This window comes from Oryctolagus cuniculus, chromosome 9 (assembly GCF_964237555.1).
Source record: "Oryctolagus cuniculus chromosome 9, mOryCun1.1, whole genome shotgun sequence".
Taxonomy (NCBI): Eukaryota; Metazoa; Chordata; class Mammalia; order Lagomorpha; family Leporidae; genus Oryctolagus; species Oryctolagus cuniculus.
This window is the reverse complement of record NC_091440.1, coordinates 71,311,289-71,597,479: the sequence shown is the minus strand read 5'-3', so window position 1 is coordinate 71,597,479 and position 286,191 is coordinate 71,311,289. Positions and strand designations below refer to the sequence as shown.

The window sequence follows — 286,191 nt, the reverse complement described above, 5'->3', positions numbered from 1 at the left end:
TCTCCCTCTCTCTCTCTCCCTCTCTCTTCCTCTCTGCTTTCTAAATAAAAATAATTTTTTAAACTTCAAGACTATTTTTATACAAATAGAGAAAAATCACTGATGTTTTGATGTTTTAACTAATTACAAAATCTAATGCATTTTCTTCTTTTTTTTTAAAGACTTCCACTGGATGGAAGACTTCTCCCTCTCTCTGCCTCCTCTCTCAGTGTAACTCTTTCAAATAAATAAATAAATCAGAGAGAGAGAGAGAGAGAGAGAGGTGTTCCATTGGCTGGTTCACTCCCCAAGTGGCCACAAAGGCTGGAACTGCGCCAATCCAAAGCCAGGAGCCAGGAGCTTCTTCCGGGTCTCCCACACGGATGCAGGGGCCCAACATCTACTGCTTTCCCAAGCCATAGCAGAGAGCTGGATTGGAAGTGTAGCAGCCGGGTCTTGAACCGGCGCCCAAATGGGATGCCAGCACTGCAGGTGGCAGCTTTACCCGCTATGCCACAGCGCCAACCCCTACTGCATTTTCTAGTGTTCTTTCCCCTTCACTTGAATTCCGTCATACATGATGAAGCTTCAGAACCACTGTAGTAATGTACATGCTCACAGCTGTCTCCTATTAGAAATGAGAGCTGACTGACTTCAACATGACTGGGCTCCACACTGTCATCAGCATAAAAATGCATGCTGTCTGGCCTGGGACACTGACCAGAGAACAGCATCTTCCTCTCAACTAAGTTCATCAAACTTTCAAAATAATTATTCCCATTAAAAGTGTCCTCCAATCAATTCCACCTAGACTTTAAAATTTATATACAACACCCAATGGTGTTTTTTGACAGAAAAAAATTTGTATTTCTTTTAGAAAAAGCTGTTAAAAGATGTTTGGTTGAATTATGCCAACTTGAGGTAGACTTGTTAAACAGGAAATGGTGTAGCTCCATGTAAACTAAATATTTTACAAATTACAATACAGAATTAGTCACAGTTGTATCTAAAAGAATAAACAGAACAGCTGAAAAAGATGGTTGACCAGTTCTTGTCTACCTCAGAAATGTTTTTGTCCGTTTCTTTTCTTTTTTCTTCCAGTTTCCTTTCAATACCTACAATTCCTACAGCCCTTATTCTTCCTGGCTGGAAAACAAAAAGCAGAAAATAAAACGTACAAAATGAAAAGGAAACAAAATCTTTTATAACACACCACATTGTGTTTTCAAGGCTGGGAAAGGAACCACAAAGAACTGAAGGGAACAGCACACAATTACATCCACACTTCCCTCCAAAACATGGGTTTCTTCTGTACCTAATGACCTTCAAATCATTAAAGACAAACTGAACTTACAGTGAATGGCATGTTGCTTTTTAAAAATTTTAGATATAAATTTGTTGATTTTTGTTGTTTGGCAAGCTATCATGTAGCAGATAATCCATAAAGTCTTACTGTATAAAAGGTTGTACTGAAAACTTTGGTACTTGCCACTTATTATTCACACTCCTTCCACATTTCTGAATGCCTGTCCATAGTTACTGATGTAGACTGGGTCCTGTGACTCAAAATACCATTGGTCTGTTTGGGGCTGGTTCTACAGTCATAGAGTCTTTTTCTTTCTGATATAAGTACAGAGTTGAAAATACCAGATAAGCAGTTTTTAAAAATACCTGGGGTCCTCTACTTGTTTGTAATGACTGGGAAACTGGCATATTCTCCCATCTTCTCTGTATCATCTCCTCTGATAAACGCCTGTGAAACTGTTAAACAAATACATTTTAAATGATAAAATTTGGCTGTGGCAGCTTCATACAAATCATTGGTCATATTTCTCCAGTATAAAGATCTGTTCAGTCATTTGCAAAAAGCCCAAGATTCTCACAGACATCAAAGGAAATCAAAGGAAGTTCTTTTCTAGGAACAACTTCAGAAATCAAAAGAAAAAAACAAAAAGGAACTGACTTACTGTATAAAGAGGGTTATTCTCAACAGAGATGAGTGACAATGAAATAAATAGACTTACTTTAAACAATCCTGCACATGTGGATTGTTTTCAATCAGTAGTAAAACAGACACAGTGCCAGGAAAAATATACAACCATTTTCCGTGAAGGAAGTAGAGAATAATTTGTCCAGCTAAAATTTGGAGCCAAAATTTAGGGCCAAAACATGCCTATATTCACAAAAAATCAAACATATTTTTAATCTCAATGATAATGACTTCAGTCACTATTTGCTTGGTAGCAACTATGGGAGAAGCACTCAATGAAGAGCTGTAGAAAAGAATTACAAAAATCGTTTCTGAAATTGATGGGGAAATGAACATAAACTCATAAATGTCTTAAGTACACTTATACAGTGATTTTGTAAGTAGAATATATAAATTACTGTAATGCAGAATAAGTACTTATGTGATTAGATTTGTATGGAGTTAATCAAGCTAGACTGCCTGATTTAATGTTAGTGAGCTTTCCAACACTGTGGTATTTTTTTGGAATTTTTTTAATTTATATTTTATTTTATTTAATGAACATAAATTTCCAAAGTACAGCTTATGGATTACAATAGCTTCCCCCCCATAACTTCCCTCCCACCCACAACACTCCCCTCTCCCACTCCCTCTCCCCTTCAATTCACATCAAGATTAATTTTCAATTATCTTTATATAGAGATCAATTTAGCATATATTAAGTAAAGATTTCAACAGTTTGCACCCACACAGAAACACAAAGTGTAAAATACTATTTGAGTACTAGTTATAGCATTAATTAAACACCTAGGAGTAATTGTGTATTAATTACAGAGTTCAACCAATAGTTTTAAGTAGAACATAAAAAATACTAAAAGGGTAAAGTATTAAGTTCTTTTTTTCTTTTTTTTTGTTATATAGTTTTTTTTTTAATTTAATAAATGTGAATTTACAAAGTACAATTTTTGTATTGTTGTGGCTCCCCCCTCCAACCTCCCTCCCTCCCGCGGCCCTCCCCTCTCCCACTGCCTCTCCCATCCCGCCATTCATCGAGTTTCATTTTCAATTACCTTCATATAATGAAGATCAACTTAGTATATACTAAGCAAGGATTTCAACAGGCTGCACTCACACAACCGCACAAGGTATAGGGTATTGTTCGACTAGTAGTGTTGTTTTTAAGTTTCATAGTAGAACACATTAAGGACAGAGATCCAACATGGGGAGCATGTACCCAGTGACTCCCGTTGTTGATTTAACAATTGGCACTCTTATTTATGACGTCAGCAATCACCCAAGACTCTTGCTATGAGCTGTCTAGGCTATGGAAGCCCCTTGAGTTCACCAACTCTGAACTTGTTTAGTCAAGGCCGTATCACAGTGGAGGTTCCTTCCTCCCTTCAGAGAAAGGCGCCTTTCTCCTTGATGGCCTGTTCCTTCTGCTGGAGTCTTGTTCACCAGGATCTTTCATTTAGATTGTTTTTTGCCACCGTGTCATGGCTTTCCATGCCTGTGAGACTCTCATGGACCTTTTAGCCAGATCCGAATGTCCCAAGGGTTGATTCTAAGGCAGGAGTGCTGCCATTCTATGAGTCTGCTGTGCCAACACTGTGGTATTTTAAAATTTACCTTCATTATACAAGGATGCTTTTAAAAATTCATGGTAAATGAAATTAAAAGGTTAATTTTACTTTCATGCAAAATATTTTGAAACCCATGTTTCAAAACCCATGTTTACTTCATAGTATGCATTTTCCATAAACTTTTGGAAGCACTTTTATATGTATGGATTTAAAAATTTTTTCAACAAAATGAACTTCTCTTTTAATTCAGTTGTGCACAAACTTTTTCAAGTACCTCATGCTCTATGCCATTAACCAAGCTACACCTTTGAAAATTCTACTAGCAGCCAAGTGGCATTTATAGCCACAGCTTCCTCCACCCAACAACACCCCTGCTTTCTGCTCCCAGTGAAACCCAAACTTCATATTCTCCACTTTCTGATAGGACTTAAGATTCAACAAAGACCTTATTTTTAAAATACGGTGAGACCCAGTATGTTGTATAATACTGCTTTCTATTGCCTTAACAAACAACAAAACACATATATGCATGCACACACACATAAATACATATATGCTTGCACACACACACACATGTGTGTGCACCATTTTACTCACACAGAAACTCACCTCAATCTGGCCATGCTCCTTGAAAGAGAGTTTGATGTAGGAGTTCTTACTGCTCTGGAATGGGCCAGGCTCTTTGTTAGAAGGAGCTGGATGAAGATGAACCACTATCTTGGCACTAAAGAAGACCAAATGTAAGGCACTTAATTGCCTTCCAAACATCACTAATTCTGTGTTTATCACTTTTAAAGTATTTTAAAATTCATACAGAAGTAAAGAACACCCTGAAAAGCATATTTTTAAACTTTGTATTAGCTCAATATTAATGAAGGTTTCAAAAATAACTCCATTTAAACTTCTCAGTTATTAACGAAAAATTTCAAGTTAAGTAGCTCTGTCAATTAAATAAAAATATGGTTTAAGAATATAAGTTCAAAATAAAACTGCAAAATTTTAAGAGGTTTAGGGTTAGGGTTTTCTACATACATAGTCAACCCAAGGTTAGAAGAGGGCTTAATATTTATGCCAAAGCAAACTACCTTAGTCATCTGAAAAGCAAAATGTGAAAACACATCTACACAACTGGCCGGCTGATGTTTTATTAAAACTCCATCCAAAACTAACATTCTACAGTGTCATTTATTGGAAAATACCGCTCAATCAACACCATGATCTAAAAGATACCTAACAGCAAAAACAAGTTTCAAAATGCTGCCACTCTAGGAATACAAAACTACCATTATCTTTATGACTACTATTATCTTCTACACTATTAAAAATATGACTGTATTTGTTCAGCTTTATAAGTCTCTTTTCCGCCCTTTTTTCCATCCTGCCCAATAAACAACAATCCTCTATAAAGATTAGGAAAACTAAAGTCAAAATATCCTGGTTACGTACAGTGTTTGCCCTATGATCACTTTATAAATGCGTATAATACTCAATTTTGCTCTGCCTTGTCTGGGCCCATCTGGTTGCCTGAATATCACAGAAAAACTAACACTGTATGTTGGGCCGCTTCAAAGTAGCCAAGGCTGGGGCCAGCACTGTGGTATAGTGGGTAAAGCTGCCACTTGCAGTGCTAGCATCTCAAAAGGGTGCTGGTTTGAATCCTGGCTGCTCCAGTTTCAATCCAGCTCTCTGCTGTAGCCTGAGAAAGCTGTAGAAGATGGCCCAAGTGCTTGGGCTCCTGCACCCACATGGAAGACCCAGAAGAAGCTCCTGGCTTCAAATCGGCACAGCTCTGGCCATTGTGTCCATTTAGGGAGTGAATCAGCGGATGGAAGACTTTTCTCCCTCTGCCTCTAACTCTGCCTTTCAAATAAATAAATAAATCTTAACAATAAAAAAAAAAAAAAAGCCAAGGGTTTGGTTGTAAACTGGAGCCAGTCTTCTAAGGACGTCATCTCATCTACTCCTTTGTGGTGAACATCTTCAGGTCAAGTAAGCAAATGTAAGGGTACCTTAAAAGGCTTGTGGAAATGGAACTGGAAGATTCGTTTGGAGTGAGTGTAGGACACAACAGTTACATCACTGCCTGGGAAGATCACATCTGATATGTAGTGCCTGTTTCAAGTCCCAGCTAGTCTGCTTCTGATCCAGCTTACTGCTAATGTGCACCTTGGGAGCCAGCAGGTGATGGCTCAAATACTTGGATTCCTGGCACCTGCAAGGCAGGCCTGGATTAAGTTCCAGGCTCTTGGCTTTGACCTAATCCAGCCCTATCCAGATGCTGTAGGCATCTGGGGAGTAAACCGACAGGTAAGAGATCTGTGTCTGTGACTCTCTCAAATAAAATGAAAATAAATGAATTTTTATTTTTTTTAAAGATATGTTTACTTTGGTGCACAATACTTTTGAAATCCATGACCAGTTTTTTCATAAAAAGCATTCTCCCTCAATGTTTGAGATATCCTCATAAACTGCACAAGCAGAATCATAGGACTGAAACAGATCATGAAACAGAAAAACTATGACAGTTACAACAAACTGACTGAGTAAAAGCATTTTTGTAATCTATAAAACTAGATACCTGGGCCCTACTATCATATTCTCTCAAAGGAAACCCCATGAAAAGAAAAACAATTATAATACAAAATAAAGCTAAAAAACTGCAAAGTTAAGCATACAATAGCCATGCCAATTTTTCATCTATTATTTTATTAAGTCATTCAGTTGCCATGATGAATCAAACTTAAAATAATGAATTCAGAAAATGTTAACAAGTGAAAAAACTTTACATACTTCTTAAAATCTTAAATCAATGTAGTAATTGTTTGAGGGGAGAAGCTGGGTACTAAATAGAGTATTGCAGCAAAGCTAAACTGTCATATTACAATCCAGATGTTTGAAAAAATAAGACACTAATTTAAAGGTAAATGTGCTAATTATATTTGTTACTGAAGTTTCGAGTACCTTAGAACACAGCAGAAGAAAAATTAAATGATCTGGTATACCCTTAAAACTTTACTTTCTAGAACTTTAGAGAAAAATGACAAAGGGAAATATAAATAATAGAAGTAATCTACTCTAAAGATCTATGGCTCATTAATCTTTTCAAAATGTTGGTTGGTGGAGCTGACACTGTGACACCAATGGGTTAAGCCATTGATTGTGATGCCAGCATCCCATACTGGAGTGCCAGTTCAAGTCCTGGCTGTCCCAATTCTGATCCAGCTTCCTGCTAATGCACCAGGGAAGAGAGCAGATGATCCCAAATGCTTGAGCCTCTGAAACCCATGTGGGAGACCTGGATGGAGTTTCTGGCTCCTAGCTTCAGCCTGGCCCAACCCCAACTATTACAGCCATCTGGGGAGTGAACCAGAAGATGGAAGCTATTTCCTGATGTGTACCTGTGTGTGTGTGTGTGTGTGTGTGTGTCTTCCTCTCTCTCTAACATTCTGCACTTCAAATAAATAAATCTTTTTAAAATGTTGTTGGTTAGTTTCTTTTATGTCAATAAGCAATCATTTATAGCAGCTATAACATTATTGTTCACTTCCAGTGAAGTTCCACAGTTTCACCCCCACTGAAGTGTCTAATTATGCTAAAACCTAAAATATGCCTTTCAAAAAACAATTCCATGCCAACAGTATTTGCTGATAAGGTTTCTAAATCACATACACTAAAATACAGAAGTCAACACTGTTGGTATACTTTAATAAACAGGAACATTGAAACCCATGCCTTTACACCAGTGCACCCAAATCTCCTGCTGTCTTTGGGATGCTCCAATTTTATGTTTATTATCTGGTCTAATAATTAACTATGTCTCCTATTACACTATAAACGCCTCATTTTGTATAACTAGTATGATAGTCTATTTAATCCCAATATTTAAATAACTCAAACTTGAGAAATAAACTTAACGATCAGCCCAAAATAGGAACAAAGTTATTTTTCTCAGATGGTTCACTTCTGACTTTAAGTTCAGAATGACAGGTACACATACATGTAAAAATGTCTATGGAAATATAAACAATGATAGCTGGGCTACATTTATTTATGTTGACCCAAAGATACTCAGCAAACTTTAGTACTTTATTCATACTTTTAAGAATGACTTCATAGATCAGTGAAGAGAATACCCAAGAAAAGGAGGTGGGCATATAACCTTCTTAAGGAGCCTTCTGACTAACGGCAGGACAGGAAGTATTTTTTGTAAATGAAGCCTGAAATATGTAGACCTCACCTCTTCCCAATTCCAGCTGCCTGTTCCTCAACGAACACAATTTGGGAAAGAGGAACGGCCATGCAGCACTCCTAGGACAGAAAACAAGATCCAGAACACTCGTCAGAGCATCAACTGCCATTTACCTCAAAGTTGCTTAATAAAACTAATAATGGTATTCTAGCCCCTAAACTCAAAGAAAAATTAGATAAAATAACACTGAGGTGGCATTTTGTTTTGTGGGAGAACTAAAAAGGCTAAAAAGTAGTTGTACCTACCTTTGTGTTTATAGCAGGCATATTTTCTAAAAGCAATATTTACATAAAAACTTTACATGTAATATTGTCTTATATGGAAAAACTGACAAATTGAAACAATTTTAAGGAGTACATTATATGGGTGATTTTTCTTTTTAATGATTTTCCATACTTTATCCATGTATGTATGAACACACACACACACACACAAATACACTTTAACAGAAAATACTGATGTAGTGCCCCTTTGTGGGAAACTACATAATTTATGCAATTTTTAAATTACTATACGTAACTGGCATGTAATAGCTCTTAAGAATTTATACTAATTGCCTCTTTATATGATAATCAAAAAATTATACTAAGATTAATTACATTATCAACATATGGTTAAAGGATTCCCTTCTTCCCTCAAAAATTTTTTTTCTGAATGTATACAGCCACATGCTGCATAACCGTTTTGGTCAACATAGACAGCATTTTTTTTTTTTTTTTTTTGACAGGCAGAGTGGACAGTGAGAGAGAGAGACAGAGAGAACGGTCTTCCTTTGCCGTTGGTTCACCCTCCAATGGCCGCCGCGGCCGCCGTGCTGCGGCCGGCGCACCGCACCGATCCGATGGCAGGAGCCAGGTACTTATCCTGGTCTCCCATGGGGTGCAGGGCCCAAGCACTTGGGCCATCCTCCACTGCACTCCCTGGCCACAGCAGAGAGCTGGCCTGGAAGAGGGGCAAGCGGGACAGAATCCAGCGCCCCGACCGGGACTAGAACCCGGTGTGCCGGCGCCGCAAGGCGGAGGATTAGCCTAGTGAGCCGCAGCGCCGGCCCCATAGACAGCATTTTATATATTGTAGACAGCAGTCCCAAATGATTAATTACACTGGAGCTGAGCATCCCATTGCCTAGGGATATGGCAGCTGTTTGATACTGCAGAACAATGTATTCTCACAGGTGTGTGTAGTGATGCTGGTGAGCTGTCAGGCATATAAAAGTATAACAAACACAATTATGTGGGCCAGCACTGTGGAGTAAAAGGCTGTGTCTCTACCTGCAGTGCCAGCATCCCATATAGGCGATGGTTCAAGACCTAGATGATGCTCTACTTCCGATCTAGTTCCCTGTTAATGTGCCTGGGAAAGCAGAGGAAGTGCTTGGGTTCCTGACCCACAGGTGAGACCCAGAAGCTCCTAGTCCCTGGCTTTGGCCTGGCCCAGCCCCAGCCATTGTGGCCCTTTGGGGAGTGAACCAGCAGAAGACCTCTCTCTATCTTTCCCTCTCTCTGTCTTTAACTCTGCCTCTTAAGTAAATAAATCTTAAAAAAAAAAAAAAAAGAGTGAGACAGAGAGAGAAAAAGACAACAGCCAGGGGTCGGCACCGTGGCGCAGTAGGTTAATCTTCCACCTGTGGTGCCGGCATCCCATATGTGCGCCGATTCTAGTCCTGGCTGCTCCTCTTCCAGTCCAGTTCTCTGCTGTGGCCTGGGAAAGCAGTACAAGATGGCCCAAGTCCTTGGGCCCCTGTACCCGCGTGGGAGACCAGGAGGAAGCACCTGGCTCCTAGCTTCAGATCGGCACAGCTCCAGCTGTTACGGCCATTTGGAGAGTGAAGCAATGGACAGAAGACCTTTCTCTCTGTCTCTCACTGTCTGTAACTCTACCTCTCAAATAAATAAATAATTAATTAAAAAGGAAAAAAAAACAGCCAGAGTGCTTGGGCCCTTTGCCACCTATGTGTGGGAAAACCAGATGAAGTTCCTGGATCCTGGCTTTCGCCTAGCCCTACCCTGGCTATTACAACTATTTCAGAAGTGAACCAGTAGACAGAAGATCTCTCCCCCTCTCTGACACTCTACTATTCAAATAATAAAATAATAAATAAATAAATTTAAAAAATAAAACAAAAACTCAGGGCTAGGCCTTTGGTGCAATGGTTAAGATGCCACTCTACTTCCAAAATTCCAGCTTCCTGCTCATGTATACCATGAGAGACAGCAAGTAATGGCTCAAATAATTGAGTCAGCCACCCATGTGGGAGACCCAGATTGAGTTCTGGGGTCCTGGTTTTGGCCTGGCCCAGGTTCTGGCTGTTGAAAGCATTTGGAGAGTGAATCAGTGAATGGAAGATTTCTGTTTCAAAATAAAATTTTTTTTAAAAGCCAGAAAGTTTAAAAAAATTTTAAAGTTTACAAAGTAAAAAAAAGTTAATTTATTACTAAAGACAGAAAAATATTTTTAAATGTCTATTTTTACCTACTTGAAAGGCAGAGTGACAAAAAGAGAGAAATCTTCCATTTGCTGATTCACTTCCCAAATGCCAGCACAGCAATAAGGGCTGAGCCAGACTGAAGCCAAAAGCCCAGAATTCTATCCTGGTCTTCCATGTGGGTGGCAAGACTCAATCACTGGAGCCATCATCTGCTAGCTCCCAGGATGCATTAGCAGGAGGCTGGATCCAAAGCAGAGGAACCAACAATTGAACTGGTACTCCCATAAGGGACGCAAGTATCCCAAGTGGTGGCTTACCCTGCTGCATCACAATGTCTTATCTTTTTAATAAATTCAGTATAAAATGTAGTGTCAATAGGCTGTAGTAGTGAAGAGTAGTGTCCTAGGCCTTCAGGCACTCAGCATTCTCTGATTACCCACAACAATGGCCAGTCCCATAGGCTCCATTTGTGATAAGAGCCCTGCACAGGTATATCATTTTTCATCTTTTATATCATACTTTTGCTATCATTTTTCCATGTTTAAATGTTTCAATACACAAATACCACTAAACTACAGTTGCCCACAGTATCCATTAGAGTAACATGATGTACAGGTTTATAGCCTGAGAGCAATAGTCTATCCTATATAGCCTAGGTGTGCAGCAGGCCGTACCAGCCAGGTTTGTGGATAGACATCCTATGTTTGCACAACACAGCCTCACCATGCATTTCTCAGAATCTATCCCTGTGGTTAAATGAAGCATAACTATTTATTTTAAAAGAGTAAGACAGGGCTGGCGTTGCGGCTCACTAGGCTAATCCTCCGCCTGCGGTGCCGGCACACCGGGTTCTAGTCCCGGTTGCTCCTCTTCCAGTCCAGCTCTCTGCTGTGGCCCAGGAGTGCAGTGGAGGATGGCCCAAGTGCTTGGGCCCTGCACCCGCATGGGAGACCAGGAGGAAGCACCTGGCTCCTGGCTTCAGAGCAGCACAGCCCACCGGCTGTAGCAGTCGTTTGGGGGGTGAACCAATGGAAGGAAGACCTTTCTCTCTCTCTAACTCTGCCTGTCAAAAAAAAAAAAAAGAAAAGAAAAAAAAAGAGTAAGACAGTATTAGTGATCTAAGGCAGGCATTATCAAGCGAGCTATATCATCCCAAAGCGGCAAAAATTGATTCTTGGGGGGAAAAACAGTCAAATAGTGTAATGGTTAGTTACCTTTCAAAGGGCCATAGCACAGCATGTAGTTCATCTGTAGCATTAAAATTTCATGGGAGAGGGAGAGACTAGGAAAATAAAAATGTGAAAGAGAGACCTTATTGGAGCTGGCACTGTGGCATAGCAGGAAAAGCTGCCACCTGCAGTGCCAGTATCCCATATGGGAGACGGTTCGAGTCCTGGCTGCTCCACTTCTGATCCAACTCTCTGCTATGGCCTGGGAAAGCAGGAGATGGCTCAAGTTCCGGGGCCCCTGTACCCACGTGGGAGACCTGGAAGAAGCTCCTGGCCTTGAATAGGCCCAGTTCTGGCTGTTGTGGCCATTTGGGTAGTGAACCAGAGAATGGAAGACATTTCTCTCTCTCCCTGTCTCTGCCTCTCTGTAACTCTGTCTTTCAAAGAAATAGATCTTAAAAAAAATAAAAATAAAAAAAAAAGACCGACCTTATTTTAGTGACAACACTAAAATTAATGTACATATACTTTCAAGTGAAGGCTCTTTAGAATAAGGGTATCAGCTCTATACATACATAACTTACTCTCTCTTCCTGGAAATTTAAAAACTGGGGAGAAGGAAGGGAGTTCTCTTCCTGGGTGACTCAGAGGCAGTACTCAATGTTGAGGTAAGGGAACGCCCTATATGGGCCCAGCACTGTGGCTTCGCTGGTAAAACCACTGCCTGCGGTGCTGGCATCCAGTTCCAGTCCCAGCTGCTCTGCTTCTGATCTGGCTCTTTGCTATGGCCTGGGAAAGCAATAGAGGATGGGCCAAGTCCTTGGGTGCCTGTACCTGCATGGGAGGCCGGGAGGAGGCTGGAGGCTGGAGGCTGGAGGCTGGAGGCTGGAGGCTGGAGGCTGGAGGCTGGAGGCTCGAGGCTCCTGGCTTCAGAGCACTTGGCCCACCTCGGGCCATTGCAGCCATTGGGGAATGGGCCTGAGGATAGAGAAACTCTCTTTCTCTCTCTCTCTCTTTCTGTGTGTGTGTCTGTATTTGCCTATCAAATAAATAAACTTAAAAAAAAAAAAAAAAAAGAGTATGCCCGTCTAACAGCCCTAACTTCCTGAGTTTTAATAACTGGAAGAGCAGGTTGTTTTGGGGGATGCTTCAGTCTTTTCAAAGGATCCCTCACCACTGATGGGAAAATCACTCTCCTGCTAGAAGCAGAATGCTCAGGCATGGAGTAATATTTGATTGGTGTCTTAAAGAATAGGAGCCACCACGATTCTCCACCCAATAACTACATAGACACTTTTCTGGAACTAAATGAGGGACAACACCCTCACTCTTTGTACTCCACTCAGAGCCTACATTCTTTTGAAATTCTTTTTTTAATTTAATTTTATTTAGGAGACAGAGAGAATAGGACAAAGCTCTCATAAACTGATTCACTCCCCACATGTCCACAATGATCAGAGTGGAAGCTGGGCACCAGGAACTCAATCCAGGGCTCCCACATGGGTGGCGGGAACTCATTACTTGAGCCATCATCTGCTGTCTCCCAGAGTGCCCATTAGCAAGAACCTGGAATCAGGAGCCAGAGCAGGGAACTGAACCCAGGCACATTGGTGTGGAATGCAAGCACCCTAACCCATGGCTTAATGGTTGGACCAAATACCTGCCCCCTTCGGATATTTTGAACAGAAAAATGTATTGCATCTATTGATACTTTTGCCAAAAGGGGGGAACTAAAAGAAAAAGGAAACAAAAACTTCAGTGATTTAAAACCTAGAACAGGTGACAAAAACCGTATCTTACATGATTTTTCTGATCTCTCCAAATCAGTCGGTGTGTGCTAAGAAGGAGGGTCCCAGCATCAAATTTTATCTAGAAAGAACATAACAAAGTATTAATAATATATCATTCAGTGCTCTCTAGATTTACCTTCCCACAAATCACACAATACTAAATCATATAAACATTTTATAAGTAGGTTTATCACAAATAAAAAAGCAACGTTACACACATCATAAATCTAAGTTATACATGCTACTGTAATTGGTTTGGAGAAAATCAAAAACAACCCTGAAGTGTAACAGCCAGGCAGTTAAATACAATGAGATCCAGGAAGAGGTTAAAAGAATGAGATGAGCAGAGCCAGAAGCTTCCATCACCGCTGTCAGTGTCAAGAGTCGTGCCTGTAATGATGAGCTCCAGCTCCTGGAAACCATCAGTAAAAACTGCTAGAGGATCAAGAAGGGCTTTGTGCGCAACACGCAAGCTGACGGAATTTTCTATGGGAATTTTCCAATGGTCTGGAGAAGTTGTCACTCAGGGTGGTGGTGGTAGCTTTCCGCCAGCTATAAAACAGAATGGCAGTGTGGCAACCCTGCCTGGGATTGTTCATCCATCTGCTGTGTGTCCTGATGTCTATTCAGGCTATGGGTTTGCTGCTGAGAATATTGCAGTCTTTGAGACAAGTGACCCTGAAGCAATGGTATCCCTGGTGGTGTTAGATTTGACTTTAGCTGTGGTGTCTGCTGGTTTAAATGAAAAAGATGGCCTGCCTGTGAAGGAGTAACTTGCCCAAGCTGCATTTGACCACATCCCTGTTGGCATGGCATCAAAAGCTGTCATTCCACTGACTGCCAAAGACGTGAGAAGGCCTTGGAGATAAGTATGGACTGGTCCCTACAAGAACACTATGGTTGAAGATGAGGTTTTCAGTGAGTATGCTGCTAAGAAAATGAGCTTCAAGCATAAGGGACAAGTGTGCATGATGACCCACAGTGGCCACACAGGCATAGGCCACCAAGTAGCCTCAAATGCACTGGCAGTTGTGCAAAAGGCCAGACAGACAAGATTACAGTAAACGACCATCAGCTGGCTAGTGCTCAAATCACTTCTGCAGGTCAGGCCTGCCTAAAGGGAATGGTAGTGGCTGGGAACCACACCTGCTCCACTGCTCTTCCATGACTTTCTCAACTCACTGGGTATTGCTGTGGATTCGTTCTGAGAGGAAGAGTCATCACACAGACACCAGGAGTCAAGTGAAAACGGGCCAGAGGTGAGCAGCTTGTAGACTCATTAATTTCAGCTGGTACAGCAGCTTCTATAACTGAGGCAGCCAATCCAGTCAAGGGGCAGTTTATGCCCTAACCAATCACAGCCTGTTGCCAGGCAGGCTCCATTGCCAGGAGGGTTCCAAAGCCATTCCTGAGTAACTGACGCTCACTTGCCAGCGGCCACCTTGGCATGGCCTTCTCATTCCACCACATTTCCCCCTTTTCGTTTATTTTTGAGCAACGGGAGGCATGATTCTTGGCCATACCATTGTTGAACCCGTTTCCTTATGGTCTCCGTACGTGGCTGTGCCTGTCTTAGGTTGTCCCCCAGGGGATCTTACCCGTCATTGACTAACCAGCCCTCAAAACGGGAGACGACAGGAGTGCTTGCTCAGAGGGGGGGTAGGAATGAGGAACAATGGAAATCAGGAATGGCGTGACCGCACACAGGCTGTGAGCCATTTGAGTGGCTGACCAGAGCTAGTGGAGTATAAAGCAGTAGCGGATGTGGCTATGGGCAGTTCCTCAGGAAAGGATGATAGGGCAGGTGCATCCGCTAACAAGGCGGACTCTCAGTCTTGTTCAGCTGGTTCTGGTTGACTGTCAGTTGCAGGCTTGATGTTTCTGGCTGGTACCCAAATGGGCTGCCCCACATTCTCTGGAAAGACACAAGCATATCTTCGGCCCTTGCTTAGCAGAAGCCTTTCTACGGGCGTTGGAATCCACGGCCTGAATTCTGCATCCGCTCAGACATTAACGGCAAACATGTGGGTGGGATGGGGTCTAGCAGCTGCCCTTAGAGCCTGGGGTGCCCGGGGATGGCCACAAATGTGGAGATCCTCACTGGGTGCGGATGGGATGACCTCACATGGGTTATCGCCTCGAGGTTGTCTAAGTTCATTCCACAGATATTTGGGGGGTGGGTGACTAGGCATTGCTGCCTTCTCTGCTGTCCTGTCATTTTCACTGTCAGAGCTCTCTCTCCCTAAGTCATCAACTGTTGCCTGTGAGGCAGCGGCCTGGAGTGACAGGCTCTTATCACTCACAGGTTCATTATGTTTGGTAATCTGGGTGGGTTTCTGAGAGGGGGTTATCTTTCCCATGTTTAAGCACTTAAGAACGGCACGCCACAACAACTCTAGCCAAAGGAAAGAGATCCACAGCACTGCTGCCATAACAAAACCAATTCCTAGCACCTCAGCGGCTGATGGCATTATGCAGGGGGTTTGCCATGTTAGACGACCAGATAGTGGTGTATCAGATCCTAAGTATGCCCTGTGCTTAGTGGGGGACTTCCTTGATTTGTTAGGTCAAGGCTGTATGCCCACACGGTGTCTCCAGAGCATCACCTCAATAGAGTGAAGGAAGATGACTTGGTTCTGAATTCTGGGATGATCAGTCCCTTATGTGAATTCGCCTGGTGAACCGAAAGTAAAAGGAGGAGCCGAGAAGCGGCATTAGTGTGTGCCTAACCTGGGGTCACTTCAATCATGGATAAGGACAAGGGAAGGGTAGTTTAGGAGGGGGTTCTGTGCTCACCCTCACAGAACTGAAGAGCACATAAAACACTGAGGGGCCTACTTGCTGATATCAAGGGGAGAGGACCTCGCCGAGTCTGACATGCTCTCAGTCACATTGGGCGCCAGAAGTTGCTGTGGATTCGTTCTGAGAGGAGGAGCGTGGTGGGGACAAGAGATGCGGAGTCACCACACAGACTCCGGGAGTCGGGAGGAAGTGGGCCAGATGTGGGGAACAACTGCCAGCAGGTGGAAACAGCAAGCAGGCCATCACACTTGGGTTGACTGCCGTTATCAAAGTGTGGGACCTTGACCAAGAGCACCACTGGACAGCACCAATGCTCACAGAGGAGAACTGGACTGAAAGGCGCTTCAGACACCAGATGCAAGACCCAGCAGGTTACAAAGTGTGCAGCTCTAACTGCTTCAGGAGCCAGTGCTGTAAAATAATCTTCCACAAGAATCCACACTGCCCCATTTAGAAAGCGAAGAATATGTTCCATTGTGCCACAGATTTGTAATAAAATCTATTAGAGGACTGGTGAAAGGAGTCAAGAAATGGCCTTGCTCTATCATATGATTTTTTTTTTATATATTTATTTTACTTATTTGAGAGACAGAGTTAGAGAGAGAGGGAGAGGGGCAGAGAGGGAGGGAGGGATGGAGGGAGAGAGTATCTTCCAAGCACTGGTTCACTCCCCAAATGGCTGCAACGGCTGGGGCTAGGCCAGGCCCAAGCCAGGAGTTTTATCTGGGTCTCCCACATACATTCCAGGGCCCAAGCACTTGGGCCATCTTCTGCTGCTTTCCCAGGTGCATTAGCAGGGAGCTGGATAGGAAGTGGAGCAGCTGAGATTTGAGTGGCATCCCTACGGGATGCAGGCATTGCAGGCCGTGGCTTAACCTGCTATGCCACAACACCGGCCGCATCATCATAAGAGTCTTTAATCTTCAGGAAAAAATTTACCTCAAGTTTTGTTTATCACCCAAGAGGTGCATGAAGAATATTCTATTAGGTAAGAAGGACAGAACTATATGGACAACAATGGACCTCTAAGACAGAATTAGTAGGGATAAAAGCAATTTGTAGCATATTACATATAATTTAATATGTATGTAATATACTGCTACATGTATGTAATATATGTATATACACACATCTTTACATAAGTAATAAAAAAGGTCTAAAAGGAATACACAGTGATCCATTAACGCTGAAAAGGATGAAGGAATGGGAGGAAAAGCAGCAAAGGGCCCTTTTACACTCTTACATACTGCACTGTTGATCATATTTTTTAACAATGAGACTGGCTTTATGTATAACACTTATTCAATTGTTCTTTCAATTTTTAAATAGAAACATTTAGAAACAGACACAAATATATTCAATCAACAGCACTGAGACAAGTGGGTTGACAAACAGGGAAAAACCTTAGATTCAAATCTAACAAACTGCAGTAATACAAATTCCAGATGGATCAGATATTTAGAAGGGAAAAAAAGAAAGAAAAATTATAAAAACAGAAAAAAATCAAGAATTTCAAAAAATCATCTCAAGAAGGCCCCTCTAAGAAAGACATTAAAATTCATTGATGTTAGAGGAAAAGACCAACAAATGCAACTGTACACACATGCACACAAATTCTTCATGGCAAAAACCTCAGTGGCAAAGACAAAAGACAAATGACAGACTGAGAAAAGTGACTGCAACTCACATCAGAGACAAAGGACTAATGTCCTTACTATATGGAGCACTCAAACAAATCAGTGAGAAAATAGCCTGTAATCCTCTAGAGAAATGTACAAAGACTATTAATAGAAATTTCCCAGAAAAGGAACATAAACACTTTTATAAACACATTAATAGATGCCCAAGCTTCACTGACAATAAGATAAATACAAAGAACATCAAAATACCCCTCTTCTTTTTAAAAATTATTTATTTTATTTGAGAGGCAGAGAGACAAGGAGAGACAGCAAGCAATCTCCTGTGTGTGTATAATATTTTAAAAAGAAAACTCATGAACACACACAAATACACACAAGAACAGTTATGGATGGAGATTCAATCAATGACACTGAGACAACAGTGTTGCCAAGTGGGGGGGGGGGGGTTCAACTTATACCTAAACATACTGCAGCAAAGTAAACTCTGGATGGATCAAATATTAGGGCCAAAAACAGAAAGAAAATTATAAAAACAATAGAAATGTCTGCAATGACTGGGCTGGGCCAGGCCAAAGCAGGGAGAATTTGACTGGTCTCCCGTGTGGGTGGCAGAGACCCAACCACTTGAGTCATTACATGCTCCCGCCCAGAGTGTGCATTAGCAGGAAGCTGGAACTGGGAGCAGAGACAGGTCTCAAACCTAGGCACTCCAAAGTGGGATGTAGGCTTATTCAGCTGCGCCTTATCTACCAGGCCAAGCAACCACCCTGATACCCCTTTCACCCCTAAGACTGGCAAAGATCCAAAAGTTTGATAGCACTGACTGGTGACTAAAGGAAAACCTCTGTGGAGAAAAATGTGCTAATATCTATAAAAATTACAAATACACACATCGTTTGACCCAAGGATACTTGGAACTTGCTACAGGTGAATTCATACTTGGGCAAGATGATATAATATCAGGCTATCCATTGCTGTTTCTAAGAGCAAAGACTGAAAATAATTCAAATGGCATTCATTTGATTTATAGGCATTCATTAAAAAGAATTCATAGGCATTCATTAAAAAGAATATGGAGAATTTTTATGTACTTACAGTAGTCAATAAAACCTAAAACGCTACCGATTGTAACATGCATCTTGCTTTCATAATTGTTAAAATGTGAAAAAGTGTGCTTAGAAACAATGACATACAGTATATTCTCCAGATAATCAACTGAAAAAAGCAGCTTCAAAATAGGAAGCACAAGATATTACACATTTATATTTTAAAAAGTAAAAAACATTATGTTTCACACAAATACCTGTGTGTGACACATATGCACAGCTCTGTAGAATGAGACACTTGGGGAGATCAAGGTGACCAAAAGACAAGGGTGGGAAGGAGACTTCTAACTCTCTGGACTGAATCTAAACGTCCACCTCAGATCCCAATGTTGATGCCCTAAGGCCACTGTGATGGTATTTGGAGATGGAAGATGGTGCCTGTGTAAGGTCACCAGTGGGGTCCATGACAGATTAGTGCTCTTTTTTAAGATTTGGGTTTTTTATTTGAAAGGTAGAATTACAGAGAAGGCGAGAGAGAGACAAAGAGGTCTTCCACGTACTGGTTCACTCCCTAGATGGCCATGTTGGCTAGGGCTGCACCAGGCTGAAGCTAGGAGCTTCTTCTGTCTCCCACATGGATACAGGGGTCCAAGCACATGGGCCATCTTCTCTGCATTAGCAGAAGAGGGCATTAGCAGGGAGCTCGATAGCAAGTGGAGCAGCTACAAATTCAACCAACACCATATGTGATGCTGGCACTGCAGGCAGAGGCTTAACCTGCTATGCCAACAGCACTGGCCCCTGGATTAGTGCCCTTCCAAGCAGAGGAAGAGACATGAGAGCTCTCTCTACATGCATGAATGTAGGAAAGGCCTAGTGAACACACAGTGAACCAGTGGTTGTCTGCAAGTTGGGAAGAGGACCACCCTGAAGACCCAAACCCGCCAACACGTTATCTTGCCCAAAGAACTGTGAAAAATAAATGTTCGTCGTTTAAGCTCCTAGTCAATGGCATTGTTAAAACAGCCCAAGCTAAGACATGCATACTCAAAATATGAAATCTGTAATGTTTTCAAAAACTATAATACAATGTGAAAAAAATAACAATTAAGTCTTTGGGATCAAATTTTAACTCTGATAATTTGTCATTATCTTTGAAAATTATATAAGTAATAAAGTTTTTAAGTTGGAACCCAAGAGAATAAAACAAACTCCTTAATTTCTGTGAAAAGCAAGAGTACACTGCTATCTTCTATGAATTCTAATGATCAGAAATTAGAATTTGCCATAAGAAGATGTGCTTGTATACTTTCTAGGGGTATTTAGTTATGTCAAAAATTGTAAGGCTGGTCCCATTTACAAGGCTACCTTATGACATAAACTCTAAGGAAAGTATTTTAGTGAGTGTCCAATTCTTACAAGTAATAACAGGATTCCACTGTCTTTAAAATCATATAGAGCAGGCATTTGGTCTAGCAGTTAGGCTACCAGTTAAGATGCTCACTTCCCACATCAGACTGTTTGAGTCTGATGCCCAGCTCCAGCTCCTGACTCCAGCTTCCTGCTAACAGAGTCCCTGGGAGCCAGTGGTGATGGCTCAAGTAACTGGGTACCCACCACCCACACGAGTTGAGACACCAGCTTCTTTCTTCAGTTCCCACGCTGGCCCAGCCATTTGCAGACACTGGGAAGTGAACCAGCAGTTGGGAGCTTGCTGATTCGCTCTGCCTCTCAAATAAATAAATACGTATTTTTTTTTAATTCCCTTTTCCAAAAGCAAGTATTTTATTAACTTGAGAGTACATGATGTTGCATTAGAACATGAGTTCTGATTAAGAAGTGCTGTGTTTTATCTTACTGAAATCCAAGCAGAAGGATGTAAATTTCAAGCTCAAACCAGAGTCTGTTCCATTGCTATGTCAATTAACAATATGCAGACATAAAATCTTGCTGCTATAAGTGAAGAGATTGTGCAATAGTTCCCTTCAGGGGTTCCAGGGGATTCTGATCTAAGCCTGACAGACAAGTTACTGCTGGTTTGCTTTACCACTCAGAGTTAGAATAATTTCAACTACTTAGAAGTTCATCAAACTTGGGAACTCTCTGAATAACTTACCTTATTTTTCATGTTATTTCTTATGACATTAATACATACTCATTACTGACAAATCTGGAAAACATTTAAAGGAAAGCCTAAAATAGAAAATGAAATCATTCCTATCCACAGAAGCCAGAGTTTATATATATATATATACATACACACACACACACAGTGTATATTTATATGCATGTACACTCTAGAAATGAGACCAGGATATTTATAGTTTTATAGCTTTTTTTTTTCTTTACTTAGCAACCTATACTAGCAATCCCTATGCTAACTAGGGCATACTGTAATATAATAAACCAATCTCTGCAGTAGGCATTCAGATTGCCTTTGGTTTTCCCATCTATGTGACTGTAACAATCATGCACTATAGCCAATGCTGAGATGAGTATCTTCAAATGTAGTTTTCTTATGCATCCCTGACTCTCTCCCAAGGGTAAATTCCTAAAAGTGAAATAGTCAGCTGAAAGAGAACATTCGGTAAATCTGGTATATGCTGCCAACTTGCCACGTTAGGCATTACTAATCTTCTTAACATTGTTTTCTAATTAGCTGAGGCCACAGAAGCATCTGTGAATGAAACAAATGACCTGTCTACACTGCTTAAGGAAACCACACATTACCCAGGCATAATGGGCCCACAAAAGCTGTGCCTGTACAGACAAGTGCACACACACTGATTCGCCAGGGGCACCGGGGTGTGGACAGAGCACAGGCCACTGGATCTGGCTTGGAACTGCAGCTCCACCAATGACTGCTTGTGTGGCCCTGGACGGCTTGCAGTTTTCTCAGCTATCCACCACAGGTCTCTGTGTCCACATCTTTGGGCAGATTCGCCACATAAAGGCATCTGGCACTGCAGACTGCTCTCGCTGAAGTGCCGTGGCCCAGTGAACAACACAGCTTTAAGTCCCACCTCGCCTGCTACTCTGTGGATCCTAGGAAAGTCCCTTGGATCTCTCAGAGATATTTTCTTAATGAAATGCTCAGCTCGTACACCTGTTGTGAGGAATAAATGAGGTCATAAATATAAAGCTCCAAGCACATGCGAGGCACTTTAGTTATTCTGGTTTTTTAAAAATGGGTTTCACACCCACAATGAGCCAGAAGGCACAGGATGACCAGTCTGTCCAGGGAGCGTGTTGGGACGCAAAGCCCTGAAGGCTGAGCATTCTCCACGGCAGTACCTAAGCCTTCTCCTTCCAGACGGGAGGCTGACTTGACCAGATCTGCACACCAATGTGCACACTGCTATGTCTTCGGTACCACGTGAGGTCTGGAAGCCACCAGCTTGTGGAAGAAGCCAGAACCCAGCACTTTCCCCAGGAACCAGCCTGGCCTTCACTCACACTAGAGACTGCGTGGCTGCAGACAGCCCCGCAAGTGACTGAGCAGGTCCACCAGGGGCACTGGGGTGGAGGCTCATGTCAGAGCTCCACTCCGGTTGGAAGGCACCTGCATTCTCCTCCACTGCCCCCGGCTTCTGGAAGTGAAGAAATCCTGACTAAAGGGTCTCAACCTAAACAACTCCCCCTTTTTTTCCCGGACGCTTCTATACTTGCCTGCTAAAGCAAGCAGGAAAAAATTGAAAGGAAAAATGAGAAGTTGCTGGTTCACCAATGTTTTTTTCACATACAAGTTGTGATCTATCACTGCAAATACAGCATGGCCACACTGTCTGCCGGCAGTGTTCCTAAGTTGTATACTGTGTTCCACAGAATAAAAACACACACTGCAGGAGACTTAGAACACCCACTTGTCCCTGTCAGCACGCTCAACCCCTCATAGGGGGTGTGGGGTGGAGGACAGAGTCAAGACCATTGAGCAAGCAGGGGTTGATTAAGGTTCCCATTTGAAAGATTCCAAAGACGTAAACTTGGTGAGAAAGAAAAAAATAAATGATGCATGTCATGCCAATCAAAAGATACAACCCAACCTGAGACCAAGCTAAATCAAGCGCTAGGAGCAATCAAACAAGTCCAAGGCAACGATTTAGGGAAAAGACCTTGACACAATGGAGGCAAAAGTCCACGGACTGAGCTACACTTGTGCCTCGGTGGCTCGAAGCACCGACTAGGAGAGTCCACCAGAGCACACTGACAACGTTCACGAACCAGACGGCCAGGAAGGAGAAGTGGCAGCTCAACACTTCCGGAAACTACCAGTGTTTGTGGGTAAATGGGTTAAAGAAAAAAACTTCCTTTTCCCCCTTCATCCTAGTTTACACATTCCACCAAAGCCAGGATGTCGTGTGGTTTCACCGAAATCGTTCCGTAACACTTTCTATTTCTTCTGTTTGCAAAGGCAGCTCCGGAGACGCCTGGGGGCACCACCTGGCTACCTCACCACCCAACACACTGGCTCCCAACTCCGTCCACCCTACAGGACTCACACATCAGAACCGGCAAACAAGAACCCGAGCCGCGGGCCCTGCGGCCTCTTCCGGAATCCCGTCCCAGGCCACCCGCCGCTCTGCGGGGACAGATGCGGGAGTCGGCGTGCCCGCACCCACCGTCAGCACCGGCGGCACGGGGCCGACCCGAGAGCGCGGCCCCGGGAACCGCTCCGCAGGCGGGCACCGCGCGGTCGGCTCCGCCCGGCCCGGCAGAGGCAGGCGCCGAGCGCCCCAGGCCGCCGGCGGAGAGACCGACCCGAGCGCCGCGCCCCGCACGCGCAGGCCCGCCCCGGCCTCGCCAACGACCCAGAGCCAGGCCGACCCGCTCACGCCGGGCCCGGCGCCGCCGCCATACCTTCTCCTCGCCGTCGTAGATGCGCACCCCGCGCTGCTGGATCACCAGGGTCTCGTTGAGCTCCAGCAGGCCGCTGGTCCACACGAAGCGGTCCATGGCCGACGCTAAGCCGGCCGCCGCCACTCGCCAGCCCGCCCGCCTACGCCGGCGCCGGCGCTCCCGGGCCGCGAGTCGTGCGCCGGGCGGACGGCGGCGCCCCCTGGCGGCGAGCGTGGCGGAGGTCGCCTTCCAGGGAGGGTGGGCACGGGGGCGCGCGCGGCGCTCGAGGACGTGGAGGCGTGCGTGTCGCGCCCCCTGGCGGTCAGTCCGCCAATGGCCTTTTAGACCCTTGCTGGGCAGCGCTGTCCACCCCATCCTAAGCCCTCAGCGTAGAGGGAGCCCAGACTGTAGCTTGGACTTCTTATTGTCCTTTACGCCTGCGTATCCGTAGCAGTTTTCTTGTCGGTGCCTGTCATTTCATTAAAGGCTATAATTTTTTTTCAAATGAGAATTGATGGCACTTTTTTTTATACAGCTGCATTATGTTAAGTCAATTTCTATACAGAAGCCTTCAAAGATTTGATTGGAATGGGATTGAAGAGATCAACTTGGAGAAAATGGACACCTTAGAAATATAGGGCCTCAGCCTGCCCCACGTTCAGTCTGTGTGCACGCTGGCACTGGTCAACCTCTGTGAGTTTATTTTCTCTGGATAAATTTAGTCTGGCTGGGTTGTAATAAAAAAAGAAATATAGGGCCTGCCAACCCATGAGTGTGTTATCTATATTTAAGGTTTCTTTCAATAATACTTGGTGCTTTCCCACAGAATAAATTTTGCAGAACCTCCAAACCTTCGGAATCAAATGATTTCTTCTTGCTGCAATCCTACTAGAGCCCTGTAGCACCTGACACAGTGGTCCATCACCCCTCTCTTTCCTGCACTTTTTGCCCTCGCCCTGTTATCATCATCCTTTGGGTTATTCCTCAGTGTTCTCTCACCAGCACCTACCTACTTCACGGGACCAAAGGAGGAACACCTGAAGCCGATTATTGATGTTCCAGGTGCCTGTAGTTTCATGGTCAGCTGTGTTGGTGGAGACATTTCCGAGAAGGAATTCTTCTCTTTGGATCTTTTCGAAAAGGGTCTACCTTCTCTGACAATTGTGGGATAATGACATAAAAAAGAGTTTAAAAATATATCATTCTTGGAGAGGATAAGTCTGGATATTAGGAGAAAATTGCCGTGCTGGAAAACCTATCTGTTTTTCAAATTTTCCTGCTCACTCTCAGCCAATTGAGACCTCCACTGCTTTCTCTGAATCACTGCTTTTTAATATGCCCACTGAAAATCACTGGGGGAAAATTCACATGATATCAAGTTAACGTTTAGAGTGAACCACACATCTATCTAGTTCCAAAGCATTCCCATCACTTCGAAGGAAAATCCCTTACCCATTAAGCAAGCAGCCTCTCCCCAACCCCATCATCCACCAATCCATGGACTTCTGCGGATTTATCTATGCTGGGTATGTCATACAAATTGAATAACATCACACACAACCTTCTGTGTCTGGCTTCTTTCGCTTAGCAAGCTTTAGAGGTTCTTGAGTTTTTGTTAGCTGTCCTAATTGTTAAACTGTTCTCTGTCACTTAATGGGAACCCATGTTTACTCAAGCTGTCTGATGAAACTTTAGTATAGAACAACAACATTGACAGCAGTACATAAACAGCAGTGATGTCTTAAGAATGGTGAGAGTATGACTTGACTGTTGTTTCTGCCAGAGTTGACCTTAAATGTAAGCAGCCGTACTGAAAATGGGACATTAAGAAAAAAAAAAAAAACCTACAGAAAATCCCACACCCGTTTTGCTACTAGCTGCCATAAGAGGTCTGAAGAAAAGAGTGGACAACAATGGGGAAAACTTACCTTAGTGGAGGGCCGGCTTTGGAGGTTCTCACAGCTGGGCAGGGGCGCTGTGGGGAAGTCACACCCTCGCACCCCTGATCCCACGCTGAGACCCGGCTGAAACAGAACACAGCCCCAGTCCAGTCTTAGTGCAGAGACCAGGCAAGAGGAAGCAAAGTCGTGAACTCAGAGCGTAGAACCGGAAAGGCAGTCTGGACTCTCCCTAATTCTCCCACACTAAAACCTTCCGGCTGGGAATCGTTACGTTTTCTCTGGTGGAGAGGTGTTTGGGTGGCTTTTGTGAAGGTGCTATTTCTAGGTGAGGACTGAGCGTTATGGCAGCACACTTCAACACCAAGTGTCTACAGTAAATGCTTTTAATCTTCACAGGCGGAGTATACACAACCTGCAGAAGGGAGCGCCTCTTTCCTCGTTCTCTCTCTCTCTCTCGCAGCTGATAATTGTGTAGTATGCAGGCATAGAAAGCAGACTCCAGTTCCCGTCTGCGAGCTCAGCAAACGTGGAAACATAATTTCCGAGCTTGTCATCTGCGAAGCAGAGATGAGGCTCGAAATGGGGTCACGTTGGCGAGAGGAAAATACTCGTGCTCTCGGTACGTAGCCTGCTGGTTCCGTTGTCCTACAACAGGCGCAGCCAGAGCACACTTTTTTTTCTCGTCTGCCTTCCTCAAAGGACCGTGACCGTCCGGGGACTCGTCCTATCTGCAACCTCGAGGCGCTGCTAGGTGAGGATTCAGCGGACCGACTCCTCCTACGCTGCACAGTCGGGACGAAGAGCGTTGTTTGACTTTGAAACGCACAGGCTCAGCGGGCACGGACCCGGGTGGACGCCCGGGCACGCTCCCGGCACCCGCAGCGCAGGCCCCGCCTCTCTGCGCCTATTGGCCCATTCAATTCACGCCGGCACCAATGGGCGGAGGCGGCGCCCGCGCTGTCAAAGGCTAGCGCAGGGGCCGCGGCGCGCAGTGTCCGGCGGCCGCGGCCTGAGGGAGTCTGAGCCGCTCCGAGCAGACGCGCATCCTCCGAGCACGGGCTGCTATGAGCACGCCGGCAGTTCCCCGGGACCTGCAGCTGCCCCCGAGTCAGAGGGCCCAGTCCGCGTTCAGAGGTGAGGCTGGCCGAGATGGCGGGAGCGGCGCCAGCCGGCCGGAGGGGCGCGGGCGGGCGTGGGGGCCGGCGGTCAGGGCCACCGGGCCTCCCGCCGACGGTGTGAGCACTCGAACCGGTGGCTGTTGGCTCTGTGGCGATAGTGTGCGGGTTGAGAGCCTTTTGTGCGGTGGCTGCCGGCTGCGGACCGGTAGACACGAGGAATCCGTTTAGCGACGGAGCGAGTGCGCAGGCCTGGGTGGCGTTGGGGGTCCCGGGCCGCGGGGGGCGGGGCCGGGGCGGGGCGGGCGCACAGCCCCACTGCGCCTGCGCCGAGCCCTCCCGGAGCGAGCCGGGTCGTGAGCGCCTCCGGCGTGGTGGGCTTGCCTGCTCTGATGTTTGGATTCACTTCCTCGCCTCCTTATTCTGGGAACCCTGGGGTTAAGTGGGTCTCAACAAATACGACTACTGTTATTTCTTTGTTCTTCAAATGAGAAAACAGTAATTCCCAGCTGAACCAGTTCTGGCGAGTTAGAACTTGGGAGTCTAGTGTCTCACCTAGTCTAGCACTCGGTTCCCTGAGGCATGGCTTTCAGCAGCGTAGACAGTGATTTTGCACACAGTAGAGAACATGATTCTCCTGCACAGTGCTTGTGGGGCCTTTCATGATCACATTCGCTTATTAATGGAATTATTTCCCAAAGGCAGTGCTGAATTGGGCGCTTTTCTGGAAATGGAAAATGTGGTCTCAAGTACAGCAGTTTGCGAAATAAAATCTCCACTTAGCAATATTTGCTGTTTTAATTGATGTTGACTTATAGATCTTATATTTTATTATTTAGAACAAAGAAGACAGAAATTCAAGGAACATCTGTTAAGAAGAAAAACATTTTTTTCATACAAACAGGAAAATCAGACATTGTCCAGGTGAGGTCCAATTTATTCCAGTTTATTTTTACATTCTTTTTTGGTACAAAGTTTTCAAATCTGGTGCTATTTTGCACTTTCAGCACATCTCAGTGTAGACTAGCCACATTTCAAGTACCTCAGGACCTACATGTGGCTCGTGGTACATTATTGGATGGTGTACCATTAGATTGTTGAGTTATTCTATCTAAATTGATTCACATTCTTAAGCAGAAACAAAGGTGTGTGTATGTGGTGGGGCAGGGGTTTCCAAAATGTAAAAATGTAGAGATTTGAAGATTGTTTTAATCTCAACATAGAAAACTCTTGATATTATCTTACTTACATTTTTAGAATTTTACATGGTTATAGCAAAAACAAAGCTTATGAAAGTATATGGAAGTGGAAAGACAAAAGGTTTCCTTACTTTCTACAGTTAACTCCATGACAGCATCGTTTCCAGGTTTTTTGCCTGATAAGAACCTGGGCTGTAATCTAGGCCTGCAATTATTACTAAAGCCGCCATTCAAAATGTGTAGTCCTGGCTATGTCAGAGCTTTGCCACTTCTCTAAGCTGATTGAACAAACAGATGTGAAAGGTGGCAAAACCATAATTATTAACTGTTGCAGATATCAAATCTTGTCAATTCTAAACTTATAATTTTTTCACATTTTAACGTAATCTCTAGACTTACAATCTGTTTTAGAGTCAATGACAGGTCTGACTTTTTTCTCCTCTTGTTTCATGTTAGATAAAATCATTAGAATCACCTAAAAGATTGTCACAGCCTTTACTGGTCAGTCTATACTTGTAAAAGGCAGATTAGGTTAATTAGAGAAAACATTGCTATGGAGAAATGGCCTAAAAGCAGTGCCAACTAGAAACTCCAGTTTTTAATATATCCTGGCTTGTGTTTGGTAAATTCTGGATTTCCTTTGGGAAGACTATTTAAAAAAATATTTTTCCCAATTTAATAAATCTGTTAGTAAGTACTAAAACTAACCCAAGGAGGTGTTGCTTGATAAAGGTTTTTTTCTGAAAACTTGTTTGGACACTAGAGAAGAATGATTTGGAATAAGATTGTTACATGTTTACATACTCTATGGTAGGGAAGATATTAAGACTTTCAGGAAAATTCCTCAGTTGTCTTGTTTGCTACTGCACTGTAATAAAACTTTTTCTTAGGAAAAATCTCATCTCAGTTCTTGCCTCAACTTAAAATCTAAAATTTTGAAGTTGGTTAATTATTAATATCTCCCCATCCTTCTTCCCAAAAAGGAAACCTCCTTGATACAGGATTGATTTCTTTTTTTTTTTTTTTTTTAAGTTGTGGCAAACAGACAGTGATGACATCTGAGGACCAGATCCAAAAAGGAACAAAAGCTCTGAATCTTAAAACAAAAATGGTAAGAGATGAACATAGAACTCATAAATATCTTTGTTTTTTCCCCTTCATAAACTCTTTCTGAAAAAAATGAGTCCTAAACTACCGTTTTGTCTTAAATAACTCTTTTAGGCTGATAAAGAAAATCTCAATAGACCTACAGGGAACAAAAATACAATGGTGGACAAAAATTGTGTTCCTTTAAAACTGTCTAATGAATTAAACAACTCAACCACAGCAATTGATGCAAAGAATTTTGGTGATGATAATCAAGCTATGCAGTTGTTATCAATTAAAGATGATCCCCAAAGTCAACATATGACATTAAGCCAAGCATTTCACCTTAAAAACAACAATAAAAAGAAACCAGTGACTGCAGAAAAGCCAAAGCAAGATGCTAACATGCCCAAAAAACCTGTGCTTGGAGCTTACCGTGGTCAAATTGTACAATCTAAGATTAATTCTTTCAGAAAACCTCTACAAGTCAAAGATGCAAGTTTGACAACAACAACGAAACTTGCAACTACTGTCTCTAAAGCCACAAAGCCTCAGCCTATAAACACTAGCAGTGAAACAGTGAAAAGTGAGCAACCCTCAAATATGACAGCTGCCATTAAATCTGTGAGCGCTACATCTCAGAATACACAACTTGTGAGACCTCCTATTAGAAGTCACCATGATAATACCCAAAACACGGGGAAGCAAAGCATCAGTAGAACCTCGGCCAACGTTACCATCCGGAAAGGGCCTCGGGAAAAAGAGTTATTACAATCAAAACCAGCTTTATCTAGTGTCAAAACTGCTTCTTCTCAGGACATAAAAAGAAACAAGGCACTGTCCAGAGGCATAGCATCTGAAATGGTAGCCAAGCCTACTTCATCTTCTAATGCCAAATTGGTAGAAAAGTCAAAACCCGTTGACCAGCAAAGACCTACTATAGCAACGGCAACTGTTAGTAGTAGGTCAGGTCAACCCAAAGAAACTGCAGAACAGAGAAAGTAAGTAGTTGTAATTTTCTTACTTTAATTTTCAATAGAATATCACTTTTGGATTTGGCTTATAATTTTATTGAATGTACCAGAATTTTTCATGTGTCCTGTCAGGTGTGTGATGTCACATGTCATGGAACAATATGATCCAATAGAGATTGTGTTTAAATGTGTTTTATTAGTTTGCCTTCTGTAACCTAAGTGCATAATTACTGGGAGACACTTTATAACTTCTTCATTTAAAAATGAACTTGGGATCTTTGAGTATACAGTTGCTCTTGATGTGGTCAGTATGTTTAAACTGTGAATTAGCTGTGTGTCACTAGTGTAGAACTACTTAAAGACCTGAAATACTTTGAAACTTGCTCCATTTGGCAGAATTCTATCATAAATATCAAAGTAATACTTACCTGCTGCTTCTAACTGTAGAGCTCGTCTGAGTGAGTGGAAAGCTGGCAAAGGAAGAGTATTGAAAAGACCTTCTAACCCAGTAGTTCAACAACCTGAGCCTGAGGGACAAGCTGGAAAACCGGTTGGGTCCTTCTGGACTACCATGGCAGAAGAAGATGAGCAAAGGCTATTTACTGAAAAAGTAAACAAGACAATTTCTGAATGCCTGAACCTGATTACTGAGGTAATGTTTATTTTATACAACATTTGTAGAGCATTTTAAAGTTTGAAGATTACTTATTAATTAGATTGTCAGTCTTTTTAACCAAGTAATGTCAGTGAGTTGCTGTTGATTTAATCTTGTCAAATTGTTTGCACAGTTAATTAATTTTAAGATATACTGCCTTGTTCATTAATTGTGAGATTGTTAGTCTTTCATTGGCTGAGTTTTGCATTGAGTTTACATAAATAGGTTAAAGAGATAATTGGGTTTTTACTTGAGTTCCAAATTTGCAAGATGTTAGTATCCAGTGGACAGGGTAGATATTTATTTTCACTTCTGATATTTCTGTTTCTTATCTTTATTCAACATACTTAAAATTTTTACACTCATTATGTATTTTACCAAAAGCTAGCAACACGAGTACTATTAATAATAATCACTGGGGCCAGCACTGTGGCATAGCGGGTAAAGCCACTGCTTGCAGTGCTGGCATCCCATATGGGTGCTGGTTCGAGTCCCAGCTGCCCCACTTCCAATCCAGCTCTCTGCTATGGCCTGAGAAAGCAGTACAAGATGGCCCAAGTCCTTGGGCCCCTGCACTTGCATGGGAGACCAGAGGAGGCTCCTGGCTTTGGATCGGCGCAGCAATGATCTTTGCAGCCATCTGGGAAATGAACCAGTGGATGGAAGACTTCTCTCTCTGCCTCTGCCTCTGCTTCTCTGTAACTCTGACTTTCAAGTAAACAAATAAAATCTTTTAAAATAATAATAATTATATGACCCATTATCACAGATTAAATTTAGGTTAATGAAAATAATTCTCAAACAAAATCCCATTCATCTCTAAACCATTATCATCCTGGTCTTGAATTTATTGTAAAATTTTACTATTTGAACCAAAATCTTCTGGAGTGATAATAATCAGCCCCAGAATATTTTCTTTATTTATTGGCTACTGTTTAATCTTGTTTTTGTGAACTGTTAGTGTCTAAGATCTATAATGAAACTGAATATAGGATATGATTTTAAAACACAGAGAGAGGAGGAGAGACAGAGAGAGAGAAAGGTCATCCATCCACTGGTTCACTCCGCAGATGGTTGCAACGCTCGGAGCTGCACCGATCTGAAGCCAGGAGCCAGGAGCTTCTTCCAGGTCTCCCACGTGGTTGCAGGGCCCAGGGACTTGGGCCATCTTCTACTGTTTTCCCAGACCGTAGCAGAGAGCTGGATCAGAAGTGGAGCAGCTGAGACTTGAACTGGCTGGCGCCCATATGGGAATCCTGGCACTTCAGGGGGCAGCTTTACCCACTATGCCACAGTGCTGGCCCCATAGATGAACATCTTTAAACCTTTTGAGGACCCGTGAAAATTATAGTCAGGAAAACGCTGATCCTGTTATTACTTTGCTGCATTAAGGTTTTTTGTTTTGATACTATGGAATTTTTCTGCCCTGCTGTTTAACTAAATATAACTCTTACATAAACCACTACAAATTCATTTCGGCCATAATATCAAAACCCAACAAAGACATATAAATATGGAGGGACCAGTACTGTGGCATATCAGGTAAACCTGCCGCCTATAGCACCAGCATCCCATGTGGGTGCTGGTTCGAGTCCTGACTGCTCTACTTCTGTTCCAGCTCCTTTCTAATGCATGTGGGAGAGTAGTGAAGGATGGCCCAAGTGTTTGGGCTCCTGCACCCATGTGGGAGACCTGGATGAAGCTCCTGGCTCCTGGCTTCAGCCTGGCCCAAACCCAGCTATTGTGGCCTTTTGGAAAGTGAACCAATGGATGGAAGATTTCTTTTCTCTGCCTCTGCCTCTCCCTCTTTGTAACTCTGCCTTTCAAATAAATAAATAAATCTTTAAAAAAAAAAAAAAAACAAATATGGAAAAAAATCCTCAGGCTATTCGCAAACATTTGATAGATGCAAAAATTCTAAATAAAGGGGGCTAGCATTGTGGCACAGCAGGTTAAGCTGCCACCTGTGACACTGGCATTAACCCTGATGGAACTATAGGCCCCTGGCTTCAGCCTGGTCCAACCCCAGTCCTTGCATCCAAGTGGGGAGTGAATCAGCAGATGGAAGGTCTCTTGCTGTCTCTTCTCTCTGTTACTCTACCTTTTAAATAAATACAATCTTTCAAAAGAAAATTCTAAATAAGGTATTAACATGGAACCACACACTATATACAAGAGGATAAACATCAAGACCAAGTAAAATGTTAGACTTCATTTACTAGAACAAGGGTACTCTAAAAATGTCCCTGTTGGTTGCAGGTGTTTGGTACAGTAGTTGAGTTACTACTTGGAATGCCACATCCCAAATCTGAGTGATTGGTTCGAGTCCTGTTTGTCCTACTTCCAATCCATCTTCCTTCTAATGCGCCTGGGATAGCAGCAGAGAATGGCCCATATACTTGAGTGCCTGCCACCCACATGGGAGACCCAACTTGACTTTCAGGCTCCTACCTGGGCCTGGTGCAGTCCTGGCTGTTGCAGGCATTTGTGGAGTAAACCGGAAAATGGAAGATATCTCTCTGTGTCTCAAAGATAAATGAAAATAAATAAAAGCATTTTTAAGTGTTCGTGGAAATATAGAATTAAAAGATAAGTTTATTTTGATGCAGAAAAAATATGAAATTCATACATAACTTTTTCATAATATACATTTTCTATGAACTTTTTGAAGACTATTTCTCAACTAGTATTTCATTTCTTTTGCCTTATATTTATTGCTGATGATATTCTTTTTGTTAATCATTCACAATAAGTTTGGAGTTAGGATGATTTTTATTTTAGTAAGCATAATTATTATTTGTTGGTAGTTTGTAGGGTAAAAAAAAATCACACACTTTATTTCTTGCTGTTTTAGGGGTGCCCAAAAGAAGAAATACTGATCACACTGAATGACCTGATTAAAAATATTCCAGATGCCACAAAACTTGTTAAATATTGGATTTGCCTTGCACGTATTGAATCAATCACAAGTCCTATTGAAAATATTATTGCAATCTATGAGAAGGCCATTCTGGCAGGGGCTCAGGTGAATTAAAATTTATTTATATATATTATTACAGTGAAAAAGATACAGAATTATTTTGGGACACAAGATAGTGTTACTTAATAAAACTGGTTTTATGTATAAATAGTATAATAGTAATAAATGTTCAGACACTAAAGGATTGCATTATAGAAGCAGTTTCAAAGCCTTCTAAAACTTTTCGTCATGTACTAGGGATAATCAGGGGTGGAGAATTTTTTTTTTCTGCCAGGGGCCATTTGAATAATTAAAACATCATTCATTCATAGGCCATACAAAATTATCATTAGCCTACTATAGATGTATTGAATTTCAAGTCCTGCCTGTGTTTGCCTTGGCAGGACCAGGCCAAATGACTTCGCATGATAGGCATTCCCCACCTCTGCCTTAGTGTATGCATATTTTGAGACAGGCTCAAATGTGAATTTAATGAAACTTTTTGTGAGAAATGTTTTAGCACAACATGTCATTGTGTACATTTGCTATTTGTGACATTTACTGTGATTTTTAACATTAAAATTTTCTTAATTAAATATAAAGCAAATATAACTAAATCAACTTTTAAAATATAATCAAGCTCTGATGGCTTTGTGAAAGAACTCTGCCTCTAGGAGTATATCTCAATGTACTTATGTTTATGCACCACATGAAGTCGTCCTGCTCACGTATAGAAAATGACAAACTAGTTTCTCTAACATTATTACCACCATATTTCTCACCTTTTCTAAACTATTGATACAAGAAACCCTGTGTAAAGAGTGAATCATTTCTCAAGAATTTTTCTTTGGTTGAAGATTTTTTGTTTTTATAGCTAAATGTACAAAGACATAATTCCTTTTCACCAAGTTTCTAAAAATATATTTTTCAGACTGTTTACATAACTAATTTTTTAAAAATTTCAGTTTTTTTGGCTTTTCTCTAAGAAAGGTTGATTCTCAGCAAAATCCATAAATGCTAAAATCAACTTTACACCTGAATCAAAAATCAAATATTGGATAGATATTCTCTTATTGATTATTACATTCTTGAAGAGTAATTGTATTTGACAGAACCCTAATTAAAAGGGAGCAGGGCTGGCGCCGCAGCTCAATAGGCTAATCCTCCGCCTGCAGCGCCAGCACACCAAGTTCTAGTCCCGGTTGGGGCGCCGGATTCTCTCCCAGTTGCTCCTCTTCCAGTCCAGCTCTCTGCTGTGGCCTGGGAGTGCAGTGGAGGATGGCCCAAGTGCTTGGGCCCTGCACCCGCATGGGAGACCAGGAGAAGCACCTGGCTCCTGGCTTCCGATCAGCGCAGTGCGCCAGCCGCAGTGCACCGGCCGCAGTGGCCATTGTGGGGTGAACCAACGGAAAAAGAAGACCTTTCTCTCTGTCTCTCTCTCTCACTGTCCACTCTGCCTGTCAAGAAAAAAAAAAGAAAGGGAGTATTAGACCCCTACTACTGTAAACCAGAATGGACATTTCTTTTAAGGCAGATTAAAGCAGTGTAGTTAGGGTGTAAAGCTAGAGCCACTGTTGTGTGTAGAATGCAGTAATGTAAACAGAAAGATGTTACACCAGAGCAGAAATGAAAACAGGAATCAAAATTAGTCAAAAAATTTGAAAGCAGAATGGGAATTCAGGAACACTTGGTAATCCAGGACTGCTCACTTATCTTGAATGTATTATGTTAGCAGGCATGATATCTCAAAGGAACATGGTAAGTACTATGATACATGCAAATAGTGCACATTTAGTAAAGTTTTGAATAAATGAAATATATTGGGCTGATCAACCATAAGCTATTCAGAGATGCATTTAATAGCATGTGAAGCAAAATATAATAGTGAACTTAAATATAGGAGAAAAGCAGCTATTAAATTTAATACTCAGCCCTTTCATATATACTGATACTATTAATTTACCATCTTCATTAATTTTGTTTATATCAGGCAAGCAGCAATAGTTATCAAAGGCTTCAGAAAAATGGGGAAAATTTTAAATTGATGAAATTCTATCCTCTACGTTCATTGTTACCTATAATTTGGGAAAAAATGGTCATTTTTAAATCTTAGTAACTACTAAGTGTTTTGAGAAGCTTGGTTAAAGAACCATTGTCTCAGGGCTGGCATTGTTGCACAGCAGGTTAAACTGCCCCCTGCAATGCCGCCATCCCATTCAGAGTGCTGGTTCAGTCCTGGCTGCCCTGCTTCCAATCCAGCTCTCTGCTGATGTGTCTGCAAAGGTAGGATGGTCCAAGTACTTGGGCTCCTGCCATCCATGTGGGAGATCTGAAGGGAGTTCTGGGCTCCTGGCTTCTGCCATTGTGGCCATTTAGGGAGTGAAATGGCAGATGGAAGCTCTCTCGCTCTCTGTCACTCTGCCTTTGAAATAAAGAAAGAAATCTTATAAATAAACAAATCTTATAAATAAAACAAATACTGTCGTATTTTAAAAGTGAAATTTTGATCACTGGCCTTACCATTTTCAACTTGAATCATCTAGTTAATGTCTGAGAATATAAAACTAATATGGATTTGCTTTCTTTATTTAAAAAAATTAAGCCTATTGAAGAGATGCGACACGCAATTGTAGATATTCTAACAACGAAGAGTCAAGAAAAAGTTAATTTTGGTAAGTTTTATTTGATTTCCTTCAAGCAAACTGATTTTGTTAAATTTATTTGCAGAATTCATTTTTTCTTTTAACTTATTTTGAAAGCTGTTTCTGTTGACCTACCTCTCAGATAAAGTGGATTTAAGTACTATAAGGAATTTTTAATTAGGAGTTCTGCTTCAAAATCCAAATTGTCATTGATTATCTATGGAAGTTACTTTACCTCTTTAGGCCTTAATTTTCTACAAATACCAGATAGTTTGAGGTTTTGAGGTAGGCATTTGGAGCCACAGTTAAGATGTTGCTTGGGATGTGTATATCCCACATCAGAGTGTTGTGATTTGAGTCATAGCCCCTCTTCTGATTCCAACTTCCTGTAATACAGCACCCTAGGAGGCAGCAGGTGGTGGCCCAAGTACTTAAGTCTCTGCCACCCACATGGGAGGCCTGGATTGGGTTCCAGGTTCCTGGCTTTGGACTGACCCAGCCTAGGCTGTTGTGGGCATTTGGAAAATGAACTGGCAGATGAAAAATATCTCTCTGTCTCAGCCTTTCAAATAAAAATTTCAAAAATAATATTTTTTAAATGAGGCATTTTAATTGGGTGATCTCTAAAGACTTCACCTATTAAATTCTATCATCTATTTTGTGCTCTAGAAAAGCTCATTCAAGAATTCCTTGTTTGGATATAATAGGTAGAGATATGAAAGAGATTCATTAGCTGTCAGACATAGAATATAAACATTTTTTAGATTCAAGTATAGGTTTTGCTAACCTTAGGCACTATAAGATGGTGATTGTTGAGAATACTGAATGAAATAATGTATATAAAGCAAATATCATAGTGTATGACAAATAGTAAGTTTACGAAACTTCAGCCATTAACATTCATTAACTTAAAGAAATCACTGTAAGGAAATGTAAGCTAATTTGTTTTCCTGGTTAGAAACACTGTTTATAGTTTTGTTTTTGGTTTTTGGATTTTTTTTTTTGCTTCATATCACCCAATCAGCAAATGTTTGAGTACGTATTATTTATTGCCTCCCTGTATCTGTTTATTTTCTTTTGATTGATGTTAAAATGGTTTAAACTTTTTTAAAAAAAGATTTATTTGTATATTTGAAAGGCAGAGTTACAGAGAGGCAAAGTCAGAGCGAGAGAGATCATCCAACTGCTGTTTCACTCCCCAGATGGCTGGAGCTGGGCCAATCAGAAGCCAGGACCCTGAAGCTTTCTCCAGGTCTCCCACATGTGTGCAGGGACCCAAGAACTTTGGCCATCTTCTGCTGCTTTCCCAGGCACATTAGCAGGGAGCTGAATCAGAAGTGGAACAGCCAAGACTCGAACTGGTGCTCATATGGGATGTTGGCACTGCTGGTGGCGCCTTTACCGAGTATGCCACAGTGCTGGCCCTGGTTTTTGTCTTTTAAAGATTTATTTATTTATTTGAAAGAGTTACACAGAGGAGAGGCAGAGAGAGCGAGTGAGCGAGCGAGCGAGCTCTTCCTTCCGATGGTTCACTCACCAATTGGCCACAACGGCCGGAGCTGTGCCAATCCACAGCCAGAAGCTTTTTCCAGGTCTCCCACGCAAGTGCAGGACCTAAGGACTTGGGCCATCTTTCACTGCTTTCCCAGGCCATAGCAGAGAGCTGGATCAGAAGTGGAGCAGCCGAGACTTGAACTGGCTGGTGCCCATATGGGATGCCAGCGCTTCAGCCAGGGCATTAACCTGCTGCACCACAGCACTGGCCCCTGGCCCTGGTTTTAAACTTTTTAAGGTTTCTGATGTAAGCTGCCAGATTGCTTCCCAGAGCAGATACAATACCATTATTTTTAGTACATGAAATGAATTTAAAATGTAGAACTCTAGATTCAGGATTAAAATTTAAATAATAACAAAGGTTGGCCAGCGCCGCGGCTCACTAGGCTAATCCTCCACCTTGCGGTGCTAGCACACCCGGTTCTAGTCCCGGTCGGGGTGCTGGATTCTGTCCCGGTTGCCCCTCTTCCAGGCCAGCTCTCTGCTGTGGCCAGGGAGTGCAGTGGAGGATGGCCCAGGTGCTTGGGCCCTGCACCCCATGGGAGACCAGGAGAAGCACCTGGCTCCTGGCTTTGGATCAGCACAGTGCACCAGCCGCAGCGGCCATTGGAGGGTGAACCAACGGTAAAAGGAAGACCTTTCTCTCTGTCTCTCTCTCTCACTGTCCACTCTGCCTGTCAAAATAATAATAACAACAACAACAACAAAGGTCATGCTTAATTATAAATTGTATTATAAATATTTGGTTATGTGAAATACTAAAAAAAAAAACCACAACTGCTTGGTGGAGTTAATATGTTAATGCCATATTAACCTAGTAATGTGTTCTAGGAGACCATTCTGTTGGCAGTATGCTTAATTCAGTGGAGAATATTTCATATTAAGGCAACTGTTAATAGGATCCATGGAAACACAGGATGTATGACCTGATCTTACTAGGAATGTTTAATAGCTTGAGAAGAAATGGGGAAGTGAGGAAATTCTGGAAAGACTACTTGGTATACCACAAAAGGAAGAGAAAGATTTAACCCAATTGTGTCTTGCTTGCTAAAAAGCAAGTGGAAGTAAAAGCCTTATAAAAAAGAGTTTTCCTCATATTTCTCACTAGCTCCAAAGGTAATGTAAAAAGGTAAAGCCAGTACTTAAATCTGATTCAGTTACTCTTAATTTTCCTTAATAGAATAAAACTGGTGTTCTCTAACCGTAGAATGTCTTTGGATGGGAAAAAAAAAAAAAGCTATCCATAAACTCTTGGCTTTCTGAAATACATCACTACAAGATCTGAATATACGATCCATTTTGCAAATCAAAATTATTTATAAACAGCAGAGAACATAAGTGGGAAATATAAAACAAGTAATAATAGGGCCGGCACTGTGGCACAGTGGGTTAACACCCTGGCCTGAAGCGTCAGCATCCCATGTGGGCACCAGTTCGAAACCCAGCTGCTCCACTCCCATCCAGCTCTCTGCTATGGCCTTGGAAAGCAGTAGAATATGGCCCAAGGCCTTGGTCCCCTGCACCTGTGTGTGAGACCAGGAGAAAGCTCCTGGCTTCGGATCAGCACACCTCTGGCCATTGCGGCCAGTTGGGGAGTGAACCATCAGATGGAAGACCTCTCTCTCTCTTTCTTTCTCTCTGCCTCTCCTCTCTGTGTAATTTTGACTTTCAAATAAATAAATAAATCTTTAAAAAAAATTATAACAGAAAAGTGTTACCATTTTGGGATGTCTGCCCAGATGTCTCAAATCCAAACTTGAATGCATCACTTTTTTAAACTTTTTAAAATAAATATGTATATTTATTTATTTATTTATTTGAAAGAGCCATATAGAGGGCTAAGAGTGCCAGAGAGAGAGCTCTTCCATCTGCTGTTTCATTCCTCAAATGGCCACAGTGGCAGGCATTGTTCCACACTGAAACCAGGAGCCTGGAACACCATCCTAATCTAGATTGCAGGATCCTAAACACTGGAGCAGTCTTCCACTACTTTCCCAGAAACACTAGCAGGAATCTGGATCTGTGGCAGAGCAGCCTGGACTTGACCCAGAGGTCCAATACAGGATGCCAACATCACAGGCGGTGACTTAACCCAGCAATGCCACTATGTGGCTGCCCCAACACGTAATTTTCCCTAAATCTGAACCTTCTTTTGGTTCCTGATCTAAATGAATGGTGCTATCCAGCTGTCCAAAGCAGAATCTTGGGATGCTTGTGACTCCCTTACCCTTCCTATCTCCCTACTCCTGCTTCCCAAGCACAGGGATTAAATATCTTTTTAAAACCCATCTACTTCTCTCCATGCTTCCTCTCATTAGTGTGGTAAGATCTCCTGTAGCTCTTAGCTGGGCCACAATAGCTGTCTCCTTTGTTTCCTCTCTCTACTCTTGCTCCATCCTAAGCCATTCCCAACGCTGCCAAAGTCCTGTCCTGTCACTCAGTTGCTCGAATTTCTGACTCCAGCATCTTCTCTTGTCACTCTTCCTCTGCCCCAAAACTTCTGTTTCCTTCTTGTGTCTTTTATTTTCTTCATTTCCCAGGAGGGATCATACTATCTTTGCTTCCTGGTCTTTTCATGCAAATCTTCCTTGGGGCCAGCACTGTCGCATCATAGGTTAAGCCACCACTTGCTGCGCTGGCATCCCATATGGGCTCTGGTTTGAGTTCTGACTGCTCCACTTCCAATCCAGCTCCCTGCTAATGTCCTGGGAAAGCAGTGGAACTGCTTGGATCCCTGTACCCACGTGGAAGACCAAGAAGAAGCTCCTGGCTCCTGGCTTCTGATCAGCTCAGCTCCGGCTGTTGCAGCCATTTGGGGAGTGAACCAGTAGATGAAACACCTCTCCTTCTGTCTCTCCCTCTCTGTCTCTAGCTCTTCCTCTCAAATAAATTAATAAATCTTTAAAAAAAAAAAAAAAAAAAAAACTGGGGCCAATGCTATGGCATAGCACGTAAAGAAGGCCTCTGCCTGCAGTGCCAGCATCCACTGGGTACCAGATCAAGTCCCAGCTGCTCCACTTCCCACCTGGCTCTCTGCTGTGGCCTGGGAAAGCAGTGGAAGATGGCTCAAATCCTTGAGCCCCTGCACCCATGTGGAAGACCCGGAAGAAGCTCCTGGCTCTGGATTGACCCAGCTCTGGCCATTGTAGCCATTTGGGGAGTGAAGTAGCGGATGGGAGATTTCTCTCTCTGCTTCTGCCTCTTTCTAACTCTACATTTCAAATAAATCTATTTAAAAAATCTGCTTTTTCTTTACCTAATTCTCACTTATCCTTTAGACCTTAACTCAAACATCACTTCTTTAATTAACCTACATTAATACACCTTTTCTTCCTCCTACAACCTAGGTTAAATATACCTGATTTGTACTCCCTGTTTTTTCCCCTATGCAATATTTAGTGCACTTGGTTACTTGTTTAATTGTTTGTCTTACCTTTTAAACAGTAAGCTTGATGGACAAGAACAGTATGGAATCTTCCTGACCGTTGTATCCCTAATACTAATGCAATGCCTGACATATATTAGATGCTTAAATTGTTTGTTGAATTACTGATTCCCTGTTCCCTTTTTCTGAAACCTTGGTCTTTCACTCACTAAAAAAAGTCATAGTCACTTATCAAGAAACATCTCTTAGTAAAACTCTAATAGTTTTCCTTAAAAAGAAATGCAGAGACCTTTTTAGCTTAATGGATTTATCAGGATGTCTCAAAAGTATTTAAATCTAATGTGTTTTATTTTGAACTCTTTATCTTATACTGCTTCCTTTCTCCAGAAGGGGGGAAAAAATCTCTTCTGGCATCAGTGACTCCTAAGAAATTTTTGAAGGAACATGCACACTCATCTATACATAGACATCATTTTATTTGTTCATGAAATCCTGACTCAAAAATATTTCTCAAATGGACCCTTCCTTCCTTTCCTGACCTTTCTATTTACAACAGCTTTGCCTTCTTACCATTATAGATCATTCCTTTTCATTCCATGCCTTTCCAGACAATCCTTCACATCAGCCAAATATCTTTCTCTCCAATGAAATTTTTATCAAATTTCTTGCATATAAAGTTCATTACAGTTGTGCGCCTGCCTACTTGTCAGCTCCTCACCTCCTCCCCACACTGCCACTTTTCTCATTACCCTACATTCTAAACACATAAGCTCTTTAATGTTTTTATTTATTTTAAAGATTAAGTTTATTTATTTGAAAGGCAGAATTACAGAGAGGCAGAGGCAGAGAGAGAACGAGGTCTTCCATTCCCTTGTTCACTCCCCAGATGGCCGCAACAGCCAGAGCTTTGCGGATCAGAAGACAGGAACTTCCTCTGGGTCTCCCATGAGGGTGCAGGGGCCCAAGGAGTTGGGCCACCCTCCACTGCTTTACCAAGCCACAGCAAAGAGCTGGATTGGAAGTGGAGTAGCTGAGACTAGAACCGGTGCCCATATGGGATGCCAGCACTGCAGGTGGCAGCCATGCCCACTATACCACAGCACTGGCCCTTAATGTTAATAGAACATTTTAGGGCCGGCTAGCAGTGGCACAGTGGGTTAACACCCTGGCCTGAAGCACCAGCATCCCATATGGGCACCAGTTCGAGACCCTGCTGCTCCACTTCCAATCCAGCTCTCTCCTCTGGCCTGGGAAAGCAGTGGAGGGTGGCCCAAGTCCTTGTGCTCCTGTGCCCATGTGGGAGACCCAGAGGAAGCTCCTGGCTCCCAGCTCCTGGCTTCGGGTTGGCACAGATCTGGCTGTTGCGGCCTTTTGGGTAGTGAACCATCAGATGGAAGGCCTCTCTCTCTCTCTCTCTCTCTCTCTCTCTCTCTCTCTGTCTCTGTCTCTCTCTCTCTCTGCTTCTTCTCTCTGTGTAACTCTGACTTTCAAATAGGTAAATAAATCCTTTTAAAAAATAGATCATTTTATTTTATGTGTCATACTAAGATTTCTTTCTTGGTCTTGTCCAGTACTCATTTTTCAAGACTCAGGATAAATGCTATTTGTGAAGCTTACACTTGCCATCTCTGTGTACCACAAGCAAAATGAGTTGTTCCTTTTTATAGGTTATAATAATCCTTGGTTCTTTTTTCATTTATAGTGCTTATCTCATTTTATAATTGTTTTCTTTTTTCAAATATTTATTTATTTTACTTTACTTATTGAAAGGTAGAGGCATAGCTGGAATCAGGGGCACAGCCAGGACTTGAACTCATGCACTCCAGTATGAGATGTGGACATGTGAACTGCTGGGCTAAATGCCCATTCTGATGGCAGTGTTTACTTAGGAGAATTGATGGTTAAGAAATGGCAGTTGGGTTTCATTCTTTAATTTTGAAAATATGGACCAACTAAGAATAACTTTTAATGTCTTCTGATTTTGTTCCTAAAATTTGGCCAAAAACTTACACTAAATAAGTAAATGTGTTTTCCATAGGAGGAAATACTGAAGAGGCTTATGCAACCAAGGAACAAATCCAAGAAGGCAACACTGAAGATAAAAATCTTAATCTAGAACCAGTAAAACAGGAAATAGAAAATAAACATCATAGAAATGTGGTGTTTCAAGATTGTGAAAAAGAACAAGATGATAAAACAAAAGATTCAACCAATGATGTTAAAACCCCCAATACTGAAACCAGAGCAAGCTGCATAATTAAATATAATGTATCCACTACACCATACTTGCAAAGGTAAACTTTTAAAATATAATGGCTGTGATTTATTTCATGCTTAGGGATAATAAATATGGTATTTCTAAGGTAGCTCCAGATTGGAACTATCATTTATTAATATTGAAAACCTTTTAATCAAATTAAATGTCTTTGGACCATTTCACCTTTTAAATACTCTGCTTTGCTTTTTTCTAAATATTGCCGTTTTGGAAAAGAAAACTTCTACGTCATTTTATGGAATCTCTGTATATTAGGAATTAACCAGTCAAGTATCTACTGTATACAAGTTTGTTTGGTTGGTTGGTTTTGGTTTTGTTGTTGTTGTTTTTGGACAGGCATAGTTAGATGGTGAGAGAGAGAGAGAGACAGGTCTTACTTTTCCTTTGGTTCACCCTCCAATGGCCACTATGGTCGGTGTGCTGCGCCGATCGGAAGCCAAGAGCTAGGCGCTTCCTCCTGGTCTCCCATGCGGGTGCAGGGCCCAAGCACTTGGGCCATCCTCCACTGCCTTCCTGGGCCACAGCAGAGAGCTGGACTAGAAGAGGAGCAACCAGGACAGAACCGGCGCCCCAACTGGGACTAGAACCCTGGGTGCCGGCACCACAGGCGGAGGATTAGCCAAGTGAGCCACAGCACCGGCCATATTGTATACAAGTTCTAACAAATGATGGAAGAAGTAAGTCCCTCTCTTCAAGGAGGTTTACAGTAACTGTACCTTTCTACAAGACAAGGAATCACAGGACTGTAACATATAAGTTATAGAATGATAAATAGCATAGACGTACAAAATAAAAATATTAACTTTGGGGCCCAGCATAGTGGTATGATGGTTAAAGCTGCTGCTGGCACTCCATGTGAGTGCCAATTCATGTCCCTGCTGCTCCACTTCTGATCCTGCCCCCTGCTAATGGCCTGGGGAAAGCAGCAGAAGATGGCCCAAGTGCTTGGATCCCAGGGAGACCCAGAGGAAGCTCCTGGCTGCTGGCTTTGGACTGGTCCAGCCCTGGCTGTTATAGCCAAATGGGGAGTGAACCAGTAGATGGAAGATCTCTTTCCCTCTCTGTCTCTCAATAACTCTGCCTTTCAAATGAATAAATAAATCTTAAAAAAGTTTTTATAACTCTGGGAATAATTTTGTGTTTTATCAGTGTAAAAAAGAAGATGCAATTTGATGAAACGAATTCTGCATATAAAGAGCTGAAGTTTCTTACACCAGTGAGACGTTCCCGTCGTCTTCAAGACAAGACTTCCAAATTGCCAGATATGTTAAAAGACCATTATCCTTGTGTGTCTTCACTGGAGCAGTTAACAGAGCTGGGAAGTGAAGCTGACGCTTTTGTCTGCCGTCCTAATGTAGCACTCTGCACGATGTTCTCCGAGACCAACACAACAGAAGAGGAATAAAGCTCTGAAGAAGAATGGGGTTTTATTATTCCTGAGTGTTGTGTTTTGTGTGGCTTTGTATTTCCTTTTGGTCTGGATATGGCTAAGTCCCTAAGTATTCTAAGTATTCCTGACAGTGATCTCCTTTACTAACATTTATCTTGTAACAGGCATTGCCTTTCTATGCAATGAAAACATAATCCTGCCTTGTCAATCTCAACACTTTTCTTTAAAATAAATAGTTTAAAACAGCTAGTTTACTGTGTTCCTTGACTATATACAGGTTTGGTCATGTTAGCTTCTTTACTAAATCTAAGTACAGTAAGATGTATCATCAGAAAATAAAATGTTCTTGATAAAGTTTCTAGTTTTGTATTGACATTTTAAAAAGTTGTGATAATTTTTTTTGATGACTGAGTAGAACCAACTCCCTTCAAGTATAAGATGAGGTTTTGCTTTTCCACCAGATTCCTGTTACCCACACTGTTGTGCCCTGCTGTGTCTCTTGGACAGCTTGTGGTTCTTCACTGTCACTTCATCAGTGATAGCCTGTGTCTCTGGTCTCTTGGCCTCTTTCTTTAAATTATAACTGAGGTCACCAAAAAGGATAAATAGCCTATTCCTAAAAGGGGTTCTCTGTGTAAGAAAGAAAAGAAGCCACATTTTGTAGATATTTGAAACTTTAAAATGAGTTCCTTTTATAACTTGACTACCTAAAACATTAACTTCCATAGCTTCATTTGATAGTTTATGAACTATTAGAATTGAATTAGGAAAGGGAATATATAATATTTAATAAATGTCAATCTTGTTGAGGTATCATTTCTAAAATAACCAAATATTTATACTTGATTTCTCCTCTATAACAACTTTACTTCTCTGTCATGACTCCAGCAAAATAAAATTTATATACAGTAAAGCATTTTCTCCCCATATATAAATCCACCAATAAAGCTGTTTTGTAAGTCCCAGAACTAATATTTTCATTTCATACATGCTTTTGTAACTAAAATTTCAGATAAGTGAATTGTAAAAGATTAGTTTAAAAACTATGTATGTAGTATGAATGTGGTTAAAGATCATATACTTACATCTTATGTATATTCATTACATTTGTATAATATCTCTGTTCTATTTATTGTGTTCTTATGTTCTAGAGAGTAGAAGTTTTATTCTTTTTTAACTGCGTACCTGATATGTATACAATAAAAATATCTGTATAGTGGTGTTTCAATAACATTTATTTTAACCAATATTTTATGAGATGCATAAATGAATCTACATTCAATTAACTACAGTAAATGAATTTAAATTATCTCTTTGGGGCCAGCGCTGTGGCGTAGTGGCTAAAGCCACTCTCTACAATGCTAGGATCCCATATGGGTGCCTGTTCAAGTCCTGGCTGCTCCACTTCAATCTAGCTCTCTGCTATGGCCTGGAAAAGCAGTGGAAGATGGTCCAAGTCCTTGAGCCCCTGCACCCACATGGGAATCCCAGAAGAAGCTCTTGGCTCCTGGCTTTGGATCAGCCCAGCTCTGGCTGTTATAGCCATTTGGGGAGTGAAGCAGCAGATGGAAGACCTCTCTCTGTCTTTAAAATACATAAAATAAATCTTAAAAAAAATCTTTAGGGTTGTTTTGAGGATTAAATGAGTTAATGTGTATCAAGTCCTATGCTAAGCATTTTGCATACATTAACTCAAAACAATACCCATCTTTACTAACCTGAATATGTTATCTATAATAATAGCTTCTTATTATCCCTGGTTATTACCCAGTTCAGAAGCTCCCCTGACTGGGTGGCCAAGGGGCCAGAGTCGCTGTCACTACCCTCACAGGCTATTCTTGCTGATTATCCCCTCAAGGATATGCGGGAGTCCTAACCCACAGGACCTCAGATTGAGACCTTATTTGGAATAGGATCATTGCAGATGTAATTAAGATGAGGTCATGCTACAGTAGGGTCAGCCCCTATTCAGATATAACTACTGCCCCTATAAAAAAAGGAATTTAGGAGACACGGCTGCGTGAGGACTAGGCGATATGAAAACACTTTGCGGGAGCAAGAGTCTGAGGCTGCCAGTGCACACTGTTGCCCAGTGCGGTATTGCTTGCGCGTTGTTTCCCTGGGTCTCCTCCCTCTGGCTCTGGTTCCTGCCAGGCCCTCAACACTCAAAAATGACCAAAAAAAAAAAAAAAAAGGAAACAGCAAGATGATTTTCAAAAAGTAAAACTTAAAAAAGAAGCCCAAGTTAGAAAACACTACTGTTTAAAACTTCAAAATGAAAACTATACATCTGCCTGAGCAACTCAAAGAGGATGGAACACTTCTAACAAACAATAGGAAACCTCAAGGATTTGCATCACTGCAGTGCTGGAATTAAGCAAAGTGCTCTTCTTGGACTTAACGACCTTTTGTCTCAGTACACGTTTATAATTGATGCACACCTTTCAAACCTACTAAGTGAAGTGACTGCTGTGTTTACAGATAAAGATGCTAATGTATGATTAGCAGCAGTTCAACTTCAATCCCTGGCCCCCAAAATACAAGCTGAACAAATTTCTCCATTTTTTCCTTTGGCCTTGGCAGATAGATCCAGGAGGTTGAGGGAAAGTAAAGGGCTTCAAGAACAAAAAGAAAATCCCCATGCCACCAGCAACTCCATTTTTATCATTTTATTGGAAGGAACATGCCAATGACCAGCAGCACATCCAGGTTTATGAAAACGGGGCTTCACAGCCAAATGTCAGTTCACAGTTCAGGCTATGGTATCTGATTGGAGGATTAGGTGGTATGGATGAAGGCCTATCATCTACTGAAAACTTGAAAGGATTTATTGAGATAATAATTCCATGACTAATTGAATGCTGGATTGAAGCTGTGCCTCTGCAGCCAGCTGCTTCTGTTGGAAATGGTATAGAATGAGAGCCTCTACAAGTTATGCAGCAAGTCCTTAATATTATTTCCCTTTTGTGGAAACTGTCCAAAGAACATGATGAAACTCATAAATTGGAATCATGGCTTCGAAAGAATTGCCTTATTTGGGGCGCCAGATTCTGTTCTGGTTGCTCCTCTTCCAGTCCAACTCTCTGCTGTGGCCCGGGAGGGCAGTGGAGGATGGCCCAAGTGCTTGGGCTCTGCACCCCATGGGAGACCAGGAGAAGCACCTGGCTCCTGCCATCGGATCAGCGCGGTGCGCTGGCTGCAGCGTGCCAGCTGCGGTGGCCATTGGAGGGTGAACCAACGGCAAAAGGAATACCTTTCTCTCTGTCTCCTGTCTCTCTCTCTCACTGTCCACTCTCCTGTCAAAAGAAAAAAAAAAAAAAGAAGGAAAGAAAAGCATCAAGCATTGCATGATTTTCTCCAATAACATAGATCATCTCTTACTGAATTTAACACTGTCTGATATCATGGTCTCCTTGGCAAACGCCTCAACTTTGCAGAAAGTTTCCAGTTGGATAGAAATGATCAGAAGATTTGTGACAGAGACCCTTGAAGATGACTCTAGGCTGAATAGTAAGCAATTGAACAGATTGCTTGAAGTGTCGTGGAGGTTAGTGTAGATACAACACAGCAGAGAGGCTACTGAGACTCTGATTAAGGCAGTGTATATCTTTTATCAGCAGAGGGGCCTTATCCTTCAAGTTCAAACTTCGTTGCTGGTTTTTCAGTAAAATCTATCAGAAGGAAGAACTACGGTCTTACAGATTCAGATAAAGTGTTTTCACGTTGGCTGGCTGGTTTACCATTGCAACTTGCTCATCTTGGCTCCCGAAACCCTAAGGTTTTGTTTTGTTTTGTTTTTGTTTTTGTTTTTGTTTTTGTTTTGACAGGCAGAGTTAGAGAGAGATAGAGAGAGAGAAATGTCTTCCTTTTTCCATTGGTTCACCCCCCAAATAGCCGCTACTGCCAGCATGCTACGGCTGGTACGCTGTGCCGATCCGAAGCCAGGAGCCAGGTGCTTCCTCCTGGTCTCCCATGCGGAAACCCTGAGCTTTCTACACAGCTTATAGATATCATTCATACTGCTGCAGCAGGAGCAAATAAAGAATTTCTAAAAAGTTTGCAAGCTACTGCTCTCCGAATCTGTGATCCACAGGAAGGCACTGTGGTGGTTCTCCCTGCAGAGCCTCAGCAACATTTGGTTCAGCTTGTACATTTTCCACCCAGTCTGCCTGCTGATCTGCTTTCTCAGTTAAGTCATTGCTGTATTATGGGAAGACTCAGTTCAAGCTTGGTTGCTATGCTTATCGGGATACTGCACATGAGATCATCATTTTCTGGATGGAAATATTCAGTTAATAACTGGTTGATCAATGGTGTGAACAATGTCAGCTTCTTCTTTTCCACACTTGCAGGATTTTCGAAAGAGGAGTTGTTGGCTTCAGAGCCTGGAGGAGTTCCTCATGTCACCCAGACCCAGCTTTCCCCTGTGCTGCTCTACCTTATGGATTTGGGTCAACTTTTATACCACTGGCATGTGACAGAGGCAGTTTGTCACAGCTTATTGGTTATCCCTGTCCTAGGTCAGAGCTTTGACATCCTGCAAAGTGCCAGTAAGCTAGGCACTAGGTTGGTTTGACTGTAATTCCTAACAGCGTGGCCGGCTGTGTTTCTGGTGTTATCTGTAGGCTCCTGGAGCATACTTGTGTAGTTAGTGAGACTCTACTGCCATTTCTGGCTTCTTGTTGCTACAGTCTTCTCTAGAGAAAGGGGAAGCAGAGCATCTAAGGAAGAGGGACAAGCTCTGGGGGGCCTGCGTCTCTACCTTGGCTCTTCTCCTCGAGTCCTCAGGTTGATGCAGAGCCTGTGGGTGAACAGGGTTGGGGCTGAGGAGCTGCCCGTGGTGGGCCAGCTGCTTCGCCTGCCGCTTCAGCACGCTCCCCTCAGACCCACGTGTTGACCAATGCTATCTTGGTGCAGCAGATCATCAAGAATATCCCAGCCTTGAAGAGTAGCAGTGTGCAGGAGCCATGTATGTCAGCGACTTACGTTATTGCTTCCATGTGTACATCACGGGGCAATACCCACGGGCCCAGCGCCTTGAGTGCAGGGTACTGAAGAGGAGCTGTGGTACCTCCTGTGGGAAATTGGGTACTCACATCTATCTTATTTTGAGGAGAGGCTGATATAATAGATGTTTGTCATTAAAGCTGAACTTTTAAAGAAAAAAAAATAAAAAAGAGAAATTTAGACCCAGAGAGGGCACCCACAGAAGGAAGATGTGAAGAGACCCAGTGAGAAGACAGCCATCTAAAGGGAAGCAGAGAGGCCTGGAAGAGACCTTTTCTTCCAAATCCTTAGAGGGATCCAAGACTGCCAACACCTTGATCCTGAACTTCAAGCCTCTGGACCCACCACACAATGCATTTCTGTTCCTCACACCCAGTCTGTGGGAAGCTGCTTCAGCAGCTGGAGCAGACTAGTAACACAGTGGAACAAGGGAAGGAGTCTCTCTCGTGACCGTCAGCACTAAGTGGGAAAGAGAACAGTCAGGCCCTCTTATCACCTTCTCCGCTGATGCTGTCACTAATAGAGAATGGCTAGGTCTGTGCAGGCAGCTCACTCCTGAGGAGCGTTAGTCCATAGCAGTGTCCGCTGTAGCAGTGTTCTGCATACAGGCATGTGCAGTACTTCTTGCTGTTTATTTTGCATTGAAAACAGTCTCAAAGTTGAGTACAAAGAGCACTCTGCAGGTGTTGCAAATGTTAGCCATTTGTAACAGTATACTCCAGGGTCCTTAGGGCTATCACTCAACTGTGGAGTAATTGATATATCAGAGTATACCATACAGGTTCTGGATCAGCCTTTGAAGTAAATACTACATTTTCACACAGCTTGGTTACTTGCTGTGCCAGCTTCCTACAGCAGCTGTAATACCTTATCACAAATCAAGTGCTTACAGTTGTGGAGGGCGAATCTGTAAGAGCTCTCATGGGATTAAAATGACAGCATCAACAGAGCTACTTTCTCCTGGGAGCTCTAGGGGCAATGTGGGTCCCTTTTCCAGCTTCTTGAGGCCACCTGCATTCCCTGGTTCCTGGCCCCTTCCTCCATCTTCAAATCCCTCTGTGACTCTGGCCTCCTTTCTTGTCTCCCTCTTCCACTTGAAAGGACACTCGGGATTACATTGGGCCCTCTTGGCTCTTGGCTAACCCAAGATCAACCCCCTATTTTTTTTTTTTTTTAATTTTATTTACTTACAGGAGGTAGGTCTTGCATCTGCTGGTTCTCTCCTCAAATGCCCACAACAGTCGGAATCCAGGTCTCCCATGGTGGCATAGACCCAAGTACTTGGGCCATCATCTGCTGCCTCCCAGCGTCTACACTAGCAGTGAGCTGGAATTGGAAATATGGGAGGCAGGAGTCCTACATGGCCACTTAGTAGATGCACAAAATGCTGGCCCCAGCTCCCTATTTAAAAGTCAGACAATTACCAACCTTACTTCCATCTGCAATCTAATTCCCTTTTGCCATACAGAAGAACCAATGCACAGGTTGCAGGCAGTTGAAGGGAGAAGTTTGGGAGGGCGGTGGGATAGAGGGGAGGGTATTATTTGGCTTTCCACACTTGCCCAGGGTCACAGAACTGGTTAAGTGCTAGCACTGAGTACTGTGTCCATTAAACAGCTATATGGACTGCTCGCTCAGACTCGACACAGGGCGCATTGTACCGGTAGACGTTTTCCTTCGATATGATTACCATTGTTTCAGAGCAACGTGTAGCCACAGCTTTAAAACGTGCCAGGCCCGGCTACTCCGAGGACAGCGCCTCCCGCCAGACTCAGGCGACTTCCTTGACCGACAACCCGAGAGACGACCAGCCGGCCCGCCCAGCGGAAGCGCGCCAGTCGCAGGCGCTTGGAGCTGGCGCGGGTCGCCAGGGAAGCGGGTGAGCGAGTGAGGCGTCTTCGCCCCGGGGCGCGGTGTCTGTGGGAAGGAGCGCAGCGGGCGGCCGGAGGCCCGGGAGTGCCTCGGCGTGGGACCTGGAGGACAGGGCGGCGCCCACGCCGGGTGAGGGAGAGCGGAAGGCCCGCGCTGATCGCCCCCTGCAGCGCCCCAACCCTGGCCCCGGCCCCAGCCCCCTCGGCGCGCGCCCCCTCCCTGAGGCGGCTGGGGCGTGGCGCAGGTGCAGCGCAGGTGGGGCCAGGTGGCTCAGCCAGGGCCAGGGGTCCGGCAGGGCCTAGTCGCTTTTGTAGGAGGAAAGATTTTTGTCGCGGGTGAGAAGAATGATTCGTCGCCCAGTTAACCTGTGGCTCACGGGTGATCTCGCCTCTAAGCGTTTGCCACACTTTTTTTTTTTTTTTTTTTTTTTTTTTTTAAGTAGTAAAAGGCATGTGAACGGACCCTATACTTTGACCTCAGAGCATATGCAGGGCTTGTAAGGATTTTTAAGGTTGTAACAGTGGCTGGGAAATTGGGCATAAAGGGTGAAACGTGGCTTTCAGCTAAGAAAAATCTCGTAGCTCTGGCTTAGCAGGTACTCTCCATTGCATGGAATAGAGGCCCCGAGGGAACAAAGAAAAGAGACACGGGAAAAGTCGCCCCCTTGTGTAGCAGCAGCCGCGGTGGCCCTGGCCAGTTAGAATTCCGGTACAGGGTGGTTTTTCCTTCATGCGCCCAAACACATCCAGACACCTAACTGTTCTGGGAAAGAATTGTTTTGGATGACAATGCATCTGATTCGATGTAGAAATCATTTCTAGATTTTCCTGATAATGTTGTGACTAAACAGAAATATAAACTGTAAGTTTTACACCTCACAATATTGTAGGTTTTGGGCTGTGATTTTTGCTTTACTGGTCATTCTCTTTATGGGATTAAAAAAAAAAACCCACCATGAGCTTTTGTAAAAGTAAAGTTTTTTAATGAAAAAATATGCACCCCTTTGTAAGGTCTTAATAATGAAGATATCTGCCATTTATTAAGGCGCTGGGAATCTTACATCTCATTTTACATTTTGCACACACTCTCAGATGTATTGAGCAGTCTGAAGTCAGTGTGTTTCACATCTCATTCCAGTTGCAGGCTCCTCTAGCTCAGCCTGTCTAAAATGGAGTGGATTTTTCCTTTCTCCCATATTCTGCCACACTTCTGCCATGCTCCTACCACCAGAAAAATCAAAGAAAAAGCTAGACACACCACCACTGATTGTGCCTTTTTCTCTCTAGGAATATCGTCACCATTCATCCAGTTTATGCCAGAAATCTGGGAATCCATCGTGCCTCCGTCCTCCCTTCCTGTCCCCCAGAGAAATCTGTAGCAAAAATGTGTCAATTGTTGCCACTTCTTCCTTCCCAGTTTCTTCTTCCCCACTGGCACCACCTATGTCATTGCACCATCATTTTCCTGCTTTGTCTACTCATGGAGCCTCTGATCTGGCCCCTCCATGCCTCCACCCTCTGGTCTGCTCACTCTGCAGCTTGTGTGGGTGATTTTTCTAATACGCTTGTGTGAGGACTGTATTGCCCTCCTGGTTAAAACCCTGCAGGGACAGCCTATTAATTACCCTGAGGACAAAAAATCCAGCCATCTAACTGTGCCTCATAATGGACTTCAGATGCAGCCCTGTTGCTGTAGCCCCTTACAGTCGTCTTGAATTCCTTGAACGTAATCCCTTTTGCTCTGCAATGTGCCATTCCCTCCGCCTTGATCACGCTTTCCCTCCTCTTTGGCCAACTTCCACTTATCCTTCAGGCTCTAGTTTAAGTATACGTTTGCCCACTGCTTTGGATATTTCTGCTATAAACCGGCATGCTCTTCTTGGAAGACTTGCCCTCCACATTTGTTGAGGTTTATGGCCACCTCTGCATGGGACATCCCTGATGCCAGAGACCAAGAGAGATTTGTTCAGGATTCCAACTTCTGACTCAGAGTTGGGGCTCAGTGTCTGCCTGTTGAGTGAATAATGTAGGGAGGGAAACTTTTTTCTATGTCTTCTTAGATTCATGCTTGAGGCCCTGAAAATTAAACTGACAAAAAGAGATAGATGGGAGAAAAAGTCTACTACATCTCCAAATTGTGAAATGTTAAACCAAGATACTTACATTTTAACTAACTCTGTGATAAATTAGGGAACAGAAGCTAGATCAAGGACAGAGGCTTCTAAAGTGAAGAGCAAGAGGGTAAATATGTGGAAGAAACAACAGAGGATAAAGAAACAACAGAGGATAAAGATTATTTAGATAACAGAAGATAAAGGTTTATAATGCAAACTTAAATTGATGCCTTCCCTGTTGGTAACAAATGTATTCCTGGTACTGGAGGGAAAAACACATTTACAAAGGTTATTGCCATTACCTAGGGGGATGTTTGTATTTAAATGAAAGTGAAAAGGATAAAGAACAAATTGCTTTCAGCTCCAAGCAATTCTTGTGCCAAAGTGGAATGCTTGTGGCAAACTGATCCCTTTCAAAGGAATAAGCTGTGCCATATTGTGATGATTAGAGCTACTTTAGCTTGTAGGGGTGAAGAGAAATTTCCCCTGTCTTCTAGAGCTTTGCCCAAATGAAGTGACAATAGATTAAAGAGGAGAGAAGTTATACACATTTATTAATGTGCCTGGGGCAGGGTTGGGATCACAGGTGTGTGATTACCCACAAACCCAACATGGTCCTGACACATCTTTACCCCTTTTTCTGTAGGTGAGGGAGAAGAGGGGAGTTTAAGGGAAATTGTGAATGATTTTTAGAGGAACTCTGTGGGCTTGGAGAACATAAATAGCCCAGGACAAAAATCTGTTTTGCCTGCAGCAGAGACAGTGCGTTAGAGATGCTTCTGGGACTGAAACTCAGAGAATGGCTTACAAAAAAATCTATCCAGGCAGAATTCACTCTTTCTTGGGATACGAGCTTACTTAAGAGAAGCTTAGGGGAAGAGACACAGGTTATTTATATCACTTTTGGCTTGTCCAAACTTTAGGCAGATAAAGGCACTTTGCAGGTAGCCTCTCCTTGTACTTGAAGACGGAAGACAAGGTTAGAGGGACATTGACTCTTAGCCTGCTTTTAAGACTTTTTTAATTTTCTTTTGATCAAACTTCTCAGCATGCCAAAAAACACCACATTTGGGGGATATCATTTTTAGCCTCAACAGGATGATTTATGCCTTTTGAAAGTGAATGTACTTCTCAGATGTTTCTGTTTTTGAAGGTAGATTTGAAGAGCCCTTGGGGACTGCGTGGGTGGAGCCCAGCTGTGCGGGAGCCCAGCATGGATGACTACACAGTCCTGAGGGTGATCGGCGAGGGCTCCTTCGGCAGAGCTCTTCTTGTGCAGCAGGAAAGCAGTAATCAGCTGTTCGCAATGAAGGAAATAAGGCTCCCCAAGGTCACTGCTAAAGAAACTAGGTCATAGTGAGCATGCGCTTGCAGTTTGTATAAGACAATAAGTTCTTGATGCTTAACGAGGAATTTCTCCTCCATGCAAACGATGTAATCTGTTTATTCATTGGCTTTATAAGAGCTTGATATAGTTTATGTGGCTCTTAGGACACTGCAGTTAGCAAAAGGAAAAAAATTAGCCCATGTTCAGATAGTGATTATTGTTTATTTTATCCCAGTGTGTAATCAGCAGTAATTTCCAATCGTGTATACCTAACAGTGTAGCAGATCTTTGCCAAATGCAGTTCAGGTGCAGTATTAATGAGAACGGGACATAAAAATATGAAGAGCAAAGACCTAGGCTGCTCGCTCTTAGAATCAGGGAACTGACCATCTGGATCCATGAACAGGTGTCATTTCCCTCTAGACTTTATTACCATGTACTACAGTTGTCCTATGAAACAATACATGCTATGGAGCCTGCTTAATAATATTTTGTGGTTTTTTTTTGTTTGTTTTGATGGACTTATTTATTTGTCTGAAAGGCAGAATAGCAGAGAGAAAGGGAGAAGCAGACATAATGAGAGATCTTCCATTTGCTGGTTCATTCCCCAAATGCCTACAACAGCCAGAGTTGAGCTAAGCCGAAGCCAGGAGCCAGGAACACCATCTGGGTCTACAACGTGGGTGGCAAGGACCTAAGCACTGGGGCCATCTTCCACTGGCTTCCCAGGTGCATTAAAAGGAAGCTAGATCAGAAGTAGAGCAGGAACTTGAACCCAGGCAGTTTGATGTGGAATGCAGGCATCCCAGTTGGCATCCTAACTACTGTGCCAAATGCCTACCGCACACCACTGAATTCTTGACCGTGTTATCTTGGGCCACAGACTGGTAAAATGTTACAGGTGGTCAAAACATTAAATCCTTGATTTATCTTTTAGGATGTCCTGTTCTTGATGGCATACTGGCCCTCCAAGTCAGTGATGCTTAGGTGAATATTAAAACTAGTTTACAGGAAAAAAAAAACTCATTTCCACTCTGTACATGTAAGAAATGGAAAGAGAAAATATTAGTATAATAAAATAGTCAGATCCAGCATGCAAAATATAGTCTCCTGCATGGGTACAGGGGCACAAATGCTGGGGCCATCTTCTGCTGCTTTCCCAGGTGCATTAGCAATGAGTTGGATGTGATGCTATTTTAAATACAATGTTAGGGGTGGGTATTATGGCACAGCAGGTTAAGCTGCCACTTGGGATGCTGACATCCCATAACGGATTGCCAGATCAAGTCCCAGCTGCTCTGCTTTCAGTCCAGCTCCCTACTAGTGGGCCTGGGAAGCTGTGGATGATGGTTCAAGTAGTTGAGTTCCTACCACCCATGGGAGACCTGGATAGAGTTCCTGGCTTTTGGCTTCAGCCTAGCCCAGCCCTAGTTGTGGCCATTTTGGGAGTGAATCAATGGATGAATGATACTTCTCTGCTATGCCACTTTTCAATAAATAAGACTTTAAAAATAAAATGCAATATAAATTTATAGTTTAAAATCTTTTTCTAGTCTTTTTCTGAAACACAGAAGTCTAGGAAGGAGGCTGTTCTGTTAGCCAAAATGAAACACCCCAATATTGTTGCCTTCAAAGAATCATTTGAAGGTGAGTATGAACTCCCATACATATGTGCACTTTTGAATTTATTTATGGCCACTGCAACTTTCCTAAAGACACTTATATTTGTTTTAGCTGAAGGACATCTATATATTGTGATGGAATATTGTGATGGAGGGGATCTAATGCAAAAGATTAAACAGCAAAAGGGAAAGTTATTTCCTGAAGATACGGTAAGAGACTACTTACATGTTTGTCCTTAAGATTCAGAAGTAACTTTTCTCATAAACTTCTTCTCAGTTAAAATTAAAGCATTGGTATCTAGGATTATCCAACACCCTAATTAGAAACAACTGCTTTTTCTAAGAGCTATTTGTTTGAAAGGCAGAGTTACAGAGAGAATCTTTCATCTGCTGGTTCACACCCCAGATGGCTGCAACATCCAGGGCTGAGCCAGGCTGCAGCCAGGAGCCAGGACCCAGGAGTCAGGAGCGTCATCCAGTCTCTCGTGTGGGTGCAGGGGCCCCAGCATGTAGTCCATCTTCCATTGCTTTCCCAGGAGCATTAACAGGGAACTGAATCAGAAGTGGAGCAGCTGGGATTTGAACCGGTATGCATTTGGGACACTGGCACTGCAGGCAGTGGCTCAACCATCTTTCCTAGAGAAACCCCAACAACTGATTTCTATACTAATGTTACTGAATGGTATCCTAAGGATGTGGCTGCCCAAAATATTTTTAGAAAGTAAAATCAATATGATGGTTATAAAATATAAAAGAATAAAATTTTCAAGTTTACAAGATTTTGAAAATTGTGTTACTCATTGTACTTTATAATAGATATTTCAGTCTTAATTTATTGTACTGAATTTTATTTTAATTTTCATTTATTATTTGAGAGGCAGAGAAATTTTTATTATTTGAGAGGCAGAGACTGACACAATGTTTCATCTTCGGGTTCACATCTCAAATGCTCACAATGGCCAGGACTGAGCTGGACCAAAACTGGGGGCCAGATGCACAGGCCAGGTCTTCCACATGGGTAGCAGGAACCCAATTACTTGAGCCATCACCACGATCTCCCAAGGTGTGCATTGACAGGAAGCTCCAGTCAGCAGCTGATGGCTCAAGTACTTGGGTCTCTGCTTCACACGTGGGAGACCTGGATGAAGTTCCAGGCTCCTCGCTTCAGCCTGGCTCAGCCCCAGTTGCGGGTATTTGGGAGTGAACCAGCAGATGAAAGATCTCTTTCCTCTTCCGACTATCTCTGTCTCTCCGCCTTTCAAATGAAAGTAAATCAGTGAATAATTCAACCACTAATGCTTTAAAAAAAGAAACCAAATTGCCATTTGAATCATACATGAAATAGGCATGGGGATCACAGCTTTTCTGGATTTCTTTAGACAACACTGAATCTTTTTTTTTTTTTTTGACAGGCAGAGTGGACAGTGAGAGAGAGAGACAGAGAGAAAGGTCTTCCTTTGCCGTTGGTTCACCCTCCAATGGCCGCCGCGGCCAGCACGCTGCGGCCGGCGCACCGCGCTGAACCGATGGCAGGAGCCAGGAGCCAGGTGCTTTTCCTGGTCTCCCATGGGGTGCAGGGCCCAAGCACCTGGGCCATCCTCCACTGCACTCCCGGGCCACAGCAGAGAGCTGGCCTGGAAGAGGGGCAACCGGGACAAAATCCGGCGCCCCGACCGGGGCTAGAACCCGGTGTGCCGGCGCCGCTAGGCAGAGGATTAGCCTAGTGAGCCGCGGCGCCGGCCCACAACACTGAATCTTAATCGAACTAAGATGAGTGCAGGAGTTTTGTGCTCACGTTGTGTAAAACCCTGGGCAGCTGCATCCTAGAAATGGTTCTTTGGAATTTGGGGTTAGCGTTTACCCGTTACTACGTGTTTGTGGATTTTGCATCTTTTTCCTTACAGATACTTAATTGGTTTACACAAATGTGCCTTGGAGTAAATCACATTCACAAGAAACGGGTGCTACACAGAGATATCAAATCCAAGGTGAGTGGACTATATTTTTGGAGCTTAAAGAAAACCCAAAGCTGTATCGTTCGGTCTTTTGTTTTCTGTTACCTTATTTCCTTTTGGGACATTTCTGTTTAGTTGAAAAATATTTTTCAGCCTGATATTTATTTATTTACTTTTATTTAGTTAAAAAAATCTTCCCAGCTTTATTAAGATAAAAATGTATAAAGATACCATGCATTAAGATATAAAATTGTATATAGTTATGAGGTATATCTTTTTTTAATGTATGTATACCTTGTGAAATGATGAACTCAAACTAATTAACATACCCATCACCTTGCATACTTATCCATTTTTGTGGTGAGAACCTTTTGGATGTATTCGCTTAGCAGTGTTCAAGCATACTGTATGTTATTATGAACTGTCATTAACAAGCCATACACCTGATCTGAACTATTCGTTCCTTCAAACTGAAACTTTGTACCCTTTGACTTAATATTAACCAAATAAAGTATCACCTGAGAAGAAGCCACTAGAGTCACTTTGGTAGTGTATGCTAATATGTTCCCAGCCTTTTTGGTCCCCATTCCTGAGTACATATGTTCTCAGATGGAAAGTAGTTGAGGGGCCGGCGCTGTGGCGTAGCAGGTAAAGCTGCTGCCTGCAGTCCCGGCATCCCATATGGGCACCAGTTCAAGTCTTGGCTGCTCCACTTCCGATCCAGCTCTTTGCTATGGCCTGGGAAAGCAGTATTAGATGGCCCAAGTTGTTGGGCCCCTGCACCCACGTGGGAAACCTGGAAGAAGCTCCTGGCTCCTGGCTTTGGATCGGCGTAGCTCCAGCCATTGTGGCCAATTGGGGGGTGAGCCAGCAGATGGAAGACCTCTCTCTCTCTCTCTCTTTCTCTCTTTCTCTCTCTCTCTCAATCTACCTCTCTGTGTAATTCTGACTTTCAAATAAATGAATAAATCTTTTAAAAAAGAAAAGGAAGTAGCTGACACCTGGTCCTGCCACGTGGGGTCACCCTGACACAGGTTCCTGTTCAGTCAGGTCTGCTGACTCACCCAAAGCTTGTTCAGTTTCAAAGCCGTCACCTGGAGCTCCCAGGCAGGGGGCTGTGTAGCTGGCAGGAGGGCATCTTGCATTCCACGCCAGCGTTTCTACCCTTGGTCTCTGATGTCAGCCTCTGGAGACCTTGGCCTTGTGTCTGCATGAAGGAAGATGTAACCTGAGTTCTTCTTTTCTCATACAGAATGTCTTTCTCACCCAAAATGGAAAAGTAAAATTGGGAGATTTTGGATCTGCCCGTCTTCTCTCTGAGTACGTACTGCTTTTGTCATGCTGTGACAGTAATCAGAACATGCTGCATTTTCAGGAATGATCTGTGGTCACTCTTTGCCATTTTTGGTTTTAGTCCCATGGCGTTTGCTTGTACATATGTGGGAACACCTTATTATGTGCCTCCAGAAATTTGGGAGAACTTGCCTTACAACAATAAAAGGTAAGCAGTGGACTTATTTTGTGCAAGGGTGACCATTTGGTAACCTGTGCAGGACACTAGAGTTAGCGCCACTGTAAAGCAGATACACAGAGCATCTTGGTTTTTAAAAGATATATCTGAAAGCACTGTGGAATCCATATTCTCTGGCTTCTAGACGAATGTTATAGTTTTCTGTTTTAATCAGAGCTGAGAAGAGCTCATTATAAATGCCAGAAGAAAGGTTAGTTATTTCTAAAAACAGTATGAATTATATTATTGGTTCCCATACTTTGCTTCTCCAACTTTCTTTATTTAAAAAAAAAAGATTTATTTATTAATTTGAAAGCCAGAGTCACAGAGAGAGAGAGAGGGAGGGAGAGGAGAGAAGAGAAGAGAGAGAGAAAGAGAGAGATTTTCTATCTACTGGTTCACTCCCCAAATGGCTGCAATGGCCAGGGCTGGGCCAAGCTGAAGCCAGGAGCTTGGAGTTTCTTCTGGGTCTTCCTTGTGGGTGCAGGGCCCCAGGCACCTGGGTCATCTTCCACTGCTTTCCCAGATGCACCAGAAAGCTGGATTGGTAGTGGAGCAGCCAGGACTCAGACTGGTGCCCATATGGGATGCTGGCACTGCAGGCAGATGCTTAACTTTCTATGCCATAGTGCCAGCCTGCTGCTCCCACTTTAAAAAAATTTTTTTAATGTATTTATTTTTACTTGTTTGAGAAACAGAGAGATAGTGAGAGACAGATCTTCCCTCTGCTGGTTCACTCTCCGAATGGCTGAAACAGCCTGGTCTGAGCCAAGCCAAAATCAGGAGCCAGGGGACCAGCACATTGGCGTAGCCGGTAAAAGCCACTGCCTGCTGTGCCAGAATTCCATCTGGCTGCTGGTTCGAGTCCTGGCTGCTCCTCTTCCGATCCAGCTGTCTGCTATGATCTAGGAAAGCTGTTAGAAGACGGCCCAAGTACTTGGGCCCCTGCACCCAGGTGGGAGGCCCAGAGGAAGCTCCTGGCTCCTGGCTTTGGATTGGCCCAGCTCTGGCAGTTGTGGCTGTTGGGGGAGTGAACCAGTGATGAAAGCCCTCTCTCTCTCTGCCTCTGCCTCTCTGTAACTCAGCCTTTCAAATAAATAAATAAATAAATCTTAAAACCTACCAACCAACCAACCAGACACAAAAACAGGAGCCAGGAGCTCCATCCTGGTCTCTCATATGTATGGCAGGGGTGCAAATACTGGGGCTGTGTACCTGCATCATCTGGAAGTGGGATCAGAAGTGCAACAACCAGTATTCAAACTGGCCCTCCAGTGTGGGATGATGGTTTTGCAAGCAGCAGCTTAACGCTGCACCACAATGCCAGTCCTACTCCCACTTTAAAAAATCCCAAAGTCCTGGTTGCATCCATGTCAATTAAATTAGAATATCAGAGGATGAAAAGCTAGCATCAGGGGCTGGTGCCATGGCTCACTTGGTTAATCCTCCATCCTCCGCCTGCGGCGCCAGCATCCCATGTGGGCACCGTGTTCTAGTCCCAGTTGCTCCTCTTCCAGTCTGGCTCTCTGCTGTGGCCCGGGAGGGCAGTGGAGGATGGCCCAGGTGCTTGGGCCTCTGCACCCTCATGGGAGACCAGGAGGAAGTGCCTGGCTCCTGACTTCGGATCAGCGCAACACCGGCCGTGGCAGCCATTTGGGAAGTGAACCAATGGAAGGAAGACCTTTCTCCCTGTCTCTCTCTCTCTCACTGTCTGTAACTCTACCTGCCAAGTAAATTTAAAAAAAAAAAAAAAAAAGCAAGCATCAGCAATTTTTCAAGATGACCAATTTGTCAAGAGATTCCAATATGCAGCAACATTTGGGAACCCCTAGATCATGTCATTGAGTTAACATTTACAGGACTAGGTAATAATCACCTGGTTGGTAAGTTAGCTGATTGCTGAAAGTTCATCTGAGGGCCTTATGATTTAAAACTGTGGTGGGTGTTGTGGCACAGTGGGTGAGGCCACTGCTTGCATACAATATCAGAGTGCCTGGTTCAAGTCTTGGCTACTCTGCTTCCAATCCAGCTAATGCAACGTGGGAAAGCAGTAGATGATGGCCCCAGTACTTGAGTCCCTGCTGCCCATCTGTGAGACCCATGTGGAGTTCCTGGCTCCAGGCTCTGAGCTTCAGCCTAGCCCACAATTGTGGGCATTTGGGGCGTGAACCAGTGCATGGAAGATCTCTCTCTCTCTCTCATCTCTTTCTCTCTCTCCCTCTCTCTCTTTTTATTCTGCCTTTCAAATAAATAAATAAATATTTAAAAAGTAAAACCGTATTTTTTCTGATTACAAGTTCTATGTGCCTGTTGTGGGTATGAGTAGCCAGAAAGGATTGGACATAGAAGGAAATGGAAACCACCCACTTTCCACAACTACTACTAAGAATTTTTTGGTGGGGTTTTCCCCTTTCTCCCCATAGCACTAATTGGTATATTCTCTACACAACTTGATATCCTGATTTTTTTTCACTTTACCTTACATTAATTTCCCCACACATTCAGACTTCCTAAATATTTATCAAGGCTTCATGTATTTTACTTTATGGCTCTTCCTAAAGTTGACTTAACTTTTCATCTGTCCTTGTGCTTATGTTTCCAGTTTCTGGAATTGTAAACATGCTGCGATTAACTTATTGTTTGTGCATAAAAATGTCATTGTCTTATATTGTATTTTTGGCATGGACTCCTAGAGACAGAAGCACCTGAAAGCTCTTATTACTTTCTACCAAGTGGCTTTCTGAAAAGGGTACACAATCTATACTAAATAGGTTCGTTTCAAAGTAGAATTGACTACTTTGGGAACAAAACACCCCTCAAGGGATTTATTGGGAGACTGGAGTTTGGACTAAATACTAGACTATATAATTGAGTTCTCTGCTTGCGGGTGATAATGGTGCTGTGTTCATGAGGGAGAGTGTGTGTCCTTGCTCTTGGGAGGTACACGCTGGAGTGTCTGGGGTGAGTGTTTGATACCTGCAGCCTTTTCTCCAGGGGTTCAGAGATACATAGAGGGAGATAGCATGCAAGTGTGGCAGATGTTAACCATTGGGGAACCTGACTGAGAGCATGTGGGCATTTGTAACTCCTGTAGGCTTGAAATTTTAAAAAAAGTAAAATCGAGGGAAACAATTAGTTAAAATAAAACATAAAATAAAAGGAATGTCCCAGTGGCGTTGTGATGCAGTAGGTTGAGCTGCAGCTGATGACGTCAGCATCCCATTTCTGAATCCTGACTGCTTTACTTCCGATCCAGCTTCCTGTGCTGGGGAAGACAGCTGCTGACAGCCTAATTTCTTGAGCCCCTGCTATCCACATGGGAAACCAGGAGGAAGTTCCTGGCTCCTGGCTTCAGCCTGTCCCAGCCCTGGCTGCTACAGGCATTTGGGGAGTGAACCAGCGGGTGGAAGATCTCTGTCTCTGTCTCTCTGTCTCTCTCTCTCTGTAACTCTGCCTTTCAAATGAATAAATACATCTTAAAAAATAATAATAACAAGAGTGTCATTGAGAAAAAGCCTGGAGGATGACAACTGGGCAGTGAGGCTGCTGGAGGAGAACTGAGATGCTTGGCATGAGGCAGTCGGGCACAGGATGACCCATAGGCCTCTGGTGAGTTTGAAGAGCTGTTTTGTGGAAGAACGAGTGGTCTTGTTCTCTTTCTCTTGGAGCATGAGCTGACTCTAGGCCTGGAGAATGTTGCCAGAGGACACATTTGGCTTCTGTGAGGCAGGAGGTGCTACCTTAGGCCCTCCAGCAGGGCAACGGACTGTGCCACATATGGCAGAGAGCCGTCCAGCAGGAACTGCCCTCTTGGGCCGGCTGCCATGCACGTGGCGGTCTGGTGGAAGCTGTACTGGACATCCTCTAAGTCCTTCCTCCAGCTCTGACAGTCTCAGGTCACAAATATTCCTTCCTTTTGCCCCTGAATTCCCTAATGCTGTTGAAATGGTATCTGAACCACCCTGATTGGGAGTGGTGCAAGTTGGGGAGCAGAGAGTTTTATTGTGACCATTATTCTTAGTACCTAAGTATTAAACCAAAATTACTATATGTCTTCTTTAAATACCTAGGAATTACTTATGCCTATTCTTACTAAAAGTAGGATAATTTTTCTTTTTTTATTCAAAAATGCATCTTTTTTTTTTTTGACAGGCATATTTAGACAGTGTGAGGGAGAGAGAGAGAGACAGAAAGAAAGGTCTTCCTTTTCGTTGGTTCACCCCCCAAATGGCCACTACGGCTGGCATGCTGCAGCCGGCGCGGTGCGCCAATCCAAAGCCAGGAGCCAGGTGCTTCCTCCTGGTCTCCCATGCGGGTGCAGGGCCCAAGCACTTGGGCCATCCTCCACTGCCTTCCCTGGCCACAGCAGCGAGCTGGACTGGAAGAGGAGCAACCAGGACAGAATCCGGCTGGGACTGGAACCCAGGGTGCCGGTTCCGCAGGCAGAGGATTAGCCAAGTGAGCCACGGTGCCGGCCATAATGCATCTGTTTTTGTGTAATAACTCACAACCTACTTACTGATATGTTGCTTCCTCTACGTTTCCAGTGACATCTGGTCCTTAGGATGCATTCTGTATGAACTCTGTACCCTTAAGCATCCGGTAAGTATGGTGCACAAAACATAACTGGAAGCTTGTGGTTATCTCTGGCTAGGTCCTAAGCAATGTAGAAAATTCCAGCTGGCAGTTCACTTACCTAGGATGAATTCATTATGAAAAAGTTTTCCTATGTTGTCATTATTGTCTTCTTTGCCTAGAGCCACTTTTGTGATGTATACCAATAGGAAATGTCTGTTATTTCATTTCTGTTGCTCTATATGTAGCTTGTCTTTCCTTCTTCTTTCCATAGTGTTCTTAAATTTTTAAGATTTTTGGTAAAAAAAATATATATAATATACAATTTGCCATTTTAACCATTTTTATGTGTATAATTCAGTGGCATTAACTATATTGTCAATATTGCACAATCATCAATAATACTTCCCTGTTAAACTTCTTCACCATCCCAAACAGAAACTTTACACCCATTAAATAATTACTCCTTGTTCCTCTCTCCCCCAGCTCCTGGTCTCTAGTCTACTCTCTGTCTCTATGAATCGCATATTCTAGATATTTCGTGTAAGTGAGGTAATAAAATAGTTGTCTTTTATGTCTTGTTTATTCCACTTAGCATAATGTTTTCAAAGCTCATCATCCTTGTTGAACATGTATCAGAATTCCATTCCGTTTTGTGGCTGAATAATATTCCATTGTGTGTATACAGTATACAGTGTCTGTGGACACTGGAGTTGGGGTGTTTCTACTTTTTGACTCTTGAGGATAATGCTGCTATGAACACGAGAGCAAGTGTCTGTCAGACTCTCTGATTCCAGTTTTTGAGGTGTATATCCAAGAGTGGAATTGCTGTATAATATGATAATATATGTTTAGCTTTCTGAGGAATGGCCAAATATTTCCAGAATGGCTGTACCATTTTTATACCAATGTTTTTGAAATTAGATTTTACTTACCATGTGTGTTTCCTCTGTAACTGAAATACGAGAAAATAGACTCTGCCACATTGTATTGTGTTTTTCTACATATTTTAAAAAATAATTCAGCCAGCGCCGCAGCTCAATAGGCTAATTCTCTGCCTGCGACGCCAGCACACCGGGTTCTAGTCCCGGTTGCTCCTCTTCCAGGCCAGCTCTCTGCTGTGCCCCAGGAGTGCAGTGAAGGATGGCCCAAGTGCTTGGGCCCTGCACCCGCATGGGAGACCAGGAGAAGCACCTGGCTCCTGGCTTCGAATCAGCGTGGTGCGCCGGCCACAGCACACCAGCCGTAGTGGCCATTGGAGGGTGAACCAACGGTAAAGGAAGACCTTTCTCTCTGTCTCTCTCTCTCACTGTCCACTCTGCCTGTCAAAAAATAAAAATAAAAAAAATAATATTTCAACAAAATAGATGGTAAATACCTTGTCCTTTTTGTTTAGCAGTAGTTTATTGCAAAGAACAGCAATTGTAGAATGGATTTCCATTAAGTCGTTGCTTTGTATGGAAATAAATTCTGTTCTTTGGGCATGAATTGAAAATGAGCTCTACCAAGCTTTTACACAGATGTACTTGACCACACACAGAACTCAGGAGAGGGAATGGCTGAGAAAAAGCCCCAGCACCACCAGAGGAAGGTAACGCAAACTGAAGGTCTGTGCTGTTCAGGAGAGGGCGTCTGTTTGAACAAGCGGCTTGTCATGCTGCCCGTCCAATTAGAACGCGGTGGGGAACCTGTGAGAATGCTGCTGCCTGGGCCCACACTAACTCTGAAGGTGTCCTGGACATTAATATTTTTAAGAGGTTATTCTGGGTCTGGTGCTGAGGTGTAGTGAGTAAAACCGCAGCCTATGATGCCAGCCAGCAGCACACGTGGGCACCTCTTTGAGTCTCAGTGGCTCCAATTCCAATCCAGCTCCCTGCTAATATGCCTGGGAAAGCCTGGAAGTTGGCCCAAGTCCTTGGGGCCCTGCACCCACATGGGAGACCCAGATAAAGCTCTTGTCTCCTGTTTTCAGCCTGGTCCTGCCCTGGCTGTTGCGCCATTTGGGGAGTGAACAAACAAATGGAAGATCAGTCATCTCTCGCTCTCTCTCTCTCTCCCCCCTCTCTCTCTCTCCCCCCTCTCTCCCTCCCTCCCTCCCTCTCTCTTTCTCCCCCCCCCTTCTTGCTTTGTAAGTCTGCCTTTCAAATAAAATAAATACATCATAAAAAAAAAAACCACAGGTGATTCTGATGTACAGCTTACGTTGAGAAACACTGTTATATACAAATAAAATTATTTAATTTTAACATCATGAATATTTTAGAAATGTTTTTCATAAGCTTAAATATACTTGTTCTTCTTCCTAGCAAGAATACACAGGGAGGACTAGAGTGCCCAGATTCTTTGGCACACAGTCTTTCATCTCTTCTCTGCTTTAAGACAAAGTTTTTGTATTTTTGGGGTCAGATGAGTGGCTAAGATGCTGCTTGAGATACCCACATCCCATACTGGAATGCCTGGGTTTGTGGCTAATGCCCACCCTGGGAGGCAGTGGGTGATAACTCAAGTGGTTGGGGCCCTACCACCCATGTGGGAGACTCAGATTTGAGTTCCAGGCTGCTAGATTCAGCCTGGCGCAGCCCCAGCTTTTATGGGCATTTGGAGAATGAACCAGGAATGGAAGATCTCTCTCTCTCTCTCTCTCTACCTCTGCCTTTCAGATAGATAAAAAAAACTATATATATATATATATATATATACACTTTTAAGAGATATATTTATTTATTTGAGAGGCAGAGTTATTTACAGACAGAGAGAGGGAGAGACAGAAGTCTTCCATCTACTGGTTCACTCTTCTTCCCGGCTTCCCATGTGGGTGCAGGGGCCCAAGGACCTGGGCCCTCCTCCACCACTCTCCCAGGCCATAATTAGGGAGCTGGATTGGAAGCCCATATGGGATGCCAGCACTGCAGGCAGGGGCTTAACCTACTAAGCCACAGCACCAGCCCCCATAAATAAATATATTTTTAAAAACAGTTGTTCCCAAACCTTTAGGAAATGTAGAAATGCAGTATAATTGTTTAAAAGCCTGAGGCCAAGCACATTCAATTTTATTTTTCATTATCTGAAGTTTCCTTTGTTATAGGTTGGGTTTTTTTCATGTCTTCACTTTTTTTTATTAATAGGGCAATACACTTTCAAGATAGAGTGCCAACATGTTCTTATATGAGCATTAGCAAGGCTGACGGATAATGTTGGTTCCAATAAATATATTACACATGGAAAACTTTTAAGATGTTATTCCACTGTGTCATTTTATGTCCCCACTCTTTTACTTGTCAAACTTTAATAGCTTCTTTAATGGCATGAAAGTTAAGAAGGATAAAGTTTAAATCTGGAAAGTACATGTTGTTACAGTATAAGTCTTGGGGTTTCTGGGGAAGAATGGAGCAAAAGAATATTATGCATATTGTGAGTCTTCTGTATCATTTGATTTTTTTTAAAAAAGTTATATGTATTATTGTGATTTTTAAAATATATTTAAAAATGTATATCTGTAACATTGATGTTGACTTTAAAAGTATGCAAGGCAGGCAAGTTTCTTATTGTTCATGCTGACCTTTCTCCTGAACCACCATATTATCTTTTAAGTTTTATGTATTTATATGAGAGATAGAAAGAGCTTGCATCCACTGGCTCACTCCCCAAATGCCTGCAGTAGCCAGGACTGGGAACTGGGAACTCAATCCAGGTCTCCCAAGTGGGTGGCAGGAGCCCGATTTCTTGAGCCATCACCTCTGACTCCCAGGGTCTGCTTTAGCAGGAAACTGGAGTCAGGAACCAGAGTAGGTGTCCAGCTGAGGCACTCTGGCTTGGGATGCAGGTGCCTTAACCACTAGGCTAAACAGCTGCTCCCTATAGAATAGTACCTTTATTTTAAGAAAATATTTATTTTATTTATTTGAAATAAGAGTTACAGAGAGAGAAAGAGAGAGAGAGAGAGGTATTCTATCCACTGGTTCACTCCCCAAATGGCTGCAATTGTCTGGGCTGGGCCAGGCCAAAGCCAGGAGCCAGGAGCTTCTTCTGGGTCTCCCACATGGGTGCAGGGACCCAAGTACTTGGGCCATCTTCCACTGCTCTCTCAGGCCATAAGCAGAGAGCTGGATTGGAAGTGAAGCAGCTGAGACTTGGACCGGCACTCATATGGGATGCCAACATCGCAAGCAGCAGCTTGACATGTTTTGCCACAACAAATATCTTAAGGAAACTTCTAGAAAGAAAAATGACCCAGCCTGAGGTACATTTATAAAATTAAAATAGTTTATATGAATTCATTTCAGTTGGTATTTTCTAATTTCCTTTTTCTTTCCCTGTTTCTGCTTTTCAAGTTCTGTTTTTACTTTCCAGTTTCAGGCAAATAGTTGGAAAAGTCTCATCCTCAAAATATGTGGAGGGTCCATCAGGCCACTGCCTTCCCATTACTCCTACGAGCTACAGTTTCTAATCAAGCAGATGTTTAAGAGGAATCCCCTGCACCGCCCTTCAGCCTCGGCACTCCTGTGCAGAGGCAGCCTAGCTCCTCTCCTGGGGAAGTGCTTCCCCCCTGAGGTAGGACGCCTGTTGGATCAGCTGTGAACAGGTTTCTGGGGTTGGCTAAATGGCTTGTTATCTTGTCAACACACTTGCAAGAGTACTTTTAAACTTTTAACATACAATTACTTTTAAACACAGTTACAGTTCTACTTTAAAAAGTTTGGGGAGAATGGAATTAAAAGTTTCATATAAAAATACCAAAAAGGTACATAGAAATTGTGAAATCCACGAATATGAGGGTCCTCAAAAAACTCAGAAAAAATGCATGCTGTGAAAAAGCTGTGCATGATCTTAAAATTGTTTTCTACTAAAAATTTAATTTTAATTCTGTTTTTCCATGAACTTTTTAAAAAGATTTATTTAGTTATTTGAAAGGCAGAGTTATAGAGAGAGGGAGAGACAGAGAGAGAGAAAGAGAGATCTTCCATGCACTGGTTCGCTTCCGAAATGACCACACATGGCTGAACCAGATCGAAGCCAGGAGCCAGGAGCTTCTTCCAGGTCTCTCACATGGGTTCTGGGTCCAAGCATTTGGGCCATCTTCTGCTGCTTTCCTAGGCCATTAGCAGAGAGCTGGATCAGAAGTTGAGCAGCCAGTACTTGAACTGGTGCTCACATGGGATGCCGGCACTGCAAGCAATTGCTCAACCCACTATACCACAATGCTGCCCCTTCCCGTGAATCTTCTGAAGTGCCCTTGTGGGGCTGGCACTGTGGTGTAGCAGGTAAAGCTGCCACCTGCAATGCTAGCATTCCATATGGGCACTGGTTTGTGTCCCAGCTGCTCCACTTGCAATCCAGCTCCTTGCTAATGCACCTGGGAAAGCAGTGGAAGCTGGCCCAGGTGTGAGAGACATGGGTAGAGTTCCTGGCTCCTGGCTTTGGTCAGGCTCATTCCTGGCCGTTGTGGCCATTTGGGAGGGTGTACCAGCGGACAGAAGATCTCTCCCTTTCTGTCTATCTATCTCCATCTCTCCCTCTGTCTGTAACCCTGCTTTTAAAATAAATAAGTTTTTTTAAAAATTCAAATGATGCAGAACTGTATTAAAATACAAAAAGTTAATGTTTCCTTCCCTTTCTTCTTCGTCCCACAATGTTTCCCGAGTATAAGCTCAGCTGTGGTTTATGTAATCATACAGATCTTTATTTATATATATAAATTATATATTTTATGTGTTTAAAATATATAAATTATATATAAATGTCTATATCTCTTTGCCTAAACTACTTGTATTTTTAAATGTCATTTTTTATTTTTCAACTTAAATCTTATTATGCTGAAGAGTGTTGATAATTAAATAACATTATGGCAGTGTCTAAAGAGGTGTATATAAATTCCCAACTTTAATTTTCAGATCATCTCAGAATATGGTGAACAGATACTAGAAGAAACCAAAAAGTCTAAGTATAATGCACCAAGAAAAAAGGGTAAGAATTCTGGAAATGTTTTTTCAATTTAGTTTCATTTATTTGAAAGGCAGAAAGAGAGGTAGAGACCGACAGATCTTTCATCCGCTGGTTCACTCCCCAAATGCCCGCAAGAGCCAGGTCTGGGCCAGGCCACAGCTGGGAGCCAGGAACACAGTCCAGGTGTCCTGTTTAGGTGGCAGGAACCCAGGTGCACCTTCACAGGAAGTGGAATCAGGAGCCCAAGACAGGAATTGAACTCAAGCATTCTGATGCGGGATGCAGGCATCCTAGCTGATGTCCTAACTGCTGGGCCAAATGCCTGCCGCACAATAGCAATTTTGAATTTTTATGTTTTTTTAAAGATTTGTTTATTTGAAAGGCAAGGTGACAGAGAGAGGAGGGGGGAGGGAGAGAAAGAGAGAGAGAGAGAGACTGACTTAAGTGAATGGAAATTTAAGTGAATGGAAATGTTTCTAAACTTTCAGAGTTTAACATCAGGAATTAACAACAGAAATATCTTCTTTGAACACGTGGAGTGTGTTATCGTGTGATTAAAGCCTGGAATCCCTCTTCAGGTTTTTTTTTTTTTAAAGAATTATTTTATTTATTTGAAAGAGTTACACAGAGAAGGAGAGGCAGAGAGAGAGAGATCTTCCGTTCCATTGGTTCATTCCCCCAAATGACTGCAACAGCCAGAGCTGAGCTGAAGCCAGGAGCTTCTTCCAGGTCTCCCATGTGGGTGCAGGAGCCCAAGGACTTGGGCAATCTTCTACTGTTTTCCCAGGCCATAGCAGAGAGTTGGATCAGAAGTGGAGCAGCTGGGACTCGAACCAGTGCCCATATGGGATGCTGGTGCTATATGTTAGGGCTTTAACCCGCTACACCACAGCGTCGGCTCCAGGTTCTTTGCCTTGAAGACCTTCACTTGTCTCTCAAGCTTTGTGCTGATCCCATTAGGGAACTCATCAGGTGATTCTTCCTGTGTTTCTCTGCCCACCTTTTTCTTTTTAAGCAGACACCAGCAGAATCAGGATTGCCTTGGGAAATGAAGCAAGCTCGACGGTAAGTGCTTTAAAATGACATTTTTGAGACATCCATCTATGGGGCACTGGCTGCCCTTGGGTGCTCTGAGATATTGAAAGGCTGTGGGGCCCCAGCGGGGAAGCAGTTCTGCATCTTTGACGTGTGACGACATCATCAGTCTTGGAGCCCTGCACTGCTGGGTGAGCCTCTGTAAGTCACCAGTTATTTGATCTGTTTCTTCATTTTTCTTTTAAAATATATTTTTTATTGTTAAAAAAAAGAACTAGATTTCATGTATTTCAAAGATACAATCCGAGAACTTAAGGAAACCTCCATCCCTCCTCCTTTTTTTTTTTCTTTTAATTTTTGCCATAGCATACTTTTGATTTACTTTATAATCACAGGCTTAATACTCCACTGAATATAGTGTTCAGCAGTAAAAAGCAGAAAGACCGCTGTTCTACAGGAATATAGACAAGGGTTGTAAATGATCATCAGATGATAAACTGTCAATTTTATTCTTATACATTTAGGGTTTTTTTTTGTATTCTATATATAAGCTACCATACATCAGAGAAAACATATGATGTTTGTGAGTCTGGCTCATCTCACTAAGCATAATGATCTCCAGTTGCATTCATTTTTTATTTGCAAAAGACAGGATTTCTTGATCAGTGACAATGGCCTGAAAACACATGTAAGAGAATTAGTCGTGTTTTCAGTCATGAAAATGTTGTTTTAGGCTGGCTTTTTGTTTTTTATTGCAATAAAATATATATAGCCAAACAATTACTGTTTTAGGCAATTTTAAGTGAACAATTCAACATCATTAATTATACTTATAACATTGTGCAGCCATCACCACTGTTCCCAAAACTTTTCATTGCTTGGGGTTGGTGCTGTGGCATAGTAGGCTCAGCCAGTTCGAGTCCCACCTGCCCCACTTTGTATCCAGCTCCCTGCTAATGGTATGGGGAAGCAGTGGAAGATGGCCCAAGTCCTTGGGCCCCTGCAGCCACATGGAAAAGCCAGAAGAAGCTCCTAGCTTCAGATTAGCTCAGCTCTGACCTTTTTTATTATTATTTTCTTTTTTTTTTGACAGGCAGAGTGGACAGTGAGAGAGAGAGACAGAGAGAAAGGTCTTCCTTTGCCGTTGGTGGTCACCCTCCAATGGCCACCGCGGCTGGCGCGCTGCGGCTGGCACACCGCGCTGATCCGATGGCAGGAGCCAGGTACTTCTCCTGGTCTCCCATGGGGTGCGGGGCCCAAGCACTTGGGCCATCCTCCACTGCACTCCCTGGCCACAGCAGAGAGCTGGCCTGGAAGAGGGGCAACCGGGACAGAATCCGGCGCCCCGACCGGGACTAGAACCCGGTGTGCCAGCGCCACAGGCGGAGGACTAGCCTATTGAGCCGCGGCGCCAGCCAACATTCCTTGTTAAACTCAACCTCCTGCCCTCCCAGCTTCCACATGGGATGTCGGCACTGCAGGCGGCCTTTTACCCGCTACACCACAGCACTGGCCCCAGGGTTCTAGTTTCTATAGTCCACATTGGGGAAGAGGAATTCTGGTTTCTGTGACTCACTTTGGGGGAAAATGAAAGTTGGGGACAGGAGGGCAGGAGAAGTTCAGAGAGATCTTGATTCTGAGGCTGCTTCTGAGGGCTTGTAATGTCCTTTAGTTCAAAGCACTCAGCATATCAAAGTGCCATACTTGGGAGTACTGTGTTATGAGCCACAATAATAGCAGCTTTATAAAATGTCTTGATTTGAGATTACAGCATGGGGGCCTGCATTGTACAGCAGGTTAAGCTGCCACCTGCAGTGCTGGCATCCCAAATGAGTCCCTGCTGCTCCACCTTTGACCCAGCTCCCTGCTAATGCACCTGGGAAAGCAGCAGAAGTGCTTGGGCTCCTGTACCCTCATGGGAAACCTGGATGGAGCTGCAGGCTTCTGGCTTCTGCCTGGCCCAGCCCTGGGTGTTGTGGCCGTTTAGGGAATGGCTGGATAGAACAGCTCCCTCCTTGATTCTGTCTCTCCTTCTCTCTGTCTCTATGCTTTTCAAATAAATAAATTTTAAAAATCATAAAAAAGAAAAAGATTACAGCATGAAAAGCCCATTACAACAAACCACATTGAAAATTCTTATTACTGGGGCCAGCACTGTGGCATAGCAGGTAAAGCTGCCACCTCCAGTGCTGGCATCCTATATGGGTACCAGTCCAAGTTCTAGCAGCTCTACTTTTGATCCCACTCTCTGCTATGTCCTGAGAAAGCAGTAGAAGATGGCCCGAATGCTTGGGCCCCTGCATCCATGTTGGAGACCTGGAAGAAGCTCCTGGCTACTGGCTTCAAATTGGCCCAGCTCAGCTATTGCGGCCATTTGGGGAGTGAACCAGTGGATGGAAGACCTCTTTCTCTCTCTCTGCCTCTCTGCAATTCTGCCTTTCAAATAAATAAATCTATTTTTTAAAAAAAGAAAATTCTTATTATTTTACTCAATAAGTACCTGTCAAATAACTGTCAGTTTTGTTTATCCTTGTCGTATTTATAATAATTTATTTTAGTGGCTGTATGTGCTTATTTCATATACATGTATGAATGCATATGGTTGTTAATATGTGTACACATATATGGTTGCTAATATACATGCATATTATATTAGTATAAATATATTGTGGAGGTGGCCAGCTAGCTCAGTTGGTAGAGCGTGGTGTTAATAAATATATTGTGGAAATTATATATATATATTGTGGGTTCAATGACTATTCATGTTTTTAATTCACTAATTTTATTTAAAATTAAAATAGTTGACTTTGCATATTACTTGTAGCAATTCAAACATTCTCTAATCTGTATTTTTAATCTCTTCTAAAGCAAGAGGGAGAACATGGTAGAAAATATAGCCATAGTGACTTAGAGAACATTAATAAAAATTTGGTTGAGCATTCATTGAAGAGAGTCAACAGAGAAGAAAAAGGTAAGTTACTCAAATTCTAATCATTGAGTGGGGAGCTGGGAAGTGTGGAAGGAATGCCAGTTTTCATGTTACTAGGTCTTAGGCATCATAAGCAAGAGACAGGTAAATATTTGCTTGTCTACTAATTTACTTAATATTACGGGAATGTTTTATTTACCAACAAATAAAGGACAGAGGAAGGCATTGAGGTGCCGCAGGTTAAGATGACACCTGGGGAGCCGGCGCCGTGGCTCACTAGATTAATCCTCTGCCTGTGGCGCCGGCATCCCAAATGGACTCCGGGTTCTAGGTTCTAGTCCCGGTTGCTCCTCTTCCAGTCCAGCTCTCTGCTGTGGCCTGGGAAGGCACAGAGGATGGCCAAGTGCTTGGGCCCTGCACCAGCATGGGGGGCCAGGAAGAGGCACCTGGCTCCTGGCTTTGGATCGGCGTAGTTTCAGCTGTTGTGGCCATTTGGGGAGTGAACCAATGGAAGGAAGATCTTTCTCTCTGTCTCTCTCACTGTCTGTAGCTCTACCTGTCAAATAAAAAAAAAAAAAAAAAAAAAGACACTTGGGATGCCTGCATCCCATGTTGAGTACTTGGTTTGAGTCCTCCCTCCTCCACTTCCAGGGCAGCTTCCTGCTAATGCACACTGTGGGAGGCAGCAGACGTGGCTCAAGTCCGTGAGTCCCTGCCACCTATGTGGGAGACCCAGATGGAGTTTCCTGGCTCCTGGCTTTGGCTTGGCTCAACCCAGCTGCTGTGGGCATTTGGAGGGTGAACCGGCAGATGGGAGATAGCTCTTCCTCCCTTCCCCCAACCCTGCTCGCTCGCACACTCTGTCATTCTGCAGTCAACAAAAACTTTTTAAAAAGGTATCTACATGTTAAAAAAGAGAATATGATTTCTTGTTAAGAGACATTAGGAAATGTAGCATTTGTTATCTACCATAGAAAGCATAGGCTACTATGGATATGGAAGTCCTCCTGGAGCTTCTTCCTTGTACATTGTATACTTTATAACTACATATATACTATTTTTTAAAAATTCGGTTGCTTTTTTTTTTTTTTTTTGACAGGCAGAGTGGACAGTGAGAGAGAGAGACAGAGAAAGGTCTTCCTTTGCCATTGGTTCACCCTCCAATGGCCGCCACAGCCGGCGCGCTGCGGCCGACGCACCACGCTGATCCGATGGCAGGAGCCAGGTGCTTCTCCTGGTCTCCCATGGGGTGCAGGGCCCAAGCACTTGGGCCATCCTCCACTGCACTCCCCGGTCACAGCAGAGAGCTGGCCTGGAAGAGGGGCAACTGGAACAGAATCCGGCACCCTGACCGGGACTAGAACCCGGTGTGCCGGCACCTCAAGGCAGAGGATTGGCCTAGTGAGCCACGGCGCTGGCCCGGTTGCTTTTTAAAAAAAAAAAAACAATATATTTCACTTTGTGTTTCTATGGGGGTGCAAACTGTTGAAATCTTTACTTAACGTATACTAAACTGATCCTCTGTAAAAAAAAAAAAAAAAAAAAAAAAGAAAGAAAGAAATTATCAACTCCCAACTTGACTCTCACTGGGGTTAAACATGACAATAGGTCTGATCTGATTTCATCATCATTTAAAAAAAATCATCTATTATTTTTCACTTTATGTTTCTGTGTGGGAGCAAACTGTTGAAATCCTTACTTAATGTATACTAAGCTGATCTTCTGTATATTAAGATAATCGAAAATGAATCTTGATGTGAATGGAAGGGGAGAGGGAGTGGGAAAGGGGAGGGTAGTGGGTGGGAGGGACGGTATGTGGGGGAAGCCATTGTAATCCATAAATCGTACTTTGGAAATTTATATTCAATAAAAGTTAAAAAAAAAAAGATTTATTTATTTAGGACGGGCATTGTGGCATAGCTTGTAAAAGCCAACACCTGTAGCTTTACATACGGGCACTGGTTTGAGTCATGGCTGCTCCACTTCCCATCCAGTTCCCTGCTAATGTGCCTGGGAAAGCAGCGGAAAATGGCTCAAGTACCTGGGCTCCTGCACCCATGTTGGAGGACCAGAAACTCCTGGTTCCTGGCTTCGGCCTGGCCCAGCCCTGGCCTTTAAGGCCATTTGGGGAGTGAACCAGTGGATGGAAGATCTTTTTCTTCCTCTCTGGCTTGGTCCTGCAAAGCCACACCATCGGGGAAGAGCAGGGCAGAGGTGTCCTTTCCCATAAAGAAACACTGGGGACAGGCTTCCATGAACATGTCCCTTTATTAACAGCCACGTAGGCTTTTTAAAGAGCAGGGAGAAGGGGTGTAACTAACTCAAGGGAACACTGACTACAGGACAGAACTGATCTGGTGTAAATATGCCTCTCCAGTCAGCTTGAAGGTCACGCAGCTTTCCAGGTGGGCCTAATGGGCCTTGGCCACACCTGGGAGCAGTTCACCTTATTGGCAGAAGGTGGGAGTGGGGAGAAATGTGCTTGGGCTCAGGCTAACTGCTGGGATTGCCCACATCCCTCTCTGTCTCTTATTCTCTCTGTATAACTCTGACTTTCAAATAAATAAATATTTTTTAAAAAATGTATTTATTTTGAAAGAGTTACAGAGAAAGAGGGAGAGAAGCAGAGAGAGACTGAGAGATAGAGAGCTTCCATTTGCTGGTTCACTCCCCAAATGGCTGTAACAGCCAGGACTGGGCCAGGCTGAAGCCAAGAGCCAGGAGTTTCATCCGGATCTCCCACATGGGTGCAGAGGCCCAGCTACTTGGACCATTCTCCAGTACTACCCCAGGCACGTTATGAGGCAGGTGAACGGAAAGTAGCGCAGCCATGACTTGAACCTGTGCCCATAGGGGATTGCATAGGGGATGCTGGCATAGCAGGCAGTGGCTTTACCTGCTATACCAGAACACCAGCCCTCAAAATTCAGTCACTTTAATGATTTATTTTACCTTTTTTGTTTGTTTCCTTTGCTAATTGGATTTGAAGGAACATTGTTGCTAAATCTGAGTTTGAAAGAGAAAATAAATACCTCTGAATCCTTAGGGTACTTTTGTAGCTATAGAGGAATAAATAAGATGACATGCTTGGCATTCCTCTTTACATTTCAGAATCAGACAGTAAGTCAGTGCATCTGAGGCAAGCCGGCTCACCAGGCCCTCACAGGCGGCAGTGGGAGAAAAATGTACCTGGTACAGCTTTGACAGCTTTGGAAAACGCGTCCATCCTCACTTCCAGTGTAACAGCAGAGGATGACAAAGGTTAGTACAGTCAGCCCATAGTGTCCCAGGGGGGTTGGTTCCAGGACCCTCTGAAGATAACAAAATCTGAAGATGGCTCAAGTCCCTTATATCAAATTTAAAGTATCCTCCTATGTACTTTAAAAAAATCCCTAGATTACTTAGTAATACAGTGCAAGTGACATAAATAGTTCTTATACTGGGTTATTTAGGGAATAAATGACAAGGGAAAAAGTGTATACGTTCAGTACAGACACAGTTTTTTAAAAACAGTATTTCTGATAGGTGGTGGAGCACACGGTGCGGAGGGCTGACTGTGTCAGATCAAATGCAGTTATTATAGGACATTTGCTCATGGATATGATGTGCTGGGATTTCTTTCTCTCTTTAATGTCACTCTGTGCAAGATACCAGGTGTCACACATCAGAGCACTACTCATACAAAAAGTGAAAAACATTGTAGTTGAGAATCAAATATAACTAACTTTGCCTGAAATGTGATCTGGGAGACAGATGCCAAACATCTTTTTTTTGTTTGGTGCTAATTTTTATCTTTCATTCTAGGTGGTTCTGTAATCAAATACAGTGAAAATAACACCCGCAAGCAGTGGCTCAAAGAGACCCCTGACACCTTGTTGAACATCCTTCAGAATGCTGATCTCAGCCTGGCATTTCAGACCTACACAATTTATAGACCAGGTAATTTATGCCTGTAACTGTGGAAACTCTTCAATTTTTAAAAAAGTATGAGATATATGTATAACATAGAATACACCACCTTGACCATTTTAATGCCATTCAGCCAGGTACAGAGTGTTCCCTTTGTACTGGCATTGCCACTATCCCACCACCGAGCTTTTCTCACCTTCCAACACTGAGACTCTAGACCCATTGGATAGTAATTCCCCATTCTCCCCTCCTAGAAACCCTGCAGCTGTAAAATTGTGAAGTACGTCTTAGCATTGTATTTTTAGAGGTTCCTGAAATCTGTTCTAGCCCATCTTAAGCTGCAATTAAAATTTCCCATGTGGCTACTTTACTCACATTGTTTAAAAAAAAAGATTGACTTATTTATTTGAAAGGCAGTGAGAGAGAGAGAGAGAGACAGATCTTCCACCGCTGGATCACTCCCCAGATGGCTACAACAGACTGGGCTGAGCCAGGCCAAAGCTGGGAGCTAAGAACTCTGTCCTGCTCTCTGACATGGGTGGCAGTGGGCCAAGCACTTGGGCCATCATCCACTGCTTTCCCAAGCTTGTTGACGGGAGCTAGATTGGAAGCTGAGCAGCCCGTTCTTGAGCCAGCACTTCAATATGGGATGCTGGCATCTCAAGTAGTAGCTTAGCCAACCCACTGTGCCACAGTGCATTCCCTAGAGCTTCATTGAGCTACTTGCCCATTTGTTTGCTTATTTTAATAATCATGCTATTACTTTTTTTAATAGTAGCCCATTTTTTTATTTTTTTATTTTTATTTTTTTTTTTATTTTTTTGACAGGCAGAGTGGACAGTGAGAGAGAGAGACAGAGAGAAAGGTCTTCCTTTGCCGTTGGTTCACCCTCCAATGGCCACCGCGGCCGGCGCGCTGCGGCCGGCGCGCTGCGGCCGGCGCACCGCGCTGATCCGATGGCAGGAGCCAGGAGCCAGGTGCTTTTCCTGGTCTCCCATGGGGTGCAGGGCCCAAGCACCTGGGCCATCCTCCACTGCACTCCCTGGCCACAGCAGAGGGCTGGCCTGGAAGAGGGGCAACCGGGACAGAATCCGGCGCCCCGACCGGGACTAGAACCCGGTGTGCCGGCGCCGCTAGGCGGAGGATTAGCCTAGTGAGCCGCGGCGCCGGCCTATAGTAGCCCATTTTTACCATGCAAGTGTTGGACATTACTTTTGTGACAGCCCCAAGATTTCTTTTGCTGTGTCCTTGAATTCAGTTATATTGAATAGAACTTAAAAGGGATGATCAAGCAGGATTTGATTTTTAAAAACTTTTTTTTTTTTGACAGGCAGAGTTAGACAGTGACAGAGAGAGAGACAGAGAGTTATAGACAGTGAGAGAGAGACAGAGAGAAAGCTCTTCTTTCCGTTGGTTCTCCCCTAATGGCTGCTACAGCTGGCGCTGCGCCGATCCAGAGCCAGGAGCCGGGTGCTTCCTCCTGGTCTTCCATGCTGGTGCAGGGACCCAAGCACTTGGGCCATCCTCCACTGCCCTCCCGGGCCACAGCAGAGAGCTGGCCTGGAAGAGGAGCAACTGGGACTAGAACCAGCACCCCAACTGGGACTAGAATCTGGGGTGCTGGTGCCACAGGCAGAGGATTAGCTAAGTAAGCCACGGTGCAGGCCTAAAATTTTTCTATAGACAGTTTGAGTAAACGTGTACAAAAAAACCTTTTATACTTCTAACCTTAGGGATCCAGGCCAAAAGCTTCCATGAAGGGTGTGTGCATGTGTATAATTCAATTCCTGAGCTACCTTGCTAGGTTAAAATCTGAGACAAATTATACCAAGAGCCTATACGGTATAAAGTCTGAACTTTATTGTAGCAGATTGAGGTCTGTTTGGGCAATATTTATTTATTTACTAACAGGTTAAGATTTAAAATAAACCAGTAAAACACTGTTTCTGCTTTGAAGACTGAAGGAATTTATTGCCTGGGAAACCAGCACTGTACCGTGTGCACATTCCAATAGGGCTAAACATGGACTATGGGAGCCTGAGGAGGGCCAATACCTGGGAGAAAGGTCTCAGGAAGATTAATGGCTGCAATTTTGATTTAGAAATTACAGTCCTGGATTTTGTATCTGCTCAAATGATGAAGTCTTTGTCATTATAAGAAAGTCATCATTTAGAAAATGTGTTGTAGCTCTATTTTGAAATGGTTTTTATAAAGATTTAATTCACATTTTTATGTTAGTTTTTTTTTTTAAGCAAAAACTCAAAAGTAATCACTCTCTGGAAATTTTTTTAAAAAATTATGTATTTTTGTTTGATTTGAAAAAGAGAGAGAGACAGATAAACAGGAAAGATCTTCCATCTGTGGGTTCACTCTTCAAATGCCCACCATAGTTGGAGCAAGGCCAGTCTGAAGCCAGGAACCAAGAACTCAGTCTGGGTTTCCCGCATGGGAGGCAGGGACCCTCAGACTTGGGTCATCACCTTCTGCCTCCAGGGTGTACACTAGCAGAAGGCTGAATCAGAAGCAGAGGAGCCAAGACTCAAACCAACACTCTGATATGGAATGTGGGCATCCCAAGCGGGATCTTAACCACTGCACCAAACACCCACCCCTTAGAAACTTAAAAATATGTGTGGGACCAGCATTGTGGCACAGCAGGTGAAGCAACTGCCTACAATGCCAGCGTCTCATATGAGCACAGGTTTGAGTCCCAGCTGCTCCACTTCTGATCTGGCTCCCTGCCTGGCAAAGCAACAGCAAGTGGCTCAAGTACTTGGCCCCCTGCCAGCCACATGGGAGACAAGTATGGAGTTCCTGGTTCCTGGCTTTGGTCTGGCACAGCCCCTACCATTGAGGCCATTTGTGGAGTAAAACAGTGGATGGAAGATCTCTTTCCTCTGTCTTTCTCTTTCAGTAATTCTGCCTTTCCAATAAATAAATAAATCTTACAAAACGAACAAGCATGCGTGAGGACCGAGTGTGTGGTGTGGTGGTTGTGATGCTGTCATCCCATATCAGAGTACTGGTTTGAGTCCTGGCTCCTCTGCTTCCAGTCCAGCTTCCTGCTGATGCACCTGGGAAGGCAGCAGAGGATGACTCAAGTACCTGGGCCCCTGTCACCCACATCGGAGACCCAGATGGAGTTTCAGACTCCTGGCTTTGGCCTGACCCTGCCTCCCTGTTGTGGCCATTTAGGGAGCATACCAGCAGATGAAAAATCTTTCTCTTTCCTTCTCCCTCTCTCCCTTTCTCTATCTTGCTCTGCTTTTCAGATAAACAATAAATAAGCTTTTTTTTTTAAAGCATGGGAGTGTCCTTCAGTTCACTACATTTTCCCCTGTTCAATGAGAAGACTTAGGAAGAAAAGGCTCAAAGGAAAAAGAATTCACTGTTATCCAACTTCCAAAGAAAGTTTAATGCTTTAATATAGATTTAATGCTTTAATATAGATTAATTTTAATGATTTAATATGGACTATTCTATTTCCAAGTTTTTATTTTGAGTTATTTTCCTCTTAAAGTATTGGTTTTTAAAAAATATTTCTTTTTAATTTTTTTTAATTTTATTTAAGGAATACAAACTTCATGCATTTAATATGTACAAATTTGGGAACATGATGATTTTCCCCCCATCTCCTCCTGCCCATTCTCCCACTCTTCTTCCTCCTCACTCTCCCTTTCCCATTCTTTTCTTTTTTTTTTCTTTTTACAAAGGTCAGTTTTCAGTTACTTTTTTATTCGTAAGATTAACCCTACATTAAGTAGAGAGTTCCCTGAATAGTATGAACAAAAAAGAACAGAAACAAACAAGAATAACATTGTTCCTTGACAGTCAAGAGCTGTTAAAAATCATCGCATCTCAAGGTGTCAGTTTCACTCCTATAGATTACCTTTTAAGTACTCCATTAGTTACCACAGATCAGAGAGACCATATGGTATTTGTCTTTTTGTGACTGGCTTATTTCACTATGTATAATGCTTTCCAGTTGCATCCATTTTGTTGCAAATGTATTTTTAAAAAAAAATTATTTATTTAAGAGGTAGAGTTATAGACAGAGAGAGGGAAAGACAGAGAGAGATCTTCCATCCGCTGGTTCACTCCCCAGATGGTTGCAATGGACAGAACTAGGCTGATCCAAAGCCAGGAACTAGGAGCTTCTTCCAAGTTTCCCACACAGGTGCAGGGGCCCAAGCACTTGGGCCATCTTCCACTGCCTTCCCAGGCCATCAGCAGAGAGCTAGATTGGAAAAGGAGCAGGACATGGAGCCATTGCCCATATAGGATGCCAGTGCAGAAGGTGGAGGCTTAACCTACTACGTCACAGCACCAGAAATATTTATTTTGATCTGCTTGAAAAGCAGAAAGAGAGAGAGAGAGTGAGATCAATCTTCCATCTGCTTGTTCATCCCCCAAACACCCACAACAGCCAGGTCTGGCCCAGGCCAAAACCAGGAGCCTGGAGTTTCATTCAGGTCTCCCATGTGGGAGACAAGGTGCCAGTACGGAACCATCATCTGTTGCCTCTCAGGTTGTGTATTAGTAGGAAGGTGGATCAGAAATGGAACCACTGAGAATTGAACAGGCCCTCCAGTGTGGGGAAGGGGGTCCCAAGTGGCAGTTTAACCTGCTGCACCACAATGCTTGCCACAATAGTTCTTTTATGTAGTCCATGCACTGATGCTTCGAACCTGTTATATGCCAAAAAGCATGCTGGGTAAATGCTATTTAAATTGCTGTTTAAATTGGTATTTTTTTCTGTGATTTCCCTGAAGATTCAGAAGGGTTCTTGAAAGGCCCCCTGTCTAAAGAAACAGAAGCAGCAGACAGTGTGGACGGAGGTCATGATTGTGTCATTTTGGATCCTGAGAGACTGGAACCTGGGCTGGACGAGGAGGACACGTACGTTGTGATATTCCTAGAAAGCTTTAGAAGGGTGTGGGTGTGCAACTTAATGAGACCCTAATTTCAGGCTTCATGGGGCCTGTTATTTTACTGTTCTTCATGAGTGAATATTTCTATCTTGCCTTTTGTCTGGGAAGGGTAGTGAATTTCGATATAATTGTAGAAATCCTGGCTGAGCCTTTCCCATATACTATTTCAGCTCGGACTTACTATTTTTAAATATGCTATAAAAAATGTCCTTTAGGAAGGACGGATTTTCTCTGTGTTCAGTTGTCTTATGGAACCAATTTTTCAAACACGTAAATATTGTCATGGCAGCATTCTGCTTGAACTCCATCCACAAATGGGCTTATCATACAAACTGTTTTCCTGCAGGGACTTTGAGGAAGATGGTGACAATGCCGACTGGGTGTCAGAACTGAAGAAGTGGCTGGATGGCCGGGGGTGTCTGATGGACCAGGCCGGAGGGGATGCTCCCAAGTCACACGGAGGAGACGCTGCAAATGAGGAATTCTTACTAGAGTAATAATTAGTTTGTAGCGTGTAATAATAATTGGTACTTAGGACATATATTTGAAGGCAGAATGAAGGGAGAAACTGTTAATATTTAAAATAATTCCTAATATCACAGAATTAAAAATAATCTAGAACTTCTATTAATCTTTGAACTCGGAGGAGAAGGTACAGCAGAATGGGTAGGAGCCTGGTGCTTTGATGTCTAGTAGAACAGAAATCGGATGCCAGCTGCACCATTCACTAGTTGTGCAATTTGGGAAATTACTTAACCTCTTTGTACCCCGATTTCATCAACTATAAAATGAGGATAATAAAGCCTACCTCATATGGGTGCCGACCTATAGATCATACAGCAGCATTTGTATTATTATTCATGGTGTTATGGTCTGTCTGTGTTGTTGACTATGTAACTCTTCCTGTATTTCCTAAAGGTTTGAGGATCTAAATACATTTAATTATAATAATGTGTGCATTTTTTAAAAAAGATTTATTTATGTATTTGAAAGGCAGAGTTGCAGAGAGAGAGGGATATGTCGACAGTGAGCTCTTCCATCTGGTGGTTCACTCCCCGGGGCTGGGCCAGGCCAAAGCCAGGAGCCCCAAGCTTCTTCCAGGTCTCCTATGTGGGAACAGGGGCCAAGCACTTGGGCCAAATTCTACTGCTTTTCCAGGCACATTAGCAGGGAGCTGGAGCAGAAGTGGAGCAGCCAGGACTCAAATCAGTACCCCTATGCAATGCTGGCATCACAGGCAGCGTCTTGACCCACTAGGCCACAATGCTTCCCCCTTCCCCCATTTTTTCATTAAGACCAGGTTCTGGGTCGGTTGAAGTTCATTTTTAGTCATTTTCAGCACTACTGGCCATCCTTAAATACAGCCCTTCATAGGAAGCAGCGCAGAGCCCAAGTCAGAGTGTTGGCTATGGGAAGAGTGAAGTGAGCCCCAGATCTTTCAGAAGAGAGCAGTCAGGTATATGAGATGGGAATAAGGTCAAAGGCGATGGGTGGAGATGGCAAGTACTGGAAGCTAGAGAGTGTGGGGGCTCAAATGGTGAGAGAGGGGTGTCCCAACATGGGTATGTCCCCAAGACACACCTGTGCTAGGTCTTGTCATGTGTTACCTCATCTCATACTCGTACTGAGGGAATATTTTACGAGAGAAGAAACAGGCCTCTCCCGGTGGGTCTCACAGGGCAGTGGTGGGACTGGCATCAGCCTGCGCCGACACAGGGAGCAATGTTGAAGGGAAGAATGAGGGAAAACACAGTGGGATCATTAACAAGGATCTGCTGACACCGGATATAGACACATCTTGTAAATAGTAACACTTTTAAAAAATCTTAACATAGAAAATAAGTATTTCTACTTACTTCGATCAATTGTATACTAGTAATTTAATCATTCAACCCAGGAAAACATAATTATTCTGCCATGACCAAGAATTATGTTAATTCCACTTACATTCTTTCAGAGTAATGTGATAGGACAATTAATAAGACTTAAAGCGTAAAGATTACTTTGAGATAAAGTTCTAGGAAAGTGGTACAGAGCTTTGATTTTTTAAGGAGAAAAAGTGAGAATGTCAACTTTTTGATTCTTGGGGTTTTTGGTGGTGGATGGTGGGATCGAGTAGCCTGGGTATTGGAGTCTACTGGATATGCTTTCGTTTTGTCAATAGTTACAATTGCTGAAAATCACATGCTCCCAGCTGAAACACACAACAAAACTTGATGCGCAAATAGGGGATGCGTTTGCGGAGGCCCCTGTTGGAGGCGCCTGGCCGCAGGGTCCGAGGCCTTGGCTCCCTGTGGCTGGTTTCCCAACGGGCGCCCTCTGCCTTGCAGGGGTGTAGCACAGCTAACGCCTGCCAAGTCCGCTGCGCCCTGAAGGGGAGCCGGGGCGCGTTCTCGCGGACTGCTCTGCGGAGAGGTCCCGACCGAAGGCCACGCGAGTCGGGGGATTCGGTCGGAGGTCCAAGTTTGCCGGCCTCTGACCCGTTTTCAGGGCGGGGCGTGGACCGGTGCTCACCGCCCACACCCGCGGCCCGCCCGTTCCTCCTGCGGCTCCACCCCAGCACGCAGGGAGGCGCGGCAGCCGGGGATCCCGGATCCTCCCGGAGGTCTCGCTGGCCCCACGAAGCAGGCGAAGCAGGTATGCTGCGGGCAGGCGGCCCTTAGTCCTTACCCGGAACTGACCGGGGTTCTGAGGAAAGGAACGGAGTCCCGGGAGGAAAGACTGGGAGCGCGGAGGAGCAGCCGGCGTCCCGGGCTGCCTCGGTCTCCATGGCAACGCACGGCGCGCTGGGCTCCGGGGCCCGCGCACGAACTGGGCCGCGCACCCCGGGACGACTCCGGGCCGGCCCTAAAAGAAAAAGGATTTTCCTTAAGTCCGGGCGTTTGAATCACGGGCGGTCAGCCCCCAGCTGGTCACAGAGAGGCCCGATGCCGCCCTCGGAACCAGGTCCTGAGGTGGTCGCAGCCTCCCCAGGCCACCCAGTCGTCCCTCCTTCCTGTGCAGTCATGAAGTTATTGGGAAACGACCTGCCGGCTCACCAGTTTTTATAAAAACCTGCACGCTGCACTCGCCGTACATAGCCTACAGGGATATAGAAGGAAAGCAACTGGTTACGAAAAAGCGTTTCAGTCTGTAAATGCTTAGCCCCGCCACCGTGGAGGAAGCGCGAAGCAGCTCGGTGGCCGCGCCTGGGCAGCCACCCATCGTGACAGAAAACCCCAAGTGCGGTCAAGCCTTGATTTACGTGCAGTTGCATTCCTAGAAAAATCCAGTGTTAGAATCCTGGGAAAAGTGCTTTGGGTTCGTTTGGTGCTGTAGTTCGATTCCAGCCGCAGGTCATTGTAAGCGGGTTTCCCCACGCACGTGAGTGTAGGGCTGCGGGATAACCCTTTATTGTGCGGGCCTGTCCTTTGCCTGGCAGAATTTTAGCATCCGCGGCCCTAACCCCTTCTAAATATGTCTGAGTCTGTGAGAACAGAGCCCCTATAAATATCCCAAATGCCCCCTAGGGGGCAGTACATCCCCACTGAGAAAGACTGGGCCCTAAGCCCACAGGAGCGTTATGTTCTGGCTTTACACGCCAGTACCTGGCACCTCCAGTCTCTCTCATTTGCAGAACAAACACGCTCACAGGTCCTGCTATTTCCGTCTCTGAAATCGGGAGAGTGAGGCTTTGGGAGGTTAAGAGTCTCGCCCCAGATCACAACGCCGAAGTCTCTGAGCTGAACCACAGCGCCTGAGCCTGCCCTTAGAGCCCGCCGGCCGAGCGTTCGCTCACTTTGATGGCTGACCCGCGGCTCTGTCCTGGCGAGGGTGGCAGGAAACTTTCAGCACAGTGCTGAAAGTGCTTTTTGCATGTTGGTCGTCAATTTTCTGACTTTGTCAGCCATTAGGAGAAGCCTGCGATGAAATTCCATTGCTCTGATTGCAGGAACCTCCGTGCACGGGCCACCATGGACAAATACGATGTGATTAAGGCCATCGGGGAAGGTGCCTTTGGGAAAGCATACTTGGCTAAAGGGAAATCAGACAGCAAACCATGTGTCATAAAGGAGATCAATTTTGGAAAGGTAAAGAAGTGCAAATGCCTATGACTTTTCAGCAGGCTTTTAATTGAATATGAAAAGGAAACTTTGTTTTACAATTATAAATCTTGACATTATATTAAATTATGAATCTTAAATTTAAATTAAATTATCAATTTTAACCTCAGTTGATTCGTATTCACTCACCTCATAAGTCCAATGTCTGTGCAAAGACCAATGATCTTATTTAAAAAGAAAAAGAAAAAAAAAAGATGGGTATTTGGTGGGGCAGTTAAGTGGTCACTTGGGGCGCCCCACATCCCATATTGGAGGGCCTGGGTTCAAGTCCTGGCTCTGCTCCCTATTTCAGCTTCCTGCTAATGAGCATTCTGGATGCCTCAAGTACTTGGGGTCCCTGCCACCTAATGGGGGTCCCTGATAGGATTCTTAGCTCCTGGCTTCAGCCTGTAGCTCTGGATGCTGAGGGCATTTGGGGGGTGAACCAGTGACTAGACAGTCCCTCTGTCTCTGCCTTTCAAATAAACAAATAAGTAAATCTTCTAACAAACAAAGCAAACATGTTCTTGAAAGTAAGTTCTTTACGGGACTTTTCTGTGTTGGAATGTCATTTAGATGCCCATCCAAGAAAAGGAAGCTTCCAAGAAAGAAGTCATTCTTCTGGCCAAGATGAAGCATCCCAACATCGTAACCTTCTTCGGTTCATTTCAAGGTTTGATTTTCCGATATTCTTCAAGTACTCTAACAAAGTGTAGACATGTTGACTTACGTGAAAGATATGTTCCTGAGCAGTAGATGCAAATGAACTTTTATAAATGAATCGCTTTCTCATTTACTGAAATTATAATTTGAGGCATCATGTCTATTTCCTCTCTGATGAGTTTTCATACCTTGCTGGTGTTTTAAGTTTTTCCACCTCCCCTGAATTCTTATTCCTATAAATATTTAGTGATTGATGTTTAGTTTTGCTACAGTAACAACCTTTGCATCTCAATGGCCTATAATGCATCTACAGGAAAGCTTCAAAAATCTCATAGAAAAATGTAATTAAAAATAAGTTTATCTTGCTGCAAAAAAATCTTTGAAAGTTTTATTATAATACACATTTCCATGGACTTTTTGAAGACTTCATATTTTTCACATCACATATTGGCTGTGGGTGGGCTGGGGGTCTTAAGTCTGAAGGAGCCTCCCAGGCAGGGTTTTCGGAAAAGATGGGGACATGGATCACCACACCAGCCCTCTCAGTACTGCTGAGGCATGTGTGAATGCACGCATTCATGTGTGTGTGAGGGTGTATGTGTGAAGGTTGTGTGTGGGGTGTGTGTGTGTGAGGGTATATGGATGTTTGAGGGGGTAATTTGTGTGTGGGGGTGTATGGATGTGTCTGGGGAATAATGTGTGTGTGTGTATGTGTGTGTGAGTGGGATACATGGGTATGTGAGGGGGGTAATATGTGTGTGTGTGAGGGGGGAGCATATGGATGTGTGTGTGTGAAGGTTGTGTGTGGGGTATATGTGTGTATGAGGGTATATGGATGTTTGGGGGTAATTTGTGGGGGGGGGCGTATGGATGTGGGGGGGGTTATGTGTGTGTGAGTGGGATATACGGGTATGTGAGGGGAGTAATATGTGGGTGTGGGGGGACATATGGATGTGTGTGGGGGTAATGTGTGTGTGTGTGAGGGGGGATATGGGTATGTGAGGAGGGGTAATATGTGTGTGTGAGGGGGGTGTATGGATGTGTGTATGTGGTAATGTGTGTGTGTATGTGCGAGGGGGGTGTATGGGTATGTGAGGTATACTCTGCCTACATGAGGACCTGTATGTCCCATGGCAACAGCTAGGACTCTGCCATCCTCTTACAGAGAGCCTGCAAGTAGCCACTCATCATCACCAAGCAAACTGCAAAACTATAGTGGGAGAACCTTTGGGAAGGAAGTCCCTTTGTCTGCACCCCTGAATACAACTCTTCTGCCTCCATCCATCACTCTATTCCAAAGGTTTAGAAAAAGGGTGTTTGGCACAGCAGTTAAGTCACCACTTGGAATTCCCATAATCCATATTGGAGTGTTCCTTTTCCCATCCAGCTCCCTGCTAATGCTCCTGGAAAAGCAGCAGAGGATGGCCCAAGCCGTTGCAAGGGCAATCTGTGTGGGAGACCAAGATGGAGTTCTGGGCTCTTGGCTTCAGCCTGGCCCAAACCTTACTATTGTACACATTTGGGGATTAAACCAGGGAATAGACAATCTCTTTCTTTTTCCCTTTCAAAAAAAATAAATTTTAAAAATGATTTTAAAAAATGAAAGAACATTGGTGAGAGGCCATTCATTCACTCAGCAGGTGTTTATTGAGTGCTCACTGTGTGCTAGGCATTGTTCCAGCTTCCAAGAATATAGCTGTGAACAAAACCAACAAAAATCCCTTTTCTCATGAAGATTACGTTTTAGAGGGAAGAGACAGACAATAAACATAGAGTAGGTCAGGTGTTTATAAGACTGTGACAGGGCCTTATTTGCCACCAGTACAATGGGACATCCCCCATTCCTCACCTTAATGGAGCAGGAGTGTTAACCTAGGTATTTCAAACATCATCAGGTGAGTACAATCAGTAAATAAACAAACACAGCTGCTGTTTCTTGGACCTTTTGTGCTCTGCTGGGCATTGTCTCTCTTTTTTTCTTTCTTCCTTTCTTTCCTTTCTTAAGATTTATTTCAATTTATATGAAAGGCAGAGTTGCAGAGAGAGAAAGGGAGAGACAGAAGGAGGGATCCTCCATCTCCTAGTTCACACCCTGAATGGCCACATGGCCAGGGGCTAAGCCAGGGGCTTCTTCAGGGTTTCCCATGAGGGTGCAGGGGCCCAAGCACTTCGGCCATCCTATGCTGCTTTCCCAGGCACATTAACAGGGAGCTGCATCAGAAGCAGCTGAGACACGAACCGTCACCCATATGGGAGGCCAGCACTGCAGGTGGCAGCTTAATCCACTGTGCTATAGTGCCCCAACATTGCATTTCTTACTGATTAAAACCATTCCATTCAAAGTAGTTTCATGTATACAGCCACTCTTTTTTTTAAGTTTTGTTTCCCAAAGAAATCTTTTATTTAATGAGTACAAATTTTGAAAATACAACTTAGGAGGAATATAGTGATTCTTCCCACCATAGCTGCCCTCCCACCCACATTCCTCTTCCTTCTCCTATTCCCAGTCCCATTCTCCATTAAGATTCATTTTCTTTTTTCAAAGATTTTATTTATTTATTTTAGAGGTAAAGTTACAGACAGTGAGAGGGAGAGACAGAGAGAAAGGTCTTCCATCCACTGATTCACTCCCCAAATGGCCTCAATGGCCAGTGCTGTGCCAATCCAAAGCTGGGAGCCAGGAGTTTCTTCCCCATCTCCCACATGGGTGCAGGTGACCAAGCACTCGGGCCATCATCCATTGCTTTCCCAGGCCACAGCAGAGAGCTGGATCAGAAGCAGAGCAGCCAAGACCATAACTGGCACCCATTTGGGATGCCGGTGCATCAGGCGGAAGATTAACCTACTGAGCCAGAGCGCCCGGCCCCACAAAGATTCATTTTCAATTAACTTTATACACAGAAGACCAACTCTATACTAAGTAAAGATTTCAACAGTTTGCACACACACACAAAAAAAAACTGTTTGAGAACAGGTTTTTTTTTTTTTTTTTTTTTTTTTTTTTTTTTTTTTTTTGGACAGGCAGAGTGGACAGTGAGAGAGAGACAGAGAGAGAAAGGTCTTCCTTTTGCCGCTGGTTCACCCTCCAATGGCCGCCGCTGCAGCCGGCGCACCGCGCTGATCCTGGCAGGAGCCAGGAGCCAGGTGCTTCTCCTGGTCTCCCATGGGGTGCAGGGCCCAAGCACCTGGGCCATCCTCCACTGCACTCCCTGGCCATAGCAGAGAGCTGGCCTGGAAGAGGGGCAACCGGGACAGAATCCGGTGCCCCAACCGGGACTAGAACCCGGTGTGCCGGCGCCGCAAGGTGGAGGATTAGCCTATTGAGCCACGGCGCCGGCTAGAGAACAGGTTTTACACTTAATTCTCATAATACAACTCATTGGGGACAGAAGTCCTGCATGGGGAGTTAGTGCATAGTGACTCCTGTTGTTAATTTAACAATTAACACTCATGTATGACATCAGTGATCACCTGAGAGTCTTGACATGAGCTGCCAAAGCTATGGAAGCCTTTTGTGACCACAGACTCTGTTGTATTTAGATAAGGCCATAAGCAAAGTGGAGGTTCTCTTCTCCCTTCAGAGAAAAGTACATCCTTCTTTGATGGCTACTTCTTTCCACTGGGATCTCTCTCACAGAGATCCTTCATATAGGACTTTTTTTTTTTTTTTTTGCCATGATGTCTTGGCTTTCCATGCCTGAAATTCTCTCATGGGTTTTTCAGCCAGACCAGAATGCCTTAAGGGCTGATTCTGAGGTCAGAGTGCTGTTTAAAGCGATTGTCATTCTATGAGTCTACTGTATTACAGCCATTCTTTAAATACTGAGAATTTTAAAAGAGCTTTTGGAATCCTTGGGATGTCTTCTTAGGAACAGAGCAATGCATGTGGCCAGCTAATGGAATTGTATTGAACAACTTCTAAGGGGAGCCCCTAAATGAAGTGACCTCATTCCTGTCTATTGATATCCAGCTATGCCATAAATGAGTGTGAGTGGGAGAGCAGATAGGGTGGGAAGAATCACTATGTTCCTAAATGTGTATTTATGAAATGCATGAAGTATATATACCTTAAATAAAAGGTTTCTGGGGCAAAAAATGCTAGACCCTCATTTGCTGGGATGCTGTTGTGACTGTGTACGGCTAACTCCTACTCTTGCTCCCCCTCAGTCTAACCCCTTTGTTGATCTCTGCAATTTTTGTATTTGGGTCTATATATCCTGCATGTCTACAAGTATGCATATGTTTCAGGAAAAACCCTGTGATGAGAACCAGCTGCCACAGGGAAAAGGGGCTGAAAGACCAAAGAAGAAAAATCCAAGATTAGATAGAAAGTGATTTATTGAGAGGACAGAGTGTAGGCTGTGGTGGTGTCCATGACACAATGGATCCACACAACCTCAGTCAATGGGAAGGGGGTCCCCAGCTAACCTAACAGCACCTGGACCATCTCAAGCAACATTACTGTTCCAAGGATTAGACAGGGGACATTCCACCTGCAGGTCTGGCAGATCTTAATGACTTCCTTTATCTCACAAGTTTTGGAATGACCCTCAGGGCTACCGCAAGGGGAAGATGACAGATGTGTCCAAAATGGCTTTGGTCACATCATACTGAATCCCTACATCATAATTATGAATTTGTACATTTTTTACTCCTCTTTAGGAGTCACTGGGTCTGGCCCTGCCATGGCAGCCACAGATGGGACTCCAAAATTCAATAACTCCTTAGCAGGCTAATTTTAACTTGGTAATTTGTATGGCCTACGCATGATGTTATAAATATCCAAATGACCTTTGGTGAAAGGAATCTCCCTTTTGCTCGGTTCTTTTTTTTTTTTTTTTTTTTTTTGAAGATTTTATTTGTCTATTTGAGAGGTAGAGTTACAGACAGTGAGAGAGAGAGACAGAAAGGAATACCTTCCATTGGCTCACTCCCCAAATGGCCGCAACAGCTGGAGTTGCATCAGGAGCCAGGTGCTTCTTTTGGGTCTCCCACATGGGTGCAGGGGCTCAAGCACCTGGACCATCCTCTACTGCTTTCCCAGGCCATAGCAGAGAGCCTGATGGGAAGAGCGGCAGCCAGGACTAGAACCAGCACCCATATGGGATGCCGGCCTGCAGGTGGAGGATTAAGCTATTGAGCCACAGCACCGGCTCCTGCTCAGTTCTTGATCCTTAGCATCTAGCACATAGGAGCTGCTTAATGTATGTTTGCTGAATGAATGAATGGAATGGAGTGGCTTAACAGAGGGTAGTATGTCTTTATATCATGCAAGATCAGCTTTAAAGGACAGTTTATACTGGATACTGTTACAAAACTCAGGTCACTTCTACAGGATGAAAGCCTGTGCTTTGTTTGTTTATATTGTAAGTTTACATTTTCTGATGACTGCTTTTATTTTTCGAAATAAAGCACCCTGTGTTTACGAACACTGGAGATGCTGTGATGCATTTGCCTTCGCTTGGTAGCTTGTTGGTACCTGAAACCCCAAGCTTATCTGGAAAGGTCTTTGTAGCACCTGATAAAGGCTTTGTTTGCCCACCAACAGCTCATCCCTGAACACACCAGGCTCCACTGTTTGTCTGTGGAAATTTTCCCAGTTTGAAGCAACATAAGAAAAATAAGGAGGATGTCTTGATATTTTCCTAAGGCTAAATTAATACCACATAAGTTCTATCAATAAATACTGTCTGTCATGTGCTAGGTATGTTCTAGGACTCTGAGATACACCAGTGATCAAAAGAGGCAAAAATCCCTGCACTGCTGCATTTGGTTTCTATTGCTGCCTAGCAAATGACCACAATCTAGTTGGTTAAAACAACTACCATTTATGACCTCTTAAATCCTGCAGCTCAGAAGGTTGGGCGTGGCTTAGGTGGAGAGTCTGCTCAGGGTCTCATGCAGTTGAAATGAGGGTGTCAGCTGGGATTGCAGCTCATGGTCCTCTTCTGAGCCTACTCAGGTTGATTTTTGGCCTATTCATTTCCCTGCAATTTTAAGACATAAGCCCCTACTTTCTTACTGGCTGTTCACTAGCTGGCAATTAATCTGTTAACGGGGCCTCTGCTGTGTGCTTCAAGAAGTGGGCCTCTGTACCTTGCCATTTGGCCTCCTTAAGAGAGTGTGGAGATCCCTCACTTCCTTTGTTTCTGACCTCTAGGCACAGATTAAAATGGATCATGTAGTTAGGTCACTTCCACCTGGGTAATCTGCCTTTCCATTGACCGTGAGTCAGCTGATCAGTGCCTTTACATCAGCAAAGTCCCCTTGTAATGTAACATAACAGTCCCGGGAAGAGTGGTTCCACCCTCACTCAGGGGTGAGAGTTATCTGTGGGTTGTTCACCAGGGCCATCATACATCCTAATGCAACTATGGGACTTAACCTTCTTGGAGCTAGGGAGTAGGGAGAGACAGAGGACAAATGTAAATGTAATTCATGAGCTTACTTTATATAGCAAGGTGACAAGTGCTGTCAGAAAATAGAATGGAATGAGATGGGGGGTGGGAGGGTGCAGTTTTAAATAGAGTGGTCTGGAAGGACTAATGGAGGTGACATTGGAGCAAAGATTTGGAGGAGGTAAGGAAAGAGTCCTGCTGATGTCTCAGGAAGAACCTTCTAGGCTAAGGGAATGAACACTGCAAAGGCATGAGGCAAGAGCAGGCCTGATGTGTTAAAGGACCAGCCAGAAGCTGTTGGGAGAACAGCTCACCGTGGGCCTTCAGCATCCACTGCTGGGTATCCCAAGAATGCAAGGTCCTGGCCACTGTCTACCTGGGCTGTTTCTCAGGACTGTGTTTGCTGAGAGCAACTTTCGAAGATGAGGTGACATCTCCCTGAAGACAGCAGCCTTGCTTCCTTCTCACTGTGAAAGCAGTAGCTTCCTGGCTGGTGCCGTGGCTCACTAGGCTAATCCTCCGCTTTGCAGCGCCAGCACACCGGGTTCTAGTCCTGGTTGGGGCGCCAGATTCTGTCCTGGTTGCCCCTCTTCCAGGCCAGCTCTCTGCTGTGGCCCGGGAGTACAGTGGAGGATGGCCCAAGTGCTTGGGCCCTGCACCCCATGGGAGACCAAGATAAGTACCTGGCTCCTGCCATCGGATCAGCGTGGTGCGCAGGCCGCAGCGGCCATTGGAGGGTAAACCAACGGCAAAGGAAGACCTTTCTCTCTCTCTCACTGTCCACTCTGCCTGTCAAAAAAATAAAAATAAAAAAAGAAAGCAGTAGCTTCCCTGCCCTCGGTGTGATGAAGCCCACCCCATGTACTGGTGTCCATCTAGACCCACCTGTGTTGGTTCTGTGGGATTTCAGTGACATAGAGAACCAGTGTTAATATGAAGCTCTGGCTACTGCTTTTGCCAGACATAATAACATCCTTTGTTTCTTACCTGGGAGTCTCATGACTTCTGCCAGCATTTGTGAAGTAGAAAGCAGCCAGTTAGTAGGGTAGAATCTCAGATTCTTCATAGAACCCTCCCTGATGTCATTGTGGGTAGAGTATAATGATCAAGAAGAAAATAGGAGGAGATTTGTTTTTTATTCTTTATTCTGATAGTGTGTACTTCCCAGATTTTTGGTATTAAAATGCCTTTATTTTGTGGAATGATAGTGATAGTAGATGATATTTCATCAAATGACTGTAAGAGGCATCATTGCATGCTAATGCAAAAGAAAAAATGCTGACAGACGCTGATACAGTGCTTTCTTATCACTTATGATTTTTATATGTATAGACAGACCTCTTTTAGATTTACTTAAACATATTTTTATATTACTATTGTGCATATATAAATAAGAAAATGTAAGCAAATAAAATTGGCTAATGTATTTTTTAATGTATTCTAAAAATTATGCAGGAGCAAGCATTTGGCCTAGCAGTTAAGATGTTGGCTCAGGCACCCACAGCAGATATCAGAGCGCCTGGATTCAGTACCCGCCTCCAGTTCCCGACTCCAACTTCTTGCCAGTGCCTGTCCTGGAGAGCAGAAGACTATGTAGGAGATCTGGACTGAGTGCCCAGCTCCTGACTTCTGTGGGTATTTAAGGAGTGAACCAAGGGATGGAATCTCTCTTCCTTTGTCTGTTTTTGTCTCTCAAATAATTTTTTTTCAATTTTTAAGAAGTTTTTAAAAATTATGCACACAGTGAATACATTAAGACTGCTGGCCCTACAGCAATTGATGAGAAGATTCTAACATCTGTAAGACACAAACTTGATTTTTCAAGAGTGTGTTTTAGAGTTGATTAATTATATTAACAGATAATATATGTCGGGACTTGGCTAATAAAGATTGCAGCCCTAATTTTTTTAAAAAGAGTTATTTGAAAGGCACAGTTACAGTGAGGCAGAGGCAGAAAGGGAGAGAAGTCTTCTGTATGCTAGTTCAGTCCCCAAATGGCCACAATGGCTAGAGCTGCACCGATTTGAAGCCAGAAACCAGAAGATTCTTCTGGGTCTCCCACTCAGGTGCAGGGACCCAAGGACTTGGGCCATCTTCTACTGCTTTCCCAAGCCATAGCAAAGAGCTGGATCAGAAGTGGAGCAGCGGGTACTTGAACAGGCACGCATTTGTGTTGCTGGCACTGCAGGCAGCGGTTTTACCCACTATGTCACAGCGCCGGCCCCACAAGCCTAATATTAGTGCTCCTTAATTGTTTTGCAAGGTCTGTGATCCATAAGCTTTATAGGTCCAAAAAGTACTGCCTGTAGTGCACCCTGCATTTCCTTTTTGGGGTTATCCTTTTCTTCCTTTCTGCATTTTCCAGTATTACACTTCCATCAAGAGGAAACACAGATGCCGCCTTATAAACCTGAAATGATTCTCTCCTTTGCTCTGAGTGCCTCCAGCTCTTACTGCTTATCACTCCTGTGGCATTTGTAACATGAGGATAACTTCTCAAGTTCATAGAAAATGGAATTCAAAAATAAGTTTATTTTGATAAAGTTTATTTATTTGTATTTTTTGAAAGAGAGAGAGAGTTAGAGAGAGAGAGTGCACTCCCATCTGCTTGTTTACTCCCCAGTTGCCCACAACAACTGGGGCTGGGCCAGACTGAAGCCAGGAGCCCAGATTCATTCTCTCTCTCTCTCTCTCTGTCTGTCTGTCTCTCTGTCACTCTTTCAAATAAATATTAAACAACAGAAAAGAAATTAACACTGACTAATAGGGAAAAAAGATATGCTTATATTAGAGCTAGTTAATGCTCATTTGCCTGAATAGTCTGAGTTGGTTCAACCATGATAATCCTGAACCTGTCCGTTTCTTTCACCAAAAGCCAGTGTAGTGTAAGGCTGAGTCCAATGGAGGTTAGTGGAAAGGAAATGAAGTGGACCCCTTGGTTTCCTTATTCTGATTCCCCCCTGGTTTTGAAGTTGCCATCCCTTCCTTGCCTTTGTAGTTCTTTCAATGACTGAGTTACAACAAAAATCAATTATAAAAGTAGTATGGTGCTGAGGATAACTGATCTCCAGATGTGAGGGTATATTTGGGAGCATCTTCTTAGGAGCCTTCTTAGATCTCCAGTCAAATTTTCACCCCTTCCCTTCCCTTCCCCCCTCCCTCCCCTTCTCTTTTCTCTCCCTTCTCCTCCCCTCCCCTTCCCTTCCCTCCTCTCTTCCTTTCTCTTATTTATTTATTTGAAAGGCAGAGTTAGAGAGAGAGGGAGACACAGAGAGCAATCTTCCATCCACTGTTTCATCGCTCAAATGTCCACAATGGCCAGGGTTGGGCCAAACCAGGAGCTTCTTCTGGGTCTCCCATGTGGGTGGCAGGGACCCAAGCACTTGGGCCATCTTCCACTGCTTTCCCAGGCACATTTTCTTGGATCAAGGGTTGGAAATGGAGCAGCCAGAACTCAAACCAGCACCCATATGAGTGCATGCATCACTGGCAGCAGCTTAACACACTGAACCACAACACCGGCCCCCTGTCACTTTCTCTATGCTCTCTACACCCTCAAGCCTACAGACATCCAATCCAGCACTGGTCACACAATGTGGAATGACTCCCCAACTAGACAGAGCAGGAGGACAGCTTATTTGCTCTGTATCCCTAACATAGCATTTCTTACTGATCACATGTCCTTGTTAAAAGTATGTGGATGAGGCCGGCGCAGCGGCTCACTAGGCTAATCCTCTGCCTTGCGGCGCCGGCACACCAGGTTCTAGTCCTGGTTGGGGCGCCGGATTCTGTCCCGGTTGCCCCTCTTCCAGGCCAGCTCTCTGCTGTGGCCAGGGAGTGCAGTGGAGGATGGCCCAGGTGCTTGGGCCCTGCACCCCATGGGAGACCAGGAGAAGCACCTGGCTCCTGGCTCCTGCCATCGGATCAGCGCGGTGCACCGGCCGCAGCGCGCTGGCCACGGCGGCCATTGGAGGGTGAACCAACAGCAAAGGAAGACCTTTCTCTCTGTCTCTCTCTCTCACTGTCCACTCTGCCTGTCAAAAAAAAAAAAAAAAAGTATGTGGATGAGTAAATGGATTACTCCTTAAGGAAAAAAGATTGGGGAGTCAGGCATTTGGCATGGCAATTAAGCAGCTGCCTGGGATACCCATAGGAATCATATGACTGTTTAAAATATTTTTTTTGTTTTTACATATTTGAAAGGCAGAGTGACACAAAGAGAGACAGAGAGACAGACGCAGAGATCTTCTATCCACTGGTTCATTCCCCAAATGCCCATAACACACAGAGCTGCCTCTGGCTGCAGCCAAGAGCCAGGAATGTCCCTGGTCTCCCCGACGGTGTCAGGGATCAAGTACATGAGCCATTATCTGCTGCATCCCAGGAGTATTACAGGAAGCTGGATTGGAAGCAGAATAGTCAGGACGTAACGGGGCACCCAGTGAGATGCTCATGTCCCAAACAATGACTTAATCTGCTATGCCAGAACTCCTGTCCCAATACATACAAACAAATTTAACAGATAAAAACACAACACATTTGTCAAACTTTTGATGCAAGACCAAGGCATTGAGTTCACAGACCTAGAGTTCTGAATATTCTTTCTTATATAAGCTCTGCCTCTTATTTAGAATTTTGTTTCCTTTCTTTAGTGTAGAATAAAATTTCTGAATAATCTGTGTTCACAATCCTCTTAGAGCTTTTCTAACTTTTTACTTGTCTCATCCAACGTTTAGGTAAATGGCATTTTTTTTCTTTAGTCAATTTTTCTGAGTCCTCCAAAACATTCAATGTAGTCTTTTATAGAAATAATCCTATCTTTCTTTTTCTATTCCTACTACATCAGTCTATATAATAGTTACAATGACAAGCATAAGTGGCATAAGAAGATTTGGAGAAAACACAAGGGTCTCGGTAAGCATCAGTGTAATCGGTGGGAACAGAAGTGTGTAGAAAAACAGAGAGCCCAGAAGTCACTAGTGATGACCTTGAGTAGGCAACACTACAGGAGAGCGTCCAGGAATCTACTGAGTAGGTTAGGAGAAGTCCACCAGAAAGAACAGTTGCTATTGTACTCAACAACATGTCTGAATAAATGCACGTGTTCATACCCCAACATAAGAAGGGGCTCTTAATCTTGGGGTACTAGGAGAGATTCACAGCTGCTACTTTTCCAGCAGATTTCTAATCCTTATAGTAATGTATTAATCATAATAGTTCTCACCACACTCTCATGTATAGGCAATATTCTATGCATCTGACATGGATGAACTCATTTGATCTTTCCCGCCATCCTAGTAGGATATTTCTGAATTATTTGCATTTTACAGATGAGGTACTGAGACACAAAGAAAGTGACTTGCCCAGAGTTACAGAGCCAGGAAATGTTCAGTGGTCAAATGGGCATAGAATGCCATCCATCTTGACTCCACAGCCAGAGTTGTGAACTATTATATATGGTATTTTTTCCTGTTATATCCTCCACTTTCTGAAACTTAGCAAGCAAATGATTGATAAATATCTGAACCCCTCCAGCGCCAAATGATGCCTTTTCTTACAGAAAAAGATCGGCTGTTTATTGTCATGGAATATTGTGATGGAGGGGATCTCATGAGAAGGATCAGCAGACAGCGGGGAGTGTTATTTAGTGAAGATCAGGTAAAATCATTTCTAATTTGCTGTTTAATCTATATGTGGAGAGGAAGGATTACATTTAAAATGTCATAAGTTTGTATGAAACTTGAAAGAGTGGATCAATATTCTTGGAAAATTCAGACCAAAACATGTTTGCAATTGAACTTGAACTCTACCTTTTCTGAGCAATGAGATCTTCTTGAGAAAAGATAGTCTCTTTGGACAGTCTCACTTAGGATGCCTCTGAGATAAATCTTCCTGGCTTAAAAAGCATCTGACTGTGGATGGTCCTTGGTTATTTGAAATGTGACATATTTATAGCTTCACTCTTTCCTTTTATCATTTGGCACTCTGTTTTAAAATAGCTATCCTACTCTGCTAGGGAAGACGGAAGATCTTAGCAATGTCTATTTAATTTTAGTGGCTGTTAAGAGAGGAGAAAGGGTGAAGATGAATGGCTTTAGTATCCATTTGCTCTTTGCACAAACACATTTTTCTTCTGTACTTCAAGCCTCCTTTGGGACCCGCTTGGGCGTTGTACTCATGAAGGAGACAGGTATGTGTGTGTGTGGCGAGAAATCTGAATTAAGGCCCATGCCATTGATGGGTGAGGCCATTGCCTCAAGTAGTAGCACAGGTGAGGTGAATAGTCACCATCTTTCTCTTGGCCATTTGTGTCTTTGTTCTACTTTACCATCTAAGAGCTTCAGGCCCATATAATTTCTTTATAGAGTTTAAGTTGAGTATTTCATATGTATGAATGATTAAAAAGTCAGTATCTCTAATCTCCACAAATTTAATCAAGTATTATCCCTATGCTCATTTCTATTATATATTAAATTGTTTATCTGTAGAAACCTTCCCTTTTCTTTCTTTCTGGGTATTCTTTTGCTACATTTTGTAAAAATGATTTTTAAAATTTATTTTTTATTTTTAAATTTTTTAAAAAGATTTGTTTTGTTTATTTGAAAGACAGAGTTACAGAGACAGCTAGAGCCAGAGAGAGAGAAAGGTCTTCCATGTACTGGTTCATTGTCCCAATGACCACAGCAACCAGAGATAAGCTGATCCGAAGCCAGGAGCCCGGAGCTGCTTCCAGATCTCCCACACAGGTGCAGGAGCCCAAGGACTTGGGCCGTTTTCTGCTGCTTTCCCAGGCCATAGCAGAGAGCTGGATTGGAAGTGGAGCAGTTGGGATTTGAACCAGCGCCCATCTCAGATTCCGGTGCTGCAGGCAGGAGCTTTAATCCACTGCGCCACAGTGCTGACTCCTAAAAATGCTTTTGAAGAAAAATTTGAGTTCTGCTTCCCTTTGTTGGGAAAGAACTAAAATAACAACTAAATACTTGGGATATAGCTTCTATTCCCTATTATTTTTTTCTTCCTGAATAATTTGAAATTTTAGAATAGTTTAAATGAATTTCTGTAAACATAGGACACATTTCTTTTATTTTATTTTTTAAAGATTTATTTATTTTATGTGAAAGGCAGTGGCAGAGAGAGCAGTCTTCCATCCACCAGTTTATTCCCCAGATGGCCACAACGGCTAGAGCTGAGCCGATCCAAAGCCAGGAACCATGAGCTGCTTCTGGGTCTCCCATGTGGGAGCAGGGTCCCAATGACTTGGGCCATCTTCTACTGCTTTTCCAGGCGATAGTAGAAAACTGGCTTGGAAGTGGAGCAGCCAGTACTCAAACTGGTGCCCATATGGGATGCCGGCACTGCAGGCAGTGGCTTTACCTGCTATGCCACAGCGCCGCCCCCATAAGACACATTTTAATAAGGAGGCACATGGCCAACTAAGATAAAATAAAAATCATGACTAAGAAATAAAGCTAAGATTTATAAGTAAAACTTTTGTTGGCTTTTATATCAGATACATAGATAGATGTTTTATTACAATCTCTAATACCCTCATCAGTTCTCGACTTGTTCCTTTTTCTTCCTGTCCTCAGCATCTTCCTCTACGGAAAGGAAAAACCAGTGGTATCAGTGCTATCAACAAACAGGGCTGCAGTCTCCTGTTCCCGATGCCATCAGCAACCCAGTGTCAAATAAGAAAAAGAAAATAATCAATGTCTCCCTCTTTCCCTTGCTGCTTATCTTTTTCTATATCTGGAATATGAGGCCAGCACTGGGGCGCAGCAAGTAAAACCGTTACCTGCAGCACAGGCATCCCGGCTGCTCCACTTCCATGCCAGCTCCCTGCTCATGTGCCTGTATCTGGAATTCCCTTTGAGACCCAAAAATGTTTGAACTGCCTTTCTGTGCCTCCATTGTTCTAGCTGTAAAACAAAAATAATGTGATAAAATATCTCTGTTTCATTCCTATAAACCCACACATAGAAAAATGTATCATCTCTCTCTTTCTGCATGTAATCATGAAGACATTTCAGTGAATGCCCGACTGTTGACTAGTTTTATTCTATGTCCCCTCTACAGATCCTGGGTTGGTTTGTGCAAATTTCTCTAGGACTAAAACATATTCACGACAGGAAGATCTTACACAGGGACATAAAAGCTCAGGTAATAGCACAAAGAGAAGACAAAGAATGGACTTTTCTTTTCTTGCAGTATTTCAATAAACATAACATTTTCTCCATTTATAGAATATTTTTCTGAGCAAGAATGGAATGGTTGCCAAGCTTGGGGACTTTGGTATAGCAAGAGTCCTGAATAAGTAAGTATTTTTAAAAATCTTTTTTTTTCTATTCAAAGCAGCCAAAATAAACTTGGTTGTACAAATAATTTGAGGAAATTTTATAGAAATGAATTAAACAATTCAGATGGTACTTTGCTGGAGATTACAGTTCCAAAAAGAAATTGTGGCATAACAAAATGATGATGATAATGTTGTGTAGCATGATACAAGTTTAGCAAATATGGGACTAGAAAATGCATAAAGCTTGTGAGAATTTAGAGAAACAGGTTTATACTTGCTAGGGGAATAAATTGCTGTGACTGTTTTGGAAGACAATTTGGTGGTAATATCTATGAAGAAGATTTTAAATGTTTTCCTTCTAGGAATTTATTCCAAAGGAATAATTTGAGATTTGGAATAATTTAAATGCTTGGTAATTGAAAAATGGTTAAATAAAATAATGAAACTCATGTACCCAAATATATGGGAATACTTCAAAAAGTTTGTAGAAAGGGGCCAGTGCTGTGGCACCAGTTCGAGCCCTAGATGCTCCACTTCTGATCCAGCTCCCTGCTAATGGCCTGGGAAAGCAGTGGAAGATGACCCAAGTACTTGTGCCCCTGCACTTACATGGGAGACCCAGAAGAAGCTCCTGGCTCCTGGCTTTGGATCAGCCCAGCTCTGGCCGTTACGGCAATTTGGGGAGTGAACCAGTGGATGGAAGACTTCTTTCTGTCTCTCCCTCTCTCTGTAACACTGCCTCTTAAATAAATAAATTAATCTTAAAGTTTGTAGAAAATGAACTAAAAGATTATTTTGGTGCAAAAAATGTTGAAATTCATACATAGTTTTCATAGTATGCATTTTCTATAGACTTTATAAAGACCTCACATATGTGTGGATTTCAAAATATTTTGCACCAAAGTCAACTTATCTCTTAATTCCATTTTCCACAGACTTTTTGATGTATCCTTGTTAGCAGAGATGAGTGGTGGTGTTCTTGTGTTTGTGCAAGAAAGAATTCAGGGGTGAGACAGAGCAAAGTAGCAAAGTTTTATTGGGGGCAGGGCATCCATCAGAACAGAAGGGACAGAGAGTTCCCAGTCACTCAGACTGGGGGAAAGCAAGGTTACCTGGTTGAATGGAGAGAATACACCTGACAGGCCAGGTGGGCGGCTCAGCGGAGAGCAGAGAGCTGAGCACATTAACTGTTTCTCTTATCCAGGACTAAGGGTTTGCTGAGTGTAAATTAGGAAAATTCGTCCCCAGGTTTACTACTCAGTATTAACAGGCTAGGGAGCCCTCCTGGCGCTGGGCAGGGGAGCCTCCCCGTGGTGCCTGCCTTAGAGGAAGGCTGTGAAAGTTTTACTGCCTCGTGTTATCAAGCCTGGTAACGCATTTGGTGCTGAGAAGAGAGGATTGTCCTGGGGAGCCTTCCCGGGGGAGGGGCTGAGACCACCTGGGAAGTTACCAGGGTCTGGGCAGGACTTTGCAGTGTCAATGCTGGGCTGCTTCCAAGGTGAGCTTCTGCACATGCTGTTTTCCTCAGGCCCCTCTCACACACAGGCTAATTTCTAACTTACACCCTCGTTTTATATCAGAACCACTCATGATTTTGAAGACTTCTTGATAGTTTGTAGGGATATTAAGTAAAGAAAATGGAGTTGTGAATTTTAATTGCACTTTGATCACAGCTATATGAAAAATATTCATGGAAAAAATATATCAAAAATTTTAACAATAGTTGTTTTGGGGTACAAAAATTCCAGGTAATCTTTTTCAGTTTCTTATTTCCCAATTTTAAATCATGAGATTACATTTCTTTGATAACTGTAAAATGAGGTCTTTGTCCATCGGAGAGATTTTTAGAACATAACCATTATATCGCTTTGTAGAAATTTTAAGCCATTAAAAATTTTGGAGGAGCTATTTATAAGTTTAAAAATCAACTGATTGGGGCCAGTGCTGTGGTGTAGCAGGTAAAGCTGCTGCCTGCAGTGCCAGCATCCCATATGGATGCTGGTTCGAGACCCAGCTGCTCCACTTCCAATCCACCTCTCTGCTATGACCTGGGAAAGCAGTGGAAGATGGCCCAAGTCCTTGGGCCCCTGCTCCCGTGTGGGAGACTCGGAAGAAGCTCATGGCTCCTGGCTTCAGGTCGGCCCAGCTCTGGCCGTTGCAGCCACTGGGGGAGTGAACCAGCATATGGAAGATTCTGTCTCTCTGCTTCTGCCTCTTTGTAACTCTACCTTTCAAATAAATAAATAAATATTTTTTTAAAAAAATCAACTGATTATATCCCAACAAGCAAAAAAAAGTGATTTTATCATTCTATTAGCAGTGTACAGTTTTGCTTTCTTCTAATATGTGCATGTTTCAAATTTTGTGTTATTTTTATATATTTTGCTTGCATAAGTAAGCCTTTTCTTATATAATAAACCATTCTTTTTTATGTAATTTATTAGTTCCATGGAACTTGCTCGAACTTGTGTTGGAACGCCTTACTACCTGTCTCCAGAGATCTGTCAGAATAAACCCTACAACAATAAAACGTGAGTTGCTAATTACTAGTTTGAAAATGTTAGTAAAATCTGATGGACAGGTGTTGTGGCACAGCTGGTTAAGCCTGTGCCAGCAAGGAAGCCATCCCATATGGATACCAGTTGGCTGCTTAGCTTCCCATCCAGCTCCCTGCTAATGCACCTGGGAAAACACCAGAAGACACCCCAACCACATAGGCCCTTGCCACCCATGTAGGAGACCCAGGTGGAATTCTAATCTTCTGGCTTTGGCCTAGCCAAGCCCTAGCCATTGGTGGTCATGTGGGGAGTGAACTAGCAGTTGGAGGACTTCTTTCTTTGTCTTGCCGCTCTCTGTGTAGATCCGCCTTTCAAATTCATAAAGAAAATTAAAGAAAAAAATTCGATGGACAACAGTGAGTTAAGATTTCAGAAAGTAGAGTTTAATCTCTTCTTTTTCTTCAGATATTCTTCTAATTTCATTTTCTTCATATGCAAAATGGGGATCCCAGCGACTATCCCTGACTAGTGCTCCCTGAAGCTTTTGAACTAATTTAGAAAAATTTTTCTTTTTTTAAATTTTTTTTTATTTGACAGATAGAGTTATAGACAGAGAGAGAGACAGAGAGAAAGGTCTTTCTTCCGTTGGTTCACCCCCCAAATGGCCGCCACGGCTGGCACTGCACTGATCCGAAGCCAGGAGCCAGGTGCTTCTTCCTGGTCTCCCATGCGGGTGCAGGGCCCCAAGCACCTGGGCCATCCTCCACTGCCTTCCCTGGCCACAGCAGAGAGCTGGACTGGAAGAGGAGCAACTGGGACTAGAACCCAGCACCCATATGGGATGCCGGCGTCGCAGGCAGAGGATGGAGGATTAACCAAGTGAGCCACAGCGCCAGCCCCTAGAAAAATTTTTCTTCATCTAAATATACAAGTGATACAAGGAATAATATTTTATTTATTTATTTTTTTGTTTTAGAAGAAATAATATTGACAGCTGCAGTCAGTGTGATGCCCATCATTGCCTATTATTTAATCTATTGCAGAAAAATGTTGTAGATGTGTCAGGTAGGTAGCAGTGGTGTCTGCACTGGCTTAGGAGCTGGGAATCCTAGTCTTGGCTCATCCACTGACTTGACAAAGTCAGCCTGCCTCTGTGGTTCTCAGTTCTCCAACCTCTCACAAACAGGTGTTGGCTAGATGATCTTTAAAGTGACTTCCAGCTTTAAAACCTACCAATGGAGCAGGTGTTGTGGCACAGCAGGTTAAGCTATTGCTTGGGACCAGTGCATCCCCTGTTGGAGTGCCTGGAATGAAGTCCCCACCTCTGCTTCTGATCCAGCCTCCTGGTGATATGCACCCTGGGAGGAAGCAGATGATGCCTGAGTGCTTGAGCCCTTGAAACCCATGTGGGAGACCTGGATGGAACTCCTGGCTCCTGGCTTCAGCCTGGCTCAACCCTAGCAGTTACCAGTATTTGGGGAGTGAACCACTGGCTGGAAGAGCCACTGCCACTAACTTGACCTAGAGGGAAGGCTGAGTTAATGGTTAACTGAGTTAACTCCATTGAGAGTTCCTTGTTCATTTGTTTAGGAAAACGCCCAAGGGATATTTGGCTGTTAGATTTTGAAAGAGAAAGAAGGAAGGCAAAGCATAATAAAATAACAGGCATTGTTTATTTGCTTGTTTTGACATCTTTTGGCACCAAGGAGCTTGGTTTCATGTTGTGCAGTAATGCAGCTAGAACCATGCAGGATGGGAGTGAGGCTGGTCCAAGCAAAACTCCCTGCTGATGGCCTGGGAAAGCAGTGAAAGTTGGCCCATGTGCTTTGGCCCCTGTACCCATAAAGGAGACCCAGATGGAGTTTCAAGCTCCTGGCTTTGGTCTGGCTCAGCCCTAGCTTTTGCGGCCATTTGGGGAATGAACCAGTGGTTGGAGGATCTCTCTCTTTCTCTCTGTTTCTGCCTCTCTTCTTGCTCTCTCTGTTACTCTGCCTTTCAAATAAACAAAGTAAATCTTTAAAAAAAGAAAAAAGAATTTGCATCAGGACAGACATTTGTTGCACTGGTTAAGACACTGCTTGGTACCCTGAGCCCATGTCAGTTTCTGGTTTCAGTTTCAGCTCTTCTGCTTTTGATCCTAAATTGAGTCCTGATCCAGCCCTGGCTTTTGTGGCCATTTGGGAAGTGAACCAGTGGATGGAAAAATGTCTCTTTGTCTGTCTATCTCTTTATCTTTCAAATGAAATAAAAAGTAACTATTTTTTTTAAGAATTTGAGTCCACATTTAAATACCGAAACACTTTCAGATGTGCAGATTTGGTGTTTTTGGAATCCGAAAGATATTGGCAATAACCACCAGCATAGCTGCTGGCCCATTTAGGCCAGCAAACCATTCCTTGGTTTGTCACACAGAGGGTGGTGTCAGGACTACAGGTGGCCTAGGTTAGATGGGGCCTGAGCCCTGAAGGTTGTGAATTCACCATACTGGCCACAGAGGGCGCTGTGGGAAAAGAGAGAAGTTTGGAGACTAGAAGACCAAATAAAGGCAAAATATCTGTGTGGTGAGAAATGGCAGGTGAATTTCTGGGAATTGTAGAAAGCAGTTCAACTTTGTTTCCAATTAGTTCTATAATCATCTGCTGTATGTAGTCCTTTAGTATCAGGTTCTCTCCCTCCCTCTCTGTCACTGTTGTGCGCACTCTCACAAACACACAGGAAGCATTACTAACTGGTATAGCCATTTACGTTAGCTTGTTTTGATTCTTTTACGACCTGTCTTCTCATTATTTTTCTTTGCTGTTGTAGATTTAATTATATTTTTTGTTCTATAGAATAATTCCTTATTATACCAATCTCATGTAAATATTTTTTAAGATTTATTTTATCTATTTTATCTATTTGAAAGGCAGAACTAGAGAGAAAGAAGGAGAGAGAGAGATACAGAGATAGAGAGAGGTCTCTCATCCACTGGTTCATCCCCCCAAATGGCTACAACGGCAGGGTCTGGGCCAGGCTAAAGCCAGGAACCAGGAGCTTCTTCTGGGTCTCCCATGTGGGTGCAGGGGCCCAAGCACGTGTGCCATCCTCTCCTGCTTTCCCAGGCACATTAGCAGGGAGCTGGATTGGAAATGGAGCAGCCAGGACTCAAACCAGTGCCCATCTGTGATGCCAGTCCTGAAGGCAGTGATTTAGCCCACTATGCCACAGCACCAGCTCCCCATGTAAATATTTATTAAATGCTAACTCTGTAAAGAGCAAAACTCAAGTCATGTATTATAAATATATTTTTCTAATGTTTATTTCAGGACTTTTGCTCATCACTTAATATAACTTTGGTTCTGTCAAGAGTCTGTAGTAGAATATACCTTCAAAATCAACCACATTTTATAATTTGAGTCAAAACAAATCCATGTTTGAGTCCTGCCTCCCTCCTCAAAGTGCTCAAAATTTCATCATATTCACGGTTTTCTTTGAGCACATGAAGTTGCAGTAAATATTGGACCATCCATCCAGTTGTAGCAAAGTTTACATATTCTTTGCTAGGATTCCCAAAAGGCACAAATGGTTTTTATTTTACCTCACAGTGTAATAAGAAAAAGAATTGGTAATATATCTGAAAGCATTTATAAAAATGGAGCAACCTATATAAATTTCTGAAGTTCCATGAGTGTAAGGTGCAGGAAGCATAAAAGCTTTTACTCAGATCCGTGGTTATTTTCTTAACAAGTAACCTCTTATCTTCCCTAGGGATATTTGGTCTCTTGGCTGTGTCTTATATGAACTCTGCACACTCAAACACCCTGTAAGTATGCCCATTATCAGATTAATCTCAAATTATTGAAATCAGATAAATGAAGTTAACTTTTGGGAGAAAAAGGTTAATGTTTGACTTTATTAGATTGTTAAAAACTATATGGACAAGCTATTAAAAAGAATGATAGACCTGTATGCCCCAACATACTAAGATGTTCAAGAAATATTAGGAAGTCAAAAGTTACCTATCTGAACTTGCAGTAGTGATTACTGTAGGCTGGAAATGTTGGAAAGAGGGAGGGGATAGAGGAAGATTGGATGGACAGTGGGTACCAAAACACAGAAGCAGAAAGTTCTAGTGTTCCATAGCACAGTGCATTGACTACAGTTTCCAACAATGTATAAATACCTGGAAAAAAGGAAGCTGGTAGGCTCCAAAGATAAGAAGGGATAAGGGGTTGGCTGGCGCCATGGCTCACTAGGCTAATCTTCCACCTGCGATGCCGGCACCCCGGATTCTAGTCCTGGTTTGGGCGCTGGGTACTAGTCCTGGCTGCTCCTCTTCCAGTCCAGCTCTCTGCTGTGGCCTGGGAGGGCAGCAGAGGATGGCCCAAGTGCTTGGGTCCCTGCACCCACATGGGAGATCAGGAGGAAGCACCTGGCTGCTGGCTTTGGATCAGTGCAGCACTGGCCGTAGGGGCCCTTAGGGGAGTGAACCAACAGAAGGAAGACCTTTCTCTCTATTTCTCTCTCACTGTCTATAACTCTCTCTCTGTCTCTCTCACTGTCTAACTGCCTGTCAAAAAAAAAAAAAAAAAGAAGAAGAAGAAGAGATAAGGGGCAGGAGGCAGGTGTTTAGCGCAGTGGTTAAGATGTCCACATCCCATATCAGAATGCCTGGGTTTGAGAGTTCCACCTCTACTCCTGACTCCAGTTTTTTGCCACTGAAGACCATGCTGGTTTTCAGATGATGGCCTAAATACTTTTTTTTAACCTAGAAACCTTTTATTTAAGGCATACAAACTTCATGCATTTCATACACACAATTGGGAACATACTTATTCTTCCCACCCCCCTCTCCCTCCCACCCATATTCCCATCCTTCTTCCTCCTCCCTCTCCTATTTCCATTCTTATTTTTTACTAAGATCTATTTTCAATTAACTTTATATACATAAGATTAACCTTATACTAAGTAAAAAGTTCAATGAATAGTAAGAAAAAAAATAAACTGTTCTCAACAGTTGAGACAAGGGCTATTCAAAGTCATTGCATCTCAAAGTGTCAGTTTCACTTCTATAGATTACCTTTCAGGTACTCTTTTAGTTACCACAGATCAAGGAAAACATGTAGTATTTGTCTTTTGGGGACTGCTTATTTCACTAAGTATGATGTTTTTCCAGTTGTATCCATTTTGTTACAAATGACAGGATTTCATTTTTAACTGCTGTGTAGTATTCCACGGTGTACACATCCCATAATTTTTTTATCCAGTCTTCAGTTGACAGACATCTGGGTTGATTCCATATCTTTGCTACTGTGAATTGAGATGCAGGCCTAAATATTTTGGTTCCTGCCCTCCATGTGGGAGACGTGGATTGAGCTTCTGGCTCCCAGCTTCAACCTGCCCCAGCCCCTGCTGTTGAAGGCATTTGGGGAGTGAACCAGCAGATGGGAGCTCTTTGTCTTTGTCTGTCTGTCTACCAGCAGATGGGAGCTCTTTGTCTTTGTCTATCTGTCTGTCTCTTTCTGCATCTCTATTAAATTAATAAATATTTTTCAAAGAAAGGTTAAGAAAGGGATATGCTGTGCATGTGTTGAAATATTGCGCAGTACCCCATAAAAATATACAAGAACTGCATAGAAATAAAAATTTAAATAAAGTAATTAAGCTTTACATGCAGAAAAGCTTTACATAAAAAAGTCCAAGTTAGAGAATACTGTGTATAGCACATTTGCATCACAAGTAAATTGTGTGTGCATATACATATTCAGCAAAGGAAAATGTGCATGGGGCAAAGTCTAAAGGAAGTCAGGCACAAGCTTTGCAGAGTCTTCTCCCAGAGGTCACCCAGGATGTGCTTATACTGTTACTTCAGAAACAGGTTGTGACAACACTTGCTAAATGTCATTTGCATGGTAAGTCATGAAGAACCTAGTACCCAGCGTTTTTATTGGTGACTGGTCACATAGGTACCCTCTGCTTAGCACATACCAAACTTCTAGACACCTAGAAAGAAAGCAGGTGTTCCACATATACCATAATACTTAGGCAAAGAGAGCCACTCTCCACATCTAAGGAATGGTGAAAATTCTCATGTAATCTAAGTTCCCAGAGACCAATCAAGGGCAATATTTTATTTTATTTTTAAAAATTTTTAAGAGGGGCTGGCGCTGTGGTGTAGTAGATTAAGCATCAGCTTTTAGTGCCAACATCCCATATGTGTGACAGTTCCTGTCCTGGCTGCTCCTCTTCCAATCCAGCTGTGTACTATGGCCTGGGAAAGCAGTAGAAGATGGCCCAAGTACTTGGGCCCCTGCACCTGCATGTCAGACCTGGAAGAAGCTCCTGGCTCTTGGTTTTGGATTGGCTCAGGTCTGGCTGTTGCAGCCATTTGGGGAATGAACAAGAGGATGGAGGAATTTTCTCTGTCTTTCCCTCTGTCTGTAACCCTGCATCTCAAATAAATAAAATCTTAAAATTTTTTTTAATATTTTATTTATTTGAAAGGCAGAGTGACAGACAAGGAAAGATGCAAAAGAGTGAGAGAGATCTTCAATCTGTTGGTTCACTCCCCAAATGGCCACAACAATGGGACTGGGCCAGGCCAAAGGCAGGAGCCAGGAACACCATTCGGGTCTCTCCTGTGGGTGCAGGTGCCCGATTACTTGAACCATCTGCTGCTTTCTCAGGTGCATTAGCAAGGAGCTAGATCTGAAGTGGAGCAGCTGAGATTCCACCCAGTGCTCATACTGGAAGCCAGCATCATAGGCAGCAGCTTAACTTGCTGAACCACAAGTCCAGCCCCCAAAAGGGCAACATTTTAATCAGGCCTTTCTAAGGGTAGGTTGCTGTGTTACTTCTTTTCTACACAGTTGTCATCTTCATCATTATTGTCAAAAGTCACCAAGCTAGTGTCTGACCAAAACCTGAACTGTTACCTTTTTCCCCAGAAACCTTTTATTTAAGCAATACAAACTTCATGCATTTAATAAATACAGCTTTAGGAACATAGTGATTCTTCCCACTATACTCACCCTCTCTCCTGCACTCTCACCCTTCTTCCTCCTCCCTCTCCTCTTCCCGTTATAATTTTTTTACTAAGATCTATTTTCAGTTAACTTTCTATACATACTGATTAACTAAGATTTCAACAAATAGCATGAAAAAAGAAGAAAACTTTTCCTCGACAGTTGAGACAAGGACTGTCAAAGTCATTGCATCTCAAAGTGTCAATTTCACTTCTATAGATTACACTTTAGGTGCTCCATTAATTATCACAGATCAGGGAGAATATATAGTATTTGTCCTTTGGGGACTGGCTTATTTCACTAAGTATGATATCCTCCAGTTTCATCGATTTTGTTGCAAACAACAGGGTTTCATAGGTTTTTTTAACTTCTGTGTAGTATTCCATGAAGTACATATCCCATAAGTTCTTTATCCAGTCTTCAGTTGATGGACATTTGGGTTAATTCCATATCTTAGCTTTTGTGAATTCAGCTGAAAGAAACATGGAGGTACAGATAACTCTCTCATATGCTGATTTTGTTTCCCTTGAGTAAATTCCTAGGAGTGAGATGGCTGGGTCATATGGCAGTTCTATATTAAGATTTCTGAGTTGTCTCCATACTGTCTTCCACAGTGGCTGTATCAGTTTACATTCCCACCAACAGTGGATTAGAGTACCTTTTTTTTTTTTGACAGGCAGAGTGGACAGTGAGAGAGAGAGACAGAGAGAAAGGTCTTCCTTTGCTGTTGGTTCACCCTCCAATGGCCGCCGCAGCTGGCGCGCTGCGTCCGGTGCACTGCGCTGATCTGATGACAGGAGCCAGGTGCTTCTCCTGGTCTCCCATGGGGTGCAGGGCCCAAGGACTTGGGCCATCCTCCACTGCACTCCCTGGCCACAGCAGAGAGCTGGACAGGAAGAGGGGCAACCGGGACAGAATCCGGCGCCCCGACCGGGACTAGAACCCGGTGTGCCGGCGCCGCAAGACAGAGGATTAGCCTAGTGAGCCGTGGCACCGGCCATAGAGTACCTTTTCCCCATATCCTCACTAGCATTTGTTTTTTGTTCATTTCTGTATCAAAGCCAATCTAGGCCGGCACCCCGGCTCACTAGGCTAATCCTCCGCCTGTGGCGCCGGCACCCCAGGTTCTAGTCCTGCTCGGGGTGCCGGATTCTGTCTCAGTCTCCCCTCTTCCAGTCCAGCTCTCTGCTGTGGCCCGGGAAGGCAGTGGAGGATGGCCCAAGCACTTGGACCCTGCACCCACATGGGAGACCAGGAGGAAGCACCTGGCTCCTAGCTTCGGATCAGCACAGTGTGCCGGCTGTAGCAGCTATTTGGGGGCTGAACCAAAGGAAGGAAGACCTTTCTCTCTGTCTCTCCCTCTCTCTCACTGTCTATAACTCTCTCTCTCTCTCCATCTCTCTTTCTCTCACTGTCTAACTCTGCCTGGCCAAAAAAAAAAAAAAAAAAAAAGCCAATCTAACTGGGATGAGGAGAAACCTCATTGTGGTTTTGATTTGCCTTTCCCTAATGGCTAGTGATCCTGAGAATTTTTTCATGTGTCTGTTGGCCATTTGGATTTCCTCTTTTGAAAATGCCTGTTTAAGTCCTTTGCCTATTTCTTAAGTGGGTTGTTTGTTTTGTTGTTGAGTTTCTTGAGCTAATCCTTTATCAGTTGCATAGTTTGCAAATAATTTCTATTTAGTTGGTTGCCTCTTCACTTTGCTGAGTGTTTCTTTTGCAGTACAGAAACTTCTCAATTTGATGTAATTCCATTTGTGAATTTTGGCTTTGATTGCCTATGCCTCTGGGGTCTTTTCCAAGAACTGTTTGACTATGTCAGTGTCTTACAGAGTTCCCCAGTGTTCTCTAATAACTTGATAGTGTCAGGTTGTAGATTTAGGTCTTTAATCGATTTTGAGTGGATATTTGTATAAGGTGTAAGGTAGGGGTATTGCTTCATACTTCTGCATGTGGAGATCCAGTTTTCCCAGCATTATTTACTGAAGAGACTGCTGTTGCTCCAGGAATTGATTTTAGCTCCTTTCTCAAAAATAAGTCAGTTGTAGATGCAGGTATTGATTTCTAGCATTTATCTTCTTTTTTTAAGATCAACATTAATTTATTGTTCACAAATACTCTCAGAACATGTAAGAACACTGAGTGCTATTCAGAGCCCACAGGGATCTCACATGCAAGCAGAGTGAAAAAACAGGAGCTGTGGGAAGCAATTTTGCAGTATTAACTGGGGGCAGTGGCCTGTTTGCAGTGAGTGGACATGATAAGTATAATTTACTAAAAGGACACCTGGCTTTTATCTTCTGTTCCATTGGTCTATCCATCTGTTTCTGTACTAGTACCAGGCTATTTTGATTATAACTGTCCTGTAGTATATCTTTGAATCTGATGTTGTGATGCTTCCAGCTTTGTTTTTATTGTGTAAGATTGCTTTAGCCATTCGAGGTCTCCTGTGTTTCTTTTTTGCCTTTTTTTTTTTTTTTTGACAGGCAGAGTGGACAGTGAGAGAGACAGAGAGAAAGGTCTTCCTTTACTGTTGGTTCACCCCCCCCAATGGCCGCTGCAGCTGGTGCACTGCACTGGTCCGAAGCCAGGAGCCAGGTGCTTCTCCTGGTCTCCCATGTGGGTGCAGGGCCCAAGCACTTGGGCCATCCTCCACTGCACTCCCAGGCCATAACAGAGAGCTGGCCTGGAAGAGGGGCAACCGGGACAGAATCCGGCGCCCCGACCGGGACTAGAACCCGGTATGCCAGCACCGCAAGCGGAGGATTAGCCTATTGAGCCGCAGTGCCAGCCTCCTGTGTTTCTATAGGAATTTCAGCATCTTTTTTCTGTATCTGAGAAGAATGTTATTATTTTGGTTGGTATTGCATTGTATCTATAAATTGCTTTTGGTAATATGGACATTTTTATGATATTGCTTCTTCTAATCCGTGAACATGGAAAATTTTCTTATTTTTTATGTCTTATTCTATTTCTTTCTTTAATATTTTGTAATTCTCATTGTAGAGATCTTTGATATCCTTGGTTAAATTTATTCCAAGGTTGTGAATGGAAGGGGAGAGGGAGTGGGAAAGGGGAGGGTTGTGGGTGGGAGGGACGGTATGGGGGGGGAAGCCATTGTAACCCATGAGTCGTACTTTGGAAATTTATATTCATTAAATAAAAGATAAAAAAAATTTATTCCAAGGTATTTGATTTTTTAATAGCTATTGTGAATGGGATTGATCTTAGAAGTTCTTTCTCAGCTATGGCATTGTCTGTGTATACAAATGCTATTGATTTTTGTGTGTTGATTTTATATCCTGCCACTTTACCAAACCCTTCTGGGAGTTCCAATAGTCTCTTAGTGGAGTCTCTTGGATCTTCTATGTGTAGGATCATGTCAACTGCAAATAGGGATAGTTTGACTTCCTCCTTCCCAATTTGTATCCCTTTGGTTTCTTTTTCTTGCCTAATGGCTCTGGCTAAAACTTCCAGGACTATATTGGATAGCATTGTTGAGAGTGGGCATCCTTGTCTGGTTCTGTATCTCAATGGGAACACTTCCAACTTTTCCCCATTCAATAGAATGCTGGCCATGGGTTTGTCATAAATTGCCTTGATTATGTTGAAAAATGTTCCTTCTATACCCAATTTGCTTAAAGTTTTAATCATGAAAAGGTGCTGTATTTTATCAAATGCTTTCTCTGCATCTATGGTTTTTGTACTTCAGTTTGTTAATGTGATATATCACATTGATTTGTGAATGTTGAACCATCCTTGCGTATCAGGAGTAATTCCTACTTGGTCCACGTGAATGATCTTTCTGATGTGTTGTTGGATTCAATTGGCTAGTATTTTGTTGAGGATTTTTAAGTCTATGATCATCAGGGAAATTGGTCTGTAGTTCTCTTTCTCTGTTGGATCTTTTTCTGGTTTAGGAATTAAGGTGTGCTGGCTTTATAGGAGTTTGAGAGGATTCCCTCCCTTCCAGTTGTTTTGACTAGCTTGAGAAGAATTGGAGTTAGCTCTTTAAATGTCTGGTAGAATTCAGCAGTGAGGGGGCTGGCGCCATGGATCACTTGGTTAATCCTCCGCCTGTGGCACCAGCATCCTATATGGGCGCTGGGTTCTAGTCCCAGTTGCTCCTCTTCCAGTCCAGCTCTCTGCTGTGGCCCAGGAAGGCAGTGGAGGATGGCCCAAGTGCTTGGGCACCTGCACCCGCATGGGAGAGCAGGAAGAAGTACCTGGCTCTCGGCTTCAGATCGGCGTAGCTCTGGCCATGGTGGCCATTTGGGGATGAACCAATGGAGGGAAGACCTTTCTCTCTCTCACTGTCTAACTCTATCTGTCAAACAAACAAACAAACAAAAGAATTCATCAGTGAAGCTATCCGGTCTTGGACTTTTCTTTGCTGGGAAGGTTTTTATTACTGATTCAATTTCAATCTTGGTTATTAGTTTTTTAGGTTTTCCATGTTTTCATGGCTCAATTTAGGTAGTGTGCATGTGTTCAAGAATCTATCCATGACTTCTAGTTTTCCCAATTTGTTGGCGCACAGCTTTTTGTAGTAATTACTGATGATTCTTTTTATTTCTGTGGTGTCTGTCGTTACATTTCCTTTTTCATCTCAAATTTTATTGATTTGGGTCTTCTCCTTCTTTTTTTGCTGCTGTTTTTCTAGGTCCTTGAGATGCGTTGATAGCTCATTTATTTGGTGCCTTTCCAGTTTCTTGATGTAGGCACCAATTGCTATAAACTTTTTTCTTAACACTGCTTTTGCTGTATACCATAAGTTTTAGATGGTTGTATTGTTGTCTTCATTTGATTCCAGGAACTTTTTGATTTCTCCAGTGACCCATTGTTCATTTGGAAGCATGTTGTTCAATCTCCATGTGTTTATATATGTTTTAGAGGTTCTTGAGTTGTTAATTTCCAACTTCATCCCATTGTGGTCAGAGAATATGGATAGTATGATTTGGATTTTTTTTTAATTTGCTGAGACTTGCTTATGGCCTATCATGTGATCTTTCATAGAGAAAGTTCCATGCACTGGTTAGAAGAATGTGTATTCTGCATATGTAGGATGAGAAGTTCTGTAGGTATCTATTAGGTCCATTTAGTCTATAGTGTTGATTAACTCTGCTGTTTCCATTTTGATTTTCTTTCTGGTTGATCTGTCCATTGCTGAAAATAGGATATTAAAGTCATCCATTACTATTGTATTGGAGTCTATGTCTCCCTTTAGATCCATTAACATTTCTTTTAAATAACCAGGTGCCCTGTAATTAGGTGTATATACATTTGTAATAGTCACATCTTTCTGTTTAATTGATCCCTTAGTCATTACATAGTGCCCATCTTTGTTTTTACAGTTTTCATGTGAAAGTCTATTTTGTCTGGTATATGATGGGTACACTAGCTCTTTTTTCTGTTTCTGTTAGCATGGAATACCTTTTTCCATCCTTTCACTTTCAGTCTGCATATATCTTTTTTGGTGAGATGTGTTTCTTATAGGCAGTAAAATAGATGGGTTTTGTTTTTTAATCCATTCAGCCAGTCTGTATCATTTAACTGGAGACTTGAGGCCATTTACATTCAAGGTGACTAATGATAAGTAATGACTTGGCCCTGCCATTTTTCCATTTTTTACTTCGGATTTCCTATGGAATTTTACTTGTAGATTTTCTGCCTTCACTTTCTTTCATAGTGATGACCATGTTTCTGTGTTTCTGTGTGTAGCACATCCTTAAGCATATTTTGTAAGGCTGGACAACTAGGGACAAATTCTTTCAATTTGTTTGTTATGGAAGGTCTTTATATTGCCTTCATTCATAAATGAGGGCTTTGTAGGAAACAGTATTCTGGGTTGACTTTTTTTTCTCTTAAGACTTGGACTATAACTTGCCATTCCCTTCTAGCCTGTAGAGTATCTGATGAGAAGTCAACTGTGAGTCTAATTGGAGATTCTATGAAAGTAACGTGGCATTTCTCTTGTGTGCATTTTAGAATCTTTTCTTTATGTTTTACTGTGGAGAGTTTGACTACAATGTGTCATGGTGAAAATATTTTCTGGTTATATGTATTAGGAGTTCTATGTACTTCCTGTACTTGGATGTCCCTTTCTTACTCCAAATTAGGCAAGTTTTCTGTAATTATTTCACTAAAATTCCTTCTAATCCATTCTCTCTTAACATGCCTTCAGGAACTCCAAAAACTCATGTTGGGTCATTTGGTAGTATCCTATGAATCTCTGACACTCTTTTTTAGTTTTCCTATTTCTTCTTCCTTTTTTTTTTTTGAGTCTGATTGTAAAATTTCCAGAGATTTGTCTTCTTTTTCTGTTTTACTGAGTCTGTATTTTCACTGTATTTTAATTTGTTCTATTAAATTCTTCATTTCTAATATTTCATTTTGATTTCCCTTTAAAATCTCAATTTTGTGGGACAAATTTTCATTCATGTCATGTATGGATTTCTTTAGTTTGTGAATTTGCTTCTGCTTACTTTTTTAAAAAAGACTTATTTATTTATTTGAAAGTCAGAGTTACACAGAAAGAGGAGAGGCGGGGGGGGGGGGTCTTCCATCTGTTGGTTCACTCTCTAATTGGCTGCAACAGCCAGAGATGTGCTGATGCAAAGCCAGGAACCAGGAGCTTCTTCTGGGCCTTTCCATACAGTGCAGGGTCCCAAGGACTTGGGCCATCTTCTACTGCTTTCCCAGGCCGTAGCAGAGAGCCGGATTGGAAGTGGAGCAGCTAGGACTCGAACCAGCGCCCATATGGGATGCTGGCTCTACAGGCAGCAGCTTTATCACTACACCACAGCTCTAGCCCCTGCTTCTGATTACTTCTAAGTAATTCTACAATCAGTTTTTAAAATTCCGTTTCTGGCATTTCTTCAATCTCTTCATCTTCACATTCTAGTATTGAAGTGTTGTGTTCTTTGGGGGGCATTATGTTGTCTTCCTTATTCTTGTTTTTTGCTGCATTTATTATTAGGCATTTCTGTTTCTTTTTTTTTTTTTCTTTTGGTTCTCTGTGATGGCTTTTATCTTTGGACTGTTCCTCTGTGGCTTAGTGGAGTGTCTGCTCTTTCAGTGAATACTCAAGAGGTGTATCCTGGGTGTGGTCAGGGAACTTTGTTCAGTGCTCCAAGGTAAGGGGAGTGTCTAAGATGACACCCTAGTTGGGTGTGGTAAATTCTCTCTCTCTCTCTCTCTCTCTCTCTTTCTCTCTCTTTCTCTCTCTTTCTCTTTTCCTCCCTCCCTCCCTCCCCCTCTCCTTCTCTCTCTCATAACTCTGCCTTTCAAATAAATAAATAAATCCTTAAAAAATCTACTCATAAAATATTAGTGGATAAAAATAAGTTAACGTGGACCAGAGTCCACTGCAGCTTTAAAGCATTCTTTTGCTTTTGGTGTATATGTTACTTTAATACTAGTATTTAACTTTCCTGATTTAGTATAATTACTCTTTGTCTTTTCAGTTTGAGGGCAATAACTTACACCAACTTGTTCTGAAGATTTGCCAAGCGCATTTCACCCCAATATCACCAAGATTTTCTCATGATCTTCGGTCCTTGGTATCTCAGCTCTTTAAAGTATCTCCTCGAGATCGACCATCTGTTAATTCCATTTTGAAAAGGCCCTTTTTAGAGAAACTTATTGGCAAATACTTGACTCCTGAGGTGAGTTCTGGGTGACTGCTGGGATTTTGACAGAGACGTGGTTCCCAGGGTATTGACACACCTGTTCTGCTTTAGGTCATTCAGGAAGAGTTCAGTCACCCACTCATCCACACGGCCACATCAGCAGCTTTAGCACCTGCTGAGAAGGCCATTCGGGGTAAGAATGATTTAACCATGCAGTCAAAAAGTGTTTATTATGCATGTCTCACACAGCAAAGTATAAGGCTGGCAGCATTGGTGAAGGAATTCCACCAAATATGTTGAACACGAACATTAAAAAAAAAAATATATATATATATATATGAGCAGTATAAGCAGGAGAATCGTCTTGTCAAGTGGCAACAGGTGGGGGGTGCCAGAAAGTTGTCCTTATGTGTCTAGCTCAGGTAGAACCCAGAGGAGCCAGCTCCTTTTCATTAGTTGGGAAACTTGATGAAGCAGAGGTCATGTTAGTGGAGATACTTAAAGAGGTTGAATCCAGGCTTTTTGTGTGGAGAGGATGGAGTGGGAGAAGGTTTGCAGACAGACATGGGATGATGAAAGGAAGCTTATTTTTCTGAAATACGGAGGATAGACTAGTGATTATGAATTCTTTTGCAAATGCCCATGGGAGTTGAAGTTAGCATCTTGAAACTTATCAGTGACAGAAAACAATTACCATAGGACCACCCCACGAAGACAGCAAGTGATCCTGTATGATAATGCTAAGTAGGCAAAACAACTTTGGTCATAATGTCAAGGAGCTGCTGAAGTGATGGTTGCTGTGTGTGTACAGAGGAGAAGGCATTAAGGAAGAGAAAGCTACCAATTCCATTGATGCTGTGGAAGTAAGAGTGGAAGATTGAACCGTAACTGCGTGTCTGGGCTTAAAGGATCAGAAGTAGAGAATCTCTCCATAACATCTATGGTGGGAAAATACTATCCACTGTGTTGGATTAACTAAAGTCAAGGAAAGCTACAATGGGAAAATGAATGGGCCTCTTTGCCCTGCTTAATTTGACCTTTTTTTTTTTTTTTTTTTTTTTTTTTTTTTTTTTTAACAGAGTGGACAGTGAGAGAGAGACAGAGAGAAAGGTCTTCCTTTGCCGTTGGTTCACCCTCCAATGGCCGCTGTGGCCGGCGCACCGCGCTGATCTGATGGCAGGAGCCAGGTGCTTTTCCTGGTCTCCCATGGGGTGCAGGGCCCAAGCACTTGGGCCATCCTCCACTGCACTCCCTGGCCACAGCAGAGAGCTGGCCTGGAAGAGGGGCAACCGGGACAGAATCCGGCGCCCCGACTGGGACTAGAACCCGGTGTGCCGGCGCCGCAAGGCGGAGGATTAGCCCAGTGAGCCGCAGCGCCAGCCTGCCCTGTTTAATTTGATATGACATTATTATATATCTGCCTAGACTGAGAATGTTTGGAAGGTAGAGGATGAGAGAAAATGTATTGTCCATATTTCTAATATAGGAAAGAAAGGAAAACAAATTTTTGAGATAAAGACAAACATATTAGAAAATCTATTCATGAGGGCAGACATCTGGTGCAGCAGTTAAGACACTGTTCAGGATGGCAGCATTCCTTATCAGAGTGCTTGGGTTTAAGTCCCAGCTTCAACCCTGATTCCAGCTTCCTGCCAATGTGCACCCTGGGAGGTAGCAGTTGATGGCTAAAGTACTTGGGTCCCTGCCACCCATATAGGAGACCCAGATAGAGTTTCAGACTCAGGGCTTTGGCCTGGCCCATGTTGTGGGCATTTTAGGGGGTGAACCAACAGATGGAAAACCTCTCTGTTTCTCCATATCTCTTTGAATTTTTTAAAAAAAAGATTTATTTTATTTATTTGAAAGGCAGAATTACAGAAAGAGAGAGTGAGACACAGAGAGAGGTCTTCCATCTGCCATTTCACTCCCCAAATGGCTGCAAAGGTCAGAGCTAGACCAGACTGAAACCAGGAGCCAGGAACTCCATACAGGTCTCCCATGTGGGTGCAGGAGCCCAAGCGCTTGGGCCATATTCTGCTGCTTTCCCAGGTGAATTAGCAGGGAGCTGGATTGGAAGTGGAGCAGCCAGTACTCAAACTGGTGCCCATATGGGATGCCAGTGTCACAGGTAGCAGATTTACCCACTCTGCCACAACACCAGCCTTTCTTTTTGTCTTTAAAATAAAATTTAAGTAACTAAATTAAAAAATTAAAAATAAATAAAAGCTATAAAAAAATTTTTAAAAAGCCTACCCGTAAATTGCAACCAACAATGTGATATAAATGGTGTGGCTCAAAAGCCCAAGCTCTGATTACTACATTTAATTACTTTTGCCATTATCCCATGCATATTTTTTCTGTAGATGTTAAAATTAATTCCTAATTTAAAAACATTTATTTATTTGAGAGACATATATAGGGAGAGTGGGAGAGACAGAGAGAACTCCCATCCTCTGGTTGGCTCCCCAAATGCCTACAACAGCCAGGGTTGGGCTAGGACCAAAGCCCATAGCCAGGAACTCAATCCAGGTCTCCCATGTGTTTAGCAGGAATTCAATTACTTGAGCTACTACAGCTGCCTCCCAAGGTACACATTAGCAGAAACTGGATCAGGAGCCGGAAGCTGGTATTGAATCTAGGCACCACTATATAAGATGCAGCCATCCTAACCCACATCTTAGCTGCTAGACCAAGTGCCTGACCCCCTAGTTTTTTAAAAATAGTATGATATGTTACTAGAGCTGTGTAAAGGAGCTCAGGAATTATTGTTTTCTCCAAAGAAAATACATAGAAGTTTTTCATCAGTACTTTTCTCACTGTGTATAAAATATCTCCAACTAAAATAAACTTAACTGTGGTATCAGATCTAGTTTATGTCAAGTGTCAATGTTAAAGGTATAGAAATGCTTTTAAATGATGGTATTCTGTTTTGCTTAAATAAGATTTTAAAATACGGAAAGTGAGATTCCAGGTAAAGTGTCCACCAAGATCAAGGCTATCAGGACCAGAGAAAAAGAAGGACATATTATACAGAAATGAATGGAGACCCCCAGCTGGAGCCCCGGAGCCCATGTCCGTAAGTGGTACTAAATCCTCCTTCTGATTCTTAACCTTTGGTGTGACCTGATAGACCTATCTGCAAGTCTTCACGTGGTACAGTCTAATTAATTTGGAACCCAGTAGTTTTGTACTTATTATAAAATCCTTCTGTAGTGTGTACTGCAGGGGTACTTCATGGGACAACTTCTAGTTATATGTGTTTTTAAAAAAATGTTTTAAAAGATGTATTTTATTTATTTGAAAGTCATAGTTACAGAGAGAGGTAGAGCCAGAGAGAGGTCCTCCACCCACTGGTTCAATCCCCAAATGATCGCAACAGCTAGAGCTGAGCTGATTCGAAACCAGGAGGCAGGAGCCTCCTCCAGGTCTCCCACGTGGGTGCAGGGGCCCAAAGACATGGACAATCACACACTGCTTTCCCAGGCCATAGCAGAGAGCCAGATCAGAAGCAGAGCAGCTGGGACTCGAACCAGCGCCCAAATGGGATGCCTGCGCTGCAGGCTGTGGCTCTAAGCTGCTGTACCAGAGTGCCGGCTCCTTTTTTTTTTTTTTTTTTAATTTTTAAATAAGATTTTGTTTATTTGGAAAGCAGAGTTACAGAGAGAACAGAGAGATCTTTCATTTGCTGGTTCACCCAAATGGCCACAATATCCAGGGCTGGGCCAGGTTGAAGCCAGGAGCCTAGAACACCATCTGGCTCTCTCATGAGGGTGGCAGGGATCCAAGCACTTGGGCCATCCTCTGCTGCCTTCTATGGAGCATTAGCAGGGAGCTGGTTGGAAAGTGGAGCAGCTGAGACTTGAACCAGCAATCATATGGGTCGCTGGGTTGCAGGCAATGCCTTAACCTGCTATACCACAGCTCTAACTCCTTTTTTTTAATGCTACATTTTTAAAATAAAGATTTGTTTATTTGTTTGAAAGGCAGAGTTACAGAGAGAGGGAGAGACCTTACATCCACTAGGTACTCCTCAGAGGGCTGCAGTGGCTGGGTTTGAGCCAGACCGAAGCCAGGAGGAGCCTAGAACTTTATCCAGGTCTCTCACGTGGGTAGCTGGGCCCCAAGCAATTGCGCCATCTTCTGCTGCTTTCCTAGGAGCATTAGCAGAGAGCTGAATCAGAATAGGAACAGCCAGGACTCAAATTGGTGCCCATATATGACACTGGCATTGCAAGTGGTGGCTTAAACTGCTGTGCCGTGATGCTGGTCCCTAAATGCTATGATTTGTTACAAGTATACAATGATTTTCATTTTCCTTTTATAACTGAAATTCTTCTAACTTCTTTGAAAAAGTAGGGATTTTCTATAAAAGTGAGTAACTTAGCCACAGAAAACACTCTTTACTTCATATTTTAATTCTAACATGCATACATATATATACATATATAAAGGAGACACTTTTATTATATAATAACTGATCTTCACCTAAGGGTTCTTTATGCTTCGTTACTTGAACCCACTTCAGCAGCGTGTTTAATCTTCATGCTAATGAATTACTCCTGTTATATAAATGATAAAATGGTTATTGCCTTTTAGTTGGCAAATTGTATTTCTAAAGGCACATAGTGTAATTAGAGGGCAATTTGGAAGTACATTTACTAAATGTTTACTTAAAAGACATTTTAAAAAATGTGTTAGTTTATAAACAGATTTACTTTATTTTTTTGAAAGGCAGAGTTACAGAGAGAGGTCTTGCATCCACCAGTTCACTCCCCAGATGGTTGCAACAGTCAGGGCTGGGCCAGGCTGAAGCCAGGAGCCAGGAGCTTCTTCCTGATCTCCAACATGGGTGCAGGGGCACAGAGAACCGGGCTACCTTCTGCTGCTTTCCCAGGAACATTAGTAGGGAGCTGGATTGGAAATGAAGCAGCTGGGGCTCAAACCAGCACCCACATGGGATGCCAGCATCGCAGGTGGGGGCTTTATCTGCTATACCATAGCGCCAACCCCTAAACAGATTTTAACTATTGGTTAAATTATTGACCAATTAATAAATTAACCTTTGTTTAATAAAATTTTAACTTTAAGGAATTTTAAAAAGTGCATTGTGATTCAGAATACTGTGTATTAGACATGTGGGAGAGCAAAAGTAAATTAAGTTAGGAGAACTGTGGAATAAGTTGACATTTTTTCTAATCCTTCCAACAGCAATGAAATAAATGGGTCCACATAGGAACCACTTCAGATGTTCTTCTTACTGTTCAGGATTAGAGAAAATCCTAAAAAATCTATTTATTTCCTCCCAATACTTTTATTTCTAACCAATTTTCAGTTAAGTAATTAGTAATTACTTCTGGACTTTATACAATGAAATTATAAAATGAAGAAAACTACTTTTCACTCTCAAAGAAGTAAAGATGTACGTATAATTTTTATTTAGACTATTAAATCAAATCTATATATTTAACATTTAAACAGAAAATGCCATTTTATATGATCATATATCTACAATTCCATATGGCTTATTGTAACAAAGATATGAATCATATCCATGATGTAACATGATATGAATCATATCCAGCTCCCTGCTTTTCCTACTTAGGAAAGCAACAGAAGATGGCCCAGGTGCTTGGGCCCCCACACCCACATGGGAGACCTGGGTGAAGCTCCTGGCTGCTGGCTTTGGCCTGCCCCAACCCCTGCTGTTGCAGACATTTGTGGAGTGAAACAGCAGGTGGAAGATCTCTCTCTGTCTCAGCCTTTCTCTCTCTCTCTCTAACTCTGCTTTTCAAATAAATAAATAAATAGATCTAAAAATAAAATATGAATCACATAGCATTAAAAAAATTAAAGAAGAGTGTTATAGTGCAATGGGTTAAGCCTCTGTTTGGGACACTTGCATCCCATGTTAGAGTGCCAGTTCTATTCCTAGCTACTCTGCTTCCAGTCAAGCTCCCTGCAAATGCACCTGGGAGGCAAAAGGTTGTGGCTCAAGTATTTGAGTCCCTGCCATCTACATGGGAAACTTGGATGGAGTTCTGGCTTCTGGTTTTGGCCTGGCCTAACCTGCTGTTATAGCCATTTAGGGAGTGAACCCGTGGATCTCTCTGTCTCTCCCTCTCTCTCTGTCACTCTGCCTTTGAAATTAAAAAAAAAAAAATCTTAAAAAACAAAGGGTATAGCATGTTATTCCTTTACAGTGAGGGCATTTTTTTTACCAGAGCTATTTTATTTTATTTTTATTTATTTATTCTTTTATTTATATTCCCCCAAATAAACCTTTTATTTAAAGAATCCAGACTTCATGCATTTCATAAGTACAACTTTAGGAATATAGTGATTCTTCCCTCCATGCCTGCTCTCCTACCCCTCCTCCCTCTCCCATTCCCAGTCCCATTCTCCACTAAGATTCATTTTCGATTAACTTTATACACAGAAGACCACCTCTATACTAAGTAAAGTGTTCAACAATTTGCATGGTGAAAAAAAAAAATACTGTTCCTCAACAGTTGAGACAAGGGTTGTTCAAAGTCATTGCATCTTGAATTTAATTTCACTTCTTTTTCTAAAAACTTAATTAACTTTAACAAAGCATCCAAGAATGATATGTCTTTTGGGAACACTTAGAAATAGTTATAATACAACTCTTTGAGGACAAAGGTCCTGCATGGGAAGTTAGTGCACAATGACTCCTGTTGTTAATTTAACACTCTTATATGTATGACGTCAATTATCACCCGAGACTCTTGACAAGAGCTGCCTAGGCTATGGAAGCCTTTTGAATCCACAGCCAGACCAGAATGCCTTAAGGGCTGATTCTGAGGTCACAGTGTTATTTAAAGCAATTGTCATATTATGAGTCTGCTGTGTGGATTGCTTCCCATGCCAGAGCATTCACTTCTTTTTAATTCTATCTATGATTATTATTATTACCAGACTCTTATTCCTAACCATATGATCACTTTAACACTTAAGATGATACTTTTGGTGGCCGGCACCATGGCTCAATAGGCTAATCCTCTGCCTTGCGGCGCCGGTACACCAGGTTCTAGTCCCAGTCGGGGCGCCGGATTCTGTCCCGGTTGCCCCTCTTCCAGGCCAGCTCTCTGCTATGGCCCCGGAGTGCAGTGGAGGATGGCCCAAGTGCTTGGGCCCTGCACCCCATGGGAGACCAGGAGAAGCACCTGGCTCCTGGCTTCAGATCAGCGCGATGAGCCGGCCTCAGTACACCGGCCGCGGCGGCCATTGGAGGGTGAACCAACGGCAAAAAGGAAGACCTTTCTCTCTGTCTCTCTCACTGTCCACTCTGCCTGTCAAAAAAAAAAAAAAAAAAAAAAGATGGTATTTTTGGGCTGGCGCTGCGGCTCATTAGGCTAATCCTCCGCCTGCGGTGCCGGCACCCCAGGTTCTAGTCCCGGTTGGGGTGCCGGATTCTGTCCTGGTTGCTCCTCTTCCAGTCCAGCTCTCTGCTGTGGCCCGGGAAGGCAGTGGAGGATGGCCCAAGTGCTTGGGCCCTGCACCCGCATGGGAGACCAGGAAGAAGCATCTGGCTCCTGGCTTTGGATCGGCACAGTGCGCCGGCTGTGGCAGCCATTTGGGGGGTGAACCAACCGAAAGAAGTCCTTTTTCTCGTCTCTCTCTCTCACTGTCTAACTCTGCCTGTCAAAAAAATAAAATAAAATAAAGACGATATTTTTACCACCCAGCTTAAGGGAATTTCAGGTCTACATCCCCATGTTTATTGCATCTCAATTCACAATAGCTAAGACATGGATTCAACCCAAATGCCTGTCAACTGAAGACTGGATAAAGAAATTATGGGATATATATACTATGGAATATTACACAGTGGTTTAAAAAAATGAAATCCAGTCATTTACAACAAAATGGATGAATCTGGAAAACATCATACTTAGTGAAATAAGTTAATCCCAAAGGGACAAATATGACATGCTGTCCCTGACCTGTGATAACTAACAGAGCATCTAAAAGGCAATCTGTAGAAGTGAAATTGCCAGTTTGAGAAGCAAAGAGTTGAACAGCCTTTGTCTTGACTGCTGAGGAACAGTTTGGTTTTTTAAATACTATTGGTTGAACTCCTTACTTAACATAGAGTTAAATATATGTGTTTAAAGTCAATTGAAAATAGATCTCAGTAAAAAATAAAAATGGGAATAAGAGAGGGAGGAGGAAGAGGGGTTGGGAGTGTGTGTGGGAGGGAGGGCATGGTGGGAAGAATCACCATGTTCCTAAAGTAGTAATTATGAAGTCTATGAAGTCTGTAACTGTAAAGCTGCATAGTTCTGCATACATTCCTACAGACTTACTTCTAAGGGTACAGTGAGGGCATTTCATGTTTAATCATTTGGTTATTCATGTTCTCAACTCCAGTTCCTAGATTTTTACAATGGTTTGATTCTCTTATTTATTTATTTTCATTTTATTTGAAAGGCAGAGAGACAGAGACAGAAAGAGGGAGAGCTCCCATCCAGTGGTTCATTCTTTAAATGCTCCCAACAGCCAGAGCTGGGCCAGGTTGAACCCAGGAGCCAGAAAGTCAATCAAAATCTTCCATGGGGGTGGCAGGGACTCAAACCCTTAAGCCATCATCTACTGCCTCCCAGAATATGCATTAGCAGATAACTGAAACCAGAAGAGCCAGGGCTGGGACTTGAACCCAAACACATTAATATGGATGCAGTTGTTCCAAAACAGCATCTTAACCACTGCACCAAACATCTGCCCCACTGATCTTATTTTTTTCTCTTTTATTATCAACTGCTAAATGGGCATAGTGGTCATATTTAATATTAAATTGATCCTATTTTGCTTTTCAGCACCAATATCTTGGCTGGCTTCTGTATCTTAGTTTGGTCTGATTCTTATCTTCTAGCTCAGTGGTCTCTACTTAGCTCTAAGGCAATCATGTGTTTCTGGATCTCCTCATTCTATTCTAGTTGGTGTCAAGGTCAAACAAAAATATAGAGAAGAATCTCCAATAAAATAATTTTTAATTGGGAATGAAGAATTCCCAATTGCAATTCAGGACACATGTACACAGGCTACTGTGTTGTGTCTGGAGAACACAAGAAAGGTTGGGAACTTTATTAGGACGGAGATATCTATATAAACTATTGTGAAAGAAAGTTCATTGGCACTTACAGTGCATAGGGAGCTGGCAAACTCTGACTGGTGAGCAGTGGCGGTTACTTCATAAAGCTAGTCTTAAGGTCATAGTTGTCAATTCCCTTAACAGTTGCTAAGATGAAAAAAAAGTCTGAAATATAAGGCAGCCTGTTTCTTTGAATTGGCCTAGCAGGGCAGTTCCCTGAACAATCATCTGTGACCTGAGCATGTTCTCCCCATAGCCTCTTGGGTCAATTTTAGATGAGAATGACGAGAATGTTTTCATTTGCATACTCAATTTCCATACTGGGAAGGGTGATGAGGAGTGACCTGGGATGGTAATATGCTCACTGCAGCTATAATATGGCCTTCCCTTGTTTTCCTGGGAAGAAGGAATGACTCAGCATCTTCTTTCTTAATGTCACGGTGCCATTTTGCATTTAGTCATTTTCTCAGAAACTAAAATTGTTGCACCAAATTTTTGAGTTGTGCAGTAGCATTTATTCTCCCATAAAGTGCATTAAAGTGTTTATGAAAATAGAAAATAATAATTCTGAGTTTAGATTCAGATGTCAGGTTAGCTATTCAAAAGCTACAATTTTTTCACTCTAGCCATGAAGTATACTTGATTTGTATCTATACTTAGAAAAATTATAGAATACTATACTATAGTATTTAGATTATATATTTTTTAAAGATTTATTTATTTATTTATTTGAAAGTTGGAGTTACACAGAGAGAGAAGGAGAGGCAGAGGCAGAGAGAGAGAGGTTGGTCTTCCATCACTGGTTCACTCCCTAATTGGCTACAATACCAGAGCTGCACTGATCCAAAGCCAGGAGCCAGGAGCTTCTTCCTGGTCTCCCATGCAGGTGTAGGGGCCCAAGAACTTGGGCCATCTTCTGCTGCTTTCCCAGGCCATAGCAGAGAGCTGGATTGGAAGTGGAGCAGCCAGGATTTGAACCAGCACTCATATGGGATGCTGGCACTGCAGGCAGCGGCTTTACCCGCTACACCACAGCACCAGCTCCAGATTTGGACTTTAAGCTCTTGTTCAACTCTGGGATTTGGTGACTCTAGGATTATTTTACTCTGAAAACAAATTTAAAGTGAAAATGGTAAAAATGCATCTTCAGTTTCTTGGGATAACTATAGTTGCTATGAAATTGTCAGTTACCATGGATTTGTATTATTCTTTTTTAAAAAAATTGTTTATTTGAAAGGCAGAGTTACAGACTGAGAGAGAGTGGCACAGAGAGATCTTCCATTTGCTAGTTCACTCCCCAAATGGCCACAAAGACTGGAGCTAGACCAATCCAGAGCCAGGAGCTTCCTCTGGGTCTCCCATGTGGGTGCAAGGGCCCAAGCACTTGTGTCATACTCCACTGCTTTCTGAGGCACACTAGTGGAGAACTGGATTAGAAGTGGAGGAGCAAGAACTCAACCAACACCCATATGGAATGCTGGCACCGCAGGTGGCGGCTTAACCCACTAGGCCACAGCACCCGCCCTTGTATTGTGAATTTTTTTTTAATATTTATTTATTAAATTTATTTATTTATTTATTTGAAAGTCAGAGTTACACAGAGAGAGGAGGAGAGGCAGAGAGCGAGAGAGAGAGAGAGGGAGAGAGAGGTCTTCCATCCGCTGGTTCACTCCCCAGATGGCCACACCAGCCGGAGCTGCACTGATCCAAAGCCAGGAGCCAGGAGCTTTTTCTGGGTCTCCTACACAGGTGCAGGGGTCCAAGGACTTGGGCTATCTTCTACTGCTTTCCCAGGCCATAGCAGACAGCTGGATCAGAAGTAGAGCAGTCAGGACTAGAACCAGCACCCATAGCGGGTGCTGGCACTGCAGGTGGCTGCTTTACTTGCTGTGCTACAGTGCCGGCTCCATATTGTGAATTTTTAAAATCTTCCATTTTGGGACAGGCATTTGGCCTGGTGGTTAAGAAGTCCATTAAGATGCCCCCATCCCACATGTGAGTGTCCACGTTTGATAACTGCTTCCAGCTGATGACTCAGCTTTCTGCTAATACAGACCCTGGGAGGCAGAGGGGGGTGACTCAAGTAATTGTGTCCCTTGTTTCCACGTAAGAGATCTAAACTGAGTTCCTGGCCCTGACTTTTAGCCTCAGCCTAACCCTAGCCATTGTAGACATCTGGGGAGATAACCAGTGACTGGGAATTCTTACAGTCTTTGTCTCTGTGTCTCCCTGCCTATTGAACTAATTAATTATTTAAAAATAAATAAATAAATAAAAATATTCCTTTTTTAAATCCCTCAGACAAAAATGATAGAAAGGCCCGGACTTGCTGCAATGTGTGGACATTATGACTATTATTATGCACAACTTGACTTGTTGAGGAGGAGAGCCCATGAACCAGGTCATCACTGCGCTCCTCAGAGAGAGGCCACCGTTGAAGAGAATTGGGATCAGGAAGAAAGGCAGCATCCATCACCTGGCCAATGGTAATGTCATGACCTACGCTCTGGCCTTCAGAAAATATAAGTCAACATTCTTCATTCCCAAATCTTCCCAAATTCTCCTAAAACAAAAGAGTCAAGAAGGTCCAGAGTCTTCATTGTAAACGCTTCACGGTTCTCTCGACTCCCTCTCATCTCCAGTCTGGTAGAGCATATCTTCTTACCCATGGAGCCAGTTAACCAGAGGCAAAGTCCATATTTTGAATTTTTAAATATTTGTCTTCTTCCTAATACTGCTTTTTGAGGGGGTGATAAAAATAGTAGTATGTATTGCATTTTCCAAGGTTATCAACAAGAATCCTTAATAATTGAATTATAAAAATAAAATGATCACTTGAGACATTTTGAAAAGTGAAATAGATTTCATTCACCTTTTATAGTTTAGAGATTTTAAAAAGATGGATGTATTAGAAAATAATACACTTAAATGGTTCTACAAATTTCTGCAGAACTACAACATTTTCAATTTTTTTTCACATCAATGTCAGTGTTCCTATGTCCAGAATAATATGATACCTATTGTAGGCCTGAAAACCAACTGCTGAGTGGTGGGTTTTTTTTTTTTTAGATTTATTTATTTATTTATTTGACAGGCAGAGTTACAGACAGTGACAGAGAGAGAGAAAGTTCTTCCCTCCATTGGTTCACTCCCCAATTGGCCGCAACAGCCAGAGTTGTGCCGATCCGAAGCCAGGAGCCAGGTGCTTCCTCCCAGTCTCCCAGGCAGGTTCAGGGGCCCAATCTCTTGGGCTATCCTCCAGTGCTTTCCAGGCCACAGCAGAGAGCTGGGCTGGAAGAGGAGCAACAGCGACTAGAACTGGTACCCATACAAGATTTGGTGCCACAGGCGGAGGATTAACCTAGTGTGCCACGGCGCTGGCCCCCGTGAGTGGTGGGTTTTTTTCTCTTTTTGAAATGTTTTTTCTTCACATATTTTTTGTTGTTGTTCAGTTGGGAACTTGGTGACTTTGACGACTATGGTTATTGCTGAAATTTTGAATGAGCTATGAAAAATACCAGAGTTTATGGTGGTGACCTCATAAATAGCTAGTGAAAATCAGATAAGAGCAATAACTGAATGATTTCCTCAGAAATGTGTGATGAGAAAAATAGATGTTTTATGTTTGAAGATATTCAGTGATTTTATGGTTTTACTCATCTTCATAATATACTTTGAATTATCCCATGATCATAAGAATTTTGTGTTCCATTAGTTGAAATTGCGATACCATTGTAGGACTTGATTAATGAGGGACATGCATTACATATAAAAAGGAGCAGCCTCAGAACGCCCTTTCTCTTTTCTCAGCCGTCTTCCACTATTTGTCTAGATACTACCCATTATTTCTTCATGTATAATTTCTTCTCTCTTATGGAAACAGTGAAGTTCCTTCTCTTCCTTGTGTGCCACTGCCCATCACAGCTCTCTCTAGTGTATCCCAGAATGCCCATCTGATGGCTGGTAACCCCTTCCTTTTTGACCCACCCCTTCCCCCAGCTGTCTCTCTACTGGAACCTGGTTCCAGGCCATGGAATAGAAGAAGAAGAATTTGTACAGGGTTTGAGAGGGGTTGGGTTGCAGATGCAGAGAGAGAAATGTTTCTTGAACAGCCCCTGGGAGACTCTTATGAAGGTGTTATGACTGTGGCCAGTTAGGGTTTTGAGAGAGTTGAGAGTTACAATCTAGCCCTCATTTAATTCAGGCCTTTATGTGTGTCGGACACTGGTCAGGCACCTACAGGGCCCTAATCTCTGCAAATCCTTGTATCAGCCCCTATGAAATGCTCTGTGAACTAAGGATGATTCAGAGAGCTTAGCTAGCTTATTTTGTCATTCTTCTGAATGATTGATTATTAACTTGACCCTTTGTAAATTGGTGCTGAACATGATGTTCCTGAAGGAATTATCTCTTAAATGTTAATTCTGTCTTTGGAGCCATAATATTACTGGAATTCCAAAAGACATAGTCCATACTATGATCAAAATGCAACCAGTAGTTATAGAAATTCTTAGCAGGAAATTCTGCAAAAAAGAAGATGGATCTATAAAATGTAGATATAAGCCTGAAAATGCGTTGGCCATATGGTGCTGGCAAAACACTTTGAACATTTTGAGAGACAACTGAAGCATCACTTCTGTATTCATTAAGCAGTTCAGTGCTAGCAGGATGAGTGGAGATGATGGGGTGGGACACCATCCTGCTGTTGAGGAGCTCAGAGTGTAGTGTAGCAAACAGACAAGAAACCCTTGTGAAGTCAGGAGTAGAAGTCTGCTAGATGAGAAACCTACACAGTGCATGAGAAGATTTGGGCATGGGTGAGTTTCACTCCCCCATCATATATAGACTATGAAACAACTCAGCCCTGCTCTGAAAAACAACTATTGGAGCACAATATTTTTCTATTTAATTGTCTCCTGAATCCCCAGTTGCTATCTTCTCTATCATTTTTTCCTCTTGATTCCAAAGATTTTCTTTCCCCTTGTAAACATTCTCTAACTCTGAGATATTCTTGAACTTGGAATGTCAAACCACATGTGAGTTGTGAGCCTTACTTCAAAGCTGAAAATCCACTCATCAGATTGGTGCCTTAGACTGTTTAATATTTCTACTCAAGCCGGATACTTTTATTTCCTAAGGCCTGCTGAGTATCTTCGGAGGAAATTTGAGGCTCAAGAATATAAGTTGAAAGTGGAAAAGCAATTGGTAAGTAAAATACCAAATACAAGAGGCAATCGGGAATTTTCTAATAGTGTCTCTGTTCACAGGTATTCAGAGATTGTTAAGTCAAAGTCCATTCCAGCAGAAGGTCAAGACCACTCTGACCACCATAAAGAAGAGTAGTAGGAACAGGCTTCCATCAGAGTCTGGGAAGGCTGGTCTCTTCCTGGCTCTGTCACTTGCACAGTGAGCTTGGGCAGTCCATCCAGTCTCTCTGAGCTTCAATTTCCTTTTCTAGGATGTGAGTCTTGGAGAAGCTGAGTCCCTTTTGGTGCTGCAGTGCTGTGATTCTAGCTTATTAAAGGCACTTCAACACGTTTTTTAAAGGATTGTGGTACTTTATTTGAATTCAAAACTAACCTTTACTCTTTGTGTTGTAATTCTGGGGCCTCAGAGGCTAGATATGCAGCTTCTTTGTGTCAGTCTTAGTTTGACATCCTCAAAACTTACAACTTATTCCCTTACCTAATCTCATGCTCTGGGGTTGCAAACCCTTCACAGAGCTTTCATTTCACAATTACAATGAACTAAGAAAATGAATCTAGGTGTTTCAAATGGTAGCATAAAATGGCAATTCCTTGGAATACTTAAACCAGCTGATTTAAATAACTTGAAAATTTGTTCAATGTTTCATACTTCTGCTTGTGATAAAAAAAAAAAACTACCAAATTTTGAGAGCCAAAATTAAATTTGAAGATATTTCCAAAATGCAACTATACTTTATAGATTATTTTATTTAGGGGCAGGCATTTAGCCTAATGGTTAAAGCCCGGGTTAAGACATCCATATTGAGTACCTGGGTTTGATGCTTAGCCCTGGCTCATGACTCCAGATTCCTGCTAATATAGACCACAGGACGCAGCAGTGATGGCTCAAGTAACTGGGAGATCAGGCATTAGGTGTAAAAGTTAGGGTACCACCCTGGTATCACTAACACCAAATTGAAGTGCTTGGCTTCTAGTCCTAATTTTTCTGCTAATTCCAGTTTCCTGCTAATATGCACCCTGGGAAGCAGTAGGTGATGGCTCAGTACATGAGCTCCTGCCACCCTCATGGAAGACCTAGATTGAAATCCTGGCTCCAGGCTTCAGTGCAGCTCCATCCTGGCCATTGTAGACATTTGGGAAGTGAACCAGCAGATGGGAGCTTTCTCTATGTTTGTGTATGTGTGTATGTGCCTGTCTCTTTCTCTCTCAAATAACTAAAAAAAGTTTTTGTTTCATTTAATAAATAGGGTCTTCGTCCATCTTCAGCAGAGCCAAATTACAACCAGAGACAAAAGCTAAGAAGTAATGGAAAAGAGCCTGGATTCCAGGAGCTGCAATTTAGGAAAAATGAAATAAAGGAACAGGTTAGAAACAGTCTACTTCCAGGGCTGCTGCTGTGCTGTGTGGTTTTCTTCTATGCTATGTATGCCAGGGTGGTCTCCTACAGTGCACCTGAGAGGCTACGGTTGCACAAGTGCAAAGGAGATTCAAACAGTTCATGAGAAATGCACATTTTTCCATGAACTTTTTGAAGCCCACTCTTACTTGCTGGACTTGACACATAAAGTACCATACGAAGTGTTTTGGGGGACACAGAGTTACGTGTTCTACCTTCTCTGAAAATGCAGCACAGCTAAGTTCCTAAGACTGTTCACTTTGGATGGGTAAAGTAAATGCCCATCATGAACATATTTGGGGTTTATATTCATTTCCCAGGGCTGCTGTAAAATAGCCCCAACAAAATGGGTGACTTAAAGCAACAGAAATATACTCTGTCACAGTTCTGGAGCCTGGAAGTCCCCAAAGTGTCAGCTGGGTCATCCTCCCTCTGAAACCTGCAGGAGAGATTCCTTCCTTGCCCCTTCCTAGCCTCTGGTGGTTTATTGGGGCAATCTTTGGCATCCCTTGGTTTACAGCTGTGGAACTCCAACCTGCATTGTCACTTGGCATTCTCCTTGTGTCCCTGTCTTCACATGGCTGTATTCTTAGGCCACCAGTCATACTGAACTAAAGATCCACTCTGCTCCAGCATGACGTCATCTTTACCAATTACGTCTCCCATGTCTGTGTTTCCCAATATGGCCACTTTCTCAGGCACTGGAGGTTAGAAATTCAACATCTATTTGGGGGAGGGGACAATTCAACCCATCCAAGGGATTACATATAAAAGTGGGGTGTGTAAAGTGACTGTACATCACCAACACATGGGGGTTAGATATGAATATGAGCTCTGAATCTCAAACCACTGCATCCCTCAAGGGGTGTGAGGTGCCACAGCCAAGTCATAAGGCACATTGTCATCTTCAGGATAACAGAGTTTTCCAGTTCTTGCTTTGTATTTGCATTTTTTAAAAATTATAGACTGCATAGAGATTATTTTTATGAAATTGTTGTGCACATCAATCAGAGATTTTTGGATTGGGTCTGCTTTCCAGGAATATTGGAAGCAGTTGGAGGAAATACGCCAGCAGTACCACAATGACATGAAGGAAATTAGAGAGAAGATGGGGAGAAACCCAGAGGTAAAGTCATTCTCCTGCAGGAAACCCTGTACTACTGATTGAGTTGACCAAGGGAGCTGGTATTAAATGTAGTGATCTGAGAGAGAAAAGGATAATCTTGTCAGCTGGGTTTTTTCAAAGGAACACTGTCAGACCTGATTACAGCTTTGCTCTGTTGTGGTTTACCAGAGACCACACCAGATGGTGAGGATATCTGGTATCCTCAGTTAGGAATGGCAGTGATCAAAAACACGTGCTGATGGTTTTCCTCATGATCAGCCAATGACTCTTACTTTAGACCAGAACTGAATGAGATGCAGACAATCCAAAATGAGCTGAAGTTCATGCCCTCAAGGAGAATAAAAGGTTTGCATCATTGAATTTAACCCTCTGCAGATTTAAGGGCCTAACGTCTGTCTGAGGCAAAATCTGAGTGCAGTTGAGATGATTCTCAGGACCCCTTAAAGGTGCCACGTTGGAAATCCCTCTTTCCGTCTCTCACAGGGGTCTGTAGAGCTTAGCAGAGTGTGTGACTACTACTTCAGTACAGCTCCAGATGAGACATGGAGACCATGTTGTGTGAAAATTTAAATTTTCTTTTATTTATTTGAAAGGCAGACACACACACGCACACAAACACAAACACAAACACATCCTCCATCAACTTGTTTACTCTCCAGAAACACCTGCAAAAGCCAGGAGCCAGAAATTCAATCCAGGTCTCCCAGGTGGGTGGCAGAGACTCACCTACTGGAGGCATCCCCTGCTGCCTCACAGGGTACATATCAGCGGGAAGCTGGAATCTGAAGCAGAGCTGGGACTCGAACTCAGGCACTACAGTATGGAATGTGGGTTCCCAAGTATGTCTTAACCACTGTACCAAATGCCTGGGTAGCCTGGATATTTAAACACTGGTAATACCCTTAGCACCCTAGATGCTCTTCCAATGAGAGGCCTGTGTGCCCCAAAACAGCCATTTCCCATCTCACAACGCACTTGGCTTTGCAACCATTGAGTGGATCTACCACACTGCTAGAATTGATCTCATCCCCCCTGCCTTCACCCCTGAGTGGGTATGGATGATTAATATAAGTAATACGAGCCTATAATACAATTAAATTCTCTGATCCAGGCTCCAAACCAGAGCTTTCACATACTTCCTCTCATTTATCCCCACAACAGAGAAGCTAGATGAGTCCTGAGATATTACTGGGCACACTGAGTATTTCAACCTGGAAAACTACTACTCTTTATAGCAGATGCAGTGCTGCTCATACATAGTTGGGAAGCCAAGACACACGTATGCAACTTCAGTGCACTAGGACTGAATGTAGTTAAGCCATGGGGTACAGAGGCACAAAGATAAGTAGGAGGAACAAGCTGTAGATTTTTATGCAAGAAGAAGGGCACTTAAACTGAGTCTCAGAATTCAGAGCAGCCAAGCGGAGGAGGGACAGACTGAACAAGCCATGCAAAGGTTCCCACTGACTGGATGTGCTAGGAGGGGCAGCTTGCATGTGACGCTTTCCCAAGCAGACCCAGTTCATGGTGGAGAGCCTCGTGCCATCACCTGCCTCGTGTTTAAGGCAGGTGTGCAGTGGGAAGTGTGAGCCCAGGAAGTGATAGTGCACGTTTCTAGAGAGACTATGAAAAGGGCATTTGGGGGACACTGAGGCAGCCATGGGGAAGAGGACCCATAAAGAGGGTTCTAGTCAGCTGTTCTATGGCTGGCCCATCTGCAGCAGGAGGAACGCTTTTCCTCACCAGCCCCATTCAACCCTTGCCTGGGGTACAGAAAGTAGCCACCAAAACTCATGCAGATCCGGTCTTGTTGACTGTGTTTAATTTGTATTAAAGGACAACTCAAAAATCAGTTATGGAACCTATCTGGTGAAGAAGAGTAACCTGCCTGTCCACCAAGACGCACCTGGGGAAGAAGCACCTGTGCAGGTAGTGATGGCTGTTGTCACACACCTGTGTGTGTCTCCCAATGGGTTTTCTCTGGCCAAGTGATTCTTACCTCTCACTATGTTATAGACTCATAGGGGGCACGATTAAAACACTCAGATGCTTAGGCTGCAGCCCAAATGGTGTAGGTAGGGCCCAGGCATCCTGCTTGTAGAAACTTGTGAGTGATTTGGTGGGTGTTGAGTTTGAGAACTGCTGCTGTCTTTAGCCCACACACGTTCTGGATTGCCCAAATCAGTGTCTCAGACACACAGGTCTGCAACCTGATGGTCAGCTTCTCTTCTGTTTCCATCTTACACTTTTAGTGGGATTAGAGGACCAGGCAGAGTTGACCCAGTGGATCTCAAACAGCTTTTTTCCATCTGAGAAAGTATTATGTACTCTTAATGCTAAAGAAATCTGGATTTCAGCTAATTCTGAGAATTCCTCAACCTGTGAAATGACCTCGTAACCAATGCTCCTGTGATTGAATTTTTACTTTTCAAAGAGTTTTTTTTGATGCTTTTGCCTAATAAGAAGATCCTCAGTGATTTGGCTTATAGTGCGAATAATTATCAGTTTGCTCATCATTATAATTAAAACAAATCTTTATATTTTAAATTAGGTTTACTATTAGAGCTGGATCTGGATTCAACTAGAAATTGAAAAATCCTCAAATTATTACAAATGCCATGAAAAGAGAGCTCAGATTTTATAAATATCTCTTTCACATTTTTAACCTGCTTATAGCAACAAATGAAATCCAGTACCTGTGTTTACAAAAAAAAAAAAAAAAAAAAAAAAAAAACAAGCATCTCTAAACAAGTCATTATGGTGCCTTCTCTCAAAGAGTTTGTCAGAAATTTGGTAAATAAAATTTTGTAAGTTTTATGCACAAGGAGAACTTTTTAAAGATTTGTTTATGTTTGTGAAAGAGTTACAGAGAGAGAGAAAGAGAGAGTGAGATCTTCCATCTGCTGGTTGACTCCACAGATGGCCATGACAGCCTTGGCTGTGCCAGGCCAAAACCAGGAGCCAAGAGCTTCATCAGGTCTCTCATGTGGGTGGCAGGGACCCAAACACTTGAGCCATCTCCCACTGTTTTTCCCAGGACATTAGCAGGAAGCTGGATCAGAAGTAGATCATCCACGATGCTTGCATCACAAGCAGCAGCTTTGCCCACTACGCCACAACACCAGCCCCACCAGGAGTAACTGAAAGAAAACACCCCAAATGCCAACAGTGGTTAGTTAGTGGTACCGTCGGCCCTCTGTATCCACAGAGCCTCAGATTCCACTGAACACAGTTCAAGAATAAGAATCATAATAAGATCTGAACACAGATCTAAGAAAACATTGCACCTGCACTGAACATGTATACACATTTTTTCCCACTATTCTCTAAACAATACAGTATAATAATGAATAACATAGCATTCACACTGTCTTTGGTATTATAAAAAGTCTAGGAGGATTATGCAGGTTATGTGCAAATACTATACCATTTAATATAAGGGACTTGAGCATCCTCATGTTTTGGTAGCCGTTGGGAGGGTCCTAGAACCTACAACCCAGTGATACCGAGGACTGTCTATATACATTGATGTGAATAGGGGTGATGTTTTCTTCTCTACTTTCTAAAAGTTTTATTTTAAGATTTATTTATTCATCTGAAAGGCAGAGAGGGGGAGAGAGAGAGAGAGAGAGAGAGAGAGAGAGAGAGAGATTGAGAGATTGAGATTCTATCCGCTGGTTCACTCCCCAAATGGCCACAATGGCCAGAGCTGGGCTCCGAAGCCAGGAGCCAGGAGCTTCTTCTGGGTCTCCCATGTGGGTGCAGGGGCCCAAGGACTTTAGCCGTCTTCTACTGCTTTCCCAGGCTATAGCAAAAACCTGGATTGGAAGTGGACTAACCAGGTCCCAAACATGTGCCCATATGGGATGCAGGTACTGCAGGTGGCAGCTTTACCCACTATGCCACAGCGCCAGCCCCCCTCTAAAATTTTTGTAAGGTGCTTATAGCACTTTTTTTTTAACAGGTAGAGTTACAGAAAGTGAGAGGGAGAAACAGAGAGAAAGGTCTTCCTTCCATTGGTTCACTCCCCAAATGGCCACAACGGCCAGAGCTACGCAGATCCTAAGCCAGGAGCCAGAAGCTTCTTCCTGGTCTCCCACATGGGTGCAGGGGCCCAAGCATTTGGGCCATCTTCTGCTGCTTTCCTAGGGCACAGCAGAGAGCTGGATTGGAAGAGGAGCAATCAGGACTAGAACTGGCATCAATATGGGATGCTGGCGCCGCAGGTGGAGGATTAACCTGTGCCATGGTGCTGGCCCCGCTTATAGCACTTTCACTACAAAAATAGAAAATAGGGCTAGAGTCCCAGCTGCTCCACTTCTGATCCAGCTCTCTCCTGTGGTCTGGGAAAGCAGCAGCAGATGGCCCAACTTCTGGGACCCCTGCGCCCACGTGGAAGACCCAAAAGAAGCTCCAGCTTCCTGACTTCCAACCAGCAGCGCTCCAGCCATGGCGGCCATTTGGGGAGTGAACCAGCAGATGGAAGACTCTCTCTCTCTCTCTCTCTCTCTCTCTCTGCCTCTGCCTTTCAAATAAATAAATATTTTTTTAAAAAAATAGATAATAAAGCATCTACACCTTAAACAAAAACCGAAGATTTCTTTGGAAACATTTGTAAAGGAAATTGTTAGCACCTAATTTATATGCTTTTTGAGTTAATGTCTTATTTGGAGAGAATATGCAGCTGCATAGTGAAATGGATTTTTCAAGTCATTTATCTGAGAATTAACTTCCCAAAGTGCCAGTTGGAACACATTACTCTGCTTGCCCATCAGCAGTGATTCCCGCAACAGGCCAGAGGCTGTTTTCCTTAGCCTGGCAGACTTTGTGAATTGTTCCCAACAGAACATTCCAGCATGATCTCTCCTAATTCCCATAAACACACCCAAAGGTTTCATCCCCTCAAATTACTTTTTAAAACCCCATTTGTTATTTCTTTAAAGGCACTGTATTAGTCTATTTAAAAAAAAAAAAAGAAGTTGTTTATTCATTTGAAAGGCAGAGTTAGAGAGTGAGTGAGAGAGAGAGGAGGCAGAGAGGTCTTCCATCTGCTGATTTACTCCCCAAATGACTGCAATGGTTAGGGCTGGGCCAAGCCGAAGCCAGGAGCCAGGAGCTTCATCTGGGTCTCCTACATGGATGCAGGGGCCCACTTGGGCCACCCTCCCCTGCTTTTCTGGGTGCATTAGCAGGGAGTTGGCTTGGAAGTGGAGCAGCTGGGACTCAAACTGGCACCTATATAGGATGTTGGTGCTTCAGGCCGTGGCTTTAACTGGCTAAGCCATGGCGCTGCCCCGCCCCTTATTCTCTTTTTAAGGATTTTTAAATTTATTTTGAAAATCCAATTTACAGAGGGAGAGACAAAGAGAGAGACCTCTTCTATTTGCTGTTTCACTCCCCAAATAGCAGCAATGGCTAGAGCTAGGCTAGGCTGAAGCCAGGAGCCAGGAACTTCTTCCAGGCCTCCCAATGGCCAGGGCCCGGACACTGGCCTATCCTCCACTGCTTTTCCCAAGCCTTTAGGGAGCTGGGTTAGACATGGTAGCAGGCAAGACTCAAACTGGCCTCCAGCTTCCATTCTCCCAGTGGGTGGGAATTGCAACCATAGTCTGGATGGCTCTGCAGCTTTCGGATCTGGATCTTGGCTGCCAAAGGAACTCTAAGCTGGTGTCTGTCTCATGTCTCACCCACACTCCAGGGACTCTACCCCTTTAAAAATTTATTGGGTGGGGGGGGGCTGGCGCTATGGCACAGTGGGTTAACGCCCTGGCCTGAAGCGCTGGCATCCCATATGGGTGCCAGTTTGAGCCCTGGCTTCTCCACTTCCTATCCAGCTCTCTGCTATGGCCTAGGAATGCAGTAGAAGATGGCCCAAGTCCCTGGGCCCCTCCACCCATGTGGGAGACCAGGAGGAAGCTCCTGGCTCCTGGCTTCGGATAGGCACAGCTCTGGCCAATGCAGCCAGTTGCGGGGTGAACCATCGAATGGAAGACCTCTCTCTCTCTCTGCCTCTCCTCTCTCTGTGTAACTCTGACTTTCAAAATAAATAAGTCTTTTAAAAAAAAGTTTATAGTCCCCACTGCTTGTGGGGACGCCACATAGAAAATGCTTTACCATTAAGCTTTTCCTGTGTTACTATTACCCCCTACTCATTTCCCATCCTCTTACCCTATTTTATTTTATTTGTAGCACATAACACTTTCTGAAATTTTGTCATTAATTTGTGAACTTGCTTACTGCCTATCCTACCTGGAAAATGTAAGCTCTCTGTCAGCAGGGGCCTCCTGGTCCCATCTACTGTGCTGACCCATTGTGTAGGTGAGTGGTCCCCAGGGGTTCTCAGTATGATTTTATGGAATGAATGCTAGGGAGAAGATGACATGAGCTAGGCAGTTGGATGTGTGAGTCTGAAACTCAGAGAGGAAAGGTGAAGGGCCATCACATAAACACGGCATGTAACCCGCAGGGAAGCAAGGAGCAGAGGGCCAGGATGGAACCCTAGAAACCTCAGCTTAGAGTTCACCCACCAGCTGTTCCTATGAAATTCTTGTCATCCACTTTTACATTCCTCTCCTCCTCCTTGGAATTGCCTGTCAGTTTTCAGAGTGCACTTTTCTTGTTTTCCTAATTATAATAATAAGCCTCAAGGCCATTGCTATGGCATAGCAGGTAAAGCTGCCACTTGCAATGCCAGTATCTCATGTGACCATCAGTTTGAATCCCACCTGCTCCACTTCCAATCCAGCTCTCTGCTAATGTGCTATGGAAAGCAGTGGAGGATGGCCCAAGTGTTTGCATTCCTGTACCCTGATGGGAGGTCCAGAGGAAGCTCCTGTTACTGACTTTGGCCTGGCTCAGCCCCTGCCATTGCTGCCATTTGGGGAGTGAGCTAGGGGATGGAAGACCTCTCTCTCTCTCTCTCTCTCTCTCTCTCTCCCCCTCTCTCCCTCTCTCCCTCTCCTTCTTTCTTTTTGTAACTCTGCCCTTCAAAATAAATAAAATACATCTTTAAAATAATCATAAGCCTCTTAAGGGAAGGATCCTGTTATGTTCTTGAGTCAGATTGGGTTGGTTGCACTAGACTAGAATGACAGCATCATCACATGGTAGAATTTTCCTCATTGAAATGCCGGTGTTACAATTATTCTTAGGTGTTTAAATTTAACTGAAAAGTGATCCCTGTTAAATATAAGAGTGGGAATAAGAGAAATGGAGGAAATGTACAGTTCGGCACATGTTCACTCGGACTTACCCCTAATGGTAGAGCTAGAAACGTGCCAGGGGATTCCAAATCAATCCCATTAAGGTGGCATGTACCAATGCCATCTCACTAGTCAAAGTGGTTAGTTTAAGTTCATAATTGATCATAAAGATAGGATTAAGTGTTAAAGGGATCACATAAACAAGACTAGTATCTGCTAATAATAACTGATAGAATTAAAATGGAGAGAATGAGCCAACATGGGAAGTGGGATACACAGCAGACTCATAGAATGGCAGATACCCTAAACAGCACTCTGGCCTCAGAATCAGCCCTTAAGGCATTCAGATCTGGCTAAAAAGCCCATGAGAGTTTCTCAGGCATGGAAAGCCAAGACACTGTGGCAAAAAAAAAAAAAAAAAAAAAATGACCTAAATGAAAGATCTCTGTGAGTGAGATCCCAGCGGAAAGAACGGGCCATCAAAGAAGGAGGTACCTTTCTCTGAAGGGAGGAGAGAACTTCCACTTTGATTATGGCCTTGTCTAAATAAGGTCGGAGTTTGTGAACTCAAGAAGCTTCCATAACCTTGGCAGCTCATGACAAGAGCCTCTGGTGATTACTGACATCATAAATAAGAGTGTCAATTGTTAACAACGGGAGTCACTGTGCACTTACTCCCCATGTAGGATCTCTGTCCTTAATGTGTTGTACTACGCAAATTAATGGTAAAACTAGTACTCAAACAGTGCTTTATACTTTGTGTATCTGTGTGAGTGCAAACTGTTGAAATCTTTACTTAGTATATACTGTTGATCTTCTGTATATAAAGATAATTGAAAATGAATCTTGATGAAGAATGGGATGGGAGAGGGAGTGGAAGATGGGATGGTTGTGGGTTGGAGAGAGGTTATGGGGGGAAAAGCTGCTATAATCCAAAAGTTGTACCTTTGAAATTTTTATTTATTAAATAAAAGTTTAAAAAATTCAAAAAAGAAATGCTGGTGTTAAATGTATTAATACAAGTTCATGGATACTGTGTCCATCTTTTTGTGAAGTTGTTATTACTTTCCTTTACAAAGTCATGTTCCTATTTCAAATCAATCATCAGATTCAACAGAAATCAAATCTTGGAGATACAGAGTATTGTGAATTCAACAGTTTTGAAAATCTACTTATTTGATCAAATGATAGAATTATGTTTTGCTCTAAACTTTCAGGATATGGCAAGAGACTTCAAACAAGATAAGCTTCAGAACATGAAGGAAACTAACATTCCAGAACAGAAATATAAAGCTAAGGTAATCTGAACTTCCAGTTCCATGTGTGAAAGTTGGCTGGCGCTTCCCACCTTGCACTCTGGATTACCTCCATGACTTTCTCCCCTTGTATTTTATGGAATGGCCCTGTTTTGCAATGTTAGGTTGTTGATTTAAAGTATGTGTAATGTCAAATGAAATTGACTTAGGAAGTTGTAATTTTGAGGTTTTACTGAATTGCTTTTTCTTGCTTTCTTCTAGAGAGCAGTAAAATTTGAAATTAATTTAGACAAATGTGTTTCTGATGAAACAGTCCCTCAGGAGGAAGAGGTAGGCCATTAAATATGCATTTCTTTTAGTGTGAGAAAATGAGTATATCTGGGGCCAGCGTTGTGGCATAGTAGGTTAACCCACTGCTGGCATCCCATATGGGTACTGGTTTGAGCCCCTGCTGCTCCACTTCTGATCCAGCTCCCTGTGCCTGAGAAAGCAGTGGAAGATAGCCCAACTACTTTGCACCTGCCACCCACATGGGAGACATGGAAGGAGCTTGGGGCTCCTGGCTTTGGCTTGGCACAGCCTCCACTGTTGTGGCCATTAGGGCAGTGAACCAACAGATGGAAGATCTCTCTCTGTCTCTTCCTCTCTCTCTGTAACTCTTTCTTTCAAATAAATAAAAATAAATCTAAGAAAGAAAAAAAAGAAAATGAGTATATCTTAATATGCATGTTTCATGAAATTGTTACACAGGCTGTAGAGTCTGGTGTGTTCAGATACATCTTCCAAATGCTTTTTTATCCTCTTAACCTCTTTTTAAAAATAAGGTTATTTCTTTATGTGGATTATCCCATTTAAATTTTTTTCTTTTATTAAGGAACTATTTCCCTCATAATAGCAACTTTTTGTCATAGCCAAATTAAAATAGAAGATGATACACAGTCAACATCTAATATACTAACGTAAAAAAAAATGAGCAGGTATCCTAACAAGATGCACATTTATTTTACATCTGCATTAGTTATTGGTAACTCTGTACAAGTCTAAGTAAATCTCAGTTTTGCATCTGGCCTGTCCTTGCCACTGCAATAAATACATGAATATAGTAATACTTGATCTTGACATATTTTATCCCATTCTTTATCAGATCCTCTAACAAAATATCAAAACTAACTTATTTTTCCTATTTTATCTGTTCTGTATTCACCTTTTTAAAAAGTATGAAAAATCACACTTGATAATTTTTTCTTTTTTTGTTCTTGATTAGCTTAAAATTTTAAAGAAGCCTATTTATTTATTTGAGAAACAAAGAGAAGGAAAGAGAGACAGAGTTCCATCCAGTGGTTCACTCCCTAGATGACCACAATAGCCAGTACTGGTCCAAAATCAAGAGCTGGGAACTCAATGAGGGTTTCCTATGTGCGTGGCAAGAACCCAGTTACTTGAGCCATCACTGATACGGGGTCTGCATTATCAGAAGGCTGGAGTCAGAAGCCTGAGCACCAGGCACTGGCTATTGGTTTTTCAACACTTGGCAAAATGCCCACTGCCCTCGCTTAAAACCATTTTATGTTATCATTTATTTTTACAAGCATTTTGCTACATAAAGACTCCAGGAGAGTTGTGATAGTTAGTACTCACTGCTGATCAACACTTCGGCCTCTCAGTGAGCTATACAAACTGTGGGATCAGAGCAGATCAGGGCTGGGGACGTGTCTCTGGGCACATCCACAGAGCTTCTGTAAAGTTGGCCTGCTGGAATAAAATAATGGAATCTAAAATACTCTAATTTCCAGGATGTTTATCCTTTCTTATTCTATGCACTGATAGGCTTGGAAAATAATTCCCGTGTTAGTATTGATTACAGAGAGTATCAAGAGCAGTTTTAGGGACCTGGTTAAGAACATTGCTTACTTAAAGCCGGGTGTGGATGAGAAAATCTTGAGAGTTAAGAACTTAAGTTGAATAATATTGAAGGCAGAAAGACTGGATAAAATTAAGACCCTAAGACCATGCTTATCATTGTTGACAAGAAGAAAACATCCCATGTCTCTCTCATTTCAGCACAGACCCAGTTTTAAAACTATAGATTTACCTGTTTAATAAAAATATATTGGGGCAAGTATTTCCCACAGTAGTTAAGTTGCCACTTGGGATGTCTGCATCCCATATCAGAGGGCCAGGGTTTGAGTCCTAGCTTCACTCTCCATTCCAGCTTCCTGCTAAGTGCACTCTGAGAGGCAGCAGGTGAAGGCTCAAGTAGATGGATTCCTGCCACCCACATGAAAGACCTGGATTGAGTTCTGGGCTCCAGGCTTCCTTGCGACTCAGTCCTGGCTGTCGCAGGCATTTAGTGAGTGAACCAGTGAATGAGAGCTTTCTCTCTCTCTCTCTCTCTCTCTCTCTCTCTCTCTCTGCCTTTCTTTCTTCAAAGATTTATTTATTTGTTTGAAAAGCAGAGTTATAGAGAGGCAGGGAGAGAGAGAGAGAGGCAGGCAGAGCTGCTTTCATCTGAAGCCAGGGCCGTCTTCCACTGCTTTCTCAGGCCGTAGCAGAGAGCTGGATCAGAAGTGGAGCAGGGGCCAGCACTGCAGCGCAGTAGGTTAATCCTCTGCCTGCGGCACTGGCATCCCATAAGGGCACCGGTTCTAGTCCTGGATGTTCCTCTTCCCATCCAGCTCACTGGTACGGCCTGGGAAAGCAGTAGAAGATGGCCCAAGTCCTTGGGCCCCTGCACTCGTGTGGGAGACCTGGAAGAAGCTCCTGGCTTCTGGCTCTTTGGATTGGCTCAGCTCCAGCCGTTTGTGGCCATTTGGGGAGTGAACCAGCAGATGGAAGACCTCTCTCTCTGTCTCTCCCTCTCACTATCTGTAATTCTACCTCTTAAATAAATAAATAAAATCTTGAAAAAAAAAAGTGTGGCAGCTGGGTGGGACTCAAACCTGCACCCATATGAGACGCCTGCACTGCAGCCAGAGGCTTTACCCACTGCACTACAGTGCTGGCCCCTGACTTTCAAATAAATTAAAGAAATAAAATTTTTTTAAGTTTGTGGAAATGGGATAAAAGATAAGTTTTTAAAAAAATGGTTTTTTGAAAGAAACATGTTGAATATTTATATCATGCTAATTAGTATTACTAGGGACATAAAATATTTTTAAACATCCCCCCCTAAAATATGGCTTATTTCTCATGAAACCCTGGAATTGCTTTAGGCAGTGGATTTAAATGAAACTTTGACCTTTGAGGACGGCATGAAGTTTAAGGAATATTTGCCGGTAAAGGAGCATGAAGAGCACACAGACAGAGCATTTGAAAATCTCTGCTGCGCAGAAGCAGGTACGTGTCTCTCAAAAGCTTCAGCTGAGAAGGAAATGCCTTAACAGCGACCCTTCTCAAAGGCTCTACACTTTCATCCCACGTGGCTCCCCTTCTGCCCCGAGACTGTCTGCTTCTCCTCTCCAAGCCTTCGAAGTTTCACTGTCTCCCTCCCACGCCTCCCGCGCCTCCGAGCTGCTCCTCCCTGATTGTTCTTCTGCTGGGAAGCACCACAGATGGGTGCCATGGGCATCTGAAATTCAGCATGTGTGAAGTCGACCTTCCTAGCTCCCCCTTCCCAGGGACCAAAAGGTTTGGTCAAGGCCATCACTAGGGTGCACACCCAGGGCGGTTTCTACCCACGATCTCTGAAGCCTTCCTCCTACTGCCGCTAGTTCAGGGTGCTGTCATCTCTTAGCGCTGTGGCTGGCCCAGAAGAGCCTGGGCCCTGGAGACAGACAGGACTCGGAATTTCATCCTGTGACCGTATTTCTTCAGCGCAGTGAACCTCGGTCTCAGGAGCAGGGAGTGAGTGAGTAGCAGTGACAATAGAAACTCCACAGGATTTCTGTGAGGGTTGAAGTGAAATTTGATAGACCCCCTGACCTGAATTAGATGCCTAGTAAGTGCTATTCCCTAACTCTCCTTTTGGCTTCTCCTCGCCTTCATTCTCTAAATGGTTGCCAAAATCATTTGTCATATTACTACCCTGTTCAGGTTTTTAAAATTTTTTAATTTATTAAATTTATTTAAAAGAGACTCTTGACAAAGGTTTGCTAGAAATAATCTGAACGACCAGGAAAATACAGTCAACACTATTGAAATGCTGTCAAAGTCATTCTAGGACATAGGTTTATTCAGCACAGTGAAGCCTCTTAGATTCTGTCACTGATGCAAAATTGACTGCTTATTACTTTCCTAAACGTGCAACAGTTTAATTAACAATATTCAGTCACCTCTGTTCTTTCCTGAATATTTAACATTTAAAAATGCCAATCAAAGGGGCCAGCCCCTGTCAGCATCGCATATGGGTGCTGATTGAGTCCCGGCTGCTCCACTTCAGGAGGATGGCTCCTGCAGATCCAGAAGAAGCTCCTGGCTCCTGGCTTCAGATTGGCCCAGCAGCCAACTGGGGAGTGAACCAGCAGATGGAAGATCTCTCTCTCTCTCTCTCTCTCTCTCTCTGCCTTTTAAATAAACAAAGAAATATTTTTTTAAAAAATTTTAAAAAACGAATGCAGCTTCTCTTTAAATGTTTCCTACAAATACATTTCACTGTTTTCATCGCATGATGGTATATTTTAAGATATTTTATTTTATTCACAAGTTAAACAGCAACACACCCTTAGGTGTCCCTTTTCAGGGATGGACCCTGAAAGGCTCACAGTGCAAACAGTGCAGGAACCCGTGACTGACATTCTGAAATGTGAAACAGATCAAATGCTTAGAGGGTTCACCCAGAATCTCTTTGAAGCTGATGGGCATGGAACACAGCATGTGTTGTCCTCCTGCTGATGACGTCAGATGGGACTCCCAGTGTTTCCAGACTCACTTTGGCACCTCGTTTGGGCTCTGTGTTTTCTTTTCCAGTTTCATGAGTGACACAGACATGATTCACATCCCTGAAGTGTTCATTATAGTGAAGGGTGTGACCTGTCAAAACTTGTCCGGGATTCTCAAATCCAAAACCACCTGTCTTATATCCAAAACTTTGAGGGGTCATTCACCAGCAAGCTGACTACACAAGCTGACCAAGGAAAGCAAACTTGCTGTTGTTTTGCCAGGGTCATTAAAATTTTTTTTTCATTTTGTTTATTTGATGTGCTCTTTGGGAGCGCATATACTAAAATTTGTTTATTTGAAAGACCGAGTGACATGGAGACAAAAAGAGATCCTCTGTCCACTGGCTCACTCTCAAATGCCCACAACAGGCAGGCCTGGGCCAATCCAAAGCCAAGAACCAGATTCCAGGAACTCCATGAGGATCTCCCACAAGATGGTAGGGACCCAAGTACTGGAGCCACCTCCTGCAGCCTCTCAGGGTGCACTTCAGTAGGATGCTAGAACGAAAGTGGACCAGCCAGGACTCAAACGAGGCACTCTAGTATGGGATGTAGGTGTTCCAAGCAATGTCTTAACCACAGTGCCAAATACCCACCCTTGACAGTGTCGATTATATCTTCAACAATCAAGACAGTTTTCTCAGCTAAAGTTGAGAATCATCTCTACCAATTACTTTGATGTCCCCTGGTGACTGGTCATTACAGTAACTCTTCAGTCTGAACGAATCTACAGTCGTAAGAATAGATCTATGGCTGTTTCTATTGAGTGGTTTAATGTGATTCAGCAGTCAGTAAAGAATTCATAGCTCCCCTGAGCGTGCAGAAGCAGTACAATGTGATGGCCTCCCATCTCCTTCATCATGTCTCAAACTTCTCAGTCCTGTCCATAATTAATTCATGAATTATACCCTTTGCCTCATTTCCATCTGGAAATGTCTTTATTCAATTCAGTGGCAACTTAGTTGCCATAGAGTGTGCTTGGTGATAAGAAGTGCAAAGATGAATGAAAACTGGGGACTGCTTGCATTATCACAGAAATGTCCAAGCAAAGGAAACAGGGACAAAATGTATTGCAAACCTGAAATGCTCATCACTGTTGGGGTTTGAGCTGACTGGAGAGGCAGGGGGATCCCTACTGCTCAATGATGGGGCATGCCTGGAGTGTGGGCTTTATCCATATTGATGATGGCGTCAGTGAGTAGGAATTGAATCATATTTGTGACTGAGAAGGAACATACTGGCTACAGATTGCAGGATGGCTTGGAGAAGCAAAACTGGTGGTAGAATAGTTCAGGTGGAAACAGTAGGTGTACACGCCAGAAAAATGTGAAAATAGACATGAGTATGAGAAAGAGGGAGAGAAGGGACTTGTGGATATGCCCAGTTTTCCCTTTTTTTTTTTAAGATTTGTTTACTTATTTGAAAGTCAGAGTTACACAGAGAGAGAAGGAGAGGCAGAGAGAGAGAGAGGGAGGTCTTCCATCTGCTGGTTCACTCCAATTGACCGCAGTGGCTGGAGCTGTGCCAATCTGAAGCCAGCAGCCAGAAGCTTCTTCCAGGTCTCCCAGGTGGATTCAGGGGCCCAAGGACTTGGGCTATTTTCCACTGCTTTCCCAAGCCATAGCAGAGAGCTGGATCAAAAGTGGAGCAGCTGGGACTCGAACCAGTGCTCATATAGGATGCAGGCACTGCCAGCAGCAGCTTTACCCGCTATGTCACAGTGCTGGCCTGTTCCTTTTTTAAAAAAATAAATTGTATTTATTTAGTTGAGAGACAGGTAGAGGGAGAGCTCCCATCCATTGGTTCACTCCCCAAACGCCTGCAATAGCAGGGCCTAGGCCAGGACGAAAGCCAGGACCTGGAAACACAATCGGGATCTCCCATGTGGTGGCAGGGACTGCACTACTTGAGTTATCACTGCAGCCTCCCAGGATCTGCCTTAGCAAGAAGCTGGAGTCAGGAGTGGAGCAGGTGTGGAACCCAGGTACTCTGCTATGGATGCAAGTGTCTCTACTGACATCTTAACCACTAAGCTAAATGTCTGCCTCCTCCCCCAGTTTTCTAATTCACGTTCATGAAGCTGTCACCAACCAAATGTGTATCATGTAGATAGAGGTCAGTAGAGATCTTTTTGTGATCTAAATTCGGAACACATGGAGGTTTAGATGTTTATGAGCATTAGCTGGAGATGTTTGGAAGGTGCCAGCCATATGGGACTGAGGGCCTACGCAAATCATGGCTAAAGATATAGTATGGAGGTCCCTGGCATATATGCGGTATTTAAAACTTGTTGATAACCAAAAATGCCTAGGCAGAGAGGACCAGAATGAGAAGGAAACGGAGCTTAAGACCAAGCCGTAGCACTCTTTAGACAAACACTGGGAGACCCAGATGAAAGTCTTGGCTCCTGGCTTTGGCAAAGGCTGTTGCAGCCCTTGGGGAGTAACCAGTTGATGGAAGATTCTCTCTCTCTCTCTCTGTTTCTTTCTCTCTTTCTCTCTTTTTCTCTCTTTTCATAAAATAACTATTTTGTTTATTTTAATGTATTTGACACATAGACAAAGATACAGAGATATTCCATCTGTTAGTTCATTCCTGAAATGGCCACAAAAGCCAGGTCTGGCCAGATCTGTGCCAGGAGCCTGGAACTCAATCTAGGTCTCCTACCTGGGTAGCTAGGCCTGAAGTACTTAATCCATCTCCCGTTGCCTTCCAGGGTGTGTTAACAGGGAGCTGGATCAGAAGCAGAGCATATGGGACTGGAACGAGTGCTTATAAGGGAGGCTGGTGTTGCATATGGTGGCTTAACCCATGGTGCCACAATGTGGATTCACTTTGGATTAAACTTTACAAGAATTGTACAGGGAATATGATGAAAATTAAAGCTTTCTGAGATATTTAAAGATCACATGAATGAATGGAGGGAAACAACAGTGCTATATATTAGAAATATTCTTTTCAAATAAATACACAAATTTATGTCAATTTCAGTAAAAATCACAATTGGATTTTTTCCCTAGTATGGGGAGAATCTTGTATTTTCTTTCTGAACTAGCCAAGAATTGTAAAAAATAAGTGTAGTGAAGGACACTTATCATTTCAAATATCAAAATTATTATAAAATTATACTATATTCAAACAATATGATAGGAGGACAAGATTGAATAAATGAGTGAGAAAATGAATTTAGTGACAGTCATTGTGATGCAAAAAGTTTAAGCTGCTGATTGGCATGCCTGTATATTGGAGAGCCAGGTGTTGAGTCCCACCTCTCCTTCTGATTCAACTTCCTGTGATGCACACCCAGGGAGGCAGCAGGTAACAGTGCAAGTACTTGGGTCCCTGCCACCTAAGTGAGAGACTCACAGGGATTTGCTGGCTCCTGGCTTTGCATGCATTTGGGGAGTGAACCAGCTAATGAAAGATAGCTCTCACTGTGCTGCCCTCTCTCCCTGCCTTTACCACCCCTGTGACTCTGCCTCTCAAGTATTTTGAAAGCAAGAGACAGCTTAGAAACAAACCCATGGTGTGGCCATGTGGAGTGAGCGCCTGGCACAGCAGTTAAGCCACAGGTGTGGTGCCTGCATCCTATCTCTGAGTCCCTGGGTTCAATTCCTGGCTCTGTCTCCCTATTACGTCTTCCTGCTAACACACACACCAGCAGCCAGTGGTGATGGCTCAGGTAGTTGGTTCCCAGTTGTCCACGTGGAACTCCTGAACTGAGTTCCCAGATCCTGACTTCAGCCTGCCACAACCTTGACCCTTGCTTGTTTTGGTGGGTAAACCAGCAGGTGGAAGTTCTTTCTCTCCCAAATGAAATTAAATGATAATAATAGTAATAATTTAGCAGATGCTAAAAGTGACATTTTAAGTCTGTGGGGAAAGAAGGGATTATTCAGATAAATACTGCTGGGTCAGCTGGTTAACAATTGGGGATAATTGTGAAATGAGACCCTCATAATATGATAGAACAAAACAAATTTCAAACACACAAATTGTTTATATGTAAAAAAGTCATAGGTTAGAAAATGATATGAAAGAAAATATAAAAAACCTTTATAAAGCAGGAAAGAACTAGCTACTCAAAATACATTGAAAAAAATCACAGAGCAAATTAGTAATGGATTCAACTTGATACTAACCTTTAGAAGTGTTTTCTTTTCTTTTCTTTTCTTTCCTTTTGACAGGCAGAGTTAGACAGTGAGAGAGAGACAGAGAGAGAGGTCTTCCTTCCATTGGTTCACCCCCCAAATGGCCACTACGGCCGGAACGATGCCGATCCAAAGCCAGGAGCCAGGTGCTTCCTCCTGGTCTCCCATGTGGGTGCAGAGCCCAAGCACTTGGGCCATCCTCCGCTGCCTTCCCGGGCCACAGCAGAGAGCTGGACTGGAAGAGGAGCAACTGGGACAGAACTGGCGCCCCAACCGGGACTAGAACCTGGGGTGCTGGCACCACAGATGGAGGATTAGCCTAGTGAGCCGCAGCACTGGCCTAGAAGCATTTTCAATAATTTATCTAGGGTGAATAATCACAAATGCCTACAAAAATTTAGCTATAATGTGTTCATTATAGTACTTATAATAGAGGAAAGATATAAGCAATCTAAAAATCCAGCACAAAAGAATTAAAACAGAAATACTGTGCTTGCTTTAAAATGATTACGGTGTGGCAGGTTAAGCCACTGCTTGGATGTCCGCAGCCTATATCACAGTGTTGGTTTTAGTTCTGGCTACTCTGCTTCGCATCCAGCTTTCTGCTAATGCTCCTGGGAAGGCAGTGCATGATGGCCCAGGTACTTGGGCCCCTGCCACTCACGTGGGAGACCCAGATGGAGTTCCTAGTTCCTGGCTTCAGCCTGACCCAGCTTCTGCTGATGAGGGCATTTGGGAAGTGAACCACCAAATGGAAGATATGTCTCCCTTTCTCCCTCTCTCTTTCTCTGTTACTCTGCCTTTCAAATAAATGAGTGGATGAAAGAATGAATGAATAAATAAATAAATCTTTTAAAAACAGTGAAGTTAGCCTTAAGCCTATGCGTAATTTCAATCTTATAAGCTAAGATCTGTGTTAGAACGAGGGTGGTGTTGAATACCAGCTGATAGACTGCCTCCAGGTTCCTAAGAACTGTTTGGTGTCGTTAGTCATACTTTTGGCTGCTTTTGAATTCACAAGTTCTTTTCTGATACCCAGGGCTTTCCTCTCGGGAGGCCATTGCTGCTGAAAACAGGAGGCAGTGGGATGCCAGAGCACCTCAGACTCTGTTGCAAATGATGGCAGCGGTTGACATCACCTCCACCTGCTCTACAGTGCCTGCTGGTGATGGTGAGTCTGTGACCAGTTAGCACCAGTTCTCAGCAAGGGAAGATCAGGGTCCTGGTGGCCGTGTTGTTATTGCTCATCCTAATGTGATAGCTCCCGTACCATAGTACAAGACTTATAGATTTTATATCAAACACCTTTCTTTTTTTTTTCTTTTTAAAGATTTTTATTTATTTATTTGAGAGGTAGAGTTACTGAAAGAGGAGGAGACAGAAAATTCTTCCATCCACTGGTTCACTCCCCAAATGGCCATAATGGCTGGAGCTGAGCCAAACTGAAGCCAGGAACCAAGAGTCTCAGCTGGGTCTCCCACATGTGTGTTAGGGACACAAGTACTTGGACATCTTCCAGTGCTTTCCCAGACTATGAGCAGAGAGCTGGGTTGGAAGAGGCACAGCCAGGACACAAACCAGCGCCCATATGGGATGCTGGTGCCACAGGCAGAGGCTTAGCCTACTGCGTCACAGCACCGGCCCCTCAGGTTAAGCCACTGCTTTCAAACACACAGTTTTGGTTTTTTCTCTATCCCTAGAGAGACTTAGCTGCTAATGTAAGACAAGTGACCACCCCTGCCAAGACAACATAAAGGAGGAAAAATCCAGAGTGCCACTTTTCTCAAAGTGAGGAAGAACACACACAGAAGAGCAGCGAACCTGATGGGCCCTCCAGTTTGGTTGCAATTTCATGGAGGGTCATTCTTTCACCTGTAAAATTGGAATTAAAAGAATAGCTATCCCTATGAGAATAGTGTGCAGATACACATAAAATTGCTTTTGAAGCCAGCATGCCATTTAAAAGTTAGGAGTGTTCAGCAAATAAAAATTTTTTAACCTGAATTCACTCATGTACATTTGAAACTCTAGCATAGTCCCTCCTTCAGAGAGCCTCACAGCTGCCTCCAGCTGTTACTGCACAGGAGGCGAAGATGCTGATCACTTACGTCCTTCCTGTGTTCTTCATCACATGCCACTGGGGAGGGCTAAAGTGGAGACCTGGGCTGTAAGTTGAAATTTGTTTAAAAGATGTATTTTATTTTACTTGGGAGTCAGAATCAGAGAGAAAGAGAGAGAGAGAGAGAGTGCTCCTCCATCTGCTGGTTCACTCCCCAGATGGTCACAATTGCTGGGGTGGGGCTGGGCCAGGCCAAGGCCAGGAACCAGAAGCCAGGAGTTTCTTCTTGGTCTCCCATGTGGGTGGCAGGGGCCCAAGCACTTGCACCATCTTCCACTTCTTTCCTAGGCTATTAGCAGGGAACTGGATCGGAAGTGGAGCAGCTGGAACTCAAACCAGCACCCATATGGGAAACCAGCATCACAGGCAGCAGCTTTATCCACTACTCCACAATGCCTGTTCCTGAAATATTTAAGTAGATCACAAAATCAGTAATTTTAAGTGTGCGAATTGACTCATGAGTCAAGAGGACAATTGAGGGTAAATTTAAAATAAGCAAATAGAATAGAAATTTTATCACACCAAAAAAGCCATTTTAGAAAATGAGAAATGAGGCCGGCGCCGCGGCTCACTAGGCTAATCCTCCGCCTAGCGGCGCCGGCACACCGGGTTCTAGTCCCGGTTGGGGCGCTGGATTCTGTCCCGGTTGCCCCTCTTCCAGGCCAGCTCTCTGCTGTGGCCAGGGAGTGCAGTGGAGGATGGCCCAGGTGCTTGGGCCCTGCACCCCATGGGAGACCAGGAAAAGCACCTGGCTCCTGGCTCCTGCCATCGGATCAGCGCGGTGCGCCGGCCGCAGCGCGCCGGCCGCAGCGGCCATTGGAGGGTGAACCAACGGCAAAGGAAGACCTTTTTCTCTGTCTCTCTCTCTCACTGTCCACTCTGCCTGTCAAAAAAAAAAAAAAAAAAAAAAGAAAGAAAGAAAGAAAGAAAGAAAAAAAAAAGAAAATGAGAAATGAGTCTTCTCTTTAGCTATGTGACAGTGAGACACTAAACTTTACTGTATCTCTTTTTTTTTTTTCCTAATAAAATCAGAGGTTAGCTGCAAGATTCTAACATTTTGTGATTTTATAAAAACTCACAGGAAGTGACCGGCATTGTGGCACACCAGGCTCTGCAATGCTGCACCCTACATGAGCACTGGTTCAAGTCCCGGCTGCTCTGCTTCTGATCCAGTTCCCTGCTATTGCACCTGGGAGAGCAGTGCAAGATGGCCCAAATCCTTGGACCCCTGCTACCCACATGGGAGAAGTGGATGGAGTTCCAGGTGCCTGGCTTCTGCCTGGCCATTGAGGCCATTTGGGCAGTGAACCAGAGGATGAGAGGTCACTTTGACTTCCAAATAAAAAAAAAATAAATCCTAAAAAAATAATTCAAATGAAGAAGCATAAGAAGGCTGGTGCTGTGGCATAGTAAGCTAAGCCTCCACCTGTGGCGCCAGCATCCCATATAGGTGCTGGTTCGTGTTCCGGCTGCTCCTCTTCCAACCCACCTTTCTACTTATGGCCTGGGAAAACAGTAGAAGATGACCCAAGTGCTTGGACCCCTGCACCTATGTGGGAGACCTGGAAGAAGCTCCTGGCTTTGGATTGGGCCAGCTCCAGCCGTTGCGGCCATTTGGGGAGTGAACCAGTGGATGGAAGAACTTTTCTCTCTGTCTCTCCCTCTCTCTGTAACTCTCTCTCTCTCTCGAAATAAATAAATCTTTGAAAAAACGAAGAAGCATTTTTATTTTCAATAACTCATTTTCCTCTTTAGATGACCATGTTATTGTGATTGAAGGCATTTCAGAAAACAGAAAACAGTGGAGGCATGAAGCACCTGGAACTTTAATGAGTGTTTTGGCCTCAGCGCATCTAACAAGTAGCTCATTTTCTGCCGACGAAGGAGAATTTGGTATGTAGCTTATTTTTAATAGCATAATCTGGATCTTTTTTCACAGTTATTTAGTGCTTTGGCATTTATTTTGCTATACAGTATGATATAGGAACTAATTTAAATGTTTTTCTCCAAACAGTGAATTTCCCAATACTTTGTTTTAGATAATAGATTTTCTTCTTGACTCAAAATACCAACTGTATCATTTACTTCATCCCTAAAAAGTTGAATCCATTCCTAAGCTGTTTTTTCTCCATTGATACATAATTAACATTTCCTACACTTATATCATTGGCGTTTTTTAAGGATATTTATACTATAACAGTATAAATTTCTTCTGTGAAAAGTTTTAAAGGATGTTACATGCTAATGAAAGAGGAACAATGAATAAACTCTAAACTTTTATACTTGTTTGTTTATTTTTATTTATTTGAAAGGGAGAGAGCTTTCATGCACTGGTTCACCCCCAAATGGCTACAACAGACAGGACTGGGTCAGGCAGAAGTCGAAAGCCAGGAGCTTCATCTGGGTCTTCCATGTGGGTGCAGGGACCCAAGTACTTGGACCATCTTCTGCTGCTTTCACATGCATTAGCAGAAAGCTAGATTGGAAATGGAGCAGCCAAGACTCAAACCTGCACACATATGGGATATTGGCATTGTAGACCATGGCTTAACCTGCTATGCCACAACAGTGGCCCTTAAACATTTATATTTGTATTACATAAAGGTTATTTATTTATTTATTTATTTATTTTGACAGGCAGAGTTAGACAGTGAGAGAGAGAGAGAGACAGAGAGAAAGGTCTTCCTTTTCTGTTGGTTCACCCCCCAAGTGGCTGCTACGGCCGGTGCACTGCACCGATCCGAAGCCAGGAGCCAGGTGCTTCCTCCTGGTCTCCCATGCGGATGCAGGGCCGAAGGACCTGGGCCATCCTCCACTGCACTCCCGGGTCACAGCAGAGAGCTGGACTGGAAGAGGAGCAACCGGGACAGAATCCGGCGCCCCAACCAGGACTAGAACCCTGGGTGCCGGCGCCACAGGCGGAGGATTAGCCTAGTGAGCTGCGGTGCTGGCCTACATAAAGGTTATTTTTACATCAGTTCACTCCTTGCAGTATAATAGCAGGCAGCATCGAGTAGTGGAATAAAAAAAAAAAAAAAAGGAATAGAGTGGATACTCAACAGAGCTGGTAGAACTTCTGACTCTGATGTTTGTAATAAGATAACCAGTCTTGTCTTTAGTTTTCCACATTTGTAAAACCAGCATTATGGTAGCACCAACCTCCAAAGATTGTTTTCAAAGATTGTTTTAAATATTAATGAGATAATGTATGTAAAATGCCTGGCAAGTTGACTAGTTCTTAGTAAGTTATAGTTTTTAAAATAGTGGTTAGTGGTTGGGCATTTTGGAAAGTGACTAAGATGTCGCTTTGGATGCCTGCACCCCATAAGAGAGTGCTTGAGCCTAAACCCTTGCTCTTGCTCCTTGTTCCAGCTTCCTGCTAATGCATACTCTGAACGGCAGTAGGTGATGGCCCAAGTGATTGTGTCCCTGCCACTCATGTAGGAGACCTGGATTGGGTTTCTGGTCCCTGACTTTAGTCCAGCCCATCTCTGACTGTTGTGGGCATTCGGGGAGTGAACAGTGGAGCTGAGTTTTCTCTCTGTGTCCGTCTGTCTCTCTCTCCTCTCTCCTCTCCTCTCTCCCTCTCTGTGTATCTGCCTCTCTGCCTCTCAAATAAATAAAATATAAAATCAATTAATAAAATAGTAGCTAGGAATACTGGTTCTGATTAATGTTCCAGTGATCACCAAGCGATTTGAGGATAGTCACTTAACCTTTCTGTGCCTCAGTATTCTAATATTCATCAGTTCTGAGTTTCACTCTTCTCCCCCCCATTTTTATGTATTTTTTAAATTTTATTTATCTGAAAATAGAGATAGATATAAAAATAAAAAGATAATGATGTCTTCCATCTATTGATTCAGTTCCCAAAGTCCTGCAGCAGTTGTGGGGAGTGTCAAAGCCTGGAGCCAGAAACTCAATTTGGTTGTCCCAAAGTTGGCTGGCAGGGGCCCAACTATTGAGTTATCACCTGCTGCGTCCCTTGGATGTGCGTTTGCAGGATGTTTGAATCAGGAAAGGAACTGGAACTTGAACCCAGGCACTCCGATATGGAATATGGATATCTTAACTGTTATATCAAACACCCACCCCCAGGGCCAGCCCTGTGGAGTAGCAGGTTAAGCAGCTGCTTGCAATGCTGGTATCCCATATGGGTGCTTGTTCAATTCCTGGCTGCTCCACTTCCAATCCAACTCCCCGCTAATGTGTCTGCTAATACCCAAGTACTTAGGCCTCTGTGCCTAAGTGGGAGACCTGGAAGAAGCTCCTGGCTCCTGGCTTTGGCCTGGCCCTGCTTGGGCCATTTGGGGAGTAAACCAGCAGATGGAAGATCTCTCTCTCTCTCTCTCTCTCTCTGTCTGTCTCTCCTTCTCTCTATGTAACTCTAACTCTGCCTTTCAAATGAAACAACTAACTCATTAAAAAAAGGAAAAAAAACACCACCATCCTCTTTTTTTTTTTTTTTTTTTTGACAGGAAGAATGGACAGTGAGAGAGAGAGAGACAGAGAGAAAGGTGTTCCTTTTCCATTGGTTCACCCCACAATGGCCGCTGCGGCCGGTGCACCGTGCTGATCTGAAACCAGGAGCCAGGTGCTTCTCCTGGTCTCCCATGGGGTGCAGGGCCCAAGCCAAGTACTTGGGCCATCCTCCACTGCACTCCCGGGCCATAGCAGAGAGCTGGACAGGAAGAGGAGCGACCGGGACAGAATCCGGCGCCCCGACCAGGACTAGAACCCTGTGTGCTGGTGCCGCAGGTGGAGGATTAGCCTATTGAGCTGCGGCGCTGGCCCACGATCCTCTTTAAAAAATTTTTTTTCTCTGAGGCTGGCATTGCGACATAGTGGATAAAGCTGTTGGCTGCAATGCCAACATCCCATATGAGTGCTGGTTCATGTCCCAGCTGTTCCACTCTAATACAGCTCCCTACTAACGGCCTGAATAAAGCAGCAGAAGATGTTTGAGTCCCTGCCACCCATGTGGGAGACCCAGCTGAAGCTCCTGGTTCCTGGCTTTGGCTTGGCCCAGCTCTGGCAGTTGCAGCCATCTGGAGAGTGAGCCAGTGGTTGGAAGATATTCTCTCTCTCTCTCTCTCTCTCTCTCTCTCTATATATATATATATAATATATATATATATAATATAAATACACACATATATATAACTCTGACTTCAAACAAATAAATCTCTTAAGATAAATATAAAATTTTCCCCTTATTTTTGAGAAGCAGAGGGACACAGAGGGGAGAGAGAGAGAGAGAGAGCGCAAACTTCCATGCACCAGTGCATTCTCCCCAAATGCTTACAGCAGCTGGGGCTGTGCCACGTTGAAGCCAGAAGCCTAGAACTCACTACCAGTCTCCCACATGGGTGGCAGAACCCTAATTGCTTGAGCCATTACTGCTGTCTTTCAGAATCGGCATTAGCATGAAGTTGGAGTCAGGAATAGGAACCAGTTATGGAACCCAGGCACTTTGATGTGGGACACAGATGTCTTCTTTTTTCTTTTTAAGATTATTTATTTTAAAGTCAGAGTTATATAGAGGCAGAGGCAAGGGGGAGAGAGAAGTCCCATCCTCTGGTTCACTCTCCAAATGGCCACAAAGGCCATTGTTGGGCTGATCTGAAGCCAGGAGCCAGGAGCTTCTTCCAGGTCTCCCACATGGGTGCAGGGGCCCAAGCACTAGGGACATCTTCTACTGCTTTCCCAGGCCATAGCAGAGAGCTGGATTGAAAGAGGAGCAGCCAGGTTTCAAACTGGCACCCATATGAGATGCGGGCACTGCAGGCAGCAGCTTACGCTCTATACCACAGCACCAGCCCCACAGATGTCTTTTTTTTTTTTAATTTTTTTTTTATTTGGCAGATAGAGTTAGACAGTGAGAGAAAGACAGAGAGAAAGGTCTTCCTTCCATTGGTTCACTCCCCAAATGGCCGCCACAGCCAGAACCATGCCGATCCGAAGCCAAGAGCCAGGTGCTTCCTCCTGGTCTCCCATGCGGGTGCAGGCGCCCAAGCACTTGGGCCATCCTCCACTGCCTTCCTGGGCCACAGCAGAGAGCTGGCCTGGAAGAGGAGCAACCAGGACTAGTACCTGGCACCCATATGTGATGCCGGCGCCACAGGCGGAGGATTAACCAAGTGAGCCAAGGCGCCGGCCCCCCACAGATGTCTTAATGTGCATCTTAACCACCAGGCCAAATGCCTACTTGTAAATGTTTCTAAAATTGGTATGAGCATATAGTCAATGGTGGTTTCTATCTGCTATGGAATGGGAAGTAGTCCTGATGTATTGTCATTGCCTGGGCCCTAATGGTCAATAAAACTTGTTGAGTGGGTGTTGGTGAGTAAGGATTTTCTTCCCAGAGAATAAGTGAAATGTTGGGGTGTTAAGCCTGAAGCTGGCCCCTGACCAGCAGGGGACAGAACAGGCACTCCCTGACAAGGCGAGCGAGAGAGGTAAGGTCGACAGGTCAAACACACTGCAAGCACCCGTGAGTTTTGTCGAAGCAGGAACTACTTTATTGAGGAAGTGTACAGGCTTATAAAGCTTATGAAAGACATGCACAGTAGGGGAGCCAATCAGAGAAAAGGTCATGTGGCATGGGTGGACCACGCACAGGGGTGTCTTAAGCAAAGTATAAGGATCACGCACTGTCCACGTGTTAGGAACCAAAGCGGACCTATCCCTGCCGGTGGTCTGATCTTACATAGCTTAACCACAGCAGCCGCAGACACGCCTCTCAAACATCAGCCAGGCGCCATATTGTAATGGAGATTTTAGGCAATGCCCAACAGTGAAATGCTTAATTTCTAAACCAGGTGGTAATAGATTACCTGTGGGAGAGATTGATTACAAAAGATGGCAAATAAGACCATATTCCTTCTCTTGTCTCTGTATTCATGCCCTTTGTGGTAGGTATGGCTTTTTTTTTCTGCAGCGTTAAATGAATTTCTTTCTCTGCCCCTTTGCATCTGGACTGGACTTGGATTTCTTAGGCCAGTAGAATGCAGTGGATGTGGCAGAGTGTGCCAGATCTGGTTATTCAGAGAGTCTTTTCAATGTCTACTCTTGCCCTTGGAACCCTGTCGAGAGCTCAGCTAGCCTGGATTGGTGTGCTGGAGGATGCGGTAGTACGTGGGGCAGGTGTAAGCCATCCCAAGGGAGGCCATTCTGGAGCAGGCAGCCTCAGGCTGGCCTAGCATATGACTACTGACGAGACCAGGGGAACCAATCATTCAAGCTCAGCCCAAATTGCCTGACTATAGATTTTGATCTCAATAAATGATTCCTGCCTTTTCCCCCTCAGTTCGTTCTATTTTGAGAATGAGAGAGCATGTGCTCTGCTGGGGTGCTGGTTCACTCCCCAATTCCTGCAATGGTTGTGGCAGGGCTGGAATCCAGAAACTCAATCCGGGCACCCAATTATTTTAACTGTCAGTGCTGATCCCTGGGGATCAGAAAGCTGGAGTCAGGAACCAGAGCCGGGAATAAAACCCAGGTGCTCCAGTGGGGGACATGGGTGTTATAACTTGCATCTTAACAGCTAGGCTAAGTGCCTACCCCTGGTTACTGTCTTAGGCCACAGGGTTATTTTTCTGCAGCAGTTAAGTCATACAGCCACATTTAACAAAATTCCCAAAGTAGAAGTAAAAGAAGGGTAGTTCTGCATAATTATAAAGCCAGGTTGTGAAATCAGCATTCAGTACTTTCATGAATTCTTTTAGTTCTAGTTTAGATCTTTTAAGAAAATCTGTCTTGGGGCTGGCACTGTGGCGTGGCGGGTAAAGCTGCCACCTGCAGTGCGGCATCCCATATGGGTACTGGTTTGAGTCCCAGCTGCTCCACTTCCAGTCCAGCTCCCTGCTATGGCCCGAGAAAGCAGTAGAAGATGGCCCAAGTCCTTGGGCCCCTGCACCCACATGAGAGACCCAGAAGAAGCTCCTGGCTCCTGGCTTCGGCTCCAGCCATTATGGCCAATTGGAGAGTGAACCATCGGATGGAAAACCTCTCTCTCTCTCTCTGCCTCTCCTTCTCTCTCTGTGTAACTCTGACTTTCAAATAAATAATAAATCTTAAAAAAAGGAAAATCTGTCTCATCAATGCTGTTTATTGCAAAAAGGTTGAAATTTTGTGGAAAATACTGAATAGGCATACACAATGGAATTCTTTTTCTTTTTTTATTTTATTTTATTTTTTTGTCAGGCAGAGTGGACAGTGAGAGAGAGAGACAGAGAGAAAGGTCTTCCTTTTTCCGTTGGTTCACCCCCAAGTGGCCACTGCGGCCAGCGCGCTGTGGCAGGTGCACCGCGCTGATCCGAAGCCAGGAGCCAGGTGCTTCTTCCTGGTCTCCCATGCGGGTGCAGGCGCCCAAGCATTTGGGCCATCCTCCACTGCCTTCCTGGGCCACAGCAGAGAACTGGACTGGAAGAGGAGCCGCCGGGACTAGAACCCGGCACTCATATGGGATACTGGCGCCGCAGGCGGAGGATTAACCCAGTGAGCTGCGGCGCCAGCCCACAATGGAATTCTTAAGCCTGTGTCCTCTCAGATATACTGGCTTGGTCTATTGACTGTTTCAAGCTCAAATCAGCTGAGAAAGTGTATTTTCAGAAAGGACCATTTGGCCTTTTTTTTTTTTTTTTAAAGATTTTTTTATTTATTTATTTGCCGGGTAGAGTTACAAATAGTGAGAGGAGACAGAGAGAAAGGTCTTCCCTCCGGTGGTTCACTCCCCAAATGGCCGCCACGGCCAGAACCATGCCGATCCGAAGCCAGGAGCCAGGTGCTTCTTCCTAGTCTCCCACGTGGGTGCAGGCGCCCAAGCACTTGGGCCATCCTCCACTGCCCTCCCGGGCCACAGCAGAGAGCTGGACTGGAAGAGGAGCAGCCAGGACTAGAACTCAGCACCCATATGGGATACTGGCGCTGCAGGCGGAGGATTAACCCAGTGAGCCATGGAGCCAGCCCCTTGGCCTATCTTTTCTGACATGCAACAAGCCATAAAGATTCCTTTGGGAGGGGTTCATCCCCTTGCCAATGCAGGAAAATAGCCAGGCTGGTGGTTGGGGCAGTGATGAGCCTGATTAACTCCTTGGAGTAACGCTTTTCTTCCACTAGCCTCCCACTGACCCTTACTCCCTTATATCTCTTGGTGACACCCTTAGATTTTGCTACCCTGGTTCAGAGATCCATTAAGCTTGTCATTCCTTAAAAGTGTTGTTCTATGTCTAAAATGTGTAACAGCATCATACTCGGTTCAGTTCTTTGGACTTTGCTCTTGTGAAGATCCTCATGTACAAGTAAATTTAGTAAAACATTTGCACTTTCCCATTGTTAATCGGCACTTGTATTAGTTGGGTTCCTAGCTCCAGCCAGATAGCCCACATCAGCACTGAGGGGTGGCAGAGGATACCTCCCTGGACCCTACAGTGGCAAGCATACGAAAACATGCTCAGCGTTGGTAATCATCAGGGAAATACACATCAAACCACGGTGTGGTCCTGTCTCACACTCCTAGGATGATCTGCATAAGCTAACAAGTGTCTGTGAGGACTAGAAGAGTCAGAACATTTGTGCACTGCTGGCGCTGGACAGTGAATGCTGCCTGGCCCCCAGGTTCTTGACTTTGCCTCAGGAAGGAATTCAGGAGCAAGTGGGAGGATCGCAAATGGCAAGGAACATGTGTTTTATCAAGAAAGTAGAAAGTACACCCTCCACAGTCAGCGTATGGGCCCCCACACAGGGGAGTGGCCCCATCTCTGCACCATGTTTAACGTTATGTGGGTTCCTGGAATCTAGCCACTGCCCCTTTTTGCTCCTTATGTGGTCAGGATTCCTGTCATGGTGGCTGGTAGGTGTGTCATTGAGCATACTAATGTATTACAATGAGTGAATAATGGTCAACCTTGGCCCTCTAAACTGGATGAGCTTTGTCCAGTTTATATATGTATTTGTTTGTCGCTCCCCATCTTCGTGGAGGAACGACACAGGACCCTGCACTGTTCTTTCGTCTGCTCGGCCCTCCCCGGGTTTGCTGCTGGTTCTTCCCGGGTTGGCTACCGACCCTTCCACCTCCGTGGAAGGGCGGTTCCCCCTAGCCACTTTCCCCACTTCCGCGGGGGAGCGGCACACCGCCGGCCGGCTCTCTCGGGGGCTGCACAGGTGTTCCCTCAGATAGATGTTCCTGGTGCATGTTGTCTCTCTCCTCCTTTATAGTCCTCTTCCACCAGTCCCAACTCTGCTACCCACACGCTGAGCGCACTGCTCTCCTGCAATCAGGAGCAGGTCCCACAGTTTATTGGTTGAACTGGAGGCAGCTGTGTAGAAGCTGTTTTCCTCCTCTCCCAGCGCCATACTGTGGGGGAGCAGATGCATAGAATAAGTCTTAATTCCAGTAACTCAGTCTAGTCTGGGTTGCTCCCCACATTTGTTTATATATATATTTGTTTATATATATATATAAATAAATATATTTATTTATAAATATTCATATATTTAAGGTTGATTTATTTGAAAGGCAGAGTTACAGAAAGAGGGAGAGAGAGATATATCATCTGTCCGCTGGTTCACTCCCCAAATAGCCTCAATGGCTGGGGCTGAGCCAGGCTGGAGCCTGGAGTTTGGAGCTTCTTCCAGGTCTCCCATGTGGATACAGGGACCCAAGCACATGAACCATCCTCCACTGCTTTCCCAGACATATTAGCAGGGAGCTGGATAGGAAGTGGAGCAGCCAGGACATGAACCAGCATCCATATAGTTTGCTGGCATTGAGACAAGCAATGGATTAGCCTGCTAAGCCACAAAACTGGCCTCCAGATCTTTTTATATTTAGAACAAGAAGAACCAAACCCATGTTCCATGGGTCTTGAGCTAATAGGAATTAGTGTCTCCAGCTGGCTTCTTCTACCTCCCTGTCTTATGATAGAAAACAGTATAGGGGTTCCTCAAAGACCTAAAAATACAACCACCATATGACCAACCCAGCAGTCCTACTTCTGGATATATATCACTGAGGATCAAGGAACAGTCCTCCCCAAATAAGGCATTTCTGGCATGCTAAGCATTTGGCTTAAAGGAAAAGTGTGCATTGTTTCTGCCCATCCAAGAGTGGTGAGAGAAGCTCTGCATTCGCTTATCTGCAGACTGCAGAAGGAACCGCAGCTGCCATCCTGCCCTGAAATCTCCTTGTCTATCTGGGAATGTAACCTGCCTGGAAGTATTTTCCTTACCAGATGCCTATCCCTTGGGCTCATTCAGATGTTAAAGAATCTTTTTACAAGCTAAGCTCTGTGCCAGGGACCTTTCATTCCTCACTTCCCCTCCCCCCACACCACCACCCCAAACAATCACTTTCAACCCTTCAAAATTGGTTTTATTCCCCCAGTCTCCCCCTCGCATCTACACAGAAGGGCACAGAAGCTTGTGAATGATGCTGGGATTTCGGGTCTCACACTCCTGTGATTTTGCCCTTTAATTTCCCTTTGGCAGATTAGTAAATTTGTGTGCCTTTTCTCCAGTTTGATCTTTGTCAGCTTATTCCAGGCAAGCTTGAGAGAGCAGAGGGGGAATTTCCCTTCTGCCCTGCAGAATACAAAAATAGTTGAAAACAAAATCTAAAAGAGAGATCTTTGTACACCCATGTTCATTGCAGTATTATTCACAATAAACAAAAAGTGGAAACCACATAAATGTCCCTCAGTGGGTGTGTGGATTTTCAGTGAGTGTGTGGCATATACCTACAAGAATATTATTCAGCCCTAAAAAGGCAGGAAATCCTAGGGCTGGCGTTGTGGCACAGTGAGTTAAGCTGCCACTTGGGATGCCTGTGTCTCATATCAGAGTGCTGGCTCAAGTCCTATCTACCCTGCTTTAGTGCATCTTTGAAGGCAGCAGATAATGGCCCAGACCCAGATGGAGTTTCTGGCTAATGATTTTGGACTGGCTGTTTCAGGCATTTGTGGGAGTGAACCAGTGGCTGGAAGTTCTCCTCTATGTCTCTCTTCCTTCCTCTGCTCTCTGTCACTTTCTGCCTTTCAAATAATTTAAAAAAAGAAAAGGAAGGAAAGGAGGGAGGGAGGGAGGGAGGGAAAGAAAAGGAAAGAAAGAAATCCTGGGCTGGTGCTGTGGCTCAGCAGGTTAAGTCATGGCCTGCAGTGCCAGCATCCCATATAGGAGCTGGTTCAAGTCCATGCTTCTCCATTTTTGATCCAGCTCCCTGCTAATGTGCCTGGAAAAGCAGCAGAGGATGGCTAAGTCCCTGGGCTCCTGCATCCACATAGGAGACCCAGATGTAGCTCCTGGCTTTGTCCTGGCCCAGTCCTGGCTGTTGTGGACATTTGGGAAGTGAACCAAATGGATAGGAGATACCTCTCTCTCTCTCTCTCTCTCTGAATCTACCTGTCAAGTAAATAAATAAATTTTTTTTAAAAAAGGGAAATCCTGTCATATGTTATCACATAGATGAAACTTAAGTGTACAGTAGTAGGCTAAGTGAAATAAGCCATACATGTATACATAAAACAATGCATGATTCTGTTACTGGTGATTGCTGGAACATAGTTTCTTGTCTTTGTATAAAAAAGACTTTCAGATATGAGGGAGATCAGCAGTAAGTTAGCCAGTGAAGTTAAATGAAGTGAATACACCTGGCAGCCCAGGCCGGCATCTCAGCAAAGAATTAAGAGCCAGGTCTGTGTTTAGACTGAAGTTTTTATGGGTATGGGCCTACTGTTTCTCCTCCCACCTCCCTTTTCTGGGATGTTGCTGGGCAGAGGGCTTAGCTGCCATGGGATTCCTGAAATTCCTTCCAGGGCTTGTGCAGCAGAGTTATGGGACCTAATTGCCCCCTTGGTGTAGGGCTGGGAAGATTCCCCTGAGCTGTCCCCAGGGGAAGACTAGGACCCAGCTATTAGACATGTGGGCCTGCTGGGCTGCTTCCAGGGCATGCTTCTCTGTTTCTTCCCTCACTCAGCCATACCAAATTCCCACTTTGTTCATTGGCCAGTCTCACACACATGGAATAATATCGACCTTAGCACCTAACAATCACACTAATGTGGTGTATCTAAAGTTGTCAAACTCTTCCAAACTGAAAGTAGAATGGTGGTTGCCAGTGGCTGGATGGAGGAGGAAATGGGGAGTTATTGTTCAATGGGTATAAAGTTTCAGTGAGCTTCTCTTTTATGCAAGATGAATAAGTCCTAGAAATCCATACAATCTGCATAGGGTTAACAATACTGAGTGTTCACTTGAACATTGTTAAGATGGTAAAATTGTTACATGTTTTTTTCCTATGTGGTAAATAGGGATCTTCAGAAGTTTCGTGGCAATGAATAGTATGGAAAACGTATGTGTCAGCAGAGAATTAGACATGAGCCACTGAGTAGGGCCCCGACTCTTCCTCTAGGAGTGAAACCAAGGAAGCTGCTCTCCACTTGGGGTCAACCAAGATCACCCACTTTGCTCTTTGAGCGTAAAGTATCCTGATAAAATGGGAACAAAGCCAAACCAGAAGTCTAGTTTGTAGCCACATGCCCGGAGAGTGCAAAGGTGTGCAACTTACACATTTCAACCACAAAGGCCATTCATGAGCATCACAGCCTCATTATCAGGCAATACCCTTTAGGAATAAAAGCCCCAGCAAGAAAAGATGCTGTGTGCTCTCTCGACTGGCCCATTTCTCCCTTGGAATGTACTTTAATAAACTTTGCTTTCCTATCCCTACTTTCATCTCACTGAGCTGTGTGTAATTCATTACTCTGCTGGCAAAAAAAGAATCAAGGTGAGCCAGCTGCTGCCAATGACAGTACCTGCAGTGATTTTGGTGCAATGATTTCTGCAGCAAAATAAACCCATACTGACTTGTTAGAATATATCTGATCTGAATCTAGTTTAAGGCACTGAGAAGAACAAGACATCAGTCTGAAAACAGTCCTTATCAGAGCAACATGAATTCTGCTAATTTTGAAACCAAACAAACATCCAATTTATGGTAAAACGTCAGTAGGAGAATAGTAAAATAGTTGATGCCTTAAGAGAAATATTTGGGGACAATGTCCAAAAGAAACCAGTGGTTCACAAAAAGGACAACTAATTTTAAGAGAGGATGAGATAGGGCCAATGCCATGGTGTAGCAGGTAAAGCTGCCCGTTTGCAGTGCTGGCATCCCATTTGGGCACTGGTTCGTTTCCTGGATGCTTCATTTCAGATCCAGCTCTGCTATGGCCTGGGAAAGCAGCAGAGGACTGCCCAAGTCCTTGGGCCCTTGTGTGCACATGGAAAACCTGAAAGAAACTCCAGGGTCCTGGCTTTGGATCGGCCCAGTTCCGGGCATTGTGGCATTTAGGGAGTGACCTGATGGGTGAAAGACTTCTCTCTCTGCCTCTGTAACCCTGCCTTTAAAATAAATATGTAAATCTTTATAAAGAAGAAGGAGGAGGAGAAGGAAGAGGAGGAAGACGAAGAAGGAAATGGAAGAGAAGAAGGAGGAGAAGGAGAGGAGGAGGAAGAGAAGGAAGAGGAAGGAGAAGAAGAGGAGGGGGAAAGGGAGGGGAGACGGAAGGGGAGGGGGAGAGACATGATGATGTTGAAGGTGAAGTCCACAGTGGTAGACCATCCAGGTCAATGTGCATAGAAAAAAGTTAATCTTGTTCATGGTCTATGGCCAGTTGGAGAGGACTGAGGATTAACAGCATAAACAATAATTGACACCATAGACGTCTCAAATGGTTCAACTTACAGAATTCTGACTGAAAAACGAACATCGAGTGACCTAAGGCAGAAAGATGGTGGCCACAAAGATGAAAAAGTTGCTGGAGTGGATCAACTCCAGCTTGTGATGAAAATTGGAAGATACGTGTTAGGGTACATGCAGACCTTGAAGATGGTCAGACAACGCAAAGCCAAATTGACCATCCAACTGCCCAGCTTTGAGGTAACTGAAGGAAAAACTGAGCATGTGTCACCCATTGCAAATGCATCAGGAACGAATATCCAGGAGTGTATACTTGTAATCTGGGAAATCTGGAATAGAGTATTATGCCATGTTGGCAAATCTGGTGTCTGTCACTGCAGTGGCAACAGTATCGATTGGGCACAGTGTATGGAAAATAGTACTGCAGAGAATGTACTCTGGCCATCACTGATCCAGGTGATTCTGATGTTATTAGAAGCATGCTAGAACAGACTGGTGAAAAGCAAATCATGCAAATTTTTCCTTTAATAAAACCTGCTGGAGCATTTTAAAAAGAAGAAAATTAAGTTGAGCAAACGTTGTGCTTAATGAGTGCCAAAACTGTTGTATCCAGATCAGCTGCAGTCAAGAGCAGAACTCAATGGAAATTTTCAAGTGGGATCAAGATCCTGAAGCATTTCCTAGAAGAATTGGAACCCAAGATGAAACATGGTTTTGCCAGTACAATCTTGAAGGTAAAGCAGTGGCTCCCAAGAGGTGGGAGTGGCTCAGTCAAAGCAAAAGCAAACTGGTCAGCAGCAAAGGTCATGGCAAATTTTTTGAGATGCATAAGGAATTTTACTTGTTTACTCTCTGGAAAGCCAAAAAAAATAATAGCAACTGGTTATTAAGAGTATTTTGAAAGTGTCAAGGCTTTAGCAGAAAGATGCTCAGAAATCTTCACTGGCGAGTCCTCCACCATGACCACACTCCTGCTTGTTCCTCTCGTTCTGCAAGGACAATTTTATGGGAGTTTCAATGGGAAATCATTCAGCATCTACCTTTTAGTCTTTATCTGGCTCCTCTGACTTCTTTTTGCTGCCTGATATTAAAGAGATCTTTTTAAAAGAAAAATCATTTAGTTTTTTAAAGGCAGAGAGAAAGAGAAAGAACTCCCATCTGCTGGTTCACCCCCCAAATGCTTGAACAGCTGGTGGGGGTTAAAATTGGGAGTCAGAAACAATCCAATAATTGAGCCCTATTTTGCTTCCAGGCTCTATATCAGCAGGAAGTTGGGGAGTCAGGAGTGGAGCTGGTTATTGAGTGCAGGCATTCTGATGTGGAAGATATGAGACTTGGGCATCTTAACCTCTAGATCAAATGTTTGTTCCATAAAATAATCTTTAAAGGACACACATTTTTCAATTAATGTAAAGAGACTTCATTGACATAGTTAGATTTGATTCCCAGGATCCTTTGCTCTTTACCAATGGACTAAATGCCTGGTGTCATCACTTAAAAAATGTTGAATTTGATGTAACTTATGTTGAGAAATAAAATTTTGTATTTTATATTTTTTAAAAGAAGTCTTTTTTTAAAGATGAATTTATTTAAAAGGTAGAGTTAAAGACAGAGAGAGGGAGAGAGAGAGAGGTCTTTCATCTGCTGGTTCATTCCCCAAATGGCCACAACAGCTGAAGATGGCCAATCTGGAGCCAGGAGCCAGGAGCTGCTTCTGGGGCTCCCATGTAGGTGCTGGGGTCCAAGCACCAATTGGAAGTGGAGCAGCCAGGACTCCAACTGGTGCCCATATGGGATGCCAGTGCCGCAGCTAGAGGCTTAACATACTATGCCACAGCACTGCCCCTATTTTCATCCTTTAATTCCATTTTTTCAAGTACTTTTTGAAGTCCCTTCTTATTTTGTGCTTGGTTCTGTTTCCTGGCACAGAGCTCCTGAAACCACTTGAAATCTCTGGAGTGGCATGATTGTCTTTTGTCTGCTAGTGAGATGAACAGTGGCCTCTTGATAGTTTTGGGAAGGGGGATGCTCATCAGGAAGACCACTGCATGATGAGGATTGGAAGGTCCAACACCCCCTTTTCACCCCCCCCCACTCCTACCTTTAATGAGCTTATCTATTCAAGTTCATTGTAGCCCCAGTTACCTGTGTTTGGTGATGAAGTCTATTTTCTCACCTTGACTCGGGGGGGATATGTCTCCCAAGAGAATCTTTGTGACTTGATGCATGTAGGAAAAGATGGGCCAGATGGCCTGTTCTTTCTGTTTCTTCTTTCTTTTCTTTTTGGCAGGGACCCAACTACTTGAGCCATCACCTGCTTCCTTCCAGGGTGCACCAGGTGGGAGCATTTGTCACTTTCTCTTTCATCGTTACTTCTTTTTCCTGTCTTGTGTTGCCTGCTACCCTCAGCACAATGCTGAGTGGTTGGATGTCAGTTGTCATCCCACTCTTATTATTTTAATGGAAATGATTGCAAGGTGTTACAGTTGTGTTTGACATTCCTCGTAAGATTTTTGATACATTCTCCTCTTCAAGTGTTTAGGTGGAGATGCTTTAATCTCTCCCTGTTATTTCTTCAACAGGAGGAACATTAAAACCGTGGATTCCTAAAGGTGAAGATGAAGCAAAGGTGGAAATGGCCTCTGGTGTTGAAATAGATAAGGAACAATTAGAACCACAATCTGATGATGATACGTAAGACCAGATTTTTGTTACATGCATGGGTTCATTTTAGGACTTTTCATTCTTCTTCAATGGCATTATTTTTTATATTTGCATCAGTGATAGTGTCTTTTTTATTTTTTATTATTTGAAAGTCAGAGTTATACAGAGAGAGGAGAGGCAGAAAGAGAGAGGTCTTCCATCCGATGGTTCACTCCCCAATTGGCCACAATGGCTAGAGCTGCGCTGACCCAAAGCCAGGAGCCAGGAGCCTCCTCTGGGTCTCCCACAAGGGTGCAGGGGCCCAAGGACTTGGGCCATCTTCTACTGCTTTCCCAGGCCATAGCGGAGAGCAGGATTGGAAGTGGAGCAGCTGGGTCCAGAACTGGCGCCCATATGGGATGCCGGCACTCCAGGCCAGGGTGTTAACCCACTGCGCCACAGCGCCGGCCCCCAATGTCCTTTTTTTTTTTTTTTTTTAAGATTTATTTGTTTATTTGAAAGGCAGAATTACAGAGAGATGGAGAGGAAGAGACAGAGAGAGATCTTCCATCCTCTGGTTCACTCCCTAAATGGCCACAATGGCCAGGGCTGGACCAGACTGAAGCCAGAAGGCAGGAGCTACATCCAGGTCTCCCACATGAGTGCTTGGACCCAAGGATTTGGGCCATCTTCCACTGCTTTCCCAGGCACATTAGCAGGCTAGATCAGAAATGGAGCAGCTGGGACTCAAACCGGCACCCATACAGAATGCCGACATTGTAAATGGCAGCTTAACCCATTACACCACAATGATGGCCCCTGATATGCTTTCTTAATTACTGTGGCTTTATCATACCTTTTCATATCTGGTAGGGCTAGAACACACACCTTCTTCTAGTCTCTATATCTTTTTCTTAACTATTATTGCCCTTTACTTAATATATACACATCTTTGCTTTCTCTTATAAAGTGTCGTAGAAGCTTTTGTTAGAATTTTGATGGAACTCACATTACATTTATTGATTCATTTATGGGAATTGACATTTTTGTGATTGAGTCTTTAAAACAGTTCTTAAAATTATTTTTAAAGATTTATTTATTTGAAAAAAAAAAAGAGAATCGAAAATGAATCTTGATGTGAATGGAAGGGGAGAGGGAGTGGGAAAGGGGAGGGTTGCGGGTGGGAGGGACGTTATTGGGGGGAAGCCATTGTAATCCATAAGCTGTACTTTGGAAATTTATATTCATTAAATAAAAGTTAAAAAAAAGATTTATTTATTTGAAAAAGAAGAGGAGAGAGAGAGAAAGAGAGAGAGAGAAAGAAACAGAGATCTTGTATCTACTGGTTCATTCCCCAAATGCCAACCACAGCCAGAGCTGGACCACGCCAAAGCCAGGAGCCAGAAACTCTATGGTGGTTTCCCACATGGGTGTCAAGGACCCAAACACTTGGGCCATCTTCTGCTGCCTTCCCAGGTGCATTAGCAGGGAGCTGGATCAGAAACCAAGAGGCCAGAGCTGGAACTGGTGCTCCAATATGGGACGTCGGCATTGCAAGTGGTGGCCTAATCTGTGCCATAATGCCATCCTGTAATTTTTTTTGATCAACCAAATTGTATATATTTATGGTTTCTGACATGATGTTTTGAAATGTTATATGTTATGGAAAGACTAAATCAAGCTAACCTCATGTATTTATTTATTCGTAGTGAGACTGTTACCCCCATTTTTAGGGTCAGGGGACCCCAAAAGCAGGTAATCTAAACAGTCCGTGTCATGAAACCAATCATGAAAGCAAAGCTGATCAATAGCACAGGTGTTGTTCTGTGGCCAAAGCATGGAAAAAGGAGAGCCTATGTTGCAATTCTCAATCTTCTGGGTGCTGAGGGGTCGTAGATAGAGGGTAAAGGGCGTGAGGGGGAGGGGGGGCCTGCTAAAAGCTGGGGAAATCATGGTAATTCTGTGGATTGGGGAACTGACTTTTTTTCATGACTTCATTTGCTGGTTGTCATGAGAACTGTCAACTGTCTTGGCTGTGGTGAGAGTGACAGAACCGAGATTATAATGAGGCTCGAGGTCTGCTTTAGGTCCTATTGGCAGCGGTCTTGGATCTTTTAAAACCAGTTCTGGGGAGAACCTTCTGCCCTGAAGTCATTCTGCTTTTAAAGAGAAACAATGTTAGAGTGGGGTAGAAACTCAGGCATTGCCTCAGTAGCAAGAGCACTTAAAGTCTACTGTTTCAGCACTTTTCTTTTTTAAGATTCATTTTATTTATTTGAAAGGCAGAGTTAGAGAGGGAGAGACGGGGGTGGGGAAGGAGAGAACCAGGGAGAGGGAGAGGAGAGGTAGAGAGAGGGATCTTCCATTCACTGAATTTACTACCCAAATGGCTACAACATCCTAGGCTGGGCCATGCCGAAGCCAGGGAGCCTGGAATTCCATACAGGTCTTCCCCCTTGGTGGAAGGGGCCCAAGCGCTTGGGCCATCTTCTGCTGCCTTCCCAGGTGCATTATCAGGGAGCTAGTTTGGAAGTGGAGCAGCTGGGACTTAAACCCATGCTTATATAGGATGTTGGCATTGCGGGTGGCAGCCCAACCCACTCTGCAGCTGATATTAGCACCTACAGTTTTCAGAAATACAATACAGTGTCATTAGCTCTAGTCACCGTGTTTTACAATAGATTTCTGGCTTTTATTCTTCTTAACTACAGCTTTTTATCCTTGGACCAATTGCCCTTCCCCCCCAGCACTGGTAACCACCATTCTACTTGCTGATTCTGTGAGTTTAATTGTTTTACATGTACATTGTTTTGCATATACATGTAAGTGAGATCATGTTGTATGTGTCTTTCTGTGTCTCTTTTTCACATAGAATAATGTTCTTCAGGTTCATCTATGTTGCCACAAATCAATCACATTAGTTCCTTCCCTTTTAAAACTGAACAGTATTTCATTCTGTCTACATAATACATTTTCTGGGTCAGGTGTTGGACAGAGCTGTTAAGGCACCAGTTGGGGTACCCACATCCCATAACAGAGTGCCTAATCTGAGTCGCAGCTACTCTTTTTCCATTCTACCTTCCTACTAAGGCACACCCTGGGGAGCAGCAGATGATGACTCAAGTACTTGGATCCCTGGCACCCATCTGGGAGACCTGGATGGAGTTCAGGCTCCTGACTTTACCCTGATCCAACCTGGGATGGTACGGGCATTTGAGCAGTGAACAAGCAGATGGAAGCTCTCTGTCTGGCTTCCAGTTAAAAAATTAAAATAAATACGCCGGCGCCGCGGCTCACTAGGCTAATCCTCCGCCTAGCGGCGCCGGCACACCAGGTTATAGTCCCGGTCGGGGCGCCGGATTCTGTCCCGGTTGCCCCTCTTCCAGGCCAGCTCTCTGCTGTGGCCCGGGAGTGCAGTGGAGGATGGCCCAAGTGCTTGGGCCCTGCACCCCATGGGAGACCAGGAAAAGCACCTGGCTCCTGGCTCCTGCCATCGGATCAGCGCAGTGCGCCGGCCGCAGCGCGCCGGCCACGGCGGCCATTGGAGGGTGAACCAATGGCAAAGGAAGACCTTTCTCTCTGTCTCTCTCTCACTGTCCACTCTGCCTGTCAAAAAAAAAATTAAAATAAATATAGCACATTTCCTTTATCCATTTATGTATTGATGATTATGAATCTTTTTTTTTTTTTTTTTTTTGGACAGGCAGAGTGGATAGTGAGAGAGAGAGAGAGAGAGAGAGAGAGAGAGACAGAGAGAAAGGTCTTCCTTTTTGCCGTTGGGTCACCCTCCAATGGCCCCTGCGGCTGGTGCGCTGAGGTCAGCGCACTGCGCTGATCCGGAGGCTGATCCGAAGCCGGGAGCCAGGTGCTTCTCCTGGTCTCCCATGGGGTGCAGGGCCCAAGTACTTGGGCCATCCTCCACTGCACTCCTGGGCCACAGCAGAGAGCTGGCCTGGAAGAGGGGGACTAGAACCTGGTGTGCCGGCGCCGCAGGCGGAGGATTAGCCTAATGAGCCGCGGTGCCGGCTGATGATTATGAATCTTAACATCCATGAATGTAGTAGAGCTCTCCCTTGTTAAGTTTTAGGATTTTAGGGTTCAAAGAAGGTGAGGAGGTGGGTAGTTAAAGTAAAAATACATTATTTTAAAGGGGACAGAATGGGGGAGATAAAGAGAGTGGAGGTTCAGCCTGGGCAGGGGGTTGGAAGCCAGGTTTCATTCCATTTGAGAAGCCAGCAGAGTCCCTTCCTAAGTGCCTTGTTGGGGGAAGTGCAGAGCGCCAAATGGGTGGGAGACCTGCAGAGAGGCTCCTTGGTGAAGTTTACAAGCAGTGTTTTAACAGTTTGGAATGTCCCCAGGTGAGGGGCTTTCCAAAGCAGTAAACATTCCAGTAGCCTTTAGATGAACTATCTGCACCCAGTTTCATCAGGCCTGGGAGTTCAGGCCCAGTGTTCTCACATCCATCTATTTATGTTTCTCTCTTTTTCGAATTTCTCATGATTTTTCTAATTTTTTCATGGTGTAGGTTCCATTTAATTTTTACTGGCTATTCCATTATTAATGGGATCATTTTTCCCCTACTGTGTTTCTGAATTGGCTATTGTTGTACATAGAACACTACTGATGTTTTATCATGTCACCTAAGTGAATGCTCTTATTAGTTTAAAATTTGGAGTCCTGTGGATTTTAAAAATTCTATTACACTTTTCTTTTTTTAACAGGCATTATAGCCACATGGCTCCAAATTTAAAAGCCACACTCTTATCACAGTCCTCCCTACCATCTCCATTTCACCCATAACATCTGTCTTCTTGGAGTCAACCAATCCAATCTGCTGCTTTTTTTTTTTTTTAAGAGTTTATTTATTTATTTGAGAGGTAGAGTTACAGACAGTGAGAGGGAGAGACAGAGAGAAAGGTCCTCCTTCTGCTGGTTCACTGCCCAAATGGCCACAATGGCCGGAGCTGCGCTGATCCAAAGCCAAGAGCTGGGTGCTTCTTCCCGGTCTCCTGTGCAGGTGCAGTGGCCCAAGCACTTGGGCCATCTTCTACTGCCTTCCCAGGCCACAGCAGAGAGCTGGAGTCTGGAGCCCATATCAGATGCCGGCGCCACAGGCGGAGGATTAACCTACTGCACCACGGCTTCAGCCCCTCCAATCTGCTTCTTGTGCATACATTTCTGGAAAAGTTCCGTTAAAATATCAGCAAAACTGTACTTCTCTCATATACATATATCCTTTTTCTTTTTTACAGAAATGGTTTCATAGAGTGCTGTCTTGTGTTGGAGTTCAGAAAACAGTTTCCTCAAAATATGGAAAAAGCATTAAAAGCAGGCCCAGAATCAAGGTCCCTCTTGGGACATTTTGCCCAACCAAGGCCCAGGGACAGACTGCATGGAATGCTGTTTTTGTCTCCAGTAAGACCAGACTGCGAAATGAAACAGAATTGCCTCCCATGCCCACCCTTAAGCCTCACTGACTATCTCAGAAAAGGCTAAGGAATGCACTCAACCCTGGAGGGTCTGTTTCTTGGGCTCATTTTAATTGCTAAGGGATTTTTACTACCTGCTAACCTCTTATCTCTGGGACCATTCATTTGACCCAACATCATTAATAGCCCTTCAAAATTGTCTTCAATTCCCATTCTCCCTGTCCTCTATGAGAAAAGGGTATATGAACTTGTGAGTGATGCTGGGCTACTGGTAATCACACTCCTGTGATTTTCCTCTTTTGCACATGCATACATCTCTATGCCTTTTCTCCTAGTTAGTCTTTGTAGCTTTATTCCTATGAACCTTGAGAAGGCAGAGGGGAAATTTCCCTTAATCCCTACACCTGTAACGTGTTTTTCATTTAGAATATATATTGAAAATAGTATCATTTCAAATATACATATATGTATGTATGTGTGTGTGTGTGTGTACACAGAACAAAGTATTGACTCAAAGAGTATATAAATTTGTAAATTGGATGTTGTAAAATTGTCCTTTACAGAAGTTGCACCTGTTATGTTAACCTTACTATATGGAAGTACCTATTTCCCCAAACATTTTTTTTAAAGATTTATTTATTTACTTGAAAGAGTTACACAGAAAAAGAAGGAGAGGCAGAGATAGAGAGAGAGAGAGAGGGAGAGAGAGGTTTTCCATCCGCTGGTTCACTCCCCAGTTGGCCACTACAGCCGGAACTGTGCCTAGCCAAAGCCAGGAGCCAGAAGTTTCTTCCAGGTCTCCCACGAGGGTGCAGGGGCCCAAGGACTTGAGACATCTTCTACTGCTTTCCCAGGCCATAGCAGAGAGCGGAATCAGAAGTGGAGCAGCTGGGACTCGAACTAGCACCCATATGGGATGCCAGCACTGTAGGTGGCAGCTTTACCTGCTACACCACAGCGCCAGCCCCAACCCCATACATTTTCTTGCTCAAACTTTTGGATCATTGCATGACTGGTAGGTTAACAAAATGATATTTCAGGCTAGTTTACTGGACATTATTTTGGTTTTTAATTTTTAAAATTTACTTGAAAAGCAGAGAGAAAGAGATCCTTCATCTACTTGGTTCACTTTCCAAATGCCCGCAACAGCCAAGGATGGACCAGGTCAAAGCCAGGATCCAATTCAGGTGTCCCATGTGGATGGCAGAGACTCAAGTACTTGAGCCATCACCTGCTGCCTCTCAGGGTGCACACAGCAGGAAGTTGGAATTGGGAGTGGAGCCAGCACTGGAACCCAGACACTCAGATATGGGATGCACATGACCCAGGTGGCTTCTCTTTCCTGCACCATAATTAGCATTTCCTTCATGAGTGAAGTTATCTTTCAACATAGAGCCATCTGTTTCCTCCTTTGGGAACAATTTAAGTTAGGAAGACTTCATCTGGTCCTCCATGTGGGCAGCAAGGACCCAAGTACTTGCCATCTTTTGCTACTTTCCCAAGTGAATTGGCAGGGAGCTGGATCAGAAGTGGAGCAGCTATGACCTGAACTGGCACTCATTTGAGATACTGGTGGCAGCTTTACTTGCTGCACCACAACACCAGCCCATGGTAAAAAAAGAGAGAGAGAGAGAGAGAATTAGCATTTCTTTTTAGACTGCTTTCCTCCTCACTTTTCTTGGTAGGTGTGGAATATTTTTAATTTCAGATATCAAATCAGTTCATCCAATTTTTTTTTAAAGATCTACTTATTTATTTGGAAGTGTGTTAGAGAGAGGGACAAGATAGAGAAAGAGAGCTCTTCCATCTGCTGCTTCCATTCCCCAAATGGCTGCAGGGCCAGCGCTGGGCCATGCGGAAACCAAGACCAGGAGCTTCATCCAAGTCTCCCACGTGGGTGGTAGGAACCCAAGCACTTGGGCCATTTTCTACTGCTTTCCCAAGAGCATTAACAGGGAGTTGGATTGGAAGTGGAGCAGCTCGAACTCAAACCACTGCCTATATGGGATGCCTGAGTCATAGGCAGCGGCTTAACCTACCATGTCACAAGCCCAGTGCCCAATTTAAAGTTTCTTAAATGAAAAAAATAAGACATATATGCATAAAAATTGTATTCTCAAAGTTAATTTGCCAACCTAGTTTATCATTGTCTGGACTTGCTGTGTGTTTTTTTTTTTTTTTTTTGGTTTTATTTGTTTGTTTTGCTTTTTTTGTTTATCCTATCCCATGCTTTTCCTTAGGCTAAAATTTTCTTGTGCATGTGTGTCCTAGTATAATTCCTTGTACTGGGTCATTGGGGGTAAACCTTTTGGCTTCTTTGCATATAAAAATTGTTTTCATTTTGCCTTTAATCTTCCGCAGTTTTACCAGGCATATACTTTTAGGTTGACAATCATTTTACTCCTGGCCTCTCTCACTGTTGATGAGAAATGTGCTCTCATCTGATTATTTTTCCTTTATACATATGCTGCCTGCCTCTCTGATGCTTTATAATTTAATTTTTATGTTGTTATGGTTCACTATGGTATGTCCAGGTTTGGATATGGCTTTTATTCTGCTTGGTTCACTTTCTTTTGAGGACCCAAGGCTGTCTTTAGTTCTGGGACATTTGTATCTATTATTTCTCCCAGTATTATTTGTATTTCATCCTTTTGGTTCTCGAAATAGACATATGTTGGAGCTTTTCAATCTGTCCCCAATAATAACTGCTTATTTTCTCATGTTTTTTATTCTCCTTTTTGTTCCCTTAAAGGGGAGTTCTTTTGAGGGATTGAGTTAGACAAGGGCGAGCTCCCATTGGCTGCTTGACTCCCCAAACACCTGCAAGGGCGGGGACTGGGGTGAAATCTGGAGCTAGAAACCCAATCCAGATGCCCACACGGGTGGCAGGGACCTAACTACGTGAGCCATCACCTGCTTCCTCCCAGGAAGATGCATTATCAGGAAACTGGAGTCAGGAGCTGGAGCTGGAGCTGGGTGTCTAAGCTACTTCAATGTGGGACTTAGGTCCTAAATGGCATCTTAACCTCTTAGCCAAATGCTTGCCCCAAGGGTGAATTCTTGAGTACTGTTTTCTAATTCTAGTTTTATATCATCTATTGCATTTTATTTATTTATTTATTTTTAAATATTTATTTTATTTGAAAAGAATCGTCAGAGAGAGAGGGAGAATTACAGAGAAAGGGAGAGTCAGAGAGAGATCGATCTTCCATTTACTTTTTTTATTTACTTCCTGAATGGCTGTAACAGTGGGGACTGGGCCAGGCTCATGCCAGGAGCCAGGAACTCCATCCTAGATTCCCATGTGTGTTACAGGAACCCAATTACTTGGGTCATCTTCTGCTGTCTTCCCAGGTGCATTAGCAGGAAGCCAGATAGGAATTGAGTAGCCAGGACTGAAACCCTCACTCCAGTATGGGATGCTGCTGCCTTAAAGGTCCCTGTTTTTGGTTTTAAATTTCATTTTATAATATATATATATATTTATTTTTGTCTTATTTTTATAGAGAGAGGAGAGGTAGAGAGAGAGAGAGAGAGAGAATCTTCCATCGATTGTTCTCTCCCCAATTAGCCGCAACGGCTGGAGCTGTGTTGATCCGAAGCCAGGAGCCAGAAGCTTCTTCGGGTCTCCCCCAGGGGTGCAGGGGCCCAATGACTTGGGCCATCTTCTACTGATTTCCCAGGCCATAGCAGAGAGCTGGATTGGAAGAGGAGCAGCCGGGTCTTGAACCGGCGCCCATATGGGATGCTGCTGCTTCAGGCCAGGGCGTTAACCCGCTGCGCCACAGTGCTAGCCCCAATATAATGTATTTTTAAAATTATTTATTTGAAAGAGAGACCAAAAAAAAAAAAAATCCAGATATACAGAGATTCTCCATCTGTCCGTTTACTCCCCTAATGCCTACAACAGTCAGAGCTGGACCAGGCTGTGGCCAGAAGACTGGAACTGTATCTGGGTCTCCTCTGTGGGCGGCAGGGACCCATGCACTGGAGTCATCACCTGCTGTTCCCCAGAGTGAGCACCAGAAAGAAGCTGGAATTGGAAGTGGAGCTGGGACATGAACCTAGGCACCCTCCCATGGGATGCTGACCTCCCAAGTAGTACTTCAGCTGCTGTGCTGAATGTCTGCTCCATTTTTTTTTTTTTTTTTTTTAAATTTATTTGACGGATAGTTAGACAGTGAGAGCGAGGGACAGAGAGAAAGGTCTTCCTTCCGTTGGTTCACCCCCCAAATGGCTGGAACTACGCTGATCCAAAGCCTCGAGCCAGGTGCTTCCACCTGGTCTCCCATGCAGGTGCAGGGCCCAAGCACCTGGGCCATCCTCCATTGCCCTCCCGGGCCATAGCAAAGAGCTGGACTGGAAGAGGAGCAACCAGGACTAGAACCCGGCGCCCATATGGGATGCAGGCACCGCAGGCGGAGGATTAACCAAGTGAGCCATGGCGCCTGCATCTTTTGATATTTTAAATTTAAATACTTAAATATTGTGTCCAAGATAATTGGCTTTTCTTATATTAATGTTTTTTTTTGTGTAACTTTTCCTATAAAAATGTTTAATTTATTTGCATCAGTTTATCTTTTTTGAGCATTCTTACTTATAGAGATTTGCCAAAATCCTCCAAAAAATAATTTCATCTGGGGGTAGGCATTTGGCCCAGAGGTTAGGATGGGCTTGGGATGCCCACATCCCATGATGGAGTAGCTGTTTATGCTGCAGCTTCCTACAAATGTGCACTCTAGGAAGAAACACTGATGGCTCAAGTAGCTCGTTCCCAGCCACCTATGTGGGACACCTGGATTGAGTTCCTGCCACTTAGCTTCAGTCTGGCTCATCTCCAGCTGTTGTGGGCATTTGGGGTATAAGTGAACCAGCAGATGAAAGATCTCTCTCTGTTCTTCTCTCTCGCTTTTGCTTTTCAAATAAATAAAAAAATTATTAAAAAATTAATTTCTTCTTTAGTTACTTCATGATCTTTTTTTCCCCTCCCATTTTGTGCCTATCTATCTTACCATTATATTTATTGTAGTGTTTTGGAATTTTGTTGTTCTGGAGGGTTTAAAGAGTGTTTTTCCTTCTTCCTGTGCACCTATTACCTATCTAACAAGTTCTTAGTTTCTTATTGGATCCTCTGTTCTTGCTAGCTAGGACCTTTGCAGTGTTCAGGTGGTCTAAAAAATATCCCAATAGAGTCAGGCATTTGGTACAGTGGTTAAGATGCACCTTGGGATGCCTGCATCCCATAGCAGAGTGCCAGGGTTCAAGTACTGGCTCTGCTTCTGATTCTAGCTTCCTGCTAATATGTACCCTGGGAGGCACCAGATGTTGGCCTAAGCATTTGGATCTCTGACACACACACATGTGAATCCTGGATTGAGTTCTGCTCCTGGCTTTGGCCTGGTCCAGCCCAGCCCAGCTCTTGCAGACATTTGGGGAATGAGTCAGTGATGGAAGATCTCTTTGTCTCTGTTTCTCTGCCTTTCAAATAAATAAAAAAAGAATGATATATAATTTATTACCCAGTTGAAAATGTAATTGTGAAATTACCCAAGTGGGGGTAGAAAATGAAAAGAGAAATTCATTTTGTTCAATATTCTTTGGTGCTTTTGTATCATAATCTTGATTTTTTATTATTTCAGAAGCTTTGAAGAATCTGAAAATGAGCTGAGAGATGAAATAGTAGAATCCCTAGAAAAACTCTCCATCTCTGAAGAGGAAGAACAAAGGGAAGGGGATTCTGGTTACTGTAAGGATTCTGAAAAGTTAGAAGAGAGAAGATAGGCATGCTGAAATGTCAAGAGTTGAATGAAGGTTTGGAGACTGTTTCTACTTCAGCCGATGACAGTTATTTGTGTTGTTAATGAAGCCCAAGGATCATCAATAACCAGTCAAAATACACTGGTGTGATTATTCTGTTTTCTTCAGTCATATTCACTTACTGTTAGTCTTCCAGTAATCCCAAGGATTTATTTTTTCACCTGAGACCAACTGAATGTAAATATTAATATTTTACCTTAATATTTCAATTAAGAAAGCTCCCAAATAATTTACATGATAGGCAGAATAAGTTGGCTCAGGATAGGTGTTTGGTGTAGCAGTTAAGCTACTGCTCACTGGGAGACCCTAGGTTCAAATCCTTTCTCTCCTCTCCATTACAGCTTCCTGATGCACATCCTGAGTAAGCCAGTATGGACATTTTGACAATACTGATGCTTTGAATCTGTGAACGTGGGATGTCTTTCCATTTCTTTGTGTCCTCTTCCATTTCTTTCATCAGTGACCCTGGTGATGTTTTTTCAACTTGGTGTACAATAGCTACCAAGTTGATTATTGTTTAAATGATACCAACATGTGTATTAACCCTCAACCTCACTTCTAAGTGTCTTGTGACATGTACATATGGCCCAAGTGAGCACACAGAACTACAACACTGGAACTGATGCTTCTCCAAAGCCAAGGATGGCCTTAGATTTAAGGTGGAGAAAGCGGGAAAAAGAGTTAGCAGAGGAGCAGTGGGATGGAGGGTGGGATGGGAGGAAATTACAGGGATGTAATTTGTTTCTAGAAACTTGTATAACTTAGTGTTTGTAGTTGTGTAATAGAAGTAACTTTTCTGTTGTACTCATGGAAAGATTTAGCAAGACATACTCTTGTTTACTTATTTTATTCATATTAAGTCTCAGAGTTTAGGGTCCATTACATAATTAAAAATAAATATTCTGAAATCACTGATAATCACATTAGTCTGTATCATAATTTTGCTTATTGATGACCTTATAAAATACCCTGAAAGTTATTAAAATAAATGTATGAAGCACTGTAATTTTTTATGTTTGAAATAGTCATTAAAAAGATTATTAAACTTGACAACCAATTCTTATGTATCACAAGTGAGGCAAACTTTTACTTTTCTTTCTTCTTTAAAAAAAAAATTTCTTGGCATAAGAGCTTGGAGACACCAGAATTGGGAAAATTGGGAGACAACATAAAGGGTATAAAAGGCATCCGGGAAAAGTACCCAAGATAATGGAAAATCACTCCTTCAAATATATTTAGACAAAAAAAGAGTTTATATCTGACTTTTAAAAAAGATTTTAGCTCTCACATATAAGGGGGAACATAACAGTATTTGTCTTTTTGTGTCTTACTTCACTCAACATGATGTCCTCCAGCTCCAGCCATTTTGCTGCAAATGATAGGATTTCCTTCTTTTTTTTTTTTTTTTTTTTAGCGGAATGAAGAAAATGTGGTGTGTACACATACACACAATAGAATGTCATTCAGCTATAAAACTGTATTAGCTCTAAATCATATTTAGGTATAAAGAGATTATTATATAACAATGCACTAGAAATAAGAATGTGAATCTCCCCCTGCTGTGGGTTCAGTATGTAGCATATTTGGACCACTCAAAAGCAACCTCTCAGAAGTTCTCTAGACACACAGTAGCTGACATACTGTTTGGACAGTTTTTATGATTATCAGCCATTTACAAAAAAACACAATCCATGTACTACATTAGGAACGCTGGAAGTGTATAGATACATGAGAATCATTTTGGAGAAAGAGGCTTAAGCAATGTTTCATGGAATTCCAGAATCCCTTCTTCCTTCACCACATCCTCTATCTTTGCTGTATTTCAATTTCTCTATCTTTAGTTTCACAGTTTTCTTTGTGTAGATGGGTTGGCTGAATGGGTAACAGTATGAATCTTACCTCAGTGACTCCCTCTACAACAAGACCTAGCATAAGATTAGGAGTAACACCAGGTTACAATCTGGATTCTGTCCTAAAATAGCTTTGTGATACTGAAGGAGTCTACTAAGTTCATTAGGTTTAAATGTTTTTATTAGGACGTGCCTTTGGCACAGTGGTTAAGATGCCACCTAGGATACTTACATCTCATATTGTAGTGCCTGGGTTCAAGTCCTGCCTCTGTTCCCAATTCCAGCTTCCTGCTAATGGGCACCCTGGGAGGCACAGCGATGGCTCAAGTAGCTGCGTCCCTGCCGTTCATGTGGGAGATTAGACTATGTCCCTGGTTCCTGTCAGGGCCCAGCCCAGGCTTGTTGCAAGCATCTAGGTTGTAAACCAGCAGATGGGAGGTCAGTCTCTTCTCTGCCTCTAAAATAAAATAAACTTTAAAATTCTATTTTATTTTTTAAAGTGTTCTTGTCTGTGAAGTTGGAAATAAGAGAAAACCAGACTAGAGACTTTGTGGGGCTCCTCCCAGCTCTGATTTCCACAAGTCTTCCTCTTCTAAACTGAATCATCTGCTACACAAAGCTATGCTGGTGTCTTGGCACATCCTGGGACTCTCTCTTCTGCTGCTTTTGTGAGCTGATAACAGAAGATGGCCTGCACGTGAATCAACAACATAACTGGGAGTATAAAATGAAGTGGGGGGTGGAGGGGTAGCGCTGTGGTATAGTGGGTAAAGCTGCCACCTGCAGTGCCAGCATCCCATATGAGCACAGGTTCGAGTCTCGGTTGCTCCACTTCCCGATCCAGCTCTCTGCTATGGCCTGAGAAAGTAGAAGATGGTCCAAGTCCTTGGGCCCCTGTACCCACGTGGGAGACCCAGAAGAAGTTCCTGGCTCCTGACTTTGGATCGGCCCGGCTCTGACTGTTGTGGCCATTTGGGGAGTGAACCAGCAGATGAAGACCTCTCTCTCTGCCTCTGCCTCTCTGTAATTCTGCCTTTCAAATAAATAAATCAATGTTAAAAAAAAAAAAAAAATGAAGCCAGGCAAGTTGAAGGACCTCTTTCACATACCCCAACTCAAAGACTAATCAGACTGAGAAGCAGGTCAAATCACTGAAGTGGAAGAAACTGATTACATATATAGCAAATGCCAGAAGTTGTAGGTCTTTGTAGCCTTATCTGCACACACGTACATTCATGTCTCCACACTAGTTATTCAGGATAGAGGTGGTATTAAATTTCTACTGATTCTGAACTACTGGCTTAGTAACCAAGAATCTACATAGAGTTGTGATACATTTAAACACAGGAGTACAGAAGATATTTACTGAATATTTTTACCTTTAATTGAAATAACTTATAATTTTCAAAGACGTATCCTATGCTTTCCATTTCAGTATCACAACTCTAAAAGGTGGTGAGACCAGCATCAACACTTCCAGATTACAGGCAAAGAGCCTGAGTCTCAGGAGATTAGGGAGCAGCGCTGGTGTCAAAAGGCAGACAGACATCTGCAGAGGAGGAGGCTGAGGTCAGACCCGGATGTTAGCTGCCACTTCAGCCAGAGCTCCTCTCAGAATGCCACCTTGCCATCTACTTAGATTTCTTAGCTTTCTCTCTTTTTGTCTTTCCTCCTCTCTCTAACTCTGCCTTTCAAATAAATAAATTTAAAAAAATTATTTTTTCGGGGCTAGTGATGTGGCATAGCAGGTAAAGCTGCTGCCTGCAGTGCTGGCATCCCATATGGGTGCCAGTTCCAGTCCCAGCTGCTCCACTTTTTTTTTTTTTTTTTTTTTTTGGACAGGCAGAGTTAGTGAGAGAGAGAGAGACAGAAAGAAAGGTCTTCCTTCCGTTGGTTCACCCCCCAAATGGCCACTACGGCCAGTGCGCTGCACCGATCCGAAGCCAGGAGCCAGGAGCTTCCTCCTGGTCTCCCATGCGGGTGCAGGGCCCAAGCACTTGGGCCATCCTCCACTGCCTTCCCGGGCCACAGCAGAGAGCTGGACTGGAAGAGGAGCAACCAGGACAGAATCCGGCGCCCCGACTGGGATTAGAACCCGGGGTGCCGGCGCCGCAGGCGGAGGATTAGCCTAGTGAGCTGGTTCACTCCCTGGCCACTGTGGCCATCTGGGGAGTGAACCAACGATGGAAGACCTATCTCTCTGCCTCTGCCTCTCTGTAACTCTGCCTTTCAAATAAATAAATAAATCTTTAAAAAAATATTTTTTCTCAGATCCCATATTTTTCAGAAATTTGAGACCAAATTTCAGAAATCAAGAACAAACACTATAATTCTCACTTTTAAGCTATATGCCTTTTTACCTTGAACTATAAGCTTTTCCAATTAGGTAATTCTGCCTTTTTTCATTGAAATAAATACCTTGCCATATAAATACTGCTCAGGCTGAATTTATTATAAAAGTTTCTCTAATTTGCACGGATATACCATTATTTAAATAACCTCTCCACGGACGACAGGAATGCCATTTCAAACTCCTGATCAGAGAATCTGCTTACAGATGCACGCGCACTGTTTCTGATTTGGAGTCTCTTTTCTGCAGACAGGGAAAGAATATGAGCCATTGTCTCAGCATAGCCTTCTTCAGTCTCAGCCAGAAATCCAGTTATTTGTCCATCATGAGGAACGACAATGTCGAGCTTCGGGCCCCCTGAGTTATGCGCCAGGATAATTGTGCCAGCTGCCATACACTCCACAATGCCTAAGAAAGAAACAACACAGTCTTTTACATTTCTGAGTGTGTTCCTAAGAACAAGGATGAGCAACAACTTTCAAAAATGTTAAGAAACTCATGAGAAACTTAATTAAATGATGATATGGTTATAAATGGGCTCACTTAACTTCCTTGGTGCAAAACAAAATAATTCTGAGTTTTTGAGTTTTCAAAGCTTCCTAATAGTCCTGCTTCATTCTTAATTGAAACAGACAAGTAAGGGTGGGCGCTTGGCCAGGTGGTTAAGATGCTGGTTGGCACACCTACATCCTATATCAGAGTGCCTGCACTTGATTCCTGGCTGTGGCTCTTGACTCCAGCTTCCTGCTAATGTGGACCCCAGGAAGGCAGCAGTGGTGGCTCAAATAGCTCAGCTCCCAGCACCCATGTGGGAGTGATTCTCAGCTTCAGCTTTGGCCCAGCCCAACCCTGGCTGTTGTGGGCATTTGGGGAGTAAACCTGCCAGCTGGAAGTGTCTGCTCTCAAGTAAATCAATCAATCAATAAAGCTTTCAGAGATGGTAGAATTTGATCAGATTAGAAAGACGAAAGGTATCAAACACAAAATCTTAAGAGCTTACATTAGCAGAAAAAAGAAAAAAAAAAATGCAAACTCCTGAAACACTGCCACTGAGAAGTGTTTATGTAGCTGCCTGGATTTCTGGCATATATAAGAGCACTGGGTGCCCAGGAGTAGCTGAACTAAATGGAAGTTATGATTAGTTTCTGCCAAATGATAGAGAGCTTCCAAAGGTTTATGGAAAATGGAATGAAAAGAGAACTTGGCAGAGCTGGCGGAATGACAGCAGATAACATGCATTTCCACGAACTTTTTGAAGCCCTCTTGAAATTACTTTAGCCAGGCTCTATCAGTTGGGTTCCAAGAGGGAAATCAGGTTCTTCAGAATATGACTGAAGTGATTCCAGTCTCTGAAGGATGGTACAGAGGTGAATCATTCAGCTTGCTCGCACCTCCTGCTGGGGTTGCTGCAGCAGCCCAGCTCAGCCTCCTGCCTTTCCAGTCTTGCTCTCTGCTCCTCACCAAGACTCCCCACACGGCAGCCACAGTGGGCTCTGGAAACAGAAAGCTTTGAAATGCAATACTTGAGACCGGCGCCGCGGCTCAATAGGCTAATCCTCCGCCTGTGGCGCCGGCACACCGAGTTCTAGTCCTGGTTGTGGCGCCGGATTCTGTCCCAGTTGCCCCTCTTCCAGGCCAGCTCTCTGCTGTGGTTCAGGAGTGCAGTGGAGGATGGCCCAAGTGCTTGGGCCCTGCACCCCATGGGAGACCGGGAGAAGCACCTGGCTCCTGCCTTTGGATCAGCGCGGTGCGCCGGCCGTGGTGGCCATTGGAGGGTGAACCAAGGGTAAAGGAAGACCTTTCTCTCTATCTCTCTCTCTGTCCACTCTGCCTGTCAAAAAATAAATTAAAAAAAAAAAAAAAAAAAAAGAAATGCAATACTTGAAACACTTCTGTCCCTTCCCCTTGGGTTGGCCAGATAACCTCTCTGTTGTCCCGTGGTTCCTTCTGTAGGGTCAGGCCACGTTGAACTCTCAGTCCCTAGAATGTGCCTGCTGACTCTCCTGTTGTCTGTCACTCCTATCCTAGTGCTGTTCTTTCTGCTGGATGTCCTCTCTCTTGCCTAATTTTAATTATTCTAATTATTGTTCAGGCTCTAGCTTGAGTGTCACATCACTTCTTGGGCAACTGTCCGTGCCCCTTTGAGTTCTGTATCCAGGCTTTCTCTGAGGTGCTTCCTCGTTACCTGGGACTTCCCTGGCACAGCACCTGGCACCCTGTGCAGCATGTGCCTGTGTGGCTTGTTGGTACCACCCCCAAGCCAGAAGCCTCTGAAGGCCAGAGCGGCTCCCTCAGTCTTGTTCCCTGCACCTGCCTGCCGAAGTATCCAGCACAGGGAGAATGACTAAGTGCGTATCTGTGGAAGGAAGCACAGGAGGTCAGACCACAGGCAGGAGGGTTGTTTTGACAAGTTCTTCTGAATCTGGCATAATACTGTGCTACTAACTAGGGATTCAAAAAGAGTATAAGGGAAATTGCAGTCCTAATACAGGAAACTTCGTATTGTGGTCTCCTATTTCCCCCAAACAACTAGCACTGTGTGGCCAAAGTAGGCACTTGAGAAATAAATGCTGAGGGCAGGCGCTATGGCATAGTGAGAAAAGTCATGGTCTGAGATGCCAGCATCCCACATGGGTGCTGACTCGAGTCCTTGGCTGCTCCACTTCCCATCCAGCTCCCTGCCAATGCGCCTGAGAAAGCAGCAGCAGATGACCCAACTGCTTGGGCCCCTAACACCTATGGGGAGACCCAGATGAAGCTCCTGGCTTCCGATTTCAGCCTGGCTCAGTGATGGCTACCTGGGGTGTGAACCAGTGGATGGGAGGTCTCTGTCTCTTCCTCTCTCTCCAACTCTTTCAAATAAATAAATAAATCTTATATATAAAAAAAAGAAATGCCAAGCCAAATTAAATACAAAGCAGTGCTCAATTTTATACTAAAATATATGCTAAATAGGATGTCTGAATAAAGACAGCAATTTGTGTTAGAATAAATAAGAAAGGACAAAGGTATGGAAATTTAAATTGAAAACTGATAATGGGATCCGGCGCCACGGCTCAACAGGCTAATCCTCTGCCTGCGGCGCTGGCACACCGGGTTCTAGTCCCAGTCGGGACGCCGGATTCTGTCCCTGTTGCCCCTCTTCCAGGCCAGCTCTCTACTGTGGCCCGGGAGGGCAGCGGACGATGGCCCAGGTCCTTGAGCCCTGCACCCGCATGGAAGACCAGGAGAAGCACCTGGCTCCTGGCTTTGGATCAGCGCGGTGCGCCAGCTGCAGCGGCCATTGGGGGGTGAACCAACGGAAAAGGAAGACCTTTCTCCCTGTCTCTTACACTGTCCACTCTGCCTGTCAAAAGAAAAAAAAAAAAAAAGAAAGAAAATTGATCATGGGATTTGGCAGAGAAAAGGGAAGGCCATTGTAATAATAAGTATAGACTCAAATAAGGACCAAAAGAATTATGATGAGAAGCCCATCCGGAGATGGTGGTTCTCGGCTTTTGATGAAATACCTGTACCTGGGCATCACCCACAGATTCTGATTTGGCCATTCATAGGATTATATTTGGGCAAGGAATCTGTAGCAGTACAAAGATGGGGTTAGGTGTGGAGTGACAACATGGTAGCTAACAGCAGGGACTTGGTAGGCATTGTGGTAGAGTGGGTTAAGCTGCTGCTTGGGATATCTGAATTCTATATAGAAGTGCCTGGGATCCAGTCCAGCCCTGTTTCTGCTTCATTATCCTGCTAATGTTCTAGGGGGGGCAGCAGATAAGGGCTCAAGTACTTGGGTTCCCGCCATCCACATGAGAGACCTGGATGGAATTCCTGGCTTCTGGCTCTGGTCTGGCCCAGCCGTCGATGTTGCAGGCATTTGGGGAATGAGTCAGGAGATGGAAAATCTCTCTTCCTCTTCCTATCTCTCCCACTCTCTTGTCATTCTTCCATTTAAATAAACAAATAAATAAATCTTAAAAAAATTAAAAAAAGCAAGAGCTATCTGGGTTAGAATCTGGGTACTACCCAGATTACTTACTTAACTGTTTGACCTTGAGCAATTTCTAAACCTCTGGGTGCCTCAGTTTCCTTATGTATAAAATAAGAATAAGTGTACTACTTACCAAGTAGCATTTTAGGGAAGATTAAACTATATATTACTTGTAAAAACCCAAGACAGTGATTTGTACACAGTGAGTGGTTGATAAATATTAGCTGTTACTATTAACTATCATCTTATAGGGCCTCGAATGAGGACAGCATCCTTTGGGAATTAAAGAGAGAATTAGGGCCTGATGCGGACTTCCAGAGAATTATAATTTCGTCAGCAAAAGCTAAAATGTACATCTCGTGCCACCAAACAACAGAACAGACTCACCAATCCCAAAATGCTCATTCCACATGGTATGCAGACCGATTGTTGCTTTGGACAAGTACTTCTTCAGTTCATCAAATGGGATGTTTATTTTAAATTCCACATCTTCTTGAATGCCTAACTCCTCAGACAGCCTTCTCAGCTGATTTACCCTAAGTTCATCATCCTTGTTCCGACAACCTCCAATGAGGACAAGTTTCAGTGAAGGAGGTGACTCCACCACCTTCTTACTCAGCAATTTAGCAAAGGCTCTGATCTGCAAAGGATGATTCTTTTCGGGCCTGAACTGCCCGACGGAAACCAGCAGATGCTCTTGGGTCATCTCTTCCTCATGTAAGGGAATGTCCAGGAATGTCTGCACGTCACAAGGTGGGTAGACAACGTTAGTGCAATTCCCAACCTTCCACAGTGACAGAATATGGTTTAGTGTCCAGGAAGAATTGACCATGACTGTGTCACTGCAAGAACCAACAAGTCCATAAATAAAAGCAAATAGATGGTAGTAGATGAGCTTTGCTTTGCTGAGGAAAGCATTTTTGGTAATAAAAGCTGCATTATTAAATCCAACATTTTGATTCTTCACTACAGAGAGCATGTCAGTGCTGATGGTGGGATAATGAACGTAGCTTCCAACTCGGCAACCTCCTACATACTTAAACAGAGGAAGCGTGAAAGCGTATCCCATTGAATCAATGTAAACATCAGGGACACACTGCATGAGCGCTTCCCAGCCAAGAAAAATGGATCCAAGACTTTGGCCCAACAGTGTGAAGTGAGGATAGCGTGAATCTTCCACAAGGTAGCGTTTCTTTAAGAAAACAAACTGCACTGGGTGAACCAATCTGATGTTAAATCTTCTGAAGGCACCTTCTAGTATCTGTTGACCGCTGACATTAATATCGCCAGTATAAACAACATAAACTGCTTCAGGATATCTAAAACAGAATATAATAGTTAAGATGTCATTAATTCACATTAACACCAAACAAAAAGTTGTAGATAATTATTTTCTCATGATCATAAAGAAACGTTTTTATATTAAAAATGTTTTCCACTATTTTTCATTCATTGCAATTGAACTATGGACCTCATCCTTTTGTGAGTCTTCCACTGCCCAATGACAACAACTAAAATTATTAGTCCTTCATGACTCTGCATTATGGTCTGAACGTTTGTGTCACCTCAAAATTGCTATGTGGAAGCCTAATCCCCTGGATGGTGGGAAGGGGAGGGGCCTCTTAATGAGGATTAATGCCTTTATTTATTTGAAAGGCAGAGTGATTGAGAGACAGAGAGACAGAGAGATCTTCTACCTGCTGATTCACTCCCTAAATGGCTGCAACAGCTACGATTGGGCCAGGTTGAAGCCAGGAGCCAGGAACTCTATCTAGTTCTGAACATGGGTGGCAAGTGCCCAAGTACTTGGGCCACCATCTATCTGCTGCCTTCCTAGGTCATTAGTAGAGAGCTGGATTAGAAGTAGAGCAGCTGGAGGCCGGCGCCGCGGCTCACTAGGCTAATCCTCCGCCTAGCGGCGCCGGCACACCGGGTTCTAGTCCCGGTCGGGGCGCCGGATTCTGTCCCGGTTGCCCCTCTTCCTGGCCAGCTCTCTGCTGTGGCCAGGGAGTGCAGTGGAGGATGGCCCAGGTGCTTGGGCCCTGCACCCCATGGGAGACCAGGAAAAGCACCTGGCTCCTGGCTCCTGCCATCGGATCAGCGCGGTGCGCTGGCCGCAGCGCGCCAGCCGCGGCGGCCATTGGAGGGTGAACCAACAGCAAAGGAAGACCTTTCTCTCTGTCTCTCTCTCTCACTGTCCACTCTGCCTGTCAAAGAAAAAAAAAAAAAAAAAAAAGAAGTAGAGCAGCTGGGACTTGAACTGCTGCTCGATATGGGAGGTTGCTGTAGCGAGTGATGACTTAACTTGCTGTGCCACAGTGCTAGCCCCTGATTAGTACCTTTATAAAGGAGGCCTAAAGGAGCTTGCTTGTCTCTTTCGCTACACAAGGACAGAAAAAGATGGTGCCATTTATGAAGCAGAGTGAGCTCTCACCAGATACCAGATCTGTTGGTCCCACCATCTTGGACAGTGGAGGGAATTATGTGTGAAGGCTTTGGAACAGAATCAAAGGCATGTTCCCTAAAGTAGGGTACCATGGAAGGATAATCAGTTTTGTCAGATGATAAAGCAATAATGGAAACTATACTTTACTATGCTTTTTCCTCTCTGAAAGGGAATCAAATATTTTGAAGGTGTAAGGGGCAGGGGTAAGGAAACCTAAAACATTAAATGATGTGTGACACCATATTCCTTTTAACACAGTACCTTAAGACCATCCAAATGGTGATGGTATTAAAATTAGAATCAATGTATAAATACTTTCATAAAGATTATTCCTATGTTCCTGCACTGACTAAAGTGTTCAGGTTTAAAGAGTTCTGCAATACTTGGTACATATCTGTTAATTATTTAATCTCTTCCGTATACATTCTCCTAACATGACTGGTTATCCTCATAAAATTCTCCCACAAAAGCAGATGTAAGGGGGTTGGCATTGTGGCATAGTGGGTAAAGTTACCACCTGTGACACCGGCCTCCCATGTGGGCACCAGTTCATGTCCAAGCTGCTCCAATTTCCAATCCAGCTCCCTACTAATGGCCTGGGAAAAGCAGCAGCAGATGGCCGAACTGTTGGGCCCCTGCCATTCATGTGGGAGATCTGTGTGAAGCTCCTGTGCTCCTGGCTTTAGCCCAGCCCAGCTCTGGGCCATCCAGGGAGTGAACCAGTGGATGGAGGATCTCTCTCTTTAACTCCCAAAATAAGTAAATAAATCTTAAAAAAAAAAAAAAAAGTAGATGATTTCCCCATTAATTTCTTTATCACAGCACCTAAAATTCAATAAGATCATTTATTTATTTAGTCATTTATTTTTTCAATAGGATCTTATAAGGCAGATGGCCATATGAAAGAAATATTTTCTTAACTGAAGAACAATTAAGAAACTGGATACAAGTAAGGTACCAAAGACAGATGAATTTCTGGGTAATGATTTTTTAAAAAATGGTCATAATGTAGCAAATCAGCTAAGCACGATGCATACCTACTTTTTCTGCAGGGCTCTTAGGGCACACCATAAAACTCTTTCTCCTCCTCCACCAGCATTGCAGTAGGGATGAAAAAATGCAATCACCATTTGATTTTTCCCATTTTTGCTTGACACTGATTTTTTCTTTTTCTGAAGCAGTAGTCTGATCATCCAAAGGACAATGAACAAACATACACATAAAATTCCACACACAATTAGCCCAGGGAAGAACAATGAGTAAAAAAACCTGAAATAAAAGAGAAAAAGTGAAAATCAATGTGATGACCATTAAAAATAACACAAGTTAAAATCTACTTTTACTAATCTCTTCTATATATTAGCAGCAAAGAGAATTTTAGTAATTAGCAAGTTGGCTAACAAAATAGTTATCAAAGTTCTTTTTTAATTATAAAGATCTAATAAACAATGTCAAAGTTTAAGTCACCTTTAATTCCAATTTTCTTTAATTACATGCTAGGAATTTTAAAAAACATTTTATTCATTTGCAAGGCAGAGGGATAGAGAGAGGGATAGAAAAAGGAATCTTCCTTCCACTGGCTCACTCCCCAAATGCCTACAATGGCTGGGGCTGGTCCAGGCTGAAGCCAGGGGCCTGGAACTCCATCCTGGTGTCCCACGGGGGTGTAGGGGCCCAAGTTCTTGGGCCATCATCTGTTGCCTTCCCAGGTGCATTAGAAAAGAGTTGGAGCAGAAGCAGAGTAGCTAAGCCTAGAACTGGCTCTTTGACATCGGAAGCCAGCATCACAGGCTGCAGCTTGATGACGTTAGCCCCAACATGATAGCAATTTAACACACTTAAATCGGCAGTAAAAATCAATATTGTGCTACTTTTCTCCTATTCAGTGTGTATGTAAAGAGATTAAAACCCAAATTTAACAATTAACTAAACAAGACATGATTAGGAATGGCATTTAACTCTCAAAATGACAATTTTTACCTCAAAAATGTGTCTTTGAATGATCAATATTCCATTAGTTAAAAGTTTGGTGACAGAGTAAATCATTTTAATCTCTTATTTCACTGTAAGTAGAATAGTTCCTGGAGTAAAAGATATAGAATTTGGGTTTCTCCAACTCTTCTCAAAGCTCTGTATTTGATCTGTTTATGTGACCTATTTTCTTCTTATATGCCTCTGAATAAGCTGCCAAAAAATCCACTAATGGTCTATTTACTGACATTAGCAATCTCATTCACAAATTGACTATTAAAAGGTTCTCTATTACTGCCAGGCTGACAGAAAAATCTCCAATGCCTACCATAATGCCTTGCCCAGCCCTGGCTGTTGCAGCCATTTGGGGAGTGAACCAGATAAATGAAGATCGTTCATTGTCTCTCTTTCTCTCTGTCACTCTGCCTTTCAAATAAATCTTTTTTCAAAAGTTCTTTAATTCAGTCTGCAAGTTAGACAATCATATAAGAGATTTTCTTTGAGATAGTCATCAGACCTCAGTATGGAAATGTCATATTTACTACCTCCATTCTGTAATACATAATATTAAAAAGATAAGTACTTTGGGGTTCGGAGTTAGCAAAACACTATTTCACCAAGAGTATTTTTTTAAAAATTATTTATTTATTTGAAAGTCAGAGTTACACAGAGAGAGGAGAGGCAGAGAGAGAGAGAGAGAGAGAGAGAGAGAGGTCTTCCATCCACTGGTTCACTCCCCAATTGGCTGCAATAGCCGAAGCTGCACTGATCTGAAGCCAGGAGCCAGGAGCTTCTTCCGGATCTCCCACCTGGGTGCAGGGGCCCAAGGACTTGGGTCATCTTCTGCTTTCCCAGGCCATAGCAGAGAGCTGGTTTGGAAGTGGAGCAGCTGGGTCTCAAACCGGAGCCTAAATGGGATGCTGGCGCTGTAGGCCAGGGCATTAACCCATTGCGCCACAGAGCCAGCCCCACAACGAGATTATTTTTAAGTGCTAAAAGTAATTTGTGCTAAAGTGATTTTAACTACACAGCGAAAAAAGAAAATGTTATTTTAACATTATTATAAAAACAGTTTGACTTGGAGACTCTCTGAGTCTTAAACCCACAAGGGTCCAAGGACCGTACTTTAAGAATCACTGCCTTAAAGGATGAATAATTTCACATAAGTAATAAGACCTGTCATTCATTTAGCATTAAGAATATATGAGTTCACATGGTTTTTAATTTTTTTTTAAGATTTATTTATTTATTTGACTGACAGAGTTACAGAGAGAGAGGTCTTCCATCCTCTGGTTCACTTCCCAGATGGCAGCACCAGTTGGAGCTGGGCCAATCGAAAGCCATCTTTGGATTGACAAAGCACTTGAGCCATCTTCCATTGCTTTCCCAGGCCATTAACAGGGAGCTGGATTGGAAGTGGAACAGCCAGGACTCAATTAGCACCTACATGGGGAAGCCAGTGACACAGGTAGAGGCTTAACCTACTGTGCCACAGCACAGGTCCCAGGACAGTTGGGACAAGCATCCAAAGTTGTTTTATAGATTCATAGGATATAAACATTTTCATGACAATTCCTTCAAATGACTTAGGTGGGAAATTCAGGTGCCAGGCTTTTCAAAATGACTTAAAATCAGAAAGGGAGGGCAGGCATTTGATGCAGTGCTTAAGTTGCACTTGGGACACTTGCATCCCATGTTGAAGTGCCTGGTTTGGGTCTAGGCTCCTCATCTTCTGATCCAGCTTCCTGTTACTTTGGCAGCAGATGATAGCTCAAACACTTGGAACCCTGCCACCCACATGGGAGACCCAGATTGAGTTCCAGGCTTTTTGCCTGGCCCAGCCTTGGTTTTTGTGGGTATTTGGGCAGTGAAGCAGTGGATGGAAGATCTCTCTCTCTGTAGGTTTGTCCATCTTTCTCCCTTTCAAATAAAATGAAAATAAGTAATTTTTTAATCAGAAAAAAATCTCCACAGTAATGACTGAAGTTAAACCAGTTCTTTGAGTCTCATTAGTTTCAAAGACAGACTTATAAGCTCTACAAAATTTATTAAACACCTAACATGTAGTTAAAATATGTACTATTAAACAATGTATACCAATATTTAAACATAAGACTTGATAACTGTAATCAACAGTGAATAAAAAAAAAACCAGTGAATCACTCAGAAAACATTAACAATTACAACATACAAAGCTCTGAGTGAGGAATATTCCATATGACAGAGGAAGAACATGAAGGCTCTGAGAATAGACTTTCTAATATTTTAAATAATCATTATAGAATTTGAAGCAGAGGATCAAAAATGAAAAAGAAATACCTTAACTTTGGAGAGAATATGTATATACTGTTATTCAGGAAGCCACTGTGTTAATACAAATTTTCAACCTGAACAAAAAATATGTAAGTGTTAAAAAGAACTAGGTGGGTAGCATATAATAAGGCTTCTGTTTTACTAGTGTAGGGCAAGGCATTTAAAACACAGTAGTATTACAACAGCAAATAAGGAAAAAACCTGGGAAATTTTTTTACTGAAATGTTAAAAGTAGTTTTTTCAGCCTGTAGCATTCCTAATGAGTTTTCCTTTACTCATCTATTTCCTAACTTTCCCAGATGAAAAAATACATTATGTATGTGATAAAAATTAAAGATTTTTTATACCTATTCTTTACATCAACCAAGAACTAAATCAACAAATGATCACTCAACAGAAGGTTCCGCATAAACTTTACACTCGTGACATGTGTTAACAATGGCAGTTCTGATGAGTTATGGAAGAGAAACTTAAGAGACGAGAAGGAAGATCCGTTGTCTTCTTTGCAACAGAGAGACCAGACAGACTGGAAAACGAGTACATGACAAAGCTCAATCATAAAGAAATACGAAGAATATATAATTTATGACCGACTAACTGGACTGCTTAGAAGAGAAAGAAAAGGCTGAAACCAGAACGGAAACTCGAGTCTAGCCAGCACTGAATTGGCTAAAATAATTTGGTAAACTGAGTCATAAACAAGACCTTGTCTGCTCCACTTGGAGCAGAGGAAGACCCCAAGCCCGCTCACTGGCCTGAGAAAACAATCTAATGACAGGGAAGGCCATTTCCCCGCAAACGTGGGCTGCACTGGACAGGCAAGTTCCACCACCGCACAGGTAACACCTGCAAACCCACACCACCCGCTGCTCACCTCAACAACTCGCACGCCAACCAACCCCCTTTGGCAGCCGCCATCTTGAGCCGACCCCCGAACTCAGGAAGCCCTTCTGCGTCCCCTTTGTCTATTGGCTCCTCAGGAAGCGTGAGTGTTTCCCCCGCCCCCGCGGGCTGACCCTGTGTCCCAATTGGCTTCTAGTGGTAGCTTCCCACGGCCTTCTAACCAATAGGCATTACGGAGGCGTAGACAGGCTTTTTCAGCGTGGCGCACACGGGTCCCGCCCTCTATGGGCGGGACCGCAGTGGGAGACGGCCTTTGGAGGGCGTGGCTTGTGATGGACAGTCGGCGCTCCCGCCTCGGTCCCCTCCCCCACTGAAACCCCTGCACGGGCTCCCCCGCCCCCAGCCCAGAGCCCGCGGCCGGTTGAAGACCAAATGGGAGGCCGTGGCGCGCCGCGGATCGATCTTCCAGGTGCAAAGTTCACTCCCGCGCCGTTGCCGCGCTTGGGACCCGCGACACCCAACGCGGAGTCCGAGAGGGGGCTGCGCGGAGCGGACCCGGAGCCCCGCCGCGCCACGCCGTACCTTCCCCGCAGGCGGTGGGCGAGCCTTGGGACCTGCTCTTCCCGCCCGGGGCTGCGCTGCTGGCCGGCCTGCCCGCCCCTCCCCACACACAGAAGTCCCAGAGAGTCCCCGGCGCACCGGTTCTCCGCAGCGTAGACGGGGAGGGAGGACTGGCCCCCGCTCTGCGGTCCGGGAACAGCGGAGGACACTGAGGCACCGGCCCGGCCCAGCCGCGTGAGGGTCGGCGCCGCCAGGCCGCCTGGGGTGCGGGTGCGGGTCGGAGGCCCGCGCGCCCCGCAGGTCGGGGGCACGGCGGCGCGCGCCTTGGAATCGCCTCTAAGGGCGAAGGCTGCGGAGTCCCTGGCTCGAAACGGAGGGGCCGGGTCCCAGACCCCTCCTCGGGGACAGCCGAGCCGCACGGATGCCTGCGTCGCCCGCGCCCCGTCACGCCGGCAGTTAACACCGCTCTCTCCTTTGCTGACAGGTGACCTTTGGGCTCTGGGCTGGATCAGAGAAGAAATCGGTGTCTGCGAGCCAAGATGCCTGAGCTGGAGCGACAGGTCGCAGGCAGAGAAGGAGGCAGTCGGAAAGTAAGTTTGTGCGCCCTCCCGCCTTGGGGGGACTCCCGCTACCTGCCGGGGAGGCTGAGCCCCAGGGCCCCGCGTGTGGGACAAAAGCACCTTCATAGAAAGGGCTGGGGTTCAGGAACAACTGAAAACCAGCGCTTGGCTCTTTATCTTCATGCTGTTATGGAATCTGATGCCAGAGAAGTACAGAGTGAGACGTTGGAGTAAGATCTCTTAACTACTCAAAAACAAGTTAGTTGCTAGGCAGGTGCCGGGACCCCCGATGATGTGCCACGGGTTTTTTTTAAAAAGTATCTTTAAAAAAAATCATTCATATTATACAGGTAGCACATTCATGTAGTCCCTTAAAAATGGAGACGGCACGGACATATTTAGCATGAAAGGCAGATCTGCGTTACAGTCCTTTTTCCAGGCACAAATGTTTTTTCATTCGTTCAGCAAATATTTATTGAAACCTGTGTGTTTGGGTCACAATGGTGGAGAGCAGATAGGGTAGTTAAACAAGAGATAGGTAGATATCTATGTGGGTACTTCAAAACTTTTGTGGAAAATGTAATTTAAAAACTGATTTTGGTGCAGAAAACCAAAGGCTATGAGAGGGCCTTCAAAAAGTTCTTAGAAAATGTGTCTTATGAAAAAAGCTACGGGTGAATTTCAAAGGTTTTTTTTTTTTTTTTTTTTTTTTTGGTTGCACTAAAAGGGAGTTATCTTTTAATTAGGTTTTTGTGAGCTTTTGGAAATACACCCATGCATGCACATGGTTTTTTGTGTGTGCCTTTAAAATTTTTGTTTCACCTGAATGAAATCACATGGTGTGTATTCTTAACCCCACCCCCACCCCAACAATGCATTTTAGAGATTGTTTCACTAAGTGCTGTTTTACTCAGTTTAATCTCTACACAGCATGGTTGCACCATAGCTTATTTGCTGGTGGGTGGACATTCTGGTTGCTCTTCTGTTTTTTTCCTTGCCTCTTGCAAGGGGACATTCTCGTACATCAGTTTTAATGTTGACTAGAGTATTTCAGATAGACACCTAGGACTGGGTTGCTGGTGTGAAGAGTAGTTTCTTCCTTTTCTAAGGATTTCTGAAATGGATTCAGTGATGTTACCGAGTGCTGTTGCATGGTGAAATTTGTCTAGGTTCTGGTGCTAGAGAAATGCAAGATACATGGATGAAAAGGATGGGCAGAGAAATGATTCAGCAGTTGAATCTTACAGTGTGTTGACTCCACATTTGAGCCCGGGTGTGAGGAAAGCACATGTTGGGGAGAGGTGGCTGGTACAGGGGAGACTCCTGGAACCCTCTGCAGTGTCCCCACCAAAGGGAAAAGTCCTTATCCTTCCCGATCAAGCTCAAGCCCCCACCCCTCCTTGAAACCTCTGTAACTGCTCTGGCCTGCGGTGGCCTCACCCTCTTCTGGATTCCTTTGATAATAGCATCAGCCAACGTTATTGAGTTTACCACGTGCTAGGCATTGTATTAAGCATTTTATATCTCTCTATATGCACTTTGTCATCTAATCCCCACAAAACCCTTTGATGAAGGTATTATTGCCTCCTTATGGCCATTTATTCAGCAAATGGTTGTTTTTTTTTTTTAATTTTTTAAATTTATTTTTGAGTCCTATGTGTCAGGCACTCCTGGTGCTGGAGATGCAGGTAAGATCAAGCCCTGCCCTCAAGATATTTATATCCTACTAGGGGATGCAGAGAACAAAGGGTAAACAAATAAATAGTGTTATTTCAGGTACTGACAAGTGCACTAAGGGAAATAAAGCAGGGTAGGGACTTAAGGAAGGAAGATTCTTTCAGTTGACTGTCAGGGAAGGCTTCCCTGGGGAGGTGGCATTTGAGTAGAGACCTGGATGATTCAGATTTCCTGGAGTATTGTAGGTGGAGGAACCACAGAGGGTTGAAGTCCTCAGACCAGAGTTACAATAAGAAATGTAATTTGGTCTTTGATCCGGGTTCCTGTCACAGACCTTCTAAATCCCTTAGGATGTCCTGAGTGATAGTGATCTTTTGTTATTCATAACAGGCCCCCTTCCACATTCCTGAGTTTATGTTAATAAGGTGGCTCTTCAGATGGGGAGGCTAGTTGCTGGAGAAACTAACCTGGTGGTTAGGGGGTTAGGACCAAGAGGGGCTGGAGATTGACTTCATTGCCAATAATCAATGACCCCATCACCAGCAGCTAATAATTTACTCAGCTATGCCTACCAAGCTGAACTTAGATGAAAACTCTTAATGCTGGGGTTTGGAAGTTTCTGGGTTGATGAACAACCCACCCATCCCAATTATATGCCCTGTCTCTTCCATTAGCTCTTCCTGAGTTGTATCCTTTATAATAAACTGTTGGTAGTAAATCGCATTCTTGAGTCCTGTGAGCTGCACTGGCAAATGATCCCACTGAGGAGAAGGTTGTGGGAGCTCCCTGAGCTTAATGACCATTGGTAAGCAGTGTGGCTACTGGTGTCGGAAGTGGGAGGTAGTCTTGTGGAACTGAGTCCTTGCACCATGGGATCTATGCTGACTCCAGGTAGTTAATGTTGGAACTGAATTGTAGGGTACCCAGTTGCTGTCTGGAGAGTTAGGGAACTGGTTGGTATGAAGAAAACCCCCACACATTTGGTGTCAGAAATGCTGTGAATAGAAACAGTACAGAAGTGACCTCAGTGTATGAGAAACAGTGGAAGGAGGAAAGGGGGTGGGAGGGCTAGAATGCTGTGTCATTGCTTCACATGTGGGGAAACTGAGGCAGAAGTAATAACTTGCCCAGAGTACCTTGCTAATAAGAAGATGTAGGGTTGAGTCCTGGTCAGGACTGTCTAACTTTTCTTAGGTACATATTCTAAACTAACTTGACACTTGGTCATACCAGTTGGTAGGATTATTTAAATCAATAAATAATAGGCCGGTGCCGCGGCTCACTAGGCTAATCCTCCTCCTTGCGGCGCCGGCACACCGGGTTCTAGTTCCGGTTGGTGCACCGGATTCTGTCCCGGTTGCCCCTCTTCCAGGCCAGCTCTCTGCTGTGGCCCGGGAGTGCAGTGGAGGATGGCCCAAGTGTTTGGGCCCTGCACCCCATGGGAGACCAGGAGAAGCACCTGGCTCCTGCCATTGGATCAGCGTGGTGCGCTGGCCGCAGCGCACCAGCCGCGGCGGCCATTGGAGGGTGAACCAACGGCAAAAGGAAGACCTTTCTCTCTGTCTCTCTCTCTCACTGTCCACTCTGCCTGACCAAAATAAATAAATAAATAATAGCTTTTCTTTGCAACCCTGTTTTTTCTTTTTTTGAGTTATTTATTTGAAAGGCAGAGCCACCCAAAAAGAGATTTTTTTTTTTTTGAAGATTTATTTATTTGAAAGGCAGAGTTACAGAGAGGTAGAAATAGATAAAGAGAGATCTTCCATCTGCTGGTTCACTCCCCAGGTGGCTGCAACAGTCAGAGCTGTGCCAATCCAAAGCCAGGAGCCAAAAGCTTCTTCCAGGTATCCCATGTGGCTGTAGGGGCCTAAGGACTTGGGTCATCTTCCACTGCTTTCCCAGGCCATAGCAGAGAGCTGGATTGGAAGTGGAGCAGCTGAGACTCGAACCAGTGCCCATATGGGATGCTGGCACTGCAGGTGGTGGCTTTATCCATTATGCCACAGTGCTGGCCCCCAAAAAGAGATCTTACATCCTCTGGTTTACTCCCTAAATGGCTGCAGTAGCTGGGGCTGTGTCAGGCCAAAGCCAGAAACTCCTTATGGGTCCCCCACATGGGTGTCAGGGACTCAAGTACTTGAGCCATTACCCACTGCCTCCTAGGTACATGAGCAGGGCGCCAGATTGGAAGCAAAGTAGCTGAGACTTGAACCAGACTCCAACATGAGATGCAGGTGCCAGAATGCCCACCCATTCCCACCTCCCAGGGCTTCGCTTCATTCAAGAACAAAGAAATTGCAGCATGATATCCCCCACTTCTTTTCTTCTCAGAGGCCTCTCTGTGGGGCAGCAGTGACCAGGTGACCTGGGTCATTCAGCCTTCAGTTCACAAACATTATGGGATATCTTCTGTTGGCCTAGTACTGATACAGGCAGAGGAGTGCAAAGATGAGCACAGGTCAGTCCCAAGGCTCCAGAAGTCCTGGGACAGAGGGGCCTGCACAGTGCAGTACTCACAGAAGGGTGTGATCTGCCTTTCCTGGGAGGAAGGGATGCAGAGTGAACTTCAAGAGGAGGTAGTCTCAGGTGAGTCTTGAAGGGAGACCAGTGTTGATTGGGTACACAGAGCAGCAAGGAAGGAATAGTGAAGGGCCCCAGGGTAGACAGCAGCTCCAGAGGACTGGAAATAGAAAGATGCATAGTGGGGAGAGGCATAAGTGGTTAAGGCAGGGCTGGAAGAGTGGTTGTGGGAGGAGTTTACCTGAGTGTGGGAAAAGAGGCTGAGGCACTCCTCCAAGCGGGTGGGTGAGCTAGGGAGGGAGCTGCTGGGAGACCAGCTGGAGGCCCTAAGTGATCTTCCCCGTGGCCAGGGTGAGGTGCACTGGCTAAGTCCCTGTTGGGATGCCTGCATCCCACCCACATCAGAGTCCCAGCTACTCAGCTTCCTAGCCAACTACCTGCTGATGTACACCCTGATAGGTAGCAGGTGATGGTCCCTGCCACTTATGTGGGAGACCCAGGATCCTGGCTTCTGCCTGGCCCCGCCTGCCTAGTCGTTCCTGATATTTGGAGAGTGAGCCAGTGATGGAAGTTATGTTCTCTTTGTTTTTGTCTCTCTGTCTTTCAAATGAAGGGAAAATTTTCAAAAATTAAAAAAAAAAAAAAAAAAAAAAGATCACCCCACCCGCTGAAGGCTCTGAAAAGAACTGGAAAATTGACTGTTATACTCTGATTCATTGTGTGGAATTGTCTTCTCAGCAGAGAAACTATGATGTTTAGACTTAGAACTTTCTGGACTGTCAGCCCAAGGCTAGTCCTAGCAGCATCAGCAAGGTATAGTTGGTACCTATATAGCTGGAGTGACAGAATGGGATTTTCAGGGCTGTTTTGCCTGATAGTCATTTTTCTCTAAGTCAGAAGGATGGAAAGGGCCTAATGACACAATCACTGCTCACTCATATCACAGCACGGGTATCAAGGAAATATCTATGTTTCTGTGACTCATGTGTAATTTTTATCTGTAAGAGTTCTTGCCAAGTGATTTCTGAAATGACTGTCACTTTTTTTATTCAAACTTTTTTTTTTAAATGAAATTAAAGGAGAAAATCTGACCAGGTCAAAGATCATTTGGTAGACAGCAAACAGGAAGTGACTTTATTGTGATGTAACTAACATAGCAAATATGACTTTTAAAACCCCAGGGATTATGAAACCTATTGTTTTCAGAATGTAACCATTTTGTTGGAGGAAATTCAGGCAACCACATGGTTGGTACTGCTAGTAATTTATTGTTTCTGATTTCACTTGTGCCTTCTTTTTTTTTTTCTTTTACACTTGATCTTAGCCAAAAGGCCAAGAAGCAATCTCTCTCTCTCTCTCTTTTTTTTTTTTTTTAAGATTTATTTATTTATATGAAAGGCAGAGTTATACACAGAGAGAAGGAGAGGAGGAGAGGCAGAGAGAGAGAAAGAGGTCTTCCATCTGCTGGTTTACTCCCCATTTGGCTGCAACGGCTGGAGCTGCTCCATTCCGAAGCCAGGAGCCAGGAGCTTCCTCCAGGTCTCCCACCTAGGTGTAGGGGCCCAAGGACTTGGGCCATCTTCTGCTGTTTTCCCAGGCCGTAGCAGAGAGCTGGATTGGAAGTGGAGCAGCCGGGTCTCAAACCAGCGGCCATAGGGGATGCTGGCACCGCATGTGGTGGCTTTACCTGCTATGCCACAGCGCCGGCCCCCACTTGTGCCTTCTGGTGTCTGTCTTGTCCCTTGTCAACTTGATGTGACCCCTGTGTGCTTTCTGCTGTTGCAGGAACACTCTGCTTGATCTGTGCCTGCTCTTACTCTCTACAGGTGACCTCAATTCTTGCCTCAAGATCATGTGCTTTTCTTGAATTTTCTGCCTGTTCACCCAGCTTAAAAATTTTATTTAGACCCATAACCTCTTTTTGTCTCCTCTCTAGAATCAGAGGACAGGCCTGCCCTTTTTCAGGGTCATCTCCTCTGCCAGTGCTGCCCTTGACTCCTTCCTCCGCACCAGTTCTGGAGCCTCTTTGTCCATCGTGACCCTTCACCTCCAGTCTTTGCTTGAGAAGCCATCCTCTTCGCTGTTGTTCTACTAAGATGTCTCCCATTACTCTGGGTCTCCCACTACCTGTTAGACTATTCGTGCCCCCACCCCTCTTCTTTCTTAGTCTTGTAGAAATAATAGTCTGCACTTGCTTGTGTGCATCCCTCCATTTCTTTAAGGTTTTTCCTTCATTGTTGTTCAATATATTGGATATAAAAGAATTATGTATAATTATGAACACAATAATAATACAGAGAACACCAGTGCACTCCTGACCTAAGAACCAAGAACATATCAGCACCACGCCATCCATTCAGCTGCTCCTTTTTTATCTTTTTGCGTCACCCATGGAAGTGCCCACTGTTGGGCAATTTTGTATTTGTGTAACTTGGCCTTTTTTTTGGGGGGGGGGGGGTAAAGTTTTGTCATATATACATGTATAATGCCTAAATGATACGTTCCTTAGTTTCTGAGCTTTATGTAAGTATTATAATATGTTTAGTCTTAAAGACCTAGCTTTGGCCTGCACCAAGGCTCAGTAGACTAATCTTCTGCCTGCGGTGCCGGCACCCTGGGTTCTAGTCCCATTTGGGGTGCTGGATTCTGTCCCGGTTGCCCCTCTTCCAGTCCAGCTCTCTGCTGTAGCCCAGGAAGGCAGTGAAGGATGGCCCAGGTCCTTGGGCCCTGCACCCGCATGGGAGACCAGGAGGAAGTACCTGGCTCCTGGCTTTGGATCAGCACAGCACGCCGACTGCAACACACCAGCTGTGGCGGCCACTTGGGGGGGGTGAACCAACGGAAAAAGGAAGACCTTTCTCTCTGTCTCTCCCTCACTAACTCTGCCTATCAAAAAAATAAATTAAAAAAAATTAAAAAAAATAAAGACCTAGCTTTTCCCACTAGACATGTTTCTAAGGCTCATTGCTGTATAATGATAGCACATTCGTCCAGTCTCCTTGGAGAATGTTGGGTGGTCTGTGTGTTTCTGTGGTTACCAGCAGTTCTGCTGTGAACGTTTTTGTTTGTGTCTCCTCATGCACACAGGCAGTGTAGCCGCTGCTTTTCCCATTGTTTTCTGGCTTTGCCTTTACCACCATCCTGAAATCTTTCTTGTTTAGATTTCCATGAACGCCAAAGGCATATCCTCCCCAGTGCTGTAGTTTGAATGTTTTTGTTTTCTCCAAAATTTATGTTGAAGGCTAATCTCCAATGCTACAGTGTCAAAAGGAATGGCCTTAGGAGGTGAGTGGGTTTGAGGGCGTAGCCCTCATGAGTGAGATTCGATGCCCTTATAAAAGGGGTTGATGGAGGGTGTTCAGCCCTTTTCACCCCTTCCATCCGTCTGCCCGCCCTGTAAGGACACTGCCGCTCCCTTCCCAGAGGATGCGGCAGCAGTCTCTGTCTAAAAGCAGAGAGCAGCCTTTTTACCAGACTGACTGACCTACTGGTGTCTTGATCTTGGACTTGCCAGCTTCAAGAACTTTGAAATATAAAAATCAGCAGTTTATAAATTTATCCCAGCACAAACAGGCTAAGATAGAACTTAGATACCAAGAAGTGGAGTGTAACTGAAAATGTAGATGCAGCTTTGGAATTGGGCAGAGGGGAGAGGCTGGAATAGTTTGGGGGCACTGGCTAGAAAAAGCCTTGGATGCCATGAACAAGGATTAAGGGAGATTCTGGTGAGGACTCAGAAGAAGAGAATTGTAGACAGTTGAATCTTAGAGATTACTTAGGGGTAGTAGTCAAATTGCTGGTAGAAATATAGACATTAGGGGCCGGGACTGTGGCGTAGCAAGTGGGGCTGCCACCAGCAGTGCCGGCATCCCATATGGGTGCTGGTGTGAGTCCCAGCTGTTCACTTCCGATCCAGCTCTCTGCTATGGCCTGGGAAAGCAGTGGAAGATGGCCCACGTGTTTGGGCCCCTGCACCCATGTGGGAGAACCAGAAGAAGCTCCTGGCTTTGGATTGGCACAGCTCCAGCTGTTGCAGCCAATTGAGGAGTGAACCAGTGGATGGAAGACTCTCTCTCTCTGCCTCTCCTTCTCTCTGTGTGTAACTCTGACTTTCAAATAAATAATTTCAATAAATAAATCTTAAAAAAAAGAAATATAGACATAGATATTGAAAGCCACTCTGATAAGATCTTAGACAGAAATAAAGAATATCTTAATGGGAACTAGAAGAAAGACCATCTTTGTTATAAAGTGCCAAAGAACTTGGGTGAATTTTGTCTGTGCCCTAATATTTTGTGGAGGCAGAACTTGAGTTATTATCTAAGATACTTGGCTGAACAAATCTCTTAAGCAAAGTGTGCAGGGTGCTGCATGGCTTTGTATAGAAAAATGCAAGAAGAGACAACAAATTAAAGAAGGTAAATTTCGGAGATAGATCAAGGGTGTGGCCAAGTGAACTTTTGATAAGAAGACTGACATGGATAGAGGGAAGCCAGATGCTGTTCATAGGCACGAACTCTGTAGGTGTGCAGTGTGCAAGTGCTGTAGAGGCATTGCTGCCTCCACTTAGATACTTCGAAGGAAATCTTGGAGAGCCTCAGGGCTCAGGCAGAGAACTAGTAGAGGAGTAAGTCTGTGTCAGAGAACCCCGACTAGGACACTTGCTAGGATGCCCCTGGAGTCTGTCCTAGCCTGGAGAGCTACGGGCACCAGACTCCCAAGGGTGCAGCCAGGGAGGCCCAGCCTCCACCCCAGCATGTCTTGGGTGTGACCTGCAGTCCAGGAAGATTCCTCTCAAGCCTTGAGTTTTAGTGTTGACTCTCTATTGAGTGGGTGTTGAATTTACTTGAGATCAGTTACTCCTTTCCTGCTTCTCCTTTTTGGAATGGAAATATCTGTCATGTGGCTGTCCCATCATTGAATTTTGGTTGTACATAACTTGTTTTGATTTCTCACAGTTAGAGTGGCTGCCCTAGGATGACACACACCTTTGAGTCCCACCCATAATCTAATTTAAATGGTATTTAGATAAGACTCTGGACTTTAGACTTCAATTGGTGGTTGATGCTGGAACAAGTTAAGACTGTGGGGGCTATTGACATCAATGAATATATTTTGTATGAAAAAAGGACATGAATTTGGGGAGACTAGGGATGGAATGCTGTGATTTCAGTTTTTTTTTTTTTAAGATTTATTTTTTTATTTCAGAAGCAGAATTAGAGAGAGAGAGGGAAAGACATAGAGAGATATATAGAGAGATACTATATCTGCTGGTTCACTCCCCAAATGGTTGCAATGGCCAGGGCTGAGCCAGGCCAAAGCCAGAAGATAGGAGCTTTAAGCACTTGGACCATTCTCTGCTGCTTTCCCAGGTGCATTAGCAGGGACCTGGATTGGAAGTGGAGCAGCTGGGACTCGAACTTGGACCCATATGGGATGCCGACACTGCAGGCAGCAGCTTAAGCCGCTGAGCCACAGCACTGACCCCCATGGTTTCAGTTATTGTCTTTTCCAGAATACTTATTGAAACTTAACCCCCATTATAATAGTATTAGGAGGCCTTCAGTAGGAGCCCTCATGAATGGAAATCGGTGCCCTCATAGAGGGTGTGCAAATGATTTAGCTCCTCCTCCATCCTGCCCCTCTGCTGTTTGAGGACACCTAGATGGTGCCATCTCTGAGGAACAGGCCCTCACCTGACACTGAGCCTGCCAGCACCTTGATCCTGATGTCCCTCCCTTTCTCTGTAACTGAACAGTTAAGTTTCTATTATTTATAAACTATTTTTAATTATAAAGGTAATTTCTATTGTTTATAGCAGCACATAGAGATGAAGATAGCCTGCCTCTTCACTGAATCTAAAAAAGCAGACAGGTTTATTGAGATATAATGTACAACTTAACAGACATATACAGACATCACCACTGTCAATTTTAGGACAGTTATTGTCTCAAAAGATAGCCCTCTACCCTTTAACTATCACTCTGTGGCCTCCATGAGTAAACAACTACTATCACTTTCTTTCTCTATTGATTTGCCCACATGGGTATTTCATATATCATATAATCTTTAACCTTTTGTGACTGCTTTCTCTCAGCACAGTGTTTTCAGGGTTCATCCACATTGTCGTGGATATCAGTTCTTCATTTTTATTGCAAAAAAATGTTCCGTTGTATAGCTCTCCTACTCATCAGCATGTGGACATTTCAGTTGTTTCCACCTTTTGGCTATTAGGAATAATGCTGAGAAATCATTTGTGTGCCAGGCCAGGTTTTGTGGATACATGTCTTCATTTCTTGTGGGTGTTTCTGGGATTGAAATTGCAGGGTCATGTGATACTCTTATGTTTAACTGTTGGAGAACCTGTCAGACTTCCAACATGGCTGTACCATTCTACTTTCCATCACCAGTGATGAGGGTTTTGATTTCTCTACATCCTCTCTGGCGGTTGTCATTATCAATATATTGTTTCCTCAAAATTCACATTAGAACCTAACCCTCAAGGTCAGGAGCTGAGACCTTTGGGATTGATGAAGTCGTGGGGCCCCTGCATTTCTAAAAGAGGCCTGAAGGAGAGCCCCTTTGCTGGACACAACTGGAAGGTGCCGTGTTAGGTAGGCAAGAGCAGCCCTCACCATACACAGAAACTGATGGCACCTCGATCTTGACTCCCCAACCTCCAGAAATGTGAGAAATGAGTTTTTGTTGTTTATTCAATACTCAGTCTAAAGTATTTGTTACAGCAGCCTGAAGAGACTAGAGAGGTGGTATTTCCACCGGACTGGGTCAAATTGCCAAGGAGTGGGTATAGACGGAAGAGAGATCCAAGAGCAGAGCTGGGGTCCACTCCAGCACTTAAGAAGCTCGAAGGCTAGGAAGCTGTAGTGAAGAATTCTGAGTTGAGGCTGTTGGGGGGCAAGTTTGGAGGAAAACCAGGAGGGTGGGGTAGCCTGGAGGCTGACCTGTGGGTGAGCACAGGGTAATTACCCTGGGCTATGAGAGGGACAATGTCAGTGCTTGGTAGTGAGGTATGGGAATATTTCTAAATTCTCCTATAATTGCTGCGTGGTGTAGTTTAGCAGGAAGCGGGGTCATTTGTTAGTATGGGGTGTTGTTTAGGAGAGTGGAAGAGTAAAGGGTGAGAGACTGGGGGTGTAGAACGGGGGTGGCACCTGGGGTCTTCAGGTTAGTGCTAGTGAATAAAAGCACAGCAAGCCTGACTGAATGTGTGCTTTGTCTCATCGTTCAGCTGGGGATGAAATTGGTACGGGTGGGCAGCTATTTAATGAGCAGTCAGCAGCTAAGGACTGTTAACTAAGGACTGCTAACACCCAGGTCTCACACGCCACCCAGTCCCATCATATTCCATTCTGATTCAACATGGCTGAAGGCTCGACACACCTACTCCTCAGCATGCACCAGATGCCTTGACCCCTTCTTGGAAATCACATTGTGCACTGCAGGCCCACCCTGAGGCCTCCCTCCTTTGAAGATTTGCTCAGACCCTGCCCTGAGCACCACCCCTTACCCTATAAAAAAGACACCCCCAGTAGGGTCCAGTGTCCCCTCAGGAGATTGTCCACACTCACATCTGACTGTGTACTATCCCTTTGCCTTTCAATAAGTCCTGCTTTATTGCTCAGCTCTATCTACATCTCTTGGTTGTATTCCTATACGCCTGAAGGCAAGAGTCTGGACTAAGTTTAGCTGAGGGCTCCACCAAGCCCAGCCAGGGATCCGAATCCCCACAACAGAGCTTGGAGTAGACCATTGTTAGAATTTGTCAGGGAGGTGCCAGGTATTGCAGGCCCTCAGGGAAGTCGGAGCATGAAATCACAACATTGGCTTCTGCTTTTTAATAATCTCAGTGTTTCTATTCTTGGCTCCACACGGTCTTTTATAATTTAGAATGCTTATAATTGTTTTCACTCTAGGCTGTTCCACCCAGTGCACTTTTGTTTAAAAACACCCCCTGTTCCAGTGAGCTTGCCTAGGTATTTTTTGTTTGTTTCTATTTCCTATTAATAAGCTAGTATAATAGTCCTGTGGAGCTAGCTATTTAAAATCTTGGCAGTAACCATCCCCTAGTGGTGGAGGGAAAAGCTGAGCGGCTTGCCAAGCACAGCCACCCTTCCCCAGCCTGTCTTCCAGGAGGACTCTGGCCGGCAGCAGTCCCTCCCCACCTCCCACCACCCAGTGACCAGCGTTTGAATGGGTTTCTTTTCAGGCTTTAATGCTGCCCTCTGCTGTTCCTCTCTCCTAACTTGCTGTGGCATTCCTTAGAGTAGAACGCGTCTCCTGCTACAGATCTGACTCTCGGGCTCATTTAACATTTGCTTCTGTTGGGAAGGATGGACTGGTGGGACCCTAACTGTTGGTGGTTGTGCTGTCTGTACCACTTACAGTCTGGCACGAGAACCCTATAGGCCACTGCTTCCCAGTGTGAGGCTTAGTGTCAGGTTCTGCCATCGTGTCCTGTCATAGGATCCGGAACTTGTCTGTCCCTGCCTGTCTTGCGAGGGCTGGCCAAAGTGTTTTTTCTGGGAAGCCCAGCCCACACGAGCCTCTAGTTGAGTGAGCAGATCATCTTCATGAGTGTTGAAGTTTTTTAACCGGATGTCCCTCCTCCAGGTGGGGTCCATTGTCCTGGAGGGTCATGGAAACCTGAGCTGCCTATCTGCCGTTGGGCCTGGCCTTCTCAGGTTGCAACAGGATTGTTTAGGACGCCAAAGGGATTTTGACTTTTTTTTTTTTTTTTAACAGAGAAGAGCCACAAATATAGAAGTTGTTAGGTAGTAGGTAAATCAAATGAATTTTATTCTGGAAAATGGCTCATGAAATTGTACTTATGAGAGACAAAGTATGTGTTACTAGGAGCCACTTGAATACTCATTCTAGAAGAAAGGTGAGAGAATAATGGAGTTTGGCCTTGTTCTGTGATAAGGGAACAAAACCCCATGAAATTCTACATAGGAAGTACACTGTAATCTCTATAGTTCAACTTATTTATTTATTTATTTTTATTTACTTGAAAGACAGAGAGAGAGAGAGATCTTCCATCTGCTGGTTCACTCCTCAAATTAACTGCAACTGCTGTGGCTGGGCCATGCCAAAGCCAGGAGCCTGGAACTTTATCTGGGTCTCCCACGTGGGTGCAGGGTCCCAAGCGTTTGGACCACCTTCTGCTACTTTCCCAGGCTCATTAGCAGGAAGCTGGATTGGAAGTGGAGCAGCCAGATCCCGAATTAGTGCCCATATGGAATGCTGATAGCACAGGTGGAAGCTTACCCTGCTATGCTACAACACCAACCCCTATTTATTTTTTAAAAATGTATTTTATTTATGTGAAAGGCAGAGTGACAGAGAAAGAGAGAGATCTTCCACCTGCTTGTTCACTTCCCAAGTGTCCACAACAACCTGAGCCAGGCTGAAGCCAGGTACCAGGAACTCCATCCACGTCTCCCACATGGGTGGCAGGGACTCAAGTACTTGAACTGTTATCTGTTATCTCCCAGGATGCTTTAGCAGGAAACTGAATCAGAAGCAGAGGAGGAAGGACTTGAATTGGTATTCTGGTCTAGGATACTGGTGTCCTAAGTGGCTGCTGCACCATAATTCTTATTTTTATTTAAATGTACTTAGGGACTAGGGTTGTGGCATGGCAGGTTAAGCTACTGCTGGAAACACTAGCATCCCATGTCAGAGTCCCAGCTACTTTGCTTCCTATCCAACTGCATGTTAATGTGCCTGGAAAGGCAGTGGAAGATGGCCAAAGAACTAGAGCCCTTGCCACCCACATGGGAGACCTGGAAGAACCACCAGGCTCCTGACCTCAGCCTGGTCCAGACCTGGCTATTGCAGCCATTTGGGAAATTTGGGGAGAGAGCCAGCATATGGAAGACCCTTTGTCTCTCCTTTATCACTCTGGTTTTTAGATACATTGATATCATACACATAGTGTTTAAGACACCCCATATTGGAGTGCTTGGGTTCAGTTTCTAGCTCTGACCCCTGGCTCCAGCTTCCTGCTAATGCAGACCCTGGCAGATGATTAGAGTCCTCTCCCCCATGTGAGAGGCCTGGGTTGACTTCCTGGCTTCCACCTTCAGCTCTGCCCAGCCCTGGCAATAGTGGGCATTAGGGGAGTGAACCAGTAAATGGGAGGTCTCCCCCTCTGTCCTCAGAAAGAGAAGGAAGGGAGGAAGGAAGGAAACTTTTCTGATTATAGTTAAATATGCTTGTTTAAATTCTAATATTTAAATGTTCATACAGATGTACTTATCTACATATATGATACTTTCTCATCACCATGTTAGGTCTCTGGGCAGCTAAGATGTAAGAACCATATGTCCTAAGAGTTTACTGTGTTTTTAAGAGCTGAACACATGCCAGACATCAGCAACTAGTTTAGGCTGATCCATTGCAGCCTCAGTGGACAGAGATTTGTATTCTGGGAATGGTAAAGGCTGAGCGGCTTCCTGTGCAGGTGGTGTTGACATCATATGCTGGGATTCAGATAAGGAGGAGAGTGAGCCCTGCCAACTGGAGTGGGGCGGCAAAGGCAGAACTTAAAGGATAAGGAGGATTAGGCAGGAAATGATGCCAGTAAGAGTTTGGACTTGGTTCTGTAGCCTTGGGAGAGTGGCTTGTGTCTTGGCTGTTTCACAGATACCCTGTGTTCTATGGAAACAAAGGAGAGTGCACAGTTGTCTCCTTTAGACTTGCTTTCTTCCTCCATCCCTCCCCATCTTGGAGTATGTGGCACCATATGCCCCTTCTGCCAAACTGGAAATGGCAGTGTCATCCTCTGGCCTCTCTTTGTGTCACCTTCTGTGACCTATTGATCATGGAGGTTGGAGGTCGTCCTAATTTGTTTAATCTCTATTTTTAATTTTTTCTGCCCCTTTGTAATCCCTGTAAGTGCCCCCTCCTCTGAGACTTCATTCTTGTTCCTGCCCAAACTGTATTTCTAGATCACAGATATAATCCTGTAAGGCCTGTGCTTAAAAGCGCCTGGTGATTCTGTACTATCTACAGGAAAAAGTCTGACCTTCCTGCCCTTCCTGCCCTAGCCGCAGCCCCTTCTGGTTGTGTTCCAGAAGTGGTTTGGATGTAAAGTATTTAAATTTTCCCAAATTGGTGGAGCTAACAGGATAGATTATTTGAAAGCATTTGGACGTATGATCCCAATGTAGTTATTAGCCAGCACAGAAGCAGCATTTGTAGCGGTCCTATAGCAAAAGTTGAAATGTGTTTAATAACTCGTATTTTGGGACTGGTGCTATGACATGGTGTCAGCATCCCATATAGGTGCCAGTTCAAGACCTGGCTGTTCCACTTCCCATTCAGCTCCCTGCTAATGCGTCTGGGAGAGCAGCAGAGGATGGCCCAGGCACTTGGGCCTGTGCACCCAAGTGGGAGATACTGAAGAAGCTTCTGGTTCCTGGCTTCGGATGGGACCAGCCTCGGCCATTGCTGCCACTTGGGGAGTGAACCAGGGGATGGAGATCTCTCTCTCTCTCTGTCTCTGCCTCTCCCTCTCTATAACTCTGCCTTTCAAATAAAATAAATCCTTAAGAGGAAAAAAAAACCTCATATTTTAAAAGGCAGCAGAAAGATAAATGACAATTTAGGGGATGATTTTTCACCTAAAGTGGCTAAATTTCAAAAACATTTAGTGTTAAACGAGATAAGCTTATCTGGAAAATCCACTCCTATTGCCCAATACATGTGAGGCAGTCATCAGGGCCTGTGGAGATACTGATAGATCCCTATCAGGAGAAGGAATCACAGATAAACAAGACTCAGTGATCTCAAGAAAACATTCACATACACCAGGCTGGTCTCACTGGCTCCTTCAGAGACGATTGCTAGGTTTGGGTCCAAGTCCCTCAGCATCAAGTGTGCTTTTGCTTAGTTGGAACTAGTTTGAATGGCGTTTCTTGGAAATTAAGGCAGGTTCTGTTTTTGGTAATACTTGGAAAATAAGACACCAGCTAGAAAGATTTTGGAGGAGTTGGCTTGAGAAGTGTTTGAGAAGTGCTACCAAAAAAGTGGTCTAATCCCCATGGAGTAAAATGACAGCAGCAAAATAACCAGGCTATGAAGGCCCAGTGGTGAAGCTTCCTTGCCTCAGGGAGGACAGATCTTTTGGTCAGTGGCTGTTGGAGGCAGTCATGGCGGTCCTGGTGGAGAGGAGGGATCATTGTGGGCTAACTGTAAGGGGTGGAGGATGAATCCCCCAGTGACCTTGAGGGGACATGTTCCTTTTTTAAAAAATTATTTTGTATTTATTTGAAAGGCAGAGGGACAGAGAAAGAGATCTCCCATCCTCTCATTCACTTCTCAAATTCCTGCAAGAACCAGGGCAAGGCAAGGCTGACACCAGGAACTCAGAATTCAGTCTTGGTCTTCCACGTGGATGGCAGATACTCATGTCCCGGAGCCATCACTTGCTGCTTTCCCAGGATGTGTGTTAGCAGGAAGCTGGATCAGAAGTGGGAGAGCTGAGACTAGAGCCCAGACACCCAGATACCAGGTGTGTGTATGTGTGTGTGTGTGTGTGTGCACGCACGCTTGTTGTGTTTTCAACTAGTGGACTAAATTCAGTCCACACTGTGGATGTTGCACATGCAGTTGTGGCAGGAAGTGTTAACCAGGATTAGTGACTGGTGGAGCTGTTCCTCCTCTGGGGGATAAAGTCACCTTCCTAATCTGAGCCCATGAGGTGGGGGATGGGAAGGGAGGCGGAGCAGGTAACTCCCTGGATTACAACACTGTTGAGTCTGCTTCTGTTAATCCTCATGTGGAACAGCAGGTAGCTTGAGAAGCCTGAACTGTGCATTAGTTTCTGGCTGTTGTACCTCATAAACAATGAAGTGAGCCTTGTTAACCTGTGAGTTTGTGCAGTCAGTTCTTCTTGAAGTCAATCCTGTGGTCCAAGGGAAAACAAAACTGCAGGGAACATGGACCTTTCTTACACCTTCTTGAAAATGCAAGTCATGTTGCCTGGGAAATACTTCTTTCATCGAGAATTCTGTCCCCTGCCAGCATTGGAGCTATGGAAGAGGCAGCTGAAGTTATTTCTAGAAGTGCTAGCAGCTTGGTAATAAAAGCAAGCGGCATATTTCCCCTGCCCTGGGCTGGGTTTCTAGGAGTATGCACGGCAGAAAGAAATTGCTTAGCTTTGGGAGGTGATTACATCCTGGCCTCATGGATACACAGGGCTGAGAGCATGTGCGTGTGCAGGCTGTGTGCAAAGATCGACAGTGCTATATGCAGTGTGATAAGTGAGAGCATGCCAATTGGTGGGACGGTCATAGATAAACAAAAGCAAGTAGGTACGCTGCGGTGTGCTGCCTGCCCAAGTTCCTGAAGCCTGCTGCCTGACTGAACACTCCGCCAGGCAGCTGGCCACCTCAGGGGCGAAACAGTGCCTTCCTCCTGCTAATTAGGACACTTAAGCATTTCCTTCTAACCCAACCAACGAGTCTGGTGAAGGTGAATTGGTTTAGCAGGGAGTGAAGGTGCGACCTGGACGCAATGGAGAAGGCTGGGGGTGAGGTGCCCCAGAACCTCAAGCAGTCCTTCCTGGCAACTCTGAGTGACCCAGAGGTGACCCTGCTGTCTGTCCACAAGCGGTGGTCCTTAAAGAGGAGCCCTCAGGCCAGAATGGTGTCTTTGGAAGAGGAAGGCTCCTTCCAGTCAGAGAAGGCAGAATTTCCACAGAGGGTTTTGAATGGAACCCGGGTGAGTTCCGATCAGGTCAATGCACTTGCAGAGGGGCTAAAAAGCCAGGAGGGTCTTGAACACCGTTTATCAGTAGAGGTTTCTCTGCGTGGCTCCTGTGTGAGAGGCTGGGGAGTGAGAGTTTGAGTGTGGTACTGAATGTAAGGCAGGTATTCTGCCCAGGGTGAAGGTTGCGTCTTGTTTCATATTTTCAGGATGTTTTGTTAAGACTTGGTGAAGTACAGGTCTTTCCAAAATGCAAGCCCGACAAAAAGTAGGTCTTTCCTCCCTTTCTATTTTTTAAAAGGCATACCTTATATGGTTAATCTTCACAGTTCAGCTAAGTAAACAGTTTGAAAGCATTGTTGCAAAGTAAAGCGGCTTTTCTTATGCAAATAAGTTTTGTTAACCCAATGGTAAGTTTATATTGGAAAGTAGGACGTACAGCCTTTTGTAAGAATGGCGACTTTTTGTAGCATTTCCAAGTGGGACTGGCAGTCTGTGTGGAGTCTATTTCATTGACACAGAGTCGTCAATGAAAGTGAAGGGATTCTAATAGTTAACATACAAAGGAAAGTTTTGCTAAGTACTTAGCCTTCTTTGAGGCCTATTCTAGTGTTCATTGTTTAAAAAGTCCCCAAAACCAAAAGAAATTTTTTTGAAAAGAGCTTTCTGAACTGTAGGTATGTTTAAGTCACGTGGATATTGAAGACAGGTTTTTAGCCAGGATATAAATATGCTTTGAGATGTTTATTTTAAAATGTTACATTTTTTGTGTGTGTACTGAATTTGTGGAAAATTCTAAGAGCCTCCTTCGAAATGTCTTCCCAGGCAAGTTTAATAACAGGAAGTGTAGAATTATCATTTGTAATTTGGGAAGCTTTTACAAAGAGTTAGGGTCAAAGAGTTTTTTGGGTGGGGAGGACATAGAGTGATAGCTATACTACAAACTGCATGTACTGTGAACTTTGATTGCTTTGTTTTCTAAAATACTTGAGTAGTTTTCATTTTATATCTTTTTGAACTGTACTAAACCAGTAGCTAAACTAATATGTGTTAACATTTTAAATGAATGACAACATATTTAATCTGACTTTTCATGTTGCCCGTGTATGCAATATATGTCAGCATTTATATTTTTAGCCAAGTATTTCAGAGAGTAAAATATTAAACATTTTCTAGGGAAAATGGTTGAGAGCATTTCTTTAAAAGGTCTAAACTATTACTTTACAAATTCCAGCCTTTGTGTGAGGTTTGGGGATGTGTGCCATGTTAGTGATTTTTCAGTGCTCTGTAGTAAGGGAACAACCTGAACAGGCCTCAGAAAGGAGGGCTGGAGAAGAGGCCTTGGTCGGGCAGCTCTGAGCGCAGGTGTGTTTATAGGCTCTGGGGCCTGAGCTGGTAAGTCCGGAAGCCTCTTGCAAAAAGCAGGATGATAGATCTTGCTCATGGAATTGTAGAGTATCACATGCATAAAATGTCATTAGTTACTACTTCTGCCCAAATTGTGCTTTTCAGTAGAATTCCCAACTCTTGAGATGTGCTGGGTGCTGTCTAAATGTCAGTGTAGGACTCTGTTATCTCAGAGATCTGTCTCAGCATAGTTGCAACTCTGTTTTTTCTAACTTCCTGACTGTAAAAGTAATATATACTCATTATAAAAGACAAATTTTGTATGGGGTGAGAAGAGTACAGAAAATATAAAGAAAAAGAAAGCATCTATTTCCCCTATATGTATGAACATGTGTTGTGTATGTGAATGTGTTCATGTGTATATACATACATATATATATTTACAAATAGGAAATCACATTATACATAATGTTATATACCTTGCATTTTTAACTTAATATTTTATGGATACTTTTATGTGTTACATATGTTACGTATGTGATACATGGGTCTGTATTATTATTTTCAATTGGAATCCCGGGGCCGGTGCTGTGGCGCAGCAGATTAATGCCTTGGGCTGAAGCACTGGCATCCCATATGGGCACCGGTTCAAGACTCGGCTGCTCCACTTCCAATCCAGCTCTCTGCTGTGGCCTGGGAAAGCAGGAAGATAGCCCAAGTCCTTGGGCCCCTGCACCCACGTGGGAGACCCAGAGGAAGCTCCTGGCTCCTGGCTTCGGATCGGTGCAGCTCCAGCCGTTGGCGGCCAATTGGGGAGTGAACCATCGGATGGAAGACCTGTCTCTCTCTCTCTCTCTGCCTCTCCTCTCTCTGTGTAACTCTTTCAAGTAAAATAAATAAATCTTAAAAAAAAAAAAAAAAAAAAAAAAAAAACAGATAAACTGGAATCCCACTTTTGAATTCATGACTTTTGAAAGAATTTAATTATCCTCAAATAGGGGAAATTTATAGTAGCTGGTTTGTGATTCTAAAAGTCAACCGTAAAGTTCATTACAGTTGAATACTTGCTCATTGTTAACAGCGTGTTGACTCAGAGAACTAAGCACTTGGTATGTAGTAGGCACCTTGCTCAGTTAATTTATTTTTTTTTTTTGGTGGGAGAAGATTGATTGATTTATTTGAAAGGCAGAGTTATGCAGAGAGAGAGAGAGAGAGATCTTTGTATCCCATGGTTCACTCCCCAAATGCCACAATGGCCAGGGCTGGGCCAAGCCAAAGCCAGGAGCCTAGAACTCCATCCGGGTCTCCCATGTGGGTGGCAGGGGCCAAGCACTTGGACATTCCTCTGCTGCTTTTCTAGGTTCATTGGCAAGGAGCTCTTTCAGAAATGGAGCAATTGGACTTTAGTGAGCTCATATGGGAAGCTGGTGTCTCAAGAGAAGGCTTAACCCATCATGCCACAGTGCTGAGACCTCTGATTTAATCATTTTGACGATCTAGGGAAGTAGTATCAATCTTTTTTAACAGATGAGAAAACTGAAAATGAAAGATTAGCTTATTTGTCTGAGGGATTTTACCCTAGGTCAGTGTAATGAGACACCATTGCTCTTCATTTGTTTAATAAACAGGATGAGATAGAGTTTTGAGATAGATCTAACTGTTGGAAACCCACTGGTTTGTAGTTTATGGAACATTAACTTTCAGGTGGCACTTTGTTTCTAGAAGACACAGGTAGCCGCTGTGAATAAAACATTAAAAATTTTGCTCTTTAGGTTAGTGGATTTGCTTGCTTGTATTTTATATTTCTTATAAATGGTAGAGTCTGTTCTGTGTGATTTAGAATGAAATCTTTAGGCAAGCTGTAAGTTTCTGATTCATTCATGGTTTGGACAGGCAGAGGGGATAAAATGCCTTTTTTAAGGTGTAACTGGCAAAACGTGTGGAGAGTGCATCCTCTCCCACATTGGCGTACTCATATTAGAAACTCGGTCCTTGCGGGTGTGAGCAGGACCTAGTAAGGTTCCTAGGCAGTTAGTTTATGAAAAGAAAATGAGGGTATCCACTCACTTCTCCAGTCCCAGTCCAAGAAAGCAAGAACATAGGAGAACAGGAGGCAGGGGCCTCAGTGCCCTGGCTAGATGTTCTGATAGAAGCTGCCAGGGACTTCTGGCCTGCAGTCTCTCATACCCCAGAGGTGAGCAGGGAAGGAATAGGGACCAGCTTCTCAAATCCCCTCGACTGTACCCTCCTTTTCTCTTCTAACTTCTTTGGGGGTGAAGGGGGCTAGGGAGTTGTTGGAGGTTGCTGGACTCTTGTTCAAAGTGTGCAGAGATTTCTACCTTCTTTCCAGAAACAATGCCTAAGCCTCCTTACCTATGACCCTTTTGACTTCTGGCCCAGTTTGGCTGCAGGTTTTTTGTCTTTGAATCCTACATCTGATGGCGTCTCAGTGTGCAGTATCATGCTATGGAATGAGTGAACAGACTGGAAGTGGATTTACATTGCAGCAGAGAGGTTTGACATGAGACATGTTGAGATGATGACTGTAGGATTGTTAGGTTGTGGACTTAGCATTTTTAGAAAGCTCTATACAGAATTTTGCCTTCAGGGAGGGGTAGTTAGGTTGGGTTTTATTTTTGTCTAGGTGGAATCAAGATGACCCAGCTGGTGTGGGTTTATCTCTTCTGAAATAAAGGGGAAAAAAATAGATGAAATGTGTGTGTGGGGGGGGGGGGTGGAAGTGATCTGGTCTCTTTGGCATCACTAGAATCTTATTTGCTTTTCCAGAGAAAATTAAATTGAAATTTTTTTAGTTATTTAAAAAAATTTTTTTAAATAATTTGAAAGGCAGAATCAGAGAGAGAGAGAGAGAGATCGATCTTGCATACACTGGTTCAACCCTAAATGACCACAACAGACAGGACTGGGCTGGGCTGAAGCCAGGAGCCAAAGTTTCTTCCAGGTCTGCCATGTGGGTGCAAAGACCCAAGTACTTGGGCCATCTTCCACTGCTCTCCTAGGCCATTAGTAGAAAGCTGGATTGGAAGTGAAGCAGCTGAAACTTGAATCAATGCCCATATGGGATGCTGGTGCTACAGGGGGCTTAACCCGCTGTACCATAGTGCCAGCCCTAAATTGAATTCTTTAACTTAGTTTTCCCTGAAAGTTATGTCTGGGTATAAACTGATACCTGGATATAAACATCAGTAACAGTAAATTGGTTTTTTTTTTCATGTTTTAAATAGGATAATATTTATACAGTTCTGCAACTTTGTTTCTTTAATATACCATGTTGCTTTTCCATGTCAATACAGTATGTATAAATTCACTTATTTTTAAAAATCACTATGTAGAATTCTGTTTGATAGGACTATTCATATCCACTTCTCTATAGAAGAATATTCAGGGGTTTCTACTTATCACTATACAGAAGTAGCCATGATTTTTTTTAAAGACTTATTTTATTCATTTGAAAGAGTTATAGAGAGAGGTAGAGAGAGAGAGGTTCTCCCATCTGCTGGTTCACTCCCCAAATGAAACTAGGAGCCAGGAGCTCCTTCTGGGTCTCTCACACGGGGACAGGGCCCCAAGAACTTGGGCCATCCTCCACTGCTTTCCCAGGTGCAGTAGCAGGGAGCTGGATCAGAAGTGGAACAGAGAGGACTAACCCGTGCCCATGGGATGCTAGCACTGCAAGCATCTCCGCTACGTGACAGCGGCAGCCCTTTTCCTTAGCTATTATAGTAAACACTTCCATATAGCAAAATAAAATGTTAGCAGCATTATATCCTCAGATCTGCCAATCATGCCATATAGTAACAAAAAATAGTCCTCAGTCTATTGACTTCTACTGTTTATGTGAGTATCTGATTTAATATTAGTGTTGACATTTTTTCTAACCAATGGTAATACTTCACATGTCATATAAGTGTCTTACATCATAATCTTAATATAATTCTGGGAAATGACATAAAGGGATTATGGCTTATAGTTTTGAATTAGACTGTTTATTCAGACATATCTTCCAAGATACTGAGTTGCTTGATAGTGACAGCCCTGTCATTTAATACTCCTTGTTTATAAAGTATTATTGAGAAGATTCTGAAATACAAAAGTACTGTTGATTGATGAACATCTGATAGAGTAGTTGTTACAGTATATGTAAGTTAAAAGCAATGTAATTCAAAGCTGTATGGTAAGAGATTGTAAATGGATTTTCTGAGATAATATTGTGATGTCTCTTTGGACAAAGTTACCATTGTCTTATAATGTGTGAATTTTGTTGTATGTTGAAAACAACCTATGTTTTATGACTGCCGTATTAACTCTCATTAATTTTATTTGTTAACTTTTTTTCTGAAGCAAATATCAGCTATTCTGCATCTAATAGGGGTTACTATTTTCCCTTGCTGTGACTGAGAAGGAAGAAGGCAGTGAATAGTCATTTGTACAGGATTACCCAGGAAATGCACATTCTGCCCTCTGGAGGGCCGAGATTGGGTTGATGTACACACAGCTCAAGTGCATAGTAGAACTTCATACATGGCTGGCGCTGCGGTTCACTAGGTTAATCCTCCGCCTGCGGCCCCGGCACCAGCACCCTGGGTTCTAGTCCTGGTTGGGGCGCCAGATTCTGTCCCAGTTGCTTCTCTTCCAGTCCAGCTCTCTGCTGTAGCCCGGGAAGGCAGTGGAGAATGGCCCAAGTGCTTGGGCCCTGCACCCCATGTGAGACCAGGAGGAAGCACCTGGCTCCTGGCTCTGGATTGGCCCAGCGCAACAGCCGTAGTGGCCATTTGGTGGGTGAACCAACGGAAAAGGAAGACCTTTCTCTCTGTCTCTCTCACTAACTCTGTCTGTCCAAAAAAAGAAAAAAGAACTCTATACATGTTTGAATGAATGCCTGAGTTTTTAAGTAGACAAAAATATAAAAAAATATTATTGGAAGCTTTTTCTGGACCTTAGTAAAACAACATTAAAGAATAAGGTGGGGAGGCAGTGCTATGGTGTACTGGGTTGAACCTTCTCCTGTGGTGCCAGCATCCCATATGGGCACTGGTTCGAGTTCCGGCTGCTCCACTTCTAATCCGGTTCTCTGCTGATGGCCTGGGAAAGCAGTGGAAGGTGGCCCTAGTCCTTGGGCCCCTGCACCCACAAGAGAGACCCAGATGAAGCTCCTGGCTCCTGGCTTCAGATTGGCCCAGCTCTGGCCTTTGTGGCCATTTAGGGACTGAATCAGTGGATAGAAGACCTCTCTCTCTGTGTGTCCCTCTCTCTCTCTCTATCTGTAACCCTGCCTCTCAAATAAATGAATAAGTTTTTTTTTTTTTTTGAAAAAAAAAAAAAAATAAGGCAGGCAGGTTGGAGTTAGGGTTATATATGCCAGTTTGAATGATTAATTTTCCTTATCAATAAAATGGAGGAAAACACTAAGTGCCCTGCAAACCTTCCTGAGTGATGTTTGAAGATCATATGAAGTGAGTTTGTTCCATAGTCCTTCATTATCAAGTGTTTGTGAGTTAACCCTTTAAGTTGCCTTAGCTGTCAGGCCTGCCCATACAACTGTAGAGAGGGCATTATTATTACTCCCATCTTATACCTAAGGAAACCGAGGCTTGGGTGTGTCCATACAAGGCTGGAATTCATATCCAAGACTATAAGATGTATCCTCAAGGATACAAATGTTTTGAACAAATGTAAGTGGAAATGTTTTTTACATAAAGCAGTGAGTGTACAGAATACCATTAATTCATGATTGTTATTATATTTATCATAACTTTTTTTAAAAACTTATGTTTTTTGTTGAGAGGCAGAGAGAGGGGAGAGAGAAAGAGAGGGAGGGAGATCAATATATAGATATCCCCTCTGCTGCTGGTTCACTCCACATATGCCCATGAGGTCCAGAACTGGGCCAAGACAGAGGCCAGAAGCCAAGAGCTGGAAACTCAGTCCAGGCTTCCCATTTGGGTGGCAGGAACTCGGTTATTTAAGTCATCATCACTGCCTTTGAGGGTCCCATTAACAGGAAGATTGAGAGTGTTCCCAGGTTGTTGGACACACAGAGGCTCCTGGAGGGTAGAGCTCTTGGAGAGGGCCTGATGCTCCCTGCTCCTTCTCCCATACCTTGCTCTGTGCATCTCTTCACCTGTATCCTTTGTATCTTCTTTATAATAAATCAGTAAGTATAAACAGGTGTTCCTCTGAGTTCTGTGAGCCACTTGAGCAAATTAATTGAACTGAGGAGGAGGTTGCCAGAATCCTGATTTATAGCTAGTTGGTCAGAAGCATAGGTATAAGCCAGGGACTTGTGGCAACCTCAGCCTCAACCTGTGGCATCGGACACGATCTCCAGGTAGATTAATACCAGAACTGTGTGTGTGTTTTTTTTGTTTGTTTGTTTGTTTTTTTTTTTGACAGGCAGAGTTAGACAGTGAGAGAGAGAGAGAGAGAGAGAGAGCAAGGTCTTCCTTCTGTTGGTTCTCCCCCTAAATGGCCGCTACGGCTGGCTCACTGCACTGATCCGAAGCCAGGAGCCAGGTGCTTCTCCTGGTCTCCCATGGGGTGCGGGGCCCAAGCACTTGGGCCATCCTCCACTCCCAGGCCACAGCAGAGAGCTGGACTGGAAGAGGAGCAAACGGGACAGAACCGGCACCCCGACGGGGACTAGAACCCGGAGTGCTGGCACCGCAGACAGAGGATTAGCCTAGTGAGCTGCGGCGCCGGCCCAGAACTGGGTTTTGATTAGTGGGCACCCAGCTGGTGTCCCCTGCTGTAGAACTGCTTGCTTGCTTATGGGAAAAACCACCACACCTTCCTCACTGCATCCTGGCTGTCTGATCCCTTCAGTTGCCCAGCTCTCCTGAGACTCTGTACTGGTTTCTTAAGCATTCTGCCAGAGATAAACCATGCATGTATGGGCATCCGTTTGTGCCATGTTCTCGATTCACACAGATGGTGAGAGCATACTGTGATGGACTAGTTTCGGTGGCACTTTCAGCGAACTGTGTATGCCCCCTTGTTCAAACTCTGTGTCATTCCATTCCATATTAATTTGCTCAGCCTAGTGACCAGCTTTGACCAATGGGAACTTTTATAAATGTTTGCACCTTGGACCCTACGTTCTGGGAATGCTTGCCATTGTGACACTCCCTCTCAGAACCTGGGAGTCACCACATGTGAGGTCTTCACCTGGTAATATAGAAAGTTACACAGAAGAGAACCAGAGACCCTGCCAACAGCATCAGCTGAGCCACCGGCTGACAGCCAACACCAGTTTGGTAGTCATGTGATGAATGAACCATCTTGTTGAAAGTGGAACCTCCATTCCTATTCAGACTGCCCCAAATGATGCTGTATGTAGCAGATTAGTCTCTCCTGCAGAGCTCTGTCTAAATTAGAAAACTGAGTCGCTATTATAAGCCACTAACTTTGAATCGTTGCACAGCAATAGATAACTGAAACACATACTGTGTATACTGTATATTCTATGCCTTTTTTTTATCTGCATGATCTACTCGATAACAGGCTATTTCACTGTGTACAAAACTGCCTCATTCACTTTCAGAGCTATAGAGTATTCCTTTGTATGACTGTATAATAATTTAATTAACCAGCCTCTTGCTGGTTAGTTTCACCAATTTGTAGTATTTAATATCTTTCTATTTATTTATTTGTTTTTTTTTTTTTTTTAAACATTGTGGTTTTGATGCAGAAGAGCGAAAAGAGGGGCCAAAATGAACTCCACAAGCAAGGCATCACTCTTGCAGGGGTTTGAGGTTTTTATTTTTTTTTAAGATTTTATTTATTCATTTGAGAGGTAGAGTTACAGAGAGAAAGGTCTTACTTCCATTGGTTCACTCCCCAGATGACCACAATGGTCAGAGTTGGGCTGATCCAAAGCCAGGGGCCAGGAGCTTCTTCCAGGTCTCCCATGCAGGTAGAGGAGCCCAAGGAGTTGGGCCATCTTCTACTGCTTTCCCAGGCCACAGCAGAGAGCTGGACTGGAAGAGGGGCAGCCAGGACTGGAATTGGCGGCTGTATGGGATGCTGGCGCAGTAGGCAGAGGATTAACTTACTGTGCCACAGTGCCGGCCCTGTAGCATTTAATATATATTTTTTTTTCCTTCTTTTTTTTTTTGACAGGCAGAGTTAGACAGAGAGAGAGAGAGAGAGACAGAGAGAAAGGTCTTCCTTCCGTTGGTTCACCCCCCCCAAATGGCCACTACGGCCAGCGCGCTGAACCAATCTGAAGCCAGGAGCCAGGTGCTTCCTCCTGGTCTCCCATGCGGGTACAGGGCCCAAGGACTTCAGCCATCCTCCACTGCCTTCCCGGGCCACAGCAGAGAGCTGGACTGGAAGAGGAGCAACTGGGACAGAACTGGCACCCCAACTGGGACTAGAACCTGGGGTGCCGGCACCGCAGGCGGGGGATTAGCCTAGTGAGCCACGGCGCTGGCCAGCATTTAATATCTTAAAATTTTTTGGAGAAATTCTTGGAAGTAGTATTTCTGGGTCAAGGAGTATCTGAAACTGTAATTTTAATAGGTATTGCTAGATTGCTCTCCAGAGAAGTTCTATTCCCACTGGCTATGTAGGAGGGAGCATGGTCTAGAATATGTGCCATAGGAGACAGCGTGACTGGTTGGAATGTTCTATTTCCTTTAATATTTTGTTGAATATTTAAAAGCCATTTGTATTTCTTTTAAATCAACTGTCCTTTTTCTGTTAATTGGATGTCCTTTTTCTTCTTTGGAGGAACTGTATAGTGTTAAATAAATGAACCCTTAATGTGTGCTGTGTGAAGCAGGTTTCCCCCCCTCATTTTATTATTTATCTTTTGACTTGATTTGAGTAATTGTTTTCCTAATTCCACTTAATTATATCCATATTTTATAGTTTCTGAATTTTCTTGATTTTGTTTGTCAAGTTAGGCTTTTCCCACTTTAATATTATTACATTTTCCTATAGTTCTTTTATTATTTCTTTTTCTACTTCTCAATCTTTGATCTATTTGAAATGTCTTTTGACATAGATTGCAAATTTTTATTTTTCTAAACAGATTTTTGAGGAGACAACCAGTGTCCATTAACACTTTATGCCATGTCATCTTTATATATATACTGCATTTCATATTTACACCACAGATTCAGTGTAGTTTTTTAATTTGCTGTTCCATTAATTACTTATTTCCTTTTATATCTACTGTCTTAAGAGATGCTGTTCTGGCTGGCGCCGCGGCTCAATAGGCTAATCTTCCACCTGTGGCGCTGGCACACCGGGTTCTAGTCCCAGTCGGGCCACTGGATTCTGTCCCGTTCGCTCCTCTTCCAGGCCAACTCTCTGCTGTGGCCCGGGAAGGCACTGGAGGATGGCCCAAGTGCTTGGGCCCTGCACCCCATGGGAGACCAGGAGAAGCACCTGGCTCCTGGCTTCGGATCAGCCTGGTGCGCCGGCTGCAGCGGCCATTGGGGGGGGGGGGGACCAACGGCAAAGGAAGACCTTTCTCTCTCTCTCTCTCTCTCTCTCTCACTGTCCACTCTGCCTGTCAAAAAAAAAAAAAGATACTGTTCTGAATATTTTTTATTTTTATTAATTTGAGAGACAGTTCCCGTCCACTCCGTCACTCTGCAGTAGCACTCAATGGCCAGGGCTTGGCTTAAACTGGAAGTTGGGAACTCAATCCTAGTATCTAACACATGTGGTAGGAACTCAGTCACTTGAGCCATCACTGCTGCTTTTCAGGAAGCTGAAGCCAGGAGTTGAACCCAGGCACTCTGATGTGGGATATGAGCATCCCAACTAGTGTCTTAAGTGCTAGACCAAACGCTTGCCTCTACTGTGAATATTTAAAAAAAAAAAAAAGCAACTCTCTGTAATTATTAATCTCAGACTAGCTTATAGTTTCTTTTGTGAATCTACAAATGAGCATTTATAGTTTCCATTTTGAAAGTTTAGGAAACTGAGCTGCCATTGTAAGCTACAAACTTTGATTTGTCATATAGCAGTAGATAACTAAAACACATCTTAAGGTGCTCAAAAGCCATAGTTGGAAAGGTCTGTGTTTTATGCACAGGGATATGGAGATCAGCACATGTCATTGGGATTTATCTAAGGATAAGTAGGATTGTGTGTGAGTAAGAGAAATATACTTTTTAATCTTGTGTCATATATAAAGCCCTGTTTCCATATTTTGAAGTGTAATAGAACTGATATAAAAACTGTATCTAATTAAGAGATTGGTAGGCTGGGAGCCCGTGAAAGGAAGATTTGTTCTCATAATTGAATGGCTAAATCTAATTATGTATAGTGGTTAGAAAATAATGCTTAACCTGTGGTGGATTAAGAAAACAGGTCCATTAAGAGTGGTGATACATCTGAAATTTTAGGTGCTGACTCTCACTCTTCCGAACACATGGGAGGGCAGTGACACTCAGCTCAAGGCAACGCTGACATTCCTTGTTTTTTGTTTATTGTTTTTGTTGTTGTTGTTTTGACAGGCAGAGTGGACAGTGAGAGAGAGAGACAGAGAGAAAGGTCTTCCTTTGCCATTGGTTCACCCTCCAATGGCCCCTGCGGCCAGCGCGCTGCGGCCGGCGCACCGTGCTGATCTGAAGGCAGGAGCCAGGTACTTCTCCTGGTCTCCCATGGGGTGCAGGGCCCAAGCACTTGGGCCATCCTCCACTGCCCTCCCAGGCCACAGCAGAGAGCTGGCCTGGAAGAGGGGCAACCAGGACAGAATCCGGCGCCCCGACCGGGACTAGAACCCCGTGTGCCAGCGCCACAGGCGGAGGACTAGCCTATTGAGCCGCGGCGCCAGCCAACATTCCTTGTTAAACTCAACCTCCTGCCCTCCCAGCTTTCCCCTCCTACCCTCTTGCCCCAGCCACCGTTGCTTATTTTGCTTCACTCGGGAGCGTACACCAGAGCTTTCCTTACAGGCACGTGGTGTATCTGTGGATTCCCAGCATTTCGGTCCTGGGAGGTCTGCATTTGGAGCCTGGGCCCAAAGGTGGCTGAACACAGTCAATCCCTGCTAGAAAATGAGACAGGTACCCCTTAAAAGAAGTACAGAATTAAGGTGTTTCCTCTCTGGGATTTGCATGTCAGCAGGACTGCCCAAAGTTGGAACTGAAAGGGCCACGCCCTGCAGGGAGGTCTCAGGTCTCAGCTGGAGGCAGGGAGATTGTCTTGTGATACCTGTGCCTTCCCATGTAGGCTTCTGTGCTCTCTGCCTGTGTCTAGGCTGGCCATACTGTGTTCTATGCTTGTAACTGCACCGTGCCTTCTCTATGTCCTTTAGAAGTCCCCACGTCAGCTGAGTGAGGAAGACGGTTCATTGAGGTGGGCGGAGTTGACTTCTAGGTTCAGAATCACAGGAACCCACATGAGCCTGTTTGTTTTATATATAATTTCTTTAGTTTTATTTCTCTGAATTTTATGTTCTTGTACCCATGAGGCATTTTAACATTGACATTGTTTTTTCATTTTCTCAGTGCCAGGCATGCTGAGATATGAGCATATGAAATACAAGAAATATTTAGTTGTAAGGAATAAAAATGTTATTTCTTTTTCTTTTAGATTTTATCTAAACTGTCTTTGCCTGCTCGTGCCTGGGAAGCAGCGATGAAGCAGAGTTTTGCCTTTGACAATGTTGGCTATGAAGGAGGTCTGGATAGCATGTGCCCTTCTCCGACGACCACTGGCACAGTCAGTATATTGGGCATGACTTGCCAGTCGTGTGTGAAGTCCATTGAAGACAGGATTTCCAGTTTGAAAGGCATTGTGAGCATTAAGATTTCCCTGGAACAAGCAAGTGCAACTGTGAAATATGTGCCATCAGTCATGAGCTTGCAACAGGTTTGTCATCACATCGGGGACATGGGCTATGAGGCCAGCGTCACAGAAGGAAAGGCTGCCTCCTGGCCGTCCAGATCCTTGCCTGCCCAGGAGGCTGTGATCAAGCTGCGGGTGGAGGGCATGACCTGCCAGTCCTGCGTCAGCTCCATTGAAGGCAAGATTGGGAAACTGCAAGGTGTGGTAAGAGTCAGAGTCTCACTTGGCAACCAGGAGGCAGTCATCACTTATCAGCCTTACCTTATTCAACCTGAAGACCTCAGGGACCATGTAAATGACATGGGGTTTGAAGCTACCATCAAGAACAAAATGGCTCCCTTAAGCTTGGGACCAATTGATATTGAGCGGTTACAAAACACTAACCTAAAGAGACCTTCAGTGTCTACTAACCAGAATTTGAATAATTCTGAGACCTCGGGGCACCCAGGAAGCCAAGTGGCCACCCTGCAACTGAGAGTAGATGGGATGCACTGTAAATCTTGTGTCTTGAATATTGAAGGAAATATAGGCCAACTCCCAGGGGTTCAAAATATTCAAGTGTTCCTGGAGAACAGAACTGCGCAAGTACAGTATGACCCTTCTCGTATCACCCCAGAGTCTCTGCAGAAGGCCATTGAAGCACTTCCACCTGGGAACTTCAAAGTTTCTCTTCCAGATGGAGCAGAAGAGAGAGGGACAGAGAATAGGTCTTCCAATGGTCATTCTCCTGTCTCCCCCCAGAGAGGCCAGGTACAGGGTACATGCAGTACTTTAGTGCTCACCATTGTTGGCATGACCTGTGCGTCCTGTGTCCAGTCCATCGAAGGCGTGATCTCCCAACGGGAAGGGGTGCAGCGAATATCAGTCTCTTTGGCTGAAGGGACTGGAACAGTTCTTTATGATCCCTCTGTAATAAGCCCAGAAGAGCTGAGAGCTGCTGTGGAAGACATGGGATTTGAGGCTTCAGTCATTCCTGGTATGTAGTTGGTGTATGTCTAAAGCATGTTCAGGTGCAATCTCTTTTTCTCTTTGTATCTTGTAAGTTGTTCCTGGATGGCCAGAGAGGTGAGCCTTGCTCACGGCCTCAGAAGGTTGACAGTCTACCAAAATTCTGCAATCTTTTCTTGCATATTAAATTTGTCAGAGTAGGGGAATAGTATTTCCAAGTGTTAAGATTTTTGTCTCTCCTGTAGCTGGAACTTGAATGCCTAGCTCTTTAAATTTGAGCTTTTCTGGAGAGAATGCTGATTCTGTGTTCTAAACAAAAGCACTCTGGGGACGTAAGGCCCTTCTTACCCAAGGAACCATTATCGCTCCAAAGATTTCTCTGCTCATCAAAGTAAAATAGTAAAAACAACAGAACTTTGGTCTCAGCACCCAGAGAGCACTCTGAAAAGTGGGGATTGAGGCAGTACTTTACCATGGGTTCCCTTTGATGTGTGTAAGAACAGAGAGCTGGGGGGTAGGCTGTGAGATTAGCCATCTTCATAGAGCAAGGCCTCCCATTCCTTGTGTTGTGCCAACCAGACAGAATTTCCAGAGCGGTGGCTGTCCCTGCTCTCCCTTCCCCTTAGTGGCCTGCTGGTTCATGGGTGTTCACTGGCCTCTCTTCCCTTTCCTTTTTCTCATCTGAGAGCCCTGTGAATACAGCAGCATTTTAACTCTTTCTGCATGTCTGCTGTGTGCCAGGGCCTGTGCAGGTTGCAGGGCTACTGCATGAGTGAGACATGCCTGTCCTAAGAGCTTACGTTGTAGTGAGCAGGAGATAGAAGGAGCAAATCATTCCATGAGCCCTTACCTGAGCTTGACTTAGTGCATAGGACAGATTTGTGAAGGGGGCTGAATGGGAGTGAGAGATGTGCATGGGGGAGGGAGGACCAAGACCGTGGGAAGCAGAGGCAGCGGCCTGCACAGTGGCTCCTGCCTGGAGGGAGTCAGGACTTTATTGTAAATGTGAGGGCAGACACTGGTGGGTCTCAAGCAGAGGAAGCATGGGTCACACTATATTTTAGAAGACCAGTCTGGTATCAGTACATTGTGATTGGAGACAATGAAACCATGTAGGAAGCTGGGTGAGAAATGATGTGTGGCTGGAGAGCAAGAAGAAGGACATCCAAGAGGTCAGATCTATCCAGTGTGGAGTCGAGTTAAGGGATGTGTGTGATGGAGCAGAGCCCTGGAAGAAGGGCAGCTCTTTGGGAGTCCTTCACTGAGATGCTGGAGGACAGCGTGGGCTGGAGATGCAGGTCTGAGAGTGAGAGCCTGGGGCCAGGGCAGAGGACCAGAAAGAGAGAGTGTGGAAGAGGAAGCAGCAGAGGGAGGAAGGCTGCTCAGAGGAGGCTCTCCCAGACAGTGACTCCAGAAGAGGGTGGCACCCTGGAACTTAGGGGAGGGCTGCAGAGATGGAGGTCTCCACAGTGATGGCCTGCATCTATGGGGAGGATGGTGGGAGCGGAGGCCACCAGTAGCTTCAGCCAGGGAGAATTTGGAGGGCGATAGACAGGGGTGGTTGAGAGAGGCTGAAGATCAAAAGGAAAGGGACGCATTTGTTGAGGAACAACTCTGGGTGGGAATGTGTTAAACGCTTAGATCCCAGATCCAGACCCTGTACGTGTCTTTGACTCCAGACTGTACTAGGACATGGCCTGCTTCAGCAGCCTTTTGCCTGGAGTTTGACTCCGCAGGGCAGTGGTGAGTGGTGAGCCCGGCACTAGAAAGAGCTGCCTTTGGCTCCAGCAGAGCTTTGATTCCCCACATCCTGTTTTCTGTGGCCACTGAGATGAAGTGTGTGTCCTTGAGAAGTTCACCGTATTGTGATCCTTTCCTGCCTCCCCTCTGTATACACTGCACACCCACTGTTGAAGGGAGTAAGTCATATGGAGTAGCTTAGCCACATTCTTTGTCTTTTGTACCAGGTGTCAGGAAAGAGTTTTTTCTAAAACAAAAATCAATAAGGAAAACATAATAGAACAGTAAATCCTGTTCTCAAAAGATAAAGAAATGTAGTATAGATTCAATATCTGTATTTGTGTAAGATTTAGTCTTTTAATGATACAGTCAGGCTGTTGGCAGTGAAAAGAAATTAACACTAAACTACATGATACGGAATATTGGATTTGACTGAGTAAACCTGAGAATAAAATAAATGGTTTTTATTGGACAGAGTATGAAATTATATTTAGCCCAGGAAATACTTAAAGTTTCAGATTTAGCAAATAAAGATAAATTTGAATTTTAGATAAGTAATAAAGGATTTTGTACTATAAGTATGTCCTATGTAGTATTTGGTGTTTACTTATGCTAAAAAATTGTTGTTTGGGGCTGCTGTGGCATAGTGAGTAAAAGCCACTGCCTGCAGTGCTGGCATCCCATATGGGTGCCAGTTTGATTCCCGGCTGCTCCGTTTTCGATCCAGCTCTCTGCTATGGTCTGGGCAAGCAGTAGAAGATGGCCCAAGTCCTTGGGCCCCTATACCCCCATAGGAGACCTGGAAAAAGCTCCTGGCTCCTGGCTCCTGGCTCCTGGCTTCAGATCAGTGCAGCTCCAGATGTTGTTGCCATCTGGGGAGTGGATGGAAAACCTCTCTCTCTCTCTCTCTGCTTCTGCCTCTCTGTAACTCTGCCTTTCAAATAAATAAACCTTTTTTTTTAAATTTATCTAAAAATCAGATTTACCTGGGCATCCAATATTTTACCTGGCAGTTTTAATTTAGGATAAACTATTGGTGGGCGGGGGACTATCTTTTTCTGTTTTCAATTTGAAAGGCAGAGTCAGAGACAAGATCTTTCATCCACAGTTTGATTCCCTAAGTGCTTGCAACAGTCAGGTTTTGGCCAGGCGGAAACCAGGAGCCAGGAATTCTGTCTGGATCTCCCACAAAGGGTGGCAGGGACCCAATTGCTTGATCGATCACCCACTGCCTCCAGTACTAGAGGGTTTGTGGGGGGAGGGGAGTTACCACAGCCCAGAGGCTAAGGTTGCCAGGTAGGAGCTGGGGTCCCAGTAAGTAGATGGGGGACACCTTGGTTTTTACCCTTTTCTGCCTTACAGTTTCCTGCTTATTACTTTCCCATGGGCCAAATTTAGTCAGAAACCAGTTGGCCTGGGAACAATGCTTACATGGTTAGAACTCTGTGATAGCTCAATGGGGAGTGGAAGTGGAACAGTCCAAGAGCAGGTAGGCCAGTGGCAAGCAGCTAAAACTACATTTAGACCTCTTTTACCTAGGAGACAACTCTGCATTTGTGTACTGGTTTTCATGGTAAATATTTTTTGAATGAATGAGTGTGAAAAATGATCAGCCACGCATCATGACAAATGGGTAATGTCATTTCAGGGGTCACCATTTCTCCAACCCACTGATGTGCTGAGGGCTTGCTGAGTCTCTGGCTTCGTATTGGGTGCCATGAAGTGTAGATAGGCAGTTCAGCACCTACCCGTATGTAGTTGACACTTGCAAAGCAAAGCAGTTCACAGAGACCCATCAATCAGGAAGTATTAGCATAAAAACAAACAGGAAGGAATAGGTAAATTGCTCAGGATTCAGAAAATAAGGAGAAAATCCAGCATCTGGTAATGGGGCTCCCCAAAGACTTGATGGTAGAGGTAGTATTGGATCTGGGCTTGGATAAGATTTCAGAATGGATACGATTTCAGCAAGCAGGTATGGGCAGGACTGTACACCGGATGGAAGAGATGAACACTCCTGAAGGCAGGAGTCTGCTGGTATTCTTTGGGAGCAGTGCAGCTTAGCGGGAACCTCCGGTGTAACTGGAAGTAAGGCTAGCATTGTGATCCAGACTGCTGCTTGTCTCCCTAGATCCTGAAAGAGGCTCTCAGCTGGCTTCCCTGCTTCCTCCCTTGCAGCTCCATAGTCTCTTCCCTGCCTAGCATTCAGAGTGGTCTTGTTAGACTGCTGATACCCTCCCATCTGATACTGTAAGACGGAAAGTTCTGGGACTGGCATTGTGTTGTAAAGAGCTAGGCCACTGCCTGCAGTGCCAGCATCCCATATGGGTGCTGGTTCAAGTCCCAGCTGCTCCAGTTCTCATTCAGCTCCCTGCTAATGTGCCTGGGAAAGCAGCAGGAGATGGTCCACGTCCTTGGGCCCCTGCCACCTACATGGGAGTTCTGGATGAAGCTCCTGGCTCCTGGCCTGGCTCAGCCCCAGCCACTGTAGCCATTTGGGGAGTGAATCAGCACATGGAAGATCTCTCTATCTCTCCCTCTTTCTCTCTGTAATCCTGCCTTTCAGGATAAAATAAATCTTAAAAAAAAAAAAAAAAGTGGAGGAGGGACAGTCCTTACAGAAGTCTGGAAGCCCTCTTCCTCACTCACTATTTCTGTCCTTGGTGTCTCCGTATCAGGCTTGCTGTTATACTCTGTGTCCCCTTTGTCTATAATCCTTGTAGCACACCTTCTCAGTTTCAAATGTGGTCTTGCAGACTTTTCCAAAGCATATATACTTTATATTTAGAAATACATTGGATTGTATTATATGTAAATTTGTAGTCACTTTTCACTCTATACTTTATTATAAACAGATTTTTTTTTTGACAAGCAGAGTGGACAGTGAGAGAGAGAGACAGAGAGAAAGGTCTTCCTTTGCCGTTGGTTCACCCTCCAATGGCCGCCGCGGCCAGCGCGCTGCGGCCGGCGTACCGCGCTGATCCGATGGCAGGAGCCAGGTGCTTCTCCTGGTCTCCCATGGGGTGCAGGGCCCAAGCACTTGGGCCATCCTCCACTGCACTCCCTGGCCACAGCAGAGAGCTGGCCTGGAAGAGGGGCAACCGGGACAGAATCCGGCGCCCCGACCGGGACTAGAACCCGGTGTGCTGGCGCCGCAAGGCGGAGGATTAGCCTATTGAGCCGCGGCGCTGGCCATAAACATTTTTAGGTCTATGAAAACATCTACAGTCCCATGTTTAGGGTCTGTATAATATTCAATCATATGGATGTGCTGTAGCTTTTTTCCTCCAAAACTGTTCCCATCTATTTTTTGTGTATGCGATTATAAGTAACAATGATGGATATATTTGAGGATAAATCTGTGCATATCTAATTATTAAGATATGAATCTCTTACTAAGTGCCAACCAGTTTAGGGTCCTGTTTTTGGTAATAAAATCAAACAGACTTTCAAAAAGTGGAATTGGGGCCAGCGTTGTGATGGAGCAGGTAAAGCTGCCACCTGCAGCACCAACATCCCATGTGGGTGTCAGTTTGTGTCCTAGCTGCTCAACTTCTGATCCAGCTCTCTGCTAATGGCCTGGGAAAAGCAGAAGTTGGCCCAAGTGCTTGGGCCACTGCCACCCACACTGGAGACCTGGATGCCACTCCTGTCTTCAACCTGCTCCACCCTGGCCATTGTGGTCACTTGGGGAATGAACCAGTGAATGGAAGAAAAGTGGTAAATGACTTCCCTCTGTCTGTAACTCTGACTTTCAGATAAATAAATAAATAAATAAATAAATAAATAAATAAATAAATAAATAATTTTTTTAAGAAAAGCAGAATCAATTTACATGCCCACTTGTCAAGTTAGCATAAATTGAGGAAGGAGCTAGTATTCTTGGTTTGTTTGGATTTTTGTTGATTGGCTTCAGCTTTCTTCAGCTATCTCCAGGAGTCCAGAGTTTAGCTGGGTCATACCTCAATGTTGGATAAATATTAGGCAAATTGTAGGTCAGTCGGAGGGTGTAAAATTCTCTGTAGCACATGAATGTTAGTGAAATTGTTGGCTTTGTAAATAAAGACACAGGTGAATCCAGAAAACAGGTGAAGGACTTGAAAGTAGGGAAAGGTTGGACAGGTGCAGAAGGTTAGTGAGGAGGAGAGGTGGGATGTTTAAAGCTCATAGCCACAAAGTAGATTTTGTGAGTTTGAGATCCAAGGCAAGAGTCATTTTGAACAACAACAAAGTCCAGCAGAGTAAACCTGTGTTTGTGGGTGATGGGATGGTCCCTGCATCAAAAAGGCACGGGTCCCTGATAGGCCAGTGTACTGGAGAGGTCTTCACCAAAGGTGTGGAAGCGGTCAGGCAACTCCTCAAATGAGTGGAAGTCACTTACCACTTTTCAGAAAATGAGCAAAACATTCCAATGTGTGAGATTCATTCAGAAGAGAAACTTCATGAACTGTTGTCAGTACTGGCCAGTGACAATCTTCTGATTTCTGTAGCTGTGAATTTCAGAATAATGGAAATCCGTTGTCTTTTCTCTCTGTGTAGTTTTAAAAATATTTTGTGTCACCAACAAAATGTAACTTTCTGGAGTGATAAAAATGCCCCAGATATTGACCTAGATAATGGTTATATGGGTGTTTATATATGTGGGAGACAGAATAGTAGCTGGGGCCAGCGCTGTGGCATAGCAGGTAAAACTTCCGCCTGCAGTGACAGCATCCCATATGGGTGCTGATTAGAGCCTTCGGCTGCTCCACTTGCAATCCAGCTCTCTGCTATGGCCTGGGAAAGCAGTAGAAGATGGCCCAAGGCCTTGGGCCCCTGCACCCTCACAGGAGACCTGGAAGAAGCTCCTGGCTCCTGGCTTCGGATTGGCCCAGCTCCGGCCGTTGCGGCCATTTGGGGAGTTAACCAGCAGATGGAAGGCATCTCTCTCTGTCTCTCTGCCTCTTCCTCTGCCTTTCTGTAACTCTTTCTTTCAAACAATAAAATAAATATTAAAAAAAAAAATAGGCTTGTGCCGCGGCTCATTTGGCTAATCCTCCACTTGCGGCACCAGCACCCTGGGTTCTAGTCCCGGTTGGGGCGCCAGATTCTGTCCCAGTTGCTCCTCTTCCAGTCTAGCTCTCTGCTGTGGCCTGGGAAGGATGGAGGATGGCCCAAGTGCTTGGGCCCTGCACCTGCATGGGAGACCAGGAGGAAGCACCTGGCTCCTGGCTTTGGATCGGCGCAGCGCGCCGGCCACAGCATGCCAGCCGTAGCAGCCATTTTGGGGGTGAACCAATGGAAAAGGAAGAACTTTCTCTCTCTCTCTCTCTCTCTCTAACTCAGCCTGTCAAAAACAAAAAGAAAATAGTCCCCAAGATATCTTTGCCCCAGTCCCTGAAACCTGTGAATATGTTGCCTCACATGACAAAAAGAGACTTTATGGGGTGATGAGAGAAGTGGTTCTTGAAATAGGGAGATCCTGGGTTATATAGGTGGACCCAGTCACATCACAGCAATTATTAAAAGTGGAGAGCCTTCCCTGGCTGGGTTAGAGAGGTGTGACAACTGAAGGGAGATCCAACATTGATAACTTTGAAGATGAAGGTTGGGATCATGAACCTGGGAGTACTGGTGGCCTTTACATTCTAAAAAAGCAAAGAAACAGATTCTCCCCTAGAGCCTCCAGAAAGGAACATAGCCTGCTGATGCTTTGTTGTTTTTTTTTTTTTTAATTTTTATTTATTTATTTATTATTTTGACAGGCAGAGTGGACAGTGAGAGAGAGACAGAGAGAAAGGTCTTCCTTTGCCGTTGGTTCACCCTCCAATGGCCGCTGCAGCCGGCGCCCTGTGGCCGGCGCACCGCGCTGATCCGATGGCAGGAGCCAGGTGCTTCTCCTGGTCTCCCATGGGGTGCAGGGCCCAATCACTTGGGCCATCCTCCACTGCACTCCCTGGCCACAGCAGAGAGCTGGCCTGGAAGAGGGGCAACCGGGACAGAATCCGGAGCCCCGACCTGGACTAGAACCCGGTGTGCCGGCGCCGCAAGGCGGAGGATTAGCCTATTGAGCCGCGGCGCCGGCTTGATGCTTTGGTTTTAATCTGGGAAGATTCACGTAACATTTATGATTTCAGGACTGTAAGATAAGGCATGTGTGTCTTTAAGCCACCAAATATGTGGTAATTGGTTAAAGTAGCAAAGGTAAACTAATACAGCATATATAAAGATTTGTAGAGTGATACTTTAAGGTTTGTGTATCTTATTCTTTTTTTAATGATTTACTTATTTTGAAAGAGTTATAAAAAGAGAAGTATCTTCCGTCTGGTGATTCACTCCCCAGATGGCCACAACAGCCAGCACTGGGTCAGGCCAAAGCCAGGAGCTTCTTCTGGGTCTCCCTTGTTGGTGATGGTAACTCAAACACTTGGACCATCTTCTGCTGCTTTCCCAGACATATCAGCAGGGAGCTTGATGGGAAGCGGAGCAGCCAGGTGTCAAACTGGTACCTATATGGGATGCTGGCAATTGCAGGTGGCAGCTTTACCTACTATGCCACAATGCTACCAGCCTCTGTAAATCTTATTCTAAGTAAATTATACCTCAAAGGGAGAGAGAGAGAAAGACAGACAGACAGACAATGTGGTACTGGCAAAAGGATATACAAGGAGATCAATGGACCTACTAGAGAGCTCAGAAACAAGTCGCTACCTGTGTGATCTAATTTATGACAAAGGTGCCACAGGACCTCAGTGGGGGATAGGATGGTTCTTTTAAGTCTGTGGAGCTGGATTGTTTGGATAACCATTTGGATAGCCAGTTGAACATTACCTCATGTTCAACACAAAATATACTTGAAATGTAGACTTGAATGTGGAAACTGATTAAAATAGAGCTTCTAGAAGAAAATGTCATGAATTGAATTGCACAGTGTTGATGTAGACAGTCTGTTTAGATAGCCTAAAAAGTACTAACGTATTTTTTTAAAAGACTGATAAATTGGACTTTAAGAATTTTTTTTATCAAAAGATACCATTAGGAAAATGAGAATACAAACTACAGTCTGGGAGGAGATATTTGTAACACCTACAACTGACAAAGCATGCGTATCTTGAATTCATATAGAACTTCTACAAATAATAAGAAGAAAGCAGGCATCCCCATAATGGTGCGATGAGAGGAAATGAAACCTGTGCTAACCAGAGTGAGCTAGTCGCTAAAGGACAGACCCCAGTGTTAAAAGGACTTGGTTTAGAAGCTAGTGTCACTACTTTGAGGCAGATTAACTCTTTGTGACTCATTTCTTTATCTCTAACATGGAGGTAAGTATTTCTCACATAGGGTTATTTTAATAATTAAAGGAGGACATACACATAAGTGCTTAGCAGAATGCCTGTGAGTTATTATTGTTGTCATCATTTTCTAATTTGAATAGTTGCCTATTCATCAGAATCATTCTCGAAATATTGGTATATATCTGTAAATGTATGCCTCTCTCTGATTATGGGGAGGGAGATTCAGAGATAACACCAGCCCCAGTGTGGCCTCCTTAGGAGCTTTAATCTGAATATTGTCAGGCCTCTTCCTAGTTCTGAAAAAAATACTACCCTTTGTTCTTCTAATTTGAATTATTTCTGATATTGTATCCTAGAAAATGGTTCAACCAACCATACTGGAAACCATGGTGCTGAGAATTCCATGGCGTGGATTAAAAGTGGTGCACCCGTGTCAGTGCCAGATATGGTTCCCCACACTGGGGAGCTGCCTAAAAACCACCACCCTGGCCGCTCATCAAAGTCCCCGCAATCCACAGGAATGGTAGTACCACAGAAGTGCTTTTTACAGATCAGAGGCATGACGTGTGCATCCTGTGTGTCTAACATTGAAAGAAATCTTCAGAAAGAAGATGGTAAGAGATCTACTCCTTTGTTGAACTTGGGAATGCTACATAGAGACTTTGTGTCCTTCCTTCAAAATCTCCATCTACTGTGTTTTTCAGTGGCCCTGATAATCCAGTAACAAGTTCATCATATGATAACATAGATGTTTGTCTAAAGTTCTTGTGCTGTTGGCATTTCTGTTCTTTAAGAAGCAGTTAGATAAATCTTATCTCTAAATTAGCCATGGAAAATCCAGTTTAAAGGTCATGGCATTCTCTATGGTTAGACTACTCAATTAACTTGTCCTAGTATTATTCTATATTTTCTACTTTTGGTCCCACCAGCCCCTTTCTAGAAAATGAATAAGTCACTTGCATTTTGTGGAGAGCTTCCAATTTCAAATTTGTCCTGTTGTGCCTATAAACTGTAGAGTATTGTGAAAATGCCAAGGTTTTGTCTTCTAAACTATATTTGCAATACTGTCTGTCTCTGTCCTTTTTTTTTATCTTTCTTTAAAATTTTTAAAATTTTTTACTCTCTATATTTTTTAAAAAGAGTTTTTTGTTCGAAAACCAGAGTTACAGAGAGAGAGAGAGAGAGAGATCTTCCATCTGTTGGTTCACTCCCCAAATAGCCACAATAGCTAGAGCTGGGCCAGACTGAAACCAGGAGCCTGGAACTCCATCTGGATCTTGCACCTGGGTGGCAGGGGCCCAGGTATTTGGGCCATCTTCTGCTGCTTTCCCAGGCACATTAACAGGGAGCTGGATCAGAAGTGGAACAGCCAGGACTCAAACCGATGCCTGTAGGTGATACAGATTTTGCAGGCAGCAGCTTAATCCACCGTGCCACAACACCAGCCCCCATTACTGTCTCTTAAATCTCAAAGTTCAACAAAAATCTTATCCCAATGTTTTGTTTGGAAAATATCTTAACCATGACTCTGCCTTGCCACCAGAGTCACTTTCTCTCCTTCTTCAACCCGGTGATTCTTTTTGTCTCTATTCCCTGTCCCTTAGAATCAGCCCTAAATTAGGTGATAATGTTTTTCCAGCCTCTTGTTCAGTACACGCTATAGCTTCCTGGAGCTCTAGAATACTCTCAGATTGAGGTGTTCGAGGAGATCGTTTGTCATCCAGGGACTGGTTGCTCTTAAAATTAGCCTGTAATCTCGTAGTGCTTATGCTTATGCACCTCATGAATGCCTCATTTTTATTACTCCTTCTGGCAAAGCATATCATGCCTTTCATTTATTTGAATGAGACTCTTTTGACACCCATAAGCTAACATAATATTATTACCAAGGTAGTCTGTGAGATTTCCATTTTGTTCCTGCAAGTCATTAGAAACTGAAAAGGAGTGAGAACAACTTTTGAAAAATTTCAGAGTTGGAGGTAAAAGTACAGTATCTCCTTTCTGTAATAGTAGTTGATAGTAGCAGATTGCATCCCTTGCTTAGATGTGTGTACAACCATTGGTGTCTTCTAATGATTCACTCGCTGTAGTTCATGAGCTGACTGTGTTGCATCATCAGGGAGCCAGGTACACAGAGTCTTAGTCCTCATCCCAGACTGACTGAATCAGAATCTGTTCTGACAAGGTGATCCACAGGCCCAGTAAAATTTGAGAAGTATTGCTCTAGAATAGTGGTTCTCAAACATGGCAGCTTATTGGAAATTACTTTAAGAGTTTTCATACAAAATGATGTTTGATTTGACTAGTCTGGATTAGGGGCCCGGTGTTGAAATTGGTAAATGTTCCCAAATCATGCTAAGTGCGGTCGAGTTTGAGAACCACGGTTCCCGAGGCTTCTGGGAAGAGTTTTTCTTTGTTAGATTATGTTGGCCAGGTCACCTCAGAGGCCTTGCCCAGAGTGCTACAACCGTGACCTGTTGGTTCCAGGTATTCTCTCTGTGCTGGTTGCCTTGATGGCAGGAAAGGCTGAGATCAAGTATAACCCGGAGGTCATCCAGCCGCCCGAGATAGCTCAGCTCATCCAGGACCTAGGCTTTGAGGCCACAGTCATGGAGGACGCCACAGGCTCAGACGGCGACATCGAGTTGATTGTAAGTACCCTGGCTGCCTAAAAGGATGCAGGTTTCGGACAGTTTGCCCATGTGTTGTAACAGTGGCCATCTTTGTGATCAGTAAATTTCCCCCATCTTGGATGTAACCTGTTTGTTGTTGTTGTTGCCAGAAATGGTTGGCTTTCCTTTGAAGCCAACACCAGTGACCCCTTCATTTTGTGAAGGAAGGGCAGTTATGTCAATAAGTCAGAGGAAGGAGCCGGTGCCGCGGCTCACTAGGCTAATCCTCCGCCTAGCGGCGCCGGCACACCGGGTTCTAGTCCCGGTTGGTGCGCCGGATTCTCGGATTCTGTCCCGGTTGCCCCTCTTCCAGGCCAGCTCTCTGCTGTGGCCAGGGAGTGCAGTGGAGGATGGCCCAGGTGCTTGGGCCCTGCACCCCATGGGAGACCAGGAAAAGCACCTGGCTCCTGGCTCCTGCCATCGGATCAGCGCGGTGCGCCGGCCGCAGCACGCCGGCGGCCATTGGAGGGTGAACCAACGGCAAAGGAAGACCTTTCTCTCTGTCTCTCTCTCTCACTGTCCACTCTGCCTGTCAAAAAAAAAAAAAAAAAAAAGTCAGAGGAAGGAATCCTTCCACATACAGTCAAGTGTATCAAGGAAGAAACAATGGGGACTTGCAGGAGAATTGCAGAAAGAAGAATTAAATGGTGGGCTACCCTCAGTGTTACGGCATCTGAACACAGTCACTCAAGCCTAAAGAGAACTAAACAGGAGAATATGTGTGGTAGTGAGCACCATTATCAGGTGTGGGAGTTTGGCATAGCAGTTAAGAGACCACTTGGGACTCCTGCATCCCATATCACAGTGCCTCGATTTGAGTCTGGCTCCGTTTCTCATTCCAGCTTCCTGTTCATGTGTACCCCAAGAGGCAGCAGTGATGGCTCAAGTTGTTTTGTCTCTGACACCCACATGGGAGACCCAGATTGAGTTTGAGGCTTCCATAACTTCAGCCTTACCTAACCCTGACTATTGGAACATTTCAGGAGTAAACCAACAGATGGGAGCTGTCTCCATCTGTCTCTCTGCCTTGCAAATACATACACACACAGATGGAGAGAGCTTGTTTGTAGGCACAAAGTAACTAATGACAAAACTATACGAAAATACTCAGTCTAAGATGAATGCCCAGGGTGTTGGCTATTACCAGGGTGTTGTGGGTGGTGAGGCATTGTTTCTGTTGCCCCCCCTCCATTAGCAGCTTCAAATGTCAACAATTATTGTTGAAAAAACAGGTCATTTGTTACGATTCATAACACGCCTTTTCAAAAGCACTTTCTGTACAAACTTCTTTGTACATAAAGAGTGACTTAGGAGAAACCCACAAAGAATTGAGTAATGCTGTTTTACTGAGGTGCTTAGTCACTATCATTAGTGTGAGTAAATGTTTGAAGAAAAAGTGTTAGGACAGGAGTGGCACATTGAGCTCCCAGTAGGCCACATTCTTCTGTTCTGTAGAACAAGCCCTTTGTGTGCTGAGGCCCGTGAGAGGGGCCGTCCTCGCTGCACGCCTGTGGGTCCACATGCACCAAGAGTGTTGTTGAAGTGCTTGGGCCCCTGCACCCATGTGGGAGACCCAAAAGAAGCTCCTGGCTCTGGCCTGGCCCAGCCCAGCCCTTGCCGTTTCACCATTTGGGGAGTGAACCAGTAGAATGAAGACTTCTCTGTCTTTCCCTCTCTCTGTCTCCCTCTCCCTCTAACACTTTGCTTTTCCAAAAAAAAAAAAAAAAAAAAAAAAAAAAAGTTTAAAGTTTGTAATTCCCAGTAGGAAAACATCTGAATGAATAGCCAAGTGGCACACCACTGTAAAGTGCTTCAGCTGCAGAGGGGTAGGGATTATCTTCCCAGCACCCCAGCTGTCTTGATGAGGCCAGAGGTTCACTGGTTTGTATCACTGCGACCTCCATTAGGTGATCTCGGCTGCAAGGGCTTTGGCAGAGGGCATTATGCTTGACCGCCAAAGTTGGCTGACAGTTTACTGATGACATTCATAACCTTGGGGTTGACATATTTGCTGGGTTCTGGGCCATCCTGGAAGGCCACTTCTGGATCCTGCATGGCTGCAAGAACTTCTGGATCACTAAAAATTCCATGGAGCCCTGGCATTCCTACCATTCCAGGCATTCTTCCTGGAAAATTACCAGACATCCCCTGGGGGAAAGGGCCTGGAGAGGAGCCACACTGAGCTCCTGATTGTCCATTGGCTGCTTCTTCCCTCTGGGCTCCTGGTGTTCTTGCTGAACCTTCTTAACCCTTTCCATTCTTTCCTTGATTTCTGGCTCATCATATTTTTGTTCATACTTCCTCTGATATTCTGTAATTTTCTGGGCCCTTGGTTGAACTTCTTTCATCATTGCCCTTGTGTCTTTATCATAATCCAGTTTACAGGCAAGGATGGATCATGGGCTGCTTCTTCCCAATGGCCCAGAATTCTGTGTGCTTTCTCGTACCACTTGGAGGACTAAACTGGATCAGGGTTTATTTCAGTGGCTCTGTTGCAGTCTCGGATGGCAACATTCAGCTTCTGCAGTTTGATGATGACCCTGCCTCTCTTGGCATACAGAATGGCCAAGCAAGAATTTAGCTTCATTGGCATCTGTGAGCAAGTCAGTGACTTTCTGCAGTTCACCATTATCTAGGGCTTCAGTGGCAGCCTCTTTTCATTTGTCTGATCTGTCATCTCCATTATCTCTACGTTTTCATCTCCCATTTCTTGAGGGCTTCAGTTACACTACTTCTCTCAATTTCTAGATCACTTTCCTCACTTGATGGCTCCTCTGTCTTTATGTTTTCTTCCGCCTTGTTGCTACTTTTTCTTCCTTGGTATTTTCTGATTTGGCTTTGTGAATAGCAGGTGGTACTCCCTCTCTCCCCACCATGCCATCTACCCTCTCTTCTCAGGAAGCGCATTTCCTCATTGTACTGAACGCTCAGATCCTGCTTAGACAATTTCTTATAGGCCCAAAGCTCTCTCACTTAGTGAAGGTCCATGGTGAGGAGGCAGCAGGTGTAGCTGATGCATCTGTGGCCAGGTTCTAGGCTGGGGCAGTGGCTTATCATGACCACATAGAAAGGGAGGGGGTGAGGATCTTGTACATGGGGTTTGGAGGTGGGAATCCAGAGTCTTAGGAAGGTTCTGTGAGGGGGACAGGCTTGTGGCTGCCTGTCCCCCAGATTCCCTAAAGTGTCTTTAGTAGGTTCTCTCAATCCTGCATGGGATTTTTGTTCTGTGTTTCAGATCACAGGGATGACCTGTGCTTCCTGTGTTCACAACATAGAGTCTAATCTCACAAGGACGAATGGCATCACCTACGCCTCTGTGGCCCTCGCCACCAGCAAAGCGCACGTGAAGTTTGATCCTGAAATTATTGGTCCTCGGGATATTGTGAAAATTATTGAGGTAGGTCATTCCTTAAAAAATTATAATCATTGAAGAAAAATGAGAAAACCTAGCTAAGCAAAATTAAAAAATGATATTACCTAAAGTTCTTCAAGTTTTTCATGGAAAATAACTGTGAGGGTGAGCATTTGGCCTAGCAGTTAAGATGCCTGCATCTCATATGGAGTGCCTGAGTTCAGTACCCATCTCTAGCTCCTAGCTGTGTTCCTGCTAATGCAGACCATGGGAGGCAGCAGTGATGGATCAGATGATTGGGTTCCTGCCACCCATGTGGGAGACTTGAATGGCTTCAGCGACTCCCAGTCTTGGCCCAGTCCCAGCAATAATGGGCATTCGGAGAGTGAAACAGTGGATGGGAGCTCTCTCTTTCTCTGTCTCTGTCTTTTTGCCACTCAAATAAATGATTAAAAAAAGCTTTCGAAGTCAAATAGATATCAAATAATCTGAGAGCAAATATCAGTGAATGGGTAAAGAAAAGATGTGTGAAAAAACACCTATTGGGGCCAACTTGGTGGCATAGCAGGTAAAGCCAGTGATTTTGGCATCCCATATGGGTGCTGGTTCGTGTCCTGGCTGCTCCACTTTGGATCCAACTCTCTGCTAACGGCCTGGGAAAAGCAATAGAAGATGGTCCAAGTTGTTTGGACCCTTGCCACCCATGTGGGAGGCCTGGATGAAGCCCCTGGCTTAAAAAAAATTAAAAAAATATATTATGGGAGCCAGTGCTGTGGTGCAGTGGGTTAATACAGTCTGCAGCACTGGCATGCCATATGGGCACCAGTTCAAGTCCTGGCTGCTCCACTTTATATCCAGCTCCCTGCTAATGCACCTGGGAAAGCAGCAGAGGATGGCCCAAGTCCTAAGGCCCCTGTACCCACGTGAGAGACCTGGGTGAAGCTCCTGGCTTCAGCCATCTGGGGAGTCAACCAGTGGATGGAAGATCTCTCTCTGTCTCTCCCTTTCTTTCTGTAACTATGCCTTTCAAATAAATTTTTTTTTAAAAGTTACTTTCAGGGGCTGGCGCGGTGGTGCACTAGGTTAATCCTCCGCCTGCAGCACCAGCATCCTATATGGGCGCCGGGTTCTAGTCCCGGTTGCTCCTCTTTCAGTCCAGCTCTCTGCTGTGGCCCGGGAAGGCAGTGGAGGATGGCCCAAGTGCTTGGGCCCCTGCACCCGCATGGGAGACCAGGAAGAAGCACCTGGCTCCTAGCTTCAGATCCGCATAGCGCCGGCCGTAGTGGCCTTTTGGGGAGAGAACCAACAGAAGGAAGACCTTTCTCTCTGTCTCTTTTCTCACTGTCTGTAACTCTACCTGCCAAATAAATAAATAAAAATTTAAAAAAAAGTTACTTTCAAAAAAATTTATGATTTAATCTCATGTTTCCTGAAAATCACCAATATACCTGGTACCTAAGGTTAAATTGCTTAATTACAATTTTTAAGTATTATTTATGTCTGTACCAAGTATCTGTAGGTGAAGAGAATGTTGGCATTGGAAATAGTTATATTGCATTTTTTGACTGTGGTGAGTCTGTGTTGTAGGAAAGTTTAGCTCTTTCTCCACCTCCCCCACCCCACCCCCCCACCCCCAGCATCTCAGACAGAGAGGGAGATCCCGTCTGTAGGTTCATTCCCCCATCTTGCAATGCCAGGGCTGAATCCGGGAACCAGGAACTCACTCCAGGTCTTCCATGTCAGTAGCAGGATCCTGATTGCTTGAGCCATTGCCACTGGCTCTCAGGATGTTAAATTAGCAGGGCGCTGGAGTCAGGAGCTGGAGCTGGGGCTTGAACCCAGGCAGTGCAAATGTGGGATGCAAGTGTCTTTACTTATAAGCTAAATACCTGCTGCCTGGTTACTAGGCTTTGAAAAGTTGGAATTTTCGTGTGTACTCTTCTCTCCCCTAGTTTATCCACAGATGCACTGCTTTTTAAGTCTGTTTTATAACAGATCATATAAACATCAGTGGTGATGTGACAGTGAAAACTTAAACAAGATTAATTGTAATGGCTAATGATAAAGATAAAGTTTAGTGAGAACTACCACTTAGGAAATTGCTTTGAATTGAAACGTCTTGTAACAGGTTTAATGTCATGTTGTCCTTTATTTATTTATTTACTTCGCTCTTTTAAAGATTTATTTATCTTGAAAGAGTTACAGAGAGAGAGACAGAGCGAGATCTTCCATCTGGTAGCTCAGTCCCTAGAAGCCCATAACAGCCAGGGCGCTGGGCCAGACCAAAACCAGGAATCAGGAGCATGATCCTGTCTCCCTCATGGGTGACTGGGGCCCAAACACTTGGGCCATCATCTGCGTCTTTTCCCAGGCCACCAGCGGGGAGCTAGATCAGCAGCCGGGACGCAAAACAAACCAGCGCCCATATGGGAAGCTGTTGTTGCAAGGGGCAGCTCCACCCACTGTGCCACAATGCTGCCCCTGTCCTATCAAGAAGATGTTGTCTGTTGTGTGGCATAGCAGAGCTTTTGATGGGGGAGTGATGATGATGCTAACAATACAGTGCACCACCGTTGGCAGATAACACAGCCGTTCTGTCAAATGAGGAAAGATCCTCAGAGAGGTTAGTTAAGTGTTTCTGCTCACTGGTTTCCAGCTCACAGGTGGCACAAATGGCATTCAAGCCCAGACCCCAAGCTCAGCAGCCTTTCTATTTCTGATGCATCACAGATCTTAAAGAACAGTAGCGAAGTGGCATTGATAAGGCCAAGAAGTCCGGCGATGCTGTAAACAGGAAGGAGAGCCCCAAGTTAACATGTCTCAGTTAACCTCTCTGATTTTTCTACCCCCACTACCCAGCCTACTGAGCATCCTCTCTGTCCTTATTGGAAGATAATTGCAATGTCTAGCCTCCACACTTGCATCTTTGGGGCATCTTTTCCTAGTGCAATTAGACTCAATTAGTTTCTCTCATCATAACTTTTAATTTTTATGTAAAAGTCCCAGCACACCAAAGTTCTGGGCCCCTGCTCTATATTGTGCTGACTGACATTTCCTGGCAGTTTTTGTCTGCATATATTCATAAAGAATGTCAGATTGACCCAGTGACAGAGTGCTTGAGTTAATCCACAAGCAAAGCACAGACTGACTAAGGTCAGTGTCTGTCAGCCTACCATGGAAGCTGTGCTTCCAGATACTGAAGGAGCTGAGTTCAGCTCTAATGGGAAGAAGCCTGGTTGGAAGCCTGGAGACCTGAGCCCTGGATCCAGCTCTCTCATAACACTGTGGCTTTGAGCAAGGTATTTAACCTCTCTGAATTTCAGCTTCTTCATGCACTCAGGTATTTTGAATTTTTCAACTTAGAAGTTCTGGGTTTGAGAGTGAGCAGTTGGCACAGCAATTAAAACACTGTCTGGGTACAAGTCCCAGCTCTGCTCCTAATTCCTGCTTCCTGCTAATGCACACTCTGGGAGGCAGCAGGTAATAACCCTAATAGTTGGGTCCCCATCACCCATGTGGGAGAACTGGATTGAATTCCTGGCTCCTGGCTTCAGGCATTTGAGGAGTGAACCAGTGAACGAAAGATCTCAGTTGCTCAGTCTGTCTCTGTCTTTCTAATAAATAAAATAAAAATTAAATAGAAACATATAATTAAAAAAATCCGAGTTTCTAAATTAGTAATGATCAGGTTTGGGGCCTGGTAAAGCTGTCTTCTCAGAACCCTCTGCCTTTGCCAACAGAGGGGACAGGAATTGCCCATGAGGCCACCTCCTCGATGGTGGTGTAGTCATAGATGGATGCTTGTGAGGCTATTTGGGTAAAGAAATTGTGAGAGGAAAACCCCTACTTCTTGTGTATGCTTTTAGATTTACTTTCTAGTTTCTAAAGCTGTAAGGTCCTTTGTACCAATGCATGTTTTAACCAAGTACCTTCCTCCCTGTTTCCCACCCCTCTCTTTTTAGGAAATTGGCTTTCATGCTTCCTTGGCCCAGAGAAACCCCAATGCTCACCACTTGGACCACAAGGTGGAAATAAAGCAGTAGGTAGAACACAAAAGATACTCTGTAGCTTTTGTCTAAGTATCTCCCTCTACCTAGGCCCAATGGCATGACACATGCTATGCATATGCTCTTAGGCTTGTCGGTGTCTCTGCTGCCTCTGGCCTCCCAGAGAACCTTCCACCTGGATGAGCTGCTTGTACCTTCCTAACAGTGTTGTTCAGTACGAGTTTCTGTGGTGATGTCTGCCTTCTACATCTGACCCTAACCAGGTGCAGTTAGTGAGCACTTGAACTGCATGTAATGGCATAACTGAGTTTTCTTTACTTTTTTTTTTTTTTTTTTTTTGACAGGCAGAATGGACAGTGAGAGAGAGAGAGACAGAGAGAAAGGTCTTCCTTTTGCCGTTGGTTCACCCCGCTAAATGGCCGCTGCGGCCAGCGCACCGTGCTGATCTGAAGCCAGGAGCCAGGTGCTTCTCCTGGTCTCCCATGCGGGTGCAGGGCCCAAGCACTTGGGCCATCCTCCACTGCCCTCCCGGGCCATAGCAGAGAGCTGGACTGGAAGAGGAGCAACCGGGACAGAATCCGGCACCCCAACCGGGACTAGAACCCAGGGTGTCGGCGCCACAGGCGGAGGATTAGCCTAGTGAGCCACGGCGTCCGCCCCATAACTGAGTTTTTAACTTTAATTTTAATTTGAATAGCCACATGAGTTTGGTGGCTAGCAGATTGGACAGCACTTAGATTTTTTCTTTTTTTCTTTTTGTTTTGAAGATTTATTTATTTATTTGAAAGGCAGAGTTAGAGAGAGGCAGAGAGAGAGAGAGAGAGAAGCCTTCCATCTGCTGATTCACTCCCCAAATGGCCACAATGGCCAGAGATGGACTGATCTGAAAACCAGGAACAATGGCTGGCGCCGCAGCTCACTAGTCTAATCCTCCGCCTTGCGGTGACAGCACACCGGGTTCTAGTCCCGGTCAGGGCGCCGGATTCTGTCCTGGTTGCCCCTTTTCCGGGTCAGCTGTCTACTGTAGCCAGGGAGTGCAGTGGAGGATGGCCCAAGTACTTGGGCCCTGCACCCCATGGGAGACCAGGATAAGTACTTGGTTCCTGCCATCAGATCAGCGCGGTGCACCGGCCGCGGCGGCCATTGGAGGGTGAACCAACGGCAAAGGAAGACCTTTCTCTCTGTCTCTCTCTCTCACTGTCCACTCTGCCTGTCAAGAAAAAAACAAAACAAAACAAAACAAAAAAAAACAAAAAACAGGAACCAGGAGCTTTTTCTGGGTCTCCCATGCGGGTGCAGGGGCCCACGGACTTGGGCTATCTTCCACTGCTTTCCTAGGCCATAGCAGGGAGCTAGATCAGAAATGGAGAAGCTGGGACTAGAACCGGCACCCATACGGGAAGCTAGCACTGCAGGCAGCGGCTTTACTCACTAAGCCACACTGTCAGCCCCAATTTTTTCTTCTGTTACAGTATTTTTAGACTCTACTCATATTTGCGTGGATTCTAGAAATAGGATATGAGGTCGGGCATCATGGCCAAGTGAAAGAAAATGGACTGGGAATCAAATTCCTTGGGTTCCTCTGTTCCTCTGTTTCAAATGGTTACTTATTCATTCAACCAACTTAAAGGGTGCTGTTGTCAGGCAACTGTGCCAAGTGCTGGGGATAGATAGAATGCTATCCCTATCTTAGAAGGGGCTATAGTCTGGCTTGGAAAGTGTGAGTGAACAATGACAGCACTGATTCAGGTAGATTCTAGAAAGTTTAGCGAACCTTCAAGCAGGAGATACAAGATCTGAACCTCAGAGAATGAGTAGAAGTTTACTAGGCTGAAGGAGATGGGGTTGGAGGCAGAGGGAAAGGGTCCTCAGGGAGTCCTGTGGTTTGGTCTGATTGGTGTGCCTGGAGTGCATAGGGATTGGCAGAAGAGGAACCTGGAAAGCCATTGAGTGATTCTCCAAGGGCCTTGGGCAACAGCCCAAGGGTGTCAACCATCTTGCAGGCTGGTGGTTCAGGCCATGTTAAGGTTCACAAGAGGTTCCACGATTGCTTGATTGAAATTTCATGGAGGCTACAGCTAATAGGAGACCACGCCTGTTATGCATGGCCCCCAGGTTCAGACTTTGTGTCTATCAGGACAGCTTCACTGTTCCCACTGACTCAATGTTAAGTAGTTGTTTAAAAGTTGCCCATGAGAGTATTTCTGGCATGGAAAGCCAAGACACTCTGGGGGAAAAAAAAACCTAAATGAAAGATCTCCACGAGTGAGATCCCAGTGGAAAGAACGGGTCATCAAAGAAGGAGGTACCTTTCTCTGAAGGGAGGAGAGAACTTCCACTTTGACCATGGCCTTGTCTAAAAATTATCAGAGTCATTGAACTCAGGGGGCTTCCATAGCCTTGGCAACTCATGACAAGAGCCTAGGGTGATTACTGATGCCATAAACAAGAGTGTCAATTTGTTAAGTCAACAACAGGAGTCACTGTGCACTTACTCCTCATGTAGGATCTTTGTCCTTAGTGTGCTGTACATTGAGATCTAATGCTATAACTAGTACTCAAACAGTATTTTTCACTTTATGTTTCTGTGTGGGAGCAAACTGTTGAAATCTTTACTTAATGTATGCTAAACTGATCTTCTGTATATAAAGAGAATTGAAAATGAATCTTGATATGAATGGAAGGGGAGAGGGAGTGGATAAGGGGAGGGTTGCGGGTTGGAGGGACGTTATGGGGGGGAAGCCATTGTAATCAATATTCTGTACTTTGGAAATTTATATTCATTAAATAAAAGTTAAAAAAAAAGAAAAAAACAGAAAAATGAAAAAAAAAAGTTGAATGTTTAACAATTGAATAGTACATTTATACTACTAATAAAATCCTACTTTTATCTATTTCCTTCTTTTGGGATTCTGTATGATTTCATTCTGAATAGAGAGCTGTAGAATGAGAATGTTAAACCTCTTTGGGGCTTCAGTTGCCTCACGTTTGAACTGAGGGTAACCTGTCAGCTGTGTGAAGGTAAGAGCTGGGCCTAAGCATTCCTGGGACACCCTTGCAGCCATCTATAGACCTTTTATGTTCCTGCATTGTAGCACTTGGTGGTTTGTCCCAGATGTGGCAAAAAACAAGTCTTAAACAGTCCTCAGGAGGGAACTGGCCCGCAGTCTCTGTGCCAAGCCTGGTCTAAGATGTCTGTGTTGCTGCAATTTCTTTCCAGGTGGAAGAAGTCTTTCCTGTGCAGCCTGGTGTTTGGCATCCCTGTTATGGGATTAATGATCTATATGTTAATACCCAGCAATCAGCCCCACGAGTCTATGATCCTGGACCACAACATCATCCCAGGACTGTCCATTCTGAATCTCATCTTCTTTATCTTGTGTACATTTGTCCAGGTGCGTACTGGAAAGATTGGGCAAACCTTTGCTCTCTACATCAGTGTGTGACCAATGGAAACTGCCCCAGATAGTTGCTACTAGTTCCCCCCACATTCCCCATCTTGTGACCAATGTAGGGGACAGGGGTAGGTGTGCCCTCCAGCACTGGGGATTAAGAAGGGCCTGGTTTCACTGTCAGTTGGTTGCCCAGTTGTTGGGAGCTATACCTGAACAGCAGCTGCCTGCCACGAGGGCTGGTGAACCTGTGTGCCTCCAGTTTGCTTACTGCTTAGCTTAATTTACTTTTGTTTTAGAAACAATGGCTAGATCAACCTGGAGTATGAACTTGAGTGTTCCATCTGGAATGACATAGGTTCTTTATCTTTGAGTGAATAATAATAATCCAGAAGAGATGGATGTCATAGAATATGTACCCTGGTGGTGACAGTAAGGAAGTAGTTGCGTTTCTGGTGGGAATTGTCTGTGTTTTAGAATATAAAATTAAACTCACTTCATGTTGGAATGTTTAGGACTATTTGGAGGCAAGAATTTGTGGACTGAATTGTTTTTTTCCTATATTTTCTTATTAATTGCCAGTATAATGTTGCCACAAGTTCAAGCCATACTGAAGTATAAGAAAGAAGGAAAACACTCAAACACTCTTTCACTAGTTATACCCACCTCCCTCCCAGTGTCATTCCCCACTCTTACTACAGTTTTATTAATGATTGGGCATGTATTTTTCCAAGTCTTCATCATATAGAGAAAATACACACCTGAGTTTGTACATGTTCATCACGTAATACAGACAAAGGCTAAATGAAATACACTGTGTAACTGGCTTTTCACTTATCCGTGTATGATGGACATTATTCAGGCATTGGGTGTAGATCTAGCACATTCTCCTTAGGGACTGCATGGCATGGTCCACAGTAAAGTGAATCCTGTTTTGTCCCCACCATTCTCTTATTGGACATTTCTGTTGTGCACTCTCAGTTTTAAGGCTCTCACATGCCCTCGACTGATTATCTCTGTGACCAGTAGACATCATCACAGAAGAAAAACTGTCATCAAAATTGTGAACAAACCTAGAGTATTTGTCGTCCTGAGGGGCCTCTGGCTGTTCTGTAAACTCTGCCTTGCTTGTTGGCAGCCTTTATTCTTTGTTTTTCAGTTCCTCGGTGGGTGGTATTTCTATGTTCAGGCCTATAAGTCTCTGAGACACAGGTCGGCCAACATGGACGTGCTCATTGTACTGGCCACCAGCATCGCCTATGTCTACTCCCTCATCATCCTGGTGGTTGCAGTTGCGGAGCAGGCTGAGAGGAGCCCTGTGACATTCTTCGACACGCCGCCCATGCTGTTTGTGTTCATTTCCCTGGGGCGGTGGCTGGAACACGTGGCAAAGGTAACTGCAGCTCTAGGTTAAGAAAAGAGCTGTTCTTTCAATGATACAAATCTCAGTTCATCTGAGCACTGTGTTTAGAATCACTAATTGTACACGATATCGAGAACCCCTTAAGGAAGACGAAAGCTTCATATGATTAGGTGCTCTGGGCACTAACCTCCAGCTTGGTTGCTACTTCTGAAATCCCAGCTAATCTGGTTAATTATTAAAACCTTTGTTCAGGGGCATTGTGTAAGGGAAAGAAAGAACCCTGGACTTCAAGTCGGAGCCCACAGGTCTCTCAGTGCATGACTGAGTATAGACTTTATCAGTCTTGCAAACAATTCTTCCACCTTCAGTCATGCTGTGTTTAAAGCTCTTCACCAAACCTCGCATTGTAACATTCTGTAAGAGAGGGGCTTAAATTGTATAGCAAATTAAAGCTGAACCATATAAACAGCTATGTCTGCAGCTGCTTTCTCTCTTACACTATGGGTGTTGGGCTGGGTGTGAACATTCAGCTCACAATGGCTCTCATTACATTTTGGTTATTTCCTAGAGCAAAACCTCAGAAGCCCTTGCCAAACTCATGTCTCTCCAAGCCACAGAGGCCACCGTTGTGACCCTTGGTGAGGACAACTTAATCATCAGGTGGGTTTTGTTCATCAGAAGTGCCTGAAATCAACTTATGCCAGCCTGTGTAATATGCATCAAACTCCCACTGTGTACTACAGTGCACTAGACCTTGTGAGGGCTGGCAGAGACACACAAAGAGCCTACCTCTCAGGGTTATGTAAACAGGGCATTTAGATGTTGAAACACAAGCAGGAGTTGGAGTTAGAGTTGGAGGTGGGGTGTATGCCAAAGGGCAGGTGAGAACATAGGGGGTTAGTGTCCCAGGAAATAGAAGAGGAAAGCTAATGGTGGTCAGGGAGAACTTGTCGAGACATGCATTGGGACTGGGCCTTGTGAGACCTGGAGGATTCAGGCAGGCAGAGAGAAGGCTTCAACTTGCTAAGAAAGAAAAAGGGGAGTAGTGTTTATCTTCTATATCTTGCTGGAAACTTACATAACCTTGACTGTTTGACAGACACTATTCTAAGCTCTTTGTATTTAATCAGCCACACACACACACACACACACACAGAGCCCTTTAAGGGGAAATAACTTTTAATGACTCTTATTTTATAGGTAAGAAAATGAGGTCAGAGAGGCTTGGCAGCTGGCTCAAGGTCACATAGCTTTTAAGTAGTGGAACTGGGTAATCACCCAAACTGTGGGTCACCAGAGTCCATGTTCTTATAAATTAAGTCGTCTGTGTTAACATTTTTCATTTCTTTTTCATATTCTGGGCAGTAATTCTTTCAGGTCTTCCTTACATTTCTGAAATCTCTCCATCCCTACCACACTCCCCTGAAAACTGATTTCTCCTCTGAGTCTTGAAAGCAGAAGCCACTGGATGGGAAATTAGTGGGTTTCCTGTCCCTTGCCCTACCCAGCATGCCTTCTCCATGGCACCTCCATTCTTGCCCCAATGGGAGGAAAGGCGCCTCCTCCTGGGCCTCTGTTGATTCTCCCAAAGGTCTCCAGTGTCTCCGTCTTTGCTGATTTCTACCTTTCCATGTAATGCCGACTTCAAACTCCCCTACTGTTGAAACAGACAGCCCTCCGTGTCCCTCTCCCACTGTGCCTTTGCCTGTCCATCACACTGTCCCCAGCACCAGTCTCAGTAACTGTGTTCTTTCAGTGCCTGGCCTCTCAAGGGCTGCCCTGCAGGGTCTCCAGGGCTGGTACAGAGCAGCCCTTGGCAAGTAACTGAACCAGTGAGTGAGAAGGTGATGAGACATTGCTGACAGTAGTGTAGTAACACTGATCTTTTTCTTCTGGATGATAGGTTTTTTTGGTTTTGTTTTGTTTTTAGATTTATTGTATTTATTTGAAAGAAAGAGTTACATAGAGAAGTAGAGACAGAGAGAGAGAGACTTTCCATCTGCTGGTTCACTTCCCAGATGGCCACAATAGCTGGAGCTGAGCCAGTCTGATGCTAGGAGCCAGGAGCTTCTTCCGGGTCTCCCACTTGGGCCATCTTCTGCTGCTTTCCCAGTCTCTTTAGCAGGGAGCTGGATTGGAAATGGAGCAGCTGGCACTCAAAATAGTGCCCATATGAGATGTTGGCACTGCAGGCTGGGGCTTTAACCCACTGCCCATAGCTCTGGCCCCTGGATGCTAGTTTTTAAATCATAATCACAATCTTTGTGATGACTGGGTATCTACCAGTTACTACTCAGCACCTTTCACACATTGTCCGATTTAATCCTGATGCCCTCCTCGTGAGGTAGGGACTGTCATTCTCTCTATTTGCATTAGGAAGATTCTATAATTCTCTTAGGTGAAGCACCTTGTCCAAAGTCTGTGCTGGGCCATGGCAGAGCTGGAGTTGGGCTCAGAGCCCTTTGTGAGCCACCATGCTGCACTGTCCCCACCTGCCCTTGGGTCTCCCACACACTTGGCTGCTTCAGTGGCTTTGCAGTGTTTCTGCGCCTTGGCTCACTTTGCTTTCTCTGTGAATTAATTGCCGCGTTTTTGAGAAAGGGCATGTGCAGAGGAGAAGCAAAACCACCTGCAGCCACACTCATTCTAACTTGCCTTTTCTCCAACTAGTCTTGCTGGGCTCTGCTTTGCAGATTGAACGGCTCCATTGGCCTGGGCTGCAGTTGCTTAGAACTGCTCCACTGAGCTGAACACAAGGAGACAGGCATCTTTGCCCAAAGGCACAAACCAGCTGAAAGGCGAAGCCACGTGGGATGCACCTGCCATTACTCAGTTCTTCTCCAAAGGTGGTGCCTCGTTTTGAAGGCTTTCCTCCTGCCATCACAATAGGGTGGCGGTGTTTTTCAAGCCGGGAAGCAGAAGACCAGAGTCCATTCTGGCTTTGCCTCCTGTGGGCTGTGTGATTGGCATGTATCCATGGATGCCTCTGTCACACAGTTCAGGGTGCTCATTCTGCCCAGCCTCCTGACAGGGTGCCCTAGGCCCATAGTCACAGCCCCCACCTCTCCCGTGGTCATTCCCTCCCTCTGCTCCCCAGCTTGCTGTGTTACAGGCCCCTCCTGAGGGGTTTGTGCTTTGTGCTCTGTGCCAGGCCTCCCAATCCATTTTCCCTCCTGCACTGCCCTCTTATGTCTGAGCCTCTGCCCCTGTAGAGAGGTCTGTGGTGCCCCCTGAGGACCACTGGAGTTTCCCACATCAGCTGGCTTGGTACAGTAGATCTTGGGCCTCTCCCTCCTCCGGCCCTCTACCTGGGACACCTGTCTTCTCTCTTTACCCCAGTCTGTGGGATGGGGCATTTACAGGGATCGTGCTGCCTGGCATGTTGTTATTCCTCCCCTTTCTGCTGCTACTTCATCTCCTCTGGGGTTTTCTTCACTCTCCTTTGCCCTTAATTATGACTGCTCCCTGAGGTTTTAGTGTTGGCCCCTTTGTCGCTGTGGGTAACAAACCATCACTGGGATGTGGCATCTTTCCAGGGCCCTGAGTGACTGGCATGTAGAGCCCATTCCCAAACCTACCTCCAGACCCCAGGCCCCACCCTCTGCTTGCAGCCTTTCTCTTGGGTGGCTCACAGAGGCTGAGGCCCAGCCCCATTTCCCTCCCTGCCCCTTCCACATTTTTCTTCTTTCCCCAGCCTTGTGGGTTTCAGGAATGCCACCTCACTTACCAGCTCCTGGGGCACAGCCTGGGCATCTTCTAAGGCTCCTCCCTTTCCTGGCCTGAGACCTCTTGGTTCTACTTCTCCACCTTCAGGACCATGGCCACCGCCACCACGCTTGTCCAGGCCACCTTGGTCTTCCTCCTGAAGCACTGTGGCAGTCTCCTCCTTGCTGGCCTGCTTCCAGCCTTATCTCCTCCAAAATATTTTCCCACACTCAAGCTAGTGATCTTTCAGAAAGCACAAGTCCAGTTGTTTGCAGGGTCTCAAAAACTTCACAGAAAATTCATATTAGGGATACAGCATTGCAAGCAACACATTAACCCGCTGCGCCAGAACGCCAGCCCCTCAAGTTCCTTTAGATGGCAGTGAGACCTAGCATCTTCCGGGTGCTTCTTGAGCCCAGGTCCTCTTGCCGTCCTCCGCGTCTCTTCACCACTGGAATGTCCCAGAAAGAGGCTGTCCTGCCCACAGATTCCCCCTGGCCTGACCTCCTGTCCTCAGGTCTCAGCTTGGATGCTGCATGCCCTGGCAGCCTGTCCTGATCCCCTAGACTAGCTTGGCTGTTGCCCCCAGTGCACTCAGGGAATCCTGGGATATAAAGATAGAGGTACTCACATGCTGTCTAGTTGAGTGAGTGAAGCTGCCATCACAGGCTAACGAAACATACTACACACGTGTGTGCTTGACAGTAAAAGACTTGCGTGACCTGGTCCCCACTCTGCCACTTTGGAGTTTTCTTTTCTGTTTAACTAGAGTAGAAAACAAAATCACCGATTTTATCTGGGCCAGTGGCCATTGCAAGCTTTTCGCTTGCCCCTTCTGATTGGTGAGGAAGGAGAGTGGAGAAGAGGAAGCAGGTCAGGCACACAGCTGCTGGCAGGAGCTCTTCAAGCTGAAGTCACTAAGGAGAAAGCCCAGACCCTGTCCTACAGTTAAGGTTATTACCATTCAGCGTTTGGGACTGGAGATGGGGAAGCCTTAGCTCCTGAAGAAGAAATGCTTTTGGCAGTAAATCCTGAAGGAGCCATGTTAACTCTCATAAAGGACCGTCCACCCTGATCAGGTTGTTCAGAGGTAGGAAGACGTGGTTAATCCAGAACAAAGGAGAAATCCAGCATTAGATTAAGCAGAGGTCAGCATTAGTGAGTAGAGTTCTTAGAAGAGAGCCCAGTTTGGACGTTTATGCCTGTCTCCTTTAAGTATCCCTCTATATGGGGCGAGGTTAAAACTTAGTAATGAGGTTATGCTGGAGGAGGAGTCTTCCCCTTAGTCCTAGGCACCTTCTGTTTCTAAAGTGAAGTGGTGCTCCAGCTCTGGGCAGGCTTCTCTTGCCACGTGGGAGACCCCTTGGGAGATGAATCTCTAGGGTGCAGAGAGGAGGCCTCAGAAGGGCTGTGTACCCAACACAGTGTAAATACTGTGTAAATCGTACCCTGTTGTTTACGGAAGAAACAACCTGTACTTGTTCAGTACAGATGCATTGTTTTTAATGTTTTCAGTCCACAGTTGGCTGTGGATGTGGAACCCACAGTATGGAAGGGCAATGTGACGTCACTATTGTAGCAGTTGCTCTAAAACCTGACCTGGTGTGCTGTGGATTGCCATGTGTGTGACTGGAGTTCATTTGTTGCAGAGAGGAGCAAGTACCCATGGAGCTGGTGCAGCGGGGTGATATCATCAAGGTTGTCCCCGGGGGAAAGTTCCCTGTGGATGGGAAAGTGCTGGAAGGCAATACCATGGCTGACGAGTCCCTCATCACAGGTTAGATGGCTTATTCCACATTCCCTTTGGTGGGTATCATGGCAGTTGCCAGGCCATGTGAATGCTGAATGGGGCTGGCAAGTGATGGTTGTCTTTCTTCTCTACCTGCAGGAGAAGCCATGCCCGTCACTAAGAAACCTGGAAGCATCGTGATTGCTGGGTCTATAAACGCACATGGCTCTGTTCTCATTACAGCCACCCATGTGGGCAACGATACTACTTTAGCTCAGATTGTGAGATTGGTAGAAGAGGCTCAGATGTCAAAGGTAATGAAGAAACATAAAATACTAACCAGCACCCTCATTTTAGGAATGATTTAGGCAGACCATGCTGGCTTGCCACCACCACCATTGTGCCAGCCCCTAGGGTCTCAAGGTCTAGTGGCACTCCAGAATGGAAGACAAGCCATTTTGGGAGCAGATTGGATCCAGCTTCATTCAACATTACTACCAGTTATTTGATAATGACAGAACCCAACTAGGCATAATTTACATTGATGTGTCGTGCCTTATGTGGGAAGGACAACAGTTCCAAGAGAAAACTGCCATTGTGGAGAAGTTGTCTAGCCTTCCCTTCTAGAAAATCCAGCACAGCATCATGGTGCAGGACCATCAGCCCATGCCAGATAGCGGCATTATCAGCATAGTTGTGGCCAGCTGAAGGCTGACGAAGGCCCTGTCTTGGGGTTCCACCAGATGTTCCTATTGAAGAACATCAGTGATGCTTGGGTTTGACATGTTCAGGCTTGCCCTGCACAGCTTCAACTGACCTCCTTCCAGCCAGGCACTCAACGCTACTTCTCCTCCCTCCTCTTCCTGATGCTATCCACACCCCTCCAGATGCTCCAAACATCAAACCTAAACGAGCAGGGCCACAGTGAGCATGGACACAGTACACTGCTGCCACTAAGGTGTTGTGTGCGTGATGTTTGGATTCTAGCTGCATCTGACAGAAGTTTGTGCTGTCCCAGTGCATGCCTTGGAAAGACTTAAATAATGCAAAGAGTTGTGTTTTTTGTTTTTGTTTTTGTTTTTGTTTTTATCTACAAACAAGTTGTTTTAGTAACTCAAAGAAGTGAAGAAGAAAGCAGCTGGCTCACCGCCCAGATATTGATTTGTTCAGATGTTTCAAAGCCTCATGGTACAATAATACCACAAAGTTTTCTTAACAAAATATTATTAAGAGTCCTATAGAATCAGACAGTTTTATTGAATAGCTATTGGTTAGTATACATGGTTCAAAAAAGGGAGATAGAATCCTAATCCTTATCTGTATTTGTGGTGCTTTATTTCTTCCTGGGTTGTTACTTCCCGTGATCTTGTTCTTTTATTTTCATAGGCACCCATTCAGCAACTGGCTGACCGGTTCAGTGGGTATTTTGTCCCATTTATCATCATCATTTCAACTTTGACGTTGGTGGTATGGATCATAATCGGTTTTATCGATTTTGGTGTTGTTCAGAAATACTTTCCTGTAAGTTGAATGTCTTGGGCAATAATGGTTGTTGTGTTTTAAAAAATCTGTTGCTATTAATCCTATTCTTTAGTCTCTTGGGTTCACTGGGCGTTAATTATCCATTACATTTTATTTGCTTGCTTCACTTATTGGCAACAAAATCTAAGTCTAAGTCATAGTAGGACAGTCTCTCTACCTCTGCAGGTTTGCATTAAAGATGCCCTTTGCTTTCTGTGTAGGTAACTTTTGTAGACACTAGTTGGCTCTCGGTTGTAACACTTAAAGCATTTATAATACGCAGCACTGGCCATTTTTGAGGTCACTTCGCAGTTTTGATGGCTTGATAGAAAAATGAAGTTTTTGTTCTCTAGATCCACCAATGTCATCTCCAGCCTCCTAGCTTCCCACGTGATGCTGTTAGTTTTTAAATAATATTTATTAATAATTATATGTGAGCAGTAAAATGTTTTTTGTTTGTTTTTTGTTTTTTGACAGGCAGAGTAGACAGTGAGAGAGAGAGACAGAGAGAAAGGTCTTCCTTTTTCCGTTGGTTCACCCTCCAATGGCTACCGTGGCTGGCGTGCTGCGGCCAGCGCACCGCTCTGATCTGATGGCAGGAGCCAAGTGCTTCTCCTGGTCTCCCATGGGGTGCAGGGCCCAAGCACTTGGGCCATCCTCCACTGCACTCCCTGGCCACAGCAGAGAGCTGGCCTGGAAGAGGGGCAACTGGGACAGAATCCGGCGCCCCAACCGGGACTAGAACCCGGTGTGCCGGTGCCACAGGCAGAGGATTAGCCTATGAGCCGTGGTGCCGGCCGTAAAATGGTTTTGAGGTTTAGAAAAGTGAATGAAAAATACTACCTTAAGAAATATTGTTTTATCAAACTTCAGAAAACTAAGTAGAAAATATAGTCCATCCCTTTAAAAAGTTATCTGCTCAAGAAGTTAGAACTGTGAACATCAGTGATTCTCAGTTGGGAGCTGTTTTGCCCACTACACCTCCAGGTACAACCTGTCAATGACTTGAAGACACTTGATTTTCAGAACACAGGGAGTACTACTTTTGTATATTATGGGATGCTACCAAACATCCTATAAGACACAGGGACAAGCCCCTACCACAAAGAGTTAAATGACCCCAAGTGTCTGTAGTACCTGGATTGAGAAGCCTCAATAAACATAAAAAGCCAACAACTCCCTTAGAGCAGTACCTAAAAGCTACCCAAGGAGTGTTTTACTTTATTTCATAGCTAATCCAATATAATGCTTCTTTCATCCAAGAGCCATGGGATAAAAAGCTACAAATGTGATATAGATACAGTTTTTTCTTTTTTAAAAAAGATTTATTTTATTTATTTGAAAGATAGAATTACAGAAAGAGGTAGAGACAGAGAGAGAAAGGTCTTTCATCACTGGTTCACTCCACAGAAAGCCACAATGGCTGGAGCTGAGCTGATCCGGAGCCAGGAACCAGGATCTTCTTCCAGGTCCCCAAATGGGTGCAGGGACCTGAGGACTTGGGCCATTGTCTGCTGCTTTCTCAGGCGCATTAGCAGAGAGCTGGATCGGAAGTGGAGCAGCCAGAACTTGAACCAATGCCCATATGGGATGCTAGCACTGCAGGCCGGGGCTTTAACTCACTGTGCCACAGTGCCGACCCCCAATTTTTTTCTTTATAAAAAATTTCTGCTCATAGAGATATGTCATGAACTCTTAAGTTGCACATGACTGACTGAGAAGACATTTTCTCCCATAAATTTCCTATCTTAAATTGAAAAATACTCAAGTTAAGTGCTTTCTGATCTCTGAGAAGGCCTTAGTGCTTTTAGAGTAACTTACGGATGTATTCCTAGAATTTGCCAGTGACTATTCACAGCACTTGTTTTTTTGGGAGAATAGCACATTGTTGTGTGGCTATGAGAAGACTAAACAAGTCCTAAACAAGTTGGAATATATGGCTTTTGCTCTTCCCTGCCTTTCTGTCTTACTTTGGCTTCTTTTGTTTTTGTCTGCAATATCAGGGAGGATGCTGGCAAATGAGGTACTGCATGTTCCTTTCAGACGCTGTCATCACTCTGCTGTACAAAAACCATGTGTAGGCAAAGGTTCATGGTCCCTTCTAGAGGTCTACCCTGTCCCACCAAAATGCCAGGTGTTGTTTGGACAAGTGTAACTGGATTTAAAAATGACATGATCTTTATCTCTAAAAATCACATTATATCTTGAACAGCATGTTTCTCTACGTAAACACAGTTATTTCTTTGAAAATTAAATGATCCTTTAATAATAAACCTTATTTACAATCCTGCCTTTAAAAGTCAGGAAATAAAGAGTAGGTGGAAGCTAAAGAGACTGTAATGTTTGTATTGATTTAGAAAACATACTTTTTACTATAATTAAGTGAATGTAATATCTCTTGATTATAGTCCATAGCCAACAGCCATTCTGAAAAATAAACCAAAATAATTCAAGATCTCAGAATACAAAAATATGTGCCACCAAGTGTCAGAAAAGTAAACCCATATTTTGTTTGTTTGCTTTGGGTTTACAAAGAAAACAACAAAGAATATGGAAAAAATAAAGATGGTTCCAAATTATATCACAAGAAGTAACTGTTTTTCCACTTTGGTGCACATTCTTTGCAGTATTGTTGAAATGCTGTGTACAGAGGGGATACAGAATTTTGCAGAGTAAAATCACAGCGCATGCTTTTAAAATTCTGCTGTCTAACCGGTGTCTTCCAACAATTGCACAATATTGCATTGTGCTTACCATAGCCACCGTTTAATTAACCAATCCTCTGTTGGTTGTTTCCAGTTATTTGCCATTATAAAAACAAAACACTATGATAAATGTCTTTATAAGTTTTCCCTCTTGTGTGATTATCACCTTAGGATAGATATCTTGAAGACTCATTCATTGTGTTTAAAACTTTCATAATGATAAAAATAATGATAATGTAATAGTAACAATTTTCCTTGATGCCTCTCCTATGCCTGGTGTTGAACCATGTGTATTTGTGAGTTTGTATGTGTATTCTCTCATTTAATCCCTACAGCAGTCTGTGAGCTGGGTACCATCATTTCTACTTGGTGTATGAGGAAACAGGCACTGAGCCAGGGTATGGGTCTATGCGGTCTGACTTCAGGCTGTGTGCCCTTTCTCCTCTCAGAGGTTATGACTCTGCTTCTGTAGTGCCTGTTGGAGGGGAGCCTGTGGGATCCCTTTGAAAAGCTAAGGTGTGGCACACAGGTGAACACTGTGACACCACAGCAGTGCAAATTACAATAGCGTGTCCTAAACCCCAGCTCATCACACCTTCTCAGCCCCCTATACCCCACTGAAATGTTCTTCTGTGATGAGAATCCGGTGCACTTCCTCATTGGACTCACAACCTGCCTCTGTCTCTTTCCTCTTTTCAGAACCCCAACAAGCATATCTCCCAGACAGAGATCATCCTCCGGTTTGCGTTCCAGACGTCCATCACAGTGCTGTGCATTGCCTGCCCCTGTTCCCTGGGGCTGGCCACACCCACGGCAGTCATGGTGGGCACTGGGGTGGCTGCCCAGCATGGCGTGCTCATCAAGGGAGGCAAGCCTCTGGAGATGGCCCACAAGGTCAGCCCCTGCCAGGCTCGCCCACGCTCCTTGGAGGCTTTAAGAACTCTTCTTTAAAGAGCTCTGTTTACTGCTAGATTTATTCATCTATTTGAAAGGCAGAGCTATAGAGAGGCAGAGGCAGAGAGAGAGAAAGAGGTCCTCCATCCACTGGTTCACTCCACAGGTGGCCACAACAGCTGGAGCTGGGCCGATCCGAAGCTGGGAGCCAGGAGCTTCATCTGGGTCTCCTACGTGGGTGCAGGGGCCAAAGGACTTGGGCCATCTTCTACTGCTTTCCCAGGCCGTAGCAGAAAGCTGGATCAAAAGAGGAGCAGCCAGGACTTGAACCAGTGCCCATATGGGATGCCGGCACTGCAGGTGGTGGCTTTACCCACTATGCCAAGCGCCAGCCCCACTGCTAGTTCATATTAACAGGAAAACCTGAGAGTGACCTGAGGACAGTAGTGTTATATTAAATACACTAGGAAGCCAGGACTGCCTGGGAATGAGGGCAGCAGCTAACTGTCATATAATTAATTTGTTTATAAATGGTCTTGTAACCTCATTAACAGCACTGTGGTAGGTGCTTGTTCCCATTGTACAGATGGGAAAACTGCAGCAGGAGGAGGTTAGGTGACTTGCCCCAAGGCCTGCAGCTCACAAGAATTCACAACCATGAAATCAGGCAGAAGAAAAGTACTCACCCCGCATCCATGGGATTAGTCATGGAGAGTGGATTAGTGAGCTACAGTGTTTCATGAAGAATCTCCCTTTGACCAGCATGCCAACCGTGACCATCCATACTTCTGTGTGTTTATTCAGTGTTGAGCACTTAATGTGTGTGGGCCCTGTGCCAGGTTTTGGTGATGGTCATGGCCCCCAGCTGTAAAGAGCTTGCAGTGTAGTGGGAATGACAGAAATGGAGTAAGTAAGCAGCAAATGCTGAATGTCACAGGAGAGTGGGAGATGTTGTGAGGACACTGACAGAGGCCGAACCTAGACTCGGTGTTAGACTCTGGTGAGGAGTGCAACAGGGGGTCAGAGGAGGGAGTAGGAAGGTTAATCTGAGACGTAATAGTTGGGAAGAGTTAGCCAGACAACAGACAGCAGAAGAGTGTCCCAGCAGTGGGAATAGGAAAGGACCTGGGAGAGCGTGCTGCTGAGTCACAGGGGCCATAAATCAGGACTGAACTTTTCCCTGCCATCGCCCTCTCCCACCCACCCACCCCCAACATTTAACCCAGTCCCTGGCATGTTGAAAGCACCCTGGTAATTTGCTGAGTGAATAAATAGGGAACTGGAAGACAGTCACCGAGAGACAGAAAGACTCGAGATGAGGCTGTTGAGGGAGGGGCCAGATTACAAAGGCCTAGAAAGTTGAGTAAAGGATTCTGAACTTCACCCTGAGAATGAGGAATCTCGGAGGGGTGTGGTGCACCTCTGTGAGGTGACTGGAAGGTCTCTCTGGCTGCAGAGTGAAAGAGAGGCTAAGGGAGGCAGGACGTGTGGAGGAAGATCAGTTACTAGTGTTGAAGAAGAGGCTGGCACTCAGGGTTGACACAGCAAGTTGAATGTGCTGTCTGCTGTTAACAGGAGAACCATGCTACCTAAGCAGAGCAACCTGCCCACCTTAGGGTTTGGGGAAATGTGTGGTTCAGGGAGTAGTGAACTTTGAGAAGTGACTGGCCACAGAAGAGCAGTGCATGTGTAGTTGTTTGGCCACACACATGGGGACTGGTTCAAAGCTGCCATTGACCTAGTGGCACAGGTTTAAAACTAGTCACTTGTGCTTAGGACCACAGAATAGAACACACCTTGCTTGAGCTCGGTGTGAGGCTTTATTCCAGCTGAGGCAGGCAGTGACGGCTCCACAGGTGGCAGTGCACAGGAAGTCAGGAAGACCCTCGGGCCTGCCTCCTGACCTCAGTGGAGGAAAAGTGGATGGTGCTGCTGTCCCTGGGACACTGCCATGCCGTCTCCTGTACAAGCAGTGAGAACATCTACCTGGTCAGGTTAAGCCGTGTAAATGTCTTTGGACAGATAGGGAGATAGTTTCTCTGCAGCTGGCGTTGTTGAATCACTGTTGACTGCAGAGGGTTAGGTTAGGAAGTCATAAAGAAGTATTGTTATTTGCCTGAGAGAGACTGGGTGAAGCAGTGCCTCAAGGCTTTGTGGGCTGTGATATAGTCACTGAGATGTGGTTTTGTTTTGTTTGTTTTGGCAGATAAAGACTGTGATGTTTGACAAAACTGGCACCATTACCCATGGGGTCCCCAAAGTCCTGCGGGTCCTGCTGCTTGTTGACATGGCCACACTACCCCTCAGGAAGGTTCTGGCCGTGGTGGGGACTGCGGAGGCCAGCAGCGAGCACCCGTTAGGTATAGCAGTCACCAAATACTGTAAAGAGGTATGCAGACCCCAGCATTTCTCTGCCCCACCCGCCTCCCCAGCTTCCTGTGCTCCTCAGCTGGCCCCTGTGGAGCAGGTGGAGCTGGGGCTCCTCGACCCTTGTTACAGTTCATTTGCTGAGCATCTGGGCTCAGGACACCAAAACGTGAGACCTAAGCTCTGCCCTCTGAGAGTTTACAGTCAGGGCAAGACAGGTGTCTGGAAACTCAGTTCTAGTGCATGCTTGGTGCAGGGAGAGACTCACGCAGCCGGGGTGTTGGAGTGAGAGAGGAGAAATTCACTCCACAGGGCATAAGCCGCAATGCCAGTGGACTCTTGGTACAGCATTCCCTCCTTTATTCTCTCTGCATGGAAGGACCTCTTCTAAGTTTTCAGTCTGAATATAGAGGCAGTAGAATGAATTTGAATTTTGCCCTGACAAATTTTAGATGGTCTGAGAATATTCCATTATTGGTGAATGTAGGAAGGTTATCTGGATACCTTGAAAAAAGTTGGCAAGTCTCTCTGGATGGGATCTTCCAGAACCTTCTTTTGTATTTTATCCTTGGAACACGTCAGACTGCAATTCACATCTACCCCCCGACCTGTCATGCAGAATCACACTGCCCCAGCCATCTTTCATTTGCCTTTTTGCCTGTGTCTGCTGTCCCCCTGCAGGCCTGATGGTGGCCTTCATCCATAAGCAGAATTGTTGCCACTGACTCCATTATTCCTATGGCATTATTTGCAACATATAAGTCATCTGTCCTGTCTGGTGGCTGCACCCTGGAACATAAGGTGTCAATGCGAATTGCCTTTCCTATCTACTATGTGAGCCATCCACTGGGGAGAGATCCTAAGCAGTTTAATCTTGTTCGGTTTAATAACTTTACTATCTGTATCACATGAGAGAAAAATAATGGCTGAGTTGACACTTGATCTCTTAACCCTCCCTTCAATTCTTCTTTCCTTCCCCTCTCTCAATTCCTGCTTTGTGCTGTTGTCTCACTCTTCACCTTGGCTGCCTGGCCTGCCTCCTCTGCTTCCCTCCTGCTTCACTCTTCTCTATGTTCTGGTTCCTCTCCCCCTCTCCTACCTTCACAGGAGCTTGGAACAGAGACCTTGGGATACTGCACAGACTTCCAGGCCGTGCCAGGCTGTGGAATCGGCTGCAAAGTTAGCAGTGTGGAAGGCCTTCTGGCCCACAGCGAGCGCTTGCTTAGTGAACAGTCTGGACACGTGAACAGGCTGGGCTCCCTTCCTGCGGAAAAAGGTATCCCCAGCCTTTGTCTCTGCTGCTGGATCTGTGGTCCCAGCTGGGTCAGAGTGGAGGCAAATCAAACCACAGAGAACACCATGCCCGGCCTGCCTGCCGGGATGACCCTGCTGGGGAGAGAGGTGGCTCAGGGCCAGGCACCCCACACACATGCCTCCCTGCGTTCCTTAATGCATCTAAATTTTGATGCTGTGGTAGTGCATGACAAAAGTTCATTGAGTGTTGCCCTAGCTGACCCTTAATTTTTATTTTCCTGGTAACTCAAATTGCCAAAGTAGACAGGTTGTAACTTTGTGTCAGACTCTGGGATGTGTAGTATACAGAACTGACAGGAAAGGCCAGGGAAGTGGTCTGTCCAGGTCCTAGGGGACACTGCTTGAGTGGTGGCTGCTTTTCTTCACCTAAGGAAGACTTGGTATTCATCAGCTTGAGAGGGTGGAAAACACTCAAAACTTTAAAACCTTGGGCCTAGGATTTTTTTTTTCCCAAAGGCATGTTGATAGTTGATGTTATTAGATGCTATCTGCCACCTTTGAGAAATTGCAAACCCCAAGATGACCTTCCTGTGAGTTTCCAGGGACTGGTCAGTGCAGGACTCCTCCATCACTGGCACTCGCTTATAGACGGTGGCAGGTGAGAGACTCACCTGGCCTTTCAAGAGGTGTACTTTAAAAATATGTCCAGAAATAGACTTATTCTATTCAGTGTTGTGCTTCACCAAGCACTCGTGAATCTGGTCAGGCCCTGCCTTGAGTCTGGGTAAATTCCTAGCTGGGTCTAATCCCAGAAGAAGAACAATCAGCAGATACCTCCAAAGGCAGATCAAGACAGCGCGTGGTGTTTCACGTGTTTCTAACATTTTCACCCACAGAGCACATACTCCTCGTGCCCCATTTTAACTCACACCCCTGTGTACGCCACACTAATTTTAATTCAGAACCTATAAGGATGGCATAACAAGAGGTTACAGTTTTTCAGAATGGTTAAATGGCTAGTTTGCTGTTGCAAAGATTCCCTGGCTTTTAGTTCATGGTGAAATCCTTCTATTTGTGAGTAACTTCAGTGTGTTTGCAATAGATGCTGCCTCCCAGACTTTCTGTGTGCTGATTGGAAACCGCGAGTGGATGAGGCGCAATGGCTTAACCATTTCCAGTGACATCAATGATGCCATGACAGACCATGAGATGAAGGGACAGACAGCCATCCTGGTGGCTATTGATGGTATGTCCCCTCTCCTGCTTTCCTGCTGCTCAAAAATGCAGTTTCCTGAGGATGTCAGACAATGACCACCTTTACATTTTTTTAAATAAATCTTCCTTTCTTGAGTTTTGGGCTGTTTTCCAGAAGGTGGTCCTGCCCTCTTTGTACTTCACTCAGTCTGAGGTCCTTTCTGTCTCCCCAGCTCCATCTTTCCACAGCCAGCTCTGCTCTGGCATTGGCCTTCTTACTCTTGGAATTGTAAATTCTCTTCACCATCATCCTTGCTTTTGTCCATGTTGGCAGTCCAGAGTCACCCTTCTCATTTCTGCAGACAAAATATGAATTCACTTCCCAGAAAGGTTAACCCCAGGTGCACATTAGCAGGAAGCTGGAATCGGGAGAGGAAGACTCTGACGTGGCACACGAGCATCCCCAGCGTCACTGCTGCTCCAGAGCCCACCTCTCATCTTCTTTACAGCCCTCTGAATTTTCCCAATTTCCTGCAAGGATCATGGTGCCTGACCTATAGCAAGAACTCAGTACATACTAGCTATTAAAATATGGGGAACAGGGGCTGGCATTGTGGCACAGAGGGTCAAGCTGCCACTTGCAGCATCAGCATCCCACGTGGAAGTGCCAGTTCGAGTGTGGGTTGCTCCTTTTCTGGTCTAGAAGGCCCAAGTGGCTGGGTCCCTGCCACCCACATGGGAGACCCAGAGTGAGATATGGGCTCCTGGCTTTAGCCTGGCCCGTCCCTGACCGTTGGGGGGCATTTGAGGAATGAACCAATGGGTGGAATATTTTGTGCTTTCTTTGTCTATCTGTCTCTCTCTCACTCTCTCTTTTTTTCCAAATATAAAATTATAAAATTTTGAAAGAAAAAGACAAAAATAATGACAATGGTTGTACCTCTCAGGGGGTTGCTGTGAATATTTTGATAGTCCTGCCATGCTTCTATGTGCATATGTAAATGTGCAAAATTTTTAAAAACAATTAAAACCAAATTATGGTGCATACACCTTGACGATCTGGATTTGTGTGTGACGACAGCTGTTCTGCACAGCTGTGTTCTCTCGCTCACTGGGGGTTTGCCGCAGGTGTGCTGTGCGGCATGATCGCCATCGCAGACTCTGTCAAGCCCGAGGCCGCCCTGGCCGTTCACACACTGAAAAGCATGGGCGTGGATGTGGTTCTGATCACGGGAGACAACCGGAAGACAGCCAGAGCCATTGCCACGCAGGTACAGCCCAGGGCTGGGGACCTCTTCCCCCTTTAAACTTACAGGCGGTGTTAAGCTCACAGAAGTAGTTCAGGGGGAAAAATAAACGCCAGTGCCTCAGGCCCTTGGCTGGGCGTCTGTTGTTTCCCCCTCACTGGTCTTTTCTCCCCATGCAGTGTCTCCCACGAGACTGCTGTGGTGCTGCTGCAAAGATCTTGTCACTGGGTCTGGGACCAGCATTTCTGGAAAGAGCGGTTCCAGTGTTCTCTAACCATTCCCCAAGAAGGTCCTGGCTTGAGGGCTACAACAGAAACTCTCTAACCTTCCTGCTAAGGGCCCGTCTTGTGGGCTCAGCTCTTCTCTGCTGTGTGCCGCAGGTGAATGAGTTGGTCCTGGGCGTTTCTCCTGCGCCCTTGATTGTGACAACAGCACTGCTGGGTAGCTACCTGCGAGCACTGGCGCCCCAGGGAATTCTTGAGACTCCACTGGCCCTGCCCTAATGTGTCCAGAGCTGTTTTTGAGTTAGGTGCTACTTCTGAGGGAAGCAGATTACTTCTGGTTTGCAGGCCCTGCTCACTACTGGTGAATTGAGTACGTTTCCCCCCTTTACCTGGTTAAAACGTGTTCCTCCATTCAACAAGCACAGGTGTGACAGGCACAGTGCCAGGCAGGAAGAGTGAAGAGGGGCCTGTCCTCAGGGGCTCATGGTCCTGCGCAGAGGGTGGGCTCAGGACCTGGTGTAGATCTGAGCCCCTCAGCTCCCAGGCTGGAGGGGCAGGGGATGTCCCTAGGGGAGGGAGGCTGGAGTCAAGAGTCAGTCAGATGAGGAAATTGGGGAGGAGTGGGAAGAAAGTTGAAGTTCCCAGGACAGCACAGGTGCAGGAGCATCCCCTGGGGATACGGAGAGGCAGGCGATCTGGAGAAGTCATGGGTTGCTGAATAACGCTGTGTCCAGTGTGGCACCAGCTGCAGGCTGCGGGACAGAGACCAGACACACAGGCATGTGGGAAGGCAAAGTCCTGAAGTTCAGAGACAGTCCTTGGGGGAGAGGGTGGGATCTGCCAGAGGACTTGAAGCAGGAGAGGAATGTGACCAGAGAAGGTAGGACAGCAGGTGGAGAAGAGGCCCGTCTCTGGACAGGGAGGCCAGCCAGGGGCCTGTTTGCTAAGCCAGGGCAGGGAGTTGGGGTGGGAGCAGGGCAGACATTTGCCCCGTGCCCTTAAATCTGTAGGACATGGTTGACAGGTATGAATGACCAGACCTGGAGGCTGAGGGGAGGCGGGGACCATCGTGACTCACGGGCTTCAGTTACTGTTCAGGATCTTCCGCCAACACCGAGTACTGTTTTCCTTTCCTTTCAGGTTGGCATCAACAAGGTCTTTGCGGAGGTGCTGCCTTCTCACAAGGTGGCCAAGGTCCAGGAGCTCCAGAACGAGGGGAAGAAGGTTGCCATGGTGGGAGACGGGGTCAACGACTCCCCGGCCTTGGCCCAGGCCGATGTGGGCATTGCCATCGGGACCGGCACTGATGTCGCCATCGAGGCTGCCGACGTCGTCCTCATCAGAGTGAGCTCTGCCACGTCCAGGTTGTGGGAGTGGTGAGGGCCTGGGGACAGGCCCCTCCCTCACCACTCACTCCTCTCCTGCAGAATGACTTGCTGGACGTGGTGGCCAGCATTCACCTTTCCAAGAGGACTGTCCGGAGGATACGAGTCAATCTGGTCCTGGCACTGATCTACAACCTGGTCGGGATACCCATCGCGGCAGGTAGTGGCAGCTCTCCCCAGCCATGTCACCTTTGACCCCAGCTAAGGCCAGAAAGGGTTCTCTTTGCTGAATCCCTACTAAAGTGAGTGAGGAGACCACCTCCCTGGCTGGCTGGCTGGCTGGCTGGAAGCATTTTATTTATTTCTATTTGAAAGGCAGAGTTGCAAAGAGAGAAGAGAGTAAGGGAAAGAGAGACAGAGAGATCTCCCGTCTATTGGTTCACTCCCCAAGTGGCTGTTTCAGCCGGGACTGAGCTAGGCCAAAGCCAGGAGCCTGGAACTCTGAGGCTTCCGTATGGGTGGCAGGGGCCCAAGTACTGGGGCTGTCACCTACTACTTTCCCAGGCACACTAGTAGGGAGCTGGATTTAAAGTGGAGTACCGGGCTGGTGCTGTGGTGTAACGGGTAAAGCCGCCTCCTGCGGTGCCAGCACCCATATGGGCGCTGGTTCAAGTCCCGGCTGCTCCACTTCTAATCCAGCTCTCTGCTATGGCCTGGGAAAGCAGTAGAAGATGGCCCAAGTCCTAGGGCCTCTGCACCCGCACAGGAGACCTGGAGGAAGCTCCTGGCTCCTGGCTTCGGATTGGCGTAGCTCTGGCCTTTGCAGCCAATTGGGGAGTGAACCAGCAGATGGAAGACCTCTCTCTATCTCTCTCTCTCTCATTGCCTCTGCTTCTCTCTGTGTGTAACTCTGACTTTCAAATAAGTAAATAAATCTTTTTAAAAAAGAAAAAAGAAAGTGGAGCAGCTGGGACTCACACTGGCACCCATATGGGATGCTAACCTCGCAGATAGTAGCTTAGCCCGCTATGCCATAACCCCGGCCCTCCGGAGCATTTTAGAAGGGTAGTTTGTTATATCCCCTGCTTCATACAAAAGGGCTTCAAAAGTTCATGGAAAACTGTGTTTCCTTTTCATTCCATTTTCCATGGACTTTAAGCCCCCTCATACATCTCTACAGGTAAATGATGCAGTTCTGAGAAGACCCTGGCCCGTCATTCACTCTCTAGAAAGCTGAGTAATATGCTTGATTGTTATTTACTGGGCCTGATTTTCTGACCCATTTATTAAGACATAACCTGAAAAAGAATATTGAAGATTATGCCAGGCGCAGTGATGGTATTTTAGAACCTTACCTTAAATGTGAATCCCACCCAAACCTCGCTCTGAGTCATACAATGATTCTGGAAAGAAATTGATTGTTGCTGTTGTGATCCTACCCTCCCCACTTCCCCGCTCAAATCCTGTGCAGCCAGGCAGGGAAAAGTTCCAGATCCTTTTGCAAGACAGCATTCTTCCACAGCCTAAGGAGACTTGAAGTTTTTATTTTTAATTTAAAAAATTTTTAAGTTTTTCCTATTTATTTGAGAAACAAGGAAACAGAGGAAGACAGCTCCCTTCTACAGAGTTACTCACCAAATGCACACAATGGCCAGGACTAGGCCATGTCAAAGGCAGGATCCTGGAACCCAGTTTAGCTCTCCCGTATGAATGGTGGGAAGCCAGCTGCTTCTAGGGTGTATGTACATTAGCAGGAAGCTGGAACCGGGAGTGGATCTGGCGCTGGAGCACAGGCCAGTGTGGGATGTGGGATGCAGGTGTCCCCACACAGGCCAAACGTCTGTCCTGACCTTAAGTTGTATTTTTTTTGTTTGTTTTTTTGTTTTGTTTTGTTTTTTTAAGATTTATTTATTTTATTTGAAAGGCAGAGTTACAGAGGCAGAGGGAAGTCTTCCATCTGCTAGTTCTCTCCCCAAATGGCCACAGTGGCTGGAGCTAGACTGATCTGAAGCCAGGAACTAAAAGCTTCTTCCAGGTCTCCCATGCGGGTGCAGGGGCCCAAGGATTTGGGCCATCTACAGCTTTCCCAGGTCATAGCAGAAAGCTGGATTGGAAGTGGAACAACTGGGACTTGAACCGGCGTCCATATGGGATGCTGGCTATGCCACAGTGCCAGCCCCTGAACTGAAGTTTTTAAGCACGACATCTCTACCTCAGCTTCCTCTGTTGTGTGTGTCCGAGCGGCTAGCAGTGACTCATGTAACAGAGATTACCAAGTCCACTTCAGCTTCCTGAGCCCAGTGAGTCTGTTTCTGTCCTCAGAGCCAGCTCAGGACTCTCTTCCCCCACTCTTTGAGCTTCTGCCTAAGAGAGTTGCCAGTACCTGGCCTGGGTCTGCTGGTTCTGTCCTGGAACCTAACTCTGGTTTCTCTCTTAGAAGGTGCAGTGAAGTCCTGGAGGTCAGATAACGCGTCTATAAAGGCTGTGGTCATCAGCAGTGTTTTGTCCCCAGCAGGACTGTAGCTCCAGGACAGGTGGCTCCTGGACCTCCTCCTGCGCTCCCTCCTCCCCTGCCCCTGCCCCTCCCATCACTGTGAGTCCCTGCTCCCTTGGAGGCCTCCCTGAAACGGGCGATACGGGCGCTCACGTGGACTGTTGTGGAAAGGGCAGAGCAGGCAGAGGAAACCCAAGGTCTCACAGCAGCAGCGCGGCGTCCAGCCTTCTAGGACAGCCTCAGCTCTGAGACCTGTGGGCACCTGTGGGTGTTCGGAGTACTTGGAAGAGGACTCTGCAGGGCACCTGGGGGTCCCGGCCTCTGTGCTGGGGCAGCTCCTGGTTCTGCCCCAGGTGGTGGTGTGAGTTGTGTCCCCCTTCACAGGTGTCTTCATGCCCATCGGCATCGTGCTGCAGCCGTGGATGGGCTCAGCAGCCATGGCAGCCTCGTCCGTGTCTGTGGTGCTGTCTTCTCTGCAGCTCAAGTGGTGAGTCCTAGGGCGGGCGTCTGCAGGAGACCCCCAAGGCCGTTCCCTCCCCTGTCTGCGGCAGACTGGGGGGCACTGGTGTGTTGGCCTGGGGCAAACCTAGCGTGAGCTCTTGTTCCCCATTTATGCTCATGAGGGGAGCCTCCTTTTGAGTTGTCTAGGGGTTTGTCTATACTCAAGTGAGGGATTATCCTGCCTAACAGGTGTCACGCGCTGGCTGTCCTCACTCAAGGGCTGTTTCTGTGACCATCAGACAGACATGGGGTCCCTGTGGATTATCAGGTTTTCTTTTTAAAAAAGCTGATCACTTGTTTATCCATGTGTTCACTTAGCAGAAATCAGCGGCAGCCTACTGTGTGCTTAGGAACGTTCTTAATCAGGTGAACTTTCCCGGAATCACAGGAGTGTCATGTTCCTTCTCTCTCAAACCCATGAGATTTTCTTTCTTTTCTTTTCTTTTTTTTTTAAGATTTATTTAATTCATTTGAAAGACAGAATTACAGAGAGAGGTAGAGCCAGAGAAAGAGAGACGTCTTCCATTCCATTGGTTCACTCCCCAAATGACTGCAATGGCCAGAGTTGAGCTGATCCTAAGCCAGGAGCTTCCTCCGGGTCTGCCATTCAGGTGCAAGAACCCAAGAACTCAGGCCATCTTCTGCTTTCCCAGGTCATAGCAGAGAGCTGGATCAGAAAAGGAGCAGCTGGTACTTGAACCAGCACCCATATGGGATGCTGGTACTGCAGGCTGCAGCTTCAATCCACTGTACCACAACCCTGGACCCACCCATGAGGATTTTTTTTTCTTTTTTTAAAGATTTATTTATTTGAAAGTCAGAGTTACACGGAGATGAGAGACAGAGGGAGAGAGAGAGAGATCTTCCATCCACTGGTTCACACCCCAGTTGGCTGCAATGGCTGGAGCTGCGCCAGTTTGAAGCCAGGGCCCAGGAGCTTCTTCCAGGTCTCCCATGGGGGTGCAGGGGCCCAAGGACTTGGGCCATCTTCTACTGCTTTCCCAGGCCACAGCAGAGAGCTGGATCAGAAGTGGAGCAGCCAGGACTTGAACCAGCACCCATATGGGATGCCGGCGCTGCAGGCGGCAGCTTTACCGGCTATGCCACAGAGCCGGCCCCTCCATGAGGTTTTGATTTTGCATGTTATTGACAGACTTAGATGAGAGGCCTTTGCCAGGCTTCAAAAATTCGGGTCTTGTGTCCAGAATAACTGAGATGCTGTTGGATTCTTGCTTTCCAGCTACAAGAAGCCCGACGTGGAGAGGTACGAGGCCCAGGCCCATGGGCGCATGAAGCCCCTGACTGCGTCCCAAGTCAGTGTGCACGTCGGCATGGATGACCGGCGACGCGGCGACTCCCCCAGGGCCACATCGTGGGACCAGGTCAGCTACGTCAGCCAGGTGTCTCTGTCCTCCTTGACATCTGACAGGCTGTCTCGGCACAGCCCTGCAGTGGACGATGCTGGGGACAAGTGGTCTCTGCTCCTGAATGACAGGGACGAGGAGCAGTACATCTGACGACCCTGGATGGGGAAGGTGCAGCACAGGGTTCCAGCTCCCTTTGGGCCTGGGCTTCTCTCACAGGGGGCTGTGTCCCCTCCCTGTGGTTGAACTGAACAGGGAACATCAGGGTAGGCAAAGCTTGCCAATAGCCACAGGACTCCTCTCTGGACAGTTTCTCTGGTTACCCCACTTTGCAGCACCTGGCCTTGCGCAGGTGTGGCTAGCATCAGCCTAGATAGGACTGCCCAGCTTGGGTCCTGCTGATGCGGTCCTGCTAAAATGGGCTTCATCAGGAGCCTTGCCTGGACTCGAGACAGAGCAAAGCCCACCCTCCTCACAGACCTTGCCGCTAATTTGGGGGGGGGGGGGGGTAGTGACTGCTTGTGAGATGAGAAACAGGCTCATCAGGACCAAAAACCCAGCTGGGCCTCCCCAGAGAACTCCCATAAACATGCTCCTGGGCTCTTTCTGACAACACTGTTAGGCCTTGGTGTCTGAGACCACAGCTTACCTCAAGGGCTCCTGCTGTTTCCTGTGGCTCAGTCTCTGCCTCTCGTGTCTTGTGCGCTTGATGCTGAGATGCACACCCCAGCCCCCACCTCAGCCGTCATCTCTGAGGACAGGACTCATGGCTTCACGGTCCCTGCAGCCTCAGCTCTCAGGCAGTTCTGCAAATGTGATCTTGTGTGCTTCCCACCTGAATCTGCCCCCTTGTGCGTGCTCATGTTCTCACTCCCCCACCCCCACCTCCACTGTTCTGGCCAGAGTTTGCCACATGCCTTTGCAAGTGGAGGAGAGTTCTGTCTTGCTTGTGAGCCTCTTCTCTGTTGTGCTGTGCCATCTCTTCCCATAGAGCAGAGTCCTAGTGCTGACCTCTGGAGTGAGGGCTCACAACCTGACCTGAGGGCCCAAACCCAACTTCCTGAGGGGTCCAGGGTCCTCATGTGTCCCCACCCAGCTTGTGGTGCTTTGATACGGAACCTCCCACAGGGCCCTAGGAGCTTTCTTGCATGTTCTTCATGTGACTGGCAGTTTATGTCACTGGGGTACCTGGCATTGTACTGCTGGAAGGCTCTGTTCTCCGTGCGCTTGTCTCCTGCACACTGAGTGGGCACCTTGGGAAAGGGGTGGTCACAGCTTCCTGCCTGCCTGCAGTTCTTGGAGTGTGTGACAGTAGAGGGGCAGAAGTAGGTTGCCTTTTAGACTCTGAAGTTGGTGATGATTGACCACATGGGAGCAGACTACTAGGCTCTGAATTCCAAGGTGAAGCCCTTCTGTCACACACAAGAGGATTCCAGTTACTTTTTGAGGGTCAGTTACTCGTTAAGGGCAGTGTTAGCACTTTCAGGAGGTCCCGCTGATCCTCCCAACACAGCCGCTGTCCACATACCCCCGGCAAGAGAGCAGACTCAGAGAGGCTGCATATCTTGCTCAGGACCACACCGCCAGGATCTGAGTGTGCCGCACCCGTCAGCTCTGAGGGCTTTGCTTAGTTCTGCTGCTGCCCTGACTCTCAATCTGCTTGATAAGAGTAAGAAAAAGGTTCTTGCTCCTGGAAGAACCGATGTGGCAGGTGACGCACAAGTGTTCGTTGTGTCAGCTTAGCATGCAGTGGCGTGCAGGCCGGCGCACTTTCATCTTGCATGTGATGCAGTTTTAGTTGGGTTTTATCGTCTGAAGTCCAAGTGCAGGGTATTTGTTGGGTTTTTGTTGCTTTCAGTCCTCCACTTCTGCCACCCCTTCCCTCTCTCTGTCCCTAGTCATGTCCTCACTTCATTCTTGCTCGGGGAATATTTGTTTTCTAACTAGGCTAATCATTGTCTGAATACTAATTGTATGTATTGATTTTTTAACCGTTTAGGAACATAGGCTTCATATTCATATATAGATGTGAAAATATTTATATGATTGTACAGAAAATAACCTTTTATAGATGTTCAAAGTATAAGGTATTTTTTTTTGTTATAGCGATTTCTACTTCAAAAACTTTCCATACAATGTTAGAATAAAGTTTATTTTTCTTCCTGTAAAAACCTGCCTCTGGGTGGCTCTGTCTGTGAGTGCGGTGTGTGTCTTCAGTGAAGACCCATGCAAGCTCTGGCGTGGCCCAGTGCCTTTTGAAGGGGACATGAAGATATCCAGGGCCCAGGTAACAACCTCTCCAGCACTGGTGGGAGCCCCGCTCCCCAAGGCAGCTAGCCTCTGTGGTGTGCTGGGGAGAACTTCGAAAGACAGCTGCCCTACTGGGTGGCACAGGCTTAAATTAGACCAGTAACATTGGCCCTGTATGTCTGCAGGCTCCACATTGTGGATTCAGCAAACCTCAGATTGGAAAGAATTCCAGAAAGTTCCAAAAAGCAAGACTTGAATTCGCCATGTACTGAGTAACACACTGAATTCATGTGAATGAAGTGTTGTGTAGGCATTGTTTTGGGCATTATAAATAATCTAGAGATGATTGAAAGAATATAGGAGGTTGCATGTAGGTTATATGCAAGTAGTATGCCATTTGTGTTAGAGACTTGGGCATCCTCTAGTATTGGTAACCAAGAGAGGGGTCCTGGAGCCACCCCATAACCATCCCCCCAGTCCATGGACACCAGGAAACAACCCTGCTCATTCTGGGCTTTGGGATCTTTGTCTACAAAAGGCTGTTCTCAAACACATCTCAACCAGGATGGGTTTCTTGACCCAGAGGCGTGGTGAGGTAAATGCAAAAATCTGGACCAAGGGGCTCCATTGGGAAAGCTCTGTGAGCATCTTGGGGCAGCCAGGGAGCCCTAAGCAAGTGACACCTTAAGGGAAGTGACAGTGTAATTTAGCATCCAAACCAGAACACTTAAAGGGTAGAAAGAAGGGTCAGTGCTGTGGCACAGTGGGCTAAAACCCCAGCCTGCAGCGTCAACATCCTATATGGGCACTGGTTCGAGTCCCAGATGCTCCACTTCTGATCCAGCTCCCTGCTAATGTGCCTGGGAAAGCAGCTGAGGATGGCCCAAGTCCTTGGCTCCAATCCCTGTGTGGGAGACCTGGAAAGAGCTCCTGACTCCTTGCTTTGGATCAGCTCAGTTCTGACTGTGTGGCCATCTGGGGAGTGAACCAGCAGATGGAAGACCTCTTTCTCTCTCTCTCTCCACCTCTCTTTGTAACTCTGTCTTTCAAATAAATAAAATAGATCTTTAAAAAAAAAAAAAAAGAGGAAGAGAGAGAGAGATCTTCCATCTGCTGGTTCACTCCCTAAATGGCCAAAGTAGCTGGAGCTGGTCCAATCCAAAGCCAAAAACCAGGAGCTTCTTCCAGGTCTCCCACATGAGTGCAGTGTTCCAAGCACCTGGGCCATCTTCCAGTGCTTTCCCAGGCACGTTAGCAGGGAGCTGGATTGTAAGTGGAGTGGAGCAGCTGTAACAATAGTTGTACCTGGACAACTAGTATAAACCAGGGCTATTGAGGCAAACTCGCATATATGGTCACCTTCCTTAAAAAGCAAATGGACATTATAAAGTCACCATTGACACAAACTGTCTGCTTTAGAACTTTTCCCTAATTGTAGTCTGCAGATATTCTTTTTTTTTTATTTATTTATTTATTTATTTTTTGACAGGCAGAGTGGACAGTGAGAGAGAGAGACAGAGAGAAAGGTCTTCCTTTGCCGTTGGTTCACCCTCCAATGGCCGCCGCGGCTGGCGCACTGCAGCCGGTGCACCGCGTTGATCCGATGGCAGGAGCCAGGTACTTATCCTGGTCTCCCATGGGGTGCAGGGCCCAAGCACTTGGGCCATCCTCCACTGCACTCCCGGGCCACAGCAGAGAGCTGGCCTGGAAGAGGGGCAACCGGGACAGAATCCGATGCCCCAACCGGGACTAGAACCCGGTGTGCCGGCGCCGCTAGGCGGAGGATTAGCCTAGTGAGCCGCAGCGCTGGCCTGCAGATATTCTTGAAGACACAATCATTTATCACATTTTGATATACTAATGTCCTGACAGCAGCGTTTTTATGTTGAATCATTGAAATGGTTATCTTGCGGCTTGGTGTGGCTGCATGGCTGTTTGGCCACTCCTGGGTTATGCCATGTACAGGTGCCATGCACTGCCTGCCCTGGAGGACCTCATGCCCAGTGGTGGGCACTTCCTGTTGTATGCCTGAGACTCTGTGGCAAGGGAGGGTTGATATACCTTTGCAAAGGATTCCACTTTTTTTTTTTTTTAATTAGATTTATTTAATTGAAAGGCAGAACAACAGAGAGAAAGAAAGAGGGAGAGTCCTCCACCCCACTGGTTCATCTCCACAAATGGCCACAACAGCTAGGTCTGGGCCAGGCTGAAGCCAAGAATTCCATTCTCGTCTCCCAAGTGAGTGCATGGGCCCAAGTACTCAGGCCATCTTCTGCTTTCCCAGGTGCATTAGCAGGGAGCTGGATTTCTTGAGTTTTTTTTTTTTTTTTTTTTCCCCTGGCGTTAGCTTGGCCCAGAACTGGCCGTTGCAGCCATTTGATCCCTCTTTCTCTCTGCTTCTCCCTAACTCTGCCTTTCAGATAAATAAATAAATCTTTAAAAAATAATCTGGATTTTTTTAAAATGGCATCTGTCAAAAAATAGCTCCCCAAATTATTCTGCTAGTTTACTAAGGAACCAAAATTAATAAAGGTGACCTTTATTTTAAGAATACCCAGGGGCCAACACCGTGGCTCACTTGGTTAATCCTCCGCCTGCAGCACAGGCATCCATAAGGGCGCCAGGTTCTAGTCCCGGTTGCTCCTCTTCCAGTCCAGCTCTCTGCTGTGGCCCAGCAGAGCAGTGGAGGATGGCCCAAGTGTTTGGGACCCTGCACGCACATGGGAGACCAGGAAGAAGCCCCTGGCTCCTGGCTTCGGATCAGCATAGCTCTGGCCATAGCGGCCATTTGGGGAGTGAACCAATGGAAGGAAGACCTTTCTCTCTCTCTCTCACTGTCTGTCTATAACTCTACCTGTCAAATAAATTAAAAAAAAAAAAAAAAAAGAATATCCAGCATAGCGGCTGACACTGGGGCGTAGTGGGTGAGGCCACTGCCTGCAGCACCAGCATCCCACTGGGCACTGGTTTGAGTCCCGGCTGCTCTGCTTCCAATCCAGCTTCCTGCTGGTGTGCCTGGGAAGGCAGCGGACAATGGCCCAGGTGCTTGGATCTCTGTACCCACATGGGAGACCTGGAAGGGACTCCTGGCTCTGACTTGGGACCAGTCCAGCCCTGGCCATTACAGCCATTTGGCGAGTAAGCCAGTGTGAGTGTAAGATCTCTCTGTCTCTCCCTCTCTCTCTGGCTCTGCCTTTCAAGTAAATCAATCAATCAAAAAGGGAGAAAAAAAGAAAACCCAGCATAGACCAAAACCAACCAATATGTTAATTAGAAAAAAAGATCAAGTTACAGAAAAAATACTTCTTTTCCTTCAAAAACTTAATGTTGGTGAGTTTCCTAATATATATGAATTCTTTTTTTTTTTTTTTTTTTTTAAGGACAGAGTTACAGAGAGAGGTAGAGACAGAAAGGTCTTCCATCTGCTGGTTCACTCCCCAGATGGCCGCACCGGCCAGAGCTGTGCCAATCTGCAGCCAGGAGCTAGGAGCTTCTTCTGGGTCTCCCACACGGGTGCAGAGGCCCAAAGACTTGGGCCATCTTGTACTGCTTTCCCAGGCCATATCTGAGAGCTGGACTGGAAGAGGAGCAGCTGGGACTAGAACCAGCGCCCATATGGGATGCTGGGGCTTCAGGCCAGGGCTTTAACCCACTGCGCCACATGAATTCTTGAGTTAGAAAAGTTTTTATTTGCATGCATCATTTTCTCAGTTGCATCTTTGGTCCA

The 286,191-nt window shown here is 44.4% G+C and overlaps 6 protein-coding genes and 4 pseudogenes across 37 annotated transcripts in view; 7 read left to right on the top strand and 3 right to left on the bottom strand.

Annotated features, from left to right (window-relative positions):
- Positions 1-26,044, bottom strand: part of VPS36 (vacuolar protein sorting 36 homolog) — a 39,370-nt gene extending 13,326 nt beyond the window's left edge. The window contains exons 1-6 of one of the 3 annotated variants that reach the window (XM_008273890.4): positions 25,420-26,044; positions 13,178-13,246; positions 7,769-7,839; positions 4,141-4,255; positions 1,651-1,740; positions 1,039-1,125 (exon numbers count right to left, since the gene is read on the bottom strand). In XM_008273890.4, the coding sequence (XP_008272112.2) occupies positions 1,039-1,125; positions 1,651-1,740; positions 4,141-4,255; positions 7,769-7,830 (354 nt within the window). In that variant the 5' untranslated portion in view covers positions 7,831-7,839; positions 13,178-13,246; positions 25,420-26,044. Of the gene's footprint in view, positions 1-1,038; positions 1,126-1,650; positions 1,741-4,140; positions 4,256-7,768; positions 7,840-11,422; positions 11,467-13,177; positions 13,247-23,512; positions 23,769-25,419 lie in introns of those variants that run through there. The other 2 variants (XM_002720741.5, XM_017350294.3) reach the window with 2 other exon arrangements.
- Positions 13,406-15,848, top strand: LOC138843728 (RNA-splicing ligase RtcB homolog pseudogene; annotated as a pseudogene).
- Positions 26,045-26,279: 235 nt separating the features above from the next.
- CKAP2 (cytoskeleton associated protein 2) lies at positions 26,280-45,842 on the top strand. The gene is made up of 9 exons (XM_002720757.5): positions 26,280-26,526; positions 27,347-27,431; positions 28,739-28,817; positions 28,928-29,793; positions 30,214-30,418; positions 33,276-33,446; positions 35,983-36,052; positions 43,000-43,255; positions 44,386-45,842. The coding sequence occupies exons 1-9, from the start codon at positions 26,457-26,459 to the stop codon at positions 44,639-44,641; spliced, it is 2,058 nt and encodes a 685-aa protein (XP_002720803.3). The 5' UTR covers positions 26,280-26,456; the 3' UTR covers positions 44,642-45,842.
- Positions 45,843-46,662: 820 nt separating this feature from the next.
- Positions 46,663-51,516, top strand: LOC100345631 (testis-expressed protein 10-like; annotated as a pseudogene).
- NEK3 (NIMA related kinase 3) lies at positions 51,424-84,305 on the top strand. Of its 16 annotated transcripts, none has more exons than XM_070048904.1 (16): positions 51,432-51,512; positions 54,776-54,948; positions 56,499-56,592; positions 56,680-56,777; positions 58,472-58,555; positions 59,775-59,842; positions 59,937-60,023; positions 64,580-64,634; positions 68,958-69,158; positions 70,499-70,571; positions 71,569-71,615; positions 74,454-74,556; positions 77,626-77,775; positions 78,319-78,453; positions 83,196-83,322; positions 83,701-84,305. In XM_070048904.1, the coding sequence occupies exons 2-16, from the start codon at positions 54,832-54,834 to the stop codon at positions 83,849-83,851; spliced, it is 1,590 nt and encodes a 529-aa protein (XP_069905005.1). In that variant the 5' UTR covers positions 51,432-51,512; positions 54,776-54,831; the 3' UTR covers positions 83,852-84,305. The 16 variants fall into 16 exon arrangements, with proteins under 16 accessions (XP_069905009.1, XP_069905005.1, XP_008272104.3 ...); XM_008273882.4 differs by having other exon boundaries at positions 71,566-71,615; XM_017350292.3 differs by having other exon boundaries at positions 51,442-51,512; positions 54,772-54,948.
- Positions 84,306-86,582: 2,277 nt separating this feature from the next.
- On the top strand, positions 86,583-185,197 carry NEK5 (NIMA related kinase 5). The gene is given in 26 exon segments (XM_017350285.3): positions 86,583-86,717; positions 87,286-87,424; positions 88,013-88,109; positions 100,058-100,155; positions 102,574-102,657; positions 102,741-102,811; positions 105,238-105,324; positions 109,039-109,093; positions 119,762-119,962; positions 120,038-120,119; positions 122,869-123,002; positions 131,340-131,524; positions 134,177-134,243; positions 135,493-135,609; positions 136,681-136,767; positions 138,604-138,696; positions 145,187-145,267; positions 145,487-145,555; positions 148,438-148,561; positions 155,293-155,424; positions 158,128-158,265; positions 173,358-173,405; positions 173,650-173,761; positions 184,779-184,900; positions 184,903-184,985; positions 184,987-185,197. Coding segments are annotated over 25 exon segments (2,544 nt in total). The 5' UTR covers positions 86,583-86,717; positions 87,286-87,307; the 3' UTR covers positions 185,047-185,197.
- On the bottom strand, positions 139,601-201,763 carry ALG11 (ALG11 alpha-1,2-mannosyltransferase). 10 transcript variants are annotated; one of them, XR_011378820.1, is made up of 6 exons: positions 200,746-200,900; positions 196,629-196,856; positions 193,529-194,460; positions 189,362-189,564; positions 173,244-173,673; positions 139,601-139,907 (listed from the first exon to the last, which is right to left on the bottom strand). XR_011378820.1 is itself a non-coding variant. In XM_070048913.1 (6 exons), the coding sequence occupies exons 3-6, from the start codon at positions 196,778-196,780 to the stop codon at positions 173,635-173,637; spliced, it is 1,326 nt and encodes a 441-aa protein (XP_069905014.1). In that variant the 5' UTR covers positions 196,781-196,856; positions 199,878-199,945; positions 200,746-200,857; the 3' UTR covers positions 167,805-173,634. The 10 variants fall into 10 exon arrangements, 9 of the variants coding, with proteins under 9 accessions (XP_069905014.1, XP_069905015.1, XP_069905011.1 ...); XM_070048913.1 differs by lacking the exon at positions 139,601-139,907 and adding an exon at positions 199,878-199,945 and having other exon boundaries at positions 167,805-173,673; positions 200,746-200,857; XM_070048914.1 differs by lacking the exon at positions 139,601-139,907 and adding an exon at positions 199,878-199,945 and having other exon boundaries at positions 173,390-173,709; positions 200,746-200,857.
- A 2-nt stretch (positions 201,764-201,765) lies between these two features.
- Positions 201,766-282,385, top strand: ATP7B (ATPase copper transporting beta). Of its 6 annotated transcripts, none has more exons than XM_070048898.1 (21): positions 201,766-201,865; positions 232,688-233,918; positions 243,261-243,518; positions 245,392-245,555; positions 248,812-248,973; positions 252,891-252,967; positions 256,156-256,330; positions 257,487-257,720; positions 258,259-258,350; positions 263,045-263,172; positions 263,284-263,438; positions 264,511-264,645; positions 268,050-268,244; positions 270,451-270,633; positions 271,719-271,887; positions 272,968-273,111; positions 274,188-274,330; positions 275,671-275,874; positions 275,958-276,075; positions 278,734-278,836; positions 280,091-282,385. In XM_070048898.1, the coding sequence occupies exons 1-21, from the start codon at positions 201,815-201,817 to the stop codon at positions 280,365-280,367; spliced, it is 4,398 nt and encodes a 1,465-aa protein (XP_069904999.1). In that variant the 5' UTR covers positions 201,766-201,814; the 3' UTR covers positions 280,368-282,385. The 6 variants fall into 6 exon arrangements, with proteins under 6 accessions (XP_069904999.1, XP_051688213.2, XP_051688214.2 ...); XM_051832253.2 differs by having other exon boundaries at positions 257,466-257,720; XM_008273868.4 differs by lacking the exon at positions 201,766-201,865 and adding an exon at positions 228,308-228,462.
- On the bottom strand, positions 247,518-248,564 carry LOC103352145 (hsc70-interacting protein pseudogene; annotated as a pseudogene).
- On the top strand, positions 263,450-264,074 carry LOC108178821 (nuclear transport factor 2 pseudogene; annotated as a pseudogene).
- Positions 282,386-286,191: the final 3,806 nt, after the last annotated feature.

What these genes read in the sequence shown, in the direction of transcription:
- ATP7B (XM_051832252.2), top strand. Translation starts at nt 228,403, where the DNA reads ATGAACCATCTTGTTGAAAGTGGAACCTCCATTCCTATTCAGACTGCC. An exon ending in ACGGCGACATCGAGTTGATT is followed by an intron (nt 245,556 to 248,811) that starts GTAAGTACCCTG and finishes TCTGTGTTTCAG; the next exon opens with ATCACAGGGATGACCTGTGC. An exon ending in GAGGACAACTTAATCATCAG is followed by an intron (nt 258,351 to 263,044) that starts GTGGGTTTTGTT and finishes CATTTGTTGCAG; the next exon opens with AGAGGAGCAAGTACCCATGG.
- NEK3 (XM_070048899.1), top strand. Translation starts at nt 54,724, where the DNA reads ATGCCTTTTGAAAGTGAATGTACTTCTCAGATGTTTCTGTTTTTGAAG. An exon ending in ACAGAGATATCAAATCCAAG is followed by an intron (nt 58,556 to 59,774) that starts GTGAGTGGACTA and finishes TTTCTCATACAG; the next exon opens with AATGTCTTTCTCACCCAAAA. An exon ending in TCTGCCCGTCTTCTCTCTGA is followed by an intron (nt 59,843 to 59,936) that starts GTACGTACTGCT and finishes TTTTGGTTTTAG; the next exon opens with TCCCATGGCGTTTGCTTGTA.
- CKAP2 (XM_002720757.5), top strand. Translation starts at nt 26,457, where the DNA reads ATGAGCACGCCGGCAGTTCCCCGGGACCTGCAGCTGCCCCCGAGTCAG. An exon ending in CCATTCTGGCAGGGGCTCAG is followed by an intron (nt 33,447 to 35,982) that starts GTGAATTAAAAT and finishes AAAAAAATTAAG; the next exon opens with CCTATTGAAGAGATGCGACA. An exon ending in ACTACACCATACTTGCAAAG is followed by an intron (nt 43,256 to 44,385) that starts GTAAACTTTTAA and finishes GTGTTTTATCAG; the next exon opens with TGTAAAAAAGAAGATGCAAT.
- ALG11 (XM_002720740.5), bottom strand. Translation starts at nt 200,789, where the DNA reads ATGGCGGCTGCCAAAGGGGGTTGGTTGGCGTGCGAGTTGTTGAG. An exon ending in TTGGCGTGCGAGTTGTTGAG is followed by an intron (nt 196,857 to 200,745) that starts GTGAGCAGCGGG and finishes CTTTTATTTCAG; the next exon opens with GTTTTTTTACTCATTGTTCT. An exon ending in CTAAGAGCCCTGCAGAAAAA is followed by an intron (nt 194,461 to 196,628) that starts GTAGGTATGCAT and finishes ATTCTGTTTTAG; the next exon opens with ATATCCTGAAGCAGTTTATG.